General features: G+C 39.0%; 2 protein-coding genes across 6 annotated transcripts; one reads left to right on the plus strand and one right to left on the minus strand.

Moving 5' to 3' along the window:
- Positions 1-75,824: 75,824 nt before the first annotated feature.
- On the plus strand, positions 75,825-191,954 carry jarid2b (jumonji and AT-rich interaction domain containing 2b). 2 transcript variants are annotated; one of them, XM_032580842.1, is made up of 19 exons: positions 119,119-119,131; positions 121,127-121,128; positions 128,412-128,538; positions 139,071-139,197; positions 154,348-154,571; positions 164,831-165,049; positions 171,711-171,955; positions 177,957-179,424; positions 180,944-181,485; positions 184,644-184,736; positions 184,936-185,054; positions 185,518-185,588; positions 185,736-185,850; positions 185,942-186,047; positions 186,393-186,575; positions 186,869-186,999; positions 187,971-188,157; positions 188,312-188,419; positions 189,627-191,954. In XM_032580842.1, exons 3-19 carry the CDS (start codon positions 128,451-128,453, stop codon positions 189,861-189,863), a joined length of 4,263 nt encoding a protein of 1,420 aa, XP_032436733.1. In that variant the 5' UTR covers positions 119,119-119,131; positions 121,127-121,128; positions 128,412-128,450; the 3' UTR covers positions 189,864-191,954. The 2 variants fall into 2 exon arrangements, with proteins under 2 accessions (XP_032436732.1, XP_032436733.1); XM_032580841.1 differs by lacking the exons at positions 119,119-119,131; positions 121,127-121,128 and adding an exon at positions 75,825-76,480.
- Positions 191,955-193,521: 1,567 nt separating this feature from the next.
- dtnbp1b (dystrobrevin binding protein 1b) lies at positions 193,522-228,216 on the minus strand. Of its 4 annotated transcripts, XM_032580847.1 has the most exons (5): positions 227,834-228,216; positions 223,420-223,532; positions 200,959-201,126; positions 197,573-197,716; positions 193,522-195,785 (listed from the first exon to the last, which is right to left on the minus strand). In XM_032580847.1, exons 3-5 carry the CDS (start codon positions 201,005-201,007, stop codon positions 195,460-195,462), a joined length of 519 nt encoding a protein of 172 aa, XP_032436738.1. In that variant the 5' UTR covers positions 201,008-201,126; positions 223,420-223,532; positions 227,834-228,216; the 3' UTR covers positions 193,522-195,459. The 4 variants fall into 4 exon arrangements, with proteins under 4 accessions (XP_032436738.1, XP_032436734.1, XP_032436737.1 ...); XM_032580843.1 differs by lacking the exon at positions 223,420-223,532; XM_032580846.1 differs by lacking the exon at positions 223,420-223,532 and having other exon boundaries at positions 197,573-197,707; positions 227,834-228,215.
- Between the last annotated feature and the right edge of the window lie 24,562 nt (positions 228,217-252,778).

Below are 252,778 nucleotides of genomic sequence, written 5' to 3' on the forward strand. Positions count from 1 at the left end.
CGTTCCACCTCTCAAAATGCACTGTTACATGCCAAGTTGTTTAGGTATGGCTCACTCCTTTAAATAGTTTGTAGCTTTTACAAAAATATGTTTTTTACGTATTCGTTAAAGTCGTCACCATGTCGTGACAGTGTAATGTGAGACAGATTATCTGTAAAAAGATCGAGCTCCTCCACCTCCTCCTTGAGCTACCATTTTACTTTTTTATTTTATTTTAATAAATAGGTGTACCCAAGGCCGGTTTTGAGCAAAAAGATACTAGATGTGTGTGGCCCTAATTACGAGAATATTACTGGAATTTAAATTAAATCAAATTGCTAGGATTAAAATAATGACAATAATAAAAGAAGTTGACTAATAAAAGAAAAATGTGTTGTGTTGTGCCAAACACTTTGTGGTCACACAAAATTATTCTGAGGAACACAAATGGTCCCCCACCTGTTTAAGATCATATAGCCATGTTTTTGGGCTAATTTTTCTGGTTTTTTGTTGTTGTTGTTTGTTTGTATTTTTACTCTTTAACTAATCATTTTTGGTTCAACTTATTAATTGAATTAATAATAATAATAATAATAATAAAAAAAACTAAAATGTCACCCAGATATGTACCCTTTTACATTCTATAAATATTGTCAGCGACTGTCACTTTCTCTGTTTACGTTCCTTGTTTTTGCTCAGACATCCCAGCTGACAGTGTGTCAAAAACCAGAGACATCAAACCCCCGAGTTTGTTTTACAAACATCTACAGACATCTAACATGCCGATGAACAGTCACACAGTGACAACCACAAATAAATAGATAAATAAATAAAAAGTCTATCTTTGAATTACAATTTTGCCCAACTGGGATTTTAGTGTAAGTTATTAAACACAATTTTGCTGCACATTTTTTTCTGTTCAAAAATTTGTTTTTATCTGCCATTTTTATCTGTTTTGTTTTCATACTCTTATCTCTGGAAAAATTGATCTTTAAGAACACTGACAATTTTAGTAAATCAGATTAACAAAAAGAGTCTGATTTTTCTCAGAGAACTGCATAAGTGAACAAGCCAAATAAAACTGTCTGAATTAAAAAAAAAAATGTTTTAGCATTTTTTCATAATTCTTCAGTAAGCTATGTAAAATCTACACTTTTGATAGCAACTACATGTACATAGCATCCTACATATTTATTGGCAGCCCTGACAAAGCTGTGCAAGGAGCCAAAAATCTATCTTTTTATTGCAGGATCATAATCTCATGCTAAATTTTTTTTTTAAATCCAAGCATTAATTTAAGTAAATGTATTCAGTTGTTACAAATACAATGAAATAATAAAAAACATAAATACATTTTTTAATAATAAAATATTATATATACATATACATCAATTTTTCAATGCATAAATTTTATTTAACTGAGCCTTTTATAAGTTTGTAATTGTAATTTTTCAATTTATAAAGCTTATCTGGGGTCTAAATATTAACTATATGAGAAACAAATTTCTCTCAGCCGTTACATTAGATAGGAAAGACTAAAGGAAAAAGAAAACGTCATTGAAGAAAAGCTGATATGTGTCAATCTTCACAGGCATGGAAAAAGCTACAAGAAAATCGCTTCTTACTTAAACTTGCTCATGTCTTCAGTGAGATTAATTGTTAAAAATATTTAAAACAAAGGGGGAAGAAACCCTATAACTTATGGTCAACCAGACTAACCTTAACACCCGTGCACAGTCAGGAGGAAGGTAAAGGATATTTAACCAACTCTCAATACTCTTGGTTAGAGAACTTCAGGAAATTGTTTTGTGTCAAATTGTGCCAGTGTAACGAACATGAATTTATTTTTCAGCTTTTTGCTCGTTTTTATCAGGGGAGTTAATAACTGCATGTGGCGTCTCTGGAGCGCTTGAACATCCACTTTGTGCTCTGATGTGTGCATTAGGCGTACATACATAGAGATTCTTTTTGTTAACAGAGAATATACCTCATTGCAAGCGAGCGATTTTGATATGCGCTTATCTTAATGCCATGGGAGAGCTTCTGTCACCTCATCTGTTTCAGTCGTGTTTTCTAGACAACTTGTAAAATGCGTGTAGACGAGTTGTTCTTATGCAGACTGCACCTTACATCCTGTGTCTGTGTGTGATCACACAAGAGAATATATGTCAAACCGCTGCTGCGTCTCAACCACACCTTCAACGCGAGTGTGTGTGTGTGTGTTTCTCTCTGCAGTTGCACAAACACACACGCTTTCAGACATAAAGTGATCGCGCAGCCATGTAAGCGGCATGCAAAACAAGCCCCAGCAACAGCAGCAGTAGTACAATAATGAGTCCTCTGTGTTTAGCAAAGTAGAAATACTCTTTTGAAATGACAGAAAATAAGCAGCTATGAAGATGCATGATTCTGTGTTTCTTGCTAGAAACACGGGCTCCGGTTTGTGTCCTTTCTTCTCTCAGGTGTCTGGATCTTATAAACAAAAAACAGAAAACACAACCATCTCCTAAAAATATGCATTACTAAACAATGACGCAAAGTTGCATGAAAATCAGCAAATAATTTATCAGAAATATGGGTCTGTTTCAGTGCTTTATTCAACATTTCAACCAGCCACCATGCACGTTATATTCCCTACTAAGCATTTGTAGAATAAAGCGTGTGTGTGTGTGTGTGCTAAACAAAAGAAGCAGCGAGCAAAGTGTGATCAATCAATGATTGCCTGGAGGCCATATCTATTAACAACTCCATCTTTGGTTACCATTCTCCTGATGCTCACATTGTTATGCACAGATACTGTACAGAGGAGAAAACAAGGCTGAATAAGTGAATGTAAACATTAAAGAAAATAGCCTGTTTATTTGACTACCATGCACTGTAATGACCCTATATTTTCTGGTGCATTAAAATATACTCATTGGTTCTGCTTTGTTGTTCTTATAAATGGGAGATGCATTCTGTATGCTATGCACTGGTACTGGAAATGTATGAACTGGAATGCATACCAGTACATGCTATACATAGATACTAGTTAGAGTGTCAGAATGGCATGGTTGGACTCTAACCACTCCTATCTAATTAAGCAATTAGGCTTTAGGTCTCGTGAATTATCTAATTGAGATTTTTATGTGACAGGTGAACCAAAGTAGTCTTTGCTATAAGTGTAAGGAAAAATAAATATGGTACTGAAGAATTTTTTGGAGACAAAAATAAGAACAGTGCAATGTAGATTTGCATTCAGCCACTCTGAGTAATTACTGAGTTGCACATCTATGATATGAGGTTTTTGCCCATTGTTCTTTGCAAAACAGTTCAAGCTCTGTCAGGGTGGATAACATGTCTGTAGAGCGAATCTACAGAGTAAACTAGAGTGAATTTCAAGTCTTGCCACAAATTATCAATTAAATTAAGGTTTAGACTTTGATTGGGTCATTCTGGCACATTAAACCCTTCCATTGTGCCTCTAGTTGTATGTTCAAGATTGTTGCTCTACTGGGAGGTGAACCTCCAACGCCATTTCAAGACTTTTAACAATTCCTTAAAAACGTTCTGTATCTAATACGAACTTCCTGTCCATGCTGTTTCCAGCCTGTGGGTTTAGGTGAAAAGTCTTGTTGGAATTGCATTTTCAGATAACCGGTCTCTCTAATTGCTCTTTGGTACAAGTGTGTGTATACATGGATGTTTGTCCGGCATGTCTCAGTGTTGACCTGAGATTGGTTCCCTGTCCCCACCCTGCCCGGTTATCTAATGACCACTGGAGATAGGCACCAAACCTCCCAATCAGCTTTCACGGATAACTGGGTTAAAACAATATACAGATAGATTGAACAGTGTTCTGTGAGTTCTTCAAAGCATTAGATTGTGCTTTATAAGCTAACTCTGCTTTAAACTTTACCCTGGTCCTAATGATGGCGTTTGTTCTCTATTGTTAAAAGTTGCAGAACATCTGGATTTATACTAGCATTAAATTATTTATTTAGGGAATTTAAATTAAGAGAGACTTAATAGAAATGCTTGACACAATTTGAAAATCAGACATTAATTCTCCTTCAACTTGAAAATGATGCACTACTCAATGCTGATCTAACACACAAAAATCAAAGCAAAATACATAAAATGTGAAAAATTCAAGGGGTGTTAACACTATTAAGTACTAATTAAGCCAATGTGTGAAATCTTATTGTCTAATAAAGTACAAGAACATCTACATATTCCCCTTTTTCACATTGTACGCTGTAGCTGCTCCAAGACAGTTCATAATGCTATGAAAATTGTTTTTAGAATAGAAACATTCTTCTAAATGGTAATAGTAACATTTCTTTATACAGACAAATGTTCTCACACGCAGACAGAGGTGTTAAAGTAACTCCCTGGCGGGAGCCAACCTGCCACGCAGTCCCGTACTCGAACAGCGTCAGATAGATTATAAGTGTCTCGTAGCTGCAGGAAGCAAAGAAATCCATTTTTGGACAGACTGTCGAGCGTAAAGTTTTATTTGGCTCATCAAGAAAAAGAAAGCGCTAAAGCCTCTATCTTGGCTCCCACGATGGGCTGCAGGCAAATACCGCCAGAGACGATGGCTACCTGAAGAGGCTGAGCTAAACGACTCAGCTATCCCATTTGCAAAGCAATTCAACAAGAAAGCCAAAAGCATTATAAACGTGCTAGAAATCATATAGTGGCAGATGTATATAAATTGCTACTTCTTATACCTGTGGTTCGCGTGATGAAGTGACTGGTCCACCAATAATAAGTTTGTTTTTTGATCCCTTGTTTCTCCAGCTTGTTTTTGAGCCAGGTATCAGAATTTCTTCATGTGTTTGAGAGGGAAGAGAGAAAGTTTGAATACAAAGAACATGTGAGTGTACACTTGGAAAAAGCATCACGGCTGCTTCGGGCTCCATGAAAAACAAATAATTCATAGAAATGTTTCTTAATAGGGCTTCAGGAGATTTAGATAAGACTCCTAGGGTATAATGTAAGAAGCACACACTTTTTCTCAAGTTTTGATTATCTCTGAATATCAAATGATTTGTCTTTAATCAAGACACAGATCATGAGTCGGGTGTCCAAACAAAACAAAACAAGAGGTTTGCTGAAATGTAGTGTGAAAGTTGAGCACAAATAGGTTTGTTTTCCTTTTAAAAACATAAATGTTGCTTATAATGTCTACAGAGTGAGAATGACTACTTTGGGGTTTCAGTTTCATAATATTTTCTGTGTCATAAATAAGCATATCATTGCCATCTTAGATTTACTCAAGACGCCTCTGTTTTCAAGTATGAGACAGGAAGTGATGCAAATAAAGTATCGAGGGTTCTGAATGAACAGATTTTCTGTTGCAATTTTAGGGCTGACTGCTTATCTCCAACTTTAACCAATTTGCAACTGCAATGTATAAGAAAAACATTTAAACTATGTTGTTCTAGCTTTGCTGCTGACAGCAGTTGCTTGTTAATTATATTAGGAGGACAGAGAAAGTCACTTTTTTATCTTTGAAAGAGATGTTGATGATGACGTTACTATTTTAAATATCCTTTAGCATCTAATGTCAGTTATTAACGTGGTTCGCATTACTAGTATAAGCAAAAGAGCTGTCTGTGTAGGTTATGTGAAGAGTATGTAGATTTATTAATTTGTAGATTATTTGTAAACAGCCTGCAGACAGCACACTGATCAGTGATGGGTTTCAGCCTAAAATGAAACAAAATCACCCCTAATCTGGTTCAGATCAGAGTTCACTCAAAAGCAGTGAAATGTGTGACTTTTTGGACTCAGTACCTGGTCATAAACACTACATCACATTCATGAAATTAATAAAGAAAGAAGCAAATCTGCTGTGTTGGCAACACTGACATCTCTCCTATAGAGGTTTAGTAGTCCTTTCACATGTTTAGATTTCTTACACTAGCATTTGCTGAAATTTGCAAATGTTTAAATGTGTAAAATGTGTAAAAATGAAAGCAGCCTGTCTCCTTCCAATGCAAAATTTTGTTCCACACACTATAAAAATGATGTAAAATAGTGCCAAGCTACTGCCCAGAGTACTGTTATCTCAGTATCCCATGGATCACTTTTTGTTTTCCTTCACGTTTATTTGTTGGTGCTGTCAGATATTAAGATTTTAAAGAGATAAATCTGCTCGTAGATCACCTCTGCTGCTCTTGTCAGATGTGATCTCGCTGCCCTGTATGTGTTGATAAAAGACCGGAGCTGGCAGAGGGAAGTAAATCTAATTTCTCCTTAAATTGAAGGAACTGTCACAGCTGACACAGTTACAGAAAGAAGAGAAAAAACATCAGATGTACTTCTAGGGCGATGGACAATAGCGGATAAAGGCCTAATGTGTAAACAAGGAAATGGATGGAAACATATCAAAGTACTGACAATTCTGCTTATTTGTAAATAACTGCGTGATGATCCTGATAATTTTCTATACCCATTTCTCTTCAGTATAATTTTGGATGTAAAAATGAAAAAATGTGGAGGTGAGGAAAAAAAAAAAAAGAGAACAGACACACAGACATATGCTTTTAATGACATAAAAAAATGATAAATTCCCTCATGGCTCATGCTCCATGTACTTATCGAATTTGTTCAGTTTGCAGATGATTGCTGTGCTAACGGCCAGGACAGCACACACGAATCTAAAGCTTCATCTACTTTACCTTCTCCTTACAGGGAGTAAAAGTATAGGATCTTACCGTCATAAATAATAGTTGAAAATTGTTGAACATAAATCTGTTGAGTGTTGTAAGTGTAACAAATTTTCTGCCTTTGGTCTTTTCACTGTTCACACTTTAAACACATAAGTCAAACTTTGTGTTGGAACCGCTGCTGCTCTTCATCGGAAGGAGCGGTCCAGGCGTCTGGTCAGGACGCCACGCTTTGGAGGTTTGTCGGACATTTCCTGCAAGGCAAAGAGCAGAAGCAGCTGAACTGCTGACTGGAGGATCTTTACATAAGGAGTGCAAATTGTACTACAGCAAATGGGAACTGGTAGGATGGACTTTTTGCTACAATGTTAAAGCCATTTTATACAACAGTTAGCTAAAAAAAAAGACTTCTGAAGTTTTTATCTTATTGTGTTTTTGAAAATGCAGGTAGGAAGAAGACAGAATTATTAACTAAACCAAATTTTCAGATAATGTCACTTTTCTTGCTCTAAAAAGATAAGAATCAACCACATTCTGTCCAGCTAATGGGATATAAACCATATTAGAGTTTGAGGTTAAATTCCTCCTACAAACCAACCTTTGACATCTAACACGTGTACCTGGACAATTTACACTCCAAGATATGAACCAGGGCGGTTGTCCACATTGAGTTATCATTTTATTTCCAGTTAACGCATAAAGAAGGTGCTTGTTGGGTTAAATTGATTTATTCTGCCAAAGATAACAGATTACCATGCTTTTTTTTGCTTTCAGCTAACAAAATACAAATTTGTGGAAACTGTTGAAAACAAAAAAGTCAACGATTCATTTTTCAGTGTAAAAGTCACCATGAACATGAAGAACAGAGTGGTTAAGAAAAGGAAAGAAAAGTTGCAGCACATTTGTTCCACAACTTGAGGAAAGGTCCAATAAGTTAATGTGTCAGGTTTTTCTCTGGAGAATATTTATAAATGTTAGTGAATGGGGGTTGTGTGTTTTTTTTTTTTTAAAGTTAATTTAAAAGGAAGAAAGCAATTATAGCTCAGTCAGAGAAATTTAATTTGAAGGCTACGTCAAAGCAAAGTTGATTACAACATGAATGCATCGATTTTTAATTCGTGGATCTTTAATTCCTCATAGTGGCTATCTAAGTCACATTTCTGCAGCCTGTGCAGTCTTTTCTCCAACAGTGTCACCTTTGTTGCTGAAGTTGCTATCCACATCGTGCCACTGTCACCCAAACGCTCCCTGAAAGCCACCTCTGAATCACCTGTTAGTCTGACATGTCTGCGGCACAGCGTGGTGCCTCGTGTCACTGCAGAAAGGAGACAAGATAGAAAAGTCCGTCCTCTCCTTTGTTACTCAGTGCTAGACTCCCCCCACCCACCTCCCTCCGACTGTGTCCATCTGTTCATCCCTCGGCGGAGCAGGGTGAGGAGGAGGTGAGACATGCATGCGCAGGCACACAACCACTTACACGGGCTGTAAACATGTTCCCTCGACTGACACACAAAAACCACACACAGAAAGAGGCCGTAGTGAAAATGCAGACCTCAGCGTTACCTTCCTGTTCTGAAACTGCTGGAGTGAGGCATGAGAAACTCAGCTTAGACAGCATGACTGTAACCACCTTGATTATTTAAATAAACAAAAAAGCAGAGCGATAGCCGGAATTTCGGTAGATATTGAATTAATTTGCTATTATTCAATAAGCAAGTTTGCATCGTAGCGTTTTCAGAAAAGTAAAAAAGGAATATAAAGAAGCTCCAAAAGCAAAAACAGAGGACACGTTAATCCCAGGAATCTTAAACTGATAGAAGAAACTTTTGCAGAGCTGTGCATGTAAAATCATACTCCAGGTTACAGTTCTTAATTGCTATCTGATCATAATGTCAATCTGAAAACTTACCAGAGGAGGTAACAAGCTAAATGTCAATAGAAAGATGGCTCTGCTAAACATCAGAACATCAGAACTGAATGTTGTGTTTTTAGTCAAATATGCGCATTAAGGATCACATTAAGGAAATGTTTGACTGACAGCTGCTGTAATACGGGGAAGAACACATGCTCTGCAGTCGCATTGTCATCCACATATGTGACGACTCTGCTCTGATGTTCTACTTGTTATCCTATCATCATGGCTGAGTGTCAAATAAAATTTATGCTCCAGTTATATTCAGTAATTAAATAATCAAAGTTTACACTTTGACCGTCAGTGTTTACCTTAAATTTAAAAACTGGGAAATCCTGCTAAGACGGAAAACAGTCTTTCAGTTTAATCTTGAGATGTTCCACCAACAATTATAGGAGATACAAATTAGGTTTTCATTTCCAGTTGGTACTTTGATATAAAAAAAGCAAACATTTTCACATTAACTTGAAGAATAGTTTTGGCTCAACAACGTTGTTAGATTGTGCACCCAAGTCAAATTTAAGTCCAGAACTTGATTAGACAACTTCATTTTTACATTCTTTTTTTTTTTTTTTTTTTTGCAAAGGTAAAGTTGCTTGTGTCCTTCATGTCATTGTTGTGCTGCATAAAGCAAGAGTCCTAAAGCTTAAGGCAAAGAAATTATGGTCAGACATTTTCTGGCGGAGCAGAATTTATGGTTTCGTCAATAATGGAAAGTCATGAACACGGACCTTACTTAAGGCAAGTTGGGCCTGCAGCTCCTTAGATGTTGATCTGGGCCCCGTTGTGACCTCCAGGACGAGTCACTGATTTACCACGTTTCTTCATGTGACGGTCATGGTTCTCACTTTGGTTCAGTGGAACCTCAAAGCTTTCAAAATGGCTTTGTAACTTTTCCAGTACTAGAGGATTTTTCATGGTACTGACTTAAATGATCTATATTTGCATGCAACTTTGCCACAAAAGTCCAGTATGAAACACAGAACAGCTGCCACTGCACACATTTCATTCTTCCTATGGAAAGAGAGTCCATTCCCAGGCTCTGGGTGCAGAGGAAGCAGTACAATAACATAAAGGAGCGTAATGGTTTGTAATAACAGCCTTGAGTCTCGCTCTATAATTTAGCCGTTGTTTGTTTCCTTCCGTCTTGTTGTTTATGCGAGTCTTTGTGTCGGCTATCACACTTTGAAAAAGATGAAAAGAGGAAAACATTATTTATATGCGTTTGTACACACTTATTTTTTTTTTTTTTTGCATCTACTCATAAACAGTCCGAAGCTGCTTCTGATTTTGTTGTCAAACATAGACTTGTAGAAAAGAAGGCTGCCTGAGAGCACAATGAGCTCACATCAATCGGCTGCTGCTGCCGTGACACTAACTGGATGTGTGCGTGTGTGTTTGTGTGTAGGAGACTGAGTGAGTGTGTATAATAGGTGTGAAAAATCTCATTAATGCAGTGCGGCTGCTGAGCCACGGCTGCTGCTAAGTCCCTTGTATTGTCACTTTTCTCCAGGGCCCCCGAGTGCTAGCTAGCTAACTAGCATCATTGCCATGGAGACCCCAGCAGCTATTCCTCCCCACTCATCCTCAGAGCTTTCCCCCTTATGCTGTAGACACACACACACACGCACACGCCGTCTCAGTAGTTAGGAGGGGGGCACACACACCTTCAATCTCTTCCTCCCTTACAGCCTCGCTCTCGCTTTTTGTCCTCTGACAAAGCTTGACAAACCACATGTGACTTGGAGGGCTCAGCACTGGGGAATTGTCAGAACCCCCCCCCCCCCGTTCCCCCATCCCCAGTCCCCCGTCCCTCAACAATTCATAGAAACTCTAAATAAGCAGCCACATTGATTTTTAATGATAGCAGCCCGTGGAGATCCTTGTCTTCAGCAGAGAAGGAGGTAGAGAGAAGTTGAGGCAGAAAGATGATCTCTGGGTCACTTTTCTTTTGTTTTGTTGAAGAGTAAACAACTCCAAAAGTGTGCATGCTGCGGTTGTGGCTAAAAACCTCCTTGTATGTCAAAGGTGTTACAGATTCTGATGTCGTATCGTTTATATTGCATATGTTATTTACAATTTAAAGACGATGCGTATGACCCAACATATTAAAGAAATGCATTTAGCAGCAATAACTTTCATTGAATATGTCCAATATGTGAATATCTGAAGCTGCAGTTCCAGTTGTTTTAGGCCCAGACCTACATAAACCGTAGGTCTGGGCCATTGGGTCTGCTGCTGTTTATCCGATCAATGTCCTGCTACATAAATATATTTTGGACAACTTTTATTTGTCCGAAATGGTGTGGAGTTATTAGCGCTGCACAAACCTCCTGTCTGTGACAGAGCCTTTCTGGCTGCAGAGAGTATATTTTTCTAATTCACTCGGTCTTTTTTCTTACTTTTCCTGACAAACCATAAACATATTAACTTATTGGGGACTGAAACTGAAACTTTTTGATACTTCTTTGTGTCTGCTATATCTGTGCAATGAGGATCTTCTGATTCATTCACTTGTTTACAGGTATGACAGAAAAAATTCCCATGTGTGACCAAAGCAAACAAATAAATGCATTGATAAGTAGAGAGGCTCATGTTTACCTCAGTGACTGCAACATGTCCACATAATGTGGGTGCAAAACAAGTCTACCACCACCATGCTTGGCACTAGGAATGAAATGTTTTTGCAGACGCACTGTGTTGGGTTTTTGCCAAATGTGCCTTACGGCTAGTCTGCTAATATTGTTTTTAGAAGGAGGAAGTTTCCTTCTGACATCCTTTCAAACAAGCCAAACTTGTTTTCGAAAGCGTGTGAATATTTATTTAAAAAAAAAAAAAAAAAGAAGAAGACATCCAAGCAATGTTAAAATTCTCCACCAACATCTAGAATTACAACATACAGTATTTGGTGTAAATGAACTCGTTCAATGTTTTTAGATCTTCACTAAAAGTCTAAATGCAGACCTTGTGTAGCTGAGGCTGACAAGCATTATGACACCAAGCTTGTACTCAGGGCCTGTTGATAACTCAGACCGTATCCTGAACTACAGTCACACATCAATGTGAATTAATGACCTTAATTAGCTTAATAAACAAACACTTGTTAAACTCCATTCATCATCTGCCTCAGAGATTTGATCAAAATGAAGTCATCTCTGTGTAACCAAATAAACTCCTTAAATTAACATTAAAGGCACAGAGGTGCTGCTGTTTTATGAGTCTGTAATGGCTCTGGTTGGAAATAATGATTCACGCTGACATTTTACGGTTATAAAAACAAAGTGAACTTTGTTGGTATCCAGAAAACTGTCAGTGAAGTGCTTATATAGCTTGTAGGTATAATGACATTTTCAACAATATGTGTTGTTTCCTTGATCTCAAAGAATGGCTTCTTGAAGATAATTGTTGATGGCTTTCCTTGTTGTCATGACCATTGCAAACTAAAAAACCTTTAGAATTTCAGATTTTATAGAATAGCTCACACTTAAGTGATTAAATTAATTGATTATCAGTGCTTGTCTTCTTCTTAACCTGTAAACTCTTGTGTTAGCATTGAGAGTGGAGGCAAAGTTAAATATTGCAAGGCAAAACATGGCGTGTGTTATTGTTTTGAGACGGCATCTATCCAGTTTCTGATTTTTTTTTTTTACGTATTAGATTATTTTTATGTATTACTACATAAATTAAATAATACATTCCTAGTTAAATTGATTTTTTTTTTAAAAATCCTCTGACCAAATTTCATCATAATGAACAGAATCGGACTTGGAAGATGGTTTGCTAGAGGTGGTAAAGGTAGTAAAGGAAAAGAAAAGTGCTGGGAATGGAGAATGATGGAGGATGGGAAGAAATGCGCGTCGGGAACTTTGCATGTTGTGCCATTTTGCATAAAGTTCCCATGAATGTGAACGTGAAGTGTTGCGGCGCCGACTCCACATATGGAGGTCATTCCTCAGATCAAAGTGTTGCTTCAGCTAATTAATCTATATCAGTGTTAATTAATCAACCTAACCTCAGGCTTTACAGACCACCCTCTAATAAGAGCGTGTGTGTGTGTGGGCGTTTGTGTGTGTGTGTGTTCATGTATGCCTGACAGATGATGATGATGTGCTTTAATCTGTACTCCTGCTGCGGTGCACAAACATATTCACCTGGCTCCACTTTAACATGTTACACAATGTTAATTTAAGAGTGCAAACAATGAGATTAAATAATAGGATTAAAACTTAAGCGAAGGCAAGCTGTCATATGAGAAAGTGTGTCAGGACAAAGTATTTAAATGGAAAAAAAAAAAGTGCTTTCTTAAGAGAGGCGGGAAAATAATTAACCTCAAAGACATTTAGCTAATTAATTCTGCATTGGCTTTAAATGAAGTGGAGCAGTAGCCGGTCAGTGGATCTCATGTAAAATGTATGTCACCTTACATTACTGTGTAAAGAACAAGGGCTGCTGCTGCTGTTTAATATAATGACACATGTAATCTTTAGTCTCCTTGCCCCCTGAAGGCACTGCTGAGGAACCAGCCAGCCTTTCAGCCAACAGCTGAAAGGCTGGCTGTCTATTTAAATAAACTGGCAGTCTATTTACACAGGTGGGAGCCCATAAAACCATGTTTGCATGTAATTACGTACGTTTATGTTGGTATTAATGATGCATTAACATTGCATTCAGGGGCGAATCAGATTTCCTTTCATGCAGAAGGATGAGTGCAGGAGTGGATAGTGAGTGATAGTTATTTTAAGGGCTTTTATTTATTTACTTATTTATTTTTTTGCACATGGTAAATCATATAGTTTGCTCAAATTTGTATGTTTTTAGAAAGAAAAAGTTAAATAAAGAGAGAAACCAGGAAGTCCTTCAGAGCAACTTAAGCAGAAATAATTAGTTCCAGTAGATTTCTAATCCAAAAGATTAAAAAAAAAAAAAAACTTAAAAAAAAAAAAGTTAATTTAAATTTCACAAGGGAAAATACTCTCAAAATACACAAATATTTTAAGCCAAAATGTGTAATGCGATTTCATTTCTTTAAAAGAGAAAAGCAACTATCAAGCCTTCTTCTGCTAAAGTAATATGCCATCTGGGTTGTCACGGTTACATTAATATAATAATGTAATTAATAATGTTGATTTAATGGATTTTTGTTGCAGAATTAAAGTAGTCTGACTTTTTGGAGAAAAAGCATAAAAATATCAGAAGTGAACTCTTGCTGAGGATTGTGTGTAAACTAGAAGTGAGTCCAAAAAGATCACAGCAAAGAATTTTTGCCTTTGGACTCAAGATTTCATGAACCGTATTCACACATGTGCACAGTGTAAACGAGAAAGCCCCAGCATTCAGACACGAGCTTTCTTCAAAGTATCAGGCCACTGGTGGCAGCTGTCAGTGTACCAAAGTATCTGCCTTAGCATTCCTGTGGTTTAACGCTATGCTTTGAAAACAAGTGCTGACCACAACCCCGGAAAGTGCCCCCCTTTCTGCTCCGCTTCCACCCCCCTGCATGTAATGAAAATATTAGCAAAATGCCCCCAGTGAGAAAAGAAGCGGAACAGCTTTTGGGGCCACGCTTCGAAATGCAGAGCAAGAATTGTGAGGAGAGAGCGCGCATGCCTTACATGCAGAAACGCATGTTCACATGACCATACTGTGACACTAACATTCTCTCTGTTTGAGGTGATTAAATATGGCTTTATTAACTCAATTTTCAATAAACGCACATTCTGTTCAACTTAAATATTTTTTTTTCTGTTCAGGTTTGATTATTTCCTCAATGTAATTATGTCAACTTCAGTGGGATTTGTCTTCTCATTCAATGAGCAGCATTTCCTCGGGCTTTAGAGGGTTTCTCTCGCACACTGTACCAATACAACATGGTACACGCACTGTGGTAACGCTGCAGCTGACTGCCAGCTGTGTAACTACACTGTAATCATAAAAGGCCAACAGATGTGGAGTGAAGGACCATGAGCAACTCCAGAAAAAAAAGTCGTAGCAGTAACCAAAAACAGGATTTCAACCCATTTGTTTTCAGGGCGCCTACCGAAAGTTTTGTAAGAAGTGGCCAGATGGGTCCCACCAGTAACCCTGGGCTGGCACGTAAAAACCAGAAGCTATGACACAATTTTAGGACTTTTATTCAGGTGTTTTGCTGTGGTGAAACTTGAAATTTAAGTTCATTTCAGAAATAAATCTTGATCCGCCTTGTTTTTTTTTTTTATAATTGAAGAAAATATATTTACTTCCTGTATTTGTCACATTTGAAGGTTTCAGATTACTAAAACACATTTTAATCTTAACAATAATCTGAGTGATAGTATGGAACGATTGCAAAATAATTACCTCCATTTAAACCAATTCATAAACACCCTAATTTAAAAGGTTGGATTCAGGTGATTTATATAAATGTTGAGGCTCTGTTCACTCTTTACTCAAAGCTACCAAGTTTGTCTTGAGTAAACAGAGTTTGAAATAATTTAACATATAGGTTAAGATTGTTACAGATCTATTTAAAAAGCTTTTTTTTTTATTACAATAGGAATTATATGATTAAAAATGCATATAAATGGGGAAAAATACACAAAACCTCTAAATTTAAGTTTATTTGGTGAGTACGGGGGAAAAAAAAAAACTATTCAAGGAATAATTGTTCCACAGGCGTCACAGTTTTGGGAATGTCTGAATTTCACATGTGTAGTTTATTTTTAAAATGTATTTTTGAAAGTATTTTGAAGGCGTTTCAATTAGTAATCCCACGGCATAATCTTTTTAAACAGAGGCTTGTTTCTCTTTGTCACATTTCAAAGCGAGACGGAAGCATATGTACAAGTAAGGCAAGTACATATTGTCTTCAGAAAGTTAGAAAACAGTTACATTTGAATACAATCTTACCTCACCAACGTCTACGTTCACAGCAGTAATAACAATGTTTACAACTTGGGCTGTGATGAGAGTAGTGTGTAAGGGAAAGGAAAAGACAATCCTCAAAGCTCACTATTGGAGAACTAGAGAAAATTATTTGATGTGAAACTTTGTTACTGCATTTTAAAAATGATTTAATTTAAGACTTTAATCCTTCAGTGGTGTTGCACTTTATTTTCCAAGATAATCTATTCATATGATCTATTCATTAAGCTCTTACTGTTGATATCTTATGCTGTGACCTCTAAAATAAATCCTTCAGAATGCCATGAAGAACAATATCATCATCAAAACGTATCGCTAACTTTTTATAGTTCACATCTATCTCAGCATTACATCTGACTCTTGTGCTGAAAGTAAGAAGACGCTTGTCACAGCTGAAGATTTTTAGAAATGGCTTTGAAGTTTTATTTTAATCTGACAGCCTTCTATGAAAGATGTTCAACTTGGCAACACAGTTAACACCCATCTGCTACACACGCCGACACACACACGCACACACACAACCACACACATAAACGATACACAAGACATGCAGCTGTGAGAGACTACTTGTGAATGCAACCCTGTTTACTCACAGATCTGAAGTTGACTGGAAAAGCTGCATGGGTGCTGAGGAAGTGTCCACTTGTTCCTGGAGGGAGAAGAAAATATCACCTACTCTGATGGAGCGCTAATTGTGCAGTTGGTTTGGGGTTTAACCTCAAGGTGTTCTGAATGATTCTCCAATGTTTACAGAACCGATCCGAGTAAGGAAGACATTCTCTGTCATCTTTCATAGTGACCAGGAGGATGTTGATGCATATTACCCTCTGTGCTTCTGTTTATTTTTCAAAGATTGAGTCTTCTAGGGTACCTGTTGCTGCCACTGACGCTGCATATTGTGTTTTTGTACTTTCGTAAAGAAAGAACTCCTGGCTCAATGTCCCGTGTTAAGCTGTGTTAATCTTTTTGGAGACAGGGCTAGTGCTATCATGAACTTTATGCACTTTTTCCCTGTAGAAAGTACTGCTGGTCCACTGCTTTGAGTTTTAGCTTTGCCTGTTTTCTGCATACAGCCAGAAAATCAGTTGTATCCACAACTATTCCATCATTGGTTGATTGAATTCCCAGCATCACTCATGCAAACTCACTTTTATGTTGAAAGCACCCCTTACCAGTCCTTTACGCTTGGTTTAACCTTCTTCCTTGACGGTGTCAGTGACTGAGCGGTTGCTGCCATTACTCACGTGTAATCTGTTTTCATCACATAAAAACCACACACATAAACTCCTGCTTCAGTTATTCCATATTTAATAGTGTCTTGTTGCTACCACATTGCTACTATTAACCACTTGTACACTTTTTGTTTTCATGACAGGGAAAGTACTCCCTGCACAGTGCTTCTGTGTTTTGCTATGTCTTTTTCCAGAAAAAGATAAACTATTGATAAACTATTGCTGACCATTCCAATTGACTCTGGGTCAAATTGGATTCTCTATAAGTTGCTATTTATTGGCTCTGTTTGTCTTGTAAAGTCTCTTGAGATAACATTTATTCTCAATTGGAACTGTAAGAGTAAATTGAATTGAAAGTAAAACTTGATATTAAGCTAATATAATTAAACTCTTTTTAGTAAAACAACAGATTCACAGGAAAGAAATCGTCTCTCAGCCGTTGAGAATCCGCTGCCTCGTGTGTCGCTGTCTGAGTTTGCGTTGAGGTTGAGGTGTCATGCACAAGGCTGCCAAAACCAAACGGCAAAAATGAGTTTGGTTCGACAAATACTGTGTGAAATACTCTGCATTGCTTCATGGTACGAGAGAACTTGACAGGAGAAACAGAAATACTTTTGGGAAGAATCTGCTGGACAAATGTGGTGCAAATTTATCTGCTTTCCTCTCGGTGTGCTTGTTGTCATCTTGTATGAGAGTGCGTTTCTGTCTCTGTTACGGTCAGACAATGCTTTTCTAATTTGATTTAATGGTATTACATATTTAGGGCCTTCTGCGTGTCTGCTCGAGGAGATTTCAGGCTGCCACGCAGTGTCGGATTAGCCGCGTTGTATTAAAATTCTAGAAACCTCATATTTCTTAATGTATCATTCGGCAGCTGTAATAAAAACAGCTCTTATCTGGGAAATCCGTCAGCCTGATTTCCATTGTTTTGGTCGGATTCCAGTTTTATTCGGGTCAGAGCGTTGTGTTTTTGCCGCATAATATGAAATCGTTTACAGTTGAAACATAATGCCTTGCAAAAATAGTCATAGTAATTAAACCCAGACACATTTTGTAATTTATAGAAATTTTTCATGACTGACAAATCATTGACTTAATAGAAAGTGAAAGCACCGTCCCGGCTTCAAGTTTTATTTTACATTTGCCCGGTATTTAGCATAAGCATCATGCTGCCATCACCATGCTTCACTATGGAGATGTCTCTGCTGTTATCCATGTTAGATTAAATAAACATCCAGTATTGTGACTTCTGAAAGTAATTAATTACATTGGATTTTAATTAAGGGAATCAGAGTAAAATAGGCTGAATCCTCGCCTCTAAAACTTTACTTTACTTTTTTAAAAATTAACTTTATTATTCCTTTCCACTTCGTAATCACGCACTACTCTACTAGTTCTTTGTCGGGCAGACCTTGTTTGGACAGCGTTTCAACACAAAGTAGGAGAGGGGAAGTGTTTTAACAGTTTTCTAGTAAAACAAGTAAAACTAAAAGGCCTGCAAAACTCTGCTCCAAAAGTGGGTAAGAGAAAAGGAAATGGAAAAAAGATGAAAAGACACATTTATTCAGATTGGGTGTTTTTGCCTTTTTTGTTTTATTCTGGTGTTTGGCCTCCCGAAGCCAGAGGCAGAGTCCACCTCATTCGGCGGGTTTTGGGTGGGTGCAGAGTCAAGGTCAGAGGTCATCATCTGGATAGTTTTAGCTATTTGTGAACGTTCCCTTCAGCGTTGATTGAGGTCACGCAGAGCGGGCCTCAAAACCTGTGACCTATAATCCCCTCTGCAGTCATCTGGCTGCTGGCGTAGAGTTTCCATGCAAAAAAGAAAAGACTTTAAAGACGGAGAAGAACAAAAAAACCCACTGTCAATGGAATCCCACGTGAATGAAATGTTTGTCTTCATTAAATAAAGATTTTCTGTGTGATTTATTTTGGCCAGAAATAAATCACATTTATTTGAGATTAATGTAATAAAAAAAAAAAAAAAAAAAAAAAGCAAAAACAATGTATCTGCACCTTGTGGCATAAATTAATATCTATTGTGTATTCCAGCTCAACAACGTATTCCTTACACATAATGCCAGGCTGGATCTATTACCATTTTTTCTCTATCTTTGTTAATATCAGGTTTATGGAGCGCAGAATTTAATCAAATAACGCAGAGTGACTGTGAGGGAGATGTTTTTTTGTTGGTTTTTTTCCTTCATGCATTATGCTTCCAAGCCCTCCTGCGTCTCTAACAGGATGCAGATGGTGGTCAGGGGACGACCGACGGGCAGTCAGCACTTCAGACTGCAAATCTGACTGAAACTTTGTCCGCTGCATTGATTGTTTCCTTCATGCGCTGCCTGTTTTTTTTGTTGTTTTTTTTCTTTACTGGACGTGTGAATCTGAGAAAAGAAGATAAAGAAAAGGACTCGTTTACTCTTCCAATTAAAGAAAGTTAAAAGGGTTCTCGTCGTGTAAAATGATAGTTAGCATGTGTGTTTTTTAAAGTGGAGCTGATGGCTGTTTCCTCTCTGCGAATGTAACCCTAGTCTTTGCATGTCTCCAGTTTCACCTCAGCTCCGTAGCCTGAAGCGAGGCTAGACCGTTAAAATATATTGCCACGGAAGACTTCATTAGGTGGAAGACATTAAACACAAACAATCTGACAGTAAAAGAACCAATTTACCTCAAATCCAGGTGGTCGGGTGGAGCACAACGCTCCCCAATTTTTTTCACAACCAGTCTTAAGAAGTTGTTTTCAAATTAGCAGGAACATTTTAACTTAGATCTGTTTCAAGTGAAACATGACTTTTAATTTGTCATGTTTTTCTCACTTTGTCAACCCGACTGGTCATCCGTCAAATTCTTCAACTAGTTGTTCAAAATGCTGCGACACAAACTTTAGCACTTTGATTCATCATGTTCACACATGAACGACACAAAACACTAATTTTGCGCACGTGTGCTGATCATGAGGTGAAGCCGTTCTGCTTTAATTGCCCATCTCACTGCCTTTGCTCAGCTTAAAATAATAAATAAAAACTAATTAAATGAAGTACCCAAATGAAGCTAAAGTTGTTGCTGCATAAAGTTAATTTGCAAGGCTGACCTGACTCTGGGCTTCATGAATGGCCTCAGAGTTTGAGTCACTGGGAGGAGAGGGCGGCGGGTGGGGGGCTTTTGATTAATCATACAAATCCTCCTCCAAACGCTCCACAGAACTGATGGGATGCGACGTTTCAAAAGCTGTGAGGGTCACAGAGCCTTTGAACTTTGACCCTTGAACCAAGGCTCATCACAAAGACGAGAGACAAAAGGAGTGTGCAAACGTTGCGCCTCCCGAGCCACAGAGCGTGATCGTCCCGGACAGCAACTTCTTAGATATGTCATGATAACTGCTGTGGTGGTTCAGAAAAGTATTCAAACATATTACAACCAAAAGATTGAACATATTTATATGAATTTCACGTGGCGCACCATAGCGTAGTGAAAACACCTCCAGACATTTTTTTTTTTGTTTAGAAATAAGCGCCCCGGAGTTAAAACGTTTTTCTCCATTTCCAGATGTAGTTTTTTTTGGGATGTTTCTACTTTCCACATTTACAGAATGACATTTTGTCCGTTGAAAAACGGCTCATGCTCGGTCAGATTGGAACAAGAGCGTCTGTCAACATCAATTTTCAAATCCTACAAGGTTCCTTGTCCTACAGAAAGATCTCAAGCTCCAGTTGTTGAGGCTCTGTGTTTTTCACAACCTTTAAATCAGGGATTTTCAACTCCATTCCTCGAGGGCCGGTATCCTGCAACTTTTAGATGCATCCCTGATTCCACAGTCCTCAGTAAAATGGCTTACTCATCTCCACAGTTGGCAGCCAAGTTCTCCAGATTCCTAATGAGCTGAATACCGGAATTAGTGTGTTGAAACAGAGAGACACTTCAATTGTAACTGGTTTTCTTCTGGCTCTGCCAAGTACGTATAGCTTCATGTGTTTTCCCGTTAATTCAGCTTCCCTTTTCTGCAGCACATCCTTGGTTTCTTTAGAGCAGAGTACCTTCTGTAAGGGTGTGTGGCAAATAGGTCTTCATTGGTTTCTTTCAACAATTGCTTTCTTCTTGCTACTCTTTCATAAAAACCAGATATGTGGAGTAAATCTCTAACAGTCCTCCTTTCAGCAGATTATCCCACCTGAGCACTAATTTATCTCAGATGTATGACACAATATTCAGATTTTTTTTTTTTTTGCCCTTTGGTCTGAACTTTGTGCTTTTCTGTATGGGGGGGAAAAAAATCAAGGCACAAGCATATTTTTGCCAGGCATTGCATAAAATCAGCAGTATTATAACAGTATGATAAAACATATTCCACAAAGTAGAATGTGAGCGATGGTTGAGAATTGAGTCTGTTCGATTATCTGGATGAATATAGAGGAGAAAATTAGAGAGAGGGAGACAAATGGAGAGCTGGCAGCCTTCCTGTTTGATTAGCCATTAGCCTCTGGTGATGGAAGTCACAGCCAGCGTGAGTATCACTCCGTTTGATTACAGCAGAAGAAAACACCTCTCCCCAGCCAATACGTATCACTCCAGGGGGGTGATTTGGGCTCGCTGCTTTTCCACTCCCTCTCGTGATGTAATCAGAAATGCTCTAAGTGTAAAAAAAAAACCCAAACACATAGTAAACAGTCACGGTGTAACTGTTCGATTTAAAAGGGTTTGAAAGTTTTTTTACCAAACTTGTTGAAGAGACTTTTGGAAAGACATTCCTGAGAGCTGAAGTTGACTGATGGGTTTTTCATGCACCACGAGTAATTTTCATGCAGGGAAGGCAAACAATATAAATCAAAAAAAGTCCCGAGTGTGAGAAAGAGGGCAAACTTAAACAACAGAGTAGATGAGTTTTTGGCTCACACACCTCCTCCTTTGTTTTTCTTTTTTTTTTTTTAGGAGCGGTGTGGTAAATAACATTTTTATGATGCCAAGAACTTTGTGGCGGCTTCATAAAACATTCTGTCAGGAAAACAGAATAGTTGCCAACTTAATGCAGCTGACTTTTAACCTATTTCCCGGGCCGCTTTCGAGGAACAATCTACTTCAGTCTGAAGGCAAAGTTTCAGTCAAAGAGAGATTAATAACTCCCGTCGAGCTCTGGGCCTATTCCTCGACTCACTCGACTTGTCATAGAAACCTTAAGAAAGCCGTGCCCCAAATTAAATTTAATGTAAAGACATGGCGAAATAAAAACACGGTAAGTGGTTCATGAATGATGCATTACCACTGATATCACCTGAAGCACTCTTTACTCCGGGAGACTCCATGTGCGCAGAGCTGAACACAACAGCTGGCAGTTTTCCCCTCCTCCCTGTTATTTTCTTTCGAGCGCAGCCTTAATTTCTTTGTGCCTCCCTCTCCTCTCTTTTCATGCTTGACTTGCAGCAGCTTTTGTCCCGTAGCGGAGCAGCTCATCAGGGGGAAGCGGGGGCGTGAAGGCACGGAGGAGGTGTTGTTGTTGTTGTTGTGGACCGCTGGCCGTACTTTGCCAAAGGAGGCTAAAAAAGAAGACTTCCTGCTGCTCTCACCTTCTTCACATGTAAAAACAACACTTGAGAAACAGCACAACTCCACTCTCGTCTTTCTGTTTTGCTTGATCTTTTGTAGCTTTTGAGCCAAAACTTTGACTCTAAATGGCTATGACCAGAGTTTTTTCTTTTAGTCTCTACAGAAAAGCTGGAGCACATTGCCACATGTTTTAGAATTGATCAGTCTTGAATATGAAAAGTCTTGAATCTTGAAACTAATTTGCACTGAAAGCAGATGGGAAATAAATTTGCACCTAGACCTTCTGTCACCTAAACTTTGGTCCAGTTTTGATAATTTAGCTTCCCCCCCCCCCCCCCCCCCGAAGAATCCAGACTTTCTTGTTTTATTTGGAGATGTCTTCAGTGTTGGCTTCCACACTTTCTAAAGTCTCTTCTTTAACTTTGTGTGCATCCTAGACTAATCTTCAGCCATCAATTTTCTTTTTGTCTCTTCCTTTAAACAAATATACCCTAACCAGACATTTTCTTAGGTTACAGCTTTCTAGAATGGGCTGTCAGATCTGCTTGAACATTTATTGGCATTGATTCAGCAAAGTGTCAGAAGATTTTGTCTTCTTCTGACATGACGGCATCTGGCAGTTGTTGCAGATTTGTTGGCTGTGCTTTCATGATGAAAATCTCCTGTTCCACTACATCCTAAGAGCTGTTCTGCTGGATTGAGATCTGGTGACTCTGGAAGCCATCAGGGTAACGTAAACTCACTGTCCACTCACAGTGTGAGATGTTTGAAGCTTCGTAACATGGTGCACTACCCGGCTGGAAGTGGACGGCATCACTGTGGTTATAAAGGCACGGACATGGTTAGTGACAATAAGCAGGTAGTCTTTGGTGTTTAAATTATGCTTGATTGGTCATAGAAAAAATCTAATTGGGCCAAGAAAACGGCCCCCATACCATTAAACTTCCGCCTCCAACTTGAACTGTTGAAACAAGGATAGACTGATCGGCTTTTGGTTTGGTACGTACCATTCCTGGCTGGCCATCGTAATGTTGTTTATCAAACAAACAATATTGTTATGATCCATCATTGTCCAATTTTACTGAATCTTTTGGAATTGAACATTTTCTTTAAATTGCATTCACCTAACGGGCATTCAGTGTGGTCATCTGCTGCTGTCGCCCATCTGATTCAATATTCTGCATATTCTAGGTTCAGAGATGTAATTCTGCACACCTTGGTTGTATTGAAGCTTCAGATGTATTTCATCTCCAACCGGTCTGCACATTTTTCTCTGACTTCAAGGTATTTTTGTTCACACAACTTCTGCACACTGAATGTTTTCTCTTTTTCCATTCTCTGTAAACCAAAGAGATGTTTGTAGGGGGGTGTGTGGGCGTGTGTGTCTGTGTGTGCTCAGTCCAGCCTGTCTGCAACCAACAATCATGCCATTTTTAAATTCAAATAACATTTTTCCAGCCTCACTCTGACCCTCAGACAAATGGTTCTTTGTTTTTTGTTTTGTCCAAATCTTGGTAACAAATTTTCTAGCAATATACCATTGCTTGTTATATATATTTTTTTGTTTTTTCCCCCCTCATAATCATTGGGCTCTCTTGTGCATTTGATTTCTCCATCCACCTTTTAATAGTCAGAAACAATCTCCCAAAAAATCTGAACATTTCCTATTGGCAAAAATTGAGCCATAATATTGGCATCTAGAAGCTCCAGCACCTCTGTAATTACTACCATGTGCATTTTACAACTGCTGTCACAAGATAAGAAGTATTTATGTGTGAAATATGTGAGAAATAATCGCTTCATTACGTAGATTATAATCACAGGAAATATCACAAACGGCCAAATCATTATTCCTCTTTGTTTGAGAATCCGTCAAACTTCCCAGACCACATAAAGTCTGTAAAGCAAATGGCTGAAAGCACCAACTACAAACGGGATATGGGAGGTTGACAGACAGAGGAAATGGCTGGATGTTTGTGGTCCTGCCTGTGCTGGATAGTGTCGGAGCCAAACAAGGCTGTAAAAATGCCAGCCTTAACAGGCAGCAGCTTGATCAGCTATTAACGGAGAGCAGCTAGGTAATGAAATGCTAAACAGCACACGCACTCGCGGTCGCGCTGACGGACGTCTGAGACACAGCCTGCATGCAAATGTGGGCCGAAGTATCAGCCGTTCTAATCAGACTCTTTAACTCCCTCCATTTTTTTTTTTTTGCCTTTTCCACTGCAGGCCACGTGTTTGGTTCTCCCCAAAGGACCGGAGTTAATTCTGCCCCTGACAGCCAGCACAGTGTACTAAGCCATTTCTGGATGCAGGAAATTGATTAGTGTGCAGAAGACTTGCCTGTGGTAATGAAGTTAGAGCTCAATCAGTTAATCATGTGACATGTGTGTTTATGTGAGTAGATATATTTACACAAATACACATGCCTGACTGGATGAGGATGAAGACTTACACAGAGGCACACACACACAGTGACTTAAGGATATCTTTACTGTCGCTTTAGCTAATTTCCTTTCTCCGTTCTTTTCCAGCCCGTCTCTGTCTCGCACTTTCCCTCCTCCCCTCCAGCCCTGCACAGGCCTGTCTGTCCATCTCTGGTATGTTGAGCCAATCAGCCAGGCGCTCCACACACGCTTAATGAGCTCACGAGGGACGTGACATGACTGCAGCGACAAGCGTTCACCGCCTTCCCCAAAAAAGAAAAAAAAAAAAAAAAAAATCAGCATCCAGCTGCCAGAGTCTAATTGTCAAGTAAGTGGGAAATCATTGTAATGTGGCAGACAGAGAGAGAAAATCCAGGCACAAACTCATGCTTTAAATCAGCTTTTTTTTTTTTGTTAAAAATAAATATGTCTCGTTATTTCAATCTTGAAAACGTTATTGCTTTGTTATATGTAGCATTCAATTTCTGTCTCTTGTTTTCATATTTTTTCTAATATTTTGCAGTTTCCTTCTCTCTTTTTTTTTTCTTTTTACCTTGCTGAAGACAAAGTGTGGTCGTAAGATATTAGATGGCCACTTGTTCTTGTTGCATTGAGACGTTTAATTTTTTGCTGACTGAAACCGTTGTTACTGAAAGGCAGAAGCCTCATGCAGGATGTGGTTCCTGCTGCCTCTGTTTTATTTCTGCCAAAGTGATCATATTTTTAAAAAAGTTTTTCAGTTGGATTTACGAAGCATGTTAGTCTCCATGTCCAGAATCCCTGACTTGCTTTCAAAGTTAAAGCTCCCTTTGGTTTTCCCTTGGTACATCCCTCATATCCAAGTAGCTAATATCCCCATAAGCACCGAGCGCTCTCTGACCCGACGCTCGCCGGCTGAAATGCTTAATATTCCTGTTTCATTTTCTGCTAATTCTCCTCCACCCTCTCCCTCCCCATTCTTTCTTTCTCACTCTGCTCTCGTTAGATGCATGTAATTGCCTAATTCAACATGCATTAGAAATGTAGTGTTTAAGTAATCATTGCCGATAAGATGGGGATAACATTTCAATTACCTTGTCTTTGCATTATCTCTGCTGCAGTGTACATAACAATTAAATATTCTGCATGACTTGACAATAGCAGCTGGTTTCCGTGTACAAACTGTCGTCACACGTTCATAAATGTCATTTTACATGATGCCACTTTTTTTTAAAGCTACTCGTAAGACATTTTCTGGAAAATGAGTCAGATGCACATTAGTCATTGTTTCTAATTGATAAAGCATTGTTAAATGGCCAGATTTTTTATTTAGATCTGACGTAAATAATTTCTTAATGTCTTTAAATGCGATCCTTGCACAAGAACTCTGAATGGATTACTACAGTATAAATTAATGCAAAAATAAAACACAGGGAAGCAGTTTGTGAAGAGAACCAGGACTGCAACAATCAAACTGTATTACTGAAACTCATTAGTGTAACCTGGTTGTATTTCTTTTTTGTTATAGTTACAAAAAAATTACTTACTATGAGTTGCAATATCTCTCTACTGGCAAATAATGTAAACATCTCAGGTGATACAAGCTATGAAGTTGCAAATTAACTTCATAACTTTATGTTAGCTGATATTCTTGATTCCTGTACCTTCTGTGATGTTATCAACCTAGTTTCACATAAAAGGTCAACTTTATTTACTAGAAGTATCTTCATTTTTACTGTGCATCTATCAGAGAAAAAATACACCACCGAACAAATAGAAATAAACTGCAGAAACTGTTCAAGACAGAAAGATTTTGCAGAGTCATATTTTGTTGCCTGCTGATTAAATTTGTACAATTTCAGGAAGAAGAGACAAATCAGTTAGATTTTTTCTTTCAAACACTGATGCTATTACCTGTAATTTTCCTGAAATTTTCTTCAAATTCGAACTTCCTCAGCAAAAGTTTCACAGATGACTCGTAGAAGCACCGCCAGATGTTTTCTATCAAAAACAGGTCGGTTGCCACTAAATGAGCCCGGATCGCCACTTTAACACTTTCCCTTCCCGGGCTGCACATTTTCTCAAAGGCCATGCCAGGAATGCTGGCTAATGACTTCCTCGTCAAGTCTTGTGGTTTCTCGTTGGATGGTACATGTGGAACCTTGTTTTTTTAAACGGATTGCTGCTTTCTTCTTTGCGCGCAACTCATCAACAGCTGCAGTGAACTTACAGCTAAGCCCTGATCTGCTCCCCTGGCAGGCGCCGCTAGTTTCCCCTATGTGACTCAGAGGTAGAAAAAGGTTGTACGAGACAAATGGAGAAACAGCAGGAGATTGTACAACAGATGGGATGATAGAAAATTAGATAAAACCTGCACATATTGTGTATATATAAAAAAAAAAGTGCCTGTGTGGCATGTGAGCCGGGGCAGTTACAGCCGGATGTGCTTCACTGCCTGAAGGCAGATAGCAATCTTGCAACTTTGAAGTAGCAGAGTTCGAATGAGATTGGTGATGTTTATCCTCTCCGAAAAGTTCAGTCACGTCGACCTTTAGTGCTACTGGAAAATCAAGACAAAATACCAAGAGAAGACAAACTAGCTTATGCTGCAAAGCGGCTCTGTTGGAGATTTTTTTTTTTTTTTTGTTGATGAATTGGTAAACAACATTTGCACATAATTCCTTTAAATTATGTGTTCTCCCACTGTTCTATTTATGGATTGAATGTTTGTGCTAATTACACAACAAAAGCCCTTTAATACCAGCGTGGTGCTGCGATCAGAATAAAATAAGTGTATATTCATTTAAAACGCAACACTGAGGTTGACATGAACATTTATTCTGCAGAATACGATGGTTGGTCTCATTAGATGCATCGCTTTGGTTCTTTTAGAGCCAAATGAGGAATCTGTAGTGGAGAGTTTGGATTGATTTTTAAAGGAATTATGTGCAAATAATTAGGGAAGTATACCAAGATAAATAGAAATGATGACATTTTTCTTTTTTATCAATGGAAAGTCTGTCTGACAAAGCGCTATCATGTTGGTGCATCCGTTTAAACTATTATTAAGAGCCCTCAGGGTGCAGGTCATTTTTGACCCTTTCCTCTACTCTGATAATTCTGTACCTAACTTCTTTGTGTTTGACATGGTGACGTCTACTGATTATCAAATATTGCTAGGGCAATATTTTTCACCCACTTTGACAACCAGTGATTTTAAGAAATTTTAAGCGCAACGTCTCCCCTTTTAGAAACTGTTCCAATTTTTCACATAGCGCAAAGCGTGGCAGAATTTGGATGGATCATCACCGCTACGTTCAGTCTGGAAGGGTTAAATAATAATTCACAAAGGCTTATTCTTTGACTTGAAATCCACCCTTTTCTGGGAATTTGGAATGATTTGATTCCTTGCTAATTGAAAATATGAGTTGAATCGTTCCACACTGAACAGATGTTCTTTAACGTAGGTCCTTTTGGTCATCACAAACCAGATGTTTCCTCAGGGTTTTGTGGTTTTTGTCCATCCTCCTGCTAGGCTCACATGCTTGTCTTCCTGCTGCCTTTAGTTCTGTATATTAATACTTCCCAAGTACACCAGTGAACTCTACTGGGTTTTTAAAAATAAAGCCACTTGCATACTACGCTGGTCAGTACTGCAGAAATTACTTCACAGATTCTCTAAGTGCTATGCAGCCTTGTACTGTTTGATCCAGGGGTGATAAAGAATCCCTGCTTCAAAATGTAGTTTCAGATTTACTCTGTGTGTGAAAACACAAACACACACAAGCAAAACCATCAATGAATCTGTCTAAACTGAATACAAAACTTTTACCCTACTTGTTAAAACAAAACACATGACGTTTTGGTTTCCCCAAAATGTAATCTGATCGATAAATCGTGCATTACCACGTCCCCATCATTACACCCCTATAAATTGTATTTATTGTGGAAACAACATCACTACGAGGTAAAGACATACAAATTGCACTTTTTGTCCTACAGTTGGAATTGTTTAATTTTCCTGGCCTGCACAGTAATCTAAAAACTTTCCTGTTAGTATGCTTTGGTGAATTTGAGGATTGGCGGCTGAGTCGTCCATCACCCGTCTAAATTATGTTTGATGTTTTACTTTTTTTCTTTTTTTTTGGTATATTTTATTTATTTTTTGCATTTTTCAATTAAGGCACAAAAATTGCAATTTGCACAGAAATGGCAAAAAATAAGTCTAATTTTCAAGTTGCTTGTACAAGTTCTGAATATCTGTGACCTCTGACCTGTTTGTAGCAAGGCACGTAGAAATATGCAAAGGAGCGACGGAGGTCTTGTGAAATGCTTTAATTTTTATTTTTAAACTATATGCATGATAAATGTGAGGACATTGCAATGGGATATTTTAAATGTCATGATACCAGATCAAGTTTCATGCATTAATAAACAGAAACACTGCATAGCTGGATTCTAAAATTTGCTATTTGAGTTACTTTGAGTGTCAGGCGCTTAAAAAAAACCTCACACAGCAGTTAGTGGGTTCAACCACATATTTATATTTAGATCAGGGAAACCGCAATGTCTTGTTTCTCAACCGTCTCTTCTTCCCTCGCATGCAACATGGAAAGAAGTGTAGCTGCCTCACTTTGTCTCTTTTACTATCTTTTTCCTTCGTGGGTATTATTCCGTCACTTTTACTCTCTCACCTCTGAAAACTTTCTTCATTCATGTTGTTTTTTTTTTGGTCGTATTTCTTCTAAAATCCTTAAATTCCCCCTCCCATCAGGTCACAATATTGTTCCTCTTCATCTGCAGCTGAGGTACAATTGAGCTGAGCATATATTCCCTCAGAGAAACCTTTAAAAAGAGAGAGCAACCCCCCACAACGCCCTTACAAACCTCAGAGCTCAGGAGCTGTTGCCCCTCAGGGTTCATCAGGAACTAGACAGCAAGCATGACGGACTCTCCTTCACCTTCCAATCTATTGTTCTCAACCCTTTCTCTGGAGGAAGGCAAGAGCAGCCTTATTATAAAATGAAGGAAAATAGAATCATCTGAAGTAAATACAAGTTTTTTTTTTGTAATCCTTAATGCTATTTTGAGCATCTTCTCTCTTCGGTTGCACGTCTCTGAAGTTTGTGGCTGGAAATCCGCAATAAAACTCGCCGGCATTATGGTTTTTAAATGGGACAGGACATGGAGAGAGGAAGGCATGGATGGGGGAGTGAAGGAGGAATGCATATCCAGTGATCCCATGATTTGCTCGCAGACAGGCCCTCTATAGCTCTTTTCAGCGCCAGCACAATGAGCACTCTATCGAGAAGCTAACCAGCCATGTCAAGCCATCGCCTGTTTGATTAAAGGGCAAGAAAGAGAGGCTTTATCTGCTAATGATTGGAGGGAGAACAAAACTTATTCTGTTTTCGATTGGCATGACTGGGAGGGGGGGGACTCCTCTGCGTGGACTTTTCTGGTCATGCGTAAGAAAAAAAAATGTCAATGTTTGACTCAATGTTTGGGTGGAAGGAAACCTCTGCTTGTCCAGGCCGAGGTCAGCGAGTCTCAAAGCAACATAGAGAAACTGCAATCCAATTTCTCTAAGTTATGCAGAACTTCAAAATTTCAACAAAAAACCCCATTTCTAATACAAAACACACAATTTGATGATTATGAAACGATCGGTGTTGTTTTGCTTCTTGTGAAGGAAGACTTTCTCGTAAACCTTTGAAAGCATAATAGATTTTTTTTTTCCTCTGGAAAAAATAGTTCGTCCCCTCCCTGAAATTAAGACTTTGCCACGTTTCCACCTCAAACCTTAGTGTACATCCGGAGGTATGATGGTTTAGGTCAGATGATATTCATTTGTTAGAAAAATATTTACCTACATGCATAAAGTTGATTGAACGTTACTTCAAAAGACTTGCATCTGTAATTGAAGCAAAAGATTGTTCTCCAAAGCTTTAGCTAGCAGAGCCTCAACACAAATCAGGCCACACTTTTCAGATTTTCATTCCTAAATAACTTGTAGTGCTTTCGTCCCAATTCATGATAAATTACACTACATTTTCTTGGTATTTCACATAAAATCTACCCCAAAATTATTTAGGTTTCACCTTTTTGGCTTTACATGAGGTGAAACATTTCAAGGGGTACTAACACTTAAATATTAAGGCAACATTAAAAGATTAATGTCAGCAAAATATTTAAGGATCTCGGCTGAAGTTTTCTGCAGTGTGCTTATCATGTAGGCATTGCAGTTAAAGCCAAATTAGTTTTAAATATTTAAAGCAAATCTACATTCATTAAAACAATCTATACATGTAAAGATTGGAATCCTCTTTCTCTAAAATGTTTTAATTCTCTATGCTCACGAACACACCCGCGCGCCCACACACACGCACATGCAAACTGAATGACGACAAAGTTTTACGTTTTTGAGCTCATTTAGTTTAGCCTAGTTAACCACAAACAACCTTTTTAAAATAACAAGGTTGGCCGTTTGTAGATCTCTGTTCAACATCTTTTTGAGGTATTTCTGTCTTATTATGAAACGACTGTGGAGTTTACCTGGCTGTGTCTGCATCTGTATTTGAGTAGCTAATAACTGCCAGCTCTCTGCTCCTAATAGCCGCATTAATTAGTTCCTCATTAAAGCGCGATGCACCGTAAAGGTCAAAAACAGCTGACACCGGTTGTCAGACAAACATCCAATATGTTTGACTGCCGCCGCAGGTGTTTAATTGGCGTGATCGAGATCTCGGCCGCTCTTGATTAAATACAGGTCATTTTCATTAAAGCAACACCTCGCCACCGTTTCCTACAGCCTTCCCTCCGACTCCACGTGCAGCTCGGGTTTGAGCAAGAAAGCGAGGTGTTTGTCTGCATCTTGTAGAAACACTAAATGGCTGAAAATGAATATGTAACGCAGACACGTAGGCCCTTCAAGAACAGCCCTGAAGAGCACTAAGATTAAAGCGCCTCAGCGACCGAGCTGCGAGCTATATTAAAACCGCTCTTCACATAATGAGACCCTTTGCTCTGCAGCGAGGCGGCAGATTTGCTCCTCTCTTCATTTGTCGCCGGCTAAAATGCCACCTCCTCAGTGTGCTACTTGCAGATTGAGACCTCCAGCACTTCTGCTCCTCCTACAAACAATTCACTCAGCTATTAAGTTTCCCACTCCTAAAGGAAAAGCACCCTTCACAATCCGTTTTTTAAATGTTCAAATATACATTTATACAATACGCACATAAGCAGCAACAAACTAGAGTGACATTGTTTCCTAGAAAGCTGCTATTCTCTCCAATTCATACTTTGCTGCTTTATATCAAGTCACAGTTTTTGATGTGCAGCTCAATAAATAAAGTAGAATACAGTTGAAAAGTTCATTTATTTCAATAACACAATTCAAAGCATAAAATTGATGTTAGAATATTACATAAGACTAAGAAAAAAAACATCTTGAATACAGAAATGTGGGGTTAAGTAAAATTGTTTATCACCTGCTTTAAAGTTATTTTCAAAAATTACTTTTAATGTAACAAAAGAGCCTCATTGGAATGTCTTTTCTGATTTACTGAGATGCACCTGAATACATACGCATTCATTTTGATGGTGTTTCTTCTCCAAAGCTTTATTTGAGTATTTGTATTTTGCATTTTGAGCTCCATCTAAAACAAAAAAAAATTTTTTTTGAATTTTTTTATGCCAACTTCCTATCATTTTGATCACTACCAATTGTTTTATTTTATTTATGTAATTACTATTGCATTTAGTCAATGCATTTATGCCTTTTTGGCAAAACCCTGACGTATCACTTATGATACAAAAGCATAGAGAAAACCATGTGATGTTTTAAGTTTAAATCTATTACTTCTGAATACTCTGATGAATAAACTGCGCGAGACAGCATATTTATGACACATAAAGCGTGGAGTAATAATCAAACTCCAGTCTCATCCCTGCAAAGTTCAGAGGTTTTGCAGAACTTAAATATATTAAATGTTAAATTCTGAAAAGTGTAGCAGATTGCTGGAACAATCGCCTTTAGAACCATGAAGAAGTTTATCCACAGACTGTACAAAAAAACAAAACAATTTCTTCATTCAAATTCAGTACAGAGGTGGAGGAGTGGTGACGGGGGTTTAATCGGTGCTGAACTATGAGGTTCATTAACGCTTTCTGACATTTTGTAGGTTTTGCTGAATAAATAATTCCACAGTGTGATGCTTCTTTACCTGAACTTCCATCCATATCAATTTTATCCTGAATTGAAAGGTTTTGGCTTGTTTTATTTCTTTCTTTGAAAGCGTTTCTGCAGAGATGGGTTGTATGAATGAATATCTCTGCAGCGATGGCTAAGATCACATCTGCCTGCAGTTTGTGTGTCACAGGCTGGGGTGACAAGTTAAAAACGCAAAAAAAAAAAAAAAGTGCTTACCATCAGCCTGTCAGCAGATTCTTAAACACAACTCATAGATCCTGAAGGGTGCAGAAAAAAATCTTCTGAGGAAGAGATTAAAAGTTCATAGAACAAAGATACTTTTCTGCCTTGAGTAGTAACAACTTGGAACAGATTAATGAAGCCTGCATTTGTGTTTATTTGATTTTATTGCATTAATTCGAACAGGTTTAAATCACTCAGTGAAACATGCGTCATCTACAAGAATACAATTCTTTACAATTCTCAATCTTCTTTTTACTCATGTTTTTGGTCCTTGTGGCAATAAATAATAAAAACAAATCTTTCTCCTCAAATATATGTTGTGTCAATTACCCTCTACTACCCAAATGAAACAACAAATGCATTCTGGTAACATAAATCACCCTGACCAGCCAAAAACAAATAAAACATTCAAAACAAGTTTAGAGGAGAAAAACCTAATCGCTGGAAGCACAACTGAGGAAGAGTGACTTTTCTTTATGACATGGTTGAGTGGCTTCAGGGACCCATGTGGTTCTGTGGCCCCTGGTTAGTGGGTGTATCTTTTGAATGAAGCCGTAGGGTGCTGCATTTTACAAGCTGTGCCACTGGAGAAAGTTTTTTGTGAGGAACAGCAGACATTTGCATTTGAAACAGCCAGGCCCTGCCCCTTTTTGTGCTCCCCTCCCTGCCTCCGTGGCCTCGGGGTAATGCTCTCTTTTCCGTCAGGAACAGACCCGTGCACCTGTGGATTAAACACACCGAAACACACACACACACACACCCCCCCACACACAAGGTCCAACTGTGGACTAGAGTGGACTGCAGGGTTTATCTGAGAGCCTTGTCTTCGCGGACCTAATGATGCACGACCGGCCATCTGTGAGCCCCTCATTCAGACGGAACGACTTCTCCTCCGGTTAACTTCAAACGGCTCTGCTGGATGAAGCCCAGAACGTCATCTTAAATAAAGCCAGTTTTACAATGACAAGATGAATCAATGTAAGCATTGATTTTTGCTCTTTGTGGTGCTCTAGTAATAAGGTAGATGTATCAATTTAATGGGATTTTTTTTGTTTTGTTTTACTTTACACATCAAAGTAGGGTGATAGTTTTGTGTAAAACCCTGTTTTTGGTATCTGTTCTTCTGCACAGTCATTTATTTCACAATGAAATTGTTCTGTAGCTCTCTCAATCATTTCTGCTTACTTACCATCCCTCCCATTGTGGACAGAGGTCAGATTAAATTAGGGCCTTTGTCCAGTCTTGTTTATAGCAGGTCAGACAGGTCTGTGTTTTAAAATAACTGTGGACATGGGAGTGTTAGTGTGATTCTCTGTTTCCATGTAAACATTTTCCAGTGCATGTCTGCTGCATAAATGTTCTCTTGACTTTCCCATTTTGAAGAGTGTTCTTTAAGAATTAGGCCTAATTTTAATGTCATATACCCTCAAAGAAGAGGAAGCTGTGGATTATTAATTAAAGAGCTTTTTATTAAAGAAAGGAAAAAAAGGATATGCTACCCAAAGCTTCTTGTTATGGGGTTCCCAAGTGTTGAGCTCTTGCCTCAACACATACAACGCGTCACAATCTTTAAGATTTATTTGTTGGGCTTGTCCTGATTTTTAAGATTCATTCTCACCATTTTTTTAATATTTTCAGCTCTCTGTGGTAATATTTAGTTGTGGTACTCTCTGTATCGCTTCCCGTTTTACGTTTTTCCGTGCTGCTTCTGGATCCTCTTGTCACCTTTTTTGGTTTTAATATTTTGGGTTTTGTCTCTGGTTCGTGCATTCTTCCTTGTTTTCTGCTGTTCCCTGTATATTCTATCCGCTATTTCTCCCATGTCCTCAGCTCAACTTTTCTTACAGCTGCAACCTGTTTAATCAACCACCTGCTCCTTGTTCATCAATCACTTCTCCAGCTCATAGATCTCGTACGTACTCAGATCCTTCTCTTACCGTCAGAATGTCTCCTGGTTTTTGTGCATTTCCCTCTTGAGTTTAACATTAAGATTTTATGTTTTCCTTATTTTGTTTAGTGAATCGTTTTATTTTTTTTAGCCACCTGTCTCTTCTCGGTATTGGGGTCCTTCTATTCATCATTATAAAAATATACAATATAGTTTATTCTTGTGACAAACAAAATTTTGTAAACATTAAAAAAGGAGCATTTTCATATAAGCCTCTTAAAATAGGTTTCCCTGACAACATGTTGTTTATTTTTTACTATATTTCTTACTTTTATTTATAAAATTTAACTGTTTATATCTGTCTGTGTCATGGAACTACGTATGGAAATGAGCATTTTGCGAAACCCGATATATTCATGTCAACGTTGTCCGTTCATTATTATGCACTGTCCAGTTTAATTGAACTCAATCACTATATTGTGTGGCATAACATAGATCTATTCTAGATCTGAGGCTGATGTCACTTTGAAGAATTAAACAATTTTCAAAATTAAAATAAACTTTACATGTATATTTCAAACTGATAGAAAATAAGTTTAATTGAACAGTTATGAGAGTCCTACTTTCATGTTGCTGAGTTGTTGTTGCTGCTTGTTCCTGTCAAGGTGTCACATTTAATGGAGGTAAAACAAAATGTATGACAATACATGCCTTTTTGCCAACTCTACATTGAAACTCTGGATTTATTCGTCTTTCATCTTTCAACAGGGGGTTTAACATGTTAGACATTAAATGGCATTAAGTTGACAACGTGACTTTATAAGCAGAGTCTGGTGGGCTTAAAGGGCCAAATGTCTCCTTTAGGCACTGGAATGCATTCACTCTCTGTAAATTCATTTTCACATCCTGAAATCCGATGTGAAAGATGTGGGGAAATATCAAATTTAATGGTAACTCAAACCGAATAAACGGTTATTAGTTTTGTGTTTCAGCCTTTGCAATATGTGATGGCAGAAAGGGAGGAAGACAACTGAGATAAATTCCTTCCAGCATTTATCCAACAACCTCAAACCATATAGTCCACCACAATCCTTGGATTTAATTTCATGTTTAGGAATTCAGTCTTATCGAAAATGATCAGCACTGTCCACTGCCTATTTAATTTCCTTTTATGTTTTAAAAGCGCCCATTTTCGGCAGGTCATTGATTTATCAGGATCATTTAGCAAGATTTTTTTCCTGTCTGAGCCGTCGCACTGAAAGCACTAATTTGAATGGAAGGTCCCGTTTCTCGCAGACACTAATGTGATTCATGGGGACCACCTCGCTGCGCCAGCTGTCCAAGTGCCAGGCAGAATGGCACTTGGGGCACTTAACCATTTAGGGCATTGGCATGGCACCTGTACAAGGGCCTCTCATCTATACATCTTGGCGTTAGCTACTCCTTGATGAAGCCAAAACACACAAGGCACCTTCTCAAGATGGTGCTTGTGTTCCAACCCATTTAAGGAGAGATTTATCAAAGCTTTCGCTGCAAAGCTAGAGAAAGGAGCTCCAGCTCTAGAGGTCTTCCACATACTATGCTGAAATCTGGAAACTTTGTGCTAACTGCTTGAATATTTCAGTGGCTGAGCTTTTTCGCTTGAAAAGACAAATGCCATTATATGTTAGGACAATTAAAATGTACATTGAAAATATAAGTAACAATACAAATAAACAGAAATTGACCTTTACATTTGTACTAGAAGAACATGCAGACTGTTTTCTTGATATTTCAACATAGCTGTGCTGCCTTCAGGTGTAGTCGCCTGTTTGTAACCAATGGACACTTTTGTTTCAAAGATCATCTTTGTAGAAATTGTGGATTAGCTCCATTAAAATAAACAGATGGAAAGGACAGACATTTATCAAAAACATTTTGATGTGATTTGCAAGGCAACTCTGGTGGCTGCAGAGCAACATTTAAATGCCTCCATGAGGTGCCGGTTTGTTTGTTCTCCATGATGGTGCAGCTTTTCTCCTGACTTCCCCTACGACCCTTCACCAGATGATCGATTGTATGAATTTTCACTTGAACTTGTATTCAAGAGACTATTTTGTCTTGGTTAGACATTGTTTTTTTGCACTAATGGTTGAGTTTGGCCTTCCAAGTTTTCTACCATCACAATTTTCTTTTACCTTCATGTTTACTTCTTACTAAACGTAAAATAGATCCTACTGGACTTTTGCAAATACTTATTTAATGTAATTTAATTCTTTGAGATGAATGTCTCCTTCTTTGTCATCATTTGTTATATTTGTTATTGTTCAAAACCAATGCCAGTTGACGGAGAGCCAGAAGAGCTGTGGAGTATTTTACAAAAAAAACAATGCACCCTTTGATGTAGAGTCAAAAGAGGTCAACTTGTTTCCATGTATGGCATGATCACTGACTTCTGGTTTCCTGTAACACACAGGAAGCAGCTATCTCTGCCTTTTAAAAAGTAAAGTAAATCTCTAGATGGAGATCTGTCTGTCTGTCCCATCTAATCTATCTGTCTTATTTATTCATTCATTCTATAGTCTGGTATTAAGCGCATTCTGGTGAATGATGGAGAACGCAGAGAGAAGTCTGAGAAAGAGTCCTTGAGCGGAAGTTGGCTCACCGTAGGGGGCAAGGCAGGAATCTGCTGGTGCTTTTTTTGTGAGGGGGTTAAAACCTAAGCCTTTGACCTCAACCTCCTGTTTTCCAATTAATCCAATCTTAAAAATTTGAGGATGTTTTATTATTTTCTTTTTTTTTTGCAAACCAATGCAAACAATTCCAGGAGATTTTCCTTGATGAATTATCCTAAATAAATCCATGTATAAATTTAGATGACGTCTCTTTTTTAAAAATGAGATCTGGGACTTTGGGACCAGTTTGTGTGGAAATAAATGTTCAAATCAAGCAAACAGGCTAGCATACGAAGTTATGGTCTCGCTAATAATGCCATCTGCAGTGAAATATTAAGCCAGCAAAAAGATAAGTGGACAAGCTCACTGTTATAACTACATCTGTCGTCATCTTTTTTTTTTTTTTTCCCCTCTCGTCTTCTCCGGTGTTATTGAGGAACACTTATCCGGTGATGCTGGGTGTGTAATAGCACTACAGTTTAAACTGCCATCAATCAACAAGTCCTAATCTGTTGAGTCTTGCTCAGTATTCCACTGGGAGGGAAAATCTATTAGATTTCACTCGTTTTGTGATATCATTGTAACAGATGCACCAAACGGCGAGCTGGGAGTCCCCTCTTTCCCCCCGCAAAAAAACACGTCTCTCTAACGCATTAAAGCTGAGAAACCTCCACACCTGGACTTGTTTATGCATTTTTGGATTTGTTCAGACCTTCTGTGAACGATGAACAGCTGTCCTGCAGAGGCTTTTACAAGTGATTTCCAGGATCAGAATTCACGCCGAAGGGATTACTCCAGTTTAAATGATCCGAGTGTGTGTGTGTGTGTGTGTGTGTGTGTGAAGCGTGGAACCCTTACTGTGATCACGCATGAAACGTCGCTGCTTCAGATCTGAATGTGTATCGACTTACACTTCCTGCCTTCTGCCCAGCAGTCATCCAACCCCCAAACCTAATCCCAAACCCAGAAAAACCTCTCCCGCTCCCCTTTAGGGAGGGTCACAGGTCAGGAATCATTCATGCAGGAGAGTAAGAATTTCAGCCACTTCTAAGCGCCACCTTCAAGACCTGCAAAGTCTTAACTTCCGTCAAGAACTGTTTCACAAAGAGTGACGATAATATTAAGAGTAACAGAGTAGCAGAGGGTGAGTTATTAAACAGATTCCCGGGTTCCCCTCTTCTCTGAATGTGCCGTCGTATTTGCATCGCTTCACCAGTGACCTGTCACAGAGACCAATGAAACCCAATGTGGGCGTGTCAGCAAGACAATGCAGACTGCAGTCCATTTATCTCCATACGTCAACAGGACTGGTAGAAAGGAGGCTTTCAGCCGCCGACATTCTGGTCAGTTTAAAGAGTCTGCTCTCCCAGACATAAGTTAATAGGCTACTGATGGACATTCAAAGGCAGGTGCTGCTTTTACTGGCTAATGGTTTGGACAGGGAGTTAAAGGCTTAAAGTTGTTGTGGTTCCACAGGAGCATGAACTTTGCAGAGTATTGTTCCTTTTAATTCAGGACATTTCCCACAGTTCCCAAAAATATGCTTTTTTATGTTACAAAGGTAAAACTTGCTACAGAAACCAATAATTGACTGTTTTTTCTTCATGTCTTTAGTTTGTTTAATTCCCTGTGTGCATTGTTCTCAAACTATGCTACAAATAACGCTACTGGTACTTGACGGACTCTGTTTTTACACTTTCAAAAAGTGCAAAAATAGTTTCTAACCCCACCAGTCGATGAGAAACAAACGGAAACAAGTTCCTTCTCGGCTGCTTTTGTAGTCGCAGCTTAAAAACCCGTTCTGTCCAAAGTCAGACCTCAGTTCTCACACCTGAATAAAATGACTGGCTCATTATCAGGCGTCAGGGGAGCTGAATGACATGCTCATGAGGGGATTCAGCCATTCGATTCAGGTAAGAGAACTTGCAGGACTGCAAGTCTCAGCTGAAGTTGGCCACCCCTACTGCAGACTCATTGCATGTTTAATGCAACTTTCTGAATTTTGCCCATTGCGTTGGTTGGAAAAAAAACCAGGAGACAACTGTGAAATAAGCACGAAGAAATAAACAAATGTTGCAACTTTAGAAATCATGTGATAAATGTAGGCCTACTATTTTATGGTTCCAGACTGTTGCCAACTCATCGACTTTGTCTTTATATTTAGCAGCTTTTCAGACCTATCTTTGACTTTCCTGTACTACTGTATTTAATTCACACAGTCAAAGATTTACCTCCGCTGTGCGTGCCTCTGGTTAAATTTGATTTTATGCAAAACTGATATAGGCAGTGCAGGTTGAGGCAAATACCAATATTGTTACATTTATTTCATAAAGTTCATTTGTAGCTCTAAACATTGAATATTTTTAAACACTTTTTGTCCCTCTAACATTGATGCTCTTTAAGTAAAGACATCCTCTGGGAACTTCTAGTGACTTTTAGGATAGTTGCTGCCTATAACGACTGATAGCTGCATTGTGTTTCTGCAATTTTTTCTTTAGGTCTCTTTTCCTGATAAGAGTTCTAATAACATCCATTTTGCTTTTCCGCTTTTAAATTATTTGAATCTTTGCTGCTGCTTTGAAATGTTCAAGGTCTCTGTCGAGTTAAGTCGCTTTACCCCTCAGCCGCTGTATCTGGCTGACGTCTGAAGCAAAATAAAATAACAAAGTAGCCTTGGGAATAATTCCCCAGATTCCCTGATTGCGCGCCACAATCATCGTAGTCAATCACACAGCTAAGGCGGAGAAACTCAATCCAAGACGAAAAGAGGATACCGCTAAGACAATTTGCCAACAAAGACCTGGGGAGACTAACAGACACTGATTTACAACAGAGAGAACAATTAGCGCTGAAAAGGCTCCAATTAAAATGACTCCTCTTCATGTGCAGAGGGAACTGAGCTTCAGCGCACACTCCATCTGCTACGGCACAGTCACATCAATCTGAAATGAAATAATTATGGCAAATTAATGGGTGTAACAGTCACCAATTGATATGGCGGGGATGATTTCATATGCCTAATTGGTGGAGGGAGGCGCATGTGAGAGATGTTGTACACGACTGAGCTGAGAGAGCAAAGAAAACTTTAGGAAGATCTGATAAAAGCTATAGATTACAAAAAGCTAATTGGATATGGAATACCAAACAGCAGCTTTGGTCTCATCTTTCTACATTTTGAAGGAATATGAGTCCTTCCAGATGAAGGACTCATATTCCATATGCCACCTTCATTTATGCATGAAGGTGGCATAAATTCATAATGGATTCAGGAAAGTCTGAAACGCATTAAAATCCTCCCCGGCACGGACATGATGAAAACCAACAGCGGCAAATTTAATTTGGGGTGGAATAACTGTCAGGTGTTATAGATTAATAAAAGCAATACAATTCCTTAGACGTCGTGAAGTGATGCGATATGGAAGCTAGCAGTGCAAAAACGGGAATTCCTTTTGGAGTCAGAAAGACAAAAGAAGAAAATAAAAATGCATCATCTGCCAGGCGTTATTGGGTTGTATATTTCTGCTTCTGCGCTCACCTGAAAGCCGTGTGACAGTCCTGGTCGATATTCAAATGTAGACACTCAAGCATTCTGTGGGGAAAGAGAAAAAAACAAAACAAAAAACAGAATAACTGAATATTTAATGCACCTGACAATAGTGTTGACTTGTTTTGTTGCCTGATTTAGACAGAAAAGAACCCTCATGAATAGAAATAAAAGTTAAAAAAAAAACACACACATGGAAAACATTGGAATTAGGGGAGAAAAAAAATCTAATTATTTCTATTTAGTGTGTTTGTGATCAGATCATTTCAATGTCAGATTCAAATGAATTCAGTTTCTCTTGCAGATTGGAGCAACCTGCTAACTGAACAGGTGTGACAATCTCCTGGGAGAGAAAAAAGGGGGGAAAGACTAGAAAGGAAAAGACCGATTCCCACTGAGAAAATCCAAACATTGTGAGTAACTGAGGTGTTAATTAAAAAGAAAAGGTAGACTGTTACAACAGTAAGAAAAAATAAAAAGCAACCCAGCTTCCCCTGCAAGTTCAGCTTGGCGAGGCAGACGGCTGAGCCGGGACGGGAGGTTCATGCTAATTGTCGTGGCCTTTCATTTCAGGGAAGGCTTGTCAGAATCCTCCGAGGAGGCTAATTTGTAAGTTTCCCTCTGAGTATATTTAGTCTGTCTCGTCAAATATGCTTGGCTTCTTACGCCAGCCCCCCTACAGTAAGAACTCAAAGAGAGCGTTCCTGTATATTATAAAAACAAGTCCTGACTGTGGAACAGCGGACCAGATCTTTAACCCTGGTGGCTTGCTGAGAGGGCCGTGGGAGTATGCTTGACCAGCCCACATGTTTGACCTACAATCACGGCAGACTATAGGTGATGCTGAGGGAATACTGGACACCAGGGATGCTTTTAAGGGCTATCTGCTCCTTGTAAGACGAAGGAAGAGCTGTGTACTTAGTTTTGGGAAAAAGCCAAACTTTTTTTCTGGTGTGGAGTTGGACTCCTCTATAAAGTCCTGTCCTTTTCACAAATCCTGGTTGTGGTGGATAGGATCTCAAGTCTGCCAGTGTCCAATCATCAACCAGGTTAAAAATCCTTGACTACTTGTGAGGTATTGCAGCACCACGGGATGCGCACATGTTTTGGCTGATATCCCCTGTTGATTATTGCCAACGCCGACTGAATGGGAGATGCAGGGATTTGGACAGATTGGGCATTGTCGTCCCTTCCTGTGTCTCACTCTTTCACTGATGTCAGTGCTCTGATGAAAGCTGCAGAGCAGGCCCACAATCGCAACGTCTCTTAACGCAGCTTTCAACGTGGGAAGGTGATGTGTGGATGTGTGTGAGTGGGTTTCCAGCAGCAGCAGCAGCAGCAGCAGTACGCTGACTCATGATGATACGTGGTTATATGGAGGCAGGTACCACACATGTATATAAACAACCACATTAAGCAACTTCCGTAGTTTTTATTGTTCAACTATGCCTTTCTTTGTTGGCCCTTTAGCTACGTTCAGCTGAGTTTTTCATTCACCATCCTTGATCATACGTATCTTTGTGTGGATACGTTGGCCTGATTCAGGGCGTTGACTTTATCCTAAAGGAGTTGAGCACATTTTAATTCCTCTTTGAAGAGGAGTTGGACCGAACTGTCCAGTCTTTATACCTATCTTTATTTCTTTAAACGTTCACACTGCATTCACACATTGTGTTACACATCCACTGTATTTCACAGCTAAGAAACATAGACATTCCTGTGAAAGCAGCTCACTCCACCTCTTAAAACCCTTTCATTTCCAAAAGTAGCATGGATATTAAAGCCCTCCAAAATCGAAAACCTAACAGTTGACCCCCCTTTAATTTGTGTTTAGTTTTTAAAGATATGTAGACTATTGATTATTTAAAGACAATGCAATATATCTCAAGATGATGCTCAAAATAGAAGCATTCTTCAGTCCAACAAATACAGAAAAGTGTTTTTGTTCCCAAAACATTTTAGGATTTCCCAAAAACGCATATTACACTTGAGACGATTGCACATGTGAGGGTGCCAAACTTGGGTATAAAAGAAAAGGATATAATTTTTCCCAAGCACAAACTATTGATATTTGAAGTTGTAAGTAGTTAATGTCTTGCTTTGTTTAAAATAACAGAGAAAAATGGTGTAGCCCCTCAAATTTCCAAAAATACCATCTGACTTCAAATGCAAACCCTCATGCCAAAAGAAAATAAAAATACAAGCTTTTATCTTTCTGTGAAACACAGGATAATTAACAAGTTTCCTCAAATCAACCTTTAGTAAAAGTTTACCCTAAAGTCTCATTGTTATTGTATTTTGATTTGTAAAAGCAACACTAAGGGGCTGATAAAGTTGAATTTATATCCCACCTTGTTACTTTCACTGTTCAGTTTGTTTTCGCTTTTAATTTTGGGCATGTAATCCCTTTACTGACTTATGAAGATCCGCCTTGTTTGTATGGACTGTTTTCTTGTCTTTCCCATGTTGAAGAACATCTAAAAAATATGGACTACCAACAGAACTCCTATTAAAATTTTCCTTGACTCCCTGTTTAACTGTTAAAAAGTAAAATATAAATGAAAAATTTTTACATTTGCTTTTCTCATGCTGGATTTTTTTTTCTACTAATGAAAAAGATTCGCTTCAATTAATGGCAGATTTCTCTCCCTTTTTCAGCATGAACTTAATGTGCAGCAATAAAAGATGATTTTTTTTATAAGGTGCTCAACACATCTGTACCGGCAGTCACAATAAAAGTAGATGATGCTGCACCTGTGTTTTAATTTTTTTGCTTTCTATCAAACTGAAAATGATACAGACATTATGAAGAAGAAAGTCAGAGAAGCCACATATGTTGCTTGCAAGCCTTTGAAGATAAACAAGTCGTCCCATTTGGGTTATCTAGGTGCTTCACTCATGTGGAATAGGAACAGGTGTTATGTGTTGACTATAATTACAGTGTACTTTGCTTCCTTGCATGAATCTGTGTGTGTGTTACGGTGGATTTCAGAGGGTTGGTGGGGTGCGCGCGCGTGTGTGTGCATGATCCCATATGGTTCTGATGGGTATTTGGACAGGTGACAACATGTTAAAACACTTGAAAAGAAAACAACTTACCTGACAAATTTCCTCATGGGGCTGAACTTGTGAGGGAATCTTCCATTTAGCCCAAAATGTGGAGAAAGGAACCACTATATCAGTCATTTTGGGGGTTTTAATTAGGATTGTGGTGGTTGTGCATTGGGATAGAAAAACAATGTATTTTTTTGTTGTTAATGAGTGACAGCAGGATTAATGGAAATAACTTTTTATTTAACCTAATCAATAGTGCTGTGAAAAAGTATTTGCCATCATTTACATATCAAACTTAAACTTAGAATTCAGTTTCAGAGAACGAAAACCCGACTAAATGCAGGAAGAAATTTGATAATGAAAGCCATATCACATGACCTAAACTAAGCATTAGATTCAGACTTGTACTAGGCCGCTCCAAAATTGACTTTTTCCCCACTCCAAAAAAGCCAATCAGAAGTATTATTGTTTTTTCAAGTACAGCAAGAAGCAAAGCAATGCCAGACTGTTACCACCACCATGTTTGACGTGCTGTATGATGATCTTTCATAGAAATGCTTCATAGGTTTTACTGCAAATGTAACGAGATGCACACATTCCAAAAACTTAGAAGTACATAGAATATCATCCCTGACTTCTTGAGGAGCAGCAAGATGTTTTTTTGTTTTGGTGAATGTGAGTTAAGTCTCTGTGTTGTTTTTGCCTTCAAAAATCTAACATGGATGCCATTTCTGCCCATTTACCTTCTTGTTGAATCATGAACACTGACCTCAACTTAGACATTGAGGCCTGCAGAGCTTTAGCTGCTCTTCATTGCTCCTTTGGAGTCTCTTTTTGGTAGATTTGCCATTCCTGGGATGGCTCACCACTGTTCCTTGCTCTCTCTATTTGCATGGTTAACTGGAGTCCCAAAGCCTTAGAATTAGCATTTTGATCCTTTCCAGATTGACAGATGTCAATGAGTTGGTTTCTCATCTGTTCATGAATTTCTCCCATTGTCATGTTGCTTTTTGAGATCTTTTAGGGTATTTTGTTTTGTCAAACACTTCTTGATTCCACAGGCCAGGCAACAACCAAGGCTAGTAAACTAAAACTAAGATTTCAAAGAGAAACCTTTTGTCTAATGTGAAACTTTATTTGGTGATCTGAAACAACATTCAAGTGTGACAAAAAAACTAAACTAAGATATAACGTTTCCTAATATTCATTCTTAAATGGTGAACAAACTTTGTCACAACTTTGTCTGACTGCAACTTAACAAGAAGCCTGGAAGCAAAAGTGTCCTTCACAAGTGCAGCACAAGCCTCCCAAAGTGACCCTAAAGTCCTGAATGTTGTTCTTTGAACTGAATTGCAGCTTCTTTATGGTTTTTCATTGTACCTCGGTGTTCCGACATCCTGTACAAGTCTCGCCGAAACAAAGGCAACAATGCTCTGCTGCTACTATTCCACCTCCGCCTTCCACGTGTAACAAATACTTCCCCCAGCGGACTCTCCCCCGGTGAACACAATCAAATAAACAATACGGCTGCTTTTACTGAAAACCAGAGTGCCTATTAGAGAGAGCAAACGACCTGATTGTTGATTGTGTTAGCATGTCTGAGTGCCTCGCTAAATTGCCCACAAGGGTTGAACGCAGGAGAGAGGAGGAGGTAGGAGGAGGGAGTTGGAGCGACTTAAAAAAAACAGAAGAGAAAAGCAAAAAAACCCAAAAAACTCTTGACTTCTTGATGAGAGGGAATAAAAATAAGAGCTCGTTTTGAGACATGGAAATAGATTAGCCGGAGTTCTGGGGTAGGGGTGTGATTACACAGCTATTGTTGTTTTTGGAATATATCATATCGCAGCGTCTCCTGCAGCCTCGGCTAAATAAATCTGTCGTAATCCCCCCGGTGAGCCCCTACGGCTTCGTGAGCTCCTACTTAACCAGGCTAATTAAAACTCTTCCTTGTCTTGCTCTGCACAAATTTACATGCCAGCTTCTGCGTACTAAATGTGTGCTGTGTGTGTGCGTGTGTGTGTGTGTGTGGTGTGGGTGCTTTTTATACACAGAAATTTAACAAAAACAATGTGAAAATTTGCTGGGTAAAACGTACATGATGTTAATATGGGTCTTTTTTTTTTGATGACCCACTTTATCACATGAGACACATGAGGAAAACTAAAACGATGTGACTTAGAGCACTCGGCTTTATCAGCGCCACAATTATGGTCTCTGGCCTAATTATGAAAGGCAATTAGTACTGCTTTCATGGCAAAGAAAGACGGAGAGACAGAGAGAGGCATGTTTTTTTTTTTCTCATACTGCAACATTTCTATATTTGCATCTTGAAAATTTGACGGTAAGGGAAACGTTTGGGGGTTTCCTGGGAAATAAAGCAACCTCACGTGGGAGTGCTTGTCACTTAATCATCTGGATTTGTTCAAGGTGACATGGTGATGCACTTGGGAGCGTACGGTCCAATTTCTCCTCTGGGTAGGAGGGACCTAATGAATGGATGTGTCCTCGGGCGACCCGAGATTCCACTCTTTGTGGCACGAAAAGATGGATGAGGAATTTTATGGCATTTTTTCCACTTATTGCATTACATAGAGCAGAGGGAGATGAGGGCGACGGGGAAATACGGATGAAGACTCTCGGTCAAGGTTGGGATTAAGTTTTAAACCCATTCAGCCAAGCGGGAAAACTTGTACGTCTTTAATTTTGGAACAGCAGTCGCAGCAATAACAGCTTTACAGAGAGTTTATTGATCGTTTTGGAAAAAAAAAAATAAAATTATCGGTTTTAAAAGGCAGCCTGCGTTGTCGAAAGATTACAGAAATAACTTTTTATCTTGGCGCTGCTTGGTAGCTAAAGGACAGAGCAACTCGACAAAACATGTTTGCAAATATGTTTCCATCCATTCATCCCTCTCTGCAGCAGTGTGCACTGGAGGTCGTGACCTGATGAAATACAAAAAGTGCCACAAACAACAAAGATTAGAACTGAAGTGACAAATAGGATTTTAAAATTTCCCCTTTTATCTATTGCAACATTGAAGCATAACTGAGCTGAAATTAATTTTAAATTAAATATTTCAGCAGTGTTAATTGGACAGAAAGAACTCGGCGCATAAGCAGAGTGCCTCGCTTCATGAATGTCACAGCAGACGCTGATTTATCCTGGAAGGTCTCTGTTTGTTGTCGGTGCTTGAATTTAAACTTTTAACAGAGCGTGAACACAAAAGAGCCACATGGCACTGAAACACACGTGACAATGATTAGAGATGATCCATCAGGATGTGATGTAGAATCACTTCCTTTTGCTCTTCTCTTTTAATCCTTGGTGGTCTTAAGGCAGCAACACACAGAGAGCTGCAGCGGCAACTCGCAAAGGCAATGTTAGATGTGCTACTCTTATGTAAATGAGGAGGATGTGACAGAACGTAGTTAGTTAGGACTGTGTTTTTTCATCCTTTGGATAAAACACCAAAAAATAATCAGATGTAGCTCCCCTTTGTTGAAAGACAAGAGAAACGTGACATTCTTGAGTTATTAAATCCTTAGTATCCGACTGGCATTGTGAGTGCCCACTCCTCGTTGCTCTGAAAGCCCCTCATGAATTGACACAGCATTGCTGTATTTCACCAGAGCTCCATGTTTGATTGGGAAAGTCTGAGATCAACTCTGTCTGAACATCCATCACAGCTTCTCACCTGTGTTCTGGAAAGATTTCAGCGAACGAGGAAGGGGGGGGGAGTGAAAGTGCTTGGCAAGGAAAGAGCAATTTGATGTTTACCTAAAAGAGTGCGTGTGGATTTTGCTGGGTTTTTCTGAGTCGACATGAATCAACGGGGCTTTGCAGACTGGTCAGGGAAGGGTTAAGGGCCAACGCGTGTGTGAGATGTCGGCAAATGGGGCCGGGGCGCTCAGTTTTTATCATCTGTAAATGAGGAATGTGGGTCTGTCTCGGTTTGGTGGGGTATCTAGTTTTACACACAGAGGTAAAAAGCCAGCCTCCATCTCAGATGTTTTAGAAGTGCATGTGGTGTTACACGTTTTGTCTTGGGACAACCATAAACCTCAGTGTGTTTTATTGGGATTTTACGGGACAGACCAGTTTAAAATACGGCATAATTGTGAAGCGGAAGTAAAATGCTTCAATGATTTCACCTTTACTTAGAAATAACAATCTAAAGAACATAGCATGCATTTATTTTCAACCCCTCAATAATAGATAATAATAAATAGATGAAAGATGATTATTTGATCAAAGAGATTAATCAGAGAAACAACCAAGAGTCTAGACTCTAGACTAAGCACTAAGTGTGCTTAAATATTATTTTAACAATCAAATCAGTGCAGTTTTTATCTGTTTACTGTCAAATTATATCAATCAGTCCCTTCAGTTTTTGAGAATTATTGTGGAAATTTACACAAAATCAACACATCCCCACACTTTTTTGCACTGATACATATTTGGTCAAAAACTTTCTTACACAGCTGCCTCAGCCTTAATTGATGTCAGATTATAGTCCATGATCTACAGTACATAGCGAATAATAAAAAGCTGCATTTGCCATAATAAATAAGCGCAAATATCACTAATATTTCCAAATTAGTACCACAAACACATTGATTTTTATTGCAAAAAATCACAAAAAGTATCACGAAATCCTGGAGGGTCTAGAAAGATGTTTAATAATACTTAATTTTAAGAATTCATTGATGTTTTAACAGTTTGTGAACAGTTTTTATCAATACATCCTGGCACAACCGGCCCTTTAAGAGCGTTGATCTTGATTTGGCCCAAAATGAAAATGAGTTTGACAATCCGGGTGTCGACCCAGAAGGACTGAGGCTAAAAAACAACAGCAAAAAAAAAAAAGAAACCCATGTATCATTTTCATTTCATTGTATGACCTAATTGCATTTCATGACAATTAGATTGCTTTAGATTGATGCTACAAACAACTTAAACCAAAAGAGGCAGATTATATTAAAAACTAATATGTTAAAAAAGTATTTTATTTTATTTTTTTACATTTAACTATATAATGGGAATAGAAAATCTTCTGATAGAGTTCAACTGTTTTTATTTCTCTCTGGGGGTTAAAGTTCCCATCTCTCATCCCATCCATGCTCCACTCCTCTGCTGTTATGGGACAGTGAAAGTATGAAACTGAAGCTAAAGATTTCCCACACATGACAGCACTCAGCTTTTATTGTGGAATCCCAGAAACACAACCAATGGCTTCTTCCCCAAATATGGTGGGATTTCATGTAGCTTCCTTCTGCGTGTGCAGCTTACCACATCTCTAGTAGGTGTTTATGACTGTTTGGATGTGGGTGCTTAAAGTTACCAGATATCTGCTGATTCACTGATCCTCTGGGTTTTATTATGCACACGTTTTATAGTGGCGTACAGTGCGCTTTAAAAATGTTTCACTTTTTTTCCCCAACCTGAAACCATCAAATTCAGTGTTTTATTGGAAATTTGTGTGATAGATCAACACAAAGTACCACAAAACTGTGATGTGAGATAAAGCAACACATGGTTTTATGATTTTTGTGAATTTACGAATACAGATCTGAAAAGGGAATTAGTGAGCTAGTATTTTTTTTATTTACAGCGACATTTATTTACTGTATGTCTAGAGAATGAAATGTCTTCTCTACAAAATAGATGCAGCTCAGTCAGATTGGAATGGAAAATCTCATCACAGACTCCCTATTAAATTTAAGTGTGGACTTTGACTAGGCCGTTTGAACACATGAATCCATTTTGATCTAATCTTTTGGATTGTGCCTCTGGCTGTATTTTTAAAGTCGTGAGCCTCCACCCCGGCCTCCAGACTTTTACAGGTTTAGCCGAGCTTTCCCCACCATTGTGTTTTACTATGGGGATGCTGTGTTCAGATGGATTTTATTTAGAGGCATCAAAGTAAAAGAGGGTGAATACCCTCCACGCTTCTTAGGTTTTCATTTGTAAAACAAAAAATGGTTGAAAACAGTTACATTATTTTCATTTTTTTCCATGTTTACGAAGGACTACCTTTACCCCGGGGCTTCTGTCACCGGCGTCCAATGAAGAACTAACAAAACAGAGCTGAGTTGGATTTATTTTGGTGTAATCATTGGGATTAAGTCAGTGCAGAAACACATTAATTCCTAATCCTTCCCGTGTCCCCTTTCCATATCCCATCCTCTGCCTTGTTACCCTCTGTGCCTCCCCCCGTCTCTCCGCCATGCTCTACAGGACCAAACATTTTTAATTTGTAAGTGAGGGGTGGGGAATGTGGGGTTGTGTAGGGGTGTGTGCGTGCTGGGAGGGGATGGAGGGGCTGAAGCTGTCTGTTTTGAGCTTTGAGTCTCTGCCAAGCTCTCGTTGGTATTGTGCTGCTTACAGCTGGCCTTGCCCTTCTTCCCTTCTCTCTTTCTGCTCTCTGTTCTCAGCAACTCCCTTTCTGTCTTTCAGTCTGTGCAGCACTGTCTGCTTTTCTCCATGCTCTCTGCTATAGGGAGTTTGGGAGAAGGGGGTCAGTTGTCAGGGGGCCAGCTTTTGGGGGTTTCCCCCTACAGACGGAGGCACACACACAAACACACGCCAACACACACGTACGATCACGCACAGAGAGGAGGGTGTAGGAGCATGGAGGCCGACAGAAAGAAGAGGCGAAGAGAGAGGTGAAGGTTGCTGCATGACATACTCTTTCAAAGAAACCTCACAGGTTTGATTCCCCCTATAGCTCCTCGTTCTCTCAATCTTTCGTATTGAATTCCTCTTTTAGCTTTTCAAAGCCAAAGAGAACCCCCACAACAACAAAAACAAACAAATATTTTGTTTTGTTTAGACATATACAGTGAGGGAATTGGTCAATGGGTGAAATACGGCGAGAAAAGAAATAAAAGAAGCAGCCTTGGCGATAAGAAACTCGAGAGATAGAGAGATCGCGAGGGGAGACATACGATATGAGAGAGATAAAGAAGGGCGAAGCGAGAAATAGAGGCAGCAGAGAAACTCCAATAAAGACACAGATCAGATAAAAGATCCTCTAAGGACTTCCAAATGTCCTTTTGTCAAGGCGTACAATGGCGATATTAAAAAGTGAAAAAAAGAGAAAAAGATGCTGAGTTATTTCTGCAAACTGAATCAGAAAAAAAAAACAAAAAACACATTGAGACTCATCCCCGACAGACGCCGTGACTAAAGTTTCCTCTTCCGACGACTCATCCCACCGCTTGACAGCTTATTGTAGCTGCTGAAAAGATGAGAGGCACGCTGCTTTAGTTTTACCACACAATTAGTCAGGGATCAGTGAGTCATCCTGTGGGTTGGCTACATGGTCAACTAATCCTGCTGTGTCAGGTGCCATCTTTGTTGGATGGCGGATGTTGCCTACAAGCATTCAATACAGTCAGCTCTTAATGTTTGGTGGTAAATTTCCTTGTGTGAAATTGAATATAACTGTTTCTGTGGGGATGGTTTGTGAATAATGTAAGCTTTAAAAAGTAAAGATTACATTTGTGGGAAAAACATTAAGTATGCTTTTAACCCTAATGTTTTATGTATGGGAATATTAAAAATAATAATCGAGTTCTCACCGGATTTTAAATCAGGTAAATGTCCTAGTCACAAATGTAAAAAAAAAAAAACATCACTGCAATGTTGAACTCCGATCAAACTCAGTTCACCTCCAATCAGTGACTGAGAAAAAACTTTTGACCTAATAGAGTTGCTGTAAAGCTCAGTTAAAGTTACAAGGTAAAGCAGCTCTAAAGTATTTAAATACTGTTAATGTTAGACTTGCTACATATTTATTTGCAATGAATGGGATTCTCCATAGATGTTCACAGTCAGCTCTGAGTCTTGGCAGAAGTAAATATGGCCTGGAGGGTTAAAAATGAATTTCCTTGATAAACTCAACAAACTATGCAGATATTTTTAATTAATCTCATCTGAGCTTTGAGCAGTTTGGCCTTCTCCAGCTTTCTCTGCGCTCCTCTAACGTGAAGGAGGAAACATGACCCGGCCGTGACTCCCTCAGGCTTACACTTCACTTTAATCGCCTGGGAAAACAGGAAATTGTGGTCTTGGAAAACGAAATGTTTATGCTTTGCTCAAATTTACATGGAACCCGTCCACCTCCCCTCTTCTGAATTACGTTATTTGATTCTCTTAATCAAGAGATTAAGAAAAGATACATTTTCTTAATCTTTAGCACACTTCTGATTGGCTCTTGTTGTTTTTGTTCAGGTCATCTGCAGACCTGAATTTCTGCAGTTTCAATAACTTCAGTTCAGAGAGGGAATCTAAAAAACAAACACTTGAGGCATTGATTCTGAGGTGTGAAAGACTCACTTTTTTTTTTTTCTCATCTTGAACACGTCAGCTCAAGATTTGCCAACAAGCATCAAAATGAATGCCCAGCGAACGTATTTTACACCTCTGAATGTGCTGCAGCTGCTCCGGTCATAGCTGGCACATTCCCTGCAGAGCACTTCTTCTTTTTCTGTCACTCCACCCAGCATTTGTCACTTTTTCTTTCACCAGTATCTGCCTTTAATTTACTAAAACTGACTGATTGCTAAGTAATTTCTCCCTTTTTTGTCATCATGCAAGCCATTTTCTTTTTACTCCCTGCGTCTAATGACCGTCCTGGTGTGCAGGATCTCATCCCACATCCTGAGGCTACCTGTAACACTAACTGCCCAACTTCCTGAGCGCAGCCATCAATCACGTCGCTCCCTTCCTCTCCACAGCTATCGCTCAAGCCTCAAACTCCTAGTCTGCATTTCATGGATCACAGACTTCCTGCATACTTTCATGCAGCGTTTGGTGGGTGGGTGCATGTGGATGTCTTTGCATGACTGATGAACAGAGACACAGAAGGGTAATATAATCTCTGGACATCTTGAGTGCCTGAACTTTGGCTTTTTATCTTTTGAAGGGAGGAAAATGGTTGGATGCACCTGGAGCCCTGAAGAGCCACCTGCAGCAATACACGACGCTCTGAGTTTATTTCTAAATCTGATCTAAATGCGTCTCTTGGAGCACAAAACTTGATCTGTAAGCTTTTCTGGAATCCTTTTTTTAAAAAGTGCTGACAGCTCCATGCTAAATTAAGGCCAAAGGACTTAACTGTTGTGTTTTATTTATGCTAAGGGGAGTTTCTGTCAACTTATTTCTATATGTTGATCCCACGCATGCTGGAAATAAAACACAATGCAGATGTAATATCCTTAAGGGCTAAGAGACTTTGTGTAAAATCCTCAAACAAAATGGTGTAACTATAAACCTGTGCAAAATATGAGTCGGTGATGTGTATAAACCCTCTCAAGTAATTGCTTAATAGTGGAATTCATGTAAATGTCAATTTTTAACTTAAGATGTAGTTTTACATGCAGGAGCTAAAAATATTCCTATTTTTTTGAGCTTCTGAAGCAAAGTCACCACAAACTTCTATGTATTTTATGCCAGGGACCAACACAAAGTAAACTATAAATGTGAATTGGAATGAAAAACTTTGCAGAATCACCCTTCATCACTGTCCTGGTCTAACACACTAACATGCTGTGTGTCAAACTATTCCCGGCTCAAAGAGAGGCGATGACTCGAAAGGACCAACCTTGGCTTAGGAGCCAATGCGTCTTCGACCTGGGAGACACGGAGAGCGTGGAGGTTGAGTAACTCAGAGAAATACTTCAGACGCCACAAAAGGACTAGCTTGATTCCACAGGAGACACTAAAGTGTCTGAAGGAGTGCACAGAGAGCTTGGCTTTAACACAAAGGTTAATCATCAGGTGAGGAGCAGTCATCCAGCAGATCCTTATATCCACAGAAGAGATGATGATGGAATTGCAGAGAGGCGTGAGAGCGGCAGGATGTTATCCACACTCGCATCACTCCAAAATCATGTCATGGTGGAAGTTAACCCTCAACTCCAGCCTTTAGCCTTTTGCAGCCTCTAAAAGGTCTGATTCCATGATCGCCCTGCATTTAGCTCCATCAACAGCGACCAGCTTCCCTGCCTCTGTCAGGTTTTTTAATGGGGTGGATGTGTTCAGAGTGACGTACAGTGTTCGTTTCCTGACCCGCATGACACATGGTATTTTTCATGTAGACCAAATAGTTGCATGTTTTTTTTTTCATCTGTGTCCTGTGTCATGGCTTGAGGCAAACTGCTAACTTAGCTTCTCGTGGTTTTCTTTCAAGAATAACTGTCTTCATTTTTCCATAAACACCATATTTTTTGAAGTGCACCACTAATATTTGTTCTCGTGACAGATTCTTCCACCTGAAAAAATCAATTGCTATACGTCTTTTGGCTGCATCTCTGATTGGTAGGTTTGATGCTGTACCGTACTCGTTCTGATTTCTGAAGATGGATTTTTTTTTTTTTTTTTTACCCCTCCAGGGGGTCTTTTGTGGGCTCTAGTGTCCCTTATATGACAGTAGGCTGACAGGAAACGGGGAAGGAGAGGAGGGAAGACATGTGGCAAATATCGTCGGGTCCGGGAGTCGAACCCACGACGGCCGCGTCGAGAACTGAAGGCCTCCAAATATGGGTCGCACTAACCCCTACGCCACCACGGCACGCCCGTGGAGATGGATTTTACAGAGATTTTGAGAGGTTTGTTGTTTTACAACCGAACCATTTTTTAAACTTTGATCAAAATCACCTCTGACCTGTTTGCTATGTTCGTGGTTGTTCACTAAAGTTCTCTAAAAAACCTCTAAGGCCTTCATGGAACAACTGGATATGTTATCAGCTGGTTGCATCGGATTAAATTTAGGTGTGTCAGAGAAAAGGGGTTGAATACATATACTTATTCCATGTATCATTTTCCTCCCACGCCTTGACCTTTTGACCCTGCAAGAATAAGTGAATATAGACATGAATGCTGGTTGGCCACATAGATCTATGCACTGAAAAGTGGTGAGAAAAAGGACTCACAGCACAGGATATGGTATACCAATATTCAACAGCTTTCTTTTTTTAAGAAAAAAAGAAAAGATATTACCTCATGCGAAATCAACAGATGAACTTGTTCATTCAGGGCATTAAATTTTGATGAGTTTTTTTTTCTTCACTGTTTAACTATAACCAACATAACTAATTAATTTGTGTGCATTTGTATAAAAGAAATTAGAGCTGGTTCTTGTTGCAGAAAAACAGTTTAAAACTGATGGGTTAGGAAACAACTTCAGCACTGAGATCATTACCTCTGGCAGGTATTTTCAGGCTTGTCGCTGCTGTCAAGTAAATGGTGTGAATGCAAGATAGTCCTGTGACTCTCTGAGATTTGCATACAAATACAGGAACATTTTTTTTTAGCTCGGTATGGGGGAGGAACAGATGAGGGTTAAGTGGTTGCACCAAGTTGGTTTATGCAGCAGGTCTTGATTTTAGTCTGTGGCAAAGGGAAAAGCTATCATTAGGAGCTTAACTGGCTCATGGCCTCTGCACACTGACGACATACCAGTCTGCTACGGTCTGCTGCAAAGAAGCAGCTCACTAAGTTTGTTTTTGGTCAGAAAATACAACCTCAACATCTTCTATTAGTCCTCCTTCGAAAATATATGAATACTTTTTTTCAGCTTTGCAAATAAAAACAAAACAACTCCATATGTTGAATTAAAACCTGCTGCAAGTCACAGAAACAACTTTTATTGGACAGGACACAGGGTTTGTGAACCTGCATTGCATTAAAAAAAACATGTTAAATGTTTGCAAATGCAACAGATAAAATTGACTCATAATGTAAAACTTAAAATCTAGCTTAAAATGTACGAGTTTTTCTAACTCGGCACATTGCAATAAAAATGTTACATTTGTCTGCTTATGTCTTAGGAATAGCATAACAGTTTGAATAGTCACAAAATGAATCTGAATATTCTTATTTAAACTATCTTGGGTTGCAACTGGGATGAATTGGTGAAATGCATAAATAAGAGACAATGGAACTATAGGAACTAAAACACTGAAGGAAAAACAAAACACTGAGTCAAATTTAAAGGCACATTGTCAAAAATACAACTAAAATACAAGAGTTTGAGTGTTGACAGAGCTTGGTGGAAAAAAAAACCATCTGAAGATCTGACGTAGATAAAACTACGTACATAAAACTAATCACAAGATGGGTTCAACTGTGAGGTCATGATGGAACCAAAACCAGAAGTAACATTGAACGACCATTGCTAGAAAAAAGAAACTGAAATTAACAGCAACATATTGCAGGAATTTTAACAGTAGGTAAGATAAAAAGAATAAACACGGCAGTCTTCAAGTTTTTCAAGATTTTTGAATGTTGAATTGTGACTCTCTGAGAGTCACGATTACAGTTAATTTGGGTTAGCTTCAAATCTACTCATATTTGTGTAAATAACTTAGTTGCACAGCAAAGCTGCGGCCATGAGTATCACATCTAAACTTGGTAGTTTTGTCAGAACTTGTATGATTTCCCTAAGGGAGGTCTCTGTAATCTCCACCACCAGTTTCAGCCTTGTGAAAAATGAAAAACTCTGATGAGTTTGATCAGCTTTTTAGAGTTTAGAGGATGCAAGTTAGGGTTGTTTTTTTTTTTGTACAGACTAGTTCACATCACCAATAGAGTCATCCTGAATAATGATTTGAACCTGGAATGCATATCTTGGCAAATCAAGTCAGAAGTAATTAGTCACGGTTCCTTGCAACATGATCTCACCGAGGACCTATTGCCTGAAGCTATTTTCTGAGTTAATTTGCAAACTCTTGTAAAATGTTGAGTACAAGCAATACGAATGCTTGCTCACGCTACTTCCACTCCATCCCTTTTGACAGCATGACAAAAACACTTTGCTGTTGAACTGCAGTCTGAAAAATGCACGTTTACCTCAGTCCATCAGGACTGTCTTGTATGCCCAACGTGGATGTGTGGGTGCCGTTCTCCTCTTTCAGAGGAAAGCCCAACGCATGCTGATCATTAAGCGGAAGGCGGCCTGAACATGCCAACATTTTATTTCCACTGTGGAGCATAGATTGTATAATTTGTTTAAATATGTTCGTGTCAATATATGAGTGTGAGTTTGTAAGTTTGCGTGCTAAAGGAAGTGGACCAGTAGGTTGTTTCCTGTCCCCTTTGCACTACTAGTCCTTTTGTGTTTTTGTATTTGAAGAGAGGTTCAACCTCATTGTTGGAAATAAACATCACAATAAGGTCTCAACCATGCACCTTTCATGGTTTAACCACATGCACACCCTGAACCCAATATGGAGCAATTTGAATTTAAATAATAATGTCCAGTACTGTGAGCCAGTGAGTAAAGGTCCATTAGGGAGGGCATCCTTATGTCTCCTTTAATTACCATTTGGTTCCGTCTTACCTGCTTGCTTGCCCTTTCAAGTCTCTCATTGCTTAGTGAAGGATTTTTTTCTCACTGAATATTAAATTGCATTGAAATCAATAGCATGGTAATATATTTGCCTAATTACAATCTTCAAACACCATTTTCATTTAAAAAAACACCACAAATTATTATAAGAAAACTTTAACTAGAAGATCCCACTTAATATTCATCAGGAATGTATTCACATTAAATCAGAATAAAAAAAACCCCAGCCATTTTCTACATTATTAAAACATAACTGACTTATTTAGGTGAAAATATTTTATAATAACATTTTTACGTCATGCTCTTTAAAAGAAAGATGTAAGAGAAACTGAGGCACTGTAGTATTTCAGTGAACAGGTGAGACAGGAAGACAATCGGTCTGGACTCATGTGGATTGTTATTAAGACCAATTTAAGCCAATTCTGATTTCTGAAGAACTATAATAAGATTATTTTCTCTCTTGCTAAAAGAGAGGAGTTGTGCCAAAACAGGATTTTACTCATCTTAAACAATAACAAAAGTTATTTCAAACTATCACTTTATATTTACAGATTATGTTCATCATGGAAACAGCAGTCTTTGTGTGTATTCCTTCATAGTTTAACTCCCTATGTTAACTGTGAAATTCCCAAAAGGCCGCTAACATTTGCAAACCATGTATGTTCCTTGAGAGCTGCTAAAAGTTTTGCTTTCTGTTCCTCTATTACTGCCTGAATAAGTCACTAACTTGTCCCTGCATGTTGTAGAAAAGTACTTTTAAGTATCCTCTTGCATTTCCAGTTTTATTTGGCATTATTTTTAATTGCCTGACTGATCATAAAAAATGAAAACCATTGATTTGGTTCACATAAAAACATTCCTTCCGTATACTGCTGCTAGCTCGACCTGTTAGCGTGTAGGTATGGTACGTTCACTGCTTGGAAAAGTACTAGATCAGAGTTTCCAGCTCATCAGTCAATGCCCATAGAGCTGAAAATCTGCAGATTTAATTCATGAAAGTAAGTTTTAAAACTATAAAATCAAAACAACCCCTGACATGCTTTTATCATAAGACAGCGACAAAAGTCACTTCCCACTTAAGTCAAACTTGGGTCTCAGAATTTTACTTTCTGCTGAAACAGATCTGTGCCCTTGAGCAAATTCTGTTGTTGATCTCTGATGTGCAATTTTCTTCCAGGAAACCATGTTAACCATTTACTGTTTACTCTTTCCACAAATGTACCTGTACACCTAGCTTTGTGTTTCCACGTGCTGTTTGGCCATACTCACTCAAGAACCAGTTTTAGGGAGGGGGGGAAAAAGTATTTTTAACAATTCAGTTTTGACACCAACAGTAAAACAACATAAAATTGCTTGCTTGATTATTTCTACAAGCCAATAGCTGGAAATACTTGACATGAGAGTGAAATAAAAATAAAAAATCACAGCAGTTTAGAAAATATAATATATTATTTGGAGTCTGAGCAGTTGAAGGGAAAATGTTTCAGTTCAACAGAAAGAGCACAGCTGGCTTGTGAATGTAATAGACCAGCTTGAAAAGCAGCGTGAGTTTTCACCCCAAAAAACCTAAAACACATGTACAGTTTGTTAAGCGAACAGTTGCTTTAAATAACAACAACGCTTGGGAAAGATGCCCTCCAGATTCTGAGAATTTGTCCCCCCCCAGAAAAACAAAACCTCAGCAGCTTGCAAAAAGACACAAATTTACACAGCAACTTGTAGCCTGTTTGTTTCAGAGACATCCTCTAGCTAGATTAACAGTAGGGACTGGAAAAAAGTAGATGAGTTATTTCCCTTAAGGACGCGGGGATGAACAAAAGTGGCAGAAGGCGTCACTTTTACGTGAATTGCAGTTGATGACACGTATATTTGATGACCGGCAACGGTTTGAACTACGAGGCTGACACTTCAAAGAGATCGGCTTTCCTCACTCGTTTATTTCCAGTTCCTCCCTGCAATGAGTTTTTAGTGGTGTGAGGTTGACTGAAGAAGGAGGGGAAGAAGGAGGACGCACACACGTACACGGACACACACACACAAACACACATAGTGAGCATTTAGACAGAGTGCTTGCACTTCAAACAAATGGGACTTCATCAGTGAACATCAGTAATGGTTCCAGGCTGCCCCAACAGCTCTAATCATTTCCAGAGGGAGACCCAGAGAGAGAGAGACAGAAACAGAGCTTTTTATTTATTTAGTTGTTTTATCTAAAGGCTGTCTTGCAAAAATACAGTGGATAAAATGCCACATGTACGATAACAGAATAAATTCCTGAAGAAACACAAACACCCCATAAAAGACACGTTTTTACAAATGCCACACAATGTGCAACATCAACACTACTTATTCTTAATTTTTCATTTAAAAAAATTTAAAAAATAATAATTTTTTTATGGGCTATAAAGCAGTTCATAATCATGACCTCTATTTCTCCATAGCCAACCTTAATATGATGGGACTAAATAAAACTCAATGCAACTGTTCCAGAACATGAGCGCTGTTCGGTCCATCAACCATGGCTGTCCACTGAAACTAGAGAAACAGCCAGAAGACCCATTGTAGCTCTGGAGGAGCTGCAGAGATTCACAGTCCCTGGATGGTAACGCTGTTAGAGATAAACTTGTAAAAGATTTGAAGCTGCATCTGTATTAAAAGGTTCTGATGCAAAACACACTTTTCAGGCTATGCTATGATGCTATTTGTGTTGGCCTATTGCATAAAAATTCTCCCAGAAAATCTCTCTCTCTCTCTCTCTTTCCCTCTCTCTATCTATCTATATATATATATACTGTATATGCATGCCCAGGGATCTGCATGCAACTTGGAATGAAAGCATTTGCAGGTCTGGGCTGAATAGCGATGTTTCATCAGAAGTGATCCGACTGAAGCCAAGATGTCCTTTACTTTATGTCCAAAACAAACAGGCTGCCTTCCATTCCTCGGGAGGTTAATGTAGTGTGAATATCCAGAGCGTGATTGCTGTATTTAGAAACAAATGAAGCTGAAAACGGCCAGGTGCTGTCGATGTAAAACACAAAGCCATCAGTCGGGTCAGCGCAAGCCTGCAACACAGAGGACGGTGATGTTTGTGCACCTGTGGGAAATCTTTTGTGAGAAATGGAAAGTTCATTTTTTTATTTTTTTGAGTAAAGATGGAACTATTTTTGCTTTCATCTAAATAGAAACCAGACAGAGGCATGTAAGGCCTCAGCAAATAAAACTGTCTTGAGACCATGTGAAGCTCAGCAAGCTGTGGATTGAACCGCTTTACCATCAAAAAGACAGAAAGCTTATCTTTGCTCTGTAGCAAAAACAAATATAGTAGAGAATTCTGGGCGAAGCCAGTTACAACAACAGGAGCGTCTTCTTCCTCTCAGATGATGAGAATAAACGGATTAAATGTTTTTGACACAAATGGGCAGATTTGGGAAAGAGGGAGAGCATGTGTGGTGACAGTTGGTCCAGTCATGTGAGGTCCCGTTTCCAAACTGCTGGGATCTGGGAGTCGTGGTTGGCTGGTTCTCTTTGCCAGGTCACCCTGGATTGGACAGTGGTCAACGGCAGAATCACACCTCTTTGTATGGAAGCTAATCTTTAGGTATCAGCTTTACAAAGAGGGAGGACAGGGTGTAGGGGAGTTTCTGGTGAATGCATGTTTGCAATATTTCAAAAGAACATAATGTTGCAATTCTTTATGACACCTCTGAATGCTGACTTGCTCTCACTAGTGTTTCACAGATATGCTAAAACGGTGATGATGAGCAGCGATGTGAGAAATAATCCATAACCGAGATTCCCTGTGATCATTTTGGTCACTTTGCTGTGACCTTCCACCACAAACATCTGACAAAATACATCCTTCCGTGATACATTCCCGACACAGTTTCCGAACCATAACACTGGGAAGCCTTTCCAGATGACGTATAATTTGTGGTTCCGGTTTTATCTCCTCAACAATCAAAACTTAGAAGTGTTCTTGCCAGAAAGTTGATGCTTGCCTTGGAATGTGATAAACTCTGCTCTGCGTCCAGAGAGAAATGACAAACTTTAACGCTATGGGAAGACTTCATAACTATTTGATCTCCTCGCGGATCAGAAAACTCCAGCTATCGATGTAAACTGAATGTCAAAGTAAGGATACCTTTCACAAGTGTTCATTTCTTACATTTTTTGACATTTTTCTCACATTGCTACCACAAACCTCCACAGTACATACATTTCAATATTTTTACAAATAAAAAACTGAAGAGTGGCGTGCATTCATAGTCAGCATTCCTGAGTCAGTGTTTTTGTAAAACCACCTTGCGCTGCACTTACAGCTGCAAGTATTTAGGGGTCCCTTTCCACTGAGTTTGCACACAGAGAGACTGACGTTTTTGCAGATTCTACTTTTCAAAAAAGACTTTGATCTGAACCACTCCATTGTAATTCTGACTATGTTTTGGGTTGTTCTTCATGGGTATGTGGCCAAACAACTTTTTTCTCAGACAACTATTGTATATTTTTCTATGAAATGGGAACTTAGCTCTGACAAGCCAGCCATGTAACTTCTGCCAAGCTTAGTAGGCTGCTCTTCTTGCTTGCTTGGGATATTGGCCACAGCGCTCTAATGATATGGTCAGGCCCCTGGCTATATGAAAGACAGGAGTCAGACAGACAGTCGAAGGCCGTTTCCTGAGAGTCATATTGATCTGATCATCTCCTGCCCTCTTCTTGCTCCCTTCTCACTCAGACCTCTGAGGAAATGAGTGATAAAGACAGAGGAGAGGATAGAGACGGAGACAAATGGTGGAGACGAGAAACAGATTACAGCCCCACAAGAGCATTCCCCATATTTTTTGTGCTATACAGCAAAGCCCGACGGATTAATAATATATACTCACAACCTTGTGAGACTCTAAGCTCTCCATCACAACCACAAATGCATAGACTCCAGTAAAGCACTTTAGTGAACAATCCCTTGTAATGCTCTATCTGTCCATCTGAAATGCACACCTCTCACGCTCAAGTTCGTTGCTATCAATCAGAAGCTATTAGCTGCAGAGGGGAAAAAAAGGCCACAACAGATAAAACCCTCACCGAAGTGCCTCTTAATTGATGCTCCAGCCATTCTTCATATCCCGGTGGTGCAGCGCTGACGTGATCTACAAGCTCATCAGGAGGAAATTAACCAACTCACCAGGCCATGTTTCATCCAGTGAGACCAGCGCAATAAATGCCCCCGAAACCGACTGCTCATATTACAGAATTCGGCCCACTTCCTCATACTCTCTGAACAGCCAGGGGGACATTTAATCGGTCAACATTTTAGAGCGGTAAGGTGTTACATTTTCAGTTCTCTATGTCTTTGCTTCCGCTGCTTAAATGGATTTGGTGTCATGCACTGATGAATGTTGAGGCATCATTAAATACACCCACATATTTGGGTCTTAAAAGAGGAAGTGTGTTGACCTTTTTCAAAATAACAAGTGTTTCTGTCCTTGCTGGTATTTGCGCTAGTGCTTCCCTCATTATTTGCTTAATTAATGCTAAATTTAATTACACTATAATCAATCAACAAATCAACCAAATCTTCTTGACCTTCCCTGGGAGTGATTTATGTTAAGGGATGAGTGATATGGACTTTAAATTTTATCACAATATTTTGTGGTAACATAGTCACTAAAAGTGATGATAAGAACTATAAGAGCTACAGTATAAGGATCATGATAAGAACACCATAAACAGTAAACAATACAATATTCCCAACCCTAATTTACATCCTACATTTTAAAAGACTGACAATTTACTTATTTCCATCCATCCGTCCGTCTCTCCCTCCCTCCCTCCCAACACATGAATGTGCTTAGAACTACGCCATGAGGTACAATGTTTTCTCATTCAAAAAGCATTGCTCAATTAAGAGCACTGAATATCATAAGCCCTCCATACTGATTAAATTTGAAGCAAATGTTCTCCCTTTGGGGATCAATGAAGTATTATTTTATCTTATCTAAAATCCCTTGCCTACATTGAGCTACCTGCAGTGGAATCAAGCTAAACCGGTTATTCAAGCCTCAGAATCCTTGACGTTAGTTCTGACCTATCTTTGACTTTGGACGTTTTATCTACTTCAGCCTTCCTGAAAACACGAGCGTGTTCTCCTGCTGCCACAGGCGTACACACTTCTTACCTGTAAACAATTCATGAGAGCCCGCTTTATATTTCATGGGGTGGAAATGGATGTTTCTTGTCAGGTGGGAGCAAAAGTTGAAACAGGAAAGACGAGGCAAATGGAGTAATCACTAGACTTTGGATATGAACTGATACAGACATAAAGCATGAAAAAAAATCTGAAAGAGATGCAAGAATCGGTGCAGTCTGTGCCTCTGACATCTGAGATTTTACTGCACTCTGTAACTTTGACGATCTGGAGAGTTTCTTGGACTTTGATGCTGCAAGAAGAAGATAAAATGAAATCTAGGAGGTGATCCAAGACAGCAAAAAGAAGCGTTGGAGTGATGGATGGTGTCTTCTCTGCAGGGACCTACTTCCCCTTAACCAACAGTGCTTTGCCTGGTGCAGTAATTGAAAGTAATGATAATTAATATCTTCCCCATAATCACCATGCGTTACACAAGAAACAGGCCTATTGCAAAATGTGCTCAGAAAAAGTTAATCCCATTAACCTTTTAGTTGTTCTAATCTGGATTAATTTTCAGAAAAGAGAAAAGATGATTCCTGGGAAGCGCAGTGAAGATTTTATTTAAATAAAAATAATCATATCCTGGTACTTTTCCCCTTCACTGAACTGAGAATTGATCTCAAATCTAGATAAATTGTAGTTGATGTCAAGGATAACAAATTAGGATTAAAAAAGCGAAGACTCCTTATAAAAATCAGCCAGCAACAATCATACGGTGGAGGATTTGGGAGGCAAATGAGGGTAGTCAAATGTACGGCAGGAGATAAGCAGAGTGCTATGACCAGGAACAAAGTAGGCCCTCAATTTATGGCCGGGAATGTGTGGTGATGCATCGAACCTTGCTGATATTTTCCGACTTTCAGTGGAGTGGTACGAAAGGTGTCGGACTTGGAATAAGCGGATGCATATCATGAATATATTTCCATCTGTTTGAGAGGGATATATTCTGCTTTAGCAGAAGAAACATGCACACACATTAGTAACATTATGGATAACGGGGAGCAAATTGGCAGAGTCAAGCGATGAGGTTGACCTCACGTCCCTGTGTGCTGTATGTTTCACTATATCAGAGCAGGACCTCGGTAAACATGTAGAAGTTGGCCCCTCAGGGATGACCGGCTTAGCAGAAAACCACTGTTCACCTTCACACACCTTCTCAGGCAAGAAAAAAAAAACCTATAGTTATTCACTTAGTTCAAGTACAATTACATGCTTTTCAATTGCAAATCAGAGCAGAGCCGCGAATCCGAACAGACAATCAAGCGAGGTCGTTTCTATAAACAGAAGCTCCACGTTAAGCCAACTCCAGCCTATTAGGGAAAGGACATATGTAACCAAATTACAGCGAGCACCCAGGGGACATGCAAATGTGATGGACCTCCCGCATGACTTACCTTTGTTTTTTTGTTTTTTTTATCATGTAAAAAACATTGGTGCGATAAGATTTGTGAGAAAACGCAAAGGGATGCTGGCTTCAGTGTTTGCGTCTCTTTTGTTGAGGAGGTTATCAAAAGCCTCCCTTTAATAACCGACACTCTAACTTCAGCAACGACAAAAGGATTAATTAAATCGTCCTGATAACGCCGCCTGAACTGGAACAACTTTAAAATGGACACGACGAAAGTGGGAAAGATTCAGTGGAATAGTCTAATTGTTCGTCGCTTTTGTTCAGTTTACAGCTGCTGGGAATAGTAAGTGTTCTTTTACAGTGCTCAGAATAGAAGGAGGTCAAACTCATTAGAAATTTTTTTCTGTCTTGTGCCGCTTATCATTTGTGAGGAGTTTGTTTATGTGCAGAAGTAGCCACTACACAACTTTGAAAAGCACAGCTAATTAGAATTACCACATTTGCAAAGGTAAAAAGGAAAGTCAGTAATTTAAAATAATTTATACCTCTAAAATGTGTCTTAGTAGGTGATACACCATCACAAAGTACTGCTTAATTGTGAAGTGAAAGCAGAATAATAGATGGTTCTTAAACATTATTAGTTGCAGGAAATCTGAAAAGTGTGGTGTGCATTTTTATTTGAACTCTCTTTTTATCTGATACCCCTTTATAAAATCCAGTGAAAGCCGCTTGTTTCAGAAGTTTCGGTGAACAGACCAGATGTTTAAAGACGGGTTGCATTATAATACAATAACTTAACATGAGAGAGAAGGTGAATGCAAAATATGCTTTTACTTCCATACCAACCTCCAGGAAAACTGTCAATACACATCACCCTAAAAATATAAAACATGATGATCATCATGCTGTGGCAATACTTTTTCACAAGAAAACTAATCAGAGTTGATGGGAAGATAGAGCTAAATGTCAGGTTGAGAGAAAACCTGTCAGAGGCTGAAAAAGACTAAAAACAAAGCCACAGCTACAATGTAATGATTCAGATCAAGATGTAAAGATGTGTTGGAATGGTCCAGTCAAAGTCTAGACCTAAATCTGATTTAGTATCTTGGGAAAGACTTGATATTAGATTTTCATGTACACTCTCCATCCAGTCTGAACTTAAGCTGTTTCTTTGCTCTATACATGCTCTATGCATGATGCCCTTTTTTATAAATTATTTTTTTAAATATAATATTTTTCCTTTAATACCATAATTCTGTTACTTTGTGCTTGTCTAAGCAATACAGTCCCAAAGACATTGCAGTTCTTCTTGTCACCTTTCTCTTTAAAAGCCTCAGTTTTCAACATCTCTAACCCAAACTCTCTCTGCATCCTTCGTTCTCACTTACTTCTCTCTTGCCAGCTCACACCCTTTCTTTTCTGTCTGTTTTGGACCACCCAACAAGCCATACCCCCCTGCACTCCAGCTGTTTCCCTGCTGTGGGTTGAGTTTGTGTTACTTTGTTTCCGCATGGCTGTGATTGAGGCAACCCCCCACCTCAGCCCTTCCACAGCTTTATTTCTTTTTCACTTGCGCCGTCCTTCACAGTGTGTTTTTTTTTTTTTTGCATCTCACTGCTCGGGCTCTGAAAGAATCGAAGAGGGACCGCTTTTGTGTCCAGTGCAGGTGTCTTTGGTGGGTGAAAAAGGGCTGCAGAGTCTGTGGCTGTCTACCATCGGGGGGCAAGCTTATTCAGCCTCGGATCCCCCCCACACCTGTGGCAGGTCTTGACCCGCACGAGTAAGCCAGTCATTCCTGAACTGAAGCATCTTTGTGTCTGACTGGTATTGTTCCCTGCAGGGCTACACATACACACAAAAATCTGTGGCACTACTACAACAGTTCTTCCTGCTCATGAGACATTCATGGTCCATTACTCATCCACCACAAACTTCAGTTCACACTAGTATGGCGTGAGAATGGGGAACAAGATTGCTGAATGGTGTCAGATTGAATGGGAATAATGGGTTTGTTGCCAAGACATAACACAGATACACTTTTTCTTCAAATTCAAGGCTTTATGCCTCAGAACAAAGTAATAATCCCATATCATTCTGGAGTTTTAAGGTTAAGGGAATATAGCCTTGTGGCAAATATGACATGTTTTGTGTCTTTTCAAAGTAACCAGTATGAAAAAGCTAAATAAGTTAAACTAAAAATGATTTTGGACCAACAGCACAGAGAACTAAAATAAAAATATAAAGGGACTAAAAGATCTTTCTGGATCTGCTGTATGATTTAAAATGACAAAGCGCTTCTTTTCAGCATAGAACTTTGCTGGTGAAATAAATCCATTGTGTCCATTTTCAAAAGGTGTATGCTTTAAGACTGACACCCTTTTATGTTTATGTTTAAGACTCTTATTTTGAAGTTTGAAAGGAAGTTTGTTTGGTGCTAACTTGGGTCCTAAAAAGCTTAAGAACACGTTAGCGCTGAAGAAGTCACCGGAAACACGAAGGGCTACAAGTTTTACCCTTGGAAGAACAAGAATAAATCTTCACATAGTCAGACTCTGAAACCTGATATGAGGGCTCTAATAAAGAGCTACAGACAATCCTCTGTCAATAAATCTTTTTAAAATATGCATCCTTTTTTTTTTATCTCTGCCGTTGGCCAGGTTAAATTCAGATCAGCTTCAGAAGCCAGGTGAACTCGGATGAACCTAGAAAGACAGAAGATCATTAGTGAAACACAACATGAGCCTCGAGGGCAAAAATTAGGGCAGGCCATTCTTTGACTGATCCTCAGACAGTTTTGCATTTAGCTTCCAGGTGGGTGAACTTGGGGCATGGTTGGTAACATGCCCTCAGGACAATGTCACACTGGAGCCTCAGGGTGTGTATATATATTTATTCATCACAGTTTTACTGTTGCACCACACTTCTGCCCAGGAAGGGAGATTTGCACTGAATGTGGACAGAATCAGAAAGACTGTGTTAAACATGCATTGTGCAACTTTCAAGTCGAACTGGTTTAAGATTTCACCGAGCTCTTGTCTGTCCCAGTCTCATCTCCAGTGTTTGATAAACCCGATAGGAGTGTACACAGCTGGTACCTACCTTGTTGCAGCTGGGGATTTCTCTAGGTGAAGGTGTCCAATTATCCATGGTGGTAGATTGGGGACTCTCAAAGTCCCTTCAGAAAGGGGAGGTGTGTGTCTGTGTGTGTTGGAGGGGCCTCTGAACAATAAATTGTGTTTGTGATCCCATCGAGCCCCTGAGAAGCGAAGAGGGCGAGGTGGGAGACGTGGGGGAGGTTAACTTTACTTTAATGAGTGCTTCGAAGATTCAAATTTCAGCTGGGGTTTCCTAAAGCCGGTGCAACCTCTGAGGTGTCTGTCATCATCCACACCACACTACAAATCCTTTTGAAAGACTAAGATAGTCTGCAATTCCAAAATGCTAAAAATAAATTAAAAATAGGTTAAAGAATATTTCAGAACTGCTTTTTTGGACATACATTGTTTAATTCGCATTATATAGCGGCATTATTCCTCACGAGTGTCTTTTAGACATGAGCAGTTAAATGTTTCGAATGCTTGAAAATTTAAGGTTTAACATAGTTAGATCTTTAGTTGGATTTTAAACTCATGAGTTGCATTTTACAGCAAAACAGTCCTGCAATGGCAGCTACGTGAAAGGTGATAGAGAGATACCTAGCCCTATTCATTCACCATCTGAGCATTTTTCTTCAAGTGCCAACCCTTTGTTTCTGCTCTCAAGGACTTCCAGATGGCTCTTCGAAACACACCATATTGTGTTTCAGGTTAGTCATGTGGTGAAATACCTCACCAGATTTTTGTCCTTGAGACCTGAGTTTGATTCTTCAGCAACACAGCAGAATGTGCGGATCATTTGGTCTGGACTTTCCCGGAGTTCCTGTTCATATATTACCTTTATGGTGGTGATTCTGTTGGGCTAAGAATATGGGTAACTCTAGGAAATGCAACTCTGCCGAAGTCTCTTTCCACCCTCCAGCTACCAGGTAATAATCCAGGAAACAGTGCCTGGTGAGGCTGATTGGTCATTCAGTGATGAGTCTCTGGGTTTATACAGAATAGTGTATGGCACTGTAGGGTACAAAGGATAGCTAACAGGGGCCCCTTGTGTGAACACAGCTAGAAACAAGTAGAAGCATTTTTATTCTTAGCTGCTTTTTGGTTTCAAAAATGCTTCCTTAAAACGAACCTGTCATCTTGTACTTCCTCTTCAAATAAACTGTACATGAAAACTATCCTTTTTATACTGCAGTTGCAGTTAGTTATCTCCTAGTAGTTTTTTAAAGCTTCAGGGCGTAAACTTGCTGCACTGTAGAGATAAAAATATACATCACAATTTTATTATCATAACTCCTTTTTTCAAGAAACATTCATGTTTAACTATAGTAATCATGTTCATTAATTTACAAATCCAAAAATAGAGCCCTGAGGTTTTTCTGTGACTGGTCAATGCATCCATAATTAGTGTTTTTACTTCAATTTCCTCCTCCTTTTTTTTTCTTTTACATATTTAATATTCAGTACGCCACCCTTCAGTTTCTTTGTTGATTTAATAGTCTGCACTAAAAGAAGTGAATTGTGAGAGCCACAGTTTTATGACTTGTTTATCCACCCACAATATCATAACATAAGCATTTTTATGAATCCTGTCTACAAGTGCAAAAGAATACGATAAAGTTAAGACTGGCATTCGTCATTTGTTTTGTGACAGACAAGGAGCAACACGTTCTGATAGGTTAGCCACCCCAATGTGGCACCACTTCATGAAGAGTAAAGTCTCTTTTAGCAGAGGGGGATGTTTATTTGTGGCTCTGCTGTGAAAATCTAAAATAATCTGTCAAATTTATACCAAAATCTGTCAAGACAGAAAGCCACTACATGAAATAAATTTCCTCGCTCAACATCTTTTCGAAAAAAGATTATGCTGTTTCACAATAAGTCAATAAAATGGAAGCATGTCACATGCAAAATCTAAAAATGTGTTGCCACTCTCTAGGAATTGGATGTTAAGTTATTAGTACTAACAATTAGTGGGAAGCCATTTGGTATTCATGCTTGCCTCTGCATATTTATCTGCAGCAATATTTGGTTCAAATTTCACAACTTACATGTCAGTTTATTTTATTTATTTATATTTTTTTCAGCTGAGCCAGTTCTCTAATTATTCAACAAGTGTAAAAATCATGTGATATGTTGTAGAGGGGTGCATAATGGTTGGCTCTGAGAGCTCCACACTGAGACAATCATTTCCAAAAAAGTAGAATCAAACTGAGAATAAATTAAAATATTAAGACATTGTACTACAGAGCTCCAAATCCTGTGACTGCGAAATGAAACAAAAGGTGACATTGTTCTTTGTTTAAATACATTTTTGATGCTTCCTCTATTATTTTCAACAGATATGTTGACAAAGGCTTAATCTAGCATATCTTTTTTTAAGGATTTTCCTTTGGGTTTTTTCAGCATGTGTGTACAATATTTAATCATTCAGTCTTTCGACATTAATTTAGGATTTATTTTTTTGCCAGTACCCCACCCTCCCACAAGCCTAAACACACATGCACACAAAATCACATCCTGACTCCCCCTCTTCTTGGCTATCGGACATCAATCTAGCGAGCACCGTCTGCTAAGCCTCACTGGGCAATTAACCACATTGAGAGTGAAAGCTCTAATCAATCCCTGGCCTTCCCCGTCACACACACAAAGCACACGCATACATACACACGCACCTTAAATGGTGCAAATTATTCTGGCATTTATGTAGTCCAAACAGCACTTTCAAAAAACTGCTGCCACTTTAAGGAGGGACTCAAACAACCCAGACATAAATACAATCTGTCTGCTGTGCTGTAGCCGACAAGAATTATAAATAAACTCTGATCGGCAGCATAAGGTCTGACTTGCTTTAGACCAACAAGTTTACAGCTCCTCCTATGTCCGTCATCAAACATGCATTTGTCAATAACACAAAAGAGTTACAGATACGGATCAATAATTAAAGCTTTTCTACTTGAGTTTGAAAGTATTGAACATTTGACTGATTAAAATGTGATGGTGTCTTTTAAAATAAAGCCAGAAAACATATATGTATATATATATATATATATATTTTTTTTTTTTTTCAGTCAATTATTCTGCCTGTGTATAGTGTGGGCTAAATGTGAACCATGTGGGGGGGCTTCTGCAAAATCAGGCACCCACCACATCTTGTCTCATTGATTCATGTGGACCTAAATGTCAGCAGCAGCAGGGCAGAAGGCCCCTTGAGAGCACAAGGTGATGGGGGCTAAAGGCAGTGTGCTCTGTAGCCTCATCATAAAACAGCACGCCTCTGACTCTGTTAAAATAGTGTAAGATTACAGATCAAGGACAATAAATTTTAACATTTATGTGAAAAATTCTGGATTCACCAGAATTTAAGAGTTGACTTCGGAGAATATTATCTGTCTTGCATTTTCTTCCCTGCCACTAATACTTGTTTTTCTAATTCGGTTTGTCTATTACTCACAAGCTAAACAAACATGTGTGATAGATGCGTGGAATTATTGACCTGTGAACTATTGATTTGACATTTTTGTTCATGCATTCGTGGGGAAGTTCGGCGCTTTGATCATTCGGTTGGGTTATGCTAAATCTGCATCAAACACAGAAAATAAATCAATAGCTACTCGTAACATGAATGAGAATGAAATCAGCATGATTAAAACATGGATGGTGGTGATTATCACATAGATGCTGATTCTTCCTTTTCCATTTCTTACTGACTTTTGTGCAGTGGTTTCCTCCGAAGCAGTTAATCTCACAATCAAAATTTATGTTTCTGCAACATTTCTGCTCTTGCTTAAATCGTGCTCCTCCTGCTAAAACTTTCTTCTCGGGAGGTAAAACCTGTGCTCTCAGTACCGTTCTCTTTGCTCATGGATGCCTCTACCCTGAACTCTATGGGTACAATGTGCAGGCCGCAAAAATGCAGCGATGTGAAAATCACACTGTATTTCTGCAGTCCAAGAGAGAACAAAGAAAACACATTTGAAGGCTTAGTTTTCAGAAAGTTGAAGCGTGAGGTGCAGGAGTAAAAAACCAAAACAAAAAAAACCCCAAAACTGAGAGACACATTTCTATTAGTTGTCTTCAAGAGCAGTACTGCCATAACCATTTAAATACTCATAGCCACCCTTAGCTTTCCCTAAACCTTTTCTTTCCACATCAGTTTTATAATGCAAATTGGGGGCATTGAAACCAATTCACTGTTGATATGCAACGGGAAGTCATGGAGCTGATTTCTCGAGTCGGCGTGAAATGGGGCAAGCATTTAACCAGAGGTGCTTCTTTCACTTTGCTGGTCTTATCATGATATCATTGGTTAAGCACATGTTTATTGGTGAGCTTAAAGTGTTTCCATGTGAACAACCAAACATCGCTTAAAGACAAAGAAATAGATGTGAAAATGGATTTAGTTACTGAACAAATTTACCTGGTAAAGCACAACAAATGAAATACTTAGGAACTGAAAAGAGGGTAGGTGGGTTTTATCACAATATGCTTAAAATCCTTTATTACAAAGGTATTAAAAGAACCCCCCAGGTATATATATTCTGTGCCCAGAGAACCTCTGGGAGGTTCTTAAAGTGTGTTCTGTTTACTCAGAGGTCAGATTTTTTTGAGTTTCCAGTCTGGAAAATAATAACTATGCCCTATGCAGGTCACCAAGCAGCCCTGAGTTCAGTAACTGAAATGGCTACTGTGAACATAAAATGAACTAATATATTTTTTACATTTTGCTCAAACTCTATGACAGTATAACATTTCATTAAGTGCAGGTCTTTAACATTTAACACACGTGGTTTGAGGTTGTGGTAGTTGGGTGTAGACATCGGAATAAAATTTTTTTTTCTCCTTAGCCACCGTTTTTTTTATTTTTATTTTTATTAAACTAACATTTTTTCCCCCCTAAATTCTAAAATAGGTGCATCAGAAACACATGTTTGTTACCATGAAGATACATAACAGATATGAAATTTTAATTTATATATAAATTATATAACACATTAACATATCTGGCGACAGGACAACATTCTCGGTACTTCAGAGTTTCATTTTATGAACTCCAACAACAGGGGAAGCGTTTTTGGAAGTCTGACCTCTTACTGCTGGTGTGGAAGGGGATCGTGGAGATCTCCAACTTTCAAATCGGAACAACAACTTGAGGGAAGTGTTCCCCAAGGCCTCTAACTTTCCAAGCAAGAAGTCCAACTATATGAGGCCATTGTCTAGGAACATTAGATTTTCCAGGTTATTACTTCAACTTCAGATGAGCTTGCCTATTTTTGCACCTGTTTCTAACTGTGATCGACGGAAAATTTGACTGCTGATGCTGCATTATGGTTTGACCACAACTGAGATGCTGCCCCCGTCTCCCGTTTGGTAGATTTAAACAGTAAACGAACATGCTCACATATAGCAATCAAACAACACTAGCTATTTCACTGATTTAATTTAATACTTTCTACCAGAATACCAAACATGTATCTGCCTCTTGTAGCTGTCCCAGCATTTTTTTTAATGAAGAGCAGCCACACTGAGCATGTTTTCAGAGATTGACTGAACTATCCAAGTTGGAATTACAAGATCAGGAGGCGCTCAATTCAAATTAAGACATTTCAATTTTCCAGGGCAAAAAAATGTATCAAGAGAACAAAGAGACTGCTGCATAATGAAACCCCACATTTTCAGATAAAAAAGGTACATTTGAATTATTATGTAAAGCTACTGTTATTAATATTAGTTAGCCTATTATCTATAAGAACACATTACTTCAGAAAATGAACCTCTAACCATAAGGTTAATGTTTTTTAAAAAGCTCAGCAGGAAGGCCAGCTTTGTCCTAGGATGACCCTATGATCTGGTGCAGCAGGTGGGGGGAGATAGAAGAACTCTGGCTGAAATATCGTCACTGCTGGACAATTTCTCCCATCCCATGCATGAGACATGTCACTGAACTGCGGCTCTTCTTTAGTGACAGACTGCTGCGTCCTACGTGCACAAAGCAGTAGTATCATATGTCCTTCCTCTGAGCAGCTGTTAGATGCTATAACCATCACTGCTTTCATAAAATTTAATATGCATTTACTTACCTGCTGTTATGTGTACAATTGTTCTAATATCTAACGTCATTGCTGTTGGTATTTGTACATCGCTGTTGTTTGTGTGTGTTTTTCATGTATTGTAAACAATCCGTTGTTTAGGTATGATGAAACAGAAACCTCACAGAACAAGATAAATTTCATGAGATCTAATGAGCAAACCCAGTGCCTAAAGTCACATAAATACAAAAAATACACAAGAGAAAGCGCTCACAATGTTGTGGGAGCTGAAATTTCTAAAGAGCATTTTCACTTTAAAGAAAATGAGAATTTTTAAAATTTTGGCAGATGAGACAAAAAGACATTTACACTCAAAGGGGAACCATTTTTTTGTTTTCCAGAGAGATAGTATCATTTCATAGCACAATCAAATAACTGTTACCTTCAGTTTCTATAAAAACTGTGTAGATATCAAATATGATTTAAATGCAATTTTACTTCGCAATTTGATGCCTTGAATTTTGCCTCTGTCTCTTTAAGAAAGTCCTGCTCTTTCCAACACTCCGCCTTTGGAAAGTCAGCACAACATCCTCATAAGGGTTAATACGTTTTTACCAGCGTTGCACTGAGAAGTAACTCCTGTAATGAGGAGTTTCTTCCCATTACAGCAGAAGTAACTCCTCAGTAGGAACTGTGCGGGTGTTTGCTAATTGCTGCTGACTAGTCTGAAGGAGCTGAGTGGGGGAGTTGCGGTGGAGGGTTGCTCTGTGAGGCCAAAACTTGGTTGCGAGAGACAGCAAGCTTCTAATGGCAGCTCCCACTGCAGCCACGGCACCCAGAGTCAGCTGCCACTGAAGCTGTGGCAGCTACCACCGGAACTGCCACTTTCCATCACGTAAATGCAGTCAAAAATATTACAGGTTTTACATAGTTAAATCACAACATAATTTCAAAACTAATAATTTACTAACAGGCAATGTAACTAACACGTTTTCAGAAAATCGGCACCACTGGCATTCCCCATAACAACATCAGCAGCCATGGCAGCTCTGGCACCCTATGGCAGATGCCCCTACTAAACTGTGGCAGGTGACACAGGAAGTGCCATGACCAGCTGCCACTGCTACAAACTGAGCTGGCTCTGCTGTGGGAAACTTGAACACTGCAACTCAGAGGAGGAGCTTCGTCCTCGAAGGCAGTTCTTGGTCCCTCTAAGCATTTTGCACTGAATGGCTGCTACTGGAGATTAAAGGATTTATAAAACATGCATGAAAGATAAAGCAACGCTGCATATATGTTTTTGATGAAAAAAAAAAATCACATTAATATTAACATTACAGCATAATATAAAGCTAAAAAAAATTACATTATACTGCCCCTTTAAAAAATGTCTTTCATAGAAGAGACAGTGATAACAAAGTGTTTTGTGGATATCTCCTTGATTATTTACTTAAAGTTGATTTTTGTATTGTACACCGAGGAGGTCCAGCGTAGCCACCGTGCCTAGAGCTCTTGCCACTTTTTTTTTGCCCCCCACCTCGCCATGCAAAATTTTCTAGAGCTGCCACTGGGTAGGGGTGCTGTGATAGGCTGAGGCAAGGAAGAAAGGAGCTGCTCTCAGTAGGCAGAGCAGTGCCGCTGGAGAGCTCTCTCGACGACCGCAGGCTCCAGCTTAGAAAAGACGCGACGACAAAACGTTTTTATTTGTTTTCGTTTTTTTATTTATTCATTTCCTCTCCCCGTTGCTGTTACACGTTTGAATAAAGATGTGACTCGGCGACATTTAAACCCCTTCAGCGGTATTCATGTGCGTGAAGACAGAGAGAGAGAGAAAGAGAGAGCGAAAGAGAGAAAGAGCGAGAGATCGGGGGAGAGACGAGAAGCAGAGCCGTTCGGGCGAATGGAACTTATTGTTGTGCGTTTGTTTTTCTTGTCTTCTTTTTTTTTTTTTTTTTTTTTGACTATGTTATCCTTGAATGAGTTCGGGTCCGGTCCTTCTCTGCTCGTCGCCGAAGCTTGAATCCTGGGATTTATATAAAAACCCATAAGGAAGCACCGAAAGGAAGGATTCTGCAAGAGCTAGCGAGCTTTTTCCTCACAGAGCCGGGGATTTAAATAGTCAGTTGTTGGTGGAGCCCCGGAGAGGCGAGAGCGAAAGAAAAGAAATTCATGTGGCCATTCTCTCTATAGCCAAACATTTTACTTTTGGAGGATTGCATAATGAGCAAGGAAAGACCTAAGAGGAATATCATCCAGAAGAAATACGTAAGTAGAATTGTGTTTGCTTGAAATGCTCGCCGAAATCTATTCAAGTTTGCCTTTGTGAAAACGCATAAACTTTTTCATCGGGGGCTGCGAAGGTTACAATAATGCACCGTCTGAGTCGAATAACCTCTAAAATGTAACAAATCGAAGTTTAAACAGTGACATAGTTGTGCTGTAAAGAGACTGTGGTGTTTATTTAGTGTCTGAGCTCCAGCGGGTTCTTCGACATCAGACATGTTTTAGGGCTTTCTGCTTTGCTTCAAGGTGGACTGTTTTGCTCATTTTTGCTTCGTTTTCCTTGTGCCGAAGGGATGCCCTGTGCGTCTGTGCTGTGACGTAAGGGTGGGAAATGTTTTAAATAGTAACAATCTTGCAAACACGTTTCAGGAAAGGCTTTCCCCTCCATCGTTTTTTGTTCGCTCCTCGCTTCTTGCTGCTCGGAGAAGACGAGCCTGTCGGCCATAGCTCTGCTCCATTTCGTCCCATGCTGAGCGTTTCTATCTTCACAGCGAATTATTTAACAATTAACCCCACTCTCATTGTGGAAACGCGTGTAAGGGGACTGTGTTGTGGAGACTGTGTTTGGTTATTATTATTTTTTCGCTGCAGGGGCGACACGTTTCGCCGGACTGCTGTGGCTCTTTAATTTTCTCCATAAAGAGTCAGGCAGAGCAGCAGGAAAAGAGGGTCATGCTTTTCTGCGTATTCACCCAATTTCCAACACTTACACACGACAAATGGACGCGGTTATATGTGCTTATGATGTTCATTGGTCCATTATAACATCTAAACTCCACCACGCTCTGTATTTTTCTCCAATCTTCTCTGTATGACCTCTGCGAAGGAGTAGATGTATATTGCAGCAGCACAACTCCATTTTTTCTGTAATGCTACAGAGAGGTGCTTAGCTCACCGGTGTTTGGTCTCATAATTTACCTTTAACACCGCTATAAACGGCCTATGGCGTTTGAACACCGTGTTCTTAAACGACCCAGTCTTTTTTAAAAAAGAGGCTGTGTTCAGTTCAGTCGCATTGCAGAGGCTTATGCACGAAGCGACCATTTTCTTTCTGGTGAATTTATGGGGAAGGGGGGCTGTGAAACGGAACTATTCCGCTCGGTGTTGGCTTTTTAACTCGCGTCCTTGCGCGTTTTGGACTCGTACCCGTCTCTTCTTTCATTGCTTTATACCTCGCAAAGCGACAATGACAATGTCATCATTGTGTGGTTTGTTTCGAGCACACGCTTGCTTGGTCCCTTAGTGACTGAAGATTTAAAGTTTGTAGCACTTCTGTTCTCAAATTGTCCTAAACCTTCATAGTTGATATCACAACCCCGGCACAACATGATTTGAAACGTTTCTAAAAAGTGTTTCCTCTTGTTGGCTTAGCAGGATGCAGGCCCCTGGGCAACAGACAGTTCTGGTTCCCTATTAACTAGAGATGGCCACAAGATTTTATCACCTTTTTTTTTTGGGTGGCGTTTATTCCCTGTTGTGAAACTGTTCTAATCAGAATGCCACTGGACAGGACAAATTAATTTCATTAGTCATATTTAGTAAACATTCAGTTGTTACCTTTAGTATTATTGTAGCATGTATCACAAAATGAAAGTGTAATTTGGTTAGCAATGAAAACAGATGACAGACACACATTCAGACACAAATATTTACTCCCATCAATCGCTTAAAAAACAAAAATAATCTGTTCACAGCCATCACGGCTGCTGAAGAAACTACCATAGGCTGAAGTTCTGTGATTTGTTCAATCAATTCACTCGCTAGTGTGATGTGTTCATAGGTCATAATGGAAAGAGATTTTGTATCTGATAGAAAAGCCTACTTTGGCGGGGGCGTTTAAAAGTGAACATTCCACACATACCAAGCATTGTATTTGCCACCATCTAGCAACACCGTTAGCTGATTAGCATACTGTGAGCTTTATTATCCAATGTATTTGCCATGTTTAGTTTAGCAATCTTGATTTAATTCAGCATTTGCTTGACTGCGAAAACACAACTTACTTTAAATGTAAATTAACTCAGATAAACAGTGAAATTCTCCACCAGTTGGGAACACAGACTAAGTTCACTACATCACCTACTGGCGTAAGGAAGCTTGTTTAAGGCTGTAGCTATCTCACCTGGCAATTTGGAGACACTGTATCTTATACACTGGGTTTAAGTCCTTTTTTTCAGTGGGTTACCAACAAACTAATGGAACAAACAGTGGAAAAATACTACAAACAGCAAATAAGATATATATATATATTTTATTTTTAACCATGGTTGTGTGCTTTGCACAGATCATTTATTGTTATTGTCTCAGGATTACGGTTCCTTTTCTTAAATGTTATGACTTTTTATGTCTAGTAATGAAAAACTGTAATTAAACATCCTTACTACCAAGATAAATTGTTTAATGTGTACATTTTGCGTTTGATGTTTAGTTGGGAACACATAGGCCCTTGTCTACATGAAGATAGTTTCTCTGAATTTATCTGTTTAACACTGCATGATTTCTAGAAATATCTTGATCCATTTAAATAAATTAACCAAAAGTGATATATTAACTATGTCGAACCTCTATGTGGTCATACAACCCTTTCCAAAACAGTACAGAACAAACAAAACCAAAGGAGGTGTGTATGTTCTGTTCAAAGTTGCAGATTTAGTCAGACGTAGGGCTCACTGTTTTCAAATTGTTGCAGATTGCTTAGATTTGACAGATTGAAACACCTTACCTGATAAGATATTTTGCTTGGAACTATATTAGATGTTACTTTCAAAATATCCATTCATTAAAAGATAATGGGGTAACCTGAAAACATTGAGATCCTGGTCTACTGTCCATGTTAGCCTATTCTAAGCTTTGGCCTTGCAACAGATTTCCACAATAAACCCCAAAAGTTAACAATATTACGAAATAGGTTGCTAAATTGAGCAACAGTTTTATACGAGCAACATTAAGTCTGAAAGTAGAAACATTAATGCTTCATCGCAGCCAGAGTAATAGTTTCTTAAAGACTGTTTTTCAGTTTATGGCCACATGACTCTAACTCATAAGTTTTACATTAAAATGCTGAATTAATAGCTTACAGTTGGCACTTTCTAGTTTGAATTTACCACTTATTGTTTTTTTTTTAGGAAAGTGTAAAAAAAAAAAACAGTCTCTTTTTATAGGGATTTATCACATCTGCATGCATGACCTCTTATGGCCACCAGATGTTTTTTGTTTCCTTTCAGCACCTCGGTGTCAGTAACACAATGTGCTGATGTATCAGCCTTTATTGGAAAGCAGCGCAAATGTGGGGCGACTTGAAGGAGACAGATGTTTGGAAAGGCTGACAGAAGAACAGCTTGATCTTTGTTCCTATTTTTTTGGGTCGTAGCATAGTTACGCGATACACTCTGATGTGACCGAGCAGTTTCATTCACAGTAGTTGAGATTAATTAAAACTAGCTGCTGTTTGCTGAAGGAGGAGTTTGATTGTAGACGGCAAAGATAAGGTTTTTAACTAGGCCATGTGTGTAAATCTTCCCCTGCATTAATGGAAACGGGATGTTTGAGGAAATGATGAGTCATTCAAATCCAAATTTAAGCTAGTTCCAGAATAGAACAGTTTTTCTGAACCTTCCTGAAATGACATGATTTCTTTTTTTAAGGTCTAGACTTTTTTTTTTCCCCAGATGTGGTTGATGTGTAGACTCTGGCTTAGACCAAAATAGGCCTTAAAAAAAAAACTTTTTAGTTGTCTTTTCTTTCCCACCAAGTGTGTAGATTCCTGCTCCAGGAGTTCCTCTCCAGGCTTTCAGACGGGACTCCTGGCCCATACGGATCACTCCACCCCTCCTCCCTCTCTTTGCCTCCCCCTAATTAGCGTAAGACAATTATACATGCTTGGCTTAACCATTTCCCCTGAAACACAAGTGTGAGTTGTTGCCCCTTAACCCCCACCTTGTGCTCCCAACAAACACTCGCTGTCTGCGACTGATATTAAAATTTACAATGATTTAAAATATAATTAAGGCAAACAGGGCTTGGCTATGATTATGATTAGACACGTTAATACCTCCTGAAGTAAAATACACTGCCAATTTATTTTTTTTTAATCTAGATTTGTAAGTGTTACTCTTAGGTGGAAAACTGTATTTTGTGTAGGTGTGTTTTATTATTTTTATCCTACAAAGCTTGTTTTTTTTAAATGGTAAAAACTTTGTCATGAATGAGGTATCAAAGACTGATGCGGGGCAGTGTTGTTCTGTTTAACAAAACATGACACATATTGTGTGGATGGTTATCCGCGTTAGCGAGAGTCGCAGCGGAGTGCAGCTCAGTGCGGCCAGGGCCATTTTGTGCAGAGTCGGCTCTTCCTGTTGGCCCAAGCTCGGGCTAGGCCTCAGATTCAAAGCCTTTAGGTGTGTGTGTGTGCGTGGGCGTGCGTGTGTGTGTGACAAGCCCAGCTGCTGCAGGGGCCTTTACAAATGTAAAGAGGCTGTCAGTGTTCGTTTCATCAGGCCCACAACTGATGAGGACCAAGTTGAAAATCCACTGCGCTGCGCGAGTGTGTGTGCCGGAGCTCACACAAAAAGAGGAAACAAAAATAGAGAGCCTGGGGAGTGCAAAGGCACAGACTCAAACCCCCCCAACCCCTCTTCTCTTCTCCTCCTTTTCCTCTTTTTATCTCTGTGTCCCTCAGTCTCGCTCCGGCGTTCTTTGGCCTGTCCAAATGAAATGTGGGCCCCATGCGGGCCCACGAAGGAGAGGGTCGCGGGGTTGTTTTTTTGCCGTGCTCGAGCCTCGGTGCGCTTCATTTAACCTTATGTTTCAATGCAAATTCTTCTTTCATAATCTCTCTCCTCCTCACATGTGCAACATGGCAGAGTTCACTTTGCAACCCCTTTGTCACTATGGCTACCAGGGCAAAGCTGAGTGCACTTTGGCAAAAGAGGTGCTTTACAGCCTGTTTATTTTACTACCATACATTCACTATGGCTGCACTCCACGTGGCACACGTGAAAGGCGGTTATGAAATGGGTGTCATCCTCATAGGCGTGTTTTTGCTTAGTCAGTTTTCCCATGACCGTGCTGTATTTATGAGCATGAGAGAGAATCAGTTTCCAACAAGACAAGAATCCATCATTTGGATTTCCAAAGAGCTAAACAAACAAAAACAAAAGAGCAAAACAGACCTCAGATGTAGGGAAACACACATAATCAGACCTAGTCGGTCTCATCGCTTCCTCTTATTTAGCGACACATGCTAAATAATTAAATTTGGCAGTTTGGTGAACATCACTTGTTGTGGTTCATGTGAGGAAGCAGCCTTCCCACGCTGCAGGCCCAGCTTCGCATCACTCTGGCCTTGTTCAGTTGCTGCTGCCAGAGACATTTCTGAGGAGTAAAGTTGGCTTGCCCACTCAGTGCTCCCATCCAGACTTGAAACGTAAGGAATTATTATTTTCCATGAGGGGATGAGCAGGGAAAATAATTGATGTTCCAGGATTGTTTCCTCACTCCATAGATAAAGATCAGAATTACTGAAGAAAAAAGGCTTTTCTAGAGACTTTTAATCAGAATTTAACTTGTCACATCAAAACTTATGTTTTCAACTTAGTGATAAGAGTATATAAATAGACACTCATTCAAATAATAAAAAGGAAGACCGTCTGACTGCTGCTAATAGTTGCTAATGTAGCTATTTGGGAAAATCACACCTGATCACCAAAACTTCAAAACCAAGTTTTGAAGTTAGATAATTAAGTGTAATTTTTTTCTTCCTCTGTATATGTATGATTGAACAATAAAATGGGACTCACTGGATAAAATAAATCTCTAAAATTTAATCAAAGTCATGTGTGTTTAGACTTATAATTCAATTAGCCCCTTAACTGTCACCCCCAAAACACTTACATGTTAGTCAACACTGGTGACCTCATGACAGTTAAGGTGCTAATTTCCTGAGAATAGACCGGATATTTCATAAATTGTGCTCACCTTTGACTTAAATGCCTCTAAATAAAAGATTGTCTTGTTAAAAGCTCCACATTTTGTATCAGTCTTTCTGTTTTTAGCATGAGCTAGCCTGTGTAGACCTCACTGAAAAAGGCGCAGTGCTCAAGGGTGATATCAGAATATAGCCTGTAGTGACTGTAGCAGCTTAATGATATAAAGCTGATTACGTAGTTACTCTAACCTCCTGGTGGTTACGAGGGTGGGTTGTATGACAAAGCTCACATAGTTACCATAGCTCCTCAATGCTGTAAGACTGTGTGCTACAAGGATGCTTGATATGTACCAAAATAATAAATGAGACAACTCATTTTGAAATGTAAAATGTTTTTTGTTTTTTTTTAACTATCATATTGGGATTTAAATGTGGTTTTAAAACAACTTGACTGAGTTTTTCTTTCTTTAAGATTAAGACAACAGAATCATAATAGACTATTCTATATTTTGAGATTTTTCATGGAATTGCGTTATCAGAAGAAAGCTTTAGTGTCTATAAAACCATAATTTTGAAAGCAGGGGAGACTTTTATGGGAAAATGATCTACAAGGTGTGCCTCTGCCAGGAGAGTTGACTTCCTCCCTGCTGGCGCCCTGAGGCCAGCAGTTTCAGTTTGGACGACCAAAGGAAGGTTCATCAACATGAGTAACCTTTACTCTCTAAGTTTTCCACATTATGTAATGCAGAGCCCAGTATCTTGTGATGCAATACAACCTTCTCTGCTTATCAGGTGCTTGCACCAAGCTTGATCTCTTCGTCACTCGCTCACTCACTCGCTCACTCAATCACTCACTCGCTCACTCACTCACTCACTCACACGCATACACACAAAAGCATGCACAGGTATTTAAGAGCACACCTAGAGTCAGTATGTGAGATAAATTGACTTTGAGGCCAACTCTGCTCCGTATCTTGCGCACATAAACTGTGTGAGCTATTTGCATGCGTAATGCCATAAACTGGGTGTGACTTTCTTTGTTATACAAAGTGTGTGTAAAAGCTCGCGTAGGTGTATTTGACTGCATATGCGCTAGTAGATAATGCAAGGCAAGTTTGGACTCAGCGCTGTAGGTTTGTGTGTGTCACGTACACCACTCGTGTTCCCTCTGTGCACGTCTTCGTTCGAGTGATTTATATCCTCCGGCCTCCCGTAGGTTTGGATGGAGATGGGGATGGGAATGGGAGGGTGGGAGGGGTAGGACAGCTGGTCAGGCTCTGAAAGGCTGCTTGCATGTGTTCGTATGTCTGCGGACACACATGCTCACTCATCCATGTTTGTGTGTGTGTGTGTGGGGATGGTTGGCGCTGCTTATCCGTTCAGTATCCCCATGAAGCTGAATCAACACTTTAGCTTTGTCTTTGCTTTGGCCTTGTGGACTTTACATAGGCCCTTGAAGGACAATTCAGCAATTCTGGGGTCAAAGGAGACAAGTTTCTTTTTTATTTTATTTCTTCTTAAAGCACTATATGTATTTTAGTCCTGCTTATGATATTATCAGTCTTTTAGTGTTCATGTTTGTTTCTCAAAATTCAGTTTTGATCCCCATGCTTTAAAGCATAAAAAGGAGGTATTAGCTTGTTTTTTAGCCTTTCTGTATCACCAGGCGATTGCAGCTTAGACAGGAATTAGCTGTTAATAACCATTACGGGTGTCTCTTGGACAACCTCTTGAACGATCTCGGCTCACCTTCACCCACAGCTCCTAGTCTCGGCGACATCGGTTTAATAAACACTCCTCACATTTTCATCCCGTGGTCAATCCCATCTGATCCCCTATTGTGAATCGCTCGTCTTTAAACATCCAGCGAATTAAGCCTCGGGGGATGAGGCAGCAGAGCAGAGGCTCAGTCAAGTATTGATCCCCCTCTCTTACACGCTTTTCTCTGTGCCTAAAATGTCAGATTTGCTGTCAAACCCACGCGTCTGCGTAAAGTAAAATATTTAATCGTGCTTCTAAGATCAGGAAATCCCAACTATGTTCTGGCTTTGGTAAATGCTGACATGTTATATTTTCCATGAAGATGGCTGATTAGACAGAATCATGTGTTCAGTGCAGGGATCATAATAATCTAACTATTCAGAGTACACTCATAAAGGCTCTTGTTATGTGTTAGAATCTGACAAGCTTTCTACCAAGAGCAGTAATCTATAAATAATTCCTTTTACGACGGAGCAGTTTTTTTCTTACCGCTAATAAGCTGTTGGATATTCAGTTCAGTTCCTTTTTGGCACCGTCCTGCTTTGGCTGATGAATCAGGTTCTACTTTATTATTTCATAAGATATTGTGTTTTTGCCATGGAACTTTAAATACAATTTTTAGGGTTGTTAAGATTCTTCCAGCTCATGAGGAAGGCAGTGTGAGAACAAGATGAAATTACCACAATATTTTGGGAAAACTGTTAATCACTTCTCCTTTTTTTGTTGTTTGTTTTTGTTTTGGTCCACAATACAGAAATTCACAAAACTATTTTCTTTACAGTTGTTAGCCGAGAAGCATTGGCCAGTCATAACATGCTGACGTAAGGCTCCCATATCCTGTGGCGTACTGTGCATCTTCTGTGAGCTCCGCACACTCAGGCGGTTGAGATTTCATCGACGAGCATACCGATTACGTATGTTTCTCGCAACAAATTCCTTAATTTCCCGCTTTACAAGTGGATACTAGCAAGTTTTATGAGCCAATTTGTGCTCATCCACCAATGCAGCGAGGCACACCTGTTAGAGTGACACAAAATGGCAGTCTGGCTTTTGCCTATCCTTGTGACTTATGAGCTTGGGGTTGCATACAAAACAGTTTAAAATGAACAGTTTTACCTTGCAACACAGGTTATGATCGTAAAATTTTACCTTTGTGTGGACATATCTGGCAGACCTTCGCTTCAAGTACGCACAGACATTTGAAGAGTGAAATACACTCGAGTATCTGGGAGCCTTAAGTTTTATCCAGCTGCTTGGCAGTCACAACATCATTACGGTGATGGCTAACGGTTAGCCGGTGGTTCAGGACGTAGGGATCTGTAAACCCTCACTCCATCAGTTGTTGCATTTGTAATAGGTGTGGGCTGGATGTTTGATTAGTATTCAGATTATCTTTGCCTGTGTTATGTTTGGTGACACTTCTTGATTTCATGCAGCATAAAAAGTATACAATACAACTGTCTTGCAAATTGCATGATTTTCTAAAATTGTTTGGCTGTATTAAGAATATTTTATTCTTTAACATCTTGCGCTCGTCCATCAATTTGAATGATCTTCTCAAATTATTTTTACACTTGTTTTCGCTATTAATCGTCATTTGAGCTGTAACATTTGTATTAATTAAATTGTTAGGGTTTTGTTTTATTTATTGAAATATTTTATTCCTGTAGGTGGAAAGTATTTTTAAAAGGTGTGAATCGGTAAGTCAGTAACGCAGCATTGATTCTTTTTCTTCCCTTCTTTGCGTATTGATTTTTTCCCTCTCAAAGCAATAGGTACTTCTTGAGCATTTCCACAGAGAGAAGTCGGCTGGGTGTAAAATGTATTGTTCCCCTCGCTTTAACCCCCGCTCAATAGATAAGAGCCTTTTCTTTTTTTTTTTTTTTTTCTACAATTCTGTAGGCAGTGAGATTTCCTTCAGGCCTCACAGCAGGGAGCTATAGTGCAAGCTGCATTGAGGGAAGGGTGCCAGGGCCCGGGCTTGAATGTCTGGCTGGCCTTCTCTGGCCCCGGATCAAACATCACACGGTCCCGGGGGTTGCGGACCAGGCCTGGAATTTGCAGATCGTTGAGAAGTACACCCATAGAGGACGGCGGTAATCTAATTAAGCACACCGTCGTGTGAAATATCTGCCGACATTCAGTGTAAAGCATTTGTCTAAGATGTGCCTTTGACAGTCACTTCAAGGAGTGATGTAATGTTTGTGTCTTGAGGTTCAACTGTTTTAGGAACTGGATAGGAAATGAGCTTATTGACTAAACCTGGCCGACTACTACACATGTATATACGTACACATAGAAACTTATAAGGTGGGTAAAAGTTGGTGTGTATCTTACAAAAAGAATTAATGCTTTGATGTTTAACGGTAACAGTCTACCACTCTGCCTGCTGTATAGACAAGTGCTTGTGTCAGTAAGGGGACTTGTTTATCCCCCCACCCACCTACTCACCCACAGGTTTGAATGGAAACCGATACGTTGACGAGATTTCTGAACGAGGAAAACATCCTTCAGGTTACACATAAAGTTTCTGTTAAAAAAGTGAAAAGGAATTCCATCGAACTCCTCCAAAAGACACAAAGCTGGTAGCAGAAAACAAAATACATTAGAAATGAGTAAGTCACCCTCTTTCAGAGAATAGAAAACATAAGTTTTTGCCAATACAGGCTCTTCCTCGTATCGCCCAGATGTTGTGACGAATTTTGAAATAAAACAGAATTAGTCATAAGAAGCTTGTTTCTTTCGCAGTTCGTGACGGCGGACTGTTTCCTGACAGTGAACCTTTTTATTTAATTTGCCATTGTTGACAATAAATTTCATTCTGAATAAGCCGCCTCATCGTTCAGACACAGAAATTGAGAGTGGAATTTCAGATTAGTCATAGCGCGAAGTCACGCATGACGTTTTTAATTCTCGTCATGTTCCATTGGCTGGAAAAGCAATATGTACAGTTAGATTATATTGATTGAAAGATAAATAAGCAACATTTAAGATGTGGAAATTAAACAGTGGTGGATGGAGTCTCTCGATGATGAATTTCTGTGTTCTTATGACTGACTGATCCAAAGGGTGGATTTTCTGTTGTCGGTAAACTATTTAAATAAACCATCGTGACTTTTATCTGTTTTGAGTCAAAGCATCTTGTGCATGTTACTTGGCACCTTACAACTTGAAACAAAATGAGGAGAAAAAACCCATATGATAAATGCTGAGTTTTGCGTTTATCTCTTGAGAATTTTGGGGGACTAGTCCCTTCGTGGCTTCTGTGTTTTGATGTTTTAAAAAACAGAAAACCCCATGATTTCCTCTCGTTCAGTGAATCACTTTAGATGCAGTAGTGCTGTTTGTAAGAAGCCTTGTTCTTTGTGAGCATTTACACACCAAACGATCCATTTAATCCAGAAAATGCACACAGTAATGAAGTTATCCAATTAATTGACAGCTATTAGCAGGCCATGTGACTTAAAGTCAAACCAAGTGTCGGCTGGGTCTATCATAATCAATTGGCTGTGCATTGACTGTAGCTTTTGTAGTTTACACTAGTGTAATATTGACATTTTCATGAGATTCTTCTCTGTCTTAGCCTGAAAATAATTCAATTTACTTCCCATTTCTTGCTTCCTCTTTGGTCGTCATCCCCCAAGCGTCAGTAGGTGCTGTAAAACTGGGATTGCATCGGTCTTGTGTAGCTCCACGGATGCCATCTAATTGCCCCTCATGCATCAACTTCATTTTTTGTCCCCACTGTATCAGGGCTGTTATTAATTACCTCTCTTTTTATCCTCCTTTTCTTTCTGCTCTTCCCTTGCTGCTCACTTCTTTCTTTTTTTTAAAAATGTCCTTTTACGGTTTGCTTTTCTTTGATTCTTAAAGCAATGAAGCATTTCTGTTTTAATGATTAAGAATTCAAGTGCAGAAATTCAGATTTGGCCCAAACTACAAGTTGAAATCATTTAATTACTTCTTGCCTATTTTCTTTGTGCAGACTCTGAACAGTTATCATGATTTCAGTGTAAGCCCTAGTGCTCAAGGCCTCTCTTGCAATATCTCTGGCTTTGTTTCCTAATCTTTCTTTACTAGACTGAATTCTGCATTTGTAGAGGAGACGCAGATTTTCTCACACAGAAGAGGTGGTGTTTTCTGTGTGCTTTGGAAGCACTTGCATATGGTGCATTCAGGGGTTGGAAGATGATGAGGTCTTTAAGCTTCCAGCTGGCTGGTCATCGGTCACTACAGGTCACACTGGATCTGAACTGATTCCAGTCTGCAGACTGTTTTTCTGTGCATCTCAGTTTAGATCCAGAAATTCAAACTCTTGGTGGGCATGTCTTTATTTTTTGGTATAAATTCCTTCACTGTCCTCCTTGTGTGTATTTTATTTATTTTTTTCTATTTATGAAAAGTTTTCTGGAAATTTAATTTTACAAACTAAGTATAATTACCACACTGTGATTCAGGTCAAAATTCTTTTTTTTTTATTTTTTTTATCTCTGTCAATATTTTTCTTTTCATTTGTAAATGAGCTGTGACAAATGTCACAAATGTGTTGACTCACATGATGACTAATCATTTACAATGCCTTTCTGACAGTGTGAGCTTTTTTTTTTTCTTTAAGCGTTCTCCTTTTGACTGAAATAAATTAGCTTGTGGTGTTGGTCTTTTTTGGGGGTGAGGCATATTCATGTTCTTTTAGTGACCTGACCCAAACAGTGTGAGTACGTGGGTCACACTGCACTCATGGCTGAAACCAACATGGCTGAAAATAATAATAATAACAGAAAAAATAAAAATAGAAAAATCAGTGTACTAACATAACCGGGCTGATTGCTAATTGTTCCTCTTTGGGCTCCTGGTTGAATGTTCTGTTGTCTGCATTAGCTTCCATTAAACATTACACTTAATGGTAGTCTTATCTCCTTATCACCTCAGCCCACTTCCTCTTAACCTTCAGAACACTAACTACTCTGTGTTTTCTTTAACACTTGAAATTAAATTTTTAAGTTACTTTGTATCTTAACTCAGAAATATAAATAATTTACATATTGTGCTGCCTATTATTTGCAGGTTGCCACTCCCAGCAGCACATTTGGAGACAGTCAAACATGCTTGCAGGCTCTGATTATCTCCATGAAATCAGCCTCCCCCCTCCCCTGTCTCTCTCGCTCCCTCTCCCCTTTAATTTTACGCGGCCGCAATATCCTACCTAGAACCCTGATTGTTGTTTTTCTGTGAGCGGGAATGGTGTTGTTGGAACATAATCATTTAGTCTCCCTCCCGTGGTTCTGGCAGGCTGCATGCTGAAATCTATCCACTGCTCATTTTCATGGAGGGACGAATTTGTCAGAGCTGTGACTGCCGCTGGCTCGCCTTTAACGCCGCGTTTGCTGCAGTAGATGAAAATCTATGTGGCAGAGATTTGAGAAATGGCACATGTCACACACACTCTGGGGTCATGCTTGTGACGTTGATTAGCTTGATCGGAATATAATTGGTTTACGCTGGCTTTTTAATGTTGGCGTCAGCATGAGTTTACGCAGCAGTCTCCCTCCCGATCAGCTGCTTGATCACAAGTCAAACTGATTGTTAAAGCTTCACACTGAACAGTCGGACAGTAATAATGGGTATTATTTTAAAACTCAGACTGTGTACAGGATTCAGCTAAGCTATTAAACCTTCTGACATATTATTTCAAATGAATCTATGAGCCACGGTGACAGAAAATAAACCAGGCTTCCACCACCTCATTCCTCTGCATTGCCATTGTTGTTTCCAAACTCAGTTTATTCTTTTTTACTTGCATTGTTGTAGCTTTTTCTTTTTCTTTTTCAAATATTTTCCTCTTGCTGCAGCGAGGGTCACCTACATGGGATACCCTGATTGATTTATTGGGTCCAGAGGTGCACCCTGGCCTCGTTACATGACAGGGATTAGATATTTATTGTTCCAGATCCAGAGTCAGCTGCTGACATGAGGCCCAGAATTCCTAGCTGTACATGATCACCCACCACCCCCGGCTCCTCCAGCTGCTGCTATTTGTATAATAGTCAGTTGATTCTTGTCTTCGTGTTAAACTGATGGCAACAGCATGTAATTGTTTTTCACCTTTTCACGTAATGTAGTCTGGAATGCATTGGTATGTTTACGCAAAATTTTAAACCCAAAAGCTACAACAGTACCGATCCTTATATTCAAGGGGGAGGTAGGCCATATTGTAAATATCGACCCTTTTTGAGCATTATATCATGTTTTAATGTTATTCTCTCATCAAAACATACATGGAGTGCTGCTTTGATTCTTACATCCATGTTTGAGCAATCCTTAAATCTCAAGGATCTCAACAGTTTGGGAGTGCGTAAACACTCACTCTCACAGTTCCTCGGAGATGCAGTCTCCAGCTGACCTTTCACCTGATGGAGCACTCCTTCCCCACACAGCTCCCCAGACTAGCGATAGCAGCAATTAGCAAACACCTGGTGGTCTACGAGTCTGCTGAGCTTATCATACAAACTACTTCTCAGTCCAGTGCTACTAAGAATGGTTGTAAATGGCTTAATAGAGTATTGTTGTTGTGATGGCGGATGGAAGGCGGAGTGTCTGAAAGAGCAGGAGCTTCTTAAAGAGGCAGAGGCCCAATTTGCTTTGTCAAATTTCTTTTTAATACAGCATTTTTATAACAACTGAAAGTAACATAGTTACTTGATTGTGCTGTAAAATGACATTATATGCCTGGATAATACATAATGCATACACTTAACATATAGAACAGATATCCACTAACTTTAGTTTTATCTATTAGGTGTTTGCTTTGCAGAAATAGTTTGCCTCTTTGCTTTTCTGCTCTTTATTGGATAACTCAGGGACTTATTTTCTGCCATTTTCTTTGCACTTATATGAGAAGGAACAAAAATAGTAACTAAGGATTAATTATTAGGATTTTATATCAGAAAATGAATAGACAAAAAAACTGCATGGTGATGCATAAATTTTACAGGTCTAATTAAAAGTCACAAGATACATGTAATATAAGTATTCTGCAGCCAATCAGTGATGTTCAAAATGGCTATAAAGTTGTGCAAAGTATATCAGCAGTTAACTCAAGTATGAGAAGCCAGTGTCAGGAGGTTGTTTTAGTCAGTTTATCTCCTCTAGTAGTTGACCTACATTTATATGTCTTGCTCAGCAGACATATTATAAAGTTTCCAAACAGCTTTTCAAACCAAACAAACTCTTGGGACTCTCCAGAAAAGCGATAGATCCTCGCTGGGATGATGAAACTCTCAGAAAAGCGACATGCAATTGATGGACAGACAAGAAATGGAATAGTTTGACATCAGCAACTGGTCCATTCTCAACTGCCTCCACTTTCCGAGATCTCCCGGCTTGTGCATTTCCTCATTCTCGACAAGCGTTCCATAAACAAGTGATCTCATTGCTTTGTGTAGCAGAAAGCGGCAAAAATAATCATGCGTAGGGAAATGAATTTCGTCCAAGCCTTGTAGATTCGTCCAGAGCTTGACAGCCAGTTTGCATGTGATTTCCATAAATGAATGAGTTGATATATGAGAAACTTGTCAGATGGATTGATGTTTGAAGTCGGCTGTCGTTCACTGGCAGAGTTTATTGTGACTGTGCCCAATGTTGACCCATCATGATATGACTCACTAACTAAATGAATGACAGATATCCAGCAACATGATGATTATTTCTCATTTAGTGTGTGTGATAAAATATTTTCTTCTAATTGTGGAGTTGCAAGGATGATGGTCGTTCAAAACTTATGACAGTTTCTCTAATTTTTTTTCTCTTCCTTATTTTTCCTTCATCCTCCCTTCAGTTTCTTTCTTGCTGGTAGGTGTGATCAGTGCAGTACTGTCAGACTTTGAAGAGCAAAGGGGGGTTTTGAGAATCTTCTAATGGTCACATTCTCCCCCTCTCTCTGTGGGCTTCCTGTGTCGTCGGTCTCTGTGTTTGTTGGAAGCCTTTGTACGTCTGGGAAGCACCTCTCCTTCCTCACGGGTATTCTGCCATTTCCACTTCAGGGACCGTTAAGACGAGCAAGCTGAGACTCAATCATAGCCAACCTCAACGTTGCTTATAATTAAACCCCAGCTGCACCATAGTAACACTATCCTCATGGGATAGTGTTGGGCTTTATCTGGAAACTACCTGCAACTACAGTTCAAACTCAGTAAGAGATCTCTTCGTGTTTTGGCACAAAAGTCAGGTTTTTAAAGTTTTTTTGTTTTGTAGTAAATGATTTAGTCACATTTACAGACGGTAGTTTATTGTTGTACGCTACCAGTTTTTGTCTTGTTGTAGACATATCCCTGCTCCAAGCCATGATTAAAATGGTGCAATTTCCTGCTTAGCATGTCATCAAGTTCGGCAGCAACCTTTTTTAAATTCAGTTAATCAGATTTGGGTATACCTTTACAACATGCTGAATATTGACTTTCGGACTGAATTAGAAAGCCACTTCAAGATGCGGCTTTCTTTAGACCAATAGTTTTTTTTTCTAGTTTTAAACCACCAGTAACTTTGATATGATGTAACCGTTAGTTGGCATTTGCTGTAGGAACTTGACCCTTTTTATTGTATTTTGAATCATCAGAATGTGGACTTTGCCCCTCTGTTAAGGAGTTTTATTAGTTTGCTGAATCCGAACTTAAGAAGCAATAATTTTTGTATGTCCTGTTTGCAAATATCCTTCAGCTGACAGTGTTTCATCCATGTCTTTGGCTTGGATGTCTTTTTAATGAAAGGCCTGGAAATGTGCTGCACACTGCTGGTCAGCTGCTATCCTTTAACATGCTTGAAAGGCACTTGCTTAATTTAACGTTTCAGTCTCAAACCAGCAGCTGTAAAAACTGTAAACAGTATTGACCAATATTATTTGTTTTGGCAGGAGTAGGAATTCATTTTCTTGTGTAAATAGCTTAATGTTTTTCTCATCTTAATTGTTCAGTTAGAGTCTAATACAAGCTCATGCCTAATTAAGTCAGTTGTGTTTTTTTTTTGCTTTTGTTGGAACATTAAATATCAATAAAGTTAAAATATTGTTGCAGTGTGTCTTATTTTTCTTGTGGAAAAAACAAGACAAGCCAGTTTATCAGGACGTAATCAGCTAGCTTAATTTTGCTTGTATCATTTAATCATTGGATGAATAAACCAAGAAAGCTTATCATGATTTTTTTCACACCAGTTGTTATATAAGCTAAAGGTAGTATAAGCTAGATTGTTTTTAATGTACTTAATGCTTAAAGTTTAAAAAGTGCGAGATTGATAATGAAAGAAGCTTTCGAGTCATTTCTTCCTCTTTCATTCATGCGCTCATTACTTGCTTATCTTTCACACATTCAGACAAGATGGCTGCTTGAGGCTGGAGCTGGTTGGTAACACCTCCAGCCTGCACAGGGGGCACCTTTTTGTTTGTAGCCGTTTCCCCTGCTACAAGGGGGAAGAAAGTGAGGGGGAACTGTGAGGTTAGGGGCCCCTTCTTGTTCCTGAACTCTCGCATTGTGCAGCCGAGCAGCAGCCTTCACGGCCCCGCTCTCTCGCAGAGTTTATGTGGAGCGCGAGCGGACTCTGCATTTGCCTCTTAGTGACAATAAAGAAGTAGGTCAGGGAAGAGACCCCGCTCAACCCGAGCTGAGCTGCTAATGCGTGTATAAGTGCATACGTGTGCGTGCACGCTTTGCTCTTATGTGTGTGTGGGTATGTGTAGCACAGTGTGTCACTTGCTTCCTTCCGCCTACAGCCAGCCCGACCCACCCGGCTTCGGCGACAGCGAGCTTGGGTGACAGCTGAAGCACTGGCAGAGCTCCGTCCGCAGTCAGCAGTCGTATACAGACTGACAGGCGAGCGGAGCAGGAAGAGGAAGAGGGGGGGGTGTTGGATATAGAAAGCACTTTCTGAGATGGAACAAGTGTGCAGGAGAAATGCAGAGGGAAAACAGGAGGGCTCTGGCACGAGTCGTAAGTCAGAAGTGAGTGTAGAGGAAGAGGGAAAAACTAAACGCTGCAGAGGACGAAACTGGATGAGTGAATTCTCCCCATCTCTTAGACTCATTTCACAGCTCACTGCTGTTGTTAGGGGATGGCTTTAGCTGCTCCACCCTTTTCCCTCAAAGAGCCAATCTACTATCTTCTCCTCGTCGTGCTGTCTTCTGATTGGTGGGCTCTCTGAGCCAAAGAGAACGAAATGGGATTGATGGGTAATCTGGGACTGGGGCAGAATGGTGGAAGCTCTGGTTTTAAGCTTAGCCTAACATGAATATTGAGTTAATGTTCAAGGGCAAAATATGGAAAAAACAAAATTTTTAGTCTAATTTATTCCATTTTCTCTTTAAAAATGCTGTTTTCAATTCAAGTTGCATACTACAAGCATCCAACATTTCTTTCATGTTCTTCCTTTGATATCTTCCACAATCAAATTCCCCAAGTTTTTAGTTGTTTAACTTTCACTTTAAAGTATAAAGCACAAAAGCTTTATGAACTGCAGCATAAATGCTTTAAATTTGGAGCATGCAAAGACAAATTGGAAGAAAGAATACAAGGAAGAAAAAGAAGTAACGCACTGAACAAGGTAAATAAGAAATTAAAAGCACATGAGGGAAAGAGAAGAGGGTAAGACTGGAAGGAAAGGACAGGAGGGAAGATGGAAGGAAGGTATGCAAGAGGAAAAAGTAACAGGAACACAATGAAGGAAAGCAGAAAGGAGGGAAGAGGGAGAGGTGGGATGATGCAAGGAAGAAGGGTAAGCCACAAAGAAGTGTGAAAAGACAAAATATTGAGCAGACACAGTCAAAGATAGTCAACATTTAGGCACTGGTACACAGAAAAAGCCTGGAAGAGCAAATCGTTCCATACTAAAATCCAATTCCATGCTTTTCCAAACTAGAGGAACCCAGGCTCCATTTTTGTTCCTGAGTTCTTTAAGATTCACAATAAGCCACATCTGTTTGACACGAAACATGTTGCATAAATAATGGGAAACTCTTTCATACCAGACCTATTTATATAGTTGATTCTGTCCACAATTAATGTTATATTGTAAAAACAACATGTTAAAAGAGGAGATCTGTGCAACTGGAAAACAAAGTACTGATGGCTGTCTGGACCCTTTCAGACATGGCTGCACAGTTGGGCCCCCATGGGCATTGTCATGGTTCTGAATGGCTAATGGGAAGTGAAACCAGAGCTTGAGATTGCGCTGTAATGGCTTCTGAGAAATGTCCTCTGGTATACTATAGAGCATTCAAGAGCCACATTTATTGTGGCTTTGTTTTTTATAAAGCCTGAAAAAACAGATTGATGTATGCATGTGTATATACAGGATGGAATTTAGGGCTTTCACCTAAAAAGGGCTCTGTAACACAATATCATATCAAACAGCTGAATTTGTCTTCGTTGTATAAATAAGAAAGTGTAATGGCTTCCTTTCAGCCAGCTGACAGTCAGGCTGCTCTCTCTCTGTGTCGGGAGGGTGAACTGCTGCACAGGGTTACTTTATGATTCTTTAATTGCTTTTATTTAGAACATAAAACAATAATCATTTCTTCTGCTGTTAAAATAATGTTACATAGATCATTCATTCCTGCTTTTTATGGCTGCACTACTCTGTTCCATACAGCTTCAGCCACTGATAGTTAATCTAGCATCTCATTAAAAGCACTTGATACAGTAGAAACAGTGGCTGAACATTTCTGTGGATTTGAAAAATACTTTTTAAAAATCCTTTTAAAAGACCTGAAAAAGGCCCAAGCCTATTTTAAGTACAAGACTGATGCTCATCCGATGTGACAGTTTTTCCAAGTCAAGACGGCTTATTCTAAGCAGTGTTTTTCTTCCTTTCACTGATACCGTCGGCTACCTTGAAAATTTCAGTGTGGGCTGTCAAAAAATCTCATCTGTGCTCTTAGAGTTCAGAGGACTCACAGCACCCATTTACTGTAACCGTTTTCTGATGTTTCCCATTACAGCAGCATCTGCTCTGAGCTTTTCTCATCATTTCTGTATTTTATCTCCTCTTACCCCGTCATGGAGACTCAAAAATGCATACATAATTAGCAGAAATCCCCATGTTTTTGGGTATCCAGGAACAGATCAGAGATGTCATGCATCATTCTTTCTCTCGTGTCTTTCTTACTGAAATGACATGGTCGCCACAAACCACAAAGACTTTCACTCTCTGGAGGAGAGGAGAAAGTGTGTGGCACGTCTTCACACAGCCCCAGCATTAGCACTCTGCTTTCAGATGAAATCGGGAGGATTTAAAAGGCGCGAGTCTACGGTCGACCTGCTCCGAATAAGGCTGGAGCATAAACAGATCAAGAGTTAATTATTCAGACCAGCGTGAGAGACGCTGAGGGTTTCCCCAGAGATCGTGTTGGGGCCTCTCTCTCAGGATCCTGCAGTGTGAAGATTGTGGAGTTGGAAACTATTAAAACTGCTCTTACACATTAAAACAAGTTGCTTAAGCAAAATGTGTTTTTAAAGCACTCTACAGATAGGGCTTAAATCCTTGTCATCTTTACACTTTCCCCTGCACCACCCACTCCTCCTCGTTAGCTGTACTGACAGGAAGGCTACCTGATTTCAAAAGAGTTTCAAGATGACGCAGCTGGCAAGAAAAGGCCTCCATCAACAAAGAGCATCGAAAGCTCACAGCTCAACTTATGACGATGCCGCCCGTTTTCCAAAAAGCAAGTTGCATCTGAAACATTTGGCATCTTTGTCCGCTGAGCTACTCGGAATGATGCGTGAAACAAAATTCTGCTCAGTTTGCTTAGTAACCAGCGAATTGGCTTCAAGCAAATAGGTTTTTAGCATGTGACGCAGTGCTTTCAAGGAACACTTAAGAACAAAACCTGACATTTTCCCCCCGTGTGGCTCTACTGATTCCGATCCCACTAATGCATGGCTAACAAAGGAAGAAATGCCACCATGGCATGCCTATATAGCGAGTCACATCATTATTTCATGTGGATAGTAATTTCAGAGGGCTTGTGTTTGTGTATGTGAGATAGAGTGAGTGACAGGGCGCGTAGGTGTGCTCGAGCAGGGGGAGCGGTGTTTGTTTGAAGCTGTATTTGCCCTCACCGTATAGACTTTCCATCAGCCCAGCAACTCGTCCACTGTGCCGGGAAAGTAGCAGGTGTGACCTAGGAGTGTGAGTGGAGGTGTGGAAAAGGAGAAGCAGCATAGTGGGTCTGATCGTAAATGCAGCGACACGTACTCCAGCTTTGTGATGAGCAAAGCTGAGATGATGTAAAGCCACACGCTGTCACAAGTACTCCTCCACTCCTCTGAGGTGAACTGCTAAAGTGGGCGGGTGTGTTTTGTGTTGGCTGATGTAATTAAAAAGCCCATTTTCACATTCAAAGCCTATAGCAACTACACCCAATAAGATGTCCTCTGAGTTTTTATTAATCTTGATCTGATGACTGTTTAAGAATATAATTTCCTTGGTAATTTGGTTAAGGTTATGGAAGCAGGTGAACCTTCTTCACTCCTGAAGAAAATCAGTTTACTTTGAAATAAGTCAGAACTTTAGTATTAAGGGAACCTTATGCAAATTGTTTATATATTTTCTAGATTTGGCTTTCCATGTCTTGGTTTAAGTATATGTTTTGTTGCTGTGATATAGACATTGTTGTTATAAACTACTCCAAATATCGCGTTGTTATGGTTTCTCTTACCTACCGTTATCATCACGTCACCTTTTTGTCTTTGCTGGCTTCAGATGCAGGCATGTGTGGATTCTCTCTGGGTACTGTCACAGTTCAAAAACAGGACTGTAGGGTTAATTGGTCTCTTTAAATTGTCCAGGGTGTACCCTTATATCAAACTTTTAAAATTAGAAAGATAAAAAATGGTGGTCTGGAAAAATGACCAGCTTCAAATTAGAAGCCAAAAAGACAAACAAGTGTGAAAAACGGCTTGTTTTTCACGCCGTTTTTCTTGTTTTGTGGCTTCTTTCGCAGAAAGCAATAGTGTTCTTGTACTAAGTGGGCCTCTGTGGATACGCTACAAACAGAAAAATCTAGATTGTACTTATCACCATACTGTCCTTTTTGAATGTAAGCTGCTGGCGTGAAGGGAGCCGAAAATGTCCATTTTAGAAAACATGTCTTGTCTAAACTACTACATCAGAAGTTAATTTTTATACCGCTTAACTTGGTATACGTGGAAACACAAGGCCATCCTTTCCTGAGGTCTGAAAGGTATTCCTTGGTTTTGAGAAAAACAAGTCCAATTTACATCAAATATTTTGAATTTTTTAGCCAGACCTTCATATTTTCCTGTCCCAGAAAAAATAGCTTGGTAGTTATTCATTTACAAGAAACCTGTTGACTGAATTCCATTATATCCAGGGACTGGTTGTAACTAAATTGTTGACTTTTAGAGTGTGTTTTGGACTAACATATTGAAGGAAACTTTGTCTAGGTGGAAAAACTGGACAATTTGAACCTTTAAATTGTAAGCCTGGAAAATGTGTGTAAATGTCTCTTTCCATAATTATTTTTGGTTGTTTGTTGCTGCAGAATGAAAAGGTGAAGTTAATTTTGTTGACCTTTTGCAGGCTTTGTACTGTGTGGGTGGCTGACTTTTCTCACAAAGGCCTCCGTGTCTATCCTTCCTTTTCACTACTCACATAGAGAATTACTGGATCTATGTGACAGGACAACACCATGCAAGGGAGTGCAGATAGTATGTAGTTATGAACGAAAAAGGGGAACCTTGACAGTTTGCAGTTTAGTAGTTTTGTGTTGAGGAAAACAAGGAGGCCTCGTGAGATTTGCATCATGCAGCAGGAGTTCAAGAAAACTTTGTGACTGTGTGTGGGAAAGCAATCTTGGGGGGATTGGAAAAAAAAAAAGATCTAAAGGAGGCATTTTCATGCTGTTTGCATGCACACCATCAAGTCAAATAAGCTTAACCGCCACACTAACCATAAACTTATACAGAGCAGAAACAGAACCTCAGTGGTAGACTGCTGACTGGCGTGGTGTGTCAAAGAAAGATGGCATTAGAGGGCATTAAAAAGAGTTAGAACAGAGACACAAGGTTGGAGGTGGAGTCACGAAGGAGCAGGTGAAGAGAAAAAGTCAATATGAGACAAGGGAAGGAAAGAGGAGGGAGATCAATGGCTTTTCTCTAAATAAGGAATGTTTGGGGCAGCAGCTCTTTGCCCGAACTTCCTCTATGTGCAGACACTGGCACTTAACCTGTCTCCAGCGCACAGCAGCATTTGTCTGTGCAAAGCGAACACACATGAGAGACTCCCCTGTGGCCTTTCCCTGTACTAATTCTGCTTCTTTTCCCAATGGATCTGGTTAGACACTTCGTTAACTCCAGACTCCCTGACTCCCCCTGCGGTCAATAAATCCCCAAGCACCTCCTGGGACTGTTTTTTCCCCCCCTTTCTTGCAGAATGTCAGAGTTGCAGTACCCTAGTTCAGCAAGTGTGGATTTCACACCTAGCTTTACAATACTACCTCAATCACAGTGTCACAATACTGAAACCAAAGTGTGATGGTGTCTGTCTGCCATTAATTACTTTCGACTCTTTGTGACACATTGAAATACCTTTTTATCTGGCTTTCCTTGAATGATATTACTGAGGCCAGCTAAATTTCTTAGCCGTGGGAATTCCTGGAATGTTTGAACACACACTCGTCAACACACACCTAGTACTACGTCATTGTTTTTGAAAAAAATTTATCACTCACGGCTTAACTATATATAATGCTTACCCATTTAACTATTTATATTTGTCAAAGATGGGCAAAAAATCAATTCTGGTTGGCAGATTGCAAAACATTTGAAAATTTTTCTTTTGGACCATTTTAATTTGTATTGACATTTTGGGGCAGGATAAATGTGATGTAAATTCTTTTGAACTTTTACTCTACAGTCCCAAAACAGTTCTGTTTTCGTGATTGCACTGTCTTCCTAGTTTATTTCATATGGGCCTTCTAAAGGGACAGACCAGGAACTAAAATACAAAGGTGTTGTCTGAATGTATAAATGTGCTTTATATTACTGAAATGGGCGTGTTGACTCGTAATTGTTGGTACTTTTCCAACTTGCGTGTGTGACGGATGGAAAAGGGAGAAACTGCCTGATGATAACAAGGAAAAGAAATTTGGAAAAATGTTTCCTTGTCGGATAAGAAGCATTCATTAGGTAAACAATTCATTGACAAGTCAAAGCAAGTGGTGAAGCAATATGAACTAAGAATGAAAAGCGTTTGCACTGGTCAAGGCTTTAAAAATATTGTCAGTAGGGCACACAACCAACAAAAGCCATCAGTCATTTTTAGTGGTCATGGAAACATATTCTGTAACAATCACAAAAGGTTTTCCCCTGGCTCACTTGAAACTGCTCCATTCTTGCTGATTCTCACACACAGTTCTTCACAGCTGCATAAAAATCTTGGCTCATGGGGAAACTTCCTCTAGGCTAGATTCAATAATGACAGTGACATGAACGGCAGATTCAGGGGATTCTGAACTGGATTCACCTCCACCAATGCCTCACCATCCCTTTGCTTTCCCCTCATCACTTCCCCCCCACACAAGTAATTTACTCCGTAACTTTCACAAGCGTAATGGGTTACTGTGTCTGTTGAATTGAGTGAGCGTAATGATGAAGTTGTCAGGCTTTGCTGTGGTTATTTTTTCCGGAGGCAAACACAAGTAAAGGTATTTCCAACAACGGGGCTACAATGATGTAAAGGTTACTGCTGTGATGTGACCTCTAATTAGGTTCCTTACAGATAAACTTGATAAATATGAAACCAATGCTTTGGTTAAAATGTGTTCTCTGGTTTCGATATTATAAGCCCTGTGGTTTGACATTGTGGCTTAAACCATCCTCTTGAGTATTCCCAGCTCAAGACGAGTAGCAATTATGGTAAGAGGGGGGAAAAACTCCTGTTGGGTGCATTTAAATAGACAAACCAGTATATAGACCCATAGAGAAGATTAAGCACATCCCTAGTTTTTTGTTGACATCAAGCCGCTCTGTGGTAAATATCAAAATCTCTATTGTGGTTGCAAGTGCTTCTGTCTCTTGCAGCTTGTCTTGAGTCATAGAAACTTTTTTTTTTCAGATTTGACAGCAGAAACACCACCAACATTTAGTCACGCTAATGGATTACTTGACAAAATGACGATAATGGAGAAATAAAGCGATGAAGGGGGTTGGTTCAAAGTACCTTTTGCTCTGTGGTCTCAGTTGATGTGCTGTGCTTGTAGACCAGACAACTCCCTCAATGTTGACTCAAAGCCGACCTCAGTTTCCACTTATCTCAGCCCTGTGAAAGTGGACACTACTCTTACTCACTAGTGATGCTGCATGCATTGCAGCGGTGCGTCAGACCGGGTTTCCTTGTTTCATTAAGAGCCCCTTTGGCTATGAAGCCCAATAACGAGCTCTATAAATTGAATGAGCATCCACATGTAGAGCTCTATAAATCGAATGAAAGAGGTTTAATGTGTGTGGGGTGCCAGATTGGTCATCTCACTGTGCTTTTATGATTGCTTTGGTTTTGTCTTTGAGGTTGCCATAATTTTTCTGTGATAACTCTTTCACCACAATTTCCACATGGTCAACGATGAAGTAAAAGCCTCCAGACTCAGTGACTTGTTGGAGTGTCTGTGCAATACCATGATCGTGTTTGAGTTTTGATGTCTAGCTAAACTGATATAAGATAGATGCTTTTGCATAAAGACACAGTTAAGAAAAAAGGAGCCGCCTCAGATTCCAAAGCAGGGAGATGGATGACTAGAGCTGGAGCCAGAGTGTCTTGTCAGTGTTTTTAAATTTTGGGACACAGCATGGGGGAGTGCTGGAATGCAGTCTACACAATGATGCAGAAATCCTGATGTGATGCTCTAATATGGATTTATAGCAGGCAGCACAGCTTTAAGCGCACTTATGGAGGATTATGTGAAGGCTTCCTGTTGGCTATGGGAATGTAAAACAATCAGTTGCGGGGGAATGTACTTTAATTCCCTTAAACTTTGTTGAATCACAGTTATTAGGAATAGCTGCAACATGGATACAATGAAGAGGCACTGGTTCTTGACAATCAGTCTCCCAGTTTTGATTGATTAAATAAATATTGAAATTAATTTCATCCAGAGCAATCTGAGTAAGACTTCCAATTGTTGGTTAATACGTCTATTACATAACATTTTGCCTAGCCATGCATTCTCTTTGATAGGTATGGGCCTTACTGCAATTCTTAGCACCATTCCTTTGCAGAACATTATTCTCTGTTTGTGTCCTGCCTAGAATCTTTCTGTGTTAAATTTAAATGTTTAGTCATGTGCATCTTTGGGTTCTTACTAGGTACTTCGACCTCCTCCGACAAGCCAAACATGTGCACGTTAGCTTATGTGGAGATTTTAAATTATTCTTAAGTACGAGTCAGAGGCTGTTACCCTGTGATGGACTAGCAAACTGTTCAGGATGTACTTCTCATTTCTCTATTGCCTTCTGGAAATGCACACCAGAAACCCTGTAAGGATTAAGCAAATGCTGAAAATAGACAGATATTAAAACTACTGCTTCCCTGCTAAAGGAATTAAGACAACAAGTCTTATAAACCAGTGCAAGACATGGAAGGTAAGGACAAGGGAAGGAACGCAGATATTGTCCCACAGTGCACAAGCACAGCCAGTAATTGGAAGATTTAAACATACACTAGTTTTATTGATTTTTGCTTGACCTTCTGCTATTGTAGTCTGTGTTTTTGTGCATGCCTCAGTGAGCATATCTGTCTGACAAGTTATGTACTTGGTGCTATGAAGCCACATTTGCTGGCTGCACATCAAGATCACTTTTCCCTAACTCTAGCCGGATTCCTCTCTTTGTGCCTGCTTGTCATCCCATCAGCCTGGATCACACAGGTCTCAAGCACAGATGCCTTGGCTGGCTTTCCCATGTGGGGAAGCGTGTTTGTGCGATTGTGTGTGTGTGTGTGTGTACACCACCTGCTAGCCCTCAGCAGGACTGCCAGTCAGTTTGTGACTTCACTCCCACACAACTCAGTCTCTCCTGCTTTCTCACCAGTTGTCTCCTTCCCTTGCTCGTTTATATTTTCTTCTGCTTTTGCTTTTGCTATCTTTTGAATCTTTCATATTCCAAACCAGACTGCGAAGGCATTACGACATTCACTATTCTTTCATTATTTATGTTAAATCCACATAAGAATTTGAACATATATCCAAATCCACTGCAGTGTGGTAGATCGGAAAGTTGGTATGTTGAAGCCATTGGTAATGGCCTCAGAAATAAGTGCAATGTGGGCTATTCTTCCTTGAGTTGGTATCATATTAATAAGTTGGAAACCACGCAGGGTACAAATGACAAAGTACTGGCCAAAATGAGTTATAAAATATAGGAAATATTGGAAATGTCCTCTATATGAACATTCCTGATTACAAACTTTAATATGGCTGCCTCTTGTATAAAACTGTGTTAACTGCAAAGACAAACAATTTGTGTGTATCTTCAACTGTTTCTGTCTTATTAAACTTGTTGTCAACCGCAGTACCTTACAATATGTGATAGTGGTGGTAGTTGTATTAGTGCTTAATACAATATAGAGTTCTATACAATATATAATATGTACAATACACAAAATGCAGACAAAAGCATTATTACTAAATGTAGCACATGTATTAGTTCATGTATTGCTATTCTGGTTGACCTGGTTACCAAACAAAACGAGTGAGTAATGTGTTGGTTTACCAACTTACAACTAGAATATGTTGTTCAATGTGATGTCATTCCCAGATGTGAGTCATGACTTGTGAGCCTTTTTTTCCTTTTGTTTCAGAGCATTGCAGAGTTATTTTAAAAAGTCTAAAAGAACAGCCCAGAAGTTGAGCCTATAATGGTTTAGTTATGTCTCCAAACAACTGGACTAATAGGTCCAAAGTGATTGGATTTAGCATAAACTGACTAGTGCTAATTAGAGGCAACCTGCAGTCTCATCATCTTTACCACAGTCAACTTAAGACAACTGGCATGTGTTGTAACTTAAAGGAAGGTCTCCTTCTGGGGACAAAAGAAGCTGCCAGCTTCGTCATTCCTTTGAACCTTCTCTGAAGTCTTGTCTATGGAGGTTTTGGGCTACTGCGAAGTTTTTTCTAAATAGTTGAAAGCTCATTAACCATTTTCTCTTCTCAGTGGAGGATGGGATTGATGCAGAAGAACCTTTTCATTGAAGCTTTTTCCAGGTTGTGCAGGGTGTTATCAGTTTAAGGCCCTTCCTCATGATGTAATGCCTGCCAAAGGGAAAAAAAAAAGAAAATCAGAAAACCAAATACGCTGCTAGATAGGTATATTTATCTTAAGAGTACGGAAGCTGTCCTTGTTATTTATGGGTCTCCTTGAAACTCTTGAAGACAGCTGCTTAGCTTGTCCCGTCCTGTAGCACAACACAAGTGGACAGACTGGACAGACAGGACTTTGTATACACACAACAGCAGGCTATTTTCTCCCCTTCCTCGGTAATGCACTATCGACCTCCTCTACTTTGCAGACCTTGGGCTGGCCAGAGGCCCCAGCCTGCTAAGTACACCCACATATATACACACATGCAGACTGTGGCCACACTGACCTTTTTAGATCACGAAACGAGACTTGATTTCCAATATGGCTTTGTCTTCCAGCCGTCTGCTCCATCCTTCCTTCCTTTCTGCATCCTTCCTCCAGTCGGTGTTAATGTGATTAAGCTTGTGTGCCTGCTTCCCGCATGCTGTTTTCTTTTGTCTGTCTTTCTCTCTGCTTTTTTTTTGCCCCACTCTCTCTCTTCAGCCCACCTTCCTCTGCATGCTGTTGAAGCTGAGGTAATGCCTCGCTGGGGCTCTTTCCTGTGGACCTCTGCGGTGTGCTAATTCATTAATTCATTTGATCAAACCTCCGTCTTTATAGTTTTGCCGTAGACCTTTCCGTCAGTTCTAAATCTAATCTTTAGCCTCAGTACTGCTCCCTCCTCTCTGAACACAATGTCATTTTCTGTCTAAATTGGGTAAATGTAGCAGGGTTGAGGGAATCACGGCGTGCTCAGTGAATCATAAAGGCAACTTTACCTGCGAGTTCTCAATGTGTTGATGTGCATGCAAACACATCATTTTATTATATCGAGCTTATTTGCCAATAAGATGATTTACCCTGAAGTAAAAATTTATGTCAAACCCAGACAAGATTATTGGTGTTAACATTGTTTACTAACTTGCCACTCGTGATTTGGCCATGCAGTTGACCTAACCTTTAAAAGTCCACAGCCGACAGGGTAAACCTGCCGATTTTTTTTCTTTTCGCTCCTCCATACAAGGAAAGGCCACCAGCGGCTTCGCGACACTTCATTTATCAAGAACCCAAGGCCAAAAATTTTCAAAAGCGAAACAAGTTTATTGAAATAAAAATGGCTGATCGCTTCGGCTGCACTGCTCAGTCGTCCCCTCCAGCATTCCCAAATCTCATTAAGCGGTGGAGGGCCCCGCAGGGTTTTTGGTGCTGGTCTTTACAGCTCTGGAAAGGAAGAAAAAAAAGAAGGAACTCATTTTAAATTGCCTTAGCTTATATTTATCTGCCATCACCCTGGATAGAGAGCGGTGCAGGGATTGTGGCGATGACTGAGATGTGCATAAAAATGAGAACTTACTTGTTTTGTGGAGAGGAATTTCATGTGTTAATTTTGCTCACTCTCTTCCTTCAATACCTTACTGCTACCTCTGGCAGCAGACACTGAGCTCTGTTCATCGGTGAAAGTGTGAAACTCCACATATATTCAGACCATTAATTCAAAGAACAGGAGGACTGTGGGCAGATATAAAGACAGGAGGTTGGAAAATGGTGGAAATGTCTCGGTTTCATTTGAATTCCTGATGTCTTCGAGTGTGTGAACTGTTTCCTTATTAGAGTCTGCATTGAAAAACGGCACATTTTAGGTTTGATGAGGATGAGGAGAAAACAGCTATACGCTGAGGCCTGTTTGGCCCAACAGCTTCAAGTTTGTCCCCCAGCCAGCTCTGGCTGCCTGCAACAATATTTACAGCTGTTTTTTTGGCAGGTGTGAGTCACTGAACAAGTGATTTGTTATTTGGCAAACAAGTCTCTACCTCCTTGGCTGTAGGGCTGAACGAATGCTCCTCATGTTTCATTTTTAACAGTTTGTTAATTGGACGACATTAAAACAGGGTTTGTAATACGTTTCATATGATTTTTGGTACTTATCAGTTTGTATTGCTGGTGATGGTGGGATTTATATTGATATTGAGAGCAGAGAAAGGAGACTGTGTGGTCCATATGTGCAGTAGGGCATAATTTTCCGATCATGAAGTGTTTATCTCAGTTTGAATCGGATGTCTCTGTAAAATCTCCAAAGATCTTTTCTTTTCTCTGAGATTTCCCAAAGGCTGCCAACATTTGCAAACATTTAATCAGAGGGGTTCAAAGCACAAAATGATAACCCAGAATGTTGGAATATCTTTAGCCATGGTAGAATAGCTTTCTACATCTTTGTACCTTAACTGACTTTTTAGTATCTTAGTGACACTGAAAATGGCTAAGTTGAGTCTTGACTTAGTAACAACGTCCACACTGAAACTTGTTGCTGTTAGCACTCAGACATGATTACCTGGTTGGGAAACATATTTGTGATGCTTTGAATGGGACGTCCAGCGACCTGGCTGTTCAAGCTGAAAATCGGTTGATTCCAGTCAGCAGTCGATTTATAGATGTACGTCTTTCTTTGGCTACCCGCGACATCATTTTTAAAGTGATTTGTTCCTGAAGTGATCCTTATTTCAGCTGAAGTTTGTGATAGTATCCAAAAATAGGCAGATGCAGCATAGACCTGACCTGCTTCAGTGACTCTATGATATGAGAATGATAGTCTGCTTTCATTTCTATTCTAATTTTAATACCTTGGAGGACAAGGATTTTACTCACTTCTGTAAGCACAAAATGCCACCACAGTGAAACAGTTTGAAAAAACAAATGTTACTTTCTCAGTTTCCACAGCTCCACTTTCCCCTGCTTTATTCTTGCCTTGACGTAATAATCTTAATGATGATGTAGTCTTTTTATAATTCCCCCAATATGCTCTAGCAGAGATTTGATTCCATATTCCTGATGTGTTTAGCACACCTTTTCTGGCTTTCTTTTTAAGCTGCACAAAAGCAGAATTCATGTTAATTGTGAGCACCAATTATATTTATGTCCACAGATTTCCTCTGTTTCTGCTCATTCCCACCTTTCTTTTTCCAGTTCGGTCTTATAAACGCCAAAGAAGAAATAAGACCGCTGACAGTTTCTTGCTGAGCTGCTACAGTGGAGTGATTGTGAGGGTTTGCTTGCAGAACATCAGCTTAAATTAAATGGCACATTTTATAGGAGCGGTGTAAATCACCCAACTCTGGTCAAGGTTTTTAAAGACACAGGCTTTAAGTTTAAATGATGCGTTGGGTGCAATTAAAGCTACTTTAAGCTGCGTTTTTTGGAACGCTGGTGCAGGTAGGCGGGGACTGGGGGTAGGTGTTAATAATTACCTCAGCTAGTCAGCTAGCAGTTTTTGACTCAGCAGGTTGTTTGAGGGAGTTGGGCTTCTCCTGATTCATTTCATGGTAAAACGAAGCGTTTTGTTGAAACCTGTGTTCCGCAGACAAAGGGAAATGAGGACAGGGTGTCACTGTGCCATGAAGCCAAGAGGCAGTATGAGCGGACCGGGCCAAAAGCAACAGCTGACCCACACTGCTCACAAAGAGCGACACATTCTCTCTCTGCTAGCAGCACAGAGAGCACGCTTTTCTGCTGACTGACTTTTCACATGTACATTTACATCGGCTGCAACTGTCGGCTCCTCAACCCACACAGCGTGTTCTGTTCTTTTCCTGCATGTGTGTTAGTCCTGGAAGCTGTGGGACCTAAAAAAGCCCCAAGTTGTTTAGCACAGCTCGTCTGCTGATTTTATATCAGCAGACGATACTGCTGCTGCTGAAGGCCAGAACTGGAAATTTTTTTCTTTTTTCCCCTATTAATAAAAATTCATGAATCAGTTAAATGCCGAAATTGTGATGACACAAACACAAGTGCATAAAGGTAAAGAGCCAGTGTAAATAATAAGCTCAGCAATGTCAGTTGGAATCAAAACCAAGGGTGTGCCATGCATGGGTGGGTGTTGGTTACTAGGCTGTCTGATAAGTGAGACAGTTGAGTTGATAAGTGCGGGTCTGTGTCATACATGCAGCTTGGTGAGCTGAACGGGTGGAACTGGAAGGTCTTGTTTTTATACAGGGCTCCTATCTTGTCAGGAGTCATGGTGGGTTTCCACTGGATCTGTCTTCTAGGTCACAAGTGAAGACATGTCTGCTCATTTGGTAATTAGAGCTGCGGTTATCACAATATAATAAAAATATGTCAGGTGAGAAAAGGGTTCTGTATTAAAACAACGTCTGGAGTTTGATTTGGATATTTCTGGGTTTGGGTAAATATCAGAAAAGCAAATATAGAATGAAACAATATTCTCGTTTCTACACCTAATTTCCTATCCTGCTCTCCAAAGGTGTTTTCTAATCCATCCATTCCTCCACTTTTTCATCCGTCTGTCGCTGTAGATCTGTTTGTCTCCTTCCTTCCTTTCTCATTCCCTCCTTTCTTCCTTCTATCCTTCATTCCTTCTTTCCTTCCTTCCTTCTACGTGGTATATACTGATTAGTTAATTAATCCTGACCACCATTGAAGTATTTGCCATAAATTTGTAGTAGTTTTGTTTGTAAACTAAGAAGAAATAAACTTAGGAAATTAGATTCTGGAGAAGTCTGGAATCTGGACTTTAACACCTGTTGTGTTATTTTTTGATTATTTAAATAGTCTGCCATTCTCTAGCTGTTCTTGGTGTTTTTAATCCAGCCTTTAGCACGAAACAAGGGAGGATGATGCCCTTTTAACCAAGCAACAAACACAGATTGTCATACAAAAGATTCAGCGCACATACACACATTGAGGTCTTTCTCTCCCCCGTTTCACCCCTCCTCCCTGTAGACTCTGTGGCAGGTTAATAAAATAAACATACATCCACCGGTGGCAGAGGAAGGCATGTCAGGCTCCCTTAGCTGTCATCAGCTGGCTGTTATGTGATGCATGCGTGCGAGTCTATTTCCAACACGGTCTGTCACTTTCAGCCGAGGGTTGTCTGTCAACCCCTCCCTAATCTACCCCCCCTCCTCCTCTGTTAGCACCACCCCCTCAGGACACGTCGGAGCACATATGCGACTGCATTAGCGCAACGAGCTGCGTATCGGTTAATAGGTGTTCATCACAGTCGTAGGATAGTGTAATTCTACCCTATCTGGTTAACAGAGACCTTTTCCTGTGCCAATGTTATATGATAGCTGTTATTGGTCTGAATTGGGTTTCAGTTTTATCATTAAGCAGAGAAACACTGCATAGAGCTCTCTTTTTGTATGACCATGTTCGGTTTTGTCTTTTTGTGACGGTAAAGTTAATGTTTAGGATGTTGCGGGGTAAGTACTGAAAGCCCAATGGGTATTTGATTTACTTTGGCAAATATTTCCCATGCACCGTGCCAAATTCATGGTGAATTGATCCATTTTTTTTTCCACTACTCTTAGTTACATTCTTTAGAGATCAAGTACTGCCTCGAAGTAGCTGTGTGTGTGTTTGTTTGTGTGTGTGTGTGGGCCCTTGTCCTCTAAAGGCTTTGTGGTATAGGCCAAGCACAACACAGCTGCCCACCCATCCAATCTGTCTCTCTCTTTCGCTCTCCCACACACACACCCCTGCACACCCACACACACACACACACACTCCATCTTTGAAGTTTGTCCCAGTCCAGTAGAGTGGTACAGGGTCAGGATGGAGAGGAGGATTAACGAGGCCCCTGGTATAGAGGGATGAAAGGATGGTTGGATGAATGGTCTTTATGAAGTGTTAGATGAGAGGAGGGAAGGCCAGGTGATGATGGAGAGTAGACTTTGGGCCTAAAGCAGACATGGTGATAAGAGAGCCCAGATCTAAGGTTCAGATTAGAGATGGGATCAGTTTTTGATATCAGCAGAGGGTTTAAAGCGCCGCTCAGTCACAGTGTTTTAATGCTGCTGTTCTATGTCTGTCTACATGTGTAACAGTTCTCTCTAAGGCACAAAAGTAAGATTTAGGCATAGACTGGTAACTAGAATCTCAAAGTGAACTTAAAGTTAGGGTTTAAAAACTGCTAGAAGTTTGTCATGATGCTATTCTTTTGTGACATTTAGCTTTAGTGACCAGACTTTTCTGTGGTAGTGTGGAGGATTAAACTGTGAAATGGTACCCGTCTCCTACTCGTTGCCGTGAAATGTAAAACGTGGATTATAAACATACGACAAATTTGCCTACATGGAAATATGGTGGGTCAAAAAGCAGTCATTGGAGTCACGTTATGCTTACTAAGGTTAAATAAAACCTACTGTTCTGAACCTGTGAGGTGGTTGGCAAGCTGTTTCTGTGATTACTCCATGAAACTGTAATATTTTTTAATTTGAGGTTGTCATACTATGAGAATCTCATACAGTCTATCTCTGCTATTAATGTATTGCCATCAGAGGATGAACTCATTGCTTTGGGCAGAAAATTGGACATAATCCAAAGAACTAAATACTAATATGTGTGTATTAGTATTTAGTTCTAAAGGTCTGTATTATTATTATTATTATTATTATTATTATTGTTGTTGTTTCCTTTTGTTTGTACAGCCAAACAGACCAAAAGTTTGGACACACTTTCTCATTGAATTCAATGAGAAGGTGTGTCCAAACTTTTGGTCTGAACTGAGTACAGACCAAAAGTTTGGACACAAAGTTGTGTCCAAACTTTTGGTCTGTACTGTATATATATTCCTTTTTGTTCCTCTTTTAAGATAAATATATCCTGTTTGCTGAAGTAGGTGGTGTGTAGACTCTTGTTTTAACTCATACATTTCCGAAAGCCTGAAGCCGAAATATTCTGATACTTGGTAGAATTTTCTTGACAGTGTCATTGTTTCAACATTTCTTAATGTATAGAACAATAATCAGTAAAAACTTTGATGTTAACATTTCTTTTAAATAGGGTCATATATAATTGCAATCAATGCATTTCCGTATTTACTCTTTATCTCTCTTTTGTGTTTGGAATAAGGTTAGGTTGCTTGTGTCATTCCCACAACAAAAGAAATGCCAAGGGGGTTGCATTATTGCACCAGAAAAGACTGAAAACAATCCGCATATTGAGCGCACACTGCTGTGAATATACATATGTGAGCACACATCCCACTGTGTTAAGCCTCCGCCCCTCACCGCGTCTGCACTGTTCAGCATTAAACAGACAGTGATTGATCTACGGTGTGATTGTTTACTCTGCCTTGCTGTTGGTGATGGATGACGATTTGTGCACGTTTGAATCGTAGGTGTGAAATACGGCAGTGAGGAGGACGGACGCTGTTCTCCTTTAAGCGGAAACGCCTGCAGGACTGTGGGCCAACCTTCACACGTAGCTTAGTCTCTTATATTAAATACCCTCCTCTAGTGCTGCAGAAATGCTGCAATTTCCACCTCTCTGTGAGATTCTAAACAATTACTTAGCATTTCTTAAATACGTTGAAGCTGGGTAAGTGTGTGTTTGTTGCATTCATTAATACAAAAGGCATACATTCAGCCTCAAACGTGACACACCTCTTTCAGGAGCTGGAGCTTTAATTCAGCGGGCTCTTTGTCGTTCGAGATGCCAGTTGACTGAATTCCTTCATCATTACAAAGCTCCGGTGTTCGGAGCTTCCTTCTGTCCACGGATGACAGCAGCGAGACATTTCTAACACCCTCTTCAGTTACCATCTTCCCAAGAGGCCAAATATGAGTCGTGGCGAGTGAATAGAAAGGAAAATGGGAGACACAATACCTACCTGTTCTCTTTTTCTCCTATCAACTCTCTGGTGACATCCCTTCATTTCTTTTTTTCCTTTTTTTCTTTTTTGCTTCCAGAAACTGTCTAGCTCTTAGATTTGCTTTCACACGGACAGATGGCTCCAACTCTGGCTCAGGCTTTAAACAAAAACCAAAACCCAAATCCTCAATCTTCTTCGTGCTGATACTCCACTCTACCCCCCACTTCTCCACACACACACAATTTTTCTTTCTTTTTCTATTCTTTCAAAATGTTACTCATAGGAACGGATGCTTTGTTGGTGTGCCAGTGTTTGTAAAGCTACATCTTGTTTCTCTATTTCATAAATACTTCTTTTCGTGTGCCAAAAAACATCTCTCTGAGGCTGGGCTCATTTGAAGACAATAGGAGGCGTTTTATCCCATCCTCTTGTCGCCGAGCTCGCAGCTGCAAGCTAAAGTCTTAATGCATGCTGTACAGTAGCTCAGAGTTCTAATCAAATCTGTCTATACCCTGATCTAGTGTGCAGAATGTTTGCTTACATAATGGTACAAGTGGCTCAAACTCTGCAGTTATTTTAAGGTTCACAGCTAAAACCTTTCAGAGTTGTAATTCAAAGATGATAAGCAGCATTCCTGCTTTAACGCCACAAGCATTCAAGCCAGTTTTACATTCAGAAACTGCATATCAAAGAATCTAAGAGTCCCATTTCACCTTTCAGTTTTAAATAAGAATCATGTGACCACAAACTCTTGCAGGAAAGGGGATTTGCTCCACATTGGCAGTTGAAAGGACAGCCTTTCTTTCCCTCTCCCCTGTGCTTCCATGGCACTTTGTCATGTAAAGAAGCCCTTATCTGGCTCCGGTTGGGGGTTAAAGGAGCCAGAGAGAAATGGCTCGCTGGCTCCCCGGGGGACAACAGAAATCAGCTCGCGGTAAATAAGTGACTGTGACTGACGGGTCCTTTTGAGAAGAGCGACTCAGGCCTGCCCACCAATGTGCCCGTCAGGAGGTCAACTTTGACCCCCTTCCCGACCACCTGCCCGCCCCAATCTTTGACCTTTTTTTTTTTAAGCTGGACTTTAGATCGATGCTACACTTTTGAGCCAAAATGAATGAGGGAGTGTTGGCCAGGGCCAATAGTGTTCACGCTGTCACTTCTTCCAAGGAAGTGTGACTCAATGTCTCTTTACGGGGTGAGGGGCTTTTGGCCCAATAGAATCCCCTTGGTCCAAACAAGGCAGAAATTTCTTTTTTGAAGTGCAGAAATGGACGCAAGTACAATAGCGCTGGGCTGAGTAATTACCAAAGACATTTATTATGGGCAGGCTAAAATAGAGCAGATGCCAGATTTAAGTTATTGTTTTTTTATACCCAATCTAGCTTGACAGTGTTTATTCTTGTGAGATAATTAGCTCAATATAGCTGAAAGTCTAAATCCAATAAAAGAAGCTCGCTGTAATACTTTTATCCGATACTGAGGTGTGTGGAGCAGCATGGAGTGTGATAAGAGTGCTTCTTGGTCAAATCTCCACTTTGTCAGTTTACACTCTACTTTGTACCCACACATTGCTGTTCTGGGGTTGGTGGTTTTTTTTTTTACCCTCTAGAGGAGTTGTCGATGTAATTTTGCATGGTTTTAACCCCATGTTAATTGAAAGGGTACATAAGATCACTTACCAAAAATATATATTTATTTTACTGTTGGTGTCATTCAGTTGAGGAAGTTCTGTCCACATATGGTTTTACAAACACATGGAAAAAACCCCTCCAAAATCAGTCTCTCTTTTAAATTATCCTAAGATATAAAAAAAATAATAATTTTTGACCAAAGTTGCTTGATCCACACTTGTGTCTCTTCTAAAGTGTCTCCAGAGCTCCAGGCCTTAGAGCCCTCCCATTGATCCTAGCATTTTTCTATACGTTTCCCCCCTAATAAACAAAATCCTCATGTAGAACCTGTCTTTAATATCCACTCTAGCTATTTTTGTCTGATATAAACTTTGTATTGCACTGTGTGTGCATTTGAATATTTTCTCATATGATGCATTGTATGTGAATTGTTAGTTTGAAACGTTTATGCATAACTTTATCTTAACAGCAATAAAAGGGTAAGCATTGAGTCATTGTGCGAATAAGAGTTTGCACTAATGTTTTTCTATTCTCCCATGAATAATTATTAATAATAGCAAGGAGCTAGTCATTTTGTGTGTGGACCACCCTATGCCCCCGAGGCCTGTGTTTTAGATAAGGACTGCACCAATGCTGAAAAATGTTCTGTTTATAGTTTAAGCTAAACATTGACTGTAGTATACACATTTTATTTATCTGAGCAATGTAGGTGGAGATGAATATTTACTTTTGAGAGATTTAATTCATCTGCAGCATAGCTATCGTTTTCTATTATAATTGTAAACACAAATATTTTCATTTGGTGGCAGATTCTTAGACACCCTGAGTATCTAGTTGGGATTGTGGAAACCACAGAACCAGCATTTTGTTTAAGAAAACACTTGGTCGGGTGCGTGCGTGTGCATGCGTGGTTACATAGTGAAGTGTTTACACATGTACATCCAGCAAAAAGCCCCACTGGCTCTGCAGTCTGTCATGTCTGACACATGTTTTCTGCAACTCCGGTTGTTTCCAATTAATGCATCTTAGCACATGTGGATTTAGGATTAAAACGGCAGACTTTATGATGCTGTGTGTACACTCGGTTGAGGTGAATGTCATGAACAAGAGGTGCAGGTTCAGACAGTTGGTCTAAGCAACTGTTCTTCTTAGGTAAGTGTCCCACCAGGCAAGTGATTACTTGCTTGTTAATTTCAGTAATTAAATTGTCAATGTGGCAGTTGTAGTAGGTTGTTCACTTCAGTTTGATTCATTTATTGTTTTAATATGTAAAAATGGAACAAGACAAGATGTTTGCATTTTATTGAAATAATAATTTTATGGCCTTTAGCAATGATTTGTTCTAATGCTCTCACTACTGTGAGAAATAGGATAAAATGTGTTTATTCAGCCACAAATCCAGATCTTTCTGGTCACTGAACATTAATGAGTGTTAACAAGTTCTGTGAAGTTCATGAGGAAGACTAAAACTGAATATTTTAGCTACAGACAAGTGATAGAATAAGACAGCAGAGTATACATTTCACTATTTTTATGGACAGTGAGACATAATCCTATGATAAAATCACTTTATAATTTAGTTGTTGTATGGGATCTGTTTGTCTGGGGAACGTTCTCGGATGTAAAAGCTTTGAGGTTTTCCATGAATCATCATATCTGTTTCTCTCCTGTAGGAAGAGATATTTGATGCACTTCCCAAGAGATGGTGGAGCCACTTTCCCAGTTTAGAGGCTAATTATATTTTGCCTATGGATCACTGCAGTCATCATTAATGTCTTCTTTCTGTTAGCCAACCACAATGTCCACAACCACAATACTGACCTCCCACCGTTCAAGATTTCTTCCCTTTCTATTTCAGCTACTTTTATGTAAATATTTTGTTTTTGATATGCATAGATGAATAGATTGATATCCAAATAGGATCCATGTTGTGACGTTTTAAGTAATCCGAAATATATCTGAGCTGTATCTATTCTTTTTACAAGCAAGCTGAAGGTTATATTAGCCTTCTTTCAGCTAACTGAGAGTGGACAGCAGTAAATGCTGGTCTGAATGTATTTTGTTTCCAAAACATCTGGAGAAAACATATTTTTCTGGGATGTTGTTGAAAGGACTTTATATTGTAGAAACTGTAGGACAGCAAATTTTAGTGGTTTGAGGCGGTAGCCTTTCAGAAAATTGTAAAAGTGCATGGAATCGCATCGAATTGTATTGTTTGCCAAATATTGTGACATATATATCATATCGCGATCAGAATGTCATATATTGTATTGTATCGTGAGATTATTATATCGCTACACCCTAATACCAATAATGAGCCAAATCCCAGTGTGGACATGCTTATTTGTGGTATTGTTAGGGAGAAAGAAACTTGCACTTTTCAATACTTTTGAACAGATTACTCTATTGTGGTTGTTTTAAAACCTGTTATGTTTATAGAATGCAGCTATCTAACATACACATGTACAGTATGTATTGGGAAAAAGTCTGTTTCTGCGGTTGTTTCACCTTATGCCATTTGAAATGTTAGGGGCTGTGATTAAATTTTTATGACAATTTAATTTTTTTAGGGAATTAATCCTTTCTAATGTTGCCTTGTGCTTTGTTAGAGGAATGAATTTCTGCAAAGTCACTGACTTGGTCTGAGGATTTATTACACAATGGATTGAATTTGACTACTTTGTATTATGACCAGGATTTAATTGGAATTAAATTTGAATCTACCTATTTGATTGCATTGATTTGATGATATATTCCAGGATACGACTTTGACCAGTTCTTCTTGCAAAGTGTATTAAGATGACATCCATTGTCGATTGTTGCTAGAGCAAACTCACCTTAATTCGATACAAGAGCCCAGGTGTGCCCTTTGCAAATTTAGGATATTAACTTCTGTCTTGCTTTGTTTGCATATAGTGTGGATCATCGCAACATCTATCAATGCCCACAGTTTTATCTAGATCACAGGCACACACCCAGTGTTTGTGTGCAAACGTTCCTCCACAAAGTCGGACTAACCCTCAAGTGACTTAACCACAAGTGCGGACATGCTCCCTGGCCAACGGGGAGCAAGGCAGGACATGCCACATCATCCACAGAGCAGCGCCGCAGTGCCGGCCTGGTTAGGTGTTTCCCTCCGTGTGCCTGCCAGTCTGTCAACAGTTGGGTTAGTATTGCCAGCAGCTGCAGAGAGAGTGATGCCAACAGTTGCCAAGCGGCACCCATCCCAAAGTGGCCACACAAGGCTCCTCTCTTCTCTTCGGGGAATTTACATCTAAAATCTCTCAGCCTGTGTGTATGCACTCTGAGTCCTGGCCACTTCTGGGCACCGTTCCATATCTGTGGACAATTCTGGTCATTTGCTGGATTAATGTGGGCAGAAAGAGGCAGCATGGATCCAGATATTTCATGGTGAATTATAAGCCACCGCTTATCCTTTTTTATTGGTCAATTCTCCATTATTTTTCCTGATATATTCCTGTCTTTTTTTAAATTTTAGTAATGTTCTGTGTGAGTAAAATCACTTTTTCATGTGGCATCTCTTTGTGGTGTAAAAGCTGCAGTCGAGGTCATGTACACAGCACTAATTAATTCCTCCGTTTAAGGGGAGGTTAATGTGTTTACATCAGGATGTGGAAACGGATTTCAAGGTGAACATCACTCTGGGAATTGTTAAGGGATCGCAAGCAGTTTAATTCATGCCTGATCTTTATTTGAACGGACAAAATAGGAAGACAAAGGCACAGAATGTTAAATAGCCAACAGTAGAATCTCTCACTGAACATTTTTGGGAAATACAACCTCTTATTTTGAGTCACTAAGGAAAAACGTACTTTTTCTACTAGCGAGAAAGAGGGCCATCTTTGACCATTGTTTTCCACAAAGACTCACTCGACCATCCAGTGTTGTAGGTCCTCTTATGCTTTTTTTTCTCTTTTTTGCTCACCCCACAAGTTTATATTTATTTAGTTCTGGGGATTATGGTGGCCTTCGCAGAAGGTTGACTTTGTGTCTGTATGATGTCTAGGTAGTTTTGTCCATATGGTTCGGATCTCCTGCTAGTTAGAAATAAACACGCAACAAGAGAAAAAAATCCCACAGCATCACAGATCCTCAACATAACTCACTGTGGGTACTGGATTTCACATGTTCATTCTTTGTATTTTATGCAAGTCCTGCCTGGACTGAAGCATGTGGTTCTATTTAAAGTGGCACTGGAGTTTAGCAAACTGCTCACATTTCTGTTTGTGATGGCTGTATAGAAAAAAACTTATTTTTTTGAAGTCCGGTTAGGAGAAAGTAATGGTTTATGAATTGAAAGTTATTTGAAACCTGAATCAACTTCAACAGTAAATTTTAACCTTTCAAAAGTAGAAAAAGTAGCAAAAGCTATTAACATGGGATCTCCACCCGCTCCCTCTCCCAATTGTGTAATTGTTCTCAAATTATACTTTTCTTAAATCTGGACTGATATTATGCTACTGCAATAAAGGCTGGGTTTATTTAAGACTTTTTACAATTTTTTTATTTCCTTCAAAAACACAAAAGTGACTAGACTTCATCAAAGAGCTGGCTGAATGAAATAAAAGGAGTGGTGCTTATGTAAAATTATTCATGTTCTTTTGCCTCAGCTGATTTGCCCCCCATCACCGCTTTGCTGCATTTAAGCCAATGAGATGCGCTCACTCTGGGAAAAGCCCTACACGCTATGCAGCCTCATTGATTTATTGTCCAGAGCAGATGAGGCGGCAGCTACACTGCAGCAGCAGCGCTCACGAACACATACATAATACAAGGCTGCTCATTGACCTTTAAAGAACTAATTGACTCACACTATTGCACGCCTTTTGAGCATTTCTAATTATAAGACTGGACATATTTTGGTTGTTAGGAGCGTAGGAAGAGCTAAAGAGATCAGGGTGAAAAGCATAGAGGCTATCTGTCTTTTTTTAAAGTATTTTCTAAAACATGCAAGTTGAATACAAAATCATTTGTGGAGTTGCTAAAGCATGCAACAAATGCTTTCTAACTGGCTTGTTGGCTTACGGTTCTACTCATTTGGGGCTGCTTGTTTTTGTGTTTTCCTTCTTTTCATAGGACAATGAATGTCCCTTTTTTTTTTACAATATCTTTTCAGTGCTCTGGTTGTAAAACGAGGACTTAATGAGGTATTCTAGTGAAGAGGCTCAGACTGTATGGGGTTCTGCAGGATGTGTTGGGATTAAATGAGCTGGTAGCCTCAGGCTAGGAGTTGTTGGGCTTATTGTTATAGTAGTTATTGTTGTATAAGTGGGCCTGATTTTGATGCTGCTTGTGTACCTTTTCCTGACTGATTGTTTACACCCTTACCTTAACCTGATTCCAGATAGAAATGTGCAGTCTGCCTATTCAAGGCTAACGTCAAGACATTGGCAGAGCCCTCCCTCAGGTGTTATCCCCACCCCAGCTTGCTTCCATACAAACAGCTTCTTTCCCTTAGCAGCAAACAGATGCCGTATAAACTGACCAGAGGCCGTTAGCTTTCAGTGGGTTCCTGCAGGCCTGCAGGCTGTTCCTGACAGACAAGGCACGAGGGTAATGAGGTTACTCCATTTCCCCTTTCGGCCTTCCTGTTCCTTCCGTCTGTTTGTGTGTGGGGGAGGCTTCAGCTTTGTGGCTTTATGCAGATTGTAACATAGTGTCTTCCATATGTGTGTGCTTTAAAAAGAAATGTCACGTAGGAAGTTGTTTGTGAAAGAATTATCTTGATCTTCCAGACTATGCAGGCATAGGTCTTAAAGGGAAACACTTTTAATGTCAACAGAAAGCACTGATTTGCCAGGTCTTTCATTTAGAAACGTGACACGGCAAGCTGTCTGTCTGACTGTGCAAATATTTTATATAGCATTATATTTACCTCTCCATTTTAGGAAAAGTCCAGTTTTTGAGTGAATTTTTGTTTTATTCTTGACTTTGATTTTGCATTACGTATTGTGCTGCATATGTTTTTAATTCTTGTATGTTTAAAGTTTGTATTAGAGAACTCTCCGTTGGTGACTCAAATGTACGTAATTTGATAAGTTATCTGTCTGGCTCTAATACTTGAATTATTACATCATTATCATTATTTTGGTTGGAAATGGATTCAAAATGACAATATTATTGTTTATTGCAATAATTTCTGGAGCAATTTATCATCCAGCAATACAGTAAAAGCCCAGCTTGTGGGTACATTTAAAATTTTCATTTTAAGTAGCTTGGCGTTATCTGCCTGATTTTCTTTTTAGTTTGTAATTCAGACATCAACATATTAAAATGGACCTGACCCGGCAAGATGTTGCATGTTTTGGATGTAATAATGAAATCCCATTTTGTAAGTTTTTGGTTTTTGACGGATTGTCCTCGACGTGGCATTATTGTGCCAGGTGTGCTTTTCATCCTGCATGCAGTTTGCTATACAATTCTCCTTTGGTGATTCAAATAGATTAAAATAGACCTGACCTTGAAAGCTTTCTGGTGATTTAGTTGTAAGAATACATCACTGGAATCAAATAAAAGTCCAGTTGTTGAATGGATTTTCTTTCTTTTACTGATCACCTGTGCGCTATTAATTCTAAATGCAGTGTTTTTATTACAGACGGTCCCTTGGCAATTCATCTAGATCTGACCTGGCAAGCTGACAGACTGTAACTGTGAATCACTGAAGTCCAATAAAAGCCAAATCTTTCTGTGAATTCCCTTTTTTTCTGGTTATGTGTGACGTGGCATTAGCTCTGGTGCTAAGTGTGCTTTTAATTCTTCATGTTATGGCACTTTCCTTAGGTTTTGGCTTTCTGAATGATTGAAATTTGACTGTAATCTTTGTAAACAAAAGAAAGTCTTGTCACAAATAGAAATGAAAGCAATAGATGCAAAGCGTCTGCTGTCTAAAATCCTGCACAACACACTGCTTCAGCTGAATCTAAAATATAAATTTTCTCTGTAAGCAAACTACTGTGTTGTGTAAAAGTGAGATGTAGTTTTGTTAAGTAGGGTTTTGCAGCATCTTTCAGGAACCCCATGGGAGTAGTGAGGGGGATTCAGCAGTAGATGCTGCAGCTGCTATGATGAATAACAGCATGTCCCGGTCCACCGTCAATCACATTTAGCAGTCCATGCGAGCACAGCACGGAAGAACTGTGTGTGCGCACAGATGCAGGCACAGAGTCAAACGTCTGCTCTGCGACACGAAGCCAAAGTAAAAATGATCTTCTGACGGAGTTTGAGGAGTAAGTGTGTTGAACAAGGCAGTTTATTATTGAAGGGGAGCCATTTGTTATGCAACCTGTCTGCGCAGAGAGGGGCTGCTTTATAGCATATTTTAGCACACGGCTCTACCATGAGGCCCAGACGTGGCTCAGCTCCCTGAACCTGCCAAATGCAACTTCGCCGTGTGAGGAATTTTTCTCAGCTGAGCCCTAAAAACCATGGCAACAAGGCTCTAAAACCGAGACACCGCCGCAAAGTCGATGCCGTACGATCGCTGTAATGTTCCGCTTTATGAGGAGCACTTAAAATTCCCGCAGCAACGATTCTGTGAAGCTCTCCTGGCTGCGTGGCACTGAATAAACGGAAAACTGTTGCTTTGAGCCCACTGTTTTGTGATAGGGTTCTTTTGGTGATGTGTGCCATGCAATACGGCATATTCTTCTATAAACACTGCTTGTGCTCTATTCTGTATGATAACATAATTAGCAGTACAAATTGGATGGGTGGGGGAACATTCCTAATAACTAGTTAGAAAACATTTAGTACAATACAAAATATGAAGGCAACTTTGAACCTAGATTTGTAGGAAATGCGTACAAATTTTAACTCTGAAAGGAAATCTGATGGCTTATGTTTGGATTTCCTGTGTTTTGTGTGAGATTTAGTCTATTAAGGCTCAGATTAAGAGTGGGCAGCCTGCTCAACTTGGTTTGATATTTCAGCCAATTGTCTGTTACTTATGCTACACATAGATATTGTTCTGACTAAATTTTTAATTTTTGTTTTTTTCTAAAGCTTTTTGACCTGCCAGTACTGTCAATTTTGACTTTTCAAAGAACTACAAGACAGCAAAAGAACAGTGTGCTGTGATTGATCTTTAATTTATGATAAAAGCTAAACGGACTAAATACTTATACAGTTCAGTCATGGTTCAGTCACTTGTAATCAGTATTACTTAGAGAATGTAGATCTTTGTCCTGACTCTGACACTTCCAAAAGACTGTAAATATGTGAAAATCCAGCATGTTCTGTAACAGAGCATGAAAACAAACAGATAAACTTTGCTGCACTGTCCTCAGCCATCCTGGAGTTAGCTATATTTGAGTACTGATTAATTTGTCCCTAATCGGTTGGATGAAACATCCTCAACAGAGTATTCCTTCCCCTCCGAAAAAATTGGCGACTATTTTATTCCGTCATGATAGTTGAATTCAAAACTACTACCTCTATCAATTAGCCTATTTTATGAGTGAAAGTCTATTAAAAATGGATGAATTCAAAATCTGAATCAGCAGGTCAGACATCAAAGAAAATCCAAAGGTGTCATCAGGAAAATATAGGCTAATCGGACGCAGAGCGTATTCTTGCAGAAAAGCGGAGATGCAGTAAACTAGTGCAGAAGCAGCGCTTTTGATTCCTGAAACTCCGTTTCTTTTTATTGTGGTCTGGAATGCTTGCAGAAGTTTCAAAGAACGGTGATGGCGTTAGTGTTCTCTGCAGTAAAAGTGCAGTAGCTGCAGATTGTTTTTCCTTTCTAATCAGAATAGTTGTTTGTTAGAAGCCTTTTACCATACTGACTGTGTGTGGTAGGACTGATATTACGCACCTTTGTATACTAGCAAAGCTGTAGTCCGTCCTTCTTAGCTTGGTGGCAAATGTCTAACATCTAATTGCACTGTCTGTGCTCTAATTCAGGTTTTCTGAGCACACTATTGTTTTGCGGTTAAGTAGTTGGTTGCATTATGTGTAAAAAGATGTGGTTCATCTTGTTGGACCCATCGCAGCAGAGTACCACCCCCCAGTCAGTCAAGCTTTACCCTCCTTGTGTCTCCCACTCATGGAAAAAGCTCTGCAAGACTTTGGGCACTTCCAGTACAAGTAGTGTAAATACATGGCCGTGTAGCTGCACACATTCCTTTGCAGTGAGCTTTGAGTGTAATGAGGAGATTGTATAGGGCCTCTTGTCCCCTGTAACCTTAAAAGAACTTGTTCCATTTGCTTATTCCCTGAGCTCTGAGCTGAGCTAAGCATCCGGTCTACTTGATGCTATGAAAGCTGGGAGGACCAGGATGTAGTTAGGATTGGAATGTAAATTTCTGGGGTAAACGTGTGCACCGTGTCGGAGGAAGTTGGCCTGCTTTTAGCAACTACCTCAGATTATGATGATGTAAGGTTCTGGATCCTGAGGTTTTACAAAGTAAAGTAAACGGTGGTTAACATCGAGGCTGACATAGTAAAAAGTTTTTTTTTTTGTTTTTTTTAAGACTTGGAGCATTAGTTTGCACGTGTTTTAGTTTTTCCACTGAGTCATAATCAAGATGCAACAAATGTTTCTAATCTGCGAACGCTTTGGTCACGACCTTTACAGTGATCTGCTTGGGAATTAAGTAATTAACATCTTGCCATCATCTGCTCCAGTTGTGAACTCCAAGCAGTCATATCCCCATAGCCAGTCATATGGGGCCCATGTGTTGCTGAAAAGCATGCAGCAGAGACCAAGATGTGAAGGAAGATGTGTGGGTAATGTGACCGTCATGGCTACTGGATATAAAAACGCCCGCGGCAGGCTAAAATAATATTTCTGCTCCATCTATCGATTCCTCCACCTTGCTCTCTGTTCCCTCTCCAAGAGGAAATGTGTCTTAGAATAACAGATTTCGGCTTTCAGTTTTTGTAGAGCAAATCACAGCTGGTGCATGGCCCACATTCCTTTGGTATGACGTCTGTGCAGTCGGCAGCAGCCAGCTTCTATTTTTAGACCATGCAAGTGCATGTGTGCATGCAACTACACACCTTTGGAAACATGAAAAAAAAAGCTCTGTATGCTTTATTCACACTTTAATGAAATGCAAATGTGCAGATTACACTTGGAGATTTTTTTTTTCAGTGATTGCTACTTATATATGTTTGAATGATGAAAAAAATACTACAGTTAGGTCATATGGTTTATGTTTGTTTTTTAACACAGCTTTAGAGCACAACACAAAGGCTCTGGGCACAATGTGTGGTTATTTTAAAAAACCCTGTAATGTTTAGAAAGTACTGATTAAACTTTTATTAGTGTTTATTGCTATTGTTTTATAGTTGAGTTGATCTTCTAAAAGGGTTAGAAGAATCAAATAACTTCAACTTCATTTGCTAATACAGTCACAGCCACACCTTTTAGCAGAAATTCACATTTCAAAAATTCGTATGACAGATGTCATCACATTTTCCATTAATGTTTTAATGCAGTATTTACCATTATCATCAGTCACAATTTTCTAATATCTAGCGGAACATATTTTGCAAGTAGGAATTATTATTTTTTGATTAAATGTTCAAATTGTTTGCTTTTTTGTTGTTGTTGTTGTGGCTGCATATTGTTGACCCGTCGGTTTTCCATAATGGAGTTTTATATTGTCCCAGTGTGAAAAGACCTGCATTGCTTGCAGTGAGCTGCTTGTAAATCTTGACTATCCATCCGCTGGATCTCAACATATTTGGTGTACAGTGTTGGCCAAATCTTGAAGGAAAAAAAAAATGCCATTATCTAAAACTCTGCTCCCCATCTCCTAACAGGTGCTTGTCAGAGCTTCCCCGTCTGTTTCAAAGAGTGTTGGTTACAAGGTTGCTGGGTGACTGGTGCACGGCACTCCCAAGGCGCCTCCCGATTGTGAGCTCACGAGCCGCAAAGATCCCCACGCTCATTAGTGGGATTTTCCTCACCTTGTGGGAGCTGGCTCAGGGTGTAGATGCGTGTCACTGCCAGGTGGCATTCGATGTGAAAGCTCTCTGTGCAAAAAAAGAAATCTGGCAACATTCAACTGAGAAAGCGAGGTGTAACACATTTTGATGCTATTGCTCATTTGAGCAGCTGTTTGCCTTTCTGTCCTGCTTTACTATCTTCTGGCAGGTGGATTTTTTTTATTGCCCCTCCCAAAAAAATGTCTTAAACATATAATTGGTGGTTCAAAATCTTCAAAAAGGAGAGGTATGCATTGAGAAAAACCACTTTCACATCACAGGTTGGACAGCTTTGAACAGTACAGCAGCTGCTACTATTATGATTTTGTTCCCCTTAGTTTTTATCCATCACTCGTTGCTGTGTGTTACAGTGCAGGAAATATTTGTGGCCGCCTGCCAACAGCTGTAAGGAAACCACAGAGTATGAGAGAAAAAAGAAACCTAGACAAACTTTGAGGTCAGTCTATCGACTTTTTTCCCCTTTCATTTTATATTCAGCTATGTGGCGTTGGTGTGTATTAACCGTCAGCTGTACACCACTGTTTGTAACCGAGAGATTTATCGACTGTGCTGTTTGTGTCGGTGTGCTTTTGGCCCTGTGCCACACCATGAGAGAAGGAGTGCTAGTGAGCTGTCTAGGTAATTGGTGCTTACCTGGCAGGCTTTTGCACATACAAAGAATGGATTAGATGACATTAACTACAGGGGGAAATGGCATAATTGAAGTCTTGCTCTGCCTCTCCCACTGGCGAGCATGTGTGCACGCACACTCGCATGTGACGGCGTAATAAGGGGCCGCTTATTGCGCTAAAAACATACCTCTCTATGTTTTGGTCGGAGGCTAAGAAGCATTGCTGGGCTGAGTGGCTTTGCTTGTGTCCACATGTCTGCTGGGAATCTGTATTCATCCAGACATGGCCCCCACCGGTCCAGGTCTTATGCTGTAGGTTTTATCTGATTTAAAAGGGCTTGGGTTAGTGAATACAAACAATAACACTTTTTAGATTTAACACATTTTTCAAGTTGTTCTGTCTGCTTGTTCAAACTTATATCACCAATGTTTTGGAGCCAGGATCCTGACTTAAATCTTAAAAAGATTTTAATGAAAAAGCTGCTTCTGACCGACGCCTGAAACATAAAACGTTTCTTCATGACTTAACCTCCTTACATCTTCACCTTCTGTGACAAGTGTGACCAGATTGATTTCCAGCACAAACAGTCTCGATTCTTTGTGCTAAAATAATTAGCTAACATTTCTCGCTGTTTTGGAAGTTCTTTGTGATATTGTGATAATCATGATTGATTAAGTGATTAAGTTGTGCAGCCCAGCTGATACTGACCATTGCATATCTCACAACTGAAACAGCTGTTGGAGACGAAGATCAGAAAGCTCAGGGACGGTGGTGCGGACTTTTTGTTGATAGAAAAGTTGAGAAATGTGTGTTTATTATAATCAATGCCGTTTTCCTAATATTGTGAAGCCTTACAATGAATAAGACAATTTACTCTTGACCATTAAAAAAATCCTCCTCAGTATTTTGACGAAAATGTTCATTGAATGAAGTTCTATCTTATCTGTCCTCTCAACAATTTGACGCAACTCCTCAGACATCATATATGTGTCAAACACACTGACACACTTGTACACACCCTGCGGCGATGCTGCTATAATTAGCAGTGGCTTGTCTGCATAGATCAGTGTTTTTGAGTGTGAAAAGACTATCAGCAGCCTTACCAGAAAGGTGCATAAGAGACAGTCATTTGTCATGGCATTGTGAATGTTGGAGACAGCATAATATCATGCTGTGTTTATCTGAACACGCTTAGATATGTAATCCAATAATGTTGTAGTTTCAGTGTCACTGTATGTACTGTTTTACATTTTGCCACAAACTTTTTGGGAATTTCCTCAAATTTCCATTCCTGTAATGGAATACAGTGCAGGGATCTAACTTCATAAACTACTTAAACAAATATTTTTTTTCTTGTAATGAATATAGAGTTTAGCACCAAGGAAAGATGGCTAGATGGAAAGAAGGAAGTAAATTTTCCAAAGAAGAATTCACAAACATTTCTGTCTTTAAATGTGAAAAAGACTTGCAGTCATTGTCTGAGTACAAATGCTCGCCATGCCACACTTTTCATGTTATTAAAAGAAATGTGAACCATGTTTCCTTTTCTTTCTACTTTACAGTCATGCTCTACTTTGTGTAGGTCTATTAAATATAACTGAAATTAACTGCATGCAAGTTCGTGGCAGCAACAAGACTAAATGGTTTTTTTTGTTCTCTATTACTGTAACATTTTATCTTGTAATTATCTTGTAACATCTGCTGGAAGTTCTCATTTGAATTATAGGTCTCGAATGCATTTAGTCAGTTCTGATGTCGCCTTGATATCTGGAAGCTTTTCAGCTGAGCTATACCAGAGATTTGAGTCAACCGGACTATCAGAAGGTTGTTTTGTTTCTTCATATCTGCCTCTTGCATTACATTTGACTCACACCGAAGACGTGTTTGCAGAGATGAGTTGGCATGATCAGAATTTGCGATGATTTCAAATAAATCGTGTGAGCGCCAATGCACAGTTTGAGTGCATTAGCTCTCAAAATGTGTTCTCTTCTCAATGTTACGAGAAGCGCACGCAAGACGCGCTCTGCGTCTTGTTTTGAGAAAATCTGCTTCCAATCTCATTTTTTTTTGCTAATAACTCTTTGTTGCATGCGTCCTGATATAATTTCCTTTAGTCATTAATGAGGTTAAACACCAAACAAATCAGAGTCGGAGAATCGGGAAAAAGCAAAGGGAGAATAGAAATATTGTCATTGCTGTTTGATGCTCTCCGAAGACCATTTAATAGCTGGGCTCGCTCTAGCTGGATAGTTTTCTAATGAGCTGTTAAAACTCAATGAGACAAGTAGGTTTTTTAAATAACTTGCAGCATTTTAAATGTTTTGCTGTTCAGTTTGTTTGATTCAAACTGGGGTAAAAAAAAAGCGATGTCTTCAAAGTTGCGTTATGCATTTTTCATTTGCTTTCTAACTTTTTATCATTGTAGCACACAGCAATCATTGCATTATGGAGGGGATGTAATCCTTTATACCTTATGCTAATGCATTACTCTGTCATGTTATGCTAATGTACCACTCTATAGTCGTAGATGAGGAATCATATATAAAGGCATTCTCCGGCAGACTCAAACTTTGTATTTTAATCTTCTGCAAAGCTTTCATAATGGCTTCTATATGATATCTTTATGTGTCCCATATTTTATTCCTTTCTTGGCAGACTAATGCATAATGTAATTTTCACATTGCTGCTAACTGGCTGCAGTCCTTGTAAGCAAATATTTTTCTCATCTCATTATATTGTTTACAGAGTGTATAGTAGCTGCATTTCTGCGTAGCTTTCTTGGCACTGAGCTGGATTCTTGCAGCCTGGGTTATTTTGTCAAAGCCTCGGTTGGCCTGTGAGCATTTCCTGACCTTCACCTCAAGTCACATTTTTCCTGCAGCCCAGCAGCAAAACAAGAGAGAGCACACCGTATAAATGATGTGTTTTTATTAGAGTAATTCATATCCATTGTAACAAGCGGTCTTCATGCGTGCATAAACTTATGTAATGCTGATGTAAATAAATTGGAATCTTAAGATTGTGGCTTTTAGTTCTTTTAATCATTCATACTTTCCATACGTTCACAGGATGACAGTGATGGGATCCCGTGGTCAGAAGAACGGGTGATGCGAAAGGTGCTTTACCTCTCCCTGAAGGAATTTAGGACTGCACAGAAACGGCAGCTGGATGGCGATGGAACCACAAACCTTAATGGTGAGTTTAGAGCCATTAATAAAACTATGTTTATTTTTTCGGGGGGGGGGGGTTGTTTTTATTCTATTTTATTTAGATGGATGGAGATGGTGGCAGAGACTTTATGATGTCTCAGCTAATTTACAACGATGGTCACAAACGGTCAGTTCAAGCCCCGTAATCTATTTCCATTTCATTTCTTCTTTCTCCCCTTTCATACCTGTAAGCAAACCAATGACTTACACCGTTGCTTTTCAGTTTATTTTTCTCGCAAATTAAAGTTTTGATGAGTTATTTGGGTAAATGTTTCCAAAAGCGCTCAAATCTTTTATGTAATAATAAATATTGTTCTGAAGGTTTCATAGCCCTGTGACTCCATTTCAATTAAATGTGGTTCTGATTCACTTTGGGCCAGTCAGCCTGTAGGACATGAGATTATAGCTTCTAACCAAAACAAACAATTCCACTGGAGTCAAACAACCACATTTTACTGATGTCCTCTAAAAGTACAAATTGTTCCTGACTGAAAGCAGTATCCTAGGTGACACCAATACTGGTTAACAGATTCTCACTAGATATTATCTAATTACTGCTCCCAGGAAAAATGCTCTGCCTTTTTTTTTGCAGCATTCCTTCCTCGAAGCATTAAACTGCTGCTTTTCTAGTGTCCTTTAGCAGGATCTAAAGGAAACTAGAAACTAGCTGTGCTCCTGAACTACGGTAGCCTTGCTTTTAATCCAGAAAAAGCTTAAATTCAGTCTCAGCCGTTTAAATTTTCAAATAACCCATTTTCCATGCGGTAAACTTTAAGTGTGTTAAAAAAATGTTTTAAATCTCCAGTTCACAAAGTGGAAATAACACAAAGCAACCAAAGTACGAAATATTTCATTTTTCATCTTTCATTTCCCACATTTTTCCCACAAGATGGGAAATGACCAGCCCCCAATGCAAACTTGCTCAAACAAGATGCTTCTTGCAGCTTGCAAGAACTCTGAGCACACAAACATGCGGCACAGGGCAGAACGATGAGCCTCAGTGACACTTATTTATAGATGAGAGCTTTGATTGGCCAGCCAGCTAGAGTCAGGCAGGACCCAGTCTGTCGTCAGAAGTGATTAAATCTAGGAACAGTAATTTTTATGCTCGCAGTAATGGACAATGCCTAAAATCTAAAATCATGTGCTATGGCATAGCTAAAGCTATTGTCACACACTCCCTCCTAGTTAAATTTGTAATGAGGTGAAACCCATATTGTGGTGAGCAGAGATAATCTACACACAAAGAGCTGAACTAAGATCCAAACATGAGTGTCTTAGATCAAAACTGGAGCAGGAGACTTTAGTCTGTTGCTTCCCCTTTAGCCCAGATCCTGCAGATACACAGTCTTCCTTTTCCTTGGAGTCAAATGAGGACTTGAAACAATAAAATTCAATTATGAAATGTAACTAACCCAAAGCTGGAAACTTGCCCTTTACTCTGACATAAACCAAACACTCTGCAGAAGGATTTTGGGAAGTAAATGTTAGGTTTTTGTTCGATGTTCTTGGAACACACGATTGAGAAATCTTACCCACCTTTTATTGTGGGGGGATTGGGTTGGAAAGTTGCAGTCTTTACTGGTACAACGTGTTATCCTCAAAGGACCCTCTGAGCTCAAACTGTTTTAAGGTTTTTTTATGTTGTTTTCTCATCAGCTAGCAACTCTGTTCAGTGCCACAGACATGAAAGCATGTGTCTACGTGGTGTTAATCCTTTCCAGCTTGGACATTTACACTCACTCCAGGGACAAGACTTATTAAAACGTGTGCTCACAGGAACTTGGACAAGAGTTTAATATTTAAAATTGCTTACATAGTCAGGAACCCAGCTCCAGGTGGAAGCCTGCTGCTTTCACTCTTTTGTGGGGGGAGGGATTTAGTGTGATTTGGTGTGTAAACCTGAAACGGTTCAGAAATAGCAAGAGCACAAGAAGAAAGAGCTTTCTTTGAAACAAGCAGCCGAGATGACTTTGTCGTTTTTGTTCTTTGTTGACCTTGGTGTTTCTGTACCAAAAATCCCTCTGTCAGTCAGCAGCAGAGATTTGAACTTGTCTTTTAGCTATTCTCCGCAAGTCGGATGCAGAAAGAAAGAAACAAGGAGGGAAGAGGAATTGCTGACAGATGGCACTAAGTCTTTCAGCTATTCCATTAGCAGACATGGAGACAGACGGATAAGAAGGGGCTTTTGAAATATGTCAGGATTCTTATTTTTATTTATTGTTTTTATAACTCTAGCTTTCTTTTTCCTTTCCATATTTTATTTTTCACACTTTTATTTATTCACCATGTACCCATGCCGGCTGCCCTCCTCCCTTCCTTGCGACAGCTAACTCTCATATTTGCCATTCAGGGCCTTTTAAGCCTCTGCGGGTGGCTGACCTTATCGCCTGAATAAAAATGACTCATTAAAAACGTTGGCGGCCCGTTGCACCGAGGGGTAACGACAGCAGCCCCACGCCGACACAAAAGGGGGAGCTGGTGCTGAATAGACGGGGGCCCCGCTGCTTTAGAGCACCCTGGGTTAGCGTGGCTTCAGGAGGCAGCGTGAGCAGCACAGTTTCTCCATCTCTCATGCACATTGTGGTGAAACTGTCAGCCATTTTGGAGGATCATGCTCAGCATGCTCTACATCCTGAATGGGCAGCTCCTGCTGTTTTAGAGGACTGCGGGTTCGAGTGTCTGGACTCGTGTTGAGGCCAAACATGTGTTGCGGGTTTTAGTCTTGCACAGATATAAAAACTAATAGCCATTCTGGCAGCCCAGACCTTGCTTGATTCTACATAATGAACCTCAATCAGAAGTTATTTTATTTTGCTGTATCATGAGATGTCACAGATAAATTTTGTGTGTAAAAAAAACCCAACAACCTTTTGGGTGCATAAAGTAATGTATGAATGATAGAGACAGTTAAAGCGATGTGTTGGTTTCTGTTTAAACAGTTTTTGAAAAACTTGTCCAAACAATAACTATCATGAGTAAGTGAAACCAAGCCATATGTTGATCATAAAAAAATACTGATTTTAATACTTTGAATCAGATAGGAATTTAGAAAATCACCTAGTCCCTTTAATTATGCTTTTTTGTTTTTTCGAAAGACTTGTGATTTGTGATTTTATGATTTCTTGGTTTAGAAAATGCTGTGTTTGAAACCAAATTCAGCTTCATTATAGTCCAGGATATTCTGTCAAAGCTAATTTGCTTTTATGCTTTATAGATGAAAGCTTTCAACGAGTATTAATTAAGGATTAAGAAATGTGAGTTCCTCTACAAATGACCATAATCCTTACATAACCTTGCTTTTTGTCACTGAGGTTTGCTTGTGAAATTTGTCTGTCGGTTTTATGCATCAGTCTCCCCACCCACCCATCTTTCTCTTTGTCTACAGCTAGCAAGCACACCATCTTCCCAGCCTCCTCACCTTTCCCGGTTGGCAGCTATCCATCTCCATCACACTTCCTGCCACTCGTGCTCATTCCCTGCATTATTTAACAAATGACATTATGCCCTTTTTGCATCCCATCTTACACTAATTCGCCCAAGCATCCTCTCTCCCATCCACATGGCTCCGCTCCTTTTCTCCTCCCCTATTTTCTTCTTTTCGTTTGTCCTTCCGTTTTTCTCTCCCCTGATACGGGGTTTCATTACACATCAATAGGACTCCGGTTACTGCTATCTCTGCCAGCTCCTGTCTCCTCACAGTCTCCTCGATTATGTATATCCAAAACCTCATTCTCTTCTCTATAGCCTCTTCTACCTCCTGCTTCCTTCATCCGTCTATGTCTCCGTTTTTTCCCCCGTCCTGTTTTGTCCTTTCCATCCTTTGCCCCATCTGTCTTAACTATCGTTACTGTCATCTAAACCGTCCCTCCCTCTTTCTCCATTTGTTCTCCATCTTCACTGTTCTTTTCCTCTGTTATGTGTTTTTTAACTCTTTCTCTCGTGTTTCTCCAGCCGTTTCCATCTTTTTATGTAGCGATGTCCCCACCTCTCCGTATCTGTCTGCCGTATTTTTCCTGACATCTCCTCTCCAATCCTTTCCTCCCTCTCCATTTTCCTAAGTGCTATTGATGGAGGAGCTGGCTGTTGGCCAAACACAAGGAGGTGCTGAGGAGAAGGCTCTCCATTCGCCCATTTCTCTGGCTTGTCTTCTTTCGTTCTTTTCCTGTCTGTCTGCATGTCTCCGTACTTGCTGTTCTGACCATTTTTAGGCACTCCATTCCCATTCCCTTCGTCAGTCAGTCTGCTCTGTTTGTCTGCATTTCCTGTGCCGCCAGCTTGCACGGCCAGAGTGGCAGCTGTGGCAGCTAAAACTCTGTGTTGGACAACTATTCCTCTTTCTGGTGATGGCATCACAGTACAGAGGACAGATAAAGGTGTGCTAGCACAGACGGGACGTTGGGAAAAAATGAATAACTGTAACATAATACCTGAGTGAGGGCGAGTTTTGCTAATCTATCATGCAGGAGAGAGAGATTGCATCTGTTCCGTCCTTGCTTGTTCTGTCAATGAAAAATAAAAAAAGCGTCGAGGCATTACAGGAACCCATCTTTGCCTTTGATGCTTCAGATTTAGCTTTGAACTGGTGCAAAACAGATGTCATGTTTCTGAGCTCCATTGCCTGGCTCTGATAAATTGTCGTACTTTGTTGTCCTCCAATCTTGTAAGAAACAGCAATATATTTTAGTTTGAGCTTCTGCTCTAAAAATGTGTGGGAAAGGATTCTATGTAGGGCTTTTTCTCAGAATTACTCCACTCCTGGTGTGCTTTTTAATAATATGCTGGCTTGAAGAATCACTTGAACCAAGAGCACACTAGAGAGTTTTAGATGCACTTGTTTAGTAAAGGGGAAATTGGGGATGAAAGTGATGTTTGAGTGTGAATTATACAGAACATGCATTAACATTTTATTCATCAAAGGAGAATAAAATGTTGTTATATTAATAATGACATGTATTGTTTGTAGTTTACACCTGCTAATGAGGCCCATTCATTGAAGTTGTGAATGTTTGAACAGGAACACATTGACGTGTGAATATATAGTTTTCTTTCTTTGTTTTGCTTCTCCCTCTGTTGCGACTGGGATGTTTGGTATTTCCACCTTTCTTTGATATTTTTCAAGAAAATTGTCATTTGAAAATTAAAGAGTAAATCTTTCTTAATTTAGAGCAAATTATTCTCAGGGTTGAATAATACATTGCTCTCCTACTAATCTCTGCCCCCATAATCTAAAAAATATGGGGGCTGCTGAAATTTTCTCCGTCTGTCTTAAATGTTTCTTCATTCAGATTTGATGTCTCTTATTCAAATTATGCTCATCATGTCCTAACATCCTCTGCTTACATTCTTTGCATTCTTAGCGTTCTGTGTGTACAACTGGCAGTAGTGTGAAAATGACTGATATTCTTTGTTTCCAAGAGAGCGCAAAGAAAACCAATGACAAAAAGGCGCAGGAGTCAAGTAAGATGAATAGATAGCTCCATGAGAAACATTAGATATGAACTTAGAAAAATATTTTTCAAAAGGAGGAGGGCATATTTTTAAGAAAGAGAAATGTTTTGAGTGAAAATTGGTGGTAGGCAATAAAACATTTACAATAGTTTGTCAAGAAACTGGAAATGTGGATAACAATGACAAGCCTTAAAATACAGCAAAAACAATAATAAATGTGATAAACCTAATTAGTGTTTTTATACATAAACTGAAACATGTTTGCACTTTAAATAGAGCTGAGAAAGGTTTCAGTTTACAATCAATATCTTGTTAGTTGAGAAAGTATTTTTTTGCCTGTGATCCATAATGCTTAAGACATTTTATATTTAGTTTATAGAAAGTTATAAAAATGTAATTATGAATATTTCTTGTAGGTTTTTCATGTTGTTCCTTAGAAACCGGGTTTTGAAAGTTATCAAAACCAGTCACTACAGAAGAAATTGTCCATATTACCCATTCAGTTTCTTTTTCAAAATAAGAAAATTGCAAGAATGATTTTTTGATGAATCTAATGGTAGGCTGAAATTTATTGACTTGAAATGCTTGACATAATGTTATAACAATTAGGATGTAGCATTATATATATATATATATATATATATATATATATATATATATATATATATATATATATATATATATATATATATATATACCACAAGGTCACATTCTGCACCTAATTAATGTGTATTCAATCCCTTAACAAACCAGTTTTAGTTCTGGTTACTGTGCCTCACAGAAATTGGGTACTCTCAGCCTTGTTCTGCTATGTACCCTTCTTAACTTCCTCTTGCTCTTTCGAGACTGAGGTGAATATAACAAAGTGATGGGCTTAGTTAAGCACACCTAAATCTAAGTCTGATTAGCCCCTGCTTCTGGGATTGCTCACTGGCCTCATATCTCTGCTCCAGGAAGCAAAAGGTTGGAACCAGGCTCTCCCTACCCTCAACTATCCCCAGTTCTCTGCTTTCCCGGGATTCCCAGGTCTGCCTCTCAAATGGGCACTCATGTGCGACCAGCATATGTCAAACAACTCTTTGGAGAATGGGAGGAAATGGATGGACGGATGTCGAGGATGGAAGAGAAGAGCGGGCTGTTGAAATGGGCCAATTCTTGTTTGTTTGTGTTCTCTCGGGACGCCATGTGTCAGTCATTTTGTGAGCACAATTAAACTTAATGAGCTGTTTTGCTTTTGCTCTGATGTATATTGGTGAAACACTGTCCAGAGGCAGAGGGGAGACTGTTTACACCATGATCAGATGAGTTTTAATGATGCACCTCAAAATTTTTATGAAATTTCCTACTTATTAAACAGCTTTTATGTTTTCCTCTAGCTGCCTGGCACATTGGATCACTGTAGAAAATTCACTTAGATGCACACAAATAACCTTTGGAGTCCAAAGATGGACTATTTAATAGTTTCCTCACTGGAAAAATGTTAATTGGTTGGCTCGCAAGACTTTTTTGCATCATGCGCTCACTTTTTATTTGTGGGCATCATGTTAAATGACATTTACATAACATCTGCATAGAAATTTGATCTGGACAGCTTCCAACTTGGCATTCATCTCATACTCTGCCTTTTTGTCTGTCATAGCAGCGAGATATGAGATAGTATATGTACCCTAAAATGACAAAGGTATTGAAAAAGGAAGCTGACAAAACGTTAACAGCTGGTTTCATGCGTGAAATAATGTAGTTCATGAACTTTAAAGCCTGTACCCATTTTATAAAGAGAGTTTTGGTTCTTTAAATAAAGTAGCTACTAATGTATCTATATTTTTATATTTTATAATTGGCTTCTCTTGTCTAGCGGATAATGAAACATATTCTTCATTAGGCACATTACAAATTTACTATATAGATTTGTATACTATAGAATTGTTAATCGCTTGTCACAGTCAGCAAAATGTGTACTGTATCACTAGTTTTGAGAGTAACATAATACTTTTTATTCATCTTATAGTATGCATAACTAAAGCCATATATTAATTTCTTTTGGCCTAGTCGTCACTGTTTAAAAAGGGTAAACTATGGCAAGCCATTGTCTGTTTTCTGCATCTATTTTTTTGCCGTCCAGTATTATAGTTTATAGTTCTCAGGCAGTTTATTTTAGTTAGAATTCCACATTGGCATTTAATGAAAATATCATTTTGCAGTTGTAAAATTCCTTTAAACAACTTTAATAGAAACTATTGACTCATAAAAGGTTTGTGAACCTTTCGTGCCGAGTGCGAATTGTAGAGGGATGATTCACCTTGACGTATAGACTTAGTGGCTCTTTGGCGCAAACATAAAACATTTCAAGCGATGCAATAAACTTACTCATCACCTTGGCTCTTCTTAACACTCTGACCGCAACGATGTATCTGATGACTATACCTCCGCTTTCAGGTAGTGACCTGCCCTGCATGCGTGTGAACAAACCAAATGGAGTTTATGCAGTAATGAGAAAAGTGTGTGAGTTCATTCAGCCCAAACCAGAGATATAACTGTTAAATCATATGTCTGAGATGTTATTACACTCTCCACAATCATTCATCTTCCTTCTGTCGCCTGCTGTCATTTGATCTCACTGCTCTCCTTCCCATCTATCAGATGAAACAATGCCCAGGCCTGTTCACCAATTGCAACTCTGACAGGACATCATATAAGTCATACTCATCCCGACCTTTAGCTAGCAGTAGAGAATGAGAGACCTAATGAAACATTTATCTATTGAATTTAATTAAGTGAGCATGTTGGTGGTAACCTCTCGTGCCAAATATCAGTGACTAAAAAAAGACACCTTCTATTATTGAGCTGTTGGTGATCGAACAAGATTGAGTTTCAAGGGTGTTAGCCATTGAGTCATTGCTGGTCTTTGATAAGTGAACGTGAACAAGGTAGAACCGTCATTGCCTTAGTCAAGTCAGACACATTTTCTGCAGAGAGAGAACTTGTTTGTAACTTAATACCTTCCTGTTGCAGGTACAGTAAAGTTACTGACTCTTAACATGTTGAGGTTCCACCACTTCTAACATCAAGGCTTGGTATCCTTCTGCTTTTTCTGTAAATCCCCCTCATAAAAGAAATTCTCAGAATAACACTTTTGCCTCTAACTTGCTGTGTGAAAGCTTTTACCTGGATGTAGATGGCATGCTAGCTGAGTTTTAAACTTCCAGCAGAACCTGATATTTTTGATTCTCAGCCATGACTATAGAGTGACCACATATTAGAATATCACTTATTTTGATGTCACACCTCTAAGCTCCCACAATCTAAAACCTTTTCCGATTTTCACTCTATGTCCTGTCCAGTTGTTACATGCACAAAGGAAAAGCTGTCAAAGTTCTCTTCAGTTTTATAAATGTAGATGGAATAATAAATATTAAAAATTTAAACTACCTATCATTGTAGTTTGTGTTTCGGGTCAGTGGAAGCGGTTGGTATGAGGCGAGTTATAAAAGTGTAAGCATCAGGGCAGGTTGGGAAAAGTTTAGGAAATGGAAAAGGACTCTGGAAACCTCATTGATGGGATTCATACCAGATGTCTGAAACCAGCTCAGCATAGTACTTTTTATTAGGAGGTATTCTCCACTGTCAGGAGTATCTGGGGTGTAATTTTTTCAGATGATGATTGTATCTCATGTCCATAGTTGAGCTGTTGAAGTACAGACAGCCCGGCAGTTTAAGAGCGTAACCTTTTGACTTAGCACGGAACCAGTCTTCTCTAGTCAATCTATCCAATTTCTGATCCATTCAACAGTTTCTGTCATGGCTCAAGAACACACAGATTAATAAACTCCTATACTTGAGTCACACACTGACCTCCAAATGAAAGCCTTGACCTCAGACACATGGAGTATGACGTATCCCAGGTACGTCATACTTGGCTGTAAACCATTCCAGTTAATTGAAGATGCAAACAGAACTACATCTCCTGCATAAAACAAAGATGAGACATGAAGGTTCCCAAACCAGATTTGCAACAACTACACCTTTAAGTCCCATTCCATGAACACGATGGCAAGAATCGGAGACCAGAGTTGGTGCTGGCAGTGAAAAACCTGCACTGGGAACAAGCTTGACATTGTGTTAAGGATATAGCTCATGCTTGATGCAGGGACCGGGTAACCTTTATAAATGCGTCCATGGGATATTATCACACACTATAATATCCCAGACATTCTCAACACGTCCTATGTTGTTGTTTTTTCTCACACCGTGTACCTGAATCAGACGGGCTTCTTAGACTGACCCATTCCAAGATCTGCCCCAGAGGAAATTACCTGTGATTACTATTAACTTCCACTCTGTTCTTTGACCTGATTTAAATTTCCCGTGCCTCTTGTTGCTTTTGATTTAAAAATCTGTCTGGAGCCTTGTTTTGTTTGAGTGAGCTACTTGCTAAATATTTAATCGTGACTCTCTCTGTTGGGTTTTCTGAAAATTTCATGTCTGGCAGAAGCTGTCCTTTTCTCACACTGCCTCTGGCTTGTTTTCTCCTTAATTTATTGTCCTAGGGAGCCTATCACCTCTATGCCACTCTCAGAAAAAGGGAGTTGATTTTCCTTTTCTCTAAAATTGATCCCCGAGAAGCTTCAAAATGTATAGCGGGACATGAAATAATGTGCTCTCAGCTTGCCTCACAAGCTCAGTTTGTTTTGAACTGTTTGGATTATTGGTGCTTTCTTCCCGTTGATCTCTTTCAATCGTTGTCATTCCCATGTTCTCTTCTCTGCACTGTCGGCTAAAACAGATTTACCATAATCTCATCAAAAGCAATGTTTACTGCCCTCCTCTCGCATTATTGCATCATTTCAAAGAGTAAAGCTTTATTCGAGAGCTTTATTAACCCTGACAGAGTAAAATGATGAAAACGCCGTTTATTCCACAAGGACTCAATATTTATTTTAAAAGAGTATATTACTCCAGGAAAAAGACTGATAAAGAATTATGTTAGCAATATAAGTTGAAATGATTTAACCAAGTGGATGTTGAGGGAGGTTTGAGTGTAACTATTTTTATGTTTCTTGTCTCCAGGTTCTCTTGCCAATGGGCAGCTGAATGGCTCGGTGTCGAAGGGCTGCCACAAAGAAGATGGGTCCTTGCGCTCTCAGGGCCTCCATGGGAGCAACAAATATGGCGAGGACAGTCCTGCAAAAAAGAGGTTGGTCATTTCTTAATGGTTTTCCTTCTGTTTACCCCATAAACACAGGATAATGTCTGCATTGTCTGGGCAGTGGTTCATTAAAGCTAGCTTTAGATAAATCTATTTTATTACTGTAGTGTTTATTTTTCCAAAATAAAGCTTGCCGAAAACAAAGTGCATTCAATCACTGACTGACATTGTTGGAGAGGAATTTTGGCTCCCTCTTCATTCCAACAGTACTTCAGTTCATTAAGCTTTTCAGACATTAGTCTATGCTCGGTTCTCTTAAGCGGCACTTTAATAGACTTGTGCATGGTGACAGCTTGATACTTTCCTTTCCAGCCTCCCTGTTGTAGATATTCTGCTGTGTTCGCGATCATTCCTGTTTATCAGCCGATTTAAACAAAGCTTCAACCAATTTGACTCCGCCTTACTTTAGTATATGGATGATTGATTCATTGACTGCAAGGTACGTGGATGCTGTGAATATAAAAGGCTCAGGATTGGTAGACTGATATCAACCCTCTGCCACTGTGCTCGACAGTAGCTGTGTGAGGTGTTGGTGCTGACATGGTGTCTGATTTTCACTGAAGATGGTTCAGAGAATGATTTTTGTAGTCTCTGGTTCTTAGCCTTTTTCATGAATGTGCAACTCTTATTGTTGGACCTAAACTGACATCAGTGAAAAACTTTAAACCAGGCTCCCTCAGCTTCTCATTATTTTTCACAAACGCCGCTTATCGTTCTTTTTTCCACCTTCCAGCCACACTTTCTGATTGCAATTTATTATCCCCTTCTCATCCTAACTCCTGTAAATCCTATGTTACAACATCCCCAGCAAAATCGATGCAAAATGTTTTACTGCTATGCCGATCATTTCACTGATTTATAAACCAATCCTGCGCACTCTCCTTGACATATCTCCCTTCTCTCTCTCTCACTTGATTTGCGTCTTTTCTTCTTTCTTCATCAGTGTTTTAAATTAAAATGTTTTGAAAACCAACTTTCTATTTAACAGCAGAATGAGGGAGTCGACCCAGAAGGGTAAATAGCTCAAACAGAATCGAAAGAACTGTGAGCTGATGTTTAAGAGTGAATTCATTTCAATCATTTATAATTAGCTTCTTAAAAGATTGTTGCCAAGCGTTTGCGAATAAATAATTTAAAAACTGAAGTAGCTTGCTGCCACAGTACAATATGCTGTTAATTTCCAGCCTCCATATTTGTATTAATGTATTTTTTTTTAATGGTAGTCATGCGATGCGTAAATAATTGAAATTGGCTGTAAAAGGTAGTGATTTTTCAGAGAGATTTGCAGGAAAACACAGCTTTGTTTGACAAACATCACTGAGATATTATGTAAGTCTGTGGAAAATTTGAAGCTTTCAGCCTTCAGCTGATGACAATCTGAGAATTAGGATTTACTGTAAATCATGTTTTATAGGATGCAAAACAGAATTAAAATGACTACTGTGCCTTTATGCTCGTGCTTCCCTTCACATTTATGTAGCCATACAACCTGATTTTTCTACTGTTTACCCCTCAACAAGACTACAGCAGGTGGAGTGTGTGGGTGTGTTAATGTCGACGATGTGCGGGTGCGTGTGGTGCGGTCCCTCCCGCACATTGACAGGGCATCCAAACATCAGGGTAAACCTGGACGGGGGCGAACGGGGGAGAGTGGGACTTGTGGGCGAGGAGGGGGCTGGACTGCAGCAGATGTCTCTCTGTAATGAGCATACAGGCTCCATTCACTGCGTGTCAAGCACCTGCTCGAGTTCTCTGAGCTGTCATTTGATACCGAAGCCTCGAAATCTCAGCGTGGTCATTACAACTCGTAGGTCTTACCTGGCTGAAAAACAGGTGTCCACAGGGCTGGCCGGTGATGCTCTTCAGGAGGAAACTGAAATGAAAAGGCCCTTTTGGGGTTTCGAATTTATAAAAGTGGTTACCTTGATGGCTGAATGAATTAAAGAGTGAAGGAAGGCATGAAAGTTGAGAAATTATTTAAGGTTTATACAATAAGACAGTAAGAGAGATGTAATGTTTACCAGCGTTCCATAAAACTCATTAATTTTGAGCCTTTTCGATGATGATTTATTCTATTTCCAGGAGGAAAACATAGGCCACTCAGAGTCAGATCAACCTGCTTTTGTAGCCATTAGCAAGCTTTTAGCATCTATGTGCCTACAAATTTGAATCTCTCTATTCGACATGGTTGTTGTTTTTTGGGGATTGTCCACAGTTTTGACTCTGTAGTTGGTGATTATAGGTGACATTAGAGAATTTGGAGTCTTTATTATTCCAATACTTTGCGGAATCCAACTCTAACACAGGCAGTGAAGCAGACCCACAGCATGGCACTAAAACCAACAGGCTTGCACCAAAATGATCGTGTGTGTGAATATTTGACTGAGTTTTGACCATGTACGGATAAAATTAATCCACTGATATCTTTCAGAGATTTTGTGTTGTTTGTTTGTTTGGCCATCAAAATGATTAACTGTAAATAAAGATGTCTGTGTGTGAACTCAAGATCACTACAGCAACTAAGTCTTTTTTAAGTAATTGTTGGGCTAAAATGACAGTAAAGCTAAAATTAGGCCTATTTCTACTCAGGAAGGAAAATTATTTTCTCTGATTCTGAAAGCTGGTATTCCTCTGCTTTGTGAGGGTTCAGCTGCAGACCAGCTCGTTGGGTAATTTACTTTACTTTGCTTGACACAAACACATGAAAACAGGACAGAATAGACAGGCTTCCTGTCTCCATACAAAACACAAGTCTGATCAGACATTGGTATTGCCTTATGCCCTCTTTAAAAAGCTTTATTCAGGCGTTGTGTATGAAGGATGACTCTGCTGCTGTGGTATAGCGGCTGCTTCTGAATAGGACTAACTGTGATGATGCCAGGGGCTTATTCATCTGGCAGTGGCCTATCTATGGCTTATCTGTGTCCAGCTCTGAGTGAAAAAGAAAAACTTTTTTTTTTTTGTGGAGAAGATGAAGGGATCAAGAGTAGACTGCTGGGTGGGGCAGCATGGAGAGACAGAGGAACAGGTGCGAGTGATTTTTGGCAGGATGCACCCCCCTCCCCGCCCTTTTATAAGTCTTTGAGATCAACTTTGTGTTTGCCTTCCCATGCTCCAAAAAAGACTGGCGGCAGTCACTCTTAGACATGCCAGCTTATTGTAGCCCTCTCACCACCATCACTTTATTCTCCAAATAGGGTTTTCCTGCCAAGCTTTGGCCCTCCAAACACATATCCATCAGCTAACACCATATTTCACCATGGTTTACTGACCCAGTTAAAGCCCAGCTCGATTTCCCCCCACCAGTGTTGAAATTAAGTTGGAATCTGTCAGTGAAAAGGCCTACTTTTATTTAAAATGTATTTTATTGGCACTCCCCATACATACAAAATGCACAGCTTTTAAAGGAAATGCTTCTCCAAGTAGGAGTCATAATTTTCACACTTAGTCATCATCTGAGAAATAAAATGAGTCAGTTTTCATCTATATTTATTGGTATCTTAATTACATCTCACTGCTTTCAAAGGATACAGCAAAATATAGTTTCATCTGAATTGATTGAAGATCTGAAAACATCCATGTGGTTTAATTTCTTGTAAAGAATTGTGGTTTGAATGTTGAGTAAAGCGGTCAAAGGTTTGGCAGATTTGAAATACACAAGTCTTTGTCAAAGTTAGTTTCAGGTCTGTAGCAATTAATCAAACAGTTTTAAGTTGACTGTCTTTGACCAGTGACTGAAAGGTCAAATACTGAAAAAAACATTTCCTGTACTAAAATGCATTGAAGCTTAAATCTCCCACTTCTACCTCATACTTAAATGCCACAGACAAAACATCCTGTTCTTGTCCAGACTTTAGAGAAAATCAAATAAGTGTGTGAGGCATCCTTTCAGTTTCTGTTTGTCTTAAAATTGATCCATGCACATAGGAACTTGCAGCACTTCTGTTTTTTACTTTAAGTCCTGTCTTGGTTGCAATTAATTGCTGAATTTAAACATAGTATGCACAACAGGTTTGTGTTGGAGATCAAATTATCAGAAGTGTCTTTCAGTTTTTTTTAAATTGTAAATTGTTATTAATTTTATATTAGGAGCGAAGGCGATTTCACTGTGTGATGGAAATCATAGTTATCATAAAACTGTGTTTTACTATTAATTAAAAATAAAAAACTAATTGGTGCCAGAGTTGACATTTTAATAATTTAATAATAGGTTTTAATAATAGCTGCAGTGCATCTTCTAAGTAAAGATTTATCTTTACCTCAACTGAGACTTCCAAAAGGTTGTCTACCTTTCCCAATGAAATGCTTTTATCTACTTTAGGCCTTGCTGTCTCATTCATCTTGTATGCATCATAATCATCAGAACAACATTGTGTAACTTTAAGTTGCAGTTCCTTCAGCTTATTTGTTTTAGCAGTTTAGGGTTTATCAAATCCCAATTTAGAAGAACAGCGCCATTTTAAAGCAACTTGTCTGATTTTAAAGAAGGATTTCAGACTTTTTTGAGGTATGATAAAAGTGTGCCTGGAGCGTGATTGTGCAGATCACAAGTTGAGTGGCCCTCTTAGACTTCTTAACTTGTTTGCTGCGTTGCCTCACTCTTTTTCTTTCCCTTCTCACTTCACTGAACCCCACTTTTGGCTCTCTTTGAATCTCTTCTCTCTCTTGTCTGTGCCAAGACACACACTCAGCTGCTGCGGCTTGTTTTGTTTCAACTTAATGAATGCCAAGAGCGAGTGTGCGCATACACCCACACACACACACACACACACACCCACCCACACACACCCACACACACCCACGCCCACACACACACACACACACACACACACACACACACATGCATACGCACACTTGTCTAGCATAACCAATGACTCTTGTCAGTGATGCATAATCACCGTTTCCATTTATGAAGGATTACGTGCATATACCGTGTATGGACGCACACAAACACACAAGGCCAGTAATGGCTTTAATGCGACTATTGATTTCTTTTAGCTGGCATTGCATGAAAAGTATATACAGCACAACCTTGCTGTAGTACCAAAACCTAATGGATAAAAGAATACAAAGCAGATAGATGATGTAAAACACAAACGCTAACACTAATGTGTTTCATACAGATTAGTTCTTCATATATCCTGCGACGGATATATAGAACAAAGTAGAATCAGACGTGAATTAATCTCCCAAGCAATTAAAACACTTTTTTCTTTCTGAAAATGGAATCACCAACAAATACTGTCTCTGCTTATTCCACAGCAGTTTAAAAAGGCTTTTGTTAGTTGTTTGTTTGCTCCTTTACTCTCCCAATGATTTGCCCATTTGTGTTTGTCTCCAAAACCTCAAACCAAAGAACACTTTGGAAGGAAAACAAATGTAATAGCAGAGACATCAGGTGGTAAAAGCAAGGTTACAAAATCAAAGGTTTTATAGCTGGGCATTTGTGTAATTATCTGTACAGCTCATTTTAAATTTTTTACTGGTTTTCTTCATACACTCTGCTGTGGATGTCTTCTATTTGCACAATTGACCTTCATTTGAATTGCTTGGCAGGCTTGCTCTCCTTTGAAACCATAGCAGTGTTTACTGACACACACATGCTTGAATTTATTTTCATTTTGGGTCAGCTACACAACATTTAGCTTCTGAGTTTGTACTTTCCTCAAAACAAACTTTAACGTGGTTTTCCATCCTGTTTAATGCAGGGTCGTGCAATCAGCGTGGTCACAAAATTTGGGGCTGCTTGCAGTCACCTGCAGATGGATGCAGAGAGCATACAGTCTACGGTCTAGAATTCAGCAAAGACTTTTAGAAACATAAGTTTTGTCCCTCATACTAAACAGTTTCAGTAAATTTATTGAAAATACTCGCACTGTCATCTTGAAGTCAGCAATGACAAATTTTCCCTATTTAAACCAAATAAAAAGCAAAGAAGAAGTTATTTTTTTCTTATTTCCCTGGAGACGTCAAGCTTGAACCTCTGCATTTTTCCCTTCAGGGTAGTTCTGGTCACGGCATTTATCAGAAGTGCAGGACATTAGCATTTGTGACAATAAGAACAATGTTGAACTTCCATCTGACCTAATATAGCATTTATATATTCAGACATCAGCTTAATCTGTTTTCAAGATGTCTTTTCTCTTCATCTCCTTATCTGCTCTCATCATTTACTTCAGTCAAAGTGGGAGTGGGGGGGGGGCAAGGTTACATTTACATACACAGGCCTACTTACACCTTTTATTTGCAGTGAATGTTGGCCTTTTGATGCTTCCACACATTCAAGTCTACAGTTAGGTAACAAAAAGCAATCAACAATGAATCCTTTACATTTTTAAGTACATCATTACCTCTGTTAGTGTGGCACATCTTTGTAAACTTATTTTTGTCATTTCTTTGCACCAAAGTCCAGTTAATGCATAATAACCTAACTCTAAGTAATAGCAGTTTGAAAAAAGAAAAAGAAAAACAGCTTTCAATTATTAAGCATGTCGAGAGTATATTGGGCAATTATATGTGAAAACAAGTAGATCACCATGACATTTATACACTTCCTCTTGAAATTCAGATTTATACTTTATTTTTAAACATTCTGTTATTTTTTTTTATTCCACTTTCTATAGTTTTGTAAGGGTGTCATTTTATGTTCACAGTAATATGTGAAATATGAGCATTTCATCATGACTGATGGACACAAAACCACCAGTTGAAAAATGTATACAAAGTATTTAAAAAGTACCAAGAGATGAAATTATTGTCAATCAGAGACAATAATAACAAAAATGCTAATAAATATATTCACTGTTTTCTACAATTTTTCTTTTTAACAATTCAAATTTAAACGATCAATAGAAATAACAATAATGAGTGTTTTAAATTAATTTTCACTTTAGGTCATTTTTATGCTAATGATTTTGGCAGTATTTTATTTTTCTTTGTTTCACTCTATTCATTGTCACATATTATCTCATGAATAAATTGCCACCAATTTGACCTCAAAGCAGCCTGGAATCGCTGACTAATAACAGTTTATTTGTTTCCGATGTGCATATGCTCAGTGTATATTTGAGTCAGGTCAATAGGTCAGCTCTTTGCATGTGTGATGGGCAAATGAGTTGGCGGGTCAATTCACTGCAGCACCATTTCTCCCTTTTAATCTATAGGGACAGAAGATCAACAAACATGTTGAAATAGTGCGGCGGTCATGCTCATCGTCCATGTTTTGCTATACCTTCATTCGTAATTGTTACGCCAAAACAATATTTGCATATTTTTGCCAATTTACCCACATTAACATTCTCTTGTAAACATTGTGTGCTCTAAAAATACAGCAAGCTTAAGAAAACTCATGTATCGGCTGGTTTATGTATGGGTTTGATCTGAAGAGAGACAGCAATATAAATTTACATTAAACAGCTGAGTAAACGGTGGCTTTGGTTAAACAGATGCGTCTTGTCAAGATTAATACTCCCTTATAAACATACATGCACTCTTGTCCACATAAACACATGTGTTTGTGAGGCCCTTGTGGGGATGAAATGAATCCAGGCACATACACGCTCATGCTTGTATGGAGCCAGCTGAAGTGAGGTAGCATTTTATCAGGACCATGTGGGCCATCTGGAGCCAATTAATACACCCCCTAAGGTACGGACTCTGGATCAGTGCTCCTCTCATCAAACTTTAACCTTTACCATGAGAGGGAATACAAAGTCTGATTGTAGTTCAGGCTCATGCCAGTATAAATCATATGGTTGGAAGCTTAAGACTCTTCTTAAGTCATGTGGATCAGGTTTCTGTGACAGACTTTAAAAAACATGGAAGATATTTTATTCTATAGCATAGCTTAACGGTTAGATGGGCTGTTATGGGGTTCTATTGGCTGAGCACCCAACTCGGCTTTCTATGTTTGGCTTGTACCTACTCAAGATCAGCCTGCTGTTTCTGCCCCATTGAAGGTGCATTGAGAGCGATTTAAAAGTGCCACAAATTGACACGGGGGCAAGTAGCTCATGTTCCCCCTTGCTGCCCTTATCCGAATATCTGGTTACAGTGGTACAGCAAAGGTTTGAAACCAAACCACACAGGCTGACACACATGACCGCCAGCTCTCTTCAGCTGAGGATCCAGGCCATGCCTATCTGGGACGAGGTGTTTCTGTAAACTGTAACAAAATATCAGGTATTTAAGAGAAATGTCTTCAACGTGTTAAAATTAGGTACAGTCCTGATCCATCATTTAATGAGCAGGCATTTGGCAGTATATCGTCCCATCTGCTGCATGATTAAAGTCAATGCCATGTAAATGCCTGAAAGCTCAGTAGCTTTGGTGTTGGATGGTGTACATTAGTATTATGACTGCCTACATTTCACGCTCACCGAAGATGTTCAGGAAATTGCAATTGCTGATTTTTTTTTCTTCTTTTTTTCTTGGCACTGACTGATATTTTGTCCTAGATACAACAGGGCAGCTTTACATTTTTGTTCATATATCTAACTCAATATAATTGGCTAAACGTTTTGGCAAAATTTGTGTCTTGCTCCTGCTGATGTAGTTAAGTAAAACTGTTGTCATGTGCTAAGTTAATGCTAGCAATTTTGCTCTCTGTCTTAATATAACTTGCCCGTAAAACCTTTGTGCACTTAAAGTTAATCATAACGAAACAATGTTGTTGTTTTTTTTGTTTGTTTTTTACCCCTCCAGGGGGTCTTTTGTGGGCTCTAGTGTCCCTTATATGAAAGTAGGCTGACAGAAAAGGGGGAAGGAGAGAGGGGAAGACATGCGGCAAATATCGCCGGATCCGGGAATCGAAGGCTGCGTTGAGGACTCAAGGCCTCCAAATGTGGGTCGCGCTATCCCCTACGCCACCACAGCATGCCCATCGAAACAATTTTTATAGAAAAAATTGTTCTGCTCCATAAACTTAGCATTTTGCTTCAAACAAAATGTATTACTACAGTTTTAGCTGCTTTTAGCATAGATTTTTATAAAGAAGGTTACGTGGCACAGCCAGACAGAGCTGTAGCAGCCAACAGTGTCTCTCCTTAAGTAAGAACATTATTTTAAAAAGTTAAGACTTTTTTTTAAGCAGTGGGAGATGAAGATCAGTATGATTTTGAGAACCATCTACACCAGGGGTCTCGAACTCCAGTCCTCGAGGGCCGCAGTCCTGCAACTTTTAGATGTGCCTCTGCTGCACCACACCTGAATAGAATAATTAGGTCATTAGCAAGACTCTGGAGAACTGATCTACACAAGGAGGAGGAAATTAAGCCATTTCATTCCAGTGTTTTGTACCTGTGGCACATCTAAAAACTGTAGGTCTGCGGCCCTCGAGGACTGGAGTTTGAGACCCCTGATCTACACTATAAAAGGGTTTGGGGGCATTCTCAATTAAAATAAACCACTTGAGGGGTTTTTTCATCATAAGCATGTTCTTGATTTCAATAAACTTGCCGCTTTATTAATTGGATAGTGCAGTAGTCAATATTTGATACTTTTTAAGTGTATATTGTTTTTATATCACATCACATATTAGTTCTTCAACATAAGCCCTAACAATATTCAGAACCTGAAAAAAAAAAAAAAACATGTTCAGTGTGGCATCTTTTCTACCTCCACTTTAATAAACTTTCACATGACCTATCCCAGTCCTAGCTAATCAGATATACTTAGCAAACAATGTCTTATAAAACTGAAGCATGAGCCTCTTTTAGATCATCAGTAGGTTGCACCTGCATCATTTTGTTGATCAATTTATTTCTCAGATCAAATGGACACTGGAAGGTCATGCATTGCTGCTGCTGCATATTTTCTTTTTATAATATCACTACATCACACAATCACATATTACCCCTCAGAGTCCTCCTGAGATTAATCAGGGGTGAAATATTGGTGGATAGACTTCATGTATCCAATGACTTTTTTCCTATCCTTCCTAAATTTACTAGTGAGTCTCCCATCAGGGTTATATGTCATGTGGTTTATTAAATCCTTTGTCAGTTGTAGCAACAACCAAACTCAAATTTACTTCTCAGCCTTCCAGTTTCACACACACTGAATTTTGCTGATATTCTCTGGCAGACCGGGAGACATTAGCTCTCTCTTTACGATGCTGCTTCTCACACTGAGGATTAGGGATGTGCAACTAAAACTCTGTTTTTGTTAGCCGCAGAAATCTGCAGTGAATGTCGGCCACCTTTTTAGAAAATAAGCTCTACGAAGTGTTGCAGTCTGGAAATCAGTGAGAAGGTCATGTCGTCTTAGCAATTTCTTCAGAAGTGATTGGGGGAAAAAAACTGATCTAGAGGTTTTACTGATCAAGTGTTACTCACAGCTTTCTCAATTTTCATTAGTCATTCATTGGTGTCACAAATTTCTGTCTTTGTTCTGCCATTGTTTGCAGGGATTGTTTGCTGGTAGGATCATCAATTCTTCAGCTTTTATCCCAACTGGGAGTAAGTGTATATTATTAGATATGAGGACAGGAAAAATGGAAAGAGGAAGGGGTGGAAGATGAGTGGATTAGAAAGGCATGAGTATGGACATCCTGCAGTAATCTCTTTCTTTCTCAATGGATTGAATTTCCGTTTCCTCTTCTCTCTGCCTTTTGTTCCTTTTTCTTCTAAATCAATGCGATCAGTCTAATTTTAACCCACACGTGTGCCTGACCTTCCTTCTATGGTGTCTTACCAATAAGTATACCATAGATCATTATGCTCGGGAAGGGGACGTCCTCTGACTGAGACATACACTAGCAGAAGTTGCCGGGGCACACAGTGGGGCTGAATCCCCACTCCGTGTGAGATTATGTTGCCACCTGACTCTTGGTGCAGTGGCATTACTTACAAAAAAGCCCTGTCACTGCAAATTGTCTCCATGCTGATTTCTGAGCGCTCACTTGGACTTTGCATTCAATGTGTTTGCAAATCAGACCAGCTCAGAAGTGATGTATTTGCTGTACTTGGAAAAAAAAACACATAGCTAATGGGTTTTAAGGTGTTAAATAGATGTTACTGGTGTTTTTATTCTCCACTTTTCATCGCACATTAATTTTTTACCTCGGTGTCTGATATTTTCATCCAAGAGCTGTCACCTTTTAAATGATTACTTGTTGCCGGAGTTGTAGTCTCAGCGATATGAAACACTGCGGCTTTATTTATCTAATCACCTGCTTTTATATTCTCTGTAAACCCTCGTATTATCACATCATCAGCGAAGCAGATCCCTTTTTATTACCTTTTCTTCAGCCGGCTTCTCTGCCGCCAGCATATCATTAAAAGGAAGAGACGAAGTGAGAACTGACGCTGCATATAAACAATGTGCAAGAATAGAATCCAGTCCAGTTTCTGGAGAATTACCTGGATGTGCTGCAAGCTAAACAAGAACTTTTTTGGAAAGAACCTGACACTCTCTTGTACAAGCCGGCGTTGGGTGTCTAGACAGGATGCAGTAATCTCATTGCTTTTTTAGCGCCTCTGTTTCAATTCTGATTTTCTTCCTTCTTACAATTCCTGGTGCTCTGTTTATGTTGTCATATTCTCTGGCTTGCTTTATTTATTTATTTTTTTGTTTGTGTCAAATATTCTCCTCCCTTCGCCAATCCTTCCTTTCTCTTTTAAGCTGATAAATCCAGTTCATCTTCGACTGAAGCCATAAAACTACCCAAAGAGGATTTTATACACAGCTGAGTCCAGCCTCTGCTTTAGTCACTAGGAGCACTGTAGATTCATTTTGACACGTGCTGTGCTTTTAATGTCTGCATTATGTGCATGGTGATTTAAAAAGATTGATATTTTATATGTATGTGCAAACAAACACAGTCACATAATTACATGCAGACACAAGCAGCAGGCAGCAGCTACGACATTTCAAAAGGGGCAGGACTGCAAATGCATGAGACGCATTTAGTTGTTAATATTGATGTGCTTTTTCATTACCTCTTTATAATTGCTCTGACCTGTTGTGCCAATAAATTGTGTAAGAATAAAACTATGTAATTTTTATCCATTGCTATTGAGGAGACCTGCCACTGACAGTGTAAGGTGAGCCTACGCTGCCAAAGCAGGAGACAGAAAATGTTTTTTATTGAGCTAGTTTTTAGTAAACAAGAGGATGAAAGTTTAATTAATGCATAAACACCCAAAGGAAAAAAAATCCTCAGTTGCATAATCCTCTGCAGTAGCTAAATAAGCAGGTCCAGTGTTTGTTGACGCTGCGTTCCTATCGAGGTCCAAAATGTTTTGCATGACAGTGAACAAAAAAAATATTTTGCAGTGGCTGGGAGGGAAAAAAGACGTCTGATGTATTGACGTCTTTAGTTTCCCCGTGTTTGTGGGAAACTATTATCACATATCTTAGTTTTACTGTGTGTAATTCCCTCTCTGTCTATTTCCTCTCCTTCCTCCTCATTTATCTTTAGTGAACACTCTCTGACCCCATTCTTACAGTCACGCAAGCCTCCGCACTCCCAACTTCCCGTCTGCCTGTCTTACCGCCCCCCACCTTGTACTGCTCTTCTCTCCTGTTGAAGGCTCTCACCTTATGTTACTAGTGTCTGTCTGTTTAGCTTTATAGTTCAGCATTTTGGTTATTTTCTCAGGCTGCGTGGTTAGTAGCATTGTTGTTGCCTTTACAACAAGAAGGCTCTGGATTTGAATTCTGACTGAGGCCGTTCTGTAATAAACTTTGGTATTTTTTTTTATCATAACCTTGTTTGTGTTCAAATATTAAAGATGTTGGGGTAGACAAAGTACAAACAATTGTCTGGCCCTCCTACTGTTGAGGTTCGGGCAATGTTTGAGCAATCATTTCTCAATTTCTCACATATTGAGCTCATGTCAGGGCAGGAAATTGACACGTTTTAACTCAGCACTGTTCTCTGATTGGAGTGTAATCGGAGCTCTGAACCTCTCAGCGGCTGCTCCAAATGCACCACGAGTGTTCTCCAGACATGATCCTATCTCCTGTTACCTTGGACCGCTCCGCAGCAAATTGACAAATAACACCAGGATATCATATTGCTTTTATCTCTACTCCTCAACATTTATAGTATAGCTCTCACACTCGCTCACTCACGCACCCACACACGCATACACACATTGAAGCAGCACTAATCGATTGAGGCATGCTTGCTGGTCTGTGTGGCCCCTGATCGTCTGGGACGTTTGTACTTTGTGTGTAACCGCGTCCACGTCCAGGTGTGAGAAGGAGACATTGCTTTTGTTTTCCAGGCACATGCTTTCTTTTTTTTTAATAGTCTGCTCTCACTCTTGCCTCGGCTGACATGTACTGAGGAATAAAGTGAGACGAAACCAGCAGAGATATTTTGTGGGCTTTGTGTGCCAAGAACAATGTAGAGGCAGAAAAGAGTAAGTAGGTGGAAACAGATTAAGAGACACAAGGAAGGAGATGCTTTCACCTTTACCACAAAGTAAATCAAAATGGACAGAAGCAAAAAAAAGAAAAAAGAATACATATAAAAAATTCTGAGTGTAAAAGTGTGAGCATTCTGGGATGCGTTTAGCATCATTGTCAGATTGTTTGCAACATTAGGTACTGAGGGATGTAGACTTTTTTCTGAGCTTTTAGTAAGATTTGTATTGCAGCAGAGTCTCTGTTTCATCATTCACTTGAAAGAAGGATAACTATTAGCATGACGGAAGGAGAGGGGTTGCTATAGTCAGGTAAAAACCAAAACAATTGTAATACAATTGTTATCCAGTAGATGGATCAGTGGTATAGTTTTTAAATACAAAGCACCCTATTCCTCTAAATATACCAAAATTATGTCCATCTGGGTTAGCTAGTGACGCTCATTCCTTGGCCGGGAAAGTAGCTAATGGTTTCCTGAAAGTTGGTTGATGACATCATCAGCAAATCACTGAAAAATCATTGGCGCAATTAGCCTGCAATTGAAATACTCATTGGAGGACGAAATTAATAATGTGAGGAAAAAGTAACTGTAAATATGCTTAAAGCCACAAACTTTCTTCTATTGATTTTTTTTTTCCTATCATAATTTCGACTTTCCTCTTTTATCCAAACTATATGCAACAGGTTTGGTTTAGTTTGTATTTATTCAGTTTTATGTTTAATTAGAATTTTTCTTAACTAATGATCTACATAGGAGCCATAACAAGTCTCAAAAATACAAACATTTTTAACTACAGTTTTACAGTTTTTGTATACAGTCTACTTTATCAATCCAGATTGATTAAAGATGGACAATTAAAACACATTGATTGCAGAAATTTCACAAAGAAAACATGAAAATTAAATCCCACATTGACTGTTTGGGGATCGGTCAGAAGTGGCGTTGCACTTTCAAAATACAACAGAATGTTTTTACATATCAGATTCTCTAGAAATCTCTAATAACAGGTGAAAATCTCTGATTTGTGGGTCTTTGGTGAGATTTGCTGATGAAGTCAAAATACTTTCTGAATAAAAAGAAAACGTCACCAAGTTGGCAACATGGGGTTGATGGCTAATCAAAGCAACTGTTGCAAAATAAATACCTTCTAGATTTATTTGTTGTCACTGTTTTCCACACTCACTAGTTAGGACTGAACACAGGTTAAATAGAGTGACAAAGTCAGTAATCAGCAAGCTAGCAACACACAAGTATTTCAGAACCCACTGATGGGGGTTTCACCTATAATCATCGATCCGGCAGACCAAATGTCAAACTTTGTAGTAAATGGGCTAAAAATAAATCAAGTTTTATCATGTTTCTGAATGACATGGTTTATGATAAGCCTCCATTCTCACCACAATCTCTATGTCTAACTCGTGCATGGCAGTAATAGAACGAAACTACATGCCTGAGACTGTGCTCCTGTAATTATCTGTGTTAGTTATAAACAAACACCCACTCACTATGTTAATGTCAGCTGGTGAAAGCCTGTATCTCCAAGTTATCACAATGGACTCAAGCTCATTTGATGAGCAGATATGGGAATATTATCTGTATTTTTTTTCACAAACTGAACATTAGATGTGATTGTGTAATAAGTGCATTGTTTTCATCATTTACTAAAATAGGTTGGGGTAAATTATTAACTTAATATGAATTTGTACAAGAATTCCTCAAAAACTTGCATCTTCCCACTTCAACTTGCTTTTTCCCCCTCTTAGGCCTCGACTCCAGGCTCAGCGGAAGTTCGCCCAGTCGCAGCCCAACTCGCCCAGCACTACGCCGGTCAAAGTGGCCGACACAGGCAACATGAACGGCAACCTGTCCACCGCTCCGTCAACGTCCCTCTCGTCGCTCTCCTCCTCCTCCCTGTCCTCCTCTATCCAGGACCTCTCCCGGCGCAAGCCCAAGACGGAGGACTTCCTCACGTTCCTCTGCCTCCGAGGTAGGCCTCTGCACAGGGGAGCAGATGGAGACATGGTTACATGCACACCCTCGACCAGCAGCAGAATAGCAAGAAAGCTGCAGATGCAGCTTGTTCTAATATTTCACACCGTTCCAAGTTACAGGCGTTTATTGGACGGGAGACGCGCGTTATGCCAGAGAGTTGACAACAGTTTGTTGGCTGTTTGCACGAATGGATGGGTGTGTAAGCAGATCAGATGCAACAAATAAGATTTAATTCAAGTTTTGATCGCATTCACCCAAGCATGTACACGCACCCCCCCCCCACACACACAGATACATGCACGTAGTGATACTAACTGCGCTCTTGCCTAAGGCTGAGATTATCCTGCATTTCATCAGCTTACACATCTCCCCCTCCTACTTTTCAGCAACTGTCTGTCTCTTTAACACCCTGCCTATCACCCTCTACTACAGCAGCTGTTCGTACATGGAGTATTCACACACACCCCGCTCTGCAAACACTACACAGGTTCATTGACACTATGGCACACCTTCAATGTCAAATGAACTGTAAAAGCCACGGCGCAGCTATTAGCAGCTGAATTAGTTTTCTCTGTGCGCTGCTTACTCTCTCGCACAGCAAAGTAGCTGATCGAGAACGGTTTTAACAGGAAGTACAAACTGACACCAGAGAACATCAGTCACCCGTATCACATCAGTGTCAGTAGCCCAGTCGCCACTAGATGATCATGGTAATTGAAGTCCAGCTCTAATTTTCTTTACAGTTAATGAAGGTGTTGTGTTACAGCCAGAATGGACCAGTCTGTTGTCAGATTTCTGCAAAAACATTTGTGTATTTTCAGCTTTTTTAGTTATTTTTGCAAATGCTTCACTTACTACATATATATTTTTTTTCACTTGACATGTAGCCGAGTGAAAAAAATCAAGGCACCTCACGAAAGGCTGCATTTTTCTTATATTTGGATATTTTAATATTTAATAAAATCACTAGAATTACACAAAGGCCCATTTACTTTTGATGTGCATGAGTATAAAATTGTTACTCAGCCTTTTGAAGAAGGTTTGCTCTGTTTAAACATCAGCCATTTAGTTTTTTTGTGCTCCTGACTATTGAAGAGAAAGGGAACGCCATGATGAGATCCAAAAAGCTGCCTGAGGCCTTCAAAAAGAAGATTGTATCAGATTATGAGTCTGAAAAGAGCAGCAGAATAGCAAGAATGCCGTTGGAACAAGAAAGCTGCAGATGTGCTGTGGCACAACACATCGGTGTGGTGTGTGTTGTTGCAATAGTAATCCTGCTCAGCTCAGTTTCAAGGAGCTTTGACACAAAGTAGTCCACTGCATAAAAAATGGTGGACATTAAAGTCAACTGCCAATGTGCCCAAATCTGGACATTTTCCAACAATTCCCAAAAATTCCAGTAGAAGCAACCTTCTGCTGGAAGGTTGCTTTTATTGGATTTGAGCAATAAAATTGTGTTTAAAAAATATCAGTTGTAGTTTATCAAATTCTCTGAAAATCACAAAAAGATTAGAACATTTGTAGAATTTACCAGGATTTCACCTCTAAAATTTTAGAATTTTAGAGGTGAAATAAGCAATGGGAGAAAATTTTAGAATTTTAGACGGCCCACACAGAAGAGCTGATGAGCAAAATATATAACTTTTTTTTATTCTTAAGATACCCAAATATATCCTCTTTATGACAGAGTATAATCTCAGTACTATCCAAGATCATCTTTTTCTCACCTCATTTTAATTGACCTGTCTCCCTCTAACTTACATAGTACTCAAAGTAGTGCTGAAGAGGACTCAAAATGCAGGTGAAACTAATACAGCCTCGTTTCTACTGAGATGTGTTGCACATATGGTGCTATTCTGAGCTGAATGCTCCCATTACTGGGCGTCATTAAACCTCAGAGGGCTCATTTAAGTACGCATAATTGGTGGTTGCTAAATCTGACTGAAACCTTTCGGTGCCAAGAACCTTGATTCAGATTTACTGGCCCCGGTATGTTTTTGAAGAATGCAGGCTCTGTGTGGAAAAGTAATTCATCAGAATCATTTTGTTGCTTTCTAAGCTCACTTCTAGTCTGAGCAAGCCAGATTCGTTCTGTGGTGCTGTGCAGCTAATGCTAATGTCAGTGGAAGGCTGCCTGGCTAATAATGCAGCACTTCTCTACCAAACGTGTTGCTCCCTGCCTAATATTTTTAGGTTTTTATGACTAGAAGTCTGTTATGTGGGAGTTTGGGATGTTCTGTTGACATTTTCGTTTGCCATGACTTTTCAGCTCTCTTTTCCCTTTGGCCTCTCTGCTGCCCCACATGCAGAGATCCGTACCGAGACACAGGACATGGGAGAATGTCAGCGCAGCCCCTGAGGTTCAGCCTGTGCGTTCAAGCGGGGTTGCAGCTGCAAATGCTTATCTCCACTGTGTCCCTGAGTGCGCTCAGCATATAAGGATATCTGTGTTAATCTTTGCGAAGGGATTCACGTCTTTGATATCGTCAGAAAGCTCTTAAAATCCCCTGAAAGACTTGAGAGATCTGCCCGTAACATCTGTTGGCCATGTTGCAGAGAATGTTCAGCGGTATCAGAGAAATCTAAAAATCCATTTTCATCTTTTTAAAATCTTTTTTCATTTGATTTTGGCTTATTTTCTTTAATAAGTTGAAACACAGCGTGCGAGCGACATTTCTGCCGTGAAGCCTCGTCGATGGTGATTTCTGGGATTCCTCTTGGGTCAAACGTTCAAAGCAGTGTGTAAACACTCACTGCCCCGTCCACACCACCCCCACTCCAGTGTTTGCTTATCTTATCTGGCAAACGTTACACATCCACCCGAAAGGCTTCAATCCATCATTCCAGCTGATGGCTATATAAAAGCAGTCAGAATGTGAAGGATTAGTTAGTGATAAAAGTAAGAAGCTAACCTTTTTCCCCCCTTTATCCCCAATCTGAGCTTTTAAATGACTATTTTAAGATCTTATCCAACTCCGTGATGTTACTGGTGAAGGTTTAAATATTAAAAGACAAAATACAAATAGCTTTTCCCTTTTTCGTCACTCTGATGCAATGTGTGGGTAAACCCAAAGAGTAATTTCTACTATAAATACTGATGATCATCATGAATATTCTTCCTCTTGCACTATTTAGGCTCATATTCTGCATTTATCTTGTTTCATTTATTTCTCCTGCAAAAAAATCTACATTCTGCACATGGGCTGGAGTTGGTCCCTCCTCCATGTGCTCAGGAGGGTGTTTATGTGTGGTCCTCGCCTGTAGCCGGCCTGTTTATAACCATGGAGAAAGCCATTTGGGCAGTAGCCAGACAGTCTGCCTCTGGCCCTTTTGGCCTTGGGTTAAAGCAAAGGTGCAGCGCTGCTGACGGCACAGCGGGGGCAGCACTGAGGAGAGTGGAGGGAGTTTATTTAACGTTAGACCAATTTAAACATGACCGATGAGGGATGCAGTACAATTTTGGATCATTTTGTAATAATTCAAACTGAATAATTGTAGAAAATCTCACACAAAGGTTTAAAGATCAGAATGAAAACAGAGCTCCTTGTTGCTGTTGCTGGTGTAATTTCCCTTGTACAGTGTGTGGTGTTGTGTATGTGCGTCTCGACAGTGTTTATCCCTCTGCCCCCTGGGTTGCCTGCTCAGCCTGCCAACCCTAGAGAGGTGCCTCTCAGGTTCAGGGAGGCCAATCCTGCTGCACTGCTTACATAACCTCCTAGGACTGACCTAGTGAACCAAAGACCTCGGATTCCCAGGATGCGATTACGCGTGCGACACAAATGTGAACGTATCACATCTGAAGCATAGTGATAGACAGTACCAAGTATAGAGATACTAGTATTTAAATAATTAAGATATTTAAATCCTCTGAGTTGCTGTAGTATCCTCAAATTATTCCTAGCTCTGAAATTTTTTCACAATTTTTATCAAACTACCTCTACAAATCAGTTTACTTTTGCAGGTTCTGTGTTGGTGTATCACATAGGAAAAAATTTAGATTCCTTATGACAAAATGCAAATAACATGAATATTTTGCACACCATAAATTGTCAGGTTTATATTCTATGAACATGGGGTTTTTTTTGTTTTATTCCTTTAGGAGTTATTGAGAACAAATTCTTATTTACAATAACGACCTTGTGGGGAGAGAAGAACAGAAGAACATTTTCACTCCCAGGAATAGTGCCACCCATTGAAATATATGTTGCTGTTTTGACGGCCTAATTCTCCCAGGGATAGGCTGCTTCCCCCTTGCATCAATATTTGGATACTTTTAGGTTAGCACCTGGAAGCTGCATGTTTGCATGCAGTAATGGCGCTGTGTTATTATTCAGTACAGCACTGACTGATTCTGGCTTGTCCTCAAAAGCACGGCCATTGTCTATGTAACTAATGGCTTTGCTAACAATAAGGAGTTTATTTTGGTGAACTCCCATTCTTCATAAAAATGATGAAGAGTTTCTCTTTCCCCGCCAGAAATTCTGTTCTTGTTGTCACTCTTACATTCCCCCCAGAGAGCGTTCTTTCTTCTTGCACATGAACGTGGTTCTTATTTGTAAGTCATCAGATCTACTTGTTCCCATGGTGGCTAAACCAACCTGATTGACTATTAAAATTGTCCTCATTGTTTCACTTCCAGTTAAGGGGACAAAGGAAGGGTGACTAGAAAAAGGAAGGGATTGTAATTATGCCACCCCACCCAAGAGCCCCGTTAAAAATGACAATCCTAATAGACTCTTTCAGACCTAATTATGACTTGTCTGGCCGGAATGAGGTGGATGAAAGCCGGTGTAATTGGGGGATTGTGTTTAAGCTTTGCTTGAGATCTTGAAGTAAAAATGAGCAATTTTTACTTTTTTTTTCTTGCATGCATTCTTCTTTATGTGTTTTCTGATGACTAACAGATTTAGAGAATCAGTTCAGAAAAAAGGAGTTGAAAATTTTAGGCGATGACCACATTTATATTGCGCCTGCCCCCTTCCACAGGATGACTGTGGTCAGGATCGAAACATAAAAGTAAGCTGAGTTACCCAGAGGAAACCCCTTCATGCCCGGGGACTATTGGGTAAATTGGTCTCTCCAAGTTGCCCTTAGAGTGTGTATGTGTGCATGGTTGTCTGTCCTGTGTGTCTGTGTTGCCTTGTGGATTGGTGACATGTCCATGCTTTACTCCACCTCTCACCCAATGACTGCTAAAGTTGGGGACTGTTTGTATTTCCATTAATTTCTGCTTAATATGTACAGTTGTCTTATAACTCGATAGTCTAATTGTACTATCTTAAAGTTAATAGTTCACACAATTTGTACATTTTTACAAAAAGAGTAATTCTTCTTCTTCTTCTATTGTGAACATTTTTATTTGAGCACCTTTGCAACCTGTAACTCCAAACACCTCATGTTTTACCTCAGGTGGCCCTCCAGTCTGTTTCCATGACCTGCTGACTTCTTCTCAGAACAGTAAATTACAACCATTTAGCTAATGAATCCAGTCATTAAAAGTTGATTGTACCAGTCTGTTTGCTCCCTCATTGTGTATATTTTCAGCCGCTGCTGCACCTTTGATGATTTTCAGTGCTATCAGGGCTGTGTGTGCTGTTGTTTGCATCTTCTGGTTATAATCCAGGAAAAACGTGATGCAATTCATGTTCCAGCATATCTTACTTTGCAAGTTATCTGTAGAGAAACTATAAAGGAAATACATACAGGACCTCTGTTGGCATGTTGTCTTGCTTTAAATAAAAGTGGTGTTAGAACTGATGGATGAGTTTAATTAAAACATACGGATGTTCTGATCTGATCTTAAGGATAGGCTTGGGTTACTGATCAAGGTTTTTGTTGTAATCGTATTGAAGTCCCTGACAAAACTCAACTCCTTTTTATTTTAAACTAAAATCAATGACACAGGGATGGCTTAAAAACAGTAGTATAAGCTGTGCATCTTTCTTTGTTTATCTTATGAGTTCAGGTATTCTTTAATAACTTTTAAAGTCTATTTTTGTATCATTTACATTGATGTTCACATTAAATGAGTTGCAGCTCCCAGTTTTTTTGTCATGTGATTATCTTTACTGGCTGAACTGGATATCCCCAATGTGATTTTACAATTTTCAAGGGAAGGTACACATTTTCTTAATTAATCCAGAGAAAAAACATTTCTGTAAGTTTTGTCCAGACAGGATTAATTGGAACCACAACTGAATGTGTTAAATGTGAGCTGAACCCACCAATGGGTTGGGTCAAATGGCACAGTTAAGCACAGCAGAGGGTTGATCATTTTTCTCCTCTGTCAGAGCAACCTGCCTAAGGGATGTTCTTTTCTATTTTGTTTATTTGAAAAGCCAGACTTTAGGAGCTAAATTCCTGAAATAACACCAATTTAAGTGTTTCCAAATAAAATCCTAAATATTGAAATGTGAAATGTTCTTTATAGAAGCTTTGGCTGTCTTGCTCATTTTCTAATTCTAATTAGAATTTTAATTAATTCCTCATATAATTTCAGGCTTTTTCACATATATTTATGTAAAAGATTTATCTCTTTTGCTAGTCATATAATTTATTCCAGTACCCTCACATATTTGTTATCTTAATGGGCTTTATATGTATAAAATGTGTAAAATCTAAGGCACGCATTTAGTCTTTTCCAAAACAAGTATGCTAATTAAATAACTGGCATAATTCATTATGTTCTATTTTAGATACTCGGTATAGTTTAATACAGGCCAGTTGAATTCAGCTTATTTCTCAGAGGCTTAACAATTATTTTAATTGGCTTATAATCACACATTACTTTCCATTAATGCGCTTTTAAACACTAAGACCCCCTAAAAGGGTAATAAAAACCACAGTAGTTTCTCCTGCTATGCTATCGATTTAGTCATAAAGGCCTCACAACTTCATAAAATCCACAGTTTCCTGCTCACAGCCAGATTTAATCAAAGCTGCAAGAACATTGCATAACCATGCATTCTTGTGAAGTACAAATCGGCTATTACAAACACCCAATCACAAAATTAGAAAGAGGGGAAGAGTCTGTTCCTTTGCTTTTTCTCTGTAGTGCCTTTCAATAAAAAAGAACAGGGCATGTTGCTGTTTTTTAATAGGGGATACTGATAGTGGAAAAATCTTTGAAGCTCCTCATAAATCAAGCATCTTTCATTTTGTTTTGAGGCAGTTTCCTGCAAGATTATTTTCATGCAAATGAATAGCGAGATGAGAGTTAAACTCAGAAGAAATGAATAACTTTATCTCTGTACAAACCAACCTTTGTATTTTCACCATATTTTTCCAGAAACACTTTGCTCCGTTATCCCACGTCTGCTGACCAGCTGGATTCTATGATTTAGCTGAAATGAACTCTTAGTCCAGATATTTTGACTGCTGTTACTCAGGAAGGCTCCTTTGTTTGCAACCTTTTGCTCCAATCTTTTCATGTGGAATTCAAATGCAGGTGCACTTGACTTTTAAGACAAAACAAAACTACATAAAGGTGAACCATTTTGTTTCATTTTCACCTAAACAGGGCTCAATACGTAGTGCTAATGATGTCAAAATTCTGACGGTTGAAACTGCTTTTCTTTCTGTAACACTTCTATATGTTCAAGTTACTTTTAATATTTGTCATAACTCAGCACTTTTTATTATAGTGAAGGGGAAATGTTGTTAGTAAGATCTCAAATCTATGACCTTCGCTATGTGAATGGTTGACGATCACAAAGCAACCTGCACACGCAGAAAAAATTTACGCTACACGCCAGCACTGTGTTTACAGAAGTAACAATGGATGGTGCGATCTATGGGTCAGTTTTAAAAAAAATTTGTTTAGCTTGTTGAGCAATTGGAGCTGACAGCGTTGTGACAAGATGAAGGAACCTAAGAAAAACGCTAACTTTATCCATTATTTGTCTGGATTTATTGCATCTGGGTGCAGAATTATGATGCATGCCTCACGACAATAACGTAAAAGTTGGATAAATGTGATATGACCACATTTATTTGACCAAATTACAAAACTGACTTCAGAAGCTTTGTAATTTAGTATCACATATTAAAATGCCACAAATCAAATTATTTTGTTTCTTTTGTTGTTTTAGGGTGAAATGTTTTAATTGGGCCATTCAGACTGCCAGATGAGCAAAAAAAAAAAAGAGTATTTTAAAATATTTGTTCCTTAGGTAAATCTGGGCCATCAACTACTATTTATTTCCATTTTGTTGTTGTTTATGTTTTGGGATGGTAGGATGTTGGCTGTGTTGCATTTGTTTAGGCATATGGTAGTGATGCAGTGAAGGATTGTGGAGTGTTTAACTGAAATGGAGAAGCAATTTCAGCGGCTTGGTTGTTATATCACAGTGTTGAAATGCATATAATCTTGGTTTTCAGCCATAATAGCAATATTGATATTGCTGTCAGCCCAAATTTTCACATCGGTGCATCTCTAGTTGTGAGTATGCTGTTAGATTTTTTTTAATGTAGATTTTTTCAATTAATACAAATCCCATAACTAAAGGGAGTTTCTGCTTTTTAATAAGTAAAATTATTTAAGTTACCCATAACAGCTGCAATATATGAAAGTAAAATTTCCCCTCAAAAAACTGTTTTATACTTACATCTGTCGGACTATAAAAGTGTTTGACCCACTGATTTATTATTGCAGCTTTATGGGATTTATTAATACTGCTGTTGGCTCTGTGACCTTTTGTTTGGGGCTTATTGAGGTAACGTTAGAGGCCATCTGCTGCCAAAAACAGTTCACCTCCTTAGTGCTCATACTAAGCTGCATTTCTGAGAGACGACAATGAAAGTTATGGGCTATGACAGAAAAAGGAAAGAGGGAGAACATCGGCTTTCTTTTCCAATAGGGTCGGTAATTGACTGTAATCCTGTTTGGAAGAGTGAAAGAGACAGATTTGGGATTGGCTTTTCTGCGTGAGACTTTCACAAGTAATGTGAGCACATGTACATAATGTATGTCTCAGAACTGTCAAAAGCTGGAGCCTCCGTGGAAAAAGAGACTGCTTGTTGCACAATGTCAGTTTTCTGGACCCAATCCCAGCTATCAGTAAAAATGCGTTCTCCTTTTCCCTCTGCTCTGTGTTGGACTACTTTCATTGCCGTGCAGCGCCTTTAGAAAAACAAGTTGGTTCAACAGAAATGCAGGGAAAAACACCAGAAACGATAGGCACCGAGTGTCAAATTAGAAATGTAAAATCTTCAAATGCAGCTTATCAGCAGCAGATTGGAAAATGTTAGTTGTGCTGGCGTATTCAGAAACAACAGAGCTGTCATCAGTCTAACATTGTGCTGTGCATGTCCTTGATTATGTTTGTGCATTTAACTGTGAGTGTAACAATGGCGGTACTCCGTTCTGAGCGGCTCGGAGAGCATCAATGGGCCACCAGCTGGGATAATAACAGATTAAAAACAGCAGCACAATCAGCATTACACTCAAACCTCAGAGGGGCTTATTTTTATGGTAATGCTTCAACACTGATGTTGATCCATTTGGAAGATTTCAGATTACAATCAAAAGAGATACCTTCTCATATACCAACAGCTGGATCGGGTTTAACATAGACTTTTTGACTAAATCTGCGTTCAGGCCTCATTTTCAATTTCACTGGCTACGACCTTGAATTGGGGTTCTTATGCAGATTTCAAAAGAAAGGAATTTAATTTACCTTTTTTTCTAGATTTGCTCAAGTATGAGAAAAAATAGGTGATTGGAAACATGTTTTGTTCTTCCAGACTTTGTTCAGTCTTTTATTGAAAAGTCATTCATCCATCCCTCTATTTGTCTCTCCATCTTAAGTTTACATCCATCTATTAGTTTGCCCATTCATCATTTCACATGTCTATCCATCAATCTATTCTTCCATCCTTACATCCATTAGTTTATGCATTTTATCTCTGTATGTCAATCCATTCCTCTACTCATTAGTTTGTCCAACCAGCTACTCTTGTGTCCATCCATCCTTTATTTTGTCCATCCAACCACCCACATGTCAGTTTGTCCAAACAGCCATCCTGCCGTCCATTAGCTTTTGTGTCCATCTGTCTGTCCGCCCGCCCATCCATTTGTCCATCCGTCCACTTCTGTGGATACATTTGCCATAAATCAAAACTACATTTTGTGTTCATACTGTGATCAGAGAAATCTACAGAGATTTCTGAGAGTTAATCTCAGATTTTTGACATAAAAAACTTATAGGAACCCCTCTTATGTTCTTTTTTCCATTTTTCCCTTTGTGTGCTCAGGTTCCTCTGCCTTGCCCAGTAATATGGCCTATTTTGGAAGCTCCCAGGAGGAGGAGGACCTGGAGGAGGAAGAAGATGAGGAGGAAGAGGAGGTGCGGAACAGCGCAGGAGTCCACACACAAGGTGCAGGAGGCAGCAGCCAAGCCTCGGCCTCCTCCTCTTGCAACTCTACACCTCGCAAGGGCAAACTCCCCGCCAGGCAGCCGCTCAATGGGCACGGTAAGGGCCAGAACTGGAGGTCGGAACAAAGCGCGCCATGTGTTTATGACTAACTAACGTTGAGTTCACACACCAGACTGCATGTTTTTAGTTAGTGTAATGTACCACAAAGATCCCGGTGAGAGGAGTTAATGAAGGAGAGAAAGACAGGAGTGAAGCAAGTGGAGAAGAGCTAGAAGAGAAAACAAAGAAAAGAGAACAAAAAAGCAGAGAAGAGCACAGGCGAAGGATTACATACCTTTAAGAATAACTAGAGCTGACTTGAAAGTTCAGAAGCATACCATGGATCATAAACGAACAAAAGACAGATGTGTAGTTCTTGTTCTCATTTGTGTGCATATGTTAGTCTTCACATGTAAGCAGATAGCTGTTTGCACTTCTGCTTTGAACCGTGGCAACAAGAAGCATGCTGCATAGAGTTGCAGAGCAGTGCATCAATTCTTTCCACCCCAATTAACACTTATCTTACTAAGCCCTAACAAGGTGTTTATGCACATACTGCAACAGCTGGCCAAGACCCCAGACACACACATGTAACACTCTTCCAGCATATGTACACCCCTAGGGGGCAGCGCAGACATTCAGATGAGTGCACACATTTGTGCACACGGCGCATGACATTTAGAAAATCCCACACTAGCAAAAATCCAAACACCACAGCATTATATTGATCTTATTGCATAGACTTAAGCTTATGCATAGAATTAACACTTGGTAAATTTATAAGAAGTCTTAATCTTATTAAATTTGCATTGATAGGGTCTTGTTAGATTCTCATGGTACTATCATTTCAAGTAAAAACATCAGGGTATCACATTATTTACACAGATTTTCCAACATAATCCAACTTCCGCTTAGTTTTTAATTGGATTTGACGAATAGTGTAGACCCTGAATCTTTGTGGGATGTCTTGAATATTAACAAAACATCAAGTTTTGAAATGATGTTGCCTTATTAATAGTGATAGACGGTGCTCTGCTCCACACCTTGAGGGAGCATTATGCAACATTAAATATTTCCACATAATCAGTATATTTTTCTGCATATATAAGAACAGTGAACTGACTGGAAGTGCAAACAGTTGGAGAAAACTCCAGTGGTTATTTTGTTGTAGGTAGGGGGTGAATCCTGTAACCTCAATATGACTTTTATATACACAAACTTAACCTATGGTTTTTCTTCCAATCCGATGTTTTCAATGAAGCAGGGCCTGAGTTTCATATTTCCTCCCCTTTCCGTCCCCGACTTTAACTCCTTTCTTGGTGTGTAAAATGTCTCTCCCCTCAAACCCCCCCAACCCCCTGGAATGTAGAGGAGTAAACTGGAGATAGATTAATGAGATTTAGAACAAGGTGAAAACATCCTTTAGATTTGTGTGTTTGAACTCACATTGAGAATCGGGCTAGTCTCTTAGGAGCACACAGGCTTCCCTCATCTTTCCTAGAACACATGTAGCTAAAACATTAAACTGTACATGAAGCGCAAACAGAAGGACAGTGAAACCTGTGTGAACAGATCCAGGCTTGCTCTGTGCATGAGGACAGCTTATTCTCCTTTTTTTATCTGGCACACAAACAGTGTTTGCAAAGCAACTTGGCGCCTTCACTGTGATATGCTAAATAAATAGATAAGAAAGAAAACACGCAGATATGCTTTGTAGGGGACAATAGAGAAACGGGTGAGGTTAAGGACATCAAAATGGACATTTGTGTATCCAAGAGTCGACAGCATTTAAAATGTATCTTGCTGAATTAGGATTTATCAGATGGGACAGTTTAATATGCATCTTGGGCTCCTGTCCAACAGGAATGCTTATATGGGCTCTTGGGCAGAAGAAGAGTGGGAAGCCAAAAGGAGAATGAGGGCAATTGAGAAAAAGGAAAAATAATATTGGTGAAATGTTGAGAGATGTTTTACTCAAGGAGGTAGAGGGAGGCAGGAAATGCTTTACATTGTAGGTCATTCATCAGCACTCCCTCTTTCTGCTACTATTTTTCATTTTGGCCATCCGCCATGTTGACTCGGCTGAATTAAACAGCTTTTAATGGGTCCAGTTTTTTTGCTGAGCTCACTTCTCAAAATGTCAAGAATTTTCTCTTTCAACAGGCCAGGGGCAGCATGAGACCTCCAGACGCTCACAAGTGTTGGAATGCGTGCACTCATATACTGTATGTCCTCTATACAGTTTCGCATCTAAAGGCTTGCAGAAACATGAAGTGAAAACTGGAAAGAGGTCTATTTGGGATGCATGTGGCATCACCTGCAGGTCTCAAAACCCATTTTGAACCAGTTCATTGACAAGCAGCATAAAGACGTCTTCATCCACTCTGTAAATCATGCATATTCTAGCGAATTTGCCAAATGTTTGTCGCTCTAATGCTTATCCATATTTTTCCACTTGGTCATTGTGGTTAAAACCCTCTGGAGCTTATTGACATTGACAGTAACTTGAAAAACTCACACTATGACTTTAATAGCATTCCTGCTTTAGGAACTTTCCACATTCCCTTTTTAAAACTTTTTGTGGATGCGATGTTAGCTTGCTGTACCCCATTAAAGTTTTTACCTGGGTCAAGAGGGCTAAATATCTTCTTGTTACTTGGTGAACTGAGCTGTTTTAACTGAATTCTGGCCTGTTTAACTGTTAGCTCCTATATGACTGAAGAATAGAATTAGAATCAGTGTTGGCACATTGCTATCTTAATCCACGAATGTAATTCCTCAAATGGATCTTTGCGAGACCTCGAGCTAGCTCAGTAACCTTTAGCAATAGGACTTACCATCAGCACTCCTTGACTTTCCTTTTATTGCCTTTTGACATGTTACAACCACAAGCTTGTATTTTGTCAGAATTTCAGTGATGGACCAACAGAAAACAACGCAGGGCTTTAAAGTAAACGACTCAGATGTGTTATTTTCAAAATTGTTTGATCAAAAAGCGAGATATGAAATTTTTTTGATGACTCCAAACAAAATAGCATTTACATTTAGGAAAGATGAGGGGTGATCAAAAGATGGATGAAACTCATTGCAGTACTGGAAGAAAACCTGTTAGAGTGCAACATACATTCAGCTAGGACAAAATAGCTGCTGACTACTTGCAGCTGTAATTGCAGCAAAAAGAGCCTGTAACTTTGTTGGTCTTTGTCGATAAAATACACTAAGGTTCTTGATTGTAACATGGCAAACCATGAACAAGTTCAAAAGCTGTGAATGTTTAACTTATAAATAATAATAATAATAATAACTAGAAAATTCCTGAAGAAATTTAACCGGGGCCTGCCAAAGTGTGCCCGTCGGTTTGGACCGAGTGTTCTGATGCTAGAAATTAGCATCAATGCTAAAGAAAGCTGCAACGTAATCAATTGCATGTGGAGATTGACAAGAATATTTACTAACATGGACTTGCACCATTCAGTATGATAAAGTAAGTGTATCAGCTAAAATTAGCAAAAATGCTAATGTTAGCATGATTGCTGTCAGTAGCATGTGGGACATCACTAGGATGTTTTCTATAATGGTATTACTCCATTCAGTAGACTAAACATGGCTAATAAGTCAAATAAATAGCTAATAGCTTATATAAGCTAAAATGCTAATGCTAATGAACTGCCTTGCTGCGCAAGGCAGTTCCCTAACCTCAGAGAAAAAGATAATGCAGAATAATATTATTGCACCGCCTGCGGCGGTGCACTAACCTTAGGGACATGTTGAGGCTTTTATTTTGAAATTTTTGTTAAGCTTAATTTCAAAGGGCCAAACTAATCCCATGTCTAATAGTCATTGGGTTAAATCAGTTATTTATTGCTCAAAAGAGCAATTACCTAATGTAAGATTTCTCAAGGCTTTTATTTTGAAATTTTTGTTAAGCTTCATTTCAAAGTGCCAAACTAATTCCATGTGTAACAATTGCTGGGTTAAATCAGTTATATAATGCTCAAAAGAGCAATTATCTGATGTTAAAATTGTCAAGGCTTTTATTTTGAAATTTTTGTTAAGCTTAATTTTAAATTGCCACACTAATCCCATGTGTAACAGTGCTTTGGATAAAAAAGTCACATAAAGCCAAAAAGAGCAATTATCTGATGTAAAAATATTCAAGGCTTTTATTTTGAAATTTTCAGTATGCTTCATTTCAAAGAGCTAAACTAATATCATGTGTAACAGTGCTTTGGATGAAAAAGTCAAATAAAGCCAAAAAGAGCAACTACATGATGTAAAAATATTCAAGGCTTTTATTTTGAAATTTTTATTAAGCTTAATTTTAAATTGCCACACTAATTCCATGTGTAACAATGGTTGGATAAAATCAGTTATAAAAAGCCCAAAACACAAGTAGTTCTAAAGGCCAGCTCAGTCCTCCTCTGTAGTAACTGACAGTTCCACCATGTTGTAGTTCTGACAGAAGGGCATTAGAATGTTGTCTGTAATTGACTTACTCCACTCAGTATATTAAACATGGCTAATAAGTAAGAAAATAGCTAATAGCTTATTTAAGGTAAAAGGCTAATGCTAATGAACTGCCTTGCTGCGCAAGGCAGTTCCCTAACCTGAGAGAAAAATATAATGCATGCTAATATTATTGCACCGCCTACGGCGGTGCATTAACTTGAGGGGAATAATGAGGCTTTTATTTTGAAAAAATACATAAGCTTCATATTAAATGATCACACTAATTAAGATGTCTAACAGTGTTTGGGTTAAATCCGTTATTTACTGGCCAAAACAGCCAATTGCTCTAAATGGCAGCTCAGCCCTCTGTTTTAACTGAGTATTGATTAGAACTACAGTGATGCGTATTTGTAGTCCTAACCAGCAGCCAATCCCCTCCTGTGTTCCATTGCTATGGTTATCAATCCTCTGCTAACTGTCATGTGTGTGTGACACAGAGAGGTGGAAAAAGATTTCTATCTTTGTGAGACACCCCATTGGTTTATATGGAAAAAGCAGCCTGAACAACTTCTTGCCGTTCAGGAACCGAGAGACGTATTGGAAAACCGTTTGAAGCATATGAAAGAGCTATTTGTCGTCTCCCATAGTACCGCGATTCATATTTGTAGCTCACTCACAGTAATTGCAGTGATGAGACAAAAATGGTGTATGCAGAGCACAGAAATTTTTCAGAAATACATGGAAGTGAATCTGGGAGAGCGTCAGTTATCCTGGCGCATTATTTCGCTCTGAAGCACTTTGACAGAAAACCGTAAGCCCTAGAGAAATTTCGAAAACATTTTACCGGAGCAGGCAGGCGTATCGATGTCATGACCGAGTTTGATATCAATTGGGCGATATTTGTGGGCGTGAGGGCGATTTCAAAATTATTTTGGGGTCAAAAATACTCTTCATTTCTCACTCTAAAAAAGCGGCAGTTGGTGTCAGTTAGGCTCTGCGTTTCGGCAGTTGGTAATTTTGCTCGTTTTTCGCTTTTTACGTCGCCATCGTAAGTCCGATTCCTTATAAAAATAATAGCTCCAATGCCGGGAATAAGCCGCACGTTTTGATACCACTTTTGTGGGTGGGCTCGCAGCGGTACGAGCCGCATTAACGGTAACGGAATAATAATATATAATATATAAAGAGACATTCTATCGAGTGTAGAATAATAGGTGCCTGCCATGCAATGCATAAGGAGAGCAGTACTGACTTGCTTCGCAAGTCAGTACTGCTCTCCTTATGCATTGCTATGGGCAGGCCCCAATAATAATAATAATGATAAGCATTATTCTGCCCAAGTAGTTTGCTCTCTCTACTGACTTTCACCTCCTTAAATTCCCCAAAGAAGAGTAAGACACAGTTCCTTCCCCCATCAAACATCTTTATTGTAGAACCGCCTTCCAGCATTTTCTCTGTAACCTGAAAAGCAAGTCTTAAAACATTCTTTTAGCATAAAAGTTATAGTTGATGCTCATTCCTTTAGTTTTGCTGCAACTCTGTTAGAGCACTAAGAAACGTCTGCTCAGTATCATAACCTTAATTCTGCTTTTTTTATATAATGTATTAATATCCTGTTTTTTCTATCATTAACTTTGTGCTTTTCTTCTAGCAGGTATCCAAGCCGTAGCACGTGTGTGTTTTTTTGTGTCCCTCTCCTGCTCTCCCAACCCCCAACTGGTCAAAAGCAGATGGCTGCCTACCCTGAGTCTGGTTCTGCTCTAGGTGTCTTCCTGTTAAAAGGGAGTGTTTCCTCTTCATTTTCATTGCCTGTTTCTCAGTGCACGCTCAGGATGGGGGATTGAATCGAATCAAATGTTCGATGCAATCCGTTGGTTTGCTTTGCTACTGCAAGGCTGCTTAAAGAAATGCAATTATATGGAATTGGATTGAAGTAAATGGGTTCAAATTGGGTTATATTGGCTTGAACTGAATTTGACTGAATGGATTCGGCCTCTCATTTAACTTAATCTGAACCTCAGTGCCTTGAGATGACCTTTGTTATGAATTGTAGCCTCAGAAAATGAACTGAAATGAATTGAAAGAGTTCATCCTGTTCATGCACTTTTAGAAGAGCTCCGGCTAAAATCCGGGTCTCTTCATAAAGATATATTTTATCCTATGTCTCTTTATTATTATTATTTATTGTGCTTGTGAATAGTCATTATTGAATAAGTTAAGAATGCTAAAAGCAACACCGCTGATCCATCTTTCTTTAAATCCTTTCCAGTTTTTAACAACCACAGCAAAGCAGGGACCAGGGAGAGTCCGAGGCCGAAGGCGGGCACACACAGCAGGGACTCACCCGCTCCTCCACTGCCGCCTCCTCCGCCACCTCCTCCACCTCTACTGAGGGAGCGCAGCGAGCGGGCGGAGGCTCGAGAGCACGCCAGGGAGCTCCAGGCCTTGGCCAGCAGTCGGGGCACCGCCAACGGGTTGCCATCGAGGAGAGCGGCTGAGGAGCTACGGAAGCAGGTACGGTCTAGATTAAAGCTTTTTTGGATCTACTGGAGACGGCTTTAGCAAGATGTTAATAGGAGAAACAGATAAAGGATGCAGTTTTACAGAAACATTTCTGTGGTAATCTATTAGTTTTGAATACAAATACTTCTCAGCACATTAGAATACCAACAAAAAGTTAATTTAAGTTGAAAAGTTACATAGATTAATTATATGCAAAGTGATGTCTTTTAAATGTTTATTTCAATTCACTTTGATGATTATGGCTTCAAGCCTATAAAGTCCCAAAATTCAAAGTCTCAGGTAATTACAATATTTCAAAAGCCAAATAAAATATGGATTTTAACACTGTAAATGGTAGCAAAACTTTATTTCCATGTACTTTACACTATATACAACCAACCCTCTTTGTAGCATTAATTACTGCATTTATGTGGTTCTTGAACTCTTACAACACAAAGTATTCATTGCCTAACCCCCTGTCTTGTTCTAATTTAAATTTATAAGTTAAATGGGACCACAAACAACTTAGTTCCATTTGTGACCAAGCAGATTTTGAGCGGGTGATTTCGAAGAGTGACCTATATCTGCTTCTAGTTGCTGATGATAGTTGAAATATAATGCTAATCATCTTCATCATAATCATCATCATCATCATCATCATCATAGTCAAAGAAAAAAGAAAAGAAAATAGGGGAAATTCTTTAGGTTTTTGTGAATATAGCAATAGAGCTTTTACAGATCCTTTTTTTTTATTTTCTTTATTTTCCAAACTCAGACTTTGCTTATTTAAGTAAATGTTCCATGATTAGTTTATTGCCAAGCTGGTAAAAATTCCAAGAAAAATGTTAAAACAAAAATAATTTTGTTTTTGTTTTTTAACTGCTGTGTAATATTTGTTTATTGCGAGTACTTTCATCACCAATTTTGTGCTGCGTGGCAGAAACAAAAGCTTAGCATACATCACTCTGTATTGAATCTGAATCGTATGCTTTTCAGTGTTTGACCTAATGGGAAAAAAATTAAGTTGTTTGTAATTTTCTAATTTATTAAGATGCACCTGCATACCATCTTCAGAGGTTTGGTTTCTTTTATTGTTAGCATGCTCTTAATTTCTTTTATCCTCCCATCTGCTATATCTTCCATTTATCTCTCTCTGTATGATTAATCCCAACTCTTCTTTGCCTCTCTCTCTGTCTTCCATGCTTTTTCCTTTGCTCTGCATTTCTTTCCTCTCTTTCTGCATGATTCAACTTACCCTCTCTTCTGCCTCCTCTCTTCTTCTTCTCCTCCTCCTTTCCTCTATCCATTGTCTCTGAGAGAGAGTAATGATTGTGTTTTGGCCTCCCGCGACTGCAGCTATATTTAGTAGCGCTGGCAGAGAGCTGCGAAAATCCTGCCTTCCCTCTTCGTGGCACTTAGCGGGTTTCAAGGAACCCCACAAAGTGAAAACACAGGAAAATAAGGCCAGACGAAAGCTTCAGTCCGAAAATGGGCTTTGCCTTGTCACGATGCACAATTAAAAGCAACCGTCTGCTGAGGCTCTTTGTTTTGGCTCGCCTTTTTCTCCCCTCCACCTTCTACATTATGATTCCCAGCCATTTAAATGCCAGTCTTCATCTTGCAGTGCTCACTGTTGCATGGTGAAGCTGCTAATGCACACTTAGACCCATAGTTTATGTTTTAAAGTGGTTGGTATTGTCCACTAAGAGCAGCAACAAATCTTAATGAGACTGACTTCCTGCCAAGACAAACTTTATACTCATTTCCTAGCAGTCTGTTGGCACTCTGTGTAATATTAAGACTTACGTTACATTTTATTCTTCTCTCTTCCTCTCTGTTCACTCATCTTCTCTCTCTTTTCCTTAATTTCCCCATAAATTAGTGTGAATAGGATGTGTTCACCATATGAGCTGAAGACACACACACACATATACATTTATTCACATGACCCACTGAAAACATACAGGCTCAGTCAGACCAAAGGTGAAGTGATCATCCAGGCGAAAAGCAATCCAGAGTTTGTGTATGTTCAACCTGAAGGGCTACAAGCATTATCATAATGCAATTTGCTGCAACTTGGCTCTTGCTAATTTAATAGCAGTGTATCAACAGAATCCATGCAAATGTAAAGGACCCTTCCAAAAAAAAAAGGATTTTACATGAGTCTATGAGATTAATAAGACAAAATGCAGCCAAATTATGTCATAATGTTAGCGCCAAGTTCTGGTATCACACAAATTATGTATTGATATATTTGAGTATGACATGAATGTCTCTGCAGAAGTATGACTTTGTCATCTGTATAGTTCCTTGCAAAAAATATTGATACATTTTAAACTTTTACATTGGATCGAAAGCATCAGTTTTACCACAGATTCTGAACCTGATTTATGTCTGGGCTTTGACTGGGCCATTCTAACTGATGAATATGCTTTGATAACCACTGTGTTGCTGTTCAGGCTCCAATGTTTACGGCCACCGTCCTGCTGGAAAGCGAACCTCTATTTAAATCTTAAGTATTTAGAGCCTCGATAACAAATTTTCTTACAGGAATGCCCTGTTTTTGTTCCATCCATCTTCCCTTCAACTCTGACTAGCTTCCCTGTCCCTGCTGGAAAAAGAAAAAAAAGAAAACAGCTTGTAACCACCCAGTTTAATGGTGGGGACGGAGTGTTTCAGAGTATTAGTTTTCACCACACAAGTCATTTTGCATGTTGGAAAAATTTGGTCTCATTTGACTAGAACACATACTTCTACTGACTTTCTGTGTCCCTTACATGACTTGTGGTAAACTGCAGATGGAACGTCTTGTGAGTTTCTTTCAACAATTCAACAGTCCGGCCACTTTTCAATAAAAGCCAGATTTGGGGTATGAAAGCAAAATTACAGATGTCAACAGGACATCTGTAATTTTGTTGATAGATTTGACCACCTGGAGTTCTGGATCTCAGCAGCAGCAGCTACTATTTAAGATATTGTTTTGTAACTAAACTGACCTGCCTGCTGTGCTACTTGATCTTCATGGTGCAGTTTGTTCACTATTACTCCTAACAAACCTCTAAGGCCTTAACAAAACAGCTGGACTTGTATTGAAATGAATTAATTACACACAGCTGCACTCTAATTACTTTGTCTTCGCAATTATGTGCTAATTTGTGTTGGTCCATTACATGAATTGAAATTTATGGTTTTAATGTGAAATAATTCTGAAAGTTTGAAGGGGTAATACAGTCGTGGCAATGATATGAATCACACAATATGCAAAACATCAAAAACATGATGTCACATAGAAAGGTCCCGATCATTTGCACTGATTTGAGTTTGTATTTTGTGTAACTTTGTTGCAACCTATATCTTGGAACTTGATTCCTTGGTCTTTTTATTGGCCAGAAGTCATTGATTGATAGAAAACTGTATCATTACAGGAAATTCAGAATATACTAATGTAATTGTTTCCCCTCAAATGTCACCAACTTGCTATCTACTAGTTTTCGCTGTCACTGTGAGAACATGTAGGAGCAACTGACGAGACGAAATCTCCATGTTGGACTTCTCTCTTTCCCAGGGTTAAATTTCCTCTTTTCTTTTTCTATTCTCTGTCTGGCCTTGTCTCTTCTTCTGTCTCTATGCATCCCCTCCTCCCACTCCTCCTCTCTGGGCCAACTCCTGCAGATGTTGATTATAAAAAAAAGTCTTCCTGCAAGCTCTCAGCTGGGCTATAGCAACACATGATGTCATCTAGACCCACCTCCCTCTCCCTCCCCTTCCTCTCACGTGCAGACGAAATCCTTTCTGCTTCTGTTTACTCTTGGCTCTTGTTTTTCTCTCATTTGGTCTTATCATCCCTCTGAGTCCGTTCAGATTTATATTGCTTTGTGTCATTTTTTTGTGCTTCTTTCTTTCCTCGTTTCCCTGCTTTCATTCCTTACCCTCTCTCTTTATTTACCAGACAGAGTAATTGAGGACGGACAACTCGGGAGAGGGGGGGGGACTGTTAGGTCTCCCCCATCAGAACAGGTCTGCTGAGCCCCCTTGTGGTGGAAAGTGGGATTGGCAATCTGAACCGCTTGGTCAGCAAACCGTAGCTGGTTAGATATCAGTTAGTCTGATATCTAAGTTAGTCAGTTAGTCTGATATGTATAAACATCATGAAGAAAACCAAACAGTTTGCAAGTTTTTTTGTCATTTAAAAATCAGTCTAATTTGTAAGCAAGGCACTACTTCACAATATTCGTCACATGCTGATAAATTCTCTGCTTTATTGTTTGCTTTCTTTAGCCTTTATTTCACACCTTTCCAACACTCCCTCCTTCTTTCCTGTTCACCCTTTTTCTCAACCATTGTGTGCATGTGTGTTAGGAGGAGGGGGAACTGATTGACGGAGGCTGGGTTAGGTTTCAGTGCGCCCTTATCTTTTAATGGCCCGGTCTTTGTGTTGGCCCCTGCCACCTGAGACGAACACAACACAATACAATACAATATATGTGCATGCACACGCACACACACACACCCCCTCTCACCGGCATGAATATGAGTGCGATGCAAGAGCCTTTCAAAGGAAAACCTGTCAATGGGCCGGCTGTAGCTCACCTCCTGTGGTGCCCCGGCTGTGATTGATAACTCCATCTCTACTTTCTTCTTCTCCTCACCCCCCCATTCTTCTGTTCAAGCTCATCTAAACAGAGGAGCATAAAGACCCCACAGAAAAATTACAAGAACCCAGAAACATTTCTCATGTCTTTATGAAATTCAAAGTACTCTTGCTGTGCTTCTGAGTGGATAACAGAATAACAATCAATAAAAATGTTTATGCTGTATATGATCAGCATAAAATTGGAAATATATTTCAAGTTATTATTTAATCATAAGTCATATCATATCATATCAATTTGACTAAAGAAGACCTGGAACGGAACCCTGTGCTGAACATGGACAGGATTTTGGAGTTGAATACACCATAAAGGCCTCTTTGTCCATATAAAATGGTTCAGGAGATAGATTTTTCTGCTTAGCCCATTAGCTTCAAAAAAAAACAACAAACCTTTAGATTTACAAGTTTCATAACTCTTTATTCACACAGAGATAAGAAAGATAAATCTATGCCGCATTCTAGGTACACAAATGAGCGTTACTACAGATCCTTCCTTCCAGCAGATGTTAGACTATACAAGCATCACTGCTCCCAACAAGCTCAAACTCAGTGTTTCCATATTATTCTACTATTCTATGTGGAAGGATAAGCATAAAAAGAACAAGAGCAGCAGGATATAACTTGATCAAGGTTGAAATTTGCCAGACCCCAAAAAAGTTCAGCTGTAAATAAACTGGCTATGGACTCTCTGAACAAGCAACAGGACAGCCATGTTTGTTCCTAAAACTCTCACTCACACACTTCAAAACACACATCCAATAAAAGACAAGCAAGTAAAAATGCTATTTTTGTTTATCCAAATGGGATTTTACCACGTGCCAATGACCCCACCTCCTACCTCATACTGTACAGCCATCTGTTAATGGAAATCACAGAGCCATCCCTGCTTCTCAGCTCATGTTTTTCTTTTGCTCTCTAAACTGTTGTTTATCCCCTCATGTTGTGGTTTTGCTCTTGTATAAATCTCAGGCATAGTGTTGACAGTAAATGGAAGATTTAAGCAGCCTTGTCGATTTTTTTCCCCCCAGACTTTACTTGCCGAATACAGCGTTCCACAAATAGCTTAGGATCTCTCTAACCAAATGTTTCAACATGCAGCTAGAAACACTGTGTGACCTCCTCATTAGGAAACACCCACGTTCCTACATTCTACGAGTTGTGCTTTCTGAAAATGATATCTGTGTGGGCATATTGTGGAAAATTATCTTAATTATTTTTGTCTGCATGGTTGTATTTATAACTCAGACTTAATTTGAAACACAGCAATGAAACAAAATGTAATCAGACCATCACCACCTTTTTTTCTAGAAAGCATCCCTAATATTCTGTTAATCTTTTTGTTTCCCTCTCTGTTTATCTCAGGTCTCAAAAGTGAATGGGATGACGCGGGCTGGCTCGGCACAAGCTGTCGGTGGTGCCAAGAAGAGCCACGACTTACGACTGCCGTCCAAAACTGTGAAGAAGTACACAGCTACCGTGTCCAAGGGCCACGTCACCTACACCAAAGCCAAACAGAAAGAACTGGGCAAGAAAACCAAACTCAGCAGCAGTAACAAACACAACAGCGCCGCCTCGGCATCATCGTCAGCGAACAATCACAATCAGCACAGCCAGCCAGCAGCCAGCAATAGGCTGGCCAACTCAGGAAAAGCAGCGGCACCAGCCCACCACAGCAATGCAAAAACCCGCAAACAGGTGCTATTATCAAACGGGCTGCACAAAGCGGCGGTCAACATGCGACCCAACGGCAGGCTAAATGGGCAATGGCACAATGCCTCAGCCAAGGAGGACGGGCAGAAACAGTGCCAGCAAGGCCACGGGGAGTGCCCGGGTCGAGAGGGACTGCGAAACTCCAAGCGGCGTCTGGAGGTGGTGCTTAACTCTGTGAGTACAGGGGTTGTTGTGCAGAAAGCCAAAACGAGTGGCTCCGAGGCCAAAAAGGCCAAGCTTCAGCCCGCACCACTGGAGACGCGCAGCAGCAGCAAAAAGGTGGCCAATGACGAGAAAGCTGCCAAGCAGAACAGCACCCCTACCACTCCAATTTCTAATGGACATGATGCAGAGAAGCCCACCCCGCCTAAACAGACTCAACCTGCTACTCCACTTTCACCTTCTAGTCCACCGCCTCAACAAACGCCACCTCCTTCTACACCAGCAGCCAACGTGGAGCCAGTGAACCAGCGACCCAAGCGTGCATCGGCCGGCAAGCTGATGTTGATACGACAAGCACAGCAACAGCAAAGCAGGTTGCATGGTCGCAGCTCCTCCTCATCCCCCTCAGTAGGCTACAATAACACACCAAACCCCAGTCGAGCCAGCACTACCTCAGACCCTCAACAAATCTCTGCCTCCTCTCCCTCGTCCTGCAACAACTCATCTACTCTTCCTTCCACCAACGGCCCAGGCCAGATCAAACCAGCAGCGTTGCGGCTCGCAGACCGCGACAAGGAATGGGAGCACGAGAAAGAGCTGACGCGGCAAAAGGAACGTGAGCAGGAGAAGGAGCGGGAGCGCCAGCGGAGCAAGCCAGAGGGCTGGGCGGCGCTGGGCGAAGTGCCTGTCTTCCGGCCCTCTCAGAGGGAGTTCCAGGACCCTCTGGTGTACTTGGACGCAGTGAGGGAACAGGCCGAGGTGGCTGGCATGTGCCGTGTGGTGCCACCGCAAGACTGGCGGCCGGAGTGCAAGCTGAATGAGGAGATGCGCTTTGTTACACAGGTGCAGAGGGTCCACATGCTGGGCCGACGCTGGGGCCCAAATGTGCAGCGGCTGGCTTGCATCCGCAAGCACCTTAAATCTCAGGGCATTACCATGGATGAGCCACCAGTCATTGGTAAGTGAGCCAAATAGGAAGGCACGTGCGGTTGTGAATGGGAAAACTACCTCTACTAGTATTTAAAATGATTAAGTGTTAAGCTGCAGACTTCTGCAGATAAACACTGCACTGATTGTACAGGAGTGATTGTACAGGAGTGAATTAAACCATGACAACCAGCTTTAAAGCAGTAAGTATTCAGTTTCTTTTAAGGTATAGAAAGGATGGCACACAAAGTAAAACAAAAACTATTTGGAATTTAGCAGTGTGTTCACTAATAGCTGTGTATGACAAATACCAATCAGTAAAATGTCACAATGTTGCTCCTCCTCTTTGCATGTGTTGTGCTTTTTTGTGCTTCCAACAGATTTCATGTTGTTTATAGAGGACAGCAACAATATGTATTGTTTTGGCACTAAACTTGATGGAAGAAAAGATGAATCTTTCATCCTCCTCCTGTTAGCTTATAATTCTTTGCCAGATGTCCAGTCACCTTAATTTTTTATAACAATATAGAGAAAAATTTTCATTTTTGATGACCATGTATGCTGTCATGTAGCTACCAGGGTGTTGTTTTCATTTTTCCTTCAGCTTGTTTTGTTGTTTATATAGAGCCTCATTTAAATCAGCTCAGTGTAGCGAGTGCTGTTGCAGCTGTTAGCCAGACAGAGCTGGCATCCAGTTTGCCACAATGGAGTGTCTGTCACCAGCCAAAATATCTTTCCTCTCAATGACTTCCTGTAGCGTCGCCAGGAAATCAGTTCAGCATTAAGAGCAATTTGCCTCTCTTTTGCCAGAGTGATCGTCTAGAGAGTTTTTTTTTTTTTTTACAGTGCATAATGACTAAATTAAATAATTTAAGATGATGAAAAGGTTTGATCTGATCTGTAAATGCTATGCCTGATGCTGCTCTGATACAGTTCTCACACTGTGAAAATACACATGCAGAATGGGTTATAAAGTTGCACTAGTGTCACTCCTCTGATTCCTGACATTGTGTGTGTAAGCAATAAGCAGACCAGTGACATTTTAGAGGTGTGTTTTGCACCAGCAAAAACAGAGACATTTGATTTTTTTTATATTACTGTCATGTTTAGAGATGTACCAATCTACATTTTGTCAATGTTAGATACTAGGGGCACAACCAGCATGTTCCATTGAAGAGAGGGTAGATTCTGTAAAAATATCAGAATTGATTCCCAGTTGATAAGCTGTCTTTAGCATCTTTTATATAGACTGTTAGAATAATTACCATTGTTAGTTTTATCAACGGTGAACTGCATCCTCCAAGGTATTCTGTGGGGAATTTGTAATCCTTTACTTTAAAGATTACAAAATCTTGCCTATTCCATGTTGGCAGTAGAAAGCTCAAGTGGTTCCCACAGTCAGTATTTGCTACTTTTATGGACATATCGAAGTGAAGAAGAGCTGCTACTGCAAAAGCAGCCTATTTTCTTTAATCAAAAAACATTTAAAGTTCTACTACCAGTTTTGATGTTTACGGTTCGTAAGCTAACCCTCTGTTTGCTTTGTGCAGGTGGCTGTGAAGTGGACCTGTCACGTTTTTTTCAGCTCATCAATGACATGGGCGGCATGCAGCAGGTCATGGACCTGAAGAAGTGGACCAAGCTTGCCGACCTCCTCCGAATCCCCAAGTCAGCACAGGACCGGCTGGCCAAGCTACAGGAGGCGTATCTCCAGTACATCCTCTCCTATGACTCTTTTAGCGCCGAGGAGCGCCTCCGGCTTCTGGGCGATGTGCTGCAAGAGAAAAAGAACCTGGAGTCGCGCCAGGGCCCCCTTGAGGGCCTCTCGGATTCTGCTTCGCACGCCTTGCCACGCTACGAGCCCAAAAATGGGTTAGTGGGCGGAATAGTTGGAGGGACGACCGGGAACCATCGCACCAACGGAGTGTACCACCGTCTGAAATGTCTGAAGGAGCTGGAGGCTCAGGTCAAAGCGGGCCGACGCCGGCTCTTCGCTCAGGAAAAACAAGGCAAAGAGGACAGGCATAACGGAGAGCAGCGAATGGAGGAGGACCGGGGCATTCTCAGTGATCAGTACAAGTGTATTTACAAGGTGAGGATGAAAACAATACTGTCCTTTCATGCCACACACTAGAGGCATATTGACGAGAGGCATGAAAGGGCATCTATTTCTGCTGTTTTTTCCTTCTGTCAATGAGTGCACATAATAACTCTTATTGTCATTTAAGGATCGTCTGTTGGTTTGTCATCAGAAGTAGCAATGCAGCATGGAAGCATCTTTGAATTTTGCTTCCTTATTGTCTCAGTTTTGTGGGTTCTCTTGTGTAACTTTTAACCAGCTGAAAGATATTGAGAAAGACACATTTGCGTTTTGGGAGCTATTATCCGGTTGGTTTTGGCCTCTCAAAATTAATTCTCTGAGCAGTACTATTCTTGTGTACTGTCACAATGAGGCTCACTCTTCAAAAAAACCCTTTTACCTCAAGTTCGGGGGCCAAGGTTTCATTGACCCTCCCACTTTACTGCAACCACTCTCGCTTGTGGTGTCGTTCACAGCATGACACGTAGCAGAAAAACTGACTGTGATAAAACTATTTCTGTTTTACACTTTACCTGCCTGTCTTTTTGTCTTTATCGAGTTCTTCATGAGAGAGGAGCAGCTGAAGTGCTGCTACAATCTCATACCTCTGCATAACTCATCAGAGGTTTGGTTTCGTCAACTGGCAAGAAATGCGATTTACGGGATCGTAACACTGTTAACCATCTGTCACTTAAATGCTTTTTAAATTATCTCTGCGAGTTTTAAGATATTAATTCAGTAATAAGGCACAAAATGAGAAGCACTCTTCTCTCAGCCTGAATTGTTAGTACCACGCATTAATTGCATTATATATCTGGAGCTTTTAGTCGACTAAAACATGACTTTGTTTCAGTCATGGTCAAAGTTGATATGGCTTTAATCACAAAGATATTACCCATTGAATTTCTAAGTATGAGGAATGCAGTTCGAGTCGGAAGTGTACATACACTCATCCTCAGGATGTGACTTTAATAATTTACTTGAATCCCTCTTTTGGTTGCATATGGTGCAGCATTTAACTCAAGTAATTTAGAGGACTGGTTTCACAGATTCAGATTGATAAAGGATGTTCTCTAATCTGCACAATTTTACAAATACAAATGCAGGTTCAACTAATATTTATTTAAATGTATCTGAGAAGTTTCCCAATATAAATGTTGAGTAACTTTTTATATACCTTGCCAGGTTTATGGTGTAATTCTGGCTGTATAAATGATTTCAACGTTTTATTTAATGCTTTCACCTACTACTGGCAGCAAAACAGCCTGATACTGCCACTGTTCTTGTCAATTGGTGCAATGTTCTTGGATGTAAGTTTTCATCCAAGAACTCCTTGTTCTTGTGGACAAACAGCCTTCCTTTTTATCTGAAGTGGGCAGTTTTTCATTCACATATGTGTCCCCAATGGGGGATGGGCCCCAGATGGGCTTGACTAGTTACATAAAGGCCCCTGCTAATTACTGTCACAGGTGGAAAAACTGCTCACAAAGTCAGGGATGTTTTCTTGGAACACTCTTTTGAGATCCACCTAAGAGTTCAGAATGGTTTAGTTGATGAGCAAAACCAATTGGGAACACAAATGGGTTCCATATAAGATTCTGGTTACAAGTCCAAACTCATTGAGCCTAACCAATATCCATATGAGGCCCATATGTTTTATACAATTGGGTGTTCTGACAGAAAATTGGTTTTGGAATGGAAAACAAAGGCTAATATTAAGCTTCTGGAATGACTCAGAACCCAACCAATTGAAAACATATGGACTGTTTTAATGCTGAGCCTGTACCACAAAACAATATAATTTAAATGCACTCGAATGTTTCTGACGATCCAGACAGAGGTCCAAGAGGTTTTCTTGTAACTCACAAAGAGGCATTGAACCAAATAATAGTGTGGGTGTTCAGATATTTGAGCCTGCATGCATAATTTTGACCTTGTGCAGGTGAGAGGAAATCTTCAATAAATTCCAACTTGTGCACCCATTTCTTGATGGGTTTCATTGCCATCTCAAAAATGAAAGGTTCAAATGTATCATTAAATTGTTATTGCATTCATGCTGACAGTGAGTGTATGTAAACTTTTGGGCAGACCATATTTTTTGCTCGATTGATGGAAACTTCAACTTGTCGTTTTTGTACCTTCTACATCTTCTGAGCGAAATATTTCTCTGCAGCTGTGTTCTCTGTACGGTACTCTGTTGGCCTTATTATGTGCACATGGATTCACATGCACAATATTCCCACCCCTATTTCCTCTTGGCTACTTTGCTGATCTGGCTGGTTGAAATGTAGGTCAGGTAAAAAAAAAAAAAAAAAGCCAAACTACTCCTTTCAAAACGTGTGTGTTCTTATAGCTCTTAACATGATTGTTCATCTTCAGCAGGATTGATTTGTGTGCACACATTTGTTGTTGGGTTGAAGGTAATTCAACAGTTCATCCAGTGATGAAGATAACTTTGATAACTTCAATGCACGTTCACTTTGACTCTGAAGCAAACTTTAATCATCTCAAGTCTGGATCTCATTTGATTTTTTTTGTATTTTTTTTATTTTCCCCCTCTCTCACTCCCAGTTTCTCATGGTAACTGACTCCCTCCCTATCTGACCTTCCTTTGAAGAGCTGAGATCCTGCCAACAGACATGACCCAGAACAATCAATGACTCCGTCACAACATGCATAGCTTAGATTTGTGGGCAGTTTTTGATTATAAGAGGCCTCTAAGAAGGAGGTCAGATTTCACTTGTCCTGTCAAGAGAACAAAGTGCTTGTCAGGAGTATAATTATGGCCTCTAAATGATTAAGAAGTATTTGAACTGTCAGGAAAAAAACAAGTATATTTGATTTAACTTTATTATTATACTTCTTTGGATTAAATTTGACAAATCTCATCTAAATTTTGAGCTTGAGGATTTGACAAGGTTAAGGCATACAGTGAGCAGATTTGTAAATGAGGGACTCCCATAAAATAGGGTAAATGTACATTTGTCTGTAAACATGTCATTTTATCCAGTCTTTGACTCAACAAACTTTGAAGTTTGGAGGGGAAAAAATTATTCTTTTTACTAATTTTCTCTTCATCTCCTTCCTTTTGGTTTGCATCTCCTTGATATCTTTTTCCAATCATGACATTTAGTCTCTTCCGATGGATAATTTAGCGGGTTTTTTTGCAGGGGAAATCGGTTTCCTTGACCAACTTCTTCAGGATAGCCCGGAACACCATGACCATGTGCTTTAATAAGGAACCTGGAGCTGCTGAGGTTGAGGTAAGCCTCCAAGAACACCACATCAAACAAGAAAAGGAAAGTAAACAACTTTTAGTGGCTGGATTTATTCTGCAACTGTGGGTAAAATGAGAATGTCAAGCTGCTGAAGGAAACCATTCATCACTTCAGTACAACACCTGGAATACGCTTCTTGCATTTCTAAGTCAATAATTTTCCCTTTTTCCCCCTCTTTTTGCAGCAAGAATACTGGAGGATAGTGGAGCAGAGAGACACCCACGTGGCAGTCCACTGTGGAAAGGTGGACACCAGTACACACGGCAGTGGTTTCCCAACAGGAAAATCAGAGCCATTTTCAAAGTAAGGGCCTCGTATTTAATATTCTAAACATTGAGATGAACGAACTTGAGCTGCAAAATGAGAGTTTTCACCGGTTATTTTTGAAACTTCAGCTCAGATGTTACCTTAGTGACGTGGCAATGACACTGCTTAAGCTCATGTTATGCCATGCGGATGCTCCACCTGCACTGACAAAGAATCGCTTACCTCGACATGACAAATGCATGGACCCATTGACCTACTTTCAGACTAATTTAGCTAATAAGTGTTTCACCACTTTTAGCCCCTTATAAGATGTGTTTAGAGCATTGAAATTTCACCTTCGGTGCTGCAGGAACCAAATTGTGTAGGACGTTGAACACTATTCAACATCCGGGTCTCACCTGGATGTCAAACAGAAATCTTTATAGAGCAATCTGTAGGAGGATTCACAGGTGTCTCATTGAAGATGTTTGTTAAATATTATTTTTCCCTTTCTCCTCAGACATGGATGGAACCTCACTGTCCTCCCAAATAATTCTGGATCCATACTGAGGCATCTGGGTGCTGTGCCTGGTAAGACATTACAGTATTTGTATATTTGTACAGACCAATGAGCTTTATTAGGTGCATCTTGGCAAATGTTGTGCCTTACTCTGCCTACGGTAAACTCTGCAGTCATTAATGCCTCCTTCTTCTTCTCCCTCTGTCCCATTTTTTCAGGGGTGACCATTCCCTGGCTAAATATTGGCATGGTCTTTTCTACCTCATGCTGGTCTCGAGACCAAAATCGCCTTCCATATATTGATTACTTACACACTGGTGCTGACTGCATTTGGTAAGTGTCACCAACCTGCATTTAAGATCTGCCATATCTCGGTAACAAGTAAACCTTAGATTAATAGGATGAAACCTCTGTTCTCTGGCAGGTATTCTGTCCCTGCTGAGGAGAAGGCCAAGCTGGACAAGGTGGTCCATACACTGCTTCAAGCCAATGGCACCCCAGGACTAGAAATGCTGGAGAAGAATATAATGGTGAGTAGAGTCTGTGTGGGAGCAGTTGTCCTGTGTCTTGTGTAGGAATTGTGAGGAGATGTTATTCCTCAAAAAGAACACTTTTCAAACCTATAAAGTCTGGGAAAGTCTGGAATTGTGTTTTAGAGATCTGGATAAGAAATAGGGGAAAAATAGAAAGATATTTGCATATCTAGACTCTATCCATCCAACCAACATTTAGTTCGTTCCATGACAACTTTAGACATATCCTGCCATAAATACCAGAATAAAAATTTATTTTAGATCTGAAAAGTATAAAGTTTTGTCAAATTAGTTGGGAACTCTTCTGTTGTGACCCTGTCTCTCCTGTTGTTAACCCTCCAGATCTCTCCAGAGGTGCTGTGCCGTGAAGGCATCAAGGTTTACCGTACGGTCCAGCGGAGTGGCCAGTTTGTGGTCTGCTTCCCCGGTGCCTTTGTCTCTAAAGTGTGCTGTGGCTACAGCGTGTCAGAAACGGTGCACTTTGCCACGCCACACTGGATGAACCTGGGTTACCAGGCTGCAAAGGTCAGTCCATGACACCAGGTGAACATAATAATTGTGCTAAATATGAGCAGATATACCCAGCAGTAACTTTGCTGATGTCAAGCAACCAAAGTTAACACAAGGACGTTGGGTCAAATAAGCAGACTCGGATGTTTTTTTCATTCTTTTTTTAGAATTTAATTCAACATTTTTAACTCTGCAAGAAAAATCCAAAAAAATATTTGGAAAGAAAAGTCGACTATTTATATCAGTTCACTAAAAGAAATTAATTTCATTTGTAAAATGTGATTTATGCTTGTTTTGTTTTTGGCCAGGACCTGAAATTTCGTTGCATAGCCAAGCCTTTCTCCATGGAGAAGCTACTGTATCAGATCGCCACCGCTGAGTCCAAGAGGGACAACGGCCTTCTCCTCACCACCATCTCCACCCTACTCAAAGACCTCAGGCAGGATGCCACACCACACAAAAACACTTATTTATGTCACAGATCTAAAAATACCAGTTAAGTCTTGATTTAAAATATTCATAAAGTGACCAGGTTAGCGCTTTGATTGAAAGGCTAGACATTTTGTATGTAATAACATAGTATAACATAATTAGTTACTTCAAATTTTTTTATAAAATGATATAACATGAAGTGATCACTTATTTATTTTAATATATACAGTTGTATTGTAACTATAATATGTATTATTTTGATGCATAGACTAGAGCAAAAACATCCACTGAATTTAGAAATAGTAACTACGTGTTGTTTACTGTATTACACATTTTTTCCTCGAATGTATAATTTGAGGTATATTGTACTCTTTTTAGAATAACACAAAAAATAAAATGGTTAGATTCCTGCAGTCAACCGCTTTACAGATCCCACTTCTAGTTTTCCAACAGTAGTTTTAAATTCACATTACCTGTATGAGACTAGTAGTGATTCTTTTTGCTTACGCACCATGACAGTCAGAAAAGTGGGAGCCTTCCTTCAGCCAGCTCACCAGCAGGGTGCAGCAACTGTTGTGGGAGAGGGTCAGTGTTGTATTACTCTAACAAAAAGGAAGGATCGCTCTATAAGGCATCCCAATTAAAGTACTTTAGTTGGTAGAAAGAGTGTGATGGAAACTTTGATCAGTTTTGAAGCTGCCATTTTTCTTTTTACTTTTGTACTTGCTAGTAAATGTGACCTGGTGCCTATCTTTATAGGCACCAGGTCACATTTACTTTTTTCTAAGTGTGTTACTTCCTGTTAAATTCTATGTCCATTATTTGTCCTTGTTGTATTTGGAATACATATAAACATTTTGTAAATATTACCAGAGAAACTTTACTTCTGTTACAATCAGACATTGACAGATTCTGCTCTGTGCTTCCTGAAAACGGTTTTCTGTCTCTTTCTGAACCTGCTTCTCTCTCGTCCTCCAGGAACATAGAGTTGCACCAACGTCAGGAACTTTATAACGCAGGTTTGCTGTCCTCTGCCCGGTATGGCACGCATGAGGGCAACCTCTGCCCCACTGACGGGCGCAAGAAGCCCCGCGGGAAATGGCTGGCACTGGAGTCCTTGGAGAGACGCTGCCAAATCTGTCAACACCTCTGCTACCTGTCCATGGTGAGAGCAGAGTGTTTAAACTAAACCTTTTGACAGTAATCCAGTGAGAAAAATGATCTAAGAGGGGAGGACATTTAAAAGGGTTGCAAACATTCCTTTTGCTCTTTGATCTATATCCCAAGTGATAATATTGCTCGTTTTCACATCTTTGCAGGTGGTTCAGGAGACGGACAACGTGGTTTTCTGTCTGGAGTGTGCACTACGCTACGTGGAGAAGCACAAGTCCTGCAGGGGGCTTAAGATGATGTATCGATATGATGAGGTAACATGTTCTCTCTGTGTCCAGAAGGGGGCGGCGTCAACTTAGAAATAAAACTGAGCACCCACTGTTGACACCCTTCCAGAATGCTTTTTTCAGCTTATAAATAAATGATTAACTCTGGCTGCTGAAAGCATAACCAAATTTATTTACATTTAAACTTTTCTCGTATTGTCTTTGTTTTTTCTCTATTTATATAATGTACATTTGCAAATGCATATCCTGCAGCTACTGGTTAACAAACAACAATATTATGAAAGTTTATCTATTTGCTCCAATACAATTCAAAAAGTGAACTTCATGTATTGTCTAAATTTTGTTCATACAGAAGCATGTATTTCATGCATTCATTTTGATTAATGTTGATGACTGTCACTTAAAGAAAATTAAATCTCTCAGAAGATTAAAAGTTTACATAAAACCAATAAAAAAAATATTCATACAGAAATGTTAGCCTTCTGAAAACTGTGTCGGTGTACAGTACATGCCGTCACAAGCTGATCAGGGCACATTGTGCATGAATGGCGTCGAGCGTGGCAGGGAGCCTGCTGTTCTGAGCCAGTAGCTCATTTGCATTATTGGCTCCAGATCCTCTCCATCTTCCTCCTGAAAATTCTCCATGGATTCTCTTTGAGGGTCAGGGCAGTTTGCACAGTGATACACCTTTATGGTCATTAAGATATCACAAAGTGAACAATGTGGATTTTGTGTCTTTGCCCTCTTCCTTGAGATTCTGAGACCTTAATTTCCACCTGAAATGCAGAATTTAGTTTCAGGTGCTATTCCCTGTTGCTTTTAAACCCCTTTCTACTGTAGTTTTTCCTTCCACTTAGCTTTCCATTAGTGTTCTTAGAAAAAGCACTCTGTGAACAATCAGCATTTTGGTTTTAACAATGACCTGTTCTGGTTTACCAGACTGCAGGTCAGCAGTCTTCATTAATGTGTGGATCATGACATATCTGCATTCAAAATATTTATTGCTATGTAATAGTCAGAGAATTTTAATTTTGTGTTTTCATTTACTTTGAACCAATTACTAAAGTAAATGGTTTTATATCTTTGATAAAATAAAAGCATCTTATCAACCGCAGTAGGAAATGTAACTGTGGAGATAATTCTAAGTTCTTCTAAATGAAAATGTCTATAAAAGTGGGTTTATCCCAATTGTGCTTGTGCTCATCACATTTTCTGTAATATTGTTCCTGTACAGGAGCAAATCAACAGTTTGGTGAACCAGGTGTGCGGTAGGGCCATGTTAAAGAACGGAGGAGTCGGCATCGGAGGAGGAGCCGTCATTGTTAGCGGAGGAGGGGGAGACTCTTGCCACACTCTAAGCCCCGCCAAAGCATCGCCAGCCAAGCGGGGCCCCCGGAAGCGCGCCACTGTGGAGGTGTCCCTGGCCCGCCTGTCGTCCATCCACATGCCGAAGGCGGCGGCCGTGTCCTGAAGCGGACAGTGGGACCTTCTTCCACTTCTGTTTTGTTTCTACATTAAGCAGGATCACTATCCCCCACAGCCCTCACCCGAGCTCAAGTCTCCATTTCGCTCACCTCTCTTTTAGCGACAGCTTGTTTCTGAAAAACAGAAAAATAAACGCAAAGCAAGATGTCTTTTTTGCACTAGTGTGAAAGAAGAATTAGTTTTTATCTTGAGTGATATTTTTTATGATTTTTAGTTCCCTTCCCCCTAAACCTGCTCTGAATCAACAGTACAAGCATTAACATTCAGAGGAAGACTTGACAGGGCCCCATTTTTACCCCTCCATCCTTTCTGACTCAGAATGGGTTACATTTGTTACCTTTTCCTTGCATCACTCACTCCTGAGACTGAACCCCCCATCCCTGTTAAAACTTGGAACGAATAAAATGGATCCCCCCCACCATGTTTAATTTTTTTCCCCCCCTTCCAGATGACGTTAAGTAGTTACCCAAAGTTTCTCTCTGTCCTTGATTTTAAGGAAGAAGAGTCCTTTTTTATTGCATTTTATGCGTTTGTGATGCATTTCCTGCAGAGTTTCTTTAAAGGAGGTGATGCAAGATTTAAAAACTTGAAAGACGATGTTGGTTGGCTACATTTTTTGAGTTCTATTTTGAATCTTTAGCTTTGTTTTCTGCTAGGTTTGGTTTTGTTTTTTCTTGTATTTTATTTTGTTTTGTCCGTCAGCTGACGTGAGCGAAGCAGAGCCTCACTTCTGCGTCAACACGGAGGGATCTCTCGCCAGAAATCGGTGCCTGACACTTGGCGAGGAGATCCGTTTTATTGGTGCTGTTGGTTATAATTACTGTATAACAACACAAAAATTTAAAAAAAAAAATGTTTGAGGGTGGCGTTTGGCGCCTGCTTCACGCCCCACAGGTCAGAAAGGCTTTCAGGCTTTTCTGGTTCTAGATGTGCAATCGTGTTAACATTCCATTCTTCCAGTCCTCTTGTTTCATCTGTACCAGTAAACATTAATTATTATATTATTATTTTTGGGTTTTTGTTTCTCATTTGTTGAGCTGATGTGTTATCTCAAGTAGAGCCACTAGTTAATGAGTGTAAAATGTGAAATATCAATTTTTCTTTCTTTGCTTTTTGCTATTTTGTCCCCTTTTTTCCCAGATATATTATGACTAATTTTTACAGAGGAAAAAGTCCAACACAAACAAACAAACATCAACTTTTTTGTACATATATCCTGTAAATTTCTTTAAATACTTGAGCCTTTTTCCGGGGTTAAGTAAGAAAGAAAAGGAAGGAAAAGAATGCAGAAGAGAGAGTTTTCCAGAGAGGAGAGTGCTTGATGAAGAAAAAGCCTTACAATTCCCTTTCTTCATCTGTGTGAGTTAGATGCTTACAGGGTTTTGCTCTGGTAAATGTGTATAAAAATTTTAAGTGCTGCTTATATCACTAAGAAAGAAGATATTGAGTAGCCGATGATTGCCCCCTCCTAATCCTTACACTCTCTCCCCCCCTTTTTCCTCCAGCCTAGTTTTGTTTGTTTAGCTTTACTTTTTTAAAGAAAAGGGAAAAAGGATTTGTTGACAAAAAATGGGTTTTTACATTTTCATTACTGAAAATTCAACAAAAATGTAGTAGCTACTCATGTTGCACTGAGCTTGCCAGTGGTGACTGTCAAGGAAAAAAAAAAATCCTATAACCCAGTTTGTTGGTATTTGTCCCTCGCAGAAGACTGAACTGTTTTAGGACTATTTAAAGAAATACCAAGGTGTTTTCAGCTTCATAAAAAGTGGTTGTCAAGTTTTTATGGCCTTACAATATATTTTATTCTTACGGGATTGTTTTTTCTTTCAGTTTTTGTTTTATTGCTTAGTTCTCTTGTTTGTTTGGTTTTTTTTTCTTCCATTTTCTACAGTATAAACTACTTGCTCACAATGGGATCTCTGGTGACTTAATTTATTAAAGCCGCTCGTCGGCCTTTCCTTTCATTGGGAAAGAGTTTCATGTTGGTTATATTTACAGTTTTTTACTTTTGCAGTTTGTACTTAAGGTTTAATAAAAACTTACAGACAATTCACTGTCAGTCCTTTCCAACCTACTTGTGTCTTGTTTCTTTACTTTGTGCTGCCTCATCAATATTTTATTTGCATGTTATTACACGTCAGTAATATTTAAGTAGAGCCAAAGTTTCCACAATCAAACTTTACTGTAATCTGTTTCCAAATCATTAAGTACAAAAATGTGAAAATCAAAACGGTTTAATTAGTTTAATTTAAAAGCCACAATTATTTTAAGCAGTTTTGCCAAATAGCCATAAATACTCCTATCAAATTCAGCTAGAAAAATTAGCATTTTCTGTGAACATCCATTGTGAATTCTTTAATTGAACATTTTTAGTGAGAATTGCATTTGAAGTCAACTGTAGAAAACTTGAAGAAATGTATGACAGAAGCAGCAGAATAAAGCAAAAATGCATATAGAAAAACTTTAGAAGAGTAAAAACATTCAGCTAATGCAAAAATCCCACCAAAAGAATATTAGGAATTTGTGCAGAACACTGTTTACAAAACTAAACTGTAAGGTCAGGACACAGCTTACAAGCGAAAATGAGCTAAAAAGCTAGAGCTAGCTGACTAGCGTCTTGACCTGACCTAACATACTCCATACAGTGTAAAAAGACCCATGTAACAGCTAAAGTTAGCTAAAAAACAAAATAATTGTAGCATCTACTAACATGCTGACCTACAGTAATATACTCCATGCAGTGTGAAAAAACTCAAATGTAATAATCAGAAACATTGAAAACTGAAAGGGTCTACTATCGTCTTTCAAAGCAAAACTTTCTGCTTATATAGAAAAAAACGAAAAGAAATCATTTTTAGCTAAAATTAGCTAAAGCATGTATTATGCTAATGGTTGTGGGTCACTACTGTGTTTCACACCATTAAATTGGTCCATCTAGTTAGTGTGATAATAGCAAAGTATAAGATGCTAGCTAAAAAAGCTTTTAGCTAGATGGACTGCCTGCTAGTGATAGCATGCAGACTATCATTAGCATGTTGTCTAAATTTAGTAGGCTTTCATAAAATGTAGTCAAAAACGTAGTTGAGGAGGATTAGGTGAATGAGTGGTAAATGCCAAAAACACCCTAGTTTGGCAGGCAAGGATCTGTCTAACTTCATGGTTAGACAGATCCTTTGACAGCGCTGGATTCCTTAAACACATGATTTACTCTACAATGTTTATTTGTTCTACATAACAAGCTGTCACTATAAGGTACAAAGACTGGAGAAAATGGGAGGGGGAAAAACAGAAGTAACTCCAGGCCAAAGAAAGACTTGGTCTGAAATGTCCACATTAACCTAAAGAAGGCAAATAACTCAAAATGTAGAGAGTTGGCCAAAAGTAAGAAAACAACAACAAAAAAATAAAGAGTTGAATTAACTAAACCAAATTAGGGTAAAAATGTAAAACCATTACAAAACAAACAGCCAACTTTGCAGCTTGTTCTCCTACGAGCTGCAAACTAAACAGAAACCCACTCACTCCATTTGCATCCAGTGTTTGTGAGCTGCCCGAGCAGCTCTTAAAACTTTAAAGTGCAGTGAAATGACTGTTACATGAGTGCTGTTTACTATTCAAAATAAACCCACACAGCAACTTTGAGCCTTGAAAAGACATTTACTCTCAGTGTTGCAGTGGTGATGCCTTATATCTCTCGGGAAAAACAGAATTAATACACACACAGAAAAGTAATTCCTGGTTTAAGAGACACTTTTCTTTCCAAACATGCAGGACCATAACTCAGTAATGAACAAACGGTGTGTTTTCACTCACACTTTTAATCTTGCTCACATTTCTTTTTTCTCAAAATGTTTAGAGGGAAATCAATTCACTCTTGAGCAGAAAGTCAAGAAAATTAAACAAAGGGTAAGAAAATGAAGGAAAAATGCATTTACACTGCACAAATATTAACAATTTCCGACCCAAAAAACCAAAACTAAATAAAAATTTGGACAAGGGTTAGCCTTCAGGCCGATGTCCAGTGCATAGCACGCTCCAAGATGGGGATTTGGTCCTAGTTCAGAAGAAATCTGTCCAAAATGTACAGGTCATAGGCAAGGTTCATGTTTGTTTGTGTGAGCAAATGTTTCTAAAACAACTGAAACCTTTGCCAGCATGTCAGCAGCACAGTCAATTTTGACAGGAGTAAAATCCGAAATTTGGCACATGAGAGCTGGTTGTCACATTTATCCATAATGAAAGTAAGAACATTTTGTGCCCTCTGCACATCATTAATTGGCTCGATTAATCGAAATTACACCAAAAATCAAAATTTATACTGGCACAGAAATAGCTTTCATTACATCCGTTTAAACGATGCTTTATGGATATATTTTACTTAATCAGGACGATCATCCTGCAGTGAGAACTTAGGTAGAACTTAGTGAGAAATTTGAAGCTGCTTTTTCCCCACTTTATCAGGAAAACTGTAGCTTTGTCTTAAAAAATGTGGATGAGCCAAATAAAAAATATCCAAAAAAAGGAAATGAGTTTGGTTTGATTTTAATACATACTTTTGTTCTGTGAAAAGAAGGTTAGGATCGCAGTCCTGATGAAGCTGAAGGTAGTCTTTTTTCATTATCAACGTAAGAGAGGTAAAAACACTATTATATGTTCAGTTAAAGTTCCAACAATCAGAAAACAGGTTTAGGATTTATGCACAATACATTTCACTATAAAGCATGAACAGAATTTGAGCTTACCGAGTCAGACCGATGGCTTATCTATGACCTCATTTCCTTTATCAGGAACAGGCTTCGCTCAGCCTCAACATGCAGAGCTATAGAAACAGAACATCAGGATTTCCACAATGTTTCTTATTTTCACATTTTTCTACTACATTTCTGAATGTTTTTCAACAGTTTTTGTCAATCATTTACCTTCACAATGCTCATAGTCCGAATGTTTCACAAATCCTAAAATAATACAATTTCAAAGGTGTTTTTTGATTAATCTGCTTCTCTGCTCTTTCTGGATTATTCCGTCATGCATAAGCTTAATCTCAAGTAAAGTGTGTTCTTTTTAATGCACAATTTATTATTGATTCCTTTATTTTTTATTTTTTGTGAATGCTTCTCTCTTTTTTTAAGAAAAAAAAACATCGCTTGAATGTTTGGTTTGCTGATTGAAACTTATTGTGATTCACATGTAAATAATATGGTCTTATATCTGGAATATAATCATAGCAAGTTTCCTACATTTTTTTAAAGACTGAGCAAGAAGCCTGTAATACTGAATCTGATTCTCTGAAAAACCTTAAACTATTGCAGTTCTTTCTGAGCCAAAAACGGGTCACAAACATCTTGAAAAACATTTGATCAGACTGAACTTACATCACTGGTCTTAAGGCAAGTTTATGTGGCAGTTAGTGCAACCTCAGTGTCATCTCTCTGATGAAAGGAAAGGTTTTTGGGAATAAAAGCCAATAAATAGAATAGAATAGAATAGAATAGAATAGAATACAATAGAATAGAATATATATCTAAGTTTGATTTGGCAGCTCTGCGGGTTTTCACTTTTTAAATCAAGTCCAACTGTCCTCAAATCTGCTGCCTCCTCTCCTCACAGTCTCGACTGCTCTGATCATCCTGGTCCTCTCTGTCCGCCAGCGCAGTGTCCAGGTGGACCTCCTCTTCGTCCAGGGTCACTACTACTGGGGGTTTTCTTCTCCTTCCTCCTCCTCCAACAACGCCGCCGCCTCCTCCTTGCTCAGCCTCCTCCTCGTCCTCATCATCCTCCCCGGCCTCAGTGTCCTGGCTGGCTGAATCCGTGCAGGTGGAGGACAGGGACGAAAGCTTGTGTCGGAGCTCGGCCTGGGTGGGGACCTGGAGGCTGATCTCAGTTGTAAAGGACTCAATGTCTGGACCTTTTAGATAATAGAAGGACTTAATTAGGTAGATTGTCAATGAACAGAGAATCCTGTAGGAGTGACGCTGTCTTTTAGGTTCTCATGCTTATTTAGCAGTAATCTAAAGTAATCTTTTCAGACATTTGACATTTTTTGCCATCTAACGATGGGCTACAAATAAAAGTTTCTGAACTTTAAAGTTTTTGAAATTTACATGCAGTTGTGAATTTATGGAATTATCACCAAAGAAACTTGAGATTGGACATTCACTTGCACCCCCTGTAAAATATAGCTCTTTGACTAATATTCATACTACCTAATTTTTTCATATTTTGTCATGTTAGAACCCCAATTTTCATTGCATTTTTTATGGTTGTCACATAAAATCATCGAAAAAAAAACAACAAACCATTGAAAAATGTGGAGTGCATTTGAATTTTACCTGGTATTTCCATAAACTCCAGTGCAACCAATAGCCTGCCCAAGTTACTTAATTTGTAAAAAAAAAAAAAAAGATCCCGTATCCTATAGAGTTTTTAAGTTTATCTTTTGTAACTGTTGAAACATAGAAAGTCCTGTTGCAGTTCGCAGTGAACCAAACAGTGACACACAGCACACATGTGGTGGAGGGTGTTTTGGTCAAATGAGACTGATAACTTTTGGCCTACAAGTCGTGGAAAAATACATCTACTGCAGAGCAAACTGCACACTTGATTCCCACAGTAGTTTTGTTCTTGTTCCCTATTTTTTCTAAGCAGAGAGAGGCAAGCCGAGTTTACAGAAAGAAGGTCATGTGGAGATGGTTTGGGGAGGCTGCAGGGTATCCTGGCCCAGTCAAAAGTTGAGACATAAATTGAACTGGTGTTGAAAATTTACTTTAAAAGACGGTCGCCATTCGATCTGCTAGAACCTCTGCTCTCTAGTGAAAGAAATGGACATATATAGAAGGCTCCTAGCAATTTTTATTTAAAAAAAAAATAAAATTAATAAAATCCTTACCCAGGGGTTCCTGAGTACAAATGCACACATTTCTAACCCTTTCATGCGTAGTGGTCACTACAGTGGACAGCTACTGTATCTAAAAGCCATTTTCTTGTGCTTCCTGTGGATTTTTATGTTATAAATGCACACAGACCACTGAAGTGGACACTAATGCATCATAAAATATACCATCAACTACTGGCCATCAGCTGCAAGAAATTATTTTTGTTAAATACAATGTGGCCGACAGACAAAAAGCATGAGAACAGACCCGGTCCCTCCTTCTACTGTAGACGACTCTTGCAAGTAAAAAAAATATTGTGACATCAGATAACCCCTAAGGAACAATACTACTAATGTATTTTTCAAATAACAACTTTGTATTTGGACAAAATTACAATTGATCACTTAAAAAAAATAAAAATAAAAAAATTATTTTTACAAAAAAATGTTCCTACCTTTTTTTTTATGCCTTAAGAACATTTTTTTTAAAAATGGAAAAAAAATTCTGACACAAAGGATCATAATTCATGCATGAAAGGGCTAAGATTAGTTGTACAACAAAAAAAGAAAGAAAGTGGCAACCAATGCCAACCCATTTTCCTTTCATCTCACAAATAAGCACTACTTTGTGTTGATCCATCTCGCCATACACTTTTAAAAAAACAGAAATGTTTTTTACAAATTGTGAAACAGATCATGGCAATGTAATATATAAGAAAAATAAGTTTTTTTTGCATTATGTCTAAATGGCATGAACCAGAGTTCACTGAACTGCTGTAAACTGACAGGTTGCAGTGTGATTTTCTGTACTTAGCATTTACCTGTGACAGGTGAGGCAGCGCTGTTGTCCTCTCCCCCAGAGTGCAGGAAGACATCCAGAGCCTCGTGGTCGGACATGTCCATCAGATCCATCTGCTCCAGCATGTCCACGTTGACCTCCATGGAAGACATGCTTCCTATTGGCTCTGGACACAACAGATCACAGTCAGATATCAGGAAATACCAAAGCGTGGAAAAGGCAGCAGCAAGGAGCTGAGTCCAGGAAGGAAGGCGCTTTGCTCTGAGTCGGAATCATTCCTCACCGATACAAATGCATAAGCAAATGACCACACACAAGCTGGATGGGGTTTGAAATGTTAAAGCAGGTATGATTAAAAAATAAAAATAAAAAACAAATAAATAAATTGCAAAAACTATGTAGCTTTAACATGACAAGTGTGTAAGTTTATAGTGTGAAATAAACTTACACACTATTTTCTCTCGTTTTAAAATTATTTAACCAGACCTGAAAAATGACTTAAATTCAACATTTTCTAGACTGCTTACAAACCCTGAGAGTTGGTCTTCAGTTTGAATGAGTACAGCAAATATCTAATGCAAAAGCGACTGAAGTGTAAAACCGTAAAAACAAAAAAAAATCCTGCACTTTGCAGGAATCCGTGCTTCAGCCAAACATAACGAGGGAAAAAATGACTGAATATCTGCTACAGTATTTAGAGTGAAACTTCTTGACTTCTACATGAAGTAGACGTTGTGTATAGATTGTGTTCATGTGAGAAAAAAAATATGTTTTTCTTGGAGTTATTACTGTAACACAACATCTGCTGTACCTACATAGTGAGTTTAATATTAGACTCTTTATGCCACTTTATGTTCATTAAATATGGCGTAGCCAAATCTTGTACATACCAACAGGGAACGCTCCAAGTCTGTCAGTTTTAGCATTTGCACTGCAGCTTACTCAGCTATTCTTGGGAATCACTTAGAAAATGGCAGTGGGAGACACATTATGACAAAGAACTGAATTATTATAAGCTGTGACTTTAACAAATTAGAGGAGTCATTAATTTTATGTATGTACAAAGGATTATACATTCTAGTAAAACAGGACATGTGCGTAACAAAATTCTCCAATGAAAACGAGCAAACATATTTCCAATTTTAGATTAAATCTTTCTTATGAACTAACACACTCCTGGATTCACCACCTTGCGGGGGTGCAGAGCCCCAAGGTTTGCCATAATGATTTTGCTGCATGCATCACAGACAGCCAGTCCTGGCACTAACAGGGTGGAGGGTGGGAGGGGGTTAGCAGGGCAGGGTGGCGTGGGGGCAGCAGCGTTGTAAGCACATGAGGAAGAAGCGACGTGATTAGTTGTTAGAGCAGGAGTGCTAGAAGACGCTTTTGCTACCATACCTCAAGGAAAATGAGGAGGAGTAGAAGAGGGCGGCACAGGGAAGGAGAGCAGAATGAAGAGTCAAAGAAAGAGAAAAGAAAGAAAGAAAGAGGGGGGATGTTATTTCCAATAGAGGGTGCCTTAAAGTCTCCCTGCCCTTTAAGCTGTAACACAAACACATACAGATTATACACAACAGAATGTCACACCGGGATTAATTCAGACCATTCTCGCATGCGTTTCTCACCATTGGGCTGCTTCTTATCCAAGATTTTTAACGGAAACGGATCTAATTTGTGCTAATGGACGCTCAGTATGCAGACTCCTTCAAGTGCGTAGCCATACGGCCTTTCTCGTCAATGCCATGTGAAACATGGGATGGATGACAGATTGCACCCTATGCAGAGCGGTGTCTCCAGGACAGGAACATGAATAAAACAGTGATGCTTGGTAATGTTGAAAAGGTATTTTGGTCCTCTTGACTGAAAACATCTTTTCCCATCAGACAGCTTCTGACATGCTCCTCTGTTGCCTTGGTGTGACCTTGCCTAGAAGGGTACCCCTGCTGGGAGGGCTCTTATTGCCTGCAGTGAAATTACACAAAATAAAGGCCTGTGTGTGTGTGTTGCGTGCGCGTAGGTACATGTGTGTGTGTGAGTCTGTGTATGTGCAAGAAACAAAAAGTAAAGTCTAAGACTCTTGAGACCAGCTTGTGATTATTACTGGGTTATGATGTTCACTTTGTATTTTTTGCTCAGGATTCAGTTCATGACAAAATTCCTGACTATTCTCCAGAGTTCTGACTCAAGTCCAAACAGAACAATGTTGTGGCCGCCATGCATTACAGTGCATTTAGGGTCACATCCAGTCTTAGGTTTGTAACACCCACAGATGTTTACACTTGAGCCAAAAGTTCCGTTCTGGTCTTAACGGTTTGAAGCACGTTCTCCCACATGTTTGTGGCAAAGTCAGTTCTCCTGACTTTCTTTCATCAGTTGTGATTTATAAAGTTTTCCAGTCAACGGATTCTCTCCCAGAGTTACTATGGGTTTCTTGACTGCTTCTCACATTAATCCACCTATCTCTCTCAGGAGGTTCTCTCTTGTGCCAAAATCCATTTTCAGATGATGTATTGAACAGAGCTTGGTGAGATGTGGGATTGTGGGATTGATTTATAACCTCCAGAAAATCCTGCCTAACCTGTCTTCTGTGTTCGTTGGTCTTTGTTGTGGTTTTTGTTCTCTAATGTTCTTTACCAAACCTCTCGTTCTGTGTTTGTGCAGTGTTTTGTCAACTAACCTTTGGGATAATCTTTCCTTAGATATTTTTTGTTAGAAAGCCCACCATGATTCAACAGTTTGCTTCATTTCACTGTTTTGTTTTTAGATTTTACTTTGAAAACAAAAAAACAAAAAACATTTCATTAACCACAAGCAGTTTTGATTGACAATAGAAACACAAACCCCACACATTTTCTCCTTTCTTCATCCTTAAATCTCTTCCCTCTAGCTCCCTCTCTCTCTCTTTCCCCATTGCTCCACAATCTTCTTTAATAAACTGGTTCCAGGGGATTAACAGAGGAGGATGGATGAGTAAAAGAGAGAGAGAGGGAAGAAAAAAAAATCACATCTCAAACCCCAACAGAGTCTGCAACATCTTTTAACACCGAGTCTTTGCAACTCCACGTTTCAGTACATGCTTTTGGGAATTTGAGCTGACATTTGGAAGCAAAATTGGGTGTAAACCACAGCAGGATTCTATTACAGTCGCATTGCAAGAATATATCTATATGGCCTGATTACATTCTTCAAAGTAAAGGCTTGAAGGACAGATCCTTGTTACAGAGTAACAGTGGCTCAGTGTTATCATATGCAACTAAAGTGGATAAGGTCTCTGCTGGGAGCAACGGGACTCAAACATTAAACTCAATAACATGTGGCTTTGTATTCTTTCAAGAATAAGATAGACGGAGATAAACTCATAAGCTCATACTTCCTGAATCATCAAAAGGGACATTTTCTTCTTCTTACCTCTCCTCTCGGTGATCTGAAGGTATCCAGTGGACAGGTACTGCTCCATGTCTTGTTGAAAAGCCTCCTCAAAGAACTTCTGTCTCTCTTTCAGCTTCACCTGGGGTGTTGGGACCCCTGCTTGCTCGGCTCCGGGGACTTTCTGCGAGTGCTCCGCATCAAGCTCCACTGGAAGCGCAAGAGAAGCGAATGCAAGTTAACATTTTATTTCTAACAAGCAACAACCGTACGCTACAAAAAATAATGATGAAGTGGTGCAGCTCACTGAAACAGGGAGCAAAAGAAGTAAGGCTTATTTCATCCATCAAATGTCTGTCTTTTCCAGGAGGAAGATTTGGGAGGCCAGACTCAACCCTGACAGGTCGAGGTCAACGGTTACTGAAGCAGAACGATGTGGAGCTCTGCTCTTTGAGGCATTCAGATATTCTCAGATTCACCCCGGTGTTTGTGACTCAATACTCTGTCCGCCTGCTGCGGGCTGCACAGGAGAGACCACACTGACTAACGTCTCGAGTGAGTAATCGCCACTGCTGCAAACACATCAGTAAACCAAGAACCAAGCTCCTGCTGTGTGTGTCCTCTGAGGCTCTGAAGCTTAAAAGACGAGGTTCAGGAGAGAGATATATTTGTATTGTTGAGCAGCACAGAACTCTGCTGTGATGGTTTACAAGACTCAGGACACTTAGCCTTCAGATTAGAAGTGTCTACAGTACTAAACTCAGCATTTAGGTCTGGACTTTGACTGGGACATCCTAACATGTGAACATGCTTTGACGTAAATTGTAAATCTGTCCTAACCAGAGATGAATCTTCACCACAGTCTCAACTGTCTACAGCTTCTTCCAGGATTTCATGTTGCATGTTGCTTCATTTATCCCACCATTAACTTTGACTAGCTTTCCTATCTCTGTGGGGGAAAAAAAGCCCACAGCATGATGATGTCACCACCATGTTTCTCCATGTGGATGGTGTGTTCAAGGTGCTGTACAGTGTTTGTATTGTGCCACATGTACATAAATTGAACCAGGTGAAGCAAAATCTAGGTCACTTGAGTTCTGGGTTGAACATATATATAGACTTTTTTTGTCTGAAATACAATATGTATATATTTTTTGTACAGTTTTGGCTTATTTAGTGCCTTTTCTGAGTCTGTATACTCTAGTTAAAGATTAATTGATTACTAAATTAGTTGACAATTATTTCAATAATGGATTCTTTTCAATTAATCATTTCAGCCCTTCATATTCATATTGAATCTTTGAGATATTTTAACATAAGGCACAGTTCCTGGTTAGCAGAGAACGGGGGATGGAGGGTATGTTTGTCTGAAGGGAAGAGATTAACTTTGCGTAATGCTTTCTGACATGATGGAAGCATGACTGTGCTGTTCGTGAGGGTAGGCACTGATGCAGCCTGGAACCTTGGAGGGGATGTCTCTTTATTTTTCTAAATTTTTCTCTGACAGACAAGGGTTATATACGTAAGTCCACCCACTAACTACAGCGCGAGAGTCAGTTCAATATGACATTCAGAATATATTAAACTGATCCATACATTAGCTGTGATTTTGATTTAGCTGGGACTAAAAGATTTGGGCAGCTCCTGGATGTTCCTCCATGTTACAGGAACATCGAGTCCTGTGAATTTACATTTTACGGTCTCCTGTCCTCTGTTACTGTGGCGTCAGGGACTCAACACCCTGACATAGGATAGAGTTCTGATAAACTGTGGGCTGCGGCAACAGATGGACACACACAAAACCAAAGAATAATGAGCTCCCATAAGAGCTCCCACTAACGTTCCTCAGAGACGCAACAAAAAGAATAGCACTCTTCTTTCTCTCTGTCATTTCTTACCCAGCGTCCAATTTATCTCATTCATCTGATGTTTCATGTTTGTCCCTCATCTTTTCCCCATGACTCTGAACTGCCTGGCTGGTGTGTTGGTGTGTGTGGCTCACAGAGACCGCTCTATTAGATTAAGGGCCTCGGGGAAGCTTTGTTAAGACTGTCAAGCATTGTGCAGGGTTAGTAGCAGCGGAAAGAGAAGGCATAATGGAAAAAGAGGCCAGTGTGGTTAGTTATAATTAGGGCTTGTAGACAGACAGTAATAACAGTACTGTTGGATTCTGGGTTTTATTTTATTTGTCTCTAATCTAATTCTCAGTCCATTACTTTCCTGTACTGACTATTTGTTCACGTCTTTGTTCATGTTGACTGAATTCAATCTACTATTTATTTGTCTGCCAGTCTGCACCGCATCTTCTGTTGTCTTATTAAAGCATATGTTTCCAACCAGATCTAGGTGTTATTAATTTGTTCATTCAATGTCAAAATTGTGATGTAAAAGAATATATTATATATATCTAAATGGCTGACATACAAGAGCAAGGAAGCATAACTAAGTGTAACATCTTGTAATGTTTTTTTTTTCTTTTCTTCCTATTTATCTATTTATCAGTGCACCAAGTTCTGTGTGTGTTGTATGTTTCATTGTAATGAAAAATGTTAAATAAAGAGTATAAAAAAAAAGAAGAATATATTCCAGGTTTGGACGGTTTTTAGGAACAACAAAAAGGCTCGTGTGGCATTCAGATATGAGCAGTCTCAGTCCTTTTAATATTTGAAATCTGATATGCAGAAATGTCTTCTGACTCTGTGAAAGAGAGAGAAATGCTCACATATTTTAAGCCAAACTTTAAACTATGGAAACCCTCAATCAGTCTTAATGCATGTAGACATAGCCTTAGAGTGCTTACACTGATTCAAACAATCTTTATTCACTGGATAGGTAATGGAAACTATTGTTGGGCCACAACTAAAAGAACATCCATCCATCCATCCATCCATCCATCCATCCATCCATCCATCCATCCATCCATCCATCCATCCATCTTCTAACACCCTTGTCCCTAGTGAGGTCGGGAGGTGCTGGTGCCTATCTCCAGCTAACGTTTAGGGAGAGAGGGGGGGTTCACCCTGGACAGGTCGCCAGTCTGTCGCAAACTAAGAGAACATTTTCTCTATTTTCATTTGAACTTTAGTGGTGTACCCTGTAGGAAGGCCCACCGCAGACGGCAGCTGGGATCATTTGCATAGTCTGTGGTTAAAAATATCAGCCTGTTTTTGTCTGTGAGGCCAGCTTGGCTGGATTGCATTTTGTTGGAAACAAATAATTGTTATTCTATTGACAAGTTAAATGTTTATCACTATTTATAGTAATATTCATAGAGAAAGTGTTGACAGCTGCAGCTTACTGTTTATCAGTGTCATGTGACCTGATTTGTACAGGGCAGGGATGTCCAAATTGTGGCGCGAGAGCCATCTGTGGTCCCTGGACTGCTTTTGCGTGACTTTTGGTCGCAATTCACAAATGGTACAACATTGGCACAGACACTTGATGCAGACAAAAACCTTTTTCAGATCATGGCACAAATATTCTGATAAATTAAAAGTTAGATACAACATGCAGTATTTCTCTTTTAAGAACTAATATTTTTGCTTTCATTTTTATTTTACAGTAAGTAGGACCACAACTATCCAGTGATATTTACCCAAAACCAGATCTGCCTTTGTTTCATTTTTCAGATTTGGGTGAATATAGCAACTCTTTTGTAAGAGAGAGTGGCCCAAATCCTACACTTACTCCTGAGAATAGGCATTTGTCCACAACCAAGAAAACAGAAAACAGCAAAACCTCCAAATATTTGGACTCTGCTTCTTGTTCTCTAAAATATGGCAATTTCTTATTCTGGGATCTATAATAGTTTATATAGACCACTCCAACAAAATCTGACAATTCATTAAAATATTGCATGTCAAGATTATTGTTTAGCAACTAAAACTATAAATACATAAAACAGTTTCTCCCCACGACAAAAAGTATGCACATAATAGGTGTATTGGAAATGCTTTCCAGCACATATGAAACTAGTCAATACATTTTTTTCAGGTTCACGGTCAAGCTTTAGGTAAAGGAAGCAGAAGAACAACAAGTGTTTCAAGAAGTTGGCAGAATTACCAACAAGTCATATTAAAACAGGAAGTAAACATGTGAACATTAGTCTACCAGATTTTGTAGTTTTCAGCTTCAGCAGATGCAAAGCCTCTCATAAAGTTGACTGAAGACTGTAGCTTTGTGTGTTTATTGTAAGTATGTTATAATTGTCACTGGTAAGTGTGACCACTGACACACAGGCATAATATTAATACAGACTAGAGCATCTCAATATACCACATTTAAACTCTTCTATTGTTATCGCCTTCTCTATAATTAGCAGCGAGTTTAATGTACCTTACTTTTTTTTTATCTATTACTCTTCTTTCCAGTTTTCCCTCCTCTCACTTTTCTTATTTTACTCAAACTTAAGTATTCGTAGTTTACGAACAACAAGAAAGAGCTTTTGTGTTTCAATTCATGGGGTAAAAGTATGGAACAAGTTAAATGAGGAGTTAAAACAAAGTCAAAATTTAATACAATTTAAAAGGAAACATAAAGAGGTCATTTTCACTAGATATAGAAATATGTGTGAGAGTTAGTTCACACATATTTCTGTGGGTATGGATGTACATATTTAGACATAGGTAAACCCAGATAAAATGTAAAATTAATTAACCTGTTCATTTTTACTTTTTGATTGGATTTATTAATGAGGGTCCATCTGAAAATATTATATGAGTTTAGGGGGTAGGAGTTCATAAGTCTCTTACTTCTTCCTACTCCTTTTCGAGCATGTTAAGATTACTGTGGTACAAAAAGTATGTCTTTTGCTTTCCTTGTTATTGTGTATGATTTTATACTACTATCATGTTCGAAATAAAGTTTAATTTAATTTAATTTCATTTCTTTGCCTTTGCAGCATCACAACCGACACAGCTGTGTACATCCTCCTACACATGGTGCTGTGGCTATGGGAGCTATTTTTAGCTCCCACCCATTTAGCCTAAAGTTTGTGCTGATGAATTTCAAATAAAGGCACAAATAAGCATTCCTCCAAGGTCCAATACATTCTGCAGTTGAATGTGTGCAGCAGCTGTTTTAAGCGTCTTCAATGGTATACTTCTAACTTGTACTGTAAAAGGCTCACATCATAACATGACTCGTGTGAGCATTAGTGAATACGCACTCGCAAAGGAATATGCATTTGCAAATGATTCAAAGGACCTGAGCTACATTGTTTTAGTCACAGCAGATAATGTAAAGAATGATAAACTACCAACAAGAAAAAAAAAGCAAAACTAAACCAAACACAGGAAAGAAATTACCAAAAGAGAAAGACACAAATGTCAAGTTAACATTAAATTGGAAACTGGCAATACAAGTTCAGTGTGTATTGTTGTACTACCTGACTTTGTGAATGCTGCGGTGCGTGATGCATCTGATCCAGCCATAAAAAAAATAAAAAATTCTAAAAAAAACCCCAGTACCGTACGTTTAAGTTTGTCTGCTCACTTTGCCAGCTTTTATGTATCGCATCTGTTTTCAGCTGGTTTTGTGTGCTTCGCATGCAGGAAGTAGAAGCCACAGGAAGAGGGGTTGCATGAGTGCAGGTATGTGTGAGTGAGTGAGATTCTGCACCTGTTTTTTTCTGACAAACTGCAGTAGAACCATTCAATTGCCAACTACTATCTGTACTATCTGTAGCTCATCTGTTTTCGTTTTACACCAGCATGATTTTGCGTGAGACATATTCATATGCATAAATGTGTTTCTATTTATAGAAGAACAGACAGCAAACGGCATTAGGCGTTTACTGTAAGAGGACGCACTGAGAAACTGAGAACGGACTGCAATTGAAATGTAAAGCAGATACTCCATCAAAGGTTGCTTGTGACTTTGGGATTCAACTCTCTCCCTGCAAGTGGCGTTGACTTTTTAGAAGCATGCCGATTTAGTCATCACATCTCTTATCTGGGCTCACATTTCAAAGACTTTTAAAAAACATCTTTTCAGCAGCATTTCTGAAGCATCAAACTAAATGGAGCACTTTCAGAATCCTTTAGACTCAGATTCTAACAGGCCCTATTTAAGCATCTGCAGCAGCACTGATAGGCAACAAGAAGCCAACCCTTTTCATATGGAAATATATGAGCCATAAGCAGCAGACTTAATTTAGTGGTGAGCCTTTCATTTACTCTCCAGTAGTCTCCTCTACAAATCAGGTGTATCCATAAGCTATGCCAGTGGAGCCTTGATTCCTTGAACTTCTTCAAATTTGGTCACATTAGAAACATTCATTTCATTTTTTTAGGATTTTATATGATGGACCAGAAACATGTAAAATGGAAGGAAAATAATGCATTATATAAAATTTTTACTGAAGGGTGTCTTGACTTTCTACTTTATGCTTTGATGTAAAACCATTTCAATGTGGCTCTAGCTGTACGTTTAGGATCTTTGTCCTGAACCTCTGGTCCAGTTTCCTGGCTTTCCTCCATCCATCTTTGCATCAGCTCTGTCCAGGATGAAGAAAAGCTTCCCCACAACATAATGCTGCCATGTTTTACAGTGGAAATGATGTGTTCTGCCATTTAAGTTGTCACGTACACGAAGGAAGGATCTTTCATGTGGTTGAAAAAAAAAAAAAGTTACATTTTGGTGTCATTCGACAGCCTATGTCAGGGGCGTCAAACTCGGTTTCATTTAGGGCCATATCAAAAATCAGAATGTTCTTAAAGGGCCAGTTGTGCCAAAATATATTGATAAAACCAATTAAACTGTTAAAATATCACTAAATAGCTGTTCCTCCAGGATTTTATGATTGCTTTAGTGATTTTAGCAATCAAAATTGCTAAAATCACTAAAATTGAGTTTTTCCAATATTTGTGCTAATGTATGATATTAAATGTGACTTTTTAGAATTAGCCATATCAATTATGGACTATAACTTGACATCAAGTAAAGCTGAGGCAGCAGTCATTTATAAACTCAATGTTGTTGACCGATTTTGAGAAAATTTGCAGTAAAATCAGAAAAGAAATGTGGAGATTTGTTGATTTTGTGTGAATTTTGCAGATTTGTGAAAAACTGGAGGGGCTTTTTGATGAAATTTGGAGTGTAGAGGGCCACATTAAGAAAAAAAAAGTTGGGCCAGATTTGGACCCCAGGCCTTGAGTTTGACACATGTGGCCTACATGCTTGTTATGTTCTCTACATGCTTTGTGAAAACTGGAAATGGAAACATTCTTTTTAAAGATCGCTTTTCTTCTTCATTTGAGAACTATGCACCATAATTTCCAGATTTCTGTTTGTACAAAATACTAAAAAACATTAAAAAAAATGTTGTTCTATTTGCAATCACGTGACACTGCTTTAGGTGCTAACATAAAATCCCAATATAATCTGTATATTAGGATCTGTGAACACAGGCACTGTGGATGGATTGTTTGAAATGGAATGGGATGGGATCTGCTGTCCAGTTTGCTTGTAGTTTCAGCCAAAAAAAAATCTGGGCCTGGAGCCACTTGCCTCTATTTCTGTGCTTATGTGGAAAAAGAAAAACTGAACGTGACAGAGAGAGAAAGAAGGAGTGGCAGTGCGATGCAGGACAAATGTCGTTTTCTGGTTGTCAGAGAAAGAGAACAAGCCCAGAGCCGTTTGTCACATCAGTGCCATTTTGTTTTGCAGGATTTGACACCTTGTGTCGTCAAATGCTGTGTTGCTTCTATAAAATAAAAATAAGAATGTTGTCATGAATGGATTTGCTTTGAGATGGTGTCTGTTTTTGACTGACTGTATTTTGTCATCAGGGGTTTATTGTGATTTTCAAGTAGTCTGCAGCCCAATCTCTATGAGAGAAGAATATTCTGTTTTAATCCATTCAAACCTAAAAAGTAGCCCTTTTCATCAGACTCTCTACACAGATAAAACTATGCAGCGTGTTCCATCCTTCATTTAAATGAGTTGTCTAGTCGCAGATGGATTTGTTTTCTAGCCTCGGTTTTTTTCTAAAACTGCACCACACATCTTGATGTCCAGGAGGCAGGGCTGACGGTGAGGACAGACAGCCACTTCAGCTTCTTTTTCTTTTTCTTCTTCTTCTTTTTCTCCCTTTTCTTAAGCCCTGCTCACTCAGCCCTGGTATTTTTAGATTCTGTCCGCCTCGCTGTATCTCTCAAGTGCTCAGGTTTCCTAAAGGCAGCCCCCATGTTGTAAATAACACACACACACACACACACACACACACCCAATCACACGCCCTCTCTTTGATACGCTCGCACACCCAGAAAGAATTACTTGCAAGCTGTTGAACGAATACACACGACACAGACAATGCATTTCAGACAATCAGAATGAACTTTGAGTGGCAGAGTAGAGTACAGTACAATACACTGCCTACAAGGGGCGGTTGCTCTTGTGGCTGAAGAGTAATTTTTTTTTTTTTTCTGGAGCAGTTCACTTAAATGCTGTTGTGTAATAATTATAAGTCATATATAGTTTGAGTTAGTTGGGGAATCCATTATTTTTCTGTTTCCATATGTGTTTGTATTCTTTCCAGTAAGTAACATCAGTGGTCAGTTACTAAATTAACTGACGATAAGTAAAAACTTCAAGAGGTTAATGTCCAGTGATTAGCGAAGTTAATAAATGTGTACAAAGACGAACTTGTCAGGTAATTTACCTCTTTTTACTGAAATGAAACGCTGTAAAAAATAGGTTAAGTGTATTTTTATACACTGTATGTGGTTTAAACTGTACATGTTTCTGTTTGCCTTATTGTTGTTCCTGTTCAAGAGGGCATTACAGCAGAGTGATGTTTTGCTTTGTGGGCTACAAAGTGCTCTGCATGCTGTGTGGGTGATGAACAAAGTTTACCACACAGGCTTTTATGCTTCCCATGATCTACCACGAGAGGAATTGCTTTTCCAGTTTTTATTCTCAATTTTTCTCTGTCAACAGAATAAGTCTTTCAAAGCCAGGGTGTCATTATTGTAACATTTACATAATTCTATTATGTGCACACAATAGTATGCTTTAAAAAGCAGGATTTGTGCTGAAACCATTACAGCTGAATTTTAAATTGCGTTGAACTCAGCTGCATATTATCTTGAAGCACTGCAATCGTTTTTGGACAGGAGTCTAATTCCTAGCAGGTTTCCTGGCTGAAAACGCATCAGTTTGTGTCCAGAAATGTGGAAGTGTAGTGTGACAAATAAAAATGTTTCTAGTTCATTCACCTCTCATTCACAGCTGGCTGAGAGCAGAAACTCATTTTCACTGGTTCGCAATCAAATTAGAGTTTGTGATGATGTGGCAGCAACAGTCGATGAAGGGAATCTGAAGATGGGCCTCGTCAAAAGAAAATGAATGCAATAAAAAAACAAATTCAGCAGGGATGTTTTTGAGTTGACGTGTTATCTGTTAGTTCTGCAGTTACTGAGTGAAACAAACTCCTAAGTCATACACCCGGCTGCAGTCAGCAGCTGTGTTGTTAACATTTACCTGCCATTAAGACCAACTCTTCCTGCTTCAAGCAGCTTTCTGAGGATACAAAGCTTGTAGCTGCTCTCCTTCCTGCCCACATCTTTAACTGTTTACTGTTATTCATCCCAAGTGATACGTGATGAACACCTCAAGGTTCCTACTCTTTCTCTGTCAGTGGCTATAATCGCCACAGTGGGAGAGTGAAAACAGATTAAAGCAGTTTTCTAACTACACATGTAACCAGGCAACTGTACGCCAACATGCAAGTTGGAGCTCCGTAGGAGGGCTTCTTGCCTCCTGCTTAGTCATTTGCAGTGAGAACACCAACAGAGAACAATTTTTTTTCCTAAAAATCTGGACTTGGTAGATGGTTGCAGATACCACACTGCTTATGGGACCTCCTCTATTGATAAAACATGGATGATGTGGATAATATAATTCGACTTACTCAACATAACGGATGCTCCACACTAATGTGGCAAAAATCAAGCTTCCATTGACATCCATGTGGTTTACTGTCTGTTAATTAGCATTAAATGTAAAAAGCAGAAACATCAAGTGACACAAACTGCTTAGACAAGATGAAATATGTGCAGATCCCCGCAGGACCATGTATGCACAACAACAGGCCTTGCATCAAATCAGAGGCGTCAGCTACTGTAGCAACCCGAAGATTCACAGCACAAAGATGCATGCTGGACTCAGGAACGTACCAAGTGCAGGACAGGGGGGGTTGAAGGTCACATGTGTGAGCCTAAGCTTGCAGAGACTAGAAAGATACTCCTTTCAGTCTCCAATGGGTATATAAGTGGGAATGCTTTTCTCTCATGATAAAATCTGACAAAAATGAGCAAAAATGACTCAAGGAATGATTACTTTTCATCATTATTTTCACTGCCTAGACTGCTTTTAGCTCTTTAAAAACTGTAAATATGGATTTTACAGTTAAACTGTGGCAGTCTAAATCTGCAACATGTTTTCGAAAAAAAGTTAGTTTTGTCAGTTTGTGATCAATGAGTGGATGTTGATACAAAACTTGGTATTTATGGGTAATTCAGAAAGTTTCAATGAAGATAATTAAAGGGCTATTTTACTTATTTTAAAAAAATAATAATAATTTAGACTTGACAAGTAAAATAATATTTTTGACTTGTTTGACATTTGGACCAATTTATATTTAGACAAGTGTAAAAACTGAAACGTATAGACTGGTTAAACATAGACTGAACTATTCTACACTGATTGTCTACTATTCAAAACAACATTTACAAATTGTCAACCTATTACTCTGTAACAGTGCTTCCCAAACCTGGCCCTCAAGTCCCCGTGCCCTACATGTTTAAGGGTTTTCTTGCTTTCAAACACCTGACTTAAATAAATAGGTGATTAACCTATTTTTGGTTAATTGCAATTTTTGGTTCTACAGAGAAGGTCATGCAATCATTTGAATCAGGTGTGCTGGAACACAGACACATCTAAAACATGCAGGTTTGGGAACCACTGTTATATAAAAATAAGAAAAGAATTATCCTTGATTTTCTGTTTGTAGCTAATCTAAAAATAACCTTCCTGAGGTTGAACAAGGCACAACATTTTAGTTCTCAGTAGTTTGATAAATTACATAATACATATTAAGGACAGAACAATCAAAATTACTTTTAGCAGAAGAGTTTTCGGCAGGGGTGTTTTTGTGTTTGGTTGTGTGGGGGCCCAAACAAAGGGTTCTGCCAAAGCAGAAGACAACAGCTTCCCTATAAAAGAGAAAAGCATGCAATGGACTAAAGTCTAACTTCAATGAAAACAACACAGACAACGCTAGTTATAAACTACTAGAGTGTTGCAGTTTACAGAAGGTCCTAAGAACTTTGTTTCACTCTTGGCTTTTACTTCTGTTTAGATCTACTTGCTAAGTCACAAAGCTGAAGGCAACACTTACGGCAGAAAAACTCCGGTGTTGTTGGACCTCCTGGGTTTATTAAACCGATTGAGCTGATTTTTTTTAACATTGTTTTTTCCCTGACACCTGCCACTTGACGGAGTCTGCTTGACAAGGCAGTGAAGTGAGAGCGACTGCGGTCTTTGGTTATGATGTGTAATACAAGCACTGCTACATTTCCCAGCTCTCCTTTTGCTATACAGCAAACAGCTGCACTGTGCTTTCCAGCTCTGGGATATTTAGGAATGCCTGCCTGTTTGTTTTGTTCTCTGAATGGGAGTTTTAGACCTAAATACTGTGTGTATAAAAAGCCTGAAGGAGAAGCAGCAATGTGTTCCAGTGAAAGTACTGGAAGGATGTAGTGTGAATGTTTTCTTTTGGGGTTTTCTATCAACCCATCTGCCAGCTGACATTTACAGCACGCTTCCCATGCTGCAAGGCATCTGGCCTTTTTAAATGTGTATATTCTGTATAACATGTGTATGTTAGCATGGCTTCAGGTGTAGCTGATAGGAGGTGGATTCACAATGAAAGGGGACAGATGGTACGATCAGCAGGGAGGAGACTCTGAATAGCGCATATTCAGCCTGCGTTTGACGACTTTATAAATGAATCTCAAATCCTGTAGTCAGGAAAGTAAATAAGAAAAGACATTTTTTTTATTATGTTCAGCAAAAGTCATTATTTTAGAAACTCACTATGTTAGATATCATGTGAAAATGCTATGAAACTAATTTAGAAAAGGAAATCTCTCAACTTGAAGGTGAATGGCAAAATATTATACCAATAGCCATAAGGTTTTTTTTTTTTTTCCATGTTTTTGCTTTTGACTTAGTGGTCAGCCTACAATATTTTGTCTTTTGTGTTCTGATGATGGGTTTGGTAATAAGACAATACTGGATCAATGTGTCCAATGTTACCATCACAGTACTATTTGTGTGCAATATTCATAGAATTTCATTGTTTCTAAATGCATGTATGCATAAAATTTGCATGCATACATGCAAATCCTGTGATAAATACATTATCACAAACCATGAACAAATCTTTATATTCTGGTCTTTTATCCCCAAAGGCTGTTTGCTCTTCTTTCCACTTCAACTGATCAGCTAAATTTTATGATTTAGTCAAAATGAACCCCAAGTTTTCAAAATTATTTCTTTAAGGAGATTACGTATGTGTGACCTTCCAAGGTGGATATTGTATTGTTCTATTTGCCTGAGACATTGCAATGGATATGAAATGAAAGAAGGCATCATAAAGGTAAACCACAATCTCAAAATTCTGAATATGAAGCAACATTTTTTTTTTTTTACTTGAAAGGTCAAATGTTTATAATATACTAAACATGCAAAGCAAAGCTTAGCAGGCTGGTTGCTTTAGTTAACTTAAGATGCAACTCTCTGAAGTCAGAGAAAAAAACCTAATTGACTAATTTTTAGGCCTCCTTACAACCCAAAAATACATTATGAAACTTCCTCCAAAGGGTAAAGGATGGTCCTCAGAATAAAATACTTAGAAATCTTTTTGTACATATCAGCTAATATTTATTTTGCATAGTCCATGCAAAGTTTGCCTATTTTTGAAATAAGCATGGCAATATCATTTTCAAAATGTTTCCACCTTTTTGAGCATTAACTACAAGGTTTTGAATTTAAAGTGGACAACCTACAGATATGCCAACACTGATAGAAGGAGAATGTTGCAGTTGGCCTTTCTTAAAATGACCTTTGGAGGCTGTAAGCTTGAGGCGCCTGCAAACCAAAGAAACTGTTATTATGGAGCTCCATGTCTGTCGGAATGCAGTTGAACCTGTGAGCTAAAAACGACAGCATGTGTTAGACCCCAATAAGGCACTTCATGCTTTTCCTGAGTGGGTTCTGATGTGAAAATTGGCAGATCCTCTGGGGGTTTGTAATAGTGGAAAAGTAATTTTTTTTCTCCCATTTTCCTATTATACTATTCCCACATATATCAGAAATAGGTCAATTCCAAATTAGGCCATCAAAATAACCCTTGACTCGACATCCGAGAGTCAAAAAGATTTCTGATGCCTTCTAGGTCATTAATCTGTTTTAATTTTTTTTTATATTAAAAAGTACATTTGATTAACCCTGTCATAGTAAAAGGTGTAGACAAAGATATTTTTTGTCCTGTGGATTAGTAGAGAAGAGAATAACTGTCTCAGATATAGTCTTTAGTACACTGTTAAGAGTTTTAGTGTTTCAATTATGCATAAACATAAATTCTTAAACGTAAAACCCTTTCTCTTTGAGTGTAGCTGATACTCAGGAGAGAGTTGTAATTTATGCTTCATATTGAATACCATCAATATGATGGTACCATCAATACCATTGACAGCAATGGTATTGACGTCTACATTTTAGTGTGTTTTTGACACAAGTTGACAAAGCACAGGTGAAAACATGTTTAAAATATACTTTGGCTTATACTGTTTGCTTTTCCTCAAGAATCCATTTTTACATAGAAGCATAAAATTGCATACCACCCACCCCATTCTGTGGCATACATCCAGCAACAGAGAAAAGGCAGTAAGATCCATAGAGAGGAGGTTGTTTTATCTGACAACAGCTGACAGAACACTGTCAAACAGTTAGTCCATCCAGCAAGAAGAGAGCAGACAGGGAGCGAGTGGACTCACCCAGCTCATTATGAGCCTGTCAAACTATCCCCAGATCAAAAGCAATTTACCCAATTTACCAGTTTACCCCAAGTGAGCAGCCCACATTAATCTGTTTATGCAACACACAGAAAAAAGGTGTAACTAATGTTTGTGGCATGGCTGAAAAATGAGGTTACACGATGTGTCGAAATTAAATCCTAAAGCTAATCAGAATATTGCAGTTCCGGTCTTGCTTCATTTACTGCTGAAATACAGCTAAACGCGTCCTTACAGAAAGGAATTAAATGCGTCTCAGTGAATGAGCTTAAAAAAGAAATTACACATCCCATATTCTTGTCTGTGCTCAGAGATAAAATACGGGAGAAAGGCACATCCTAAATCGATGATCAGCCAATTGACTCGGCTAAACTATGCCTGAGTTGGATGCAAATAATTACCCTCTGGAATGTTTCACCAGCACATTAAGCAGGACAGGGCACCGATGTTCAGTGTTGGGAAAAGTGAAATCATACCACTCTCCAGGAGACAATTAAAAATGCTAACATTCCATAAGCAGCCTAATTCAGGAATGGATGAGCTGGTGAAAAGAGGGGCAAAAGCTGAGGAGAAGAGACATTTTCCGACAGGTTAATTGCTTGCCTTGAAGCGAAGCTTTACTCACGCTGATAAAGCAACGGCTTAATGACTGTGCACAAACCTGGCCACTCTGATCCTTACAACCAGGAGGGGAAGGCAAAGTAAAGCAGAAAGAAATAAAATACACAAGAAAAATATCTGGGAAACACAAATACCCCTGGGCCTTTTCAACCACCTTGGATACTTTGCTCAGGCAAATGAGTGTCCTCTACAAATGGACTCAGAGTGGTCAAGTTACGAAAAATGATTAGGCACATGGATACTCTGTAGATATTCACGCCATTCATTTATATCCATTAAATACTTACACTTTAAGAGTAAAAACTTAAATTTTGATGTAACTCTGCAAACTTCCCTTCTTTTGTTGCAATAAACCCATCTTTATTGAATGTACATCATCGAAGCAGCATCAAAACACAAAACAATATAATCATAGTGTTTTGTCTCGGTTGCTGTACTGTAGAAACAAATTGAAAACAGTGACAAAAACCTCAGGGATGCAAGATGACGAGCACATCAGGGTTTTACAAATTATTGAAGTATCTCTATTGCTACAATGAGAAGAGAAAATGTGTGGGGCTTCCAGAAAGTCATGTCTTATGGCCTATTTTTATTTGAATAGTTTGCTAAACCACAGGCTGTTCACATCTTTTTGTTGATATAATGAATCTGGCCTTTACCCATCAATCTATTCTATAATGATATTAAATGTTACGGAGATGGCACTGGCTGCTGCAACTCCTAGTTTGTTTGCTTTGTGACCTGATTTGCACTCAAGTCAGGGATCCCTAAACAGCTCAGACCAAGAGATCTAAACAGAGACCAGCCGAAGTACCATTTATTATGTTCTGCAGTGTTCAAAGCAAAGCACCAAGTTTATGAAGCGTGAAAATAACCTTTTTTTATGAAGGATTTTTTCTTCTAAAAAGTAACAGCATCCATTTTTAATTAAACAATAGGATTTCTTATTTGCACTTTCAAATATTTTTCAGTTTCTGCTTAAGATTCAGCTCCCTGAAATAAAACTTGCTTACTCACGCCTTCAAAAGGACTGCATATTTGTTGATTCACTCCCTCTTTAAATAGAGTGCTTCCTGCCTGCTAACTATACAAGCCAATACTGTGAGTAGACTTACTTTAACATTGCTTTCATCTCTACTGATGCATTCTGTCCTCATAGAGTTAACTCTATAAGGAATCCATGAAGAGACAGAACCAGCGAACAGGGTTTACCTGTGACCAGTGCAAGTTTGAGCGAGAGGAGCAGAATTCAAACAAGAGATGCATCAAACCTGACTTTAATTTTGAAGGCAATCAAGACTTGTTACTGGGAAAGCAGATGTTTGTAAAATAGTAGAACAACCTCTGAGAACAAAAAAAAATTTTTTTGCTCTTAGGTTGAAAATAAGAGCTATATCTTAAAGAATTTCCTTCCATCCATTTGGCTAGTTTTGTTATCTAAGGACTAGCTGGAACATATTACAAGATGATTTATCAATAGGTCATATAAAAAAAGAGAGCAGAAATTTAGGTATTTTTCTAGTCTAAATACCTCACTTCTGTATGAAAACAGTGGTAACAGAAGAAATACTTGATGTCATTGCAACATAAAGTCAGTTGGAAAGAAGAGATAAAGCTCTACTTGTTTTAGGTGTTGGAAGCAGTGTATATTGGCTTCCAGAAAAAAACTGATAATTTCATTGGGAAGTAAATTAAGTAGGACACAGTTTTGTTGTAAATCAGTAAAACTGAGACAGAATATTATTCTTCACAAAAGTATGCAATGCATCCAACTACAAACTCAAGAGTCTTCAGCTGAAAAACCCTGACTTGAAGATTTTTTATTGCTGTATCTATTCTCTTTGTGCACAAATTTGCCCCTCATCTCGGAATATGTGCTTTGATATGCGACACAGTTGTCACTCTGGGTGTAAGAATCCTCCCACACACATGTTCACTGTGATCAATGTTTCATCAGTCAACGTCAGAGTTAGAGCAAGAACTACTATGGAAGAGATGCGTGCATGTATCTTCATTCAGAGGAGCAGATAAATCACACATTATCTTAAGCACAAGTTATCTTGTTAAACTAGAGAATGAATTTAAAGCAGGTGTCCCAACATATGTTCATTTAGGCTGTTCTATTATTTAAGCTAATTAAGAAACATGTTTTGCAAATTTTGGAATTAATGTCTGTGCTGTTAGAGGATGAGCAGCACTGTGAGAGATATTTCTTTAATTCGCCAGAATCAGATGAGAAAGACTTGAATAAAATTATACACGCGGATCCATGGCGAAAAGATCTCTTAATGACCTCTCCTGACATAGGAGAGGTCATTAACTTTTATCGCTTTGGATAAAAGTAAAAGGTCCAGGTAGCAAATAAGTACTATCTGGATTATTTGTAAAAATAGATCACATGGCTGCCAGAGCTATTTCAAGCATTTGGCATGATGAGCTGAGTGCATCTTTAAGAATGAAGGCTCAGTTTCATACTGTTGTATGGGACTGAGCAATGTCATCTGGGTCTAGGCAGCAACATATTGGTAATTGTAGGAAAGCAATGCTGTAGCGTTGTTTACACTATTAACATACATCATGAAAAAAGGCCAACTGACTCAACCAAGTGTCAGAATCAGAGAATGGTATAGTACAAAACAGAATATTATGTGAATTTCAGGATTTGTAGGATCATAATTCTCAATAATCCATCAAAAATACTTTACTAGTAAATAAAATAACCAATTCCCAATTGTTAGATATATGGGTACAAGATGGTTTGTTTGCGGATACAAAATGGACATAGAACAGGAGGAAATTGTAAAGTGTTGGTACTGGATCATGCCTGTACCTGTCCCACCTGGGATCAAGGTGGCAAGCTGACCTTGATCCCAGCCCCACTCCATCGAGCAAACATTGAAATCTGCCCCTTATGGAAAAATTGGCCTGTATTAAGTCATTAGATTTTGTTGAAATCACAGCTTCTCACCAGCTGAGATGCTTGGGATGGAATTTTTGTGTGCAGGGATGTCAAAGAGGCAGCCAAGTGGGATAATTTAACTAACTGTAGAAATCTATACAAATATGATTCCTTCATGTACCCAAGAGCTTCTGTTATGTAATACTATGACAGAGTCAATTGAAGGCAGAGGCTGAGATTATGTATAGGTCTATGTCTGCATGTTGAAATGCAACAATAAATGGATTTAGCTACTACTATGTTTTCCCAGCATAATTTAAATAAATCTTGGTCCAAACCAAAACCGCAAATGTGAAGTTTGTAATGGTCACATCAATCTATATGAATGATGTTTCCACAGAAAATAATAATATCAAAGACAATCTAAACATAGTTTTAAGTTAATACAAGCCACTTTAACATTTAGTAGCAACATCAAAGTATCTCCAGTTTCACATAACAATCAGTGCAAGGTGTTCTGTTTTGTGCTTCATCCAGGAGACAAGAAAACTCATCACACTTTTGGAAGAAAAACACCTGATTAGTGCCACAGAGACTATGTGCCACCCTGACAATCCATCTGTTGTTTTGTTGTACCTGATTTTCAAACCGTCACCTAGTAAACAGCACAAAACCCTCCCTCCATCCGTCACTCAGAGCCATACTGCAGGCAGGTTTTATGTGTTACACGTCTGACACGTACCCATTTATCACACACCAAATGATAATTCTGTCAACAAACTCTGCTGAACAAACACAACATACAGGAACATCTTTGCAGAACCACTAACAGCTTTTTTCAGACAGAATCGCGGAAATGTTATTGAACATGGGGTAAGAAAGAAGGAAAGGATATATTTATGACACTAAGTCAAATTTGTTAATTTATGTTACTGAACATTTAATTTTGTTAAAGGTCAGAGGAAGGTAGCTGCAAAACAAATGCTGAAAAATTTATTTTTGGGGTGTTTGATCCAAGACAAAGAAATGCTGACTGTTTAACACACCAAGGATAGCAAAATGCTCCCCGGTACAACATCAACACATGTGTTGAGGAGAATTACATTTAACTGTATAAACTAAATACATTTGTATTTCCAGTCAGCTCAAAATGTTGCTGAATATCAAACCAGGATGTCAAATCTGAATCTGAACTCAATTGTCTTTTTTTTAGAAGTATTATTTTTTAATTTTAGCATTTTTTGAAGCTGATTAAGCAATGGCTTAGAAATGAGTAGATTGGAAAAACAACCAAACACCCAAAAGAAAAACCTACTGTCCAGGATCACTTTATGAGACTGCTATTAGGTCTGTCACTTTCTAGCCAAAATACAACAATCTAGGGTGACTCAAGACTTTTTCACAGCATTGCCGTGGAACAGCTGGGTAAACATATGGCTGTAAAGAAAAATGCTAAAACACTGTATACCTGCAGAACACTTTCCACTTGCTGGAAAATAAAGAATAAACTCCATCGCACAGCCTCACTTTACAGAGAGTTTGGTTTCGGACCTAATTAGAGGATCTCTAGCTGTCTTATCGTACGTTCACTGCTCTAAATTTTCTTTCTCTCCATTTCCCAGAGGAGTAGGAGGAGAGGAGAGAAAAATCTGACACCCCACCTGCTGAGGTACTTCACACGGGGAAGGAAAATACAATCTGAACGCCATCTGCGACCACAATACGAGACAAAAATGCAGATTATATCTGCTCAAGTTCTGATAACAAAATAGATGTGGGAATTTTATATCTACAGTATCTGTAAGAGAAAACAAACTGTAGTCTGCTCACTTGTCTGTTTGTATAAACCAGTGTATTTCTGCACACTTTAACGCAAGCTGTCATCCACGTCCCCATTTAACAGCATATCCAGACACATTTGCGAGGGTGTCTGAAATCTTCTGACAGCTGAATTCAAATTGATCTTCCTCTTTTTTCACCACTGATGCATCTTCTGAAACTAAACAAGTTCCAACCATGCTTGTAAAATTATACATCAATCAATGTTGCCCTTAAGTTACAGTTATCATTCAAGTGTTTGTCCTTTTGTCCTGCGTCACAAGTATATTTTTCATTATGATGACAAGTAAAATTTGATTTGTGGTTTTTACTGGAAAGGAAATCAGCAGAAAATTACTCTTCGTCACTTCATTGATATGACTAAGACTAAGTTTTAAGGAAAACATTTGAGTTGTATCTAAAAAAAGATTTCGTATCTTAAGGTCTCGACGTTAATACTATTTATAAATATGGTTCTAAGTGCAGTTCTATATACATTTTAGTTGCTTTGTTGCATTGTATTATATTTCTCTTTCTCTGTAATTAGTGTGAACTTCTTGACTTCCATATAGAGTTGATATTGCTTGGTCGTTGCTTGGTCCACCTATATTTAAAACTAATCCTCCTATTTCTATGCTGCAAATTTGTGCTTTTTATCTAATGTCTCATCATCCAGCAGGGGAAGCTCAGGTCTCGGGTATTTGGTTATTTAAAAAACAGCATGAGAATCTTCAATATCCAACTTAATCTGGAGATAAAACTGGTTATCAGAATCCTCTCTAAACCTTTCTGCCACAGCCGAGTCTGCAGATGTTGTTCTAAAAATATACTACAGTAATATAAAATATGGCTTCAGGGGCCCCCTGACACTTGGGCTGCTGGGTTGTGTTTACTCTTAGCTGCAGCTTCATGCACATTGAAGGTCTAAGGCAAAATACAGTTTGCCTTGCCTTCTTTGCAGCTTGCTAACCCTTACAGAGTTGTTGATTTGCACGGTGAGACCTTTCAAAAATGATTTTGAAGGCATGAATCTTAATTAGACTGAGAAATAAGTTTTATGAGAGCAACATTTTTTTTTCAGAATGCAGCAGTTTACTGACCTGTGTGTGACCACAATAAGTAGATTTGACTGGCCTGTTGCATGAAAATCCCATCTCATCCTTTTAAAAGTTGCACCATGGCAGCAACTTTGATTTGCTTTAGCAATGAAACATATTTTGAGAAGACTTATATACATGAGTTTAAAATGAGCAGATTGAAGAGTGAAGTCAGAAGCATAAGCATTATACAGTGCAGTTGAAAAAAAAAATTCATAGAATTACAGATGTTTAAACTCTGACTATCATGTTACACGCTCAACTTGAGATGGAAATTTTCCAGATGAGGAATGTCATTTATTTGGGAAGAAAACATGTTAGACATGGTTTTAAAAACCAGCGCCAGGATCAATTTCTCAGAAATAAACAATAGGATCCTAATTTACATTTCTCCCTCATATGCAGTTCTGGTTGGATGTTTTTTACATAAACTTATTGAGAACATCCATTTTACAATAATTTAGGACTTTTAATTATTTATTTGAATTGGGTAAAGTGAATATAACGAGTGAAGTAATTTTACGCACAGTTTTTAATTAAATGTTCAAAATTATACGTGTACTCCCAAATGTAAAACATATATCCAAGCTTGAAGCATAACCATGCCTGTGACTAAATCATACATGAATATGTTTTATGCATGTTTGGAGGAACATGAAGGTTATCCTCTGTTTGGCATGCTCACTCAACATAAAATTTACATGAACCTAGAAGAAAATAACAAAAGTATGTGGTATAAGTCAAAAATACTAGTTTTATTAATCATTTATTGTTTTTAAAGAGCTGAACAATCTTTCCATTGTGGAGGATGGTGTTGCAAATTTCTTCTTGCAGTCTGTCCCCATCACCACTGCAACAAACTACAATTTAAAGAGCAAAATAAATACTGTAGACTCAAATCCCATCATTTTGTTCATTACCTTTATGCCCCGGACCCTGAAAATACTGCCTTAACAGCTTTTTGTTTCTAAAATTCATGACTTGCCGTCATCATCCATCTCCCCTCAGCTTCACCTGTTTCCCAATTTATTCTGCCTCCTCTGCAGTTTATGCCTGTCATTTCGCTTCTTGTTTACCAATTCTTCGTTTCATTGAGTTATATTCTTTACCACCCAGCTTCTACTTCCTCACTTTTTAATGCTTTTATCTGTCATCTGTCTTCAGTTGTCTGCTTCTTATCGCTCTCTTTCTCCCTGTGGCAGTCTGACACGCAGAATCCCAAAAGCACCTTTGGTGAGAGAACGTTCTGGCTGATAGATTATGATCTGTCTTGTCATTACAGTTCAGCAGAATAAACAATATTAGTGTTGTGGAGGAGACATATTGTCTAGGGTTTGCCAACAGCACCTGCTATGCCAGGTGGACACAGCTTGGGAAGAAGAAAGATGGACACAAGGGACAGAAGGTCGGAGACAGAAAACAGTAAAGAAAATGCAAAAGTAGGAAGTAAGCTTGGCAAAGAAAATTAACTAAGGTAAACGGTTTAACAGTGCCCGACCTTGTAAAAAATTGAAATATAATAGAAATTAAGGTATGTATGATAAAAAAAATAAAGCGAAAACATAACTAGTTCTAATCGTTGAGGCAAACCAAAAAGTGACGTGCTGTGGCTCTCTGAAGTGTGAATAGCCCTATTCAAATGCTACATTTTTCTTTTTCATTTAAAAAAATGGTGACATATCAAAATGCTGTACCTATATGTTGTGACATTAACACAACCTAATTCACCAGAAAAGATAAGACTGGAATAAGGTCAGAGAAACTGCCAAGAAGTTGAGAGCAAAACAGAAAAGGTTTTTCAATAAACACAGGTTTAGTGCTCTATATGTGTCTGTAATCCTCTCCCAAATATGCCTGGAATGAGCAGCAGAATTCTTTTCTCTTATATGAAACCTCCAGATGTGGCTAAAATTTCCAAATGACATGTTTGGTACAACTCCCCCCCCCAAAAAAACACTCCATTTCCGAGAAAGAACATCATACCCACCATCGTGCTCTGGGTTACTTTTCTCCTGATGGGGGTGAGGTGTTTGTGAAGTGAATAAAGTTGTGAATATTTCCAAGTTTCAGTAGTTTTTGCTGAAGACCTCCAGTTGTTTTCTAGAAAGCAGAAGACGAGGAGGGAATTTCATTTTTCAGTATCGCAGTGAGTTCATGCAAGTTTCTCAATCGGTAAAAGAAAATTAAAAGAAATCAAAGTTTTGGATTCAAACTAAATTTAAAAATGTTAAATTTTGACTTCAGTTTTATTTTTAACCTACACAGTAAACAAACAGAATACCTCCATATGACAAAGCCACTGCCATCTCCTTAACCTGACCTGACAAATAAACACCGTCTCCATACACTGCCACCATGTTTACATGCTATTAGAGAACAAGTCAATTATCAGAGCTAATCACTTTTTCTTTATGTAATCCAGACCTCATGAAGAAATTAATGCATGAAAATCTATCTTGTGAAAGACACAAGGGACACAGAGGACACACAACTGTGTCAACACATGATTCCAACATCAACTACATTATTTAAAGTGTTGGAACTTTAAACAAAAGCAAATATCTGTACCTCATGGGATGCCATCTGCTTATTTTTAGATGTTAGTAATTCTTCCTTCGATTATTTAATACTCTCAACTTTATTAAGATGAGTAGCTACAGTGTTATTAAAATTGTATCTCAGTAAAAGTGATAAAGAGGGAGAAACCGTAAGTGATTAAATTTGATAAACATTTGTTTTGACAGAAGGGTTGTGGTTTGCTTTCCCACATTAAAACATTGCCTCGTGACTTCAGCCATCAGAGACGGTGGGAGAGCTAGTTACTCCATCGTAGTTCAATAGTCCAGAACCCTCTTATTAAAGCAGCACAAAAGACTAATTATATCTGCAGTGCTTTGATTTACATGCAATTAAAGTTTCATGTGAACCCAGATAAAGCAGACGAAGGGGTAGGAGGAGGACGGGAGAGAAGTGACAGGCTAGAAGAGGTGGTGGTGGTGGTGGTGGGATGAAGAAGAGAGAAGATTAAAGAACACAGCAGCCACTGAAGCAGATTTCTTAAAGCCGTAAGAAAGGAAAAGAAAGAAAGTTATTGACAGCAAGAGGTGACGAGAAAAGAATAGATGGGGAAAAGACCAGAGAGGAGAGGACATGTGAGGCAAGCCATCATTTGGCAAGAGAAGTGATGACACAGCACATCCATCTCAGTGGCAGGTGCCTGCTGTTGCTCCTTTAGAGGAGAGATCTGCCTCGCTGCCACAATGTCAACACACTACACCCAGTCAGGCTGGTCAGACTATAAATACTGTTCATTTTATTACCTAAAACATGTATTTATTGAAGTGACACAGCAAACTATGGTATTAGACATGAACACTTTGCAGAACTCTATCTTTGGTGATGTGCGTTATTTTATCAGTCAAATAAAACAACCTGAAGTCAATACATGCAATGTTAGAGCAAAGAAACGTGTTCCCTCTCCCAGACTGTGAGAACAAAAGATCAGGATTCTGTTCTCACAGCTCCTGTTTGGAGAGTTTGTTTTCCCCATATACAGTGTCCAACAAACACTGTGATTGAAATATGAAATATAGGTTTAATGTGTCGGTGTGGTTACTACACTGACGGACGCTGCTGTGAAGGAGATCAATGACAACTTTGCAAGAGTTCTGCACTTGAGATTCTTGCAAAGTATGAAATGTCCTGAACAAAAAGAACTTTGATTTTGTTCTTACCACCTCAAGTAAGAGAACAAATGTTTCTATTTTGTGTTTTTCACTTTGACCCCATATTTAGTAAGCATTTAGAAAACCTACCAACTCGAAAACAAACAAATCTGTTTGGGGTTCTCTTTTTTTAATGGATGTTTATGTGAGCAACACACTACCTCATAATTTCTTTGGGATTAATAAAGTACCATCTAACTTTATCAACGGTGGGCCTCATTCTCATCCTAAAGTACTCACAAGTAGCCCAGTCAGTCACTGATATAGCTGGATAGACCAATAACCCCAAACGTCATACACAGCTACAGTGGCAGATTGTTACAATTACATGCACATGGTGAATTATCTAAATTACTAGGCGTCTAATTTTGAACGACTAAATTTGGTGTCAGGGACAAAAAAAAAAAATCCTAAATGAGACATCATTATGGTAAATGTTTTCTGGTGATTGAGTTGTATCGTGGATTACTCCAGATTAGGTTTCTTTCATCTTCAGTCATTTATGTTTGATACTGCTATTATCCAACTTTTGATGTGGTAATGTGGCCAAATATGAGCTATTTTTCCTGCTTCAATATGAAACCTGTGCTTCATTTTTCCTTTCGCTAAAGCTGTTCTGTAGCCGAGACCCGATTCCTCAGCATCCAGATTTGGTTATGTAACACTGTAGTTTGTAAGTCAGTAATCGTACCCTGGAGCCTCTTGATATTTCCATTTGAAGGCACTGCTCCGTGAGAAGGTAATGTGATGGATGCATCTTGACGAGGAACAAAACAGTCGAGCGAAATGGGAGGGAACCCAGAAGAGTGAAACATGCGATAGTGAAAACATAGGTTTCAGCATTACCGAGCCAAGCAACATAATGTCCAGATTCTGCAAAATAGAAAAAAAAATATGCCTGTGATCCTAAACATATAAAAACAGGCTTCCCATGTGTGTGGATGTGTCATTTGATGATCATTAACGCATCAGCCAGACATACCAACTGTTTCCGGGTGAGCTTCTCAAAGGCAAAGGTCGTAAATAACGCCCAGAAAATAACAGAAGGGAGAAAGGGAATGAAAGCTAGATGAGGGGGGAAGGCATAATAACAACAAAAGCAATAAAAGGAAACCCATTTTCCCAGCTGTGATCTCTAGCTTCTGTACAGACAGTCATTGTGTGTATGCCTGTGAATGTGAGCATCTGTGAGTGGATCTGTTTGAAAGAGATTTTTTTTTGTGTATATGTGCCCACTCAGCCCGCAAGTGAGTCACATCATCTTATCAATCACCCACTTACACTTAAACCCATAATGCTTTATTGTAATGACAGAACCATCCAACAAAGTTACAACAGACTCATAATAAACATTTAACACATCTACACTCACAAGCAGAATATTTGCATGTGCAGTTATTGTTTTACATAGGCAGAAGAAAACCTAACCTGGACAAACGGAGACTAAATATAAAAATAGCGTATGTTTTCCCCTTAGTTTACAATCAAACCTAGCAAAGACTGTTCTCTGTAGGATGAAAGTGAAAAGCTGTTCAGGTTGAGAGAAGTGAATGACACCAGTATGTCATCTGCTCCTTTTCTTTCCAGTGAAAAGAATCCAGCTGGCTTACATGTCAATTGATTCAAAGCACCTTCCAAATAGATGTACAGCTGGAGGCGCTCCAGGGCTGGTGTAAGCACACCCATGCACACGCCCCCCCCCCTCCACACACACACACACACACACACACCCACACACACATATTCCCCTATTATACAATATTTTAAGCGTGCTTCTACAACACCATCACATGCATATTTATTTAATTTTACAGGTGCATCTAAATCATTTGAAAAATAATCAAAAAGTGAAGAACAGCGATGTTATGGTCATTAAACAAAACAATCGTACTTATTGCAGTAAGGGCAGATGCCAAGTAGGCTTGGAAAATGAAATCAGCATCTCCGTGAAGTCAGCAGAGAGAGAAACATGAAGTGCTTTAATTTTTTACACCTTTGGAGTCAATAAAACAAAGTGGAAAATATCAGCAGATGGTTCCCCAAATCATCACTGACTGTGGAAACTTCACTCTGGACCTTTAAGCAACTTAGTTTCTGTGCCTCTTCCTTTAGAGTCTGGGACATTGATTTTCAAAAGAAAAATGTTTATTTTAACTTTAACCGAAAACAGAACTTTAGATCAAGCAGCAACATAATGTAACATAATTTCTGCATTCAAAATAATTTTGTAACCCTTATGCAATATTATATTTTACTGCATTGCATATAAACTGGAGTCTGTGTTTTTATTAGCCATAGGGCATAATCTTCAGGAATAAAGATAAACAGGAATAAATGCTTTACAGTAAATAGGTCAAGCACATTTTAAATAACCTTTAGAATGTTTCAAACTAGTGAGATTCCTCTGTATTGTTACCAATATATTTGCACAAAAAACTTAACATATACACACACACACACATGTTCACCCAAACACATTTGGCATTCCTAATGCTAATGAAACCTGTGTTCTGTTTCATGTTTCTTAAATCAATTTATCTTTCACTGGGTTAAAGAACATGCCTGGTTTTGCTCTAATGGCCTTGAAACGTTGAAGAAGGTACCTTTAAAAGAAAAGCCTGAAACATTTTTATATATTTGTATACAGAGATGATAAAATTTAAATACATCACTTACAAGAACTCCTTTGGCTTCCATCTCTTGCACCAGGTGAGGTGGACATCCCGGCAGGACGCTGCTGTTAGTCCTAGCCAGACAACCAAACTGGAGGGAGGGGAAGACTGACAGCACAAGTATTGTACACCACAAACTCCACCGATCACGACAGATCCTGCCCACCACGCATCCTCGCTGTGTCTTTCAGTCAGTGCACATGCTCCTCGGTACAAAAGATGCTCATGCGCACATTCTCGCGTGGATTAACTCACAACAACCCTTGCAAACTGGAGTGCTGGGCGTTTTCAAAGAATGCTGGTCGCCCCAAAAGACAAGACACGTGCATGTATGGATCGACACTGCACCAGCGTCTGCTCCAGTGTGGGGACCGCTGAGGTTGAGGAGGGGAGAGAGGAAGAGAGGTGCAAAGACTGCTGGAGTGTACCACTGGCTGCTGCTGAGGGAGGGAGGATGTAGAAGAGGTGGAGAAAAGGGTGTGCACATCAGCAGGAAACGAAATAAGGAGTTGAAATGTGCTCTGAAACTATTTATTTTGCTATTTTATGACTAACTGGTTTGAGGTGCAAGTTATTTTCACAAATGATAAAGTTGATTCAGTGTGATCATGTTAAAAAAAAAACAAGACACACACTTTTTCCACAAGGTTACATTTTTTCTGCACACACAGCTACATTTAAACAGCCTTGCACACAGAGCACAGCACCAGCACAGAAATACACTTGTGCACACACCCACTCTGTGTGCCTCCACTGCCTGAGGGGGGGACATTATAATCCTCCTCATTAGCATGATGCTGTGAAGAGCAACATAAATCCACCTTGCTTTGTCTCTCTCATACGCCCTCATCCCCTCCTTCAAGTGCAAGTCAAGTGCAGGAATCAAAGACACAGCTCCCGCTGGTCTGACTTTGACAGCTTCTTTCTTCATATCATAATGGCTTTTCAAAATATTTGTATAAACCTAAACTTCCCAAAACTGTACAAGTACAGTAAAGTAAAAAAAAAGAAAAACAAAGCGCAAAATAGAACTATAGTATTTGAATGTTTCAAAACAAAATGTGACGCAACTGTCTACTAATTAGTGAGAGACAATGTGAGACAGAAAAAGGTGTTAAACCCTCAACCTGGAGAAAGGTAAAAAATACACACACAAAGTCCTTCATCTTGTAAACCCATCAAATAATTTCAATAGTCAAGAGGTAGAATAAGATAAAAAAAAAACTGGCAGCCGCTGTCAATAGGTTTTGGATGCAGCTGCACAAAATCAAGCTGCAGGCGATCCAAAGGAAATATCATAGGGCCCCTAATTAGCAGAGGTTGATTACAAGTGTGCCACAGAGTGAGCTGTAGGAGGGGTGAGTGATCCAAACACTGGACTGGAGGAAGAAATTTTGTAGCATGCCAACGTACGTGTGAAGACCTATTATTAAGTAGATAATTTGAGATCTTATGTAGAGCCTGACAGCTCATTAGAAATAACAGCACTAATCAGGAAGACAGTTGTGTGTTGCTCAGCAACAGCTTAAAACTGCTGGATATGACAACCTCACACAATTCTCCAAAAAAAGGAAAAAAAAACAGTTTCTACTGTGAAAACTCTGATGCTTTGCTGTTGCTTTGACCTCAATAGAAGGTGTTTGGATATAAAGGTGCATCTCAAAAATAAAATCATCACTAGGAACTTATTTATATTAGCATTTAAATTTAAGAAGTGAAACTCCTATTGATTACACACAGAATGATATATTTCAATTGCGTATTTAACATTTTAATAATTATACAACAGAGCTAATAAAACACAGCATTCTGTTTTATGTAAAGTAAATTAAAATAGATTATAATGCAGAAAGAGCAACAGAGTTGCATTGCTATCTATAGAGTGTCATATCCAAGGATTTAAATGGGAAGTTGAGTGGAAGGAAAAGTCACCTTCCTTGCTCACAACCATAACCTTTTGATGATTTTTTATTTTAAACGTTTTTCTCTAGCTCTTGTAGCTTTTATTTAATAGTGGTCAGGCAGGAAAGTGAGTTTCGAGACAAAGGGAAGACATGTGGAAGAGGTCAACAGGTTGGCACTTGAACCTGTGACAGCCACATTGAGAACTGAGGCCTCTATACATAGGTTGCACGCTTTACCCCTGTGCCACCATGGCGCCCACTTTTTGATGATTTCTAATACCAGGATTTGATTTTAATTTGTTAATCCAGCAATACAACTACACATTTAAACTCAAAATAAAACTATTTTCAATATCACCAAACTTCAGATTGCAACTCGTATTATACTTCTTGAGATGTTTTAAATTCTTCTGGTTAGTAATAACAATAGGCAAATCTCACAGCAGAATGTGGAAATATTTCTCAAGTAGCTTTTGAAGACATTTAAAAACGCAGAATGATAGGAGATGGCCTATCATATTCTGCAAATTATGTCATAAATATTGGACAAATATTAGGGAGGTAGAGAATCTATGACCTTTACCATTTCAGATTTGCTGTGAAGTGACATGCAGTTTGCTATACCGTGTCTCTGCAAAAAATAGTACAAAGCAGCTTCAGTTTGGCAAGAAAAGACTCACTTCACACACAAGCTTTGAGTAGTTGCAGGTGGTAAAAGTTAAGTATAATCATATTTACTATAGCTGTCGAGGCTGTAGTTAGAGCAAATTTTGGTCTAAAATATATGGGAGTGAGAATTTGAACCCTGCAGCGTCTGTAATATGTACCTAAATGATGCATGCTGTGCGAAAGGAAATGAAAAATCAGAATTACTGCATTTCCAGAATAATTCTCACTTCCTCCTTTTAACTGTGGACACACTGAAAGAGTGTAAAATAACTACCTGGTCCTGCATCTCCATACAGCGGTTATCCTATGTAACAGCTAATCAAAACATTCATGAATCCTTTAAAACATTCTGGGAAGTGGATAAAACCCCCCCAAAAAACACAAAATGTAATTCTACATTGTGTCTTGTTTATTTATTAACACCCCTTTTTTAAAAATAAAAACAAAAATACAATCTGTCTGGACATTTAAAACTTTGTTAGATAAACCATTTCAAGTTTCTGCGGACTGTAACTGAACAAAATGCAAAGGCCTCAAACAAAAAAAATCCAACGATCCAGGACAAAATGACACATCAGAATTTCAGCAAAGACAGAAAAAAAAAATCACAGTTGCCTTGGAAACAGACACTCTGCATCATGTTTTATGTAATCTATGCAGAGATTTGCCAAGATTATTCAGGCTACTTAAACTTTTCAACTCTTGTGTCCAAATGAAAACTGGTCTGAGGAGTTCTTATATATGTATATATTTTGAAGATTTTCTTGGCACAAGTAACACTTACTGAATACTAATTTGACAGAAAATAGGTTGGATATGGAAGGGGAAGACATACAGCAAATGGTCCCGAGGTCAGGAATCAAATCCAGCATAAAGCATCAAGGACTAAAGCCGCTGAACATGGTACACCTTGCTTCCGCTCAGCCACCTTGCTGAGCGGAAGCAAGGTCAACATTTTCAGGACTTTTATAGTCCTACTAATGTTGCGGAAACATCTACCTTTATTGGAGGATAAAGTTATTTTCAAAAGTCAGAATTCACTCTTTCAGATCAAAGTTTTATTTGTACTTGTGAATTAGCAAGTATTCCAGTACTGAATACCTGGAATACCTAACCAGGTATTCAGATTCCGAACCAAATAATACATCTAGAAGAAACATGAGAAAACTATTTTCATGACAACTCTGTGTGAGACTGCTCGTTATAAAACTTTACAACATCTCATAAAGTTTGTTTATACGATGTGGTAGATTTTGCTAAAGAAATGCAAAATCATCAAAATCAGGTAACAAATTCAATCAGCTGCAAAAAATAAAATAAAATCTGAGTAGGATCTTGAACTAACAGCATCTCAATATCCAGGAGCTGACAGTACACTGAAGAGCTTTAGAAGCTTTGGAGCACATCTGGTGCAGAAGGAACACATTCTGTGGGATTACCTACCACTGCTTCTTGTTCAGAGAGTCTTTCCAACTTAAGTTTGAGAACTGTCCCCTGATTTCATATCTTTGGCTACAGTGTCACTTGTAATCCCAGTCTTCAGTGTGGCTGTGGAATGCAGATTCAGCCTCGAGATCAACATCAAAACCCTGACATATTTAATTACACACAATGCAGTGCACAATTCATGTTTATGCTCAATTAATTGTGATCGTTTCATTGTTTCATGTATTCACCTGCTTGACGTGTGATGGCACGATGTGAATTCTCCATTCACCATTTTGAATATTAATAAAACCAAATTAAAATTAAATGGAATTGAATATGTCAATATTATAATTTTGATGGACTGGTGACTTATCCAGGGTCTACCTGGCCTCTTGACCTTTGACCTCTGGAGATAGGCACCAGCACCCATGGTGACCCCACTAGGGACAAGGGTGTATAAAATATTTATCCTTTTAAAAAATGATGGGGGAAAAACACCTTGTGATGGAATTTATTTTTCACCGTATCTGTCAAAATGACAACAAACATCTAGTGCAATCTCAAGTGTGGAATCTGCATTCCACACTTCTTTTTGTTAAAAAAAAAAAAAAAAACACCAGCCAAGAAGTATTAAAAAATCACTTAATGGACCCAGTCTACCAACAAAGCAGGATACAGAAAACCAAAACAAACAAAATGTAGCATATTTTTAAGGCTTTACAAAGAAGTTCATGAGCTGAATTAAAGTGTGACAACAGCTACTTGGCTGAAGGAGCAGCCTTTTTCTATGATAAAAAATATTTTAGGACCCACCTGTGTTTTTTAATATTTCCTAACTGATGCACACTTCCAGCTCTCTTGGAGACAGCCCTCTTGTTCTGTTCACTGTGCAATTTCATTCTGTTTAGTTAACGTCAGGCTCCTTTCACTTGATTTGAACATCCTTTTGTGTTCAGTCCAGCTCCCTGTGTTAGACCAGGGGTCTCAAACTCCAGTCCTCAAGGGCCACTGTCCTGCAGTTTTTAGATGTGCCACAGGTACAAAACACTGGAATGAAATGGCTTAATTACGTCCTTCTTGTGTAGATCAGTTCTCAAGAGCCTTGCTAATGACCTAATTACTCTATTCAGGTGTGATGCAGCAGAGGCACATCTAAAAGTTGCAGGGCAGTGGCCCTCCAGGACTGGAGTTCGACACTTGTGTGTTAGACTGTTCCCATCGTCCTCCCCGTGTGGTCTTTTTTGCAGCTGGTTAGCATGTCCCTGTGATTATTGCTCACCTAAGTCGTTTTGTTCTTTGTTCTCATCATGCTGCCCCTGAACTCGTGTGTGATTTGGTCTTGCTCAAACTACACAAAACATGATGTTCCTGGGTGAGGTGAGCTCCTCCTTCTACTCCCAAACTAAGTTTAGCTTCATATCCTTATCTAGGTTGTGTGAGGAGTCCTTTAAACAGAAACACTCGCCAGCTAAATCTGACCCGTCTTCAAACATCCTTTCATAATTTTTAAGAGCTCCAGCCTGCCATCATTTACATGGATAACAGCTGCTACAGGCAATAATCTGACCTGTGCCAATACCCTTGATATCACTTTGAATTTCCCCATTTCATGCAACAGGGAGCCTGTTTGATACGGACCTTTAAAAACCGGTCTCTTAGAAATGGCTTGATTTTTCTCCCCCCTGATGTTTCGTCCCTTTAAAAGTAGCCCAGCTGCTGCCATGGTGAATTATTCCTCTCCTAAGATATCTTTTTCCCAAGATGGCATAGAGCAGCCACAGGGGGAACTTTGTTGTGCAAATTCAATCACACATCTGAGTAAAGAACATAGAGCTGACATTACAAGACAAATGTCTCTTTTTGCAAAGATCAGATTAGCGATCAGAATAACAATTAAACACAAATTTTCTCAAAATACAAATAAACACTTTCTACAAGCACTAATACATGAATAACAATAACCGATAAACAGGAACAAATACTTCTGCCTTGACATCCTGAAATAATGACTAAACAATGCAGCTTAACTCAATGTCTTCTCTGAATATTATTGAAGTTTGAAGAAGAAAAAATAGCACTTCTGTAATCTAGTACCTTTGAATTAACTGTGTCAAACACCTCTGTGTTTCAAAATGCTGTAGCCATTTTTCAATATTTGTCTTTATTATTTATAAAACTAGAATAGGATGGCTAACATTACAATTTATGGAACTGTAACACACACACATCCCCCAGTTTTCACCTTTCACCAGTAATGTAATAATGGGTGATAATGTAATACCTGTTAATGCAATAATTTTGATCACATTAACTGCAATAAAGCCCACAATGTGATAATAACCTACTAGTAATCCAATAAAGCTTTTAAGTTAATATAATTTTGCCTTTCATGGAAGCAGTAATTGACTAGCTGTCATATTATTGACACAATATTGAAGAAAAAAAAAATCACCCTTTGAACATGACATAACTGCATCTGGTGATGAAATAATAAAAAAACCAGAATGGCATTTCCTCGACTCAATTTATTTATTTTTTTGCACTTTTTGTATATCTTGTTTAGTAAAAGTTAGTATTGGATGAGATAGACCCAGTTTGACTATGAGGACTAAGGCTCCAATCACCTTTAGACTGGCTTCGAATAAACATGACAGTAATTGAGCAGTTGGCAAATAAAAATCAGTATTTTCTGTTAATTCAGCCCATTGTCCTAAAGTACCCATTAACTATCCCTTCCAACCAGACTACGGTGCCTCTTATTTGTGCTTTGTGCTGAGAGACAGGATAAAATGTGGACTCTCACAGATTAGATGGACCTTGCTGCTCTACAGGGTTCAGAATGAGTAGCAGCAGTGTGGGAAAAAAATGACTTTGAATAAAAGTGAGAACAAAAAATTTCATCCTGTATTCTGTGTGACCAGAATAGCCTGTCAGGCTCAAAACTCTTGGTGATTTTTCAGTCAGTGCAACAAAAGCAAACACAAATGCTTTTCATATTTAACCAGATATGGAGCACGAGTCTGCTTTAAAAATTTTTTATTTCCCCTAAGATGGACAGATGATGCCTCTCAGATGTACCCTAGTGTCACCCAATAGCAACTTAGATGATTGATGGATGGATCCATCTGAAACAAAAATTAACAGAGGACACTAAGGAAGTTTCATCAACAGAAAAATGACTCCCTCTTGTGGCTTGTTTTGGAAGTTGCAGTCTACCCTGGCTCACTAACATTTACTTTTAATTTAGAAAGTCTACACTGAAGAAACATCTGACATGGCTGGTAGAGGTTTTGGTAAGACACAACAGAAGCTCTTTAGCTCATCTGAGCGACACTGAAACACATCAATAGTGCAATTAGTGTGTATGTTAAATGCAATGATGTAATTCATGCAATTTCTAAATGTGTGATTTAAAAAAATAAATAAAACAGATGACACAATGCCTATATTTAGAGTACATCAGTCACAAAAGATAAATAGGCCTAAACGTGGAAAAATGCGTTAAAGAAAAAAAAAATGCATTTACCATTTGTCTTCAACTTTGCAAACTTTCCGTACAACTTGGTTATGAGAAAAAAATTGTTTTAATTTTTATAACCAAAAAAAGCAACCGTATGAACTTTCAGACATTTACAACTTTATATCTGTAATTTAAACTCCCTTTACTCTTTTCCACTTTCTCACATAAGCATTATTTCCAGAAGGTGGCAGCATTGCTTTTTTTAAAATGTCCTCTTCCTTTTTACAAAAAGGAAGCTTAATGTGATGTTAGCAAAGTTAAAAGATATAAAACTTACCACTTAGTCACAGTTACACATTCACACATTACACATTGTTACCATCATTCACTTCTGTGTATTTTTTTAGAGGTTAATTGGCAGATCAGCACACAGTAGATAATAATGGTGAAGTGGATGGAGAATTATTTATGTTCTTTTTCTTTTTAGTTTAGCAATACAAATCTGAAAAGTCGGTGCGCATTTGTTGTCAGTCTATTTTCTTCTCCAAAAATAAAATCCAGTGCACCTAATTGCTTGAAAGTCAACTAGTAAGTAAATAAAGAAACTTTATTTACTTACTTGTATATAATGACTCTAAACATACAACAGAATAGTTACGATCAATTAGCAGCAAAGCGTAATCACATAAAATCCCAAGTTATTTGGTGGTAAAGTGTGAAAAAGTAAAATGACTTTCTTCTTGACTGAAACAATGGATGCACTTAATTTAATATTCCACTTTAACAGCAAACAGAATTAAGTTTAGCTTTTATAATGCAAGTTAAAGTAAACTGAATATCTAACACCAGCACAATCACATCTAACAATTTGATGTACATTTTTTAAATAATCTGCATTTCTTTTTAATTGTCAAGCAAGTTAAAAATAGAATACATTCCTCATTCATAAAAATTAAACATTTACAAAAGGCATGTCGGTTTAGTCATGAATAAGAGATTAAACAAGGACAACATTGCTCTAGTAAGCTTACAGATAATAACCTACTATGACTTGTTTGTTTCACTGACCCAGAAACATCTTCCCGACTCAGTGAACTCAGATCTGAACTGAAGCTTACTCCATATGTGTCACATGAGACTCATCCAGCGTTCAGACAGGGGAATTCACAGCAAGTGTACTTACTCAAATGTATAATCAACGGTTTAAAATGAAAACCTCTCAGCAAGAGTGAGGATTACAATGCAGTGGACGAGTATAAGATCTAAAATATACTATCCTTTAAGTAATATATAACTTGGGACATTTATTTCTGTTATTGCAGTAATAAAATATTGATTTGAATCATTTTCAGTTAATCTAAAAACAAACAAGAAACTTTGATTAGAAGGCATCTGGATTTTCTTTTATCTAGAGGCATTACAGTAAATTGGGTTACCTACAAAGGGACACCATGCTTTTTAAATATATAATGTTTTCTATTTTGGACAATTCTTTGTGCAATATATTTTTGTGATCAATACAAAATGTTTTATCTCCTAATTTGTTTTTGAGAGTTAAAAGCAAATAATCTCTTAATTTATTTTTGGAACAAATTGGGAGATACTATAATTAATAACATTCTAGACCAATTTATTTTGACCAGCTGGCCCCACCTACAACAAAACAGCAGCAGCACAGCCTGGAGTGAATTTTGAGGCAACAAGATGATGTCATACTTTGTTTCCTTTAAGTAAAAATTAAATGACTGACCTTCAATTCAGTCTGCATTGACAAGATAGTGTACTGTGAGAAAACGCAGCTAAATCTCATGACTGTAAAAATGTGGCTAACATGAGAATGTAGACCACAAACTTCCTCTATTAGACATTTTCATTCCTGCTCCACTTACCCCTGATGTTCACCGAGTCATAAAAATTCCTCCCTCTCTACTCTTTGCACTCTTTCTGTCCTCCGGCAAGGAAGTAGAGAGCCCTGAATAAGCTTTAATATGCATTCAGACAGAGCTCAGCAGCTTTGAAGTGTAGCTGTGTGGCCATCTTTTCCTTGCCCATAAGCCTCCAATGCAGAAGTCTTATTCTAAATTGGTTCTGTGAATCCAACGATGTTGAATAAGATCATATGCATCAGAAATCTGAGTATGACAGAAGCCAGGAAGAGCACTCAGGGTGATAACAGAGTAGAGCACAGATGTCAAGCTATAGTCATCAAGGGTCATTGTCGTTCCAATGCTTAGGTTTGTCTCTGCTGCAACACATTTGAATCAAATAATTAGGTCATCAGGACTCTGAAGAACCATTCTGCATGCTGGGGAGATGATTAAACTGTTTAATTCAGGTGTGTTGGACCAGGAGCACGTCTAAACGTTGCAGGACACAGGCCATCGAGGATGAACTCAACACCCCTGGGCCAGAGCGCAGTAACAGATTAGTGAATTACTATCATGTCTTTTAGCTGCAGGGAAAAGGCTACAGTCAGATTTTCCTTTGCTTAAGTTTTACTCCTGCAGAAGAAACTACTTCTACTGCTATATGTTTCCAAATAAAGCCACTGTCAAACATTTTCCAAGCTTGTCATGTATGCTGACATTTTAAAAAGCCTTCTGCTATGCGAGTTGAGATTTGGTAAAATATCTCCTCTCAGTTCTTTAAAGTTTATGTAATGATTTCTATGTGCTCCTGTTCTCATGATTGTTGTTTTTTTTGCAAACTCCCTAGTTAGTTATTAAAAGTTGAACAAAATTGATCAGTTTAGTAATGTTTGCTATTATTTTTTCTATTTGAACATTTGTACCAAAATTATATTAACATTAGCTAATGTGTTTGAATTTCTGCTAAATGAAATAAAATGTTTAAAGCAGCAGATTTGCATCTGAAGACTGAATAAGATCATGTGGGAATGAAACACAAATAAGGACATTAAAAAAAATCCTTATAATGGAAAAACAATATAATGTTACATTGAATTACCAGCTCTTGCTCAAACTGTCAGGTGTTGCATAAGACAAAGCTTTCATGGACCAATAGTGCCTGGCGTGGATTGTCAGTAAAAACACATGTTTCAAAGTTGAATAATTGCAAACTCTCTTTTTCTGTGTCAGTTTTATCAAACCAAAATAGTTTGAACAAAATCTCCACCACCTGGGTATGCTGAATTAGATGTAGTACAGAATGCAGCAGGCCTGATTCCTCTGTCGGTAGAGAAGCAATTAAGGAGGAAAATGATTAGTCTGACCGTAGCGAGAGGAAATCAGAGATAGGAAGCACGTCAGGGACAGGAGCCAGGAAACGTCTGATAATTAATTTCTGACATAGACTTTGCACAGATCTCGACTAGAAACTGATTTCCTCCCGGGGCCAGAACCAAGGCTCTTATTAGAGATAAACCACATTATTATCTCTTGGAGAGTTACCGTCTCGTAAAGTTCCACGAAAGCTGTCGCAGGGGGTTTTCTATAAGTCAAAACTACTGAATTTGGCCTTCTTTTGTGCACGTTTTAAAATTTCAAAAGTTCAGCCTAACCTAATAATATTGACTGATATTTGGAAAATATCAGTTAATAATAACAGGTCAGGCAGAGGCATCTTCCAAATCTTATTTTTGGGATAGAATAATTCACAGAATGCAATCTTTATGTCATTGTTTCACATGAGAATATGTTTTGTAGACTGGAAGTACTAAATTCATCCTGTTAAAAAATTAATCCTTTGCCTACTTTTATGATTTATAGACAGACAAGATTTTTGTCTTGAAAAGACATTGCATGAAATGACAGTTTAAATCTACCACAATTCATTGGATCCCATCTGGTTTATTTCTTTTGTCTATATCAGGACATCCACATGTTCTGCCACTCAGCCCTCCAGAGCAATTTAACCCTGAAGATCTGATTGAAAAAGACAGGGCATTACACAACAGAGGCTAAAAATATTCATCCTCGGTTTCACAATGTCAAAACAAGTCCTTTCTTCTCATGTAGTCAGATAAAATGTTTTTAAAGACTGTTAAATTAACCTTATTTCCAATGTCACAAAACCAATGTTTTGACTCTTTTTACAACCGTCTCTTATTATGTTGATTAAACTGATCAGTAGTGTAAGCTGTTAATCAGTTTGTGTAGGTTCACATATTTTAAAATGCATTGCTCACTAAAGCATGTCAAATGAGTCTCGGCAGGCAAACAACCTCCAACTGAGTTGAAGATGCTTACCTTTTTATAACCATCACTTTATGTATGAACAGTTGACCGTAAGGCCATAAAGTATTTCGCTCCAATGAACAAATATGCACGAATGCAGTCTTTACAAACATTCAAGGCTCACAGCTTTTTATGAAATCATCATGGACTTTAGACACTAAACAGTATTGCTGATATCTATAGTTAGAAACCAGATGTTTACATACACCAGAGTAGTTTTTTTCTTCTCTGACTGACTTTGTAGCAAACAAAAGTTTTTTCTATTATAAGCCAGTTTGGATTAAATATATTTATTTTTGCTAAAGAACACAATAATTAAAGTTTTATCTTTTGTTGATGTCAGAGGTTTACACATATCTGCTTAGCATTTTGTAGAATAGGTATTAGACTGCATCTCACTAAAGTTTGTTGTAACTTTGGCCCATTCCTCTAGACCAGGTATGTCCAAAGTCCGGCCCGGGGGCCAATCACGGCCCGCGGTCAGATTTCATACGGCCCGCAGCTTCGGTCTTATAATGTATTATTTATGGCCCGCCTGCACTGTGAAACAGAATAAATAAATCATAAAACTTGAAACTGTAATTCCTCCTTTCACCAAATGGTGGCAGCACCACTTTAATACTATCAGTCTCTGCCTCGGTGCAGCGAACCCCTCTCCACTCATTTCTGCCATGGCCACTGCAAAGAAAACGAGGAAAGTTTACAGTGAGGGCCGCCGCTTTCAAGAGAGATGGGAATTACAATACTTCTTTTCTGAAAATCAAGGCAATTATGCTTGTCTAATTTGTAATGAGACGGTTGCCTTGTTTAAGGATTTTGACGTAAAGAGACACTACCAGACTAAACATGCCAACACATACAACAAGCTAACAGGGAGTGACCGTGCTGAAAAACTGAAGCAGCTCCAAGCTGCACTGGCATCACAACAGCGATTTCTTTAGGCCTGAGTCAAAAGAAAATACCACCAAAGCAAGCTACGATGTTAATGTCAATAGCTAAACATGGCAAACCTTTTACTGAAGATACATTTATCAAAACTGTGTTATGAAAATGGTGGAGAACATTTGCCCTGAGAAGAAGCAAGAATTTGCAAATGTTTGCCTGGCACGTAACAGTGTGGCACTGAGAGTTGAGGACATAAAACTGAGTGTTTTGAACGGTGACGTCTGTCACTATCAGCAGTGAAAAGTCAAAAGAACATTTATGCACTTGGGTTTATGGCACTTATTTTTATTAAACTCTTGAGTAAGATTTGGTTATGAACCTGTAGATGTGATACAAACTATTACCTTCTGAAAGATATTGTAAATGACAAGAGCAAAATTCACTTGTTTTAAGATTTAATAATAACAGACAACTTTGCGTTACTTATAACTCCTGTTTAAAATGTTCTTGAGGCAAAGATATTTTTAAACTCATGTAAATTTAAGGTATTTCATACAGTTTGTTCAATGTTATCTGACTCTCCAGATATGAAAGAAAAGCAGAATTTGTGTTTTTAGAGTTGTTCTCATCTGCCTGAGTGGCTTATATTTGGTTATTTTGTCATTTGAAAAATAAATATAATTGTGACAATGAAAATTGTTTTATAACAGTGTGTATTTGCATGACACTTTTGTAGTTAAAAAATGTCCGAACAAACTATTGGCCCCCGCGCATCTTGACTTTATCAAATCTGGCCCTCTTTGCAAAAAGTTTGGACACCCCTGCTCTAGACAGAACTGGTGCAATTGAGTCAGCTTTGTAGGCCAGCTTAAAAGTTGTATGCAACTTTTAAGCTGTTCCTGCAAACTTTCTACGTGCTTGAAATCAGGGTTTTATGATGGCCAGTGTTGAACATTGACTTTGTTGACCTTAAGCCACTTTAGAACTATTTGGTGTTTTGCTTAGGGTCACACTATGTTAATAAATAATGATTTATACTCAAAATGTGTTATATTTAGTGAAGTGTACCAGACCGTCCAGCAGCAAAATGATGCTGCTACCACCATGAAGAGTTGGGATGATATTCTCAGCCTTGCAAGCTTTACTATTTTTCCTCCAAATGTTACAATGATCATTATGTTTAGACACACCAATCTTAGTTTCATCAGACCACAGAACATGTCTCTAAACATGTCTTCATTCCCGATTGCAAGCTGTATGTTTGTGAAGCATTTGAAGTAATTGTTTCTTCAATGAACTCCCAGACCATGTTGGTAAGGGATGTGTGTTGCCGACTTATGGACTCTTGCTTACCAGCTTCAGCAAGCATCTTCACTAGATCTTTGCTTTTGTTCTGTGGTTGATTCGGACATTGCTCACCAAAACATATTATTCTCTGAGACATCAACTTTCTTCTACCTGAATAGTATTACAATTGGACATTTCCATTGTGTTTATATTTGTTTAGAAATGAAAAAATTAAGGTGGCAAGTTCAAATATCTTGAAATTTCCTAGGGATGAATTAAACATGTAGAGGTGCAGTGTTCTCTTCCTGATGTCTTACCTAATTTCCTTACGTTTTTCCACCAACGTCACACAAAGAAGCAACATGTATGAGGCATTGCTATAAAATAATCCACAGCTGTGGCTCCACTTAACTAACATTTTGAATTCACAAGATCATCAATGGCATCATCTGTGGCACTTACCCACATTGTTTAAAAGTTACAGCAATCTTGCATGTAAAATTCTGAATTTGGAGGAAAAAAAATCTCAAAGTAAGCATTCTCATTCTGGCAATTAGCAAATAGAAATTATTTTGGTTACGGTGCAAAGCGCTTTCTTCTCCACATCACCAGCGACATATAAATTCAGTCTATTTACAATTCCTTTTCACAAACACATTTGATAAAATAATTTACACTTGATGTCAGTGCTTAGAAAGTGAACATACATTTCTAAATTGTACAAAGCTTTACAAGAGTAATAACTATTTAATATTCTCTAAAAGAAGAGGTAAGGCAAGTGTATTGGTTTACTAGCAGCACTATATTGATTTAATGTCATTTTTCCTCAAAAAATTGTCATTTTCTAGCTTGCTGAAAGTTATAAAAAGTAATTTGCATGTGACATGTCTATGTTTTAAGTCAGTTATGATTACCACATTCACCAACACTCATACACTGACAGGCAGAGATTGGTAGGCAACTTAGGATGCCTTGCCCAGAGGTAGATATGACTGAGCCACAGTCTTCCATGGAAGACATCAACACTAAATTAAAATGTTTTATTATTTGAAGAGCTAAGCAGATGAGAAAAATAATGTCTTAAACAAAAATGTTGCTTCTGGTCACAATGAAATGTTCTAGGATTATTTTTTCATAATTTCATAAAAGTGCAGATTCAGCACAGATCTAGTCTACACTCTGCATGTTCTCAAGTCAAATGTACTACTGTCGGACTTTTAAGCCATTATTAAAATAAAAGATCTGTGCAGGATGGGACTCTGATGAATAACGTAATGCTGATCCATTAGACAGTCACCCTGCTCTGTGCTGCAAAACAACGCCAGCCTAATTTTTTATGAACTCACTAATAAACCCACAGGCACTCCTTGAGTCACAACACCACAGACCATAATCCCACAAGGACAAACACTTCTCACAAGAATCCCAAGCAGGCAGGGATATCAGCATCTGCATAGGATGTTTCCAGGCCTGAATAGTGTTACAGTCATCAACTCTGTGGTTGATTGAGAAATTTCTCACCAAAATGTCTAAATAATCCATCACACTATCCATCCGTTAGATGGAAGCCCCCCCCCCCCCCCCCCCCCCTCCTACACAGACACTTACTCCAACAAACAAGTGATTAATCCTGAATTTTATAGGTTTGCTTACAAAATATTACCAGTCTATCTTTTAGGATAGTTCAGTTTTAATGCAGGGAGACAGAATATGTTCAGAAATAACTGAAAATTTTATTTGTACCATTCTTGGTAAAGTACCCTCAGCAGTTAAATGTAATAATGTCATACCTGATGTTTCCAAACATCTCAAGCCAGGCTGATGCCAAAGAGTTCAATTTAGACTTCCAGAACTGACTTCAAAGATTTCTCTAAATAATTTGGATGTTTAGTAGCATGAGGTTTTGATAGCAGGGGACTACAAGATTTCAATCCATCATGGTTTGATGTATTTTTTTCTTGGTGGCTGCGCGTAACACAAACCCTGTAAATTCTAGACACTAACAGGTACCATAGAATTGCACAAAAATCCGTGAGGGACGGCGGAGTCCCTGCTCAAAATTCAGTGAAAGACGTGTACGGAGCCTTGTGCCTGAAGCCCATTAAAATGCTGTCTACATCATTTTAAACTGTGATTGTGAGCATGAGTGGGAATAAAAATACCAATAGGTATTTTGTTCCATATAACACAGTAGGAGTGTAACAGGTAAACCTTCTATGGATGCAAACTCGACTAAAAACCCACCTGTTTAGGATTGTATTTGAAACGTAATCAATTACAAATTTAATGATGGAACTTGACTTAATGTCGTGTTTTGATTGTTGATTCTATGTTGCATTGTGTTTCTGTGTTTGATATGATGTGAAGCACTTTGGAATGCCTTGCTGCTGAAATGTGCTATACAAATAAAATTAGATTGATTGATTGGTTTCCAACTGGCTTTTGATCATCAACAAACTACTCTGTGTAGTTGTGGATTGATTCTTCACATTTCTCATGAGGTAAGTTGTTTAAGGCAGGGATCATGGCCAAACTATTCCCATAAAGTTGGGAACAGTTTGATAATGAAGGAAATCATTTTTTCACAAAAGTTTGTAGAAACAGTTTGAGTGTCTAGGTGCCCACAAATGTAGTTTGTACACTGGAATGGAATGACTGGATCATCGGCTCACACGCTTAAAATGACTTCAGTTTATAGACCTAAATGTTGGTTTTGATAATCTGCTGGAATCTGCATGTAGTATACAGCTAAATGTAGTAATTTAGCTGTATAAGAGTAAATCTTAATAGCATTTCTGGAACATTTTAAGTCTACTACATGAAAACATAAAGCTTAGTAGCTACAGCAGTTATTGGCTGGTTTCCCAAGACTTAAAAAGTCAATGAAGTCACATTTGTCCTTTGGCAACTGCGATGTTTGTTCTCTGCAGGATTTTCAGTCCATCAACATGTTATGGAAACATCTTCACAGCTCCTTCCTTTCAGCTAAATTTACAGATTTGTTTAATAATCTGTAAAGTAACAGGAAAGGAGGAACCCAGTGGTCTGCACTTTGTCTTTCTTTCTGTGACTGCTGACAAACTATTTCTCACAATCATGATGCAGTACTGCCAGAGAGGGAGTTAGTCCTTTCTAAAGACACCAATACAATTAACACAGATTCTCTTATGTTGATGATGTTTTCTTCAACGGAATAATGACAATTACTGCTGCTATTTGTAATACATTGTGGTGCAGGTTCTCTGTTCATTATTTAAACCAATTAGGAGACAATAAGATGAAGAATTTTAACTTGGCAAGCTACATCCTCTTTTTGGGAAAAGAAAAATTAAATTTAAGAGCACCAGCAGGTTTATAGTTTTTACATAAAATTATATGAAAGTACTCATAGAGCAAGATAGACATTCTAGAAATACTAAAACCACCACTTGTGATCATCTACAAATAAATTGTAGTTAATAGCATTAACTATTAATGAAATGCTGATAGAAGCATTTTGCAAACTCACAAAGACGAGGGGAAAAGGTTTTCTTTGCGTTTTCTTTCTCATCGTTTTAAGATGAGGGTCATTGCTAAAAACATACATTCCATTGGAACTGTGGTAAAATTTGCAAAACAGATTTACAAGACATTGTTTTGCAAATACGTAACTTTGCAAGCAAAGTTATAGTGGCATATTCATTTGAAAGAGAATTAACTTCTTTCTGGCAACACTTCTGCAAAAATATTGAAATGCATTTTTCACTTTTGAGTGAAATTGTTCTCAATGCAGAATCACAGGACTTTAATTTACTTATAAACAAAATAATGACATCTGTTGCCAATAGTAAATATTATTTGATTAAAGCTATGCTGTGTGTACTTACCAAAATTGTAAACATGAAAATACATGAAAAAGTATATATAATGATAGTTGAACTTTGCATCTGTCAGCATATCTAAAGCTTTTTTGTGTATTTACTGTAGCATGTGCCGAGCTGGAAAAGTGTAAAGAAAGTAAGACCTTATTTCAACACTGCAGTGTAAGTTTGCTTGACACATGTTGAGACAGTATATTTCAACATACTGGTAGTTAAGACAACCATGGATGAAGACCTCAAAACCCAATACTGTAAAATCCCAGGTTTTACTGAAACACCACCAAAATACAATTTCACCATTTCTCCACCATGAGATCACTTACAAGTAAAGATCTTTCTGTGAGGATTCCATCAAGGCTGAAAAAAATGACCTCAGCATTAGCTGTGCTGTGTCAACAAAATAGCATTTCTAATTGATTATCTGCATTTACTGAATCCGATAGACATCATGCGAAACCAATCACTTAGAAAAATCTAGGTCATCTCTAATCAGAATGCTCACCATGTGAGATAACATAATCATGGCTGAGCTTGCAGTCTCACTTTAAGGATACATGGTGTGAAGCGTGTCACTTTTTTGTAGTGTAATCCAAATCTTGAGTTACCAGGTCAATCTGTTGTTTTTTGGCCCTGAGACAGCCAGACAGCAAGGAAGTAGCACCTTTTGCTACTTCCTTTGTTTTTCCAGACAACATCTATTTTATCAAGTAGCATTAATAATTCCCTTTTTTCTACCTGGGTTAGCTAAATTATGCCTTAGAATTATTCCTCAAAGATCACTGAAACAAGGTGCTGGTCTGAAGATTCTCTAACTGTTGAAAATCATGGGTAGGACTGAAAAACAACGTTACTCTTCAGCAAAACACGAGTCATTTGTAATGAACGATTCTGCCATCTATGGTAACATTATCATAGTTTAGGTTGCAATCTAACTTAAGCAGTACATGATGTGAAGTCTATTGATAGGTTTATTTTGTCACAACCTGCAAAGAATCAGCCAGAGACAGAGATTAGGTTTCTTTTGATTTCTTTTCTGCAGAATAGGAGAATTGAGAACAGACGCGACGAATCGCTGTCAAACACTGTCTGGACTCAATTCTGCCAGTTCTTTCTTTGCATTTCTCTTTATTGTATAGAAAAAGGAGGTTGGGCTTCTCTTCACACAGTCACACAGAGAATTGACCAACCCTCTTTACATTCTGAAACCTCCTATGGACATGCCCTTATAAGGGCATGTGGCTGACCACAACTAATCAGTTACATATGGAACTAATAACACATGAATGTTTAACGTTTTTAGCTTCTAAGCAAACATCCTAAACAAAGTTAATAATATACTACAAAAGAAAGAGAAGTTAAGTAAATATAAAAAGAAGAATAATATGAGAGTAATAATATAAAAGAATAATATGAAAAGAATAATATGAAAACATAACTTGTAAAATAAACTCATGAGTAAATGAACAGGAGGATAATTTTCCTAACATTTCCCACCTGTTTTTCATATTAAGCATGAAGTCTAACACAGACATCAGGAATACATCACTTGCTGGCACATTTTCAATGCATCCATCATAACGTTAGACATCAGGGTGCCCCTCAGTGATAGAGGCAACAAGTTGATATTGATATAGAACATGTCCAACAGTTTTGGCTATCAGAGATTTTAGACATGGGATTATGCAGGCAGTAAAAATACAAAACAAGAAAAGAATAATAAGAAGAGGCATCATTAATTTCAACAGCAGGTGCCACCATGGTCCAGATATGAACCAAGAAAGGAAATCTCCTTGTGAGGGAACAGCATCCTGTAACATGGCTTGTTGCAGATTCTTTAAGGCAGACATGGCTTCAGCAATATGAGTTTCATTAGCATCAGAAATATAAGTACAACAAGATGTTCCTATCATTACACACACACCACCCTGACTAGCTGTAAGTACGTCTAACACCATCCTGTTTTGGAGAACCATCAGTCGCATTTCACTAAGTTGTTGATTTTGTCCTCTCTCAATGTCCATGGTAATATTTACCAGGGTCTTCATTCTGTAATCCAAAGTTTCAATCATCAGCATAGATTTTGCTACTCCAACCCATGGAAAAATTGACAGTCCCCATTTCCCAGCAGTACTCCAATGTTTGTGTTCTTTGGGAACATTTGAACCCCAGATAGGATCATGTGGCTGGAAAACAATTTCTGAATTTCTCCGCCGTCGCAGGTGATGAGAGTGTACTGCTGCAGTAGATACAATGATGGTATGATCAGAAACGAACACAGGAGCACAAGTACCTGACCAGTTCACGGGTAGCGATGCATAGATATTACTTCCTCCACACAGAAACCAACCACCCTCAGTGGGATAATTTCCTCGAGGTGTCCACATGGGACATGGAATAAGAGTCCCATCAGCACTTGGACAAACGGAGCTAGGAAATAAATCAGTGATATTTTGCTGGCATCCAGGTACATGGCCTACCCGAACAGTCCAGTTTCCTGGAGGATAATTTTCCTAACATCTATCACTTCTAAATCAGCCCAAACCTTCAATTTAATAGGTCAGTCTGTTACGTTTTGGCTTTGTGATTGCCAGACGCCTCCTGCCAGGTCCTTAGTTCTCTCTGACAAAGTCCATTCTGCTCGGTAGCGTAAATCATCCCTTTCATCACCTGAATCTACCAGCTCAATCCGTAGAAACATTTCTTTCTCCAAGATCACTGAGGCCAGACCCAGGTCTGTTGCTAGTCTAGATCTTGATAGTCTGGGGCAGGAATGAGAAATTCCTAGACGAGGGGGTGGACCACTTTTCCCTCCTCTGTTGCTGATGACCTCAGGTTTTGACAGATGTGCATCTTTGTCATCTGAGGCAGATGATGTTGAGGAGCTCTCATTGGTCGAGTCAGAGCTGACAGATGACTGTGTGTCTTCACATTGGTTGAGATCCCCTTCGTAGGCTGATTTCCGGTTGCTTTGTCTGCTGATGGAAGTCCAGCGAAAAGAAAGGCATCTTGTCATAGCCTGCAATAACTGTTGAGGTCTGAATATATCCGACCTTGGTTGATTTGAGCCACAGATTACTAGATTAGTTTCCATTTGCTTAAAATCTGCTGCTGCTTTTGCTGCCACCTCTTTTGGTTCTTCAGTGTAGTTTGGTGGTAAAGCTTCTCCTTCCTCTTCCTCATCTTTCGGATGAATGTGCTGGTCCTCCTCAAAGCTGAAAGAGCCGCTGAACCTTTGACTCCTCTTCATCATACACTCTGAATCAACATCTGAAGTCGATAATGAATGTACATCTGATAAATCCTTAGATGGTGGTTATTGATTTTCTTCAGAGGAACATCTTATCCTTTGGCACCTCTACTTACTTCAATGATCAATTCCACTCTCACCAGCTGCCCAGTCCCCTTGGTTTAAGCCCAGTAGATGGAAAAAAAGAACAAACAATCAAGGCGATCACAACAACAGCCAGAGAAATGACGCTACCATGGCACTTCCTGTCCTACTCTCTGCTTCACAAAACATTGCTTTGCTGTGGAGTTGGGCAGCAATGACACTGTGATGTCATGCATCCACACGCACACACATACGCATGCGTGTACAAACACACACCAACATTTGCACACATAGAAATCCTTGCATGGCTATGTGTTTGCACTCCAGTCGAGTGAGCAATGACTTGCCTTGCAGGGAAGTGATGCCACATTGTATGATGTCATACCGAGCTGCAAAGCAGAAGTCTGCAAAAGGGTCTGTGTTTGTGCAGGGACCCAGATGGGAAAAAAACAGCAGACTCAAAACTGACCTAGATGTTCAAAGATGAGTCAGTTTTAGTTACTATTATACTAATTTCCACGTCTACAAAGTGTTGCATTTGTAATAGGTAATGGTTATAATAGGAGTACTTTTTAAAAATGTATTTTAAGTATAACAGCTTAGAAATGCATTAAATCAGACAGCTTTCATTCTTATGCTACATTGCTTGCATGCATATGTTTTTGACAGCTTTTTACAACTGCTGGGAATAAAATCCAACTTCTTGAAGTCAATGTGTATTTTAGCAACTCTACTGCATTTTATTGCAGCTAGAGAACAAAATAGTCCAATAAGAAAACCTAATTTTTAAGACAAAATAAGAAATATACATTATTTTTTATTTTCCCCTTTTTTTAAATGTATACCATTTAAATATCTTTACTGAGAGCAAAGCAGAACTAAAGTCAAATTGCTATTTTTGTGTGCACCAGCGTGGCACACAAAACAGACCCAATTTTGTGTGGCAAATTTGTGTGCATCCATTATTATGTGAAGATCATTTGATAATTTATATGAAATTAAAACGAAATCAAAAAGCATTCTTATTAAAGCATAAATACTTTGTTTTTCCTACATTTTCCATGTTAAGATTCTAATTAGTAAAAATGTTTCTCTTAATAAATTTTTTTTTTTTTTTTAAATTCCAGTTTTCATCTACATTAACTGCCTGAGCCAGAGTTCCAGGGTGCCAAAATTGGACCGTTGCCATTGGGATCAGCACAAAATCCGTACTGATTAAGGGATTCCGGAGTGCACTTTGGAATCCTCTAACTTAAGCCTATTGCATTTCACTTTGTTTCTTCAAACGGAAAGATAACTTGTGGTCAATATAAATCAGAAATAAGCAACCTGTGCACTACCACTCATGACTTCTTATATTACCCTTAGCTGCACTTGAATCAGAAACATATGAGTCAGCTGACTTTGATAAGATCCTTGAAATCATAAATTAATAAGGCTTAGATGCTGTAAAACCGATAACTGGATCAGTTTTTTGTAACATAGTAATACGATGCGAGCATGTGTGCGATTTGCCAGTGGAATAAGGTCCCAGGTCCATGGTGGACTTTGGCCCGCTGAGTCTTTTTTTTTTCTTCTTCTTTTCCATTTATGGCTATAATGCCAGCTCAGACATTTATCTATAGGCAGACTTATGTTACCTCAGACAAAAGGGCAGCAGCCTGTACAGACTACATGCTGGCTGACTTCATCACACTGGGAAAGATGCATGTGTTAAAGTTGATAAAGTTGCTTAATTCCTTTTTGAGGATGATTCTGCAGACAGATAAGGAACCAGAATGACTAACTACTCAAACACAAAGGATGGGAACATGCATGTCATAGATCAAAGCATGTAAAATTACAGTTGGACATTACTGATTTCAGATTGTTGAAATCAGTTGATGCAACTTTTGGAAGTCAGAAAATGCCAACACTATCTAGGTAGAACTGATAGTCTACCTCATTGGTCATTATATTTATTCAAAACCAAATATGTTCTATAAAATCTTAAATTTGTAAATACTTTCCTACTCTTCTAAAACATTTAATTCAATAAACATTTAAGGTTAAACTTAGTGGAAACCTGAAGGTTACTTGCTTAGGTTACACTGAAATATTCAACAGTATGGTTTGGTTACAAATAAACAACATGCTTACTATCAGTGGTTTTCCATTAAGAGCTATGGCAACAAATGATTGACGATTAAGTAAGTACACTTTTAGATGCAATCGCCTGGAAATAGTTTTCAGATATAAACAAAAATCTAAAAAGAAAATTACAAATTTATAGAATTTGTCAATCCAATGTTTTGCTAAACCCATGTAGGGTAAAAGGGCTATTTTAGTTTTACACCAGTTAGCAAACATTGTATGTCCTGCAAACATTCACACTCCCTCGACCCCCCTCTCGATGAGCAACTTACAAACATGGTGCACTGTTTACTTTATTATTGTGAAATAGGTAGCAGTAAACACATGGTCATCACTGTCAACACTGAGTTTTCAAGATTTAGTTAGTTTGATGTGGTGCGATCTAATCCTTGCTTGGTTTGCACCAAATTAGAGTTTCCCTTGATACACAATAATGCGCAAGATTCCTGAATTATTCAAGCTAATCTTTTATGTTGACCAATCTTTCTCACATTTTTCAAATCAAAACCACAGACAATGCACTGCTGATACAATACAATGCTTTAGATCAAAGCTCATGTGATTGAATGACCCAGTTGAAGTTAGAGCGTATATTCAGATAAGAATCTACGACAACACTACAAAATTGATGTTTGCAGAAGAACTCCATTCAATCTTATTGAGCTTTACCAAATTTGCTGACGAATGGGAAAATAATTTAAATGACTATTAATGCAAAGCTGATAGAAATGTACTCCAAAAGAATTGTAGACGTAAATGTAGTAAAAGGTTGGTCTAAACTTCAACTCCAGTCCCCAAGGGCTTGTGTCCTGCAACTTTTAGATGTGTCCCTGGTCAAGTCAACCTGAATCAAATGGCTGACTTCTACAGAGACCTGTTAAAGACCTGATTATTTGACTAGGTGTGTTGAAGAAGAGAAATATTTAAAAGCTGCAGGAAATCTGCCTTTGAGGGCTGCAGTTGAATACCTTTGGTCTAAACGACACTGAAGTATGTTTTCCTTCCATTGCACAATTCTGCTAAATGAAGGGGATAGGAGCTATTTTGCAAGGCGCTGTAGCTAAATGTTAAAACATCATTGGTATTTTCCTTTCAGTCTCCTCTTATTATATACATATCACTCCAGCCACACAAGGAATGCAGCTGTGGAAAGAGTGCAAACATATCGGAAAGGCATGCTGCCTCCACTCTAAATTGTCGTCTGGCAAACAAATGATAAGCTTGGCTGAATACCATGCCTTCCCTGGTTTTATAGTACAAGGCTGCTCTTCTCTTCACTTTCCTTGCCAAGTTTGCCTCCATCACAATGCAGTGCCGCTGAATAATAGATGATAAAACAGTAGCTGTTGTGGATGCATTGGGGCAGAAGACATACTGAAATAAGGTCACAGAAATATTAGGTGCTCAAATTAGCAACACTTAAGCTTCATGGTTGGAGGCGCTGTTAACATGTTTAAATTCTCCTCATGACGGCATAAACCAGCTCAATGCTTGACAGATTTATTTTGTATTTAACCTTTATTTATAGATAAGATTAAGTAAATTCTATCAATTTCAGAATAAGATCTTATAAAACGAAAGATTTAGAGAAAACAAATGAGTTCTATAAGATGGGGAAATAGTGGGTGGCTGAGGTAGAAGTTGCAGAAATTAAATATTCATAAAAGCCTTGAGTTGCAAAAAACAGGCGAAGTGGAAAGTTTCCCCACTAGTATTGCAGCTATTTCTGGGTCATAATCCCCTACATTATTTATAAAAAGCTATGGAAAACCATTAAACTCACCCTGAAGTGCACT

This window comes from Xiphophorus hellerii, chromosome 13, assembly GCF_003331165.1.
Source record: "Xiphophorus hellerii strain 12219 chromosome 13, Xiphophorus_hellerii-4.1, whole genome shotgun sequence".
In the NCBI taxonomy this organism is placed as follows: Eukaryota; Metazoa; Chordata; class Actinopteri; order Cyprinodontiformes; family Poeciliidae; genus Xiphophorus; species Xiphophorus hellerii.

What these genes read in the sequence shown, in the direction of transcription:
- jarid2b (XM_032580841.1), top strand. Translation starts at nt 76,436, where the DNA reads ATGAGCAAGGAAAGACCTAAGAGGAATATCATCCAGAAGAAATAC. An exon ending in CACGTTCCTCTGCCTCCGAG is followed by an intron (nt 154,572 to 164,830) that starts GTAGGCCTCTGC and finishes TTGTGTGCTCAG; the next exon opens with GTTCCTCTGCCTTGCCCAGT. An exon ending in CTGGAGCTGCTGAGGTTGAG is followed by an intron (nt 184,737 to 184,935) that starts GTAAGCCTCCAA and finishes CTCTTTTTGCAG; the next exon opens with CAAGAATACTGGAGGATAGT.
- dtnbp1b (XM_032580843.1), bottom strand. Translation starts at nt 227,879, where the DNA reads ATGTCCACCTCACCTGGTGCAAGAGATGGAAGCCAAAGGAGTTCTT. An exon ending in TGGAAGCCAAAGGAGTTCTT is followed by an intron (nt 201,127 to 227,833) that starts GTAAGTGATGTA and finishes TTGCGCTTCCAG; the next exon opens with TGGAGCTTGATGCGGAGCAC. An exon ending in TCAGATCACCGAGAGGAGAG is followed by an intron (nt 197,717 to 200,958) that starts GTAAGAAGAAGA and finishes TGTTGTGTCCAG; the next exon opens with AGCCAATAGGAAGCATGTCT.